The 273,596-nt window shown below is 47.3% G+C and overlaps 10 protein-coding genes, 2 long non-coding RNA genes, 2 other non-coding genes and 2 pseudogenes across 71 annotated transcripts; 10 read left to right on the top strand and 6 right to left on the bottom strand.

Moving 5' to 3' along the window:
* Nucleotides 1-1,407: 1,407 nt before the first annotated feature.
* On the bottom strand, nt 1,408-28,342 carry CAPG (capping actin protein, gelsolin like). 4 transcript variants are annotated; one of them, XM_054244758.2, is made up of 10 exons: nt 28,111-28,342; nt 8,741-8,776; nt 8,406-8,578; nt 8,150-8,304; nt 7,786-7,950; nt 6,071-6,220; nt 5,629-5,721; nt 4,957-5,089; nt 2,174-2,262; nt 1,408-1,598 (listed from the first exon to the last, which is right to left on the bottom strand). In XM_054244758.2, the coding sequence occupies exons 2-10, from the start codon at nt 8,761-8,763 to the stop codon at nt 1,533-1,535; spliced, it is 1,047 nt and encodes a 348-aa protein (XP_054100733.1). In that variant the 5' UTR covers nt 8,764-8,776; nt 28,111-28,342; the 3' UTR covers nt 1,408-1,532. The 4 variants fall into 4 exon arrangements, with proteins under 4 accessions (XP_054100733.1, XP_035127990.1, XP_035127991.1 ...); XM_035272099.3 differs by lacking the exon at nt 28,111-28,342 and adding an exon at nt 20,213-20,250; XM_035272100.3 differs by lacking the exon at nt 28,111-28,342 and adding an exon at nt 17,036-17,091.
* Nucleotides 28,343-41,717: 13,375 nt separating this feature from the next.
* Nucleotides 41,718-49,629, top strand: SH2D6 (SH2 domain containing 6). 38 transcript variants are annotated; one of them, XM_078348977.1, is made up of 17 exons: nt 41,990-42,015; nt 42,133-42,158; nt 42,507-42,541; nt 42,890-42,960; nt 43,064-43,178; nt 43,726-43,778; nt 44,399-44,459; nt 45,761-45,783; nt 46,237-46,297; nt 46,696-46,765; nt 47,010-47,037; nt 47,162-47,186; nt 47,727-47,782; nt 47,995-48,078; nt 48,248-48,406; nt 49,072-49,200; nt 49,405-49,629. In XM_078348977.1, exons 1-16 carry the CDS (start codon nt 42,013-42,015, stop codon nt 49,186-49,188), a joined length of 987 nt encoding a protein of 328 aa, XP_078205103.1. In that variant the 5' UTR covers nt 41,990-42,012; the 3' UTR covers nt 49,189-49,200; nt 49,405-49,629. The 38 variants fall into 38 exon arrangements, with proteins under 38 accessions (XP_035127976.1, XP_035127971.1, XP_035127968.1 ...); XM_035272085.3 differs by lacking the exon at nt 43,064-43,178 and having other exon boundaries at nt 41,718-42,015; nt 42,944-42,960; nt 45,737-45,783; XM_035272080.3 differs by lacking the exon at nt 43,064-43,178 and having other exon boundaries at nt 41,718-42,015.
* A 3,481-nt stretch (nt 49,630-53,110) lies between these two features.
* Nucleotides 53,111-53,172, bottom strand: LOC118147582 (U7 small nuclear RNA). The gene has a single exon (XR_004734026.1). It is a non-coding gene; the product is annotated as a U7 small nuclear RNA (small nuclear RNA).
* A 17,142-nt stretch (nt 53,173-70,314) lies between these two features.
* Nucleotides 70,315-71,152, top strand: LOC100413009 (cysteine and glycine-rich protein 2 pseudogene; annotated as a pseudogene).
* A 53,822-nt stretch (nt 71,153-124,974) lies between these two features.
* On the top strand, nt 124,975-125,093 carry LOC118147495 (5S ribosomal RNA; annotated as a pseudogene).
* Nucleotides 125,094-140,843: 15,750 nt separating this feature from the next.
* On the top strand, nt 140,844-151,178 carry LOC144579245 (uncharacterized). Its single transcript, XR_013526423.1, has 3 exons — nt 140,844-140,980; nt 150,784-150,880; nt 151,053-151,178. It is a non-coding gene; the product is annotated as an uncharacterized LOC144579245 (long non-coding RNA).
* On the bottom strand, nt 145,462-145,601 carry LOC118147483 (U4 spliceosomal RNA). The gene has a single exon (XR_004733943.1). It is a non-coding gene; the product is annotated as a U4 spliceosomal RNA (small nuclear RNA).
* Nucleotides 151,179-152,841: 1,663 nt separating the features above from the next.
* On the top strand, nt 152,842-158,955 carry MAT2A (methionine adenosyltransferase 2A). Its single transcript, XM_002757555.7, has 9 exons — nt 152,842-153,054; nt 154,779-154,856; nt 154,953-155,075; nt 155,329-155,441; nt 155,525-155,668; nt 155,839-156,057; nt 156,251-156,433; nt 156,591-156,724; nt 157,348-158,955. Exons 1-9 carry the CDS (start codon nt 152,964-152,966, stop codon nt 157,448-157,450), a joined length of 1,188 nt encoding a protein of 395 aa, XP_002757601.1. The 5' UTR covers nt 152,842-152,963; the 3' UTR covers nt 157,451-158,955.
* A 5,145-nt stretch (nt 158,956-164,100) lies between these two features.
* GGCX (gamma-glutamyl carboxylase) lies at nt 164,101-176,486 on the bottom strand. 6 transcript variants are annotated; one of them, XM_008980408.6, is made up of 15 exons: nt 176,371-176,486; nt 175,823-175,993; nt 174,243-174,401; nt 173,759-173,924; nt 170,761-170,839; nt 170,088-170,194; nt 168,764-168,927; nt 167,885-168,150; nt 167,601-167,732; nt 167,077-167,228; nt 166,473-166,642; nt 166,140-166,318; nt 165,584-165,731; nt 165,221-165,416; nt 164,101-164,482 (listed from the first exon to the last, which is right to left on the bottom strand). In XM_008980408.6, exons 1-15 carry the CDS (start codon nt 176,411-176,413, stop codon nt 164,290-164,292), a joined length of 2,325 nt encoding a protein of 774 aa, XP_008978656.1. In that variant the 5' UTR covers nt 176,414-176,486; the 3' UTR covers nt 164,101-164,289. The 6 variants fall into 6 exon arrangements, 3 of the variants coding, with proteins under 3 accessions (XP_008978656.1, XP_002757599.1, XP_008978660.1); XM_002757553.7 differs by having other exon boundaries at nt 166,140-166,270; XR_013526421.1 differs by lacking the exon at nt 167,077-167,228.
* Nucleotides 176,487-176,591: 105 nt separating this feature from the next.
* Nucleotides 176,592-177,558, top strand: LOC128929587 (uncharacterized). Its single transcript, XR_008476243.2, has 3 exons — nt 176,592-176,985; nt 177,236-177,292; nt 177,390-177,558. It is a non-coding gene; the product is annotated as an uncharacterized LOC128929587 (long non-coding RNA).
* An 18,118-nt stretch (nt 177,559-195,676) lies between these two features.
* VAMP8 (vesicle associated membrane protein 8) lies at nt 195,677-200,825 on the top strand. The gene is made up of 3 exons (XM_008980406.4): nt 195,677-195,740; nt 197,788-197,946; nt 200,368-200,825. The coding sequence occupies exons 1-3, from the start codon at nt 195,738-195,740 to the stop codon at nt 200,506-200,508; spliced, it is 303 nt and encodes a 100-aa protein (XP_008978654.1). The 5' UTR covers nt 195,677-195,737; the 3' UTR covers nt 200,509-200,825.
* A 2,390-nt stretch (nt 200,826-203,215) lies between these two features.
* Nucleotides 203,216-210,235, top strand: VAMP5 (vesicle associated membrane protein 5). 2 transcript variants are annotated; one of them, XM_003734705.6, is made up of 3 exons: nt 203,216-203,265; nt 208,897-209,034; nt 209,772-210,235. In XM_003734705.6, the coding sequence occupies exons 1-3, from the start codon at nt 203,263-203,265 to the stop codon at nt 209,916-209,918; spliced, it is 288 nt and encodes a 95-aa protein (XP_003734753.2). In that variant the 5' UTR covers nt 203,216-203,262; the 3' UTR covers nt 209,919-210,235. The 2 variants fall into 2 exon arrangements, with proteins under 2 accessions (XP_003734753.2, XP_078205096.1); XM_078348970.1 differs by lacking the exon at nt 203,216-203,265 and adding an exon at nt 208,086-208,208.
* A 2,758-nt stretch (nt 210,236-212,993) lies between these two features.
* On the top strand, nt 212,994-215,518 carry RNF181 (ring finger protein 181). The gene is made up of 5 exons (XM_002757551.6): nt 212,994-213,118; nt 213,765-213,895; nt 214,067-214,176; nt 214,348-214,422; nt 214,690-215,518. Exons 1-5 carry the CDS (start codon nt 213,033-213,035, stop codon nt 214,747-214,749), a joined length of 462 nt encoding a protein of 153 aa, XP_002757597.1. The 5' UTR covers nt 212,994-213,032; the 3' UTR covers nt 214,750-215,518.
* TMEM150A (transmembrane protein 150A) lies at nt 215,476-220,079 on the bottom strand. 5 transcript variants are annotated; one of them, XM_017964194.4, is made up of 8 exons: nt 219,919-220,079; nt 218,801-218,981; nt 218,357-218,404; nt 217,970-218,056; nt 217,278-217,345; nt 216,816-216,943; nt 216,437-216,614; nt 215,476-216,243 (listed from the first exon to the last, which is right to left on the bottom strand). In XM_017964194.4, the coding sequence occupies exons 2-8, from the start codon at nt 218,863-218,865 to the stop codon at nt 216,005-216,007; spliced, it is 813 nt and encodes a 270-aa protein (XP_017819683.1). In that variant the 5' UTR covers nt 218,866-218,981; nt 219,919-220,079; the 3' UTR covers nt 215,476-216,004. The 5 variants fall into 5 exon arrangements, with proteins under 5 accessions (XP_017819683.1, XP_002757596.1, XP_035127937.1 ...); XM_002757550.5 differs by lacking the exon at nt 219,919-220,079 and adding an exon at nt 219,523-219,614; XM_035272046.3 differs by lacking the exon at nt 219,919-220,079 and adding an exon at nt 219,217-219,335.
* Nucleotides 220,080-222,485: 2,406 nt separating this feature from the next.
* On the bottom strand, nt 222,486-228,620 carry C14H2orf68 (chromosome 14 C2orf68 homolog). 6 transcript variants are annotated; one of them, XM_035272049.3, is made up of 5 exons: nt 228,432-228,620; nt 228,226-228,344; nt 227,193-227,270; nt 226,564-226,715; nt 222,486-226,187 (listed from the first exon to the last, which is right to left on the bottom strand). In XM_035272049.3, exons 1-5 carry the CDS (start codon nt 228,536-228,538, stop codon nt 226,065-226,067), a joined length of 579 nt encoding a protein of 192 aa, XP_035127940.1. In that variant the 5' UTR covers nt 228,539-228,620; the 3' UTR covers nt 222,486-226,064. The 6 variants fall into 6 exon arrangements, with proteins under 6 accessions (XP_035127940.1, XP_035127938.1, XP_002757594.1 ...); XM_035272047.3 differs by having other exon boundaries at nt 228,226-228,620; XM_002757548.6 differs by lacking the exon at nt 227,193-227,270.
* Nucleotides 228,621-234,191: 5,571 nt separating this feature from the next.
* USP39 (ubiquitin specific peptidase 39) lies at nt 234,192-268,403 on the top strand. 3 transcript variants are annotated; one of them, XM_002757546.5, is made up of 13 exons: nt 234,192-234,478; nt 237,242-237,311; nt 241,155-241,249; nt 243,696-243,832; nt 246,078-246,230; nt 249,040-249,265; nt 253,179-253,256; nt 255,394-255,461; nt 257,203-257,391; nt 259,485-259,627; nt 263,805-263,940; nt 267,059-267,145; nt 267,880-268,403. In XM_002757546.5, the coding sequence occupies exons 1-13, from the start codon at nt 234,211-234,213 to the stop codon at nt 267,925-267,927; spliced, it is 1,698 nt and encodes a 565-aa protein (XP_002757592.3). In that variant the 5' UTR covers nt 234,192-234,210; the 3' UTR covers nt 267,928-268,403. The 3 variants fall into 3 exon arrangements, with proteins under 3 accessions (XP_002757592.3, XP_078205092.1, XP_078205093.1); XM_078348966.1 differs by lacking the exon at nt 241,155-241,249 and having other exon boundaries at nt 234,192-234,471; XM_078348967.1 differs by lacking the exon at nt 241,155-241,249.
* Nucleotides 268,404-273,596: the final 5,193 nt, after the last annotated feature.

The following is a 273,596-nucleotide window of genomic DNA, read 5'->3' as shown; positions in this document are numbered from 1 at the left end:
GGACAGGGAAGCAGATCCACAGAGGAGCTCATTTCTTTTTTGAGTTCGAAATCGCATTCCTTGTCACCCAGGCCGGAGTGCAGTGACACAATCTCAGCTCACTGCAACCTCCACCCCCCGGGTTCAAGCGATTCTCCTGCCTTGGCCTCCCAAGTAGCTGAGGTTACAGGCATGTGCAACCATGCCCAGCTAATCTTCTGTATTTTGAGATGGGGTTTCTATGTTGGCCAGACTGGTATCAAACTCTGATCTCCAATGATCCGCCTGTCTCAGCCTCCCAAAATGCTGGGGTTACAGGCATAAGCAGATGTACCTAGCTGGGATATCTGCTTCTTGGCACAAAATCAGCAAGTTCAACTTGCTGATTGTTTTGGGATGGAAGAATCTAATTTCTAGAGCTCAGAAGCAACATAGCCCAGAGAACCCAGGGGTGAGGGGGAGTCAGGGTGGCTACAGCCCTGCCAGGTCTCACGGCCTCTGCTCCAGGCTGACACAGGCTCACTCATACCCTGCTCTTGGCCCCTGGGCATGCCTTCTCAGATGGAACCTCTTTTTGACTACTGCATTCTCCCTGCTATTTAGCTCTCTAGCCTCTGACGTCCCACCACCACTTCATTACACAAGAGAATGAAACAGGTCATGCGTGGTGGCTCATGGCTGTAATCCCAGCACTTTGGGAGGTCAAAAGTTCAAGACCAGCCTGCCCAACATGGTGAAACCACATCTCTACTAAAATTACAAAAATTAGCCGGGCATGGTGGCAGGGACCTGTAATCCCAGCTACTCAGGAGGCTGAGGCAGGAGAATTGCTTGAACCCAGGAGGTGGATAAGAACCAGAACGGCTTGAACCCAGGAGGTGGATAAGAACCAGAACGAAGACTGTCCATGCTAGCCTGGTGCTTTTTGCACAGCCCTGCAGTGGCCCTGGGCTCACCAGCCAAACACGCAGTGCGATGTGCCTATGAAGTCACAAGCAGGCTCAGTACAGTTGTGAAAAGCAGTCCTCTCTTGCTGAGCAAGCATGTGTCACTTGAAGCTGCCAGGCAGTGCTTTATTAGAGATTCTGAGAAAATACTGGTTTAAATGGAGCTGCATCCCAAGCCCATTACCACAACCTTCTCCCCAAGCCCATTACCACAACCTTCTCCCCGTTGGGAATGTGAGACTGAACTCAACCCCCAGCTGAAAGTGATCCTGAGGCTTGGCACTGTGCCACCTCCCTATTGGGTTCACAGAAGTTCCTGCAAGCCTGGCTGGGACTCCTCAGTCATGCAAAGCAGCTCTGGCCTCCAAGGCTGTGCAACTGTCATCTGTGTGCTACTCCACCCCCAGCATGTGGATGAACCCAGATGAATAGGTGGGTGACAGTGAGAATCAGCCCAGGGCAGATGGTGCAGAAAAAGAGCTGGGAAAGCACTTGTCTCCTTTATTGAATATCTGCAGGAGGCACCTCTGCACTGACCATGCAGCCAGAGAAGAAAGCAGGCAGGCGGTGGCGGGCAGGGGCACATGGGACAGGAGACACCCACCCTCATTTCCAGTCCTTGAAAAATTGCTTGAAGATGGGAGTCTCACGGCCCTGGGGCAGAATCTCCACCTGCAGGGACAGTGGGGGAGAAGTCTGGTTCACAAAGTTGCCACCTCTGTCTCTGCCAGGGAGGACAGGAAGGGGCAAGAGCCAGGGAGGAGAGTCTGGGCGCCTGGCCTGAGTCCATGTGCAGTCCAGGCCGGGAAAGCTCCCCTGGATGAGCCACCAGATGAGAACCAAGATTTCAAGGATACAGACTGAGGCAACAGACTGCTTCAAGGATGTGGGTGCACAGTTCGATAAACGGCACCAACTGTAGCTGAGCGCTATCAGCTCCTTGTGGGATGACTTGTGGACACTGCTGTGGCTGCAGGAGTGGCACCAGCCAGGGACAATGGCCCAGAGGAGGAGCACCCAGTTCTCTGGGAGCCCAGGGAAGTGCTGCCCAACATCCTCTTTGAAAAGAACAAGTATTTTAACATTTTGAAGGATTGAGATGGGCTTTCCCACTGGATGAGTCTGAGAGGGAGAGCTCGTTGTTCTGACAGTGCCTGAGTCTCTCCTGCCCTTCCTGGCCAATCTGAGGGCTCAGAGGCCATAGGAGGAGCCTTAGGAGGAGGGCTGGGTCATGGGCATCTCCTCACCTGAGTGTTCGGGGCGTATCGCATGCGCGAGATGAAGCCCTCGGCCACTTGCAGGGCTGCCTGCCGCTCCTTCTCATTCGCTTTTCGTCCTGGATCATAGGAAGGAGATTTTTTAAACAGCAGGGACTCTCCTTAGTCCCCATCCCATTTTTCTCGAGGAAATTTAAGGGAGTCCAGAGAAGAGCCAGCAATTTTTACAATAAATGGACCAAGGGGTCCCAAGAATGCTGATGGGCTCTTTGGAGATGCAGAGTCAGTCGTTTAAGAATTTTCCCAAACTGGCAGCACCAAGGTAGATGAAAACCCCTCTTCTGTCAGGGTCTGATCATGCAAACCTCTGCTCTGACCTAGGCCCCAGGAATGTTTCAGGGAGGGAAAAGGTGTTCTCCCAGCATCAGACTGTGAGGCCACAGGTCTCCTTTTCCCCCAAGACCCCTCACCTCTTGAGTTCATCAAGCCTCTTCTGAAAAACTAAATAAGACAAAGGGTGCAATTTATTATAGATGTGAACTTAATCCCATAGTGCCCGCAGGGCTACAGTTATGGCCTAACAGTTATGCTAACTTAGAGCTTATAAAAATGAAGACCTTACATAACCCAGTCATTCCTGCAGGCAGTCCTGAGAACTCAAACTGTCCTCCATTCCAGGCTTTTTTTTTTTTCCTGAGATATAGTCTCCTTCTGTCACCCAGGCTGGAGTGCAGTGGCACCATCACAGCTCACTACAGCCTCAACCTCCCAGGCTCAAGCAATCTGCCCACCTCAGCCTTCTGTGTAGCTGGGACCATAGGTGCACACCACCACACTCAGCTAATTTTTTTTTTTTTTTTTGTAGAGGGGGGATTTTGCCATGTTGCCCAGGCATTTTTCCGAAAATTTTTCTGATGCTGAAATGATGCTGTGATGTGGCTGGCTCTCTATACAGCTATAAAACGCCATGAACTACAATGCACCTGAAATTAAGATGCTGGATTCCTTCCTCTGTCAACTGACCAGCTGCCCCCCTACCCATGAGAGCCTTCTCTTCCTGGCCTCCCAAGTTTCCTGTTTCTCCTCTGATTTCTCTTTACATAGTGGTTGGGTTCTTTGCTCTGGTTTATACACACTTCTGTGGGCCTCTGGGAACCCCTCTCTGCTTGGCATTGGTTCCATGGGATATGCCGTCTGGCAGGAGAGAAAAGGCAGCCTGCAGTGCACACCTCTCTCTTCTCACTCTTTTTTTCTTTTTTTTTTTTTTAGACAGAGTTTCACTGTTGTTACCCAGGCTGGAGTGCAATGGCGCGATCTTGGCTCACTGCATCCTCCGCCTCCTGGGTTCAAGCAATTCTCCTGCCTCAGCCTCCCGAGTCGCTGGGACTACAGGCGTGCACCATCATGCCCAGCTAATTTTTGTATTTTTAGTAGAGATGGGGTTTCACCTTGTTGACCAGGATAGTCTCAATCTCTTGACCTCGTGATCCACCCGCCTTGGCCTCCCAAAGTGCTGGGATTATAGGTGTGAGCCACCGCGCCCGGCCACTCTTCTCACTCTTTTGCTGCTCCCAGCTCCTCCCTTTCACCTCTATGCTGAGTTTCAGAAGCAATACTATGAAATGCCTAGTGGCGGCTATCTGCAGATACCCACCTACTTATCTACCTTCCTGACCAGGCTAGAGGCTGGCATTTTTTCCTGCCTTGGTTGACCCAGTAACTGGGTGTTGAACAAATGCTATTGGTGAAAATTCTCAGACCCTAGACAGAGACTCAGAACGAGTTTGTTTCATTTTTAGTCAAGCCAAGCAGAACAGGCTCTGCACAACAGTGTTTCTATTTCCAGAAGATAGAATCTCTTGGAAAAACAAGTTCTACAGGTTCACCACTCACTGCATAAAATGTTTCATTTGTTTAAAATTCATTTCTGTCAAACCTTGAGGCAGAATCCCAGGATCGGTCCCAGTAGCCCCAAAGGTCTAGGGCGAGGCTAGGGCAGTGGTTCTCAAAGTGTGGTCCCTGGAGCCAGCAGCACAGACATCACCCAGAAACTTGTTAGAGATGTACGTTCTACCCTACCCCAGACCTAGTGAATCAGAATCTCTGGGGGTGGGGCCCAGCCGTCTAAACAGGCCCTGGAGTGATTCTGAGGCTTGCTGCAGTTTCAGACCCATCGTCTAGGAGGCAGGAACAGCAAAGAGAAAATAGCCAGGCCTGGCCAGGTGCAGTGGCTCACTAACACCTATAATCCTAGCACTTTGGGAGGCTGAGGCAGGTGGATCACCTGAGGTCAGAAGTTCAAGACCAGCCTTGTGGCAAAACCTTGTCTCTACCAAAAATACAAAAATTAGCCAGGTGTGGTAGCACACGCCTGTAGTCCCAGCTACTCAGGAGGCTGAGACAGGAGGATTGTTTGAACCCAGAAGGCGCAGGTTGCAGTGAGCTAAGATCATGCCACTGCACTCCAGACTGGGGGATAGAGCAAGACTCTGTCTCAAAAAAAATTAAAAATAGAAAAATAAAATGGCGAGGCCTGTGCCATGGCTCACCCCTGCAATCTCTGCACTTCAGGAGGCCAAGGTGAAGATCACTGGAGGCCAAGAGTTTGATACCATCTTGGGCAACATAGAGAGACCCCATCTCTATCTTTTAAACAAAATTTTTAAAGGGAGAGAAAAAGGCCACCAGAAGCATGCAGGCTCCCTGAGAAGCTGTCTTTTACAAGCAGCTGGGCAGGCTGAGCCCTGTAAAGGGAAGCCTGCCCAGTCAGAACAGCTCCAGGCATCTCAAGCTGGTACAGAGGAGCCACGTACCCTTCCAGATATAGATCTTGCCACAGAGCCCATTGTCCAGCACGAAGCAGTCATCAGATATCAGCAGTTCGAGGGCAAAGGGGCTGGAGTCAGCCACCTTGGTCAGGTTCATCTGTCCAGTGGCATCAGAGACCTGGCGAGGAAGGGTAGTGCCTGATCTCATTCCCCACACACACCAACCCTCACCTCAGCCTGAGGAGGGAGAGGCTGGCCCTCGCTAGCTCCCTCCCACTCTGCCCCCCTGCCCATCACCCAAGCCCCAGAAGCAGATGGGAGAGTGAAGACCTGAAAAGCAAATCCCAGGCAGCCCCACTCCCTCCCATCACCCCAACCCCTGCAGCACAGGGGCCCTGAACCCATTTGGAAATTAGGTGGATTCCAAATTACAAAGAAATACACAGAATTCAAGAAAGAAAAGCTCAGCATTGGTTTTAAGCCTTCACCAAGCATGGGCTGGAAGTGAGGGGCACTCATATTCTCAGGAGGGCCTGCCATCTGCCCACTCCCCATCTTCCTCTCCCTCCAAGCCCTGTATAACTCCCCACCTCCCACCTGGGTTCCAGCCCCACCTTCCCCCTGCTTTCCTCCCTCCACCCTGCTTGCACGCAGCTGTGCTGTGCAGGCTTCCACCCTCCCTGCTGCCAGTTCCCAGGGCAGGCTTGGGGTACCCACCTTATACAGAGCTGCGGCTTGGGAATTTGTCTGGTCAGCTGTGAGGTCTTCCTCCGGGTTGCCCTCCTTCAGAGCAGGCTTGGGGCCCAGGACCTGCAGGGGCCAGGGCAGGCCAGGTTTATAGGAACCCTTACCCTGGAACTTCCCAGCCCATCATGCCCAGGGCCACCGCTTCTGGTGGGGCAAACCACTGGGCACTAGGGTACCCAGCAGAGAAGAGGTGAGTGAGGGCTGGGTCCAGCTCTCCCACCAGCCAGGCTGCTCAGCCTCAAGGATGAGCATCTACTCAAAGAGGCACCCTGTGAGCTGGCCACAGCCCTGGCTGGTACCCAGAGGCCCCCTGCCACCCTCCACTGGCCACCCTCAGCCCTCAGCTCATCACCACCTCTTTTGGCCACTTCCAAGCAGAGGCTCCCAGCCACCCACTCCAGTGTCCCCCAACCTGGATCATCTCAGCAGGCTCCTCCCCATCAGTGACAATCTCCACCTGGGCCTTGCCCTGTCGCTCACTGTCCCGGATGGCCAGGGCCAGGTCTCTCGCCTTGTTTCGTTCCAGGATGTTGGACTTGCCACCACACCAGGCGAAGATGTTCTGCAAGGAAGCAGGGAAGCCCGGGTCAGAGCCAGCTGCCTGTGTCCTGCCCCCTGGCTCAGAGGAAGGGCCCCTAGCTCTCCCTGTCTCCTCTCTCAACTGTCCCTGAGGCAGGACCATCAGGGAGGCAGAGCACGGCACAGAGGTCTCTTTTAGAACGGCCATGACCATCCTCTGCAAGTGTTTCTCTGCCCACCTGCCATCTGTCTTCCTTTCTTTTTTTTTCGAGACAGGGTCTCACTCTGTCACCCAGGCAGGAGTGACGAGATCATGGCTCACTACAGCCTCGACGTCATGGGCTCAAGCAATTCTCCCACCTTAGCTCCCTAAGCAGCTGGGACTATTGGCACGTGCCACCACGCCTGGCTAATTTCTTAACATTTTGTAGAGATGGTGTCCCACTATGTTGCCCAGGCTGGTCACAAACTGCTGGGCTCAAGCCTCTTTATTTCTCTTCCCATCACATATTTCCTATGCTTAAACGTCTCTTACCACCTATCTCTGCCTAATAGAAAGTGAGCTTCATTAGGACATGAAGGTTTTGTTTGACTCTGCTCCCTACTGTGGGTCCACTGCTAAAACAGAGCCCAGCACAGATTTAGGCAAGAAATAAACATTGACTGACTGAGTGAAGGACTGGATGGTTGAATGGCTGAACGGCGTCCTCAGGTGCAGCATCTCACACTCCTACCTGCAGCCCTCCGGGCAAAGTCCCTGCCACCTCTCCTCTTCTGGTAATGACGAGGTCTCTTCACCCATGCCCTTCCTTGTCTCACCACGTGTAGTCCTCCTCACCAAGAGCTCCTGGATTGATCTCCCTGCCCTAAATCTTCAGCGCCACGAGACTCAGCCCATACTTCTTAGCCAGCCAATCTCCTTGTGACCTGGGCTCACCTTCCACCTTCCTCAGCAGTTTCCCTCCCCCTGCTCCTGTCCCCCAGCCCCCGCCAGGTCCCAGCCTCACTAGACCCTGATGTGTACTTGTCTGCACCCCTCCCCCACTTGGTGGCTTGGCTCACCTCCTCCCTTTGCCCAGAGTGGCATCTCCCCTCCTGTAGGTCTAGTCCAATGTCACCTTCCTGGGACAACTGGCTTCAGCTCAGGCTAACGCGCTCCTCCCTGACCTGAGCCCACCTCCAGCACATGGCAGCTGTCCCCCTTAAACCCCTCATCACATCCTGCCTCAGGTTATGGCAAGTGATCGGCCCATCTTGGCTGCCACCCCAGAGTGAGCTTTTATGGTCCCTGTGCTGGCTCAGAGAGGGCATCATAGTTTCACTGAATGAAGAGACAAATGACTGAATTAATGAATAGTTCGGCAGGTAGCGAACACAGAGGCTTCCCAGAGGAGGAAGAAAGCTCCAGAGCATCAGAGGCAATGTCTAGATGGCAGAAGGAGGCTGGCATCAGTCCTTACAAATATCATTCTCCAATGGCCAGAGGGGGTCTGACTTGGAATAGGCTACGGCTTCTGAGCTTCTTTCCCTCTTTCCTGGCTTTCTACCCCTCTGTCCTTGTAAAGGATGGTGCCAATATGCAGTGCTCAGTCTGGCCAGCCTACCCACCTGGCCCAGGTCCAGGATGAAGCAGTCCCCCGTGTTGAAGCTGTCCCAGCTCAGTGCCCGCTCAGTGGCACGAATGTTCTTCTTCCCCTTCACCTGGTAGAGTTTCTTGATGGCAGCTGGGGCTCCTGAGGAGGTCTTATGAAATGCCGACTCCACACCACCTTCCTGCAGCCCAGATGGCTCACCTGAGTGGACTGACAGGAGACCTGGAGCCCTCTGCACCCAATCCCACTGGGAGATGGGCAGAAAAGTGGGGACCCAACCCCAAGGGCACCCGGGTCTTCTGCAGGGTAAGAACCATCTGGAAGCCGGGCTGGCTCTGAGAGAGGCTGCAGGGTAGGGATGCCTGGAGGTGGGCTCTGACCTGGTACTTGAGGCCCCGTGGGAAGTAGCTCATGAAGAGATCGGACTCATTGCCCTGCACCTCACGGTGCTGCACAGGCCGCTCTCCCAGCAGCGTGTTGAGGTGCACAGCCAGCACGGCACAGGCCCCCTGCTCATCCCGGGATGATTGCTGGCCTGGGACAAGTGAAAGAGGGCAGGGCAAGGCCCTTGAGACCCATGCCAGAACCCTCCCTACCCTGCCTGGGCCCAACTTTCCCCCATCTTGACCTCCTTACCTATCCACAGGTGCAGATGGGAAACCTCTTCTGGGCCATTGTGCAGCACTAGGTAGGAGTCCCCGGAGAAGAAGACGCCCTGGTTCTCCCGTGCCACAGGCACGGGCTTCAGCTTCTCCACCCGCCATACATGCAGGCCTGGATCCTGCACTGAGGCCGAAAATGGAGAGCCACTGCGGAAAGAGAGAGAGTTGACAGCAGCCAGCCCACTCGCCCAAGCACAGCCCTAGGCAGGCCTGGCGACTGCAGTCTGGGGATGAAGAGAGCAGTGGGGAGGAGCAGCCCTTGGACGTGAAAAAGGAGAAGTTGTGAAAGGAGATGGGCATGCAGCTTACCTCTGGGGAATGGCTGTGTACATGCTGTTTTCAGATCTGTAAAGAAAGAAGAATCCACTATTATTACAAATACCGTAAGAAGCACCTCTCACATGGGGCTGGAGAGGCCCTTCCCAGTAGCCAAGTACTTTCATATTCAACTACTTCATCTCTAGGAACCCTAGTTCCATTATGCAGACAAAGAAAATGAGGCTCAGAAATTCTAAGTCCAAGGCCACACAGCTAGTGAGTGGCTCATGGAAACCAGGTCTCTGACCCTGGGCCAGGGTCTCCCCTCTGCTGAGATCTCACAGAAATTAAAATAAGAGCAGAAAGTCAAGCATAGTGGCTCAAGCTTGTAATCCCAGCACTTTGGGAGGTCGAGGCAGGCAGATCACGAGGTCAAGAGATCAAGACCATCCTGACCAACATGGTGAAACCCTGTCTCTACTAAAAAAAATACAAAAATTAGCTGGGCATGGTGGTGCACACCTGTAGTCCCAGCTATGTGGAAGGCTGAGGCAGGAGAATCACTTAAACCCGGGAGGCCGAGGTTGCAGTAAGCTGAGATCCTGCCACTGCACTCCAGCCTGGCGACAGAGCAAGACTCTGTCTCAATATACATAAATAAATAAAATTAAATTAAATTAAAAAAAAGAGCAGAAATTAACAGAAAACAGAAACAAGAGAGAAAAACAATGAATTTTTTTTTTGAGATGAAGTCTCACTCTGTCACCCAAGCTGGAGTACAGTGGCATGGCCTTGGCTCACTTCAACCTCTGCCTCCCAAGGTCAAGTAATCCTCTGGTCTCAGCCTCCCAAGTAGCTGAGATTGCAGACACACACCAACAAGCCTGGCTAATTTTTGTATTTCTAGTAGAGATGGAGTTTTGGCATGTTGCGCAGGCTGGTGTTGAACTCCTGACCTCAAGTAATTTGCCCACTTTAGCCTCCCAAAGTACTGAGATTACAGGCAGGAGCCACCGCACCTGGCCTCAAGATGGTTGTTTCCTTTTTTTTCTTTTTGAGACAGAGTCTTGCTCTGTCACCCAGGCTGGACTGTAGTGGCGCGATCTTGGCTCACTGCAACCTCCGCCTCCTGAGTTCAAGTGATTCTCAAGCCTCAGCCTCCCAAGTAGCTGGGATTACAGGCGCATACCACCATGCCTGGCTAATTTTTGTATTTTTAGTAGAGACGGGGTTTCACCATGTTGGCCAGGCTGGTCTCAAACTCCTGACCTCAAGTGATTCACCTGCCTTGGCCTCCCAAAGTGCTGAGATTACTGGCATCAGCCACCACCCTGAACAAGTTGTTTTTTTAAACCAATACCACTGATAAATCTTTAGACAAACGGATTAGTAGAAAGAGAAAACACAAATATCAATACAGTAATGAGAGATGTGAGATCACCACAGATTTTACACATATTAAAAGAATAAAGGGAATATTATGAAAAGTTTATGTCAATATATTCAACCACTTATATAACATGGGCAAATTCCTTGAAAGATAAATATTATGAAAGCTCACTCAAGAAGACAGATTATCTGAACAGTGGCCATATCTATTAAAGAAAATAAATTTGTAGTAAAAAACTCATTCTCCCCCCAAAAAAAACCCCAAGCCCAAAGAAATGATAAATGTTTAAATGGTTTCATTGGCAATTTCTACCAAAAATTTTAAAAGGACATAATACCAACTGTACACAAACTCTTCCAAAAAAGAGATACAGAACACTTCTCAATTCATCCTATGCTGCCACCATTCTCCTGATAACAAAACCAGATAAACATATTACAGAAAAAGAAAATTAAAGATCAATAGCTCTCATGAACATACACATAAAAAAAAAAATAACAAAATTTGGCCAGGTGCGATGTCTCATGCCTGTAATCCCAGAACTTTGGGAGACTGAGATGGGAGGATCATGAGGTCAGGAGTTCGAGACCAGCCTGGCCAACATAGTGAAACCCCGCCTCTATTAAAAAAATACAAGAATTAACAGGGTGTGGTGGCATGCGCCTGTAGTCCCAGCTACTCCGGGGGCTGAGGCGGGAGAATCCCTTGAACCCGGGAGGCAGAGGTTGCAGTGAGCTGAGACCATGCCATTGCACTCCAGCCTGGGTGACAGAGTGACACTCCATCTCAAACAAACAAATAAATAAATAAATAAAAATAACAAAACTTTAGCAAACGAAATCAAATAATATATAAAAAACAAACCATGATGACCAAATCAGGTTTAGTCTGGGAATGCAAGATTGGTTTAATATCTGAAAATCAGGGTGACAACAGCTAATAACAATGCAGTGTATATTTCAAGATAGCCAGAAGAGAGGATTTGAATGTTATCATGACAAAGAAATGATAAATGTTTAAAGTAATGGATATGCTAATTACCTTGATTTGATCATTATACAATGTATACATACACATTGTACATGTACAATAAAACACCACACTGCACTCCTAAGTATGTACAATTATTACCTGTCAATTACAAATTTAAAATTAATTAAGTAAAGCAGTTCACAATGCCAAAAAAAAAAAAACCCCAAAATTTGAAAATAAATCAGGTTCATATCCAAGTCAAGGCACCAAAAAAAAAAAGAAGAAAGTAAATTAATGTGATCCACCCTATTAAAAAACATGTATGTGTTTTAATCACCTCAATAGATGCAAAAAAAAGCATTTAGCAAATTCTACATTCATTCCTAGTTTAAAATTTTTTTCAAGCCTGGGCAATATACGGAGACCCAAACCTACAAAAAATGTAAAAATCAGCCAAATGTGGTAGTACAAGCCTGTAGTCCCAGCTACTCAGGAGGCTGAGGAGGGAGGATCAGTTGAGCCCAGGAGGTAGAGGCTGCAGTAAGGCAAGATCATGCTGCGGAATTGCAACCTGGATGACAGAGTCAGACCCTCTCTCAAAAAAAAAAAAAAAAAAAGTCTCCCCACAAACTAGGAATAGAAGGAAACTTCCTTAACCTGACAAAAAGCATCTATTGGCCTGGCGCGGTGCCTCACGCCTGTAATCCCAGCACTTTGAGAGGCCGAGGCGGGCGGATCACGAGGTCAAGAGATCGAGACCATCCATCCTGGCCATGGTGAAACCCCGTCTAAAAATACAAAAATTAGCCGGGTGTGGTGGCACGCGCCTGTGGTCCCAGCTACTCGGGACGCTGAGGCGGAAGAATCACTTGAACCCAGGCGGAGGTTGCAGTGAGCCGAGATTGCACCACTGCACTCCAACCTGGCGACAGAGTAAGACTCTGTCTCAAAAAAAAAAAAAAAAAAAAAAGCATCTATTAAAATAAAACAAGCAAACAAAAAAACCCTTTACTTAACATTATACTAAATGGCTGCTCTAATTCTAAACTCCCTCCCTGGGAAATTTCACCCACTCCCAAGCATCAGCTATCACTTCCGTACGCCCACCTTCCCTCAAATGCCAGAATGATGAACACAATCTTTATTCTGTGGGCCAATGGGAGCAACTTTTTCTGGACGAAAGTCATTTTAAAAAAAATGCTGAAGGCAAGCATTTTTAAAGAATATATTATCTTTTTTAAAAATTCAGAAAATACAGTAACTACAGCTCTACTCACTATCATTTTCATAGGTTTCCATCACTAGAGGATTTCTTTTTTTGGCTCCAAGTGCAGAGACCACAGAGCCAGCATGTACATCATCATATGTAATACAATTCATGCTGTGCATCCATCCAGACAGAGTTTGTGTAAGGTTAGCCCCAGTGGCTTGGGGAAGTGGAGGGTAAAAATGCAAGTTGGCACCATTAGGAGATTCTCGGGGGCTGGGGCAGCAGGATCAGGAAGTGAAATCTGTGGCGGGGCCCCGGAAGTCAGGGTTTGGGGGGAAGGTAGATGGCAGAGCAGAGGGTATTGAGTCTGAGTAGGAAACAAAGAGGGACAGGTCAAGAGTGGTGACAATAGATGTGAAATGCTGTGTGAATTATGACTTTTTTTTCCTTTCCCAACCTACAAAACAGTGGAAGGCATTTTTTGGCACCGTGATTACGGAAGAGGAGAAGCAGAGAACAGAGGTTTGCAGAGGAACATTTTAACGTTTCTCCATCCCACAGAGGATCACATGCTGTGCCCACATCCCCTGCAATAGGCAGCCCAGCCTGTGACTCAGGCCTGAGATGGTGAAGTGGCTGCCCCAAGCTCAAGCCATCAAGGAGAGCTCAGGAATGAGACACAGAGTGCACCAATTGTCAGCTTTACTGTTTTCCATTCTGTATTTAACTCAAAATCAGACAGCCCAAATGCCAGAGAACCACATCAGAGTTTTGATAAAACGGATTTGGCAGGCAGGGTGCAGTGACTCACACCTGTAATCCTAGCACTTTGGGAGGCCAAGGTGGGCGTATCACTTGGGGTCAGGAGTTCAAGACCAGCCTGGCCAACATGGTGAAACACCATCTCTACTAAAAGTACAAAAATTAGCCAGGAATCGCTTGAACCCAGAGGAGGAGGTTGCAGTGAGCCGAGATGGTGCCACTGCACTCCAGCCTGGGCAACAGGGCGAGACTCCATCTCAAAAAAAAAAAAAAAAAAAAAAAAAGGCTGGGTATGGTGGCTCACACCTATAATCCCAGCACTTTGGGAGGCCAAGGCAGATAGATCACGAGGTCAAGAGATCGAGACCATCCTGGTCAATGAGGTGAAACCCCGTCTCTACGAAAAATACAAAAATTAGCTGGGCATGGTGGTGCATGCCTGTAGTCCCAGCTACTCGAGAGGCTGAGGCAGGAGACTTGCTTGAACCCAGGAGGCGGAGGTTGCGGTGAGCCGATATCGTGCCATTGTACTCCAGTCTGGGTAACAACAGCAAAACTCCTTAAGAAAGAGAAAGAGAGAGAGAGAAAAGAAAGAAAGAAAAAGAAAGAGAGAAAGAAAGAAAGAGAGAGAGAGAAAGAAAGAAAGAAAGAAAGAAAGAAAGAAAGAAAGAAAGAAAGAAAGAAAGAAAGAAAGAAAGAGAAAGAGAGTTTGGCTGCCTGTTAGAATGACCTTGAGACCTTATTTAAACGTTGGTACTGACAAAGATCCTTCGCTTGGCCAAACTTTAATCAGTGCTGCCCTTAGGCCCATCTGTACATGTGTTTGTAAAATCCAGTTTTAGCAAAAGAACCCTGCTAAAGCCATTTAGCCAGAACTCCCTACCCTTGATATCTGGTCAATCTGATCATAGATATCTGATTGGGTTCCTCATTCCCCTGCCCCTGCCACCCCCGCCACCCCCCCACCCACCGATGTCTGATCACTTTGGCCTGTATTCAGCAAGAATCCCGTTAGGTCAGTCTAGCCAGATTCTCCTTACCCCTGACGTTTTTTCTTAGTAATTTTCTTTCTCTTTCTTGAGACAGTCTTACTCTTGTTTCCTAGGCTGGAATGCAGTGGCACAGTCTCAGCTTACTGCAACCTCTGCCTCCTGAGTTCAAGCAATTCCCCTGCCTCAGCCTTCTGCATAGCTGGGATTAGAGGTGTGCGCCACCATACCTGGTTAATTTTTTGTACTTTTAATAGAGATGAGGTTTCACCATGTTGGCCAGGCTGGTCTTGTACTCCTGATCACCCACCTCAGCCTCCCAAAGTGCTGGGATTGCAGGCGTGAGCCACTGTACCTGGCTCATTTTTTTTCTTTAACAGTGCCCAAGCCCCTGGTCTGGAGATTCTGACTCCATAGGAGTGGTCTGGAGTGGAGCTTGATCACCCATATTTTCAACATATGTTCCAAGTGATGCTAACACTGCCAGTGAATTCTGTCCAGAACAGTGTCAAATGCTTGCCTGCACATTAGAATCATCTGGGGGCTTTTGAAAAACCCAATGCCAGCCGGGCATGGCAGCTCATGCCTGCAATCCCAGCACTTTGGAGGCCGAGGTGGGTGGATTGTTTGAGCTCAAGAGTTCAAGACCAGCCCTGGTAACATGATGAAACCCTGTCTCTAGAAAATATACAAAAATTAGCTGGGCATGGTGGTACATGCTGGTAATCCCAGTTACTTGGGTGGCACAAAAATTGCTTGAACCTAGGAGGCAGAGGTTGCAGTGAGCCGAGATCGCATCACTGCACTCCAGCCTGGGTGACAGAGCAAGACTTCACCTCAAAAAAAAAAGTAACTTTCACAAAAATAAGAAAGAAAATCCCCAGTGCCTAGCTTCCATACTAGACCCTTTAAAACCAGACTCTCTGGGTGGAGCCTGGATGTCAGTGTTTGAGAAGCTCCAGATGACTCTAATGCTTGGTCAGGACTGACACTCCTGCTGCCTCATCAGATCTCTGTCCCAAGACCTTTTGTTTCAGTCTCTCCTGGGGAAGGGTCCACCCTGACCTCTGGCCTTTCATTATTTCCTCTATCCCAGCCCTCTGCCCAAGCCCACAGCTCCTCGAGCTTCCTCAGTGCCCACGTTCACCTTACATCCATTAAAGTCCCTTCATTCTTCCAGGCACATATCAAGCCCAGCTGTCCAAGGAAACTTCCAGGACTTTCAGTGGCCTCCGCCTTCTCTGGGAGTTCTCCCAGCCCTCTGCCCCGGGAGCACACACTTCAGCCTGTTTTACAGCAGGACCTGACTGCTTGGTGTCTCGACTGGAGCAAAGACACACGTGATGCGTCTGCTCCTCAAGCAGCCTAGGAAAGAGTCTATTCAATTCTACTCAAGGTCTGTGCTGGGGGCTTGGCAGTGGGGGTGAGTTGCACAGAGACAAAGAATAGCCCATGTCTCATGGTTTAGCTGCAGGGTGCAGTGAACAGGGAGCCATCATACCCAGTGAAACCGCAGACAAACTTCCTCTAGGCGGGGAATGCCACGGAATCACAGATGTCAGCATTAGAAAGTGCTAAAGTTCTTATCTAGTCCTGCTCTGCCTGCAACGCCCTACACATACCCATATACACATTGTGCAGAAAGCGCTTCTATAGCATCCCTTATCATCCTCTTCTTGAAGGCTTCCAGTGATGGGAAACTTACCACCTTACCAAACAGCCTTTTCTACACCTCTTAAAGCCTTCACTTTTCCTCACTCTGTTATAGTGTGGTGAGTTACGGAGCTGCCCATCTCCACTACTACACAGTAGGGTCCTGTAGGACAGAAGTGTATTTTGCCTCTGGGTCTAGCCGGAGCCTCATGCAGGTGTTGGAAGAATGCATTTGATTAACTGGAACTGCTGGGCTCCGATTATTAGATCGAGGTGGTCCCTGAGGGATAGCCCAGGATTTCAAAAGGCTGGGACAGGCTGGCGCAGCACCGGGAGGCAGAGAGCAGGGGCTAGGGGTCTCATGAGACTGCTGTGGGACTGGAGGTGGGGAGGAGGCAAGCCCTGCTGGCTGTCCCATGGTCCTGACTTAGGCTGTCTTTGAGGACACCCTGGGGGACCTGGGAAAGGGGATCACCGTTACATACACCTTTAAGGAAAGGCTTGACAGCCCTCAGAGGGACAAAAATCCTGCCGGGGTCCAGTAGTACCTTTGCCTTCCTCAGACCCTGATCCACTAACCCCCAAAAGGTCTCTTCCCTTCACAGTCCCTGCTTGCCCCTAGGTGTGAAATGAAATGGCACCTCCCCTTCTCCTGGAAAAGGGGTGGAGAGGTAGTTGTCTACACTAGAAACCACTCCGAATCTCCCAGCCTGGGACATGGCACTCTCAGGATCTGGATCCAGAGGCTTCATTTGGGGATTCCGAATGGTCTTTTCCCTGATACCAAATAGGTCTCCTACCCTGCCCCAGGCTCCACTACCTCCTCCCTCCCCACACCCTACTTCAGATAGTCCACCTAGACCCTCGGCCAATATCTTCCAGAGTTTGCAAAATAATCCAATGTGCCACCTGGATTTGAATTCAAACGGCTAGGACTGCCCTGCCCCCTCCCCAAACCACTCCCACCCAAATAGCCAGTCACACCACAGTCCAGTCTCCGAGACATGCAGCTTCTAATCTGATTTCACCTCCAGTCTGGCTGAGGGGCTTCAGGAGCAGTGTGGGGGCCTCTGTAAGGAGGTCTGGCACAGCCGGAATGAGCCCTGACCCAAGAGTCCCTCCATCAGCAGGGTGGCACAGCCTATAATCCTCCCGGGCAGCTTCAAGGCTGCCATCAGATCATGTGCCTGGAGCCAGGCATAAGGCTGGCAGGACAGCAGGCTGGGGGAACACCACCCTGGCACAAAGTGGCATCCAGAAATGTGGGTCTCTGTTCCCAGACCGCAACAGCCAGCCCTCGCCTGCCCACCCAGGAGCGTCCCGGCCAGCCTCGCTGGCAGCCACCCTCCCACCTTCGCCTTTCAACGTACCTACTTTCCTTTCTTCCTCCTACTTCTGCTTCCTAGGTTCGTCTTCCTCCCAGACTGCCCCACCCAGCTTCTCACTTCCCTATTACTTCTCTGGCTGCCCCACCCATCAGCCCCACCCCCGGGCTCCTTCCCCAGCTGATGTGGAGGCAAGATCCCCTGAAAGGGAGGGGCAGCAGGCCTGAAGCAGAAGAGCAGGCACTGGGGTGGGCAGTGGGTATGCCAGGCCGTCTCCACAGAGGGGCACGTAGGGAGGCTGGAGGTCCACCCAGCCTCACCAGAGTGGCCTCAGGCGGCTGCAGGTCACAGCCAAGGCAGATCAGGGAGGGCATCTCTGAATCTGAGATCAGCAAGGAAAGCCATGCTCTCCACTCAGGGCCTGGGGCAGGCGCTGCACAGCCCCCACCACTGCTGGGTTAGTCACATTTCCCGGGTAGGGTCACTGGCTCTGAATCACTTTTTCCTCCTCCCTCAACTTGTCTTTCTCCTTGCCCCAAATGAAAGTATTTGATTTTATTTTAAACTGATCAGTTTTTTGGGTTTTTTGTTTTGTTTTGTTTTTGAGACTGGGCTCACTCTGTCACCCAAGCTGGAGTGCAGTGGCATGATCACGGCTAACTGCAGCCTTGAACTCCCGGGCTCAAGAGATCCTCCTGCTTCAGCCTCCTGAGCAGCTGAGACCACAGCCCTGCATCAACATGCCCCACTAATTTTTTTATTTTTTCTAGAGATGGGGTCTTGCTATATTGCCCAGGCTGGTCTAGAACTCCTGAGCTGAAGCAATCCTCCCACTTTGGCCTCCCAAAGTGCTGGGATCACAGGCGTGCGCTACTGTGCCTGGCTAAACTCGGTTCTCCGGGAGTGGCTGAGGCCATAAAACACTCTTTGCCATCTTCCACATGCCACGGGGATGCCTCTTGGGTCTCTCTCTCTTTTTTTTTTTTTTTTTTTTTTTTTTTTAAAGAGATAGGGTTTCTTCATGTTGGTCAGGCTGGTCTCAAACTGCCAACCTCAGGCGATCCACCCCCCTCGGCCTCCCAAAGTTTTGGGATTACAGGCATGAGCCACTACCCGCCTTTTCTTTTCTTTTTTTTTTTTTTTTTTCCTTTTTTGCCTCTGTAGTCTCTACTCTTTTGTCTGCTTCTCATTCACCAGATGCTTATCACACCTTCTGGGCCCTCGGCCCTCTGAGAGACAGCCCATCCTGGATTGACCCAGGGCAACTATCCTTCCTACATCACAGTCACAGGACCCTAGAGCATGTCTCCTCCCACTCGCTGGCTTTCGGGAGGACACTGAGGCTCTGAGAGCACAAGAGACTGCCCCCTGACACACAGGGAGCAGAAGTCACCATGCCCAGCTAAACAATAACTTTTTTAAAAAATTGAGGCTAGGCTGGGCTAAGTGGCTCACACCTGTCATCCCAGCACTTTGGGAGGCCGAGGGAGGTGGATCACCTGAGGTCAGGAGTTCGAGACCAGTCTGACCAATATGGTGAAAACCCATCTCTACTAAAAATAGAAAAATTAGCAGGGAACGCCTCCTGGCGGGGGCGCCCCTACAGGAGACTGGGGAGCACCTGTAATCCCAGCTACTCTGGAGGCTGAGAAAGAATTGCTTAAACCTGGGAGGCAAAGGTTGCAGTGAGCCAAGATCACGCCATTACTTGACTGCCTGGACAACACAGCAAGACTCCATCTTAAAAAAAAAAAAAAAAGGTAGATTGGAAGATTGGTGGAGGGTAGGAGGAGAAGGGAGAGAATCAGAAAAAATAACTAATGGGTACCAGGCTTAATACCAGGGAAACAAAATAATCTGTACAACACAGCCCCATGACACGAGTTTACTTATATAACAGACTGGCACAGGTACCCCGAATTTAAGATAATAGTTTTAAAAAAAAAGGATAGTCTGAGTTGGAATCCCAGCAGGGCCTTGTCCCCACAAAACCAGAGGCTGGGTGGTTAACCTGGTCATGTGATAAGAGCTAGAAAATTTGGCTCCTTACTAGCTGCGCAAGTGGCTTAACCTCCTCCAGCCTTCCTGTGCCCAACCCATAACATGGGCATACAGTTAAATGTGAGGATGAAATGAGATTCTACGATTAATGAGCAAATAATAGATGCTCAATAAATCCAGACTTCTTTCCTCTTCCCTTTAGTTTGGAATCCATCTCAACAACGGGAATGTAGTAAAGGACCATGTTCCGGCAGTACCAGAGGCATCAGTGTCCCTGGCCCCTCCCCCAGTTCCGGGTTTATTCACAGGAGGAAAGAAAGTTACACCACAGAGCACTCTCCTCTTCCCATCCCCAGCCCCAGCGCTGGAAAGGTTCTCTGATTTTGGTTGCACCAGCGCATACCTTGGGTGGCTCTTAAGTTCTGGATTCTGTGACCCACGTAGGGGACAAGGATGAGTGGGAATCACTTCCTCACACTCAAGCTTCTCTAGGCTAAAGGTGGTCCCATCACCACAGAAAAAAACGGGGAGAGGTTTACACATTAACAGAGAAACACTAGGCTGGGCATGGTGGCTTATGCCCCTAATCCCAACACTTTGAGAGGTCGGATCACCTGAGGTCAGGAGTTCGAGACCAGCCTGACCAACGTGGCGAAACCCCGTCTTTACTAATAATACAAAAATTAGCTGGTCGTGGTGGCGGGCGCCTGTAGTCCCAGCTACTCGGGAGGCTGAGGCAGGAGAATCACTTGAACCCGGGAAGCGGAGATTGCAGTGAGCAGAGATCCACCACTGCACTCCAGCCTGGCAACAAGAGCAAAAGCCCTTCTCAAAAAACAACAGCAAAACAAAAGGGCGGGTCACTCAGCCTAGGACTCTGGCGAGCTGCTAGGAACTCAATGCACATGCTAATGAGTTATCTGGTAACTAGACTCTAGAACTAGTTTTTTAGCAGACGCACAGTGTTCTACCCTTGTGGTCTCCCCTGAGCACTACTACTTAGTTTGTCTCAAATGAAGTAAAATAAAGCATTTCTTTGGCACGGACCCACCCTCTCTCGCCTCTTCTTACTGGAAGCCAGGAGATGGCCCCCCTTAAGAGCGGCCCCCGGCTGTGGGAGAAGAGGAGGGAGCGGGGCGCCCCCGAAGGGACTAAGCCCGTTCGACTCCTACAGGAGGAGCCCGGGTCCCCGGAGACCGTACCCCGACGCGCGATACTTGCCTGCCAACGCCTGGATCCGAGGCTCTGGGCGCCGTCTCAGCCGCCCCCCGCCCCCGCCCTCCGTCCCCTGGAGGTGCGTGGCCGGGAGCCGCCCCCAGTGAGTCAGAGGGAGGGGCCCGCCGGTCTGAGCTGGCGGGGGCGCCCCTACAGGAGACTGGGGAGCCCGAAAGGCTCCTAGAATTGGGGGTGGGAAGGAGGATACTGGGGAAACTAAGGACAAGCTTCCTATGCTCTAAGCTTTGCGAGAAGATTGCAGTGTTCACTTCCATTCCATCGTTAGGCCCCTGGCGTCAATCACCTGGTGAGCAGCTACTGTGAGCGCCTACTATGTGCTTGGTGCGTCTCACATCCACCGTCATTATTCCTGCTGGAAACATGAAGTCTTGGGGAGGCTCAGAGAAAGTAAGTAGTTTGTCCAAAGTCACACTGCTAGTTCTGTAGCAGAACTAGGATTCTGGAGTTTTTTTGTTTTTGTTTTTTTGACAGGGTGTCATTCTGTCGCCGGACCTGGAGTGCAGTGGTGCGATCACAGCTTACTACAGCCTCAACCTCTCAGGCTCAAGTGATCCTCCCACCTCAGTCTCCTGAGTAGCTGAGACTACCGGCATGCGCCACCACACCCAGCTAACTTTTTTTTTCTTTGTAAAGACAGGGTCTCACTCTGTTGCCCAGGCTGGTCTCAAACTCCTGGGCACAAGTGATCCTCCTGCTTTGGCCTCCCAAAGTGCTGGCATTACAGATGTGAGCCACCACACCTGACTGCTGAACCAGGATTCTAACCCAGGCTGATCTGACCTGTGACACCTGACCTGCGACACCTGACCCTCTCTTCTTCATTCAGGAGAAAACAGGCCAACCAGTGGCTGCACCAGGAAGCCTGGCCTTCTGGAAACATGTTGGACAGCAAAGGGTCCACGCTTCCACTTTGGCTCCTGAATGTGGCATGGTCAACCCATGAGAGTCAGTTGACAAAGAGCATGAGGATCAGTCCATGGCCTTGTGACACTGTGGTATGATCCTTTTCTGGGAGGCAGCTTCAAAAATCCCAACAGGAATAAGTTTCTCTGAAGCCAACCACAGGTGGGACCTGGAGTAAGGATACAATTTTTCAGTGTGGGCGACCTCAGACAAGCACATTCCACCAAGGACTGCTCGGAAACCACCTCAGTCTGCTTACTACCCTCCTGCCTTTGACCAGCTGTGCTCACTCTGGAGACTCAGCTTAAATATCCCTCCTCTGAAACTCCCTCCTCAGTGCTTCCCAGGTATTCTGGGCATCAAGCCACTGAGCCACCTGCGTCTACACCCCCATGGGAAAACTTCTCAGCCATACTCCATAGCAAAAGTGGATTTGGATCCATGGACAACCTGGCCTGCTGCCAGACAACTGGGCCTTTCCAAGGTCATGCTAGGCATAGTCCTCCCAGAGCATTCAATTGGGTTTGGTTTTGTTTAGGTCACATTTATAGTGAAATGCACAAATCCTGTGTACATTTAAATGAGTTTTGACAGATACAACACCCATGTAACCCAAATCCCTACCAAGATAGAAAACACTTCTATCACAGCAGAAAGTTCCGTCCCCGCCGTGTTTTATTGTCTACCACATGTGCGTCCTCCACCACAATGTTGACACCTCTAGCGCAAGGACCACATCAAGTCATCCTTGCAACCCCAGCACCCTGCATAGCACCCAGCAGGTAATAGGCACTCAAAAAATTTTTTCCTGAATGCATTAACAGATTAGACAGCAAAACCTCCACATTCTATACTGCCCAGACTCTGTTGCCTTGGAATAATCCCTTAAGCCTTAGTAGCCACAGATTCCTCGTCTGTGAAACAAGAACAGAAGCCCCAGCCCGACTACCACTACCTTAAAGGGTTGTGAGGATTCAATGAGAGCCTGCTTTTTTTCTTTACATTTCTTTTCTTTTCTTTTTTAAGAGACATGGTCTTGCTTTGTCACCCAGGCTCTGGAGTGCAGTGGCATGATCATAGCTCACTGCAGCCTTGAACTCCTGAGCTCAAGTGATCCTCCTGCCTTGGCCTCCCAAAGTGCTGGGATTATAGGTGTGAGCCACTGTGCCCAGCTGGGAGGGTCTGCCAAAAAGAGTGAAGGCCTGGACAATGCAAGGTCCCATTGCCATTATTAATAAACTTCTACTTCAACAATGAATGTCTGGCTGAAGAAAACCAGGGAGGAGCCAGGTGCAGTGGCTCAAGCCTGTAATCCCTGCACTTTAGGAGGCCGAGGTCGGTGGATCACAAGGTCAGGAGATTAAGACCATCCTGGCCAACATGGTGAAACCCCGTCTCTACTAAAAATACAAAAATTAGCTGGGTGTGGTGGTGCAGGCCTGTAGTCCCAGCTATTCTGGAGGCTGAGGCAGGAGAATTGCTTAACCTCGGGAAGCGGAGGTTGCAGTGAGCCAAGATCACGCCACTGCACTCCAGCCTGGCAACAGAGCAACATTGTATCTCAACAAAATAATTAAAAAAAAAAAAAAGAAAGAAAGAGAATCACTGGACACTGGTTTCCGGGTTTGGCTGCTTGGGCTCTAGCCAAGGTGTGGGGATGTCCAGGACAATAAGCTTTCTGCTTCTGTGTCCATAGACTCGAGGTATGAACTCATTTCCAGCGCTGAGAAGTTCTGAAATTGCAAAAGATTCTTCCTAGCAAGTTCCTGACTTGTTTTCTTTTTCTTTTTTTTTTTTTTTTTGAGACGGAGTTTTCGCTCTTGTTACCCAGGCTGGAGTGAAATGGCGCCATCTCCGCTCACCACAACCTCCACTCCTGGGTTCAGGCAATTCTCCTGCCTCAGCCTCCTGAGTAGCTGGGATTACAGGCACGTGCCACCATGCCCAGCTAATTTTTTGAATTTTTAGTAGAGATGGGGTTTCACCATGTTGACCAGGATGGTCTCGATCTCTTGACCTTGTGATCCACCCGCCTCGGCCTCCCAAAGTGCTGGGATTACAGGCTTGAGCCAACGTGCCCAGCTCCTGACTTGTTTTCTAACTGCCCTACCATGTGGCCCTCTTTGGCCTGTTTCTTATCTGTGAATGAAAGCACTAGACTCAAAGGGTCCCTTCTGGCTCCTCTGATTCCAACCCAGAGGCAGAGCTCAGGCTGAGCTATTGCATTTCCTCATCATGGGGACTGACAGGATCTTTTGCAATGCTTAATTCCAACATCAAAATTCCCCCAAATATTTCTTTTTTTTTTTTTCTTTTTCTGAGATGGAGTCTTGCTCTTAGTTTGTCCCAAATGAGGTAAAATAAAACAATGGCACAATCTCGGCTCACTGCAACCTTCCCTTCCTGGGTTGAAGTGATTCTCCTGCCTCAGCCTTCCAAGTAGCTGGGACCAAGAGGCATGCGTCACTATGCCAGGCTAATTTTTTGTTTGTTTGTTTTTTGAGATGAGTCTCACCTTGTTGCCCAGGCTGGAGTGCAGTGGTGCGATCTTGGCTCACTGCAACCTCAGCTTCCCATGTTCAAGCAATTCTTCTGCCTCAACCTCCCAAGTAGCTGGGACTACAAGCACCCATCACCATACCCAGCTAATTTTTGCATTTTTAGTAGACACGGGGTTCCACCGTGTTAGCCAAGCTAGTCTCGAACTCCTGACCTCAGATGATCCACCCACCTCAGCCTCCCAACGTGCTGGGATTACAGGCATGAGCCACCGTGCCCCACCATTTTTTTGTATTTTTAGTAGAGACAGGGTTTCACCATTTAGGCCAGGCTAGTCTCAAACTCCTGACCTCAGATGATTCAACCTCCTTGGCCTCCCAAATTGCTGGGATTACAGGTGTGAGCCACCTCGCTGGCCCCAAAATATTCCTTTGAAGACATTGATTCAGGATGCTTCTAGCCATTAAACTTGATTTGTAAATAAATTTTTCTGGATCATTTCATAGGCCCTGGGGAATGGCCAGGGGTGTGGATGGCCGTATTTTCTGAATAAAGCTCAAAACTCAGTTTTGCCTTTTCTTAAATCACTGCTGGATGCTCAGGGGCAACCAGAACAGTGACATGCTGGAGTTCCTTGTGAGTTCTTGTGAAAGTGGGACTCTCCAGTATAGCAAGAGTGGTCTGGGGAGGACACCAGGTGCGTGGGATGGAAGGGCTAGTCCCCCAGAAGACAGGTTTACCCCTGTACAGCCAGGTCACACTAGGTACTCAGCACCGTTATTGAGTGCTGCCACTGTGTGCCAGATGCTATCCTTGATATGATTTTCTCATTTAATCCTCGCATTTACTCTCTAACATAGATCCTCTTATTATCCTCCTTTGACAGATGAGGAAACAGAGATAAAGTAGGTCAAAATCACTTGTTCTAGATCCCACTTAGTGAGTGGCAGAGGATGGATGGGAAGCCATGTAGTGGGAACCCACGCCCTCCCCACTATCACCACATGCCAGTGCCAGCTGTGAGGCCTTTTACATACAAAGAGCTATCTCAGCTCTTTTTTTTTGAAACAGAGTCTGGCTCAGTCACCCAGGCTGGAGTGCAATGACACAATCTCAACTCACTGCAAACCCTGCCCCCTGAGTTCAAGCAATTCTCCTGTCTCAGCCTCCCGAGTAATTGGGATTACAGGCATATGACACCATGCCTGCCTAATTTTTTTGTATTTTCAGTAGAGACAGGGTTTCACAATGTTGTCCAGGCTGGTCTCAAACTCCTGACTACAGGTGATCCACCCACCTCGGCCTCCCAAAGCGCTGGGATTACAGATGTGAGGCACCTCGCCTGGCCTCAGCTCTTGCTCTAGATACCTTGCTTAAAATTTTTTATTTATTTCTTTTATTATTATTATTTTTTGAGACAGAGTTTTGCTCTTGTTACCCAGGGTGGAGTGCAATGGCGCCATCTCGGCTCACCACAACCTCCGCCTCCTGTGTTCAGGCAATTCTCCTGCCTCAGCTTCCTGAGTAGCTGGGATTACAGGCACGCGCCACCATGCCCAGCTAATTTTTTTTTTGTATTTTTTTTTAGTAGAAACGGGGTTTCACCATGTTGACCAGGATGGTCTCGATCTCTTGACCTCGTGATCCACCCGCCTCGGCCTCCCAAACTGCTGGGATTACAGGCATGAGCCACCGCGCCCAGCAAAAAATTTTATTTCAAAATAATTACAGACTCACAAAAAGTTGCAAAAACAGTACTGAGTACTGATACATGCTATAGCCTAAGATGAATTTTGAAAACATCGTGCTAAGTGAAAGAAGCCAGTTGCAAAAGACCATATATTGTATGGTTCCATTTATATGAAACGTTTAGAATAGGCAAATCTAAAGAAAGTAGATTAGTGGTTGCCTAGGGCTGAAGAGGATGGAGGGGGTTGGGGAAGGACTGCTAATGGGTACATGTTTATTTTGGGGGATAATGAAATATTCCAAAATTAGATTGTGATAATGGTTACACAACTCTGAACATAGTAAAATGCTGAATCGTACACTTTAAAGGAATGAATTATATGGTATATTATATCTCAATAAAGCAAAAGGGCTCTATAACCTTTGAGTTTCCTGACCCATCTGCACCCCATTTAAAAAAATAAAACAAGGACCGGGTGCGGTGGCTCATGTCTGTAATCCAGCCCTTTGGGAAGCTGAGGCAGGCACATCACTTGAGGCTGGGAGTTTGAGACCAGCCTGACCAACATGAAGAAACCCTGTCTACTAAAAATACAAAATTAGCCAGGCATGGTGGCACGTGCCTGTAATCCCAGCTCCTTGGGAGGCCGAGGCAGGAAAATCGCTTGAACCCGAGAGGCAGAGGTTGCGGTGAGCCGAGATCACGCCATTGCACACCAGACTGGGCAACAAGAGCAAAACTCTGTCTTGAAATAAATAAATAAAATAAAATAAAATAAAAAAGGTCTAGGAAAATCTTATTACCCAGTTTCTCCCAAAGGGGATTTCTTACATAAATATAGTAAATGTACCTTCCCTTTTCCCCTTTTTTTTTTTTTTTTGAGAGAGTCTCACTGTGTCACCCAGGTTGGAGGGCAGTGACACAATCACACAGTCTCTCCTGGGTTCAAGCATATCTCCTGCCTCAGCCTTCCAAGTAGCTGGGATTACAGGCATGTGCCATCATGCCTTGGATAATTTTTGTATTTGTAGTAGAGAAAGGGTTTCGCCATGTTGGCCAGGCTGGTCTCGAATCCCTGACCTCAGGTGATTAGCCCACCTCAGCCTCCCAAAATCCTAGGATCATAGGCATCAGCCACTGCACCGGGCCATACCCTCCCTTTTAAGGTAAGGCTCCTGAAGGCCCAGACCTTTTCTCCAGTTCTTTTGAGGTCTGAGCCTGATAATAATAACACCTCAATCATGTCCTGGGCTTTTGCAGTTTACCAAAACACCCCTCCTCCTCACCCCCTCCCAAACTCTGTTGATTTTTATCGTCAAAGCAGACTTGTAGGCTAGGGTAGGCTAGGGTGGACCATACGATTTCTTGGTCAGGAGAGACTTCCTCCCTCCCTGAGCTTCCCTCTGTAGTGGTGCCAAATAAAAATTTGATCAGTCAAGCCCGTAAGGTAACCAGCACTAATGTGCGGAGTCAGTCTCGGGCAGGCCTGTTTATTAATTTGAAACACTACTGATCGCACATTCTGGCCGACATCCTCGCCTGACCTAGCCTTGCCCGCCAGGCCTGGGCTGGGTCTCCTAGTCCAAGTTCTCACTAGAGGGCAGCCAGAGCGCGTCCCTCTTTGTGCCTCGGTTTGCCCACGTAGAGGTTAGTCCCGCAGGCGTGGCGGGTACATCTCAGGGTCGGCAGAAGTGCCATTGGGAGCCCAGCCGGAGTTGCGGGCCTCGCGCCAGGCCCACTGTCCAGATCCAGGCTCACGAGAAAAACGAGAACACGGGAGCGCTGCACGCCCCGCTGCTGGTGCGGCCGCAACCCAGCCCCAACCTGGGGCCTAGATCCCTACGAACTACAAATCCCAGCAGGCAGTGGGCTGCGGGGCGGGGTCTCGGAAGATGAGGCCTGTGGTGCCTTTGCTGAGCCCAGGTCCGGAGGGCCCTCCGGGACGAGGTCAGGAGGGGACGGGAGCACCAGAACAGACCCTCGGACACACTTACACACCGAGTCTCTCACACACGCGCGCACACACACACACACGCACGCTCGGGCGCGCCAGCGCGTTCTGGCCCCGCCCCCTACAAACTACAAATCCCGACAGGCAGCGGGCCGCGGGGCGGGGTCTCGATGCTGATCCGGAAGCGCAGATTGCGCCAGGCCGGGTGGGATCCGGGTGGCTGGCAGGGGGCTCCCGTGCTGGAGATGGCCTTCTCGCCTCGCAAACCCGGCTCTCCACCCCTGCACGCGCCGCTCTACCCTGGATTCGCTGGTCCGACCCCTCCGTCTCTGTCAACCTGAGCCCCACACTGCCCTCCCTACGAGGTTGGGGCCGTGGGAGAAGAGGATGGTGGGTGGGGATTTGGGCTCACAGCATGGTAGGTACACAGAGTGACCTCCTGAACCCATCCTCCATTGCCCAGAGCAAACTCGCATTCCTGGAGGGAGGAGCACCGCAGACCCTGAGGCTGAACTAGGTCTGTTAGGGTCCCTGTGTGGCCTGCAGGACTCCTGGAGAAGCCCAGGGAAGGCCTGGGTCCTCCAAGTCCGAGATGTGTAGGTCCCAGGGTTTTCAGGCCACGGTATCTGACCGTCGTCGGCGCCTAGCGCCCAGGCATTAATTTTACATGGCAGAGTCAAGGTTAAGGTTAGGAGGCTGCCAGGAGGTAATAACCAGGGCACTCGCATTCAGCATCCTCTCTCAAAGCACTCCTCACACGTCAGGGTCAAATATCAGAACTCTTTTCCTAACTTCCCAGGTTACCCAAGGAGCTTTTGAGACGCTAGAGAAGGGACTTACCCAGACCCTTCAGTGCAAGCCAGGAACTCAGGGTCCGGCCTGCTCGGTGGGATGAGCTGTGCTGAGGCCCTACTTCATCCACTCTCTGGGGCCAGGGCAGCCTCTTTCCAGAGGCCTCTTCTCAGCTGATTTCTGGCTCCCAAGCGGGGGACTCGGGTTACACCTGTATCGGGAGCACTGACACTACAGTGGCCAGCAACACACTGGACTTTCTGTCTCCAACTCCATTTTCAGCTTTTACACTTCCTGATCTAGGCATATATTGCACATCCTGGATCATCAAGGAAGGAGGAAAATACCTAGTCAATGAAGGTTTCGCATGACCCTGTATGTCAGTGAGATTTCATTCTTGCTTAGTTAGGTTGAGTCGAGCTACTTCATAGAAATATTTCATTTATGCCGGGCGCGGTGGCTCACTCCTGTAATCCTAGCACTTTGGGAGGCCGAGGTGGGTGGATCACCTGAGGTCAGGAGTTCAAGACCAGCCTGGCCATCATGGTGACACCCCATCTTAAAAAGAAAAAAAATTTCATTTAATCTCTAAACATCTAGAAACTGCTTCAGAAGGGATATTCAAAGTAGATTGCCCAAATTCTTTTGGTAGCAGATGTGGCGTTCATATTAACTGGTCGAGTGGTCTCTAAGCATGCCCATTTCTGCCTGGGAAGTTCTCAAAGTCTTGATTTTCTGAGTGTTTCTGTTAAGACAACCAGCCTTTTGTTGAGTAGACCTTTCTACCTCTAGAGACGAGAGATAGGTACCATAGAAACTTGGAGAAGCTATTGGCTCAGTCCCTGGAGTCTTTAATAAGAGCCCATATTCTCTCTCTCTCTCTCTCTCTCTCTCTCTCCTTTCTTTTTCTCTTTTTTTTTTTTTTTTTTTTTGAGGTGTAGTCTCAGTCTGTTGCCTAGGCTGGAGTGCAGTGGTGCAATCTCGGTCCACTGCAATCTCTGCCTCCCGAGCTAAAGCACTTCTGCCTCAGCCTGTCAAGTAGCTGGGATTACAGGCACACACCACCACGCCCGGTGAATTTTTGTATTTTTAGTAGAAGCGGGGTTTCACCATGTTGGCCAGGCTGGTCTCGAACTCTTGACCTCAGGCGATCAACCTGCCTCGGCCTCCCAAAGTGTTAGGATTACAGATGTGAGCCACCGTGCCCGGCCTGGAGTCCATTCTCTTATTATTAGAAATCTTATTATCAGAATGTGAGCTTCTGCATTCCAGGGCTTAGCACCAGATCCCCAAGTCAGTAATGGCCCATGGGACATGCAATGTGCCAAAAACCGTTTCATACCTGTTTCTGCTCCCTGAAGATCCAACCAGCAACCAGCAGGGTGCAGTTAAAGTTAGGTCATTACAGGGAATGTGACTAAGGAAAGGCAAAGCCCAGGAAAAATTGGGTTCTTTTGCTTTACGGGCCATTCCTTTATTTTACCTTCCTGATAACTAAAGCCTGGGTCGATGGTCCTCTAGGCAACGCCCCTTCCACTGTCAGCCTCCGGACTCAGGAAATGAGCGACAGGCTGCCACGCTCCTCCTCACCACCAGGGGTCGCCCTCTCCCTTGGAGCGACTGCTCAGGTCCCCTTAGTGGCCTGGGACGGGGTGAGGGACGGTGGCTTTGGGTCTTTGTACGTCAGATGGCCTTGGCCAGCATCCATTCCTCTTTGGCCTCAGCTTTTCTGTTGGCAAAAGAGAGGAAGGGTGATCTCAGGGCCCTCCAGGTCCATCAGGGAAGGAGATGGGGATGGAGACATCCGGGAGCCACCGAGTCCAGTCTCTCCTAACGGGGAGGGTAGAAGGCCCGCTGGTTTTCCAAACCCTCTCCCATTCCCAGTCCTGGGAGAAAGTAACAAGGAAGAAGCAGGCACAGGAGAAGGTTGGCTCCCAGGCTCTGGGCTGAAGAAGAAAGCCTCTCAAGCAGGGCCATGCTACATTTGGTGGGGGAGGGAAAAGGCAGGGGAGGAACAGACGCTCCACCCCCTCAGGAAAGCCAATAGCGGAAAGGACCCAGTGGGGTGGGGAAGGTCGGTTAGAGATATCCAGAGAAGACAGTCCTTGTTGATCCACCTGCACTGGGGAAAAAGGGGTTGTTTTCAGCAGGTAAACACAGCCGGGGCCTTAGGGCGTTGTGCCTCGGCCTAGGCCTGGTAGTCCATGACATATGGACAGGAAAAGAGCAAGACACGGGCCTTCCAGAGAAGAGAGACCAAAGATGTTTGCAGAGAGGCAGGCTTTGTGCAACCTGTAAAGAATGAGTAAGATTTGAATAGCAGCTACAACAAATATTGATTGAGAGCCTGCTGTGTGCCAGGCTTGGAATTTGGCCGTGAACCTGACAGACACAGTGGCTGCCCATTTACATAGCGTGCAGTGGACTGTGGGAGTTTACAGTCTAGTGAAATAAACTTGTAGATTTAATTTTGGTGAGACCTCAGAGAGTGGGGTAGGGGACTGCCCTGGTCTGAGACCCTCACTGCTGAGGGAGGGTCACCTAAAATGGGGCCTGCAGGAGGAGGGAGGAAAGGGGCCAGGCTGTTCCAGAGGAGGAATAACAAGTGTACACTCCAGATAAGAAGGGCCTGGTGAAGATTAGAAAGGGTGGAGAGAAGCCATGTCACACTGTTTGCAACAGCTCCCCCCAACACCCAACCTCACCCGAGTTTCATTGGTCACCTCCTGGGCTCTTTTGGGGGCAGAATCTGGGCAGCAGATGACTGGATCAATCTAAAAGACAGCTAGAGAGGCTGTGGTGGCTGGTGCGGTGGCTCACACCTGTAATCTCAGCACTTTGGGAGGCCGAGGCAGGCAGATCACCTGAGGTCAGGAGTTCAAGACTAGCCTGGCCAACATGGCGAAACCCTGTCTCTACTAAAAGTACAAAAATTAGCCGGGCGTGGTGGCAGTTGCCTGTAATCCCAGCTACTCAGGAGGCTGAGGCAGGAGAATTTATTGAACCTAGGAGGCGGAGGTTGCAGTGAGCCGAGCAAGATTGCGCCACTGCACTGCAGCCTGTGCAACAGAGCGAGACTCTGTCTCAAAAAAAAAAGAGGCTGTGGCTGACTGCAGGATAAAGAGCTGCGGTGGAGGTGAGAGGGCTGGGTTCTGGGAGACAGAACCTCCCAAGTAGCTGGGATTACAGGCACCTGTGAAGAGGGTATTGCCATTTTGGGGATAATGTTTTTTGAAGTATGATATACATTTCAAGAGTCCTTTTTTCTTTAGTTGTTTTTTCTTTGTACTGTTTTTCTGCTATTAAGAATGCCCTTGGCCAGGTGGGATGGGTCACGCCCGTAATCCCAGCACTTTGGGAGGCTGAGATGGGTGAATCATCTGAGGTCGGGAGTTTGAGACCAGCCTGACCAACATGGAGAAACCCCGTCTCTACTAAAAATACAAAATTAGCCAGGCGTGGTGGTGAATGCCTGTAATCCCAGTTACTTGGGAGGCTGAGGCAGGAGGATCACTTGAACCTGAGAGGTGGAAGTGTCAGTGAGCTGAGATGAGGCCATTGGACTCCAGCCTGGGCAAGAAGAGTGAAAGTTCGTCTCAGAAAAACAAAAAACAAAAAACGCCCTCTTGGCCAAGTGCAGTAGCTCACATCTATAATCCTAACACTTTGGGAGGCTGAGGCAGGTGGATTGCTTGAGCCCAGAAGTTCAAGATCAGCCTGGACAACATAGTGAAATCCTATATCTGTTTTAAAATTTAAAAAATAAAAAAGAATGCCTTCTCTCTTTGTCATATTCTGTAAGGATTGAGTAAATATTTAGAAATTCCACAAAATTTCCTTAAGTCAACAGGATGCAGAATGGTCCGCCAGGACCCGTCACGTTGGAAGAGCAGAGAGAAGGTGAGTGTGAGGGAGTCCCTGGGCATCAATGGAGGGACTGGGGCTGGGGAGATAGGATGGGCCTGATCTTTCCAGGCAGCAAGAAGCATTTGGTCTCTGTTCAAGGAGCCACGAGGAGTCACTTAAGGGTTTTAGGCAGAGCCGTGACACAACCAGAGCTACTGTGAACAAAGGTTCTGGAACAGGGCAGGGCAGAACAGATGAGTGGGACAGAGGCACACCACCTTGGTGGGACAGAGGGAATATAAGGAGGTGCAGCTGGCTGGACGCTGTACCCTAGAGGCTGGTCAGGTCAGCCGACCTCAACTCTCAGCCCCGGGCCTAACCCTTGGAGAACCTGAGCAGAGCAGGTGGAATGCCCTCCGGGAAAACAGAGGCAAACTACGCACCAGACTTTTTTGTTTTGTTTTGTTTTCTCAGACGAGATTTTCCTCTTGTCACCCAGGCTGGTGCAATGGATGGATCTTGGCTCACTGCAACCTCCGTCTCCCAGGTTCAAGCAATTCTCCTGCTTCAGCCTCTCTGGTAACTGGGATTACAGGCACCCACCACCACACCTGGCTAATTTTTGTATTTTTAGTAGAGACAGGGTTTTGCATGTTAGCCAGGCTGGTCTCGAACTCCTGACCTCAGGTGATCCACCCGCCTCGGCCTCCCAAAGTGTCGCAATTACAGGTGTGAGCCACTGCACCCGCCTGTTTTTGTTTTTTTGAGATGAAGTCTTACTGTGTTGCCCAGGCTGGAGTGCAATGGCACGACCTTGGCTCACTACAACCTCCATCTCCCACGTTCAAGTGATTCTCCTGTTTCAGTCTCCCATGTTACTGGGAAGATAGGTGTATGCTACCAGGACCAGTTAATTTTTTGTATTTTTAGTAGAGAGGGACTATTAAATGTTGGCTGGGCTGGTCCTCCTGAGTAGCTGGATTACAGGCGCCCACCACAATGCCTGGCTAATTTTTTGTATGTTTTAGTAGAGACAGGGTTTTACCCTGTTGGCCAGGCTGGTCCTGAACTCCTGACCTCAGGTGATCCACCCACCTCGGCCTGCCATAGTGCTGGGATCGCAGGGGTGAGCCACCGTGCCTGGCCAACAAACTACACACCATACTTTCTACCTACTCCCAGGGGAGACAGAGAGAGGATCTCTCACAAAGCTCTGAAGCTGCGGCAAGAAATGATTGTGCACCAGGGAGGGATGAGACAGGGGCCTCTTCTAGGGAGCCATCTGTGGCTCGCTCTGTCAGCCCTTCATCACCCATCACAGCTGTCCCCAGAGTCAGCTGAGTCAGCAGGCCTATGATAGCAGCAGGCGAGGGAGGAAGAAGGACCTCAGCCAGCTTGTGCTCAGCCAGCCCCATCATCCATAGTCCAGGACAGCACTGTTCCTCCCACTGCAAACCGCTTTCACCTGGGATTGCCCCAGCTTCAGCTTGAACCCAACCACAGATAGAATTCAGGTGGCCTCAGGCCCTTCCACCAGGAACATCTTGGGCCTCTAACCTGAGCACCTGCTCTGGCAAAAATGTCCTGAGGACTCAAGGCCCCTTACCCTCGTGGGTTTCCTTCTCCACTTGCAGCTCCCTGCCCCACCACGGCCACCTATGTCCTCAGCTCCAGGCCTCTCCCCACATGCTTAGCCCTAACCTTGTGTTCAGAAAGTTCTTCCTTCTCTACCCCACCTACACTTCACTTGTCTTTGTGGGTTCCCATTCCACTGGGAGAGGAATCCTTGTGTTATCAGCAACTCTTCTACTCCCCTCACAAAGGGAAACCTGGCTTTCCCGTGGTGGCCCCCATGTAATCTCTCATTGGCCTGGCCTCCTGCTCCCTGGCTCTCCCTTCCCCTAGTGCCTCTGTCTCCTAGTGCTTCCTCATATTTGAATTCCAGGTCACATTTCCCTCCCTCTTTCCCTTCCTCCCCTCTTTTTCTTTCTTTCTATAATGATTGATTTAAATTTTTTTTTTTTTTGAGACGGAGTTTTGCTCTTGTTACCCAGGCTGGAGTGCAATGGTGCGATCTTGGCTCACTGCAACCTCTACCTCCTGGGTTCAGGCAATTCTCCTGCCTCAGCCTCCTGAGTAGCTGGGATTACAGGCATGAGCCACCATGCCCAGCTAATTTTTTGTATTTTTAGTAGAGACGGGAGGGGTTCACCATGTTGACTAGGGTGGTCTCAATCTCTTGACCTCATGATCCACCTGCCTCGGCCTCCCAAAGTGCTGGGATTATAGGCTTGAGCCACTGCGCCTGGCCTGATTTTTTAAAATTATAAAAATAATTCATTGAGCACAGTAGGTCACATCTGTAGTCCCAACACTTTGGGAGGCTGAGGCAGGAGGATCATTTGAGACCAGGAATTTGAGACCAGCCTGGGCCACATAGCAAGACCCCATGTCTACCAAAAATGTTTTCAAATTAGCTGGGCCAGCTGAGTGAGGTGGCCCATGTCTGTGATCCCAGCACTTTGGGAGGCTGAGGCAGGCAGATCACAAGGTCAAGAGATTCAGACCATCCTAGCCAACATGGTGAAACTCCATCTCTACTAAAAATACAAAAAAAAAATATTAGCTGGGTATTGTGGCATGCGCCTGTAGTCCCAGCTACTCAGGAGGCTGAGGCAGGAGAATCATTTGAACCCAGGAGGCAGAGGTTGCAGTGAGCCAAGATCACTCCACTGCACTTCCAGCCTGGCAACAGAGTGAGACTCCATCTTAGAAAAAAAAAATTAGCTGGGCCTGGTGGTGTGAGCATGTAGTCCTGGTTACTTGGGAGGCTGAGGCTGGAGGATGACTTGAGTCCTAACCTAAACGTGAGGTAGGAGTTTGAGACTGCAGTGGTCTATGGTCATGCCACTGCACTCCAGCCTGGGTGACAAGGTGAAACCCTACCTCTAAAAATAAACAGGCCCAGCCGGTCATGGTGGCTCATACCATGTAATCCCAGCACTTTGGGAGGCCGAGGCAGGTAGATCACCTGAGGTTAGGAGTTTGAGACCAGCCTGGCCAACATAGTAACATTTTCTCTACTGAAAATACAAAAAGTAGCCAGGCATGGTGATGCGCGTCTATAATCCCAGCTACTTGGGAGGCTGAGACAGAAGAATTGCTTGAACTCAGGAGGCAGAGATTGCAGTGAGCCGAGATGTCACCACTGCACTCCAGCCTGGGTGATGGAGCGAGACTCCACCTCAAAATAAATAAATACATAGTCCCAAGAGTATACAAGTATAACGCCATGACACTTAGTTCTATCTGGTTCCACCTTCCTGGGAGACACACACACACCTGGGCTCACTGTTTCGGTTTCTTGGCATTCATTTGGTGATCCCACTGACTCTGAGGTTTCATCTCCAGATTAAAGTTCTTTTCTTTTTTTGAGGCGGAGTTTCACTCTTATTGCCTAGGCTTGAGTGCAATGGCGCAATCTCAGCCTTATTGCAACCTCCGCCTCCCAAGTTCAAGTGAATCTCCTGCCTCAGCCTCCTGAGTAGCTAGGATTATAGGTGCTAGGCGCCTGCCACAATGCCCAGCTAGTTGTTGGGAACCAGCCCAACTCCGTACGTGGGTGCCGAGTCCCGGTGGTGATGAGGGATTGAGAAGAGGAAATAGAGACACAAGAGTAGACTTTGCAGCCTGGGCCCAGGGGACCAACGCAAGTGTGGAAAATGTGTTGGCCCTGAGCTCTGGGCTCCAAACACTTTTATTACATGTATAATCTCACTGATTTTATGGGCGTGGAAAGGGAGGGTGAAGGAGTAGATAAGATAGCCGGTTGGAGAGCACTTGAGATCCTTCTAAGATGTGCTAAACTAGTACTCTGAGTTTACCACCAATTGTTTTTTTGTTTTGTTTTGTTTTGTTTTTGAGACCGAGTTTCGCTGTTGTTACCCAGACTGGACTGGAATGCAATGGCAGGATCTTGGCTCATCGAAACCTCCACCTTCTGGGTTCAAGCAATTCTCCTGCCTCAGCCTCCCGAGTAGCTGGGACTACAGGTACGCACCACCATGCCCAGCTAATTTTTGTATTTTTAGTAGAGACGGGGTTTCACCTCGTTGACCAGGATGGTATCCATCTCTCGACCTCGTGGATCCACCCGCCTTGGCCTCCCAAAGTGCTGGGATTATAGGCGTGCGCCACCATGCCCAGCCTACCACCAATTGTTATCAGAGTGCAGCTGCGTGGATGAGAAGCCCCAGGGTCTAACCATACCCAATGCATCAAGGGGCTTTTGTCTCCCGAGCATTGAGGACACTGAGCAATTCAAATCATTCCATATTCCAAGAACCTCAGGCAGAGCCTGAGGCGTTCTCTTCTGTGATCTCTGCCTTGCAAGGCTTTTCTCCTCCTTGCAAGCTCCCATCAGCAAAGATCCTCCCAGAACTTGTAAGCAGAGATCACCTCCCTTCTCAGAGATCTTTGCATAAACTCTCATTAAGAAGCCCTCATGAGCCAGGCGCGGTGGCTCAAGCCTGTAATCCCAGCACTTTGGGAGGCTGAGGTGGGTGGATCACGAGGTCAAGAGATCGAGACCATCCTGGTCAACATGGTGAAACCCCATCTCTACTAAAAATACGAAAAATGAGCTGGGCATGGTGGCGCGTGCCTGTAATCCCAGCTACTCGGGAGGCTGAGGCAGGAGAATTGCCTGAACCCAGGAGGCGGAGGTTGCAGTGAGCCGAGATCGCGCCATTGCACTCTAGCCTGGGTAACAAGAGCAAAGCTCCATCTCAAAAAAAAAAAAAAAAAAAGAAGCCCTTATGCAGCCTTCATGTTGGTGAGGCATTAGTGGGACCAGAGCAGTATTCCCTGCTCTGCAACCACCCCGAGGTGTTCCCAGTGTTACTGTGCTCTCGGATGGTCTTTACCTTAGGCCTCCTGTTGCTGCTTGATTTCTAATTAGCTACACCAGTAATATAGTTTATTTTGGTGTAAAACTTCAGTGCACTCTCAGCCAAGCAAGCTTATAATTATTTAGCTAGAATTAACATAGGTGTCCCTCTGGCCATCTTGACCCACACTAGTTTTTTGTATTTTTTAGAGATAGGGTTTTACCATGTTTGCCAGGCTGGTCTTGAACTCCTGACCTCAGGTGATCCACCCATCTCAGCCTTCCAAAGTGCTGGGATTACAAGCGTGAGCCACCCTGCCCGGCCAAATTAAAATTCTTAACTGAAAGTAAGAGAAATCGACTTAGCTAGAAAATAATTTATTAAAACTATTCTGTAGCACACAGCATCTCCAGCAGGGCCAGACAGCCAAGAAGCTCTCTGAACCAGTCCATTTGGGTTTTTAAATTTTTTAAAATATATATTTAAATATATTTAAAGATGGGGTTTCACCATGTTGGTCAGGCTGGTCTTGAACTCTCGACCTCAGGTGATCCTCCAGCCTTGGCCTCCAAAGTGCTTGGATTACAGGAGTGAGCCACCACACCCAGCCCCATTTGGGTTTTTATGGAAAATTCATGACCACAGCATTCTTTTCCCCAGCGTATGGCATAGGACTCTTTCTGGAATTAGGGTTCCCAAATCAGAAAGGTGGAGGAAGATTAGAGTCCTGCTTTGGGTAGGTGAAAGGAGGACAGGAGAAGGCCAGAGAGATTCTCTTTCCCAAGGCCTAACACAGCCAACATCCTAACAAAAGCCTCTAAACGCCTGGCACGGTGGCTCACGCCTGTAATCCCAGCACTTTGGGAGGGTGAGGCGGTCAGATCATGAGGTCATGAGTTTGAGACTTGCCTGGCCAAAATGGTGAAACCTTGTCTCTACTAAAAATACATGCCCCTCGAAAGGTAATCAGAGTTATCAGATTGTTATCAGAGTGTAGTTGCATGGATGAGGAGCCACAGGGTCCGACCACACCCAACCCATCAAGGGGCTCTTGCCTGTAATCCCAGCACTTTAGGAGGCTGAGGAGGGTGGATCACCTGAGGTTGGGAGTTTGAAACCAGCCTGACCAACAGGGAGAAACCCCGTCTCTATTAAAAAAGTTAAAAAAAAAAAAAAAAAAAAAGACCTTCCTTTCCTACGATGGAATTAATTAGCAGTGCTAATTGTGACCTTTCTTTTCTCTCTCTCTCTTTTTTTTAAGATGGGGTTTCACCGTGATGGCCAGGCTGGTCTTGAACTCCTGACCTCAGGTGATCCACCAGCCTTGGCCTCCAAAGTGCTTGGATTACAGGTGTGAGCCACCGCGCCCGGCCAATTGTGACCTTTCTTAAGGAGCTCATGACTTCCAGGGGCTCTGTTACCTGAGTGAATTTTGGAACCTTGACTTTCTGAGAAGGTTACGATAAAAAGGAGGGCTGGGGCCTGGTGTCTGACTCTAAGTCAGGGAATGAGGAAACACAGATCACAGTCATTGTGCTTATTATTTTGGCGGCATCCTGGCTCTTGGCACAAAGGAGAAACGAAGCCCAAGTGCTTGCAGCTTTGGAAGCCACCAGGCTGGGGGCACTGGGGAGACACCCAGGGATGGAGAGGAAGACCAGACAATTCCTGGGATCTGCAGGCAAAAGGGCACCCAAGAAACCAAGAAAAGTCATTGGGTGGTTTCACAGGGAGCCATTTGGTACAGAGGGAAAAACTGAAAAAACACAAAGAACAAATCCTCACCCAGAATTGGTCCTGCTGGGTCTGTTCTTTGTCCTCCACTCCCAGCTGACCTTTCTTCCACATTTGAACCATAGGCAGGGGGCAACTTCCCTCATCCAAGGGGACCTCCTTTGGAATCAGGGTCAGTGAGAGGTTCTGGACACCACCCCACTGTAAACCTCAGCCTGAGTGAGTTTCCCAGTCCATGCTGCCCTCACTCCAGCCACCTCCCTGCTCTGTTTGGGGCTTTGCATAGGCAAATGCCAAGGCCTGGGTGAGTGAAAGGGCCCCAGGCAGAGGGCAGAGTCCATCCTATCTGGGTGGGGACACTAGCCTGGGCTCCTGGAGGGTGGTGTGCCCAGGGAGGGCATGGAGCCTCCACATCCTTTCCCTCTATTCCTGCCCTCTGCATCTCTTCATCTGTATCCTTTGCAATATCCTTCATAATAAACCAGTAAACCTAAGCAAATGTTTTGCTGAGTTCTGTGAGCTGTTGCTCCGGCAAATCAACCCCCAAGAGGAGGTTGTGGGAACCCCAGCTTGAAGCCAGTTGTTCCGAAGTCCTGGAGGCCTAGATTTGTGACTGGTATCTGGGGTGGCAGGGCGTCTTGGGGACTGAGCCCTCCACCTGTGGGATCTGACTCTGACTCCAGGTAGGTAGTGTTGGAATTGAATTGGAGGACACCCCACTGGTGTCCGTGGCAGAACTGATTGCTCACTTGGTGCTGGGGAGAACCACCTACCCCGCCACCACCACATTTGGTCACAGAAGTCTCCTCTGGGTTGACTGTTGTGTGTGAGAACAGGGGAAAATCCACCTGAGTTTTCTCTAAACACCACTATGTGTTTTCTGAGGGTGGATTTAGGCTACTTGAGCCCATGGCCCGTTTTCAGTAGCTAAGACCTGAAAACTTTGGAGAGTCACTTTGCACTATGGAAGGATCATAAAACAGGCACTCAGGTCCTGCAGACAACGGGGCATGAAAGCTTCAAAATGTGAGTTTCTAGTAAGTCCGCTTCCAGGAATTCATACCCAGGGAATACCTATGGTGGGCACAGAACAATTCCGTGCCAAAGATGGATAAAGAGGATGTCCCAATCTGCCTGTGTGACCAGACAAGGCCACTGAGGCAGGCCTCTTTCCTTCCCCTTCTCCTAGATCTCCCAGGCCAGTGTCCCCACCCAGATAGGATGGACTCTGCCCTCTGCCTGGGGCCCTTTCACTCACCCAGGCCTTGGCATTTGCCTATGCAAAGCCCCAAACAGAGCAGGGAGGTGGCTGGAGTGAGGGCAGCATGGACTGGGAAACTCACTCAGGCTGAGGTTTACAGTGGGGTGGTGTCCAGAACCTCTCACTGACCCTGATTCCAAAGGAGGTCCCCTTGGATGAGGGAAGTTGCCCCCTGCCTATGGTTCAAATGTGGAAGAAAGGTCAGCTGGGAGTGGAGGACAAAGAACAGACCCAGCAGGACCAATTCTGGGTGAGGATTTGTTCTTTGTGTTTTTTCAGTTTTTCCCTCTGTACCAAATGGCTCCCTGTGAAACCACCCAATGACTTTTCTTGGTTTCTTGGGTGCCCTTTTGCCTGCAGATCCCAGGAATTGTCTGGTCTTCCTCTCCATCCCTGGGTGTCTCCCCAGTGCCCCCAGCCTGGTGGCTTCCAAAGCTGCAAGCACTTGGGCTTCGTTTCTCCTTTGTGCCAAGAGCCAGGATGCCGCCAAAATAATAAGCACAATGACTGTGATCTGTGTTTCCTCATTCCCTGACTTAGAGTCAGACACCAGGCCCCAGCCCTCCTTTTTATCGTAACCTTCTCAGAAAGTCAAGGTTCCAAAATTCACTCAGGTAACAGAGCCCCTGGAAGTCATGAGCTCCTTAAGAAAGGTCACAATTGGCCGGGCGCGGTGGCTCACACCTGTAATCCAAGCACTTTGGAGGCCAAGGCTGGTGGATCACCTGAGGTCAGGAGTTCAAGACCAGCCTGGCCATCACGGTGAAACCCCATCTTAAAAAAAAGAGAGAGAGAGAAAAGAAAGGTCACAATTAGCACTGCTAATTAATTCCATCGTAGGAAAGGAAGGTCTTTTTTTTTTTTTTTTTTTTTTTTAACTTTTTTAATAGAGACGGGGTTTCTCCCTGTTGGTCAGGCTGGTTTCAAACTCCCAACCTCAGGTGATCCACCCTCCTCAGCCTCCTAAAGTTCTGAGATTACAGGCGTGAGCCACCATGCCCAGCAAAAGGAGGGTTTTGACCCAATCCTGGAGAGATACAGGACGTTTAGCCTCTAGGGCACGGGCTCTGGGACAGGCAGAGCTGGGGTTGAATCCCACCTCTAACACTTGCTAATTGCATGACCTCAGGAAAGCTATTCCACTTCTCAGAGCCTCAGTGTTAGGACTGAATTGTGTTTCCTTCAAATTCATATGCTAAAATCCTAAACCCCCATGTGACTATTTAGAAGTAGGGTCTTTAGGGAGGTCATTAAGGATAAATGAGGTCATGGGGGTGGGACCCTAATCTGATAGTGTGGGTGTCTTCATAAGAAGAAGGGTTACCAGAACCACCTCTCTTTGTGCCTGCACAGACAAGAGGCCATGTGAGGACACAGAGAAAGCAGCTGTTTACAAGCCAGGAAGAGAAGCTGCATCACAAACCAACCCTTACAGCACCTTGATCTTGGACTTCTAGCTCCAGAACAGTGAGCATTTATGTTGCTGAAGCCACACAGTTTGTGGGTTTTGGTTATGGCAGCCCCAGCTGACTAATACATTCAGTTTCCTCATTTGAAAAGCAGGGATAAAACTAGTACTTGCAGCATGAGGTTATTGTGAGACTCTGATGGGGAAACATACATCATGCCTGCCCGTTTCGTTTTCTTACGGCATCTTTAAGGCCTGGAACAGTCTCTGGCAGACAGTGGATGTTCAATAAATACCCACTGAATGGATAAATACATCCATCGAAAAGTGAAGCTGCCCCACTAAATATGAGCGCCTCTGTCTAGACGCTTCCCTCGCCCTCATTTCCCTGACCATTGGTCACCACTCACCAGCAAATGCCAACAGTAGTAAAGGTTTAAGAAAACTGCAAGCCCAGCCTGCTGTTTTTAATTGGATCTGCCAAATAATGTAATGTCTATGAAATGAGAAAGGCGACGCTGATCAGAGAGCTGAAGGAAGCCTGAGAACCCTGGTCCAGCTTAGCTCTTCCTGCTGTCGGCAGAGGGGCTAGAGACCACAGTGTGGGGATGGCCCACCTAGGGGAGGCTCAGATTGCTGGGGCTGGGCCCTGGGAGTATCCTGGATGAAGCTGGTCTGGGGTTGGAGGCCACAGCAGATCCATCTTCCTGGTGCTTAGGAGATGCAAATGATGGGAACAATGGAGCCCTTGTCCCCAGGCCATTTGGGGCAGATCCCAGGCTCCAGGGAGGCAAAACTCCTCTGCCTCTGCCATGGTAAGATGTGGTCCTCGGGCAGCCCCAGGCACACCAACCTGCCCACCTGGCATGCCCAGGACTCAGCCAGGGAGAGGCTGCACTGACTCCTCTTCTCCCCACCCTCGCTCTTTCCAGGACAAGCTCAGTGGGAGCAGGCCCGGGTGAGTACTGGGGCTCCTCTCTCCCCCGCCTCCTGTCTTTCTCTACCCCTCCTCTCCTGGGCACAGCCATCCCAGGAGCTGTGCTGGCTCTGCCAGGACCCTCTCTGCCCAGGGAGACCATTCACATGCCTCCATCTCTTAGTCAGCCCTAGGGCTTCCCCAGGGCACCAGCTCATACAGCTGTGCGCCCACAAGCGCTAGCTCTGCCCGCAGCCTCCTTCTCTGCTGCCCTGGTCCCAAGGTCTCTGTCAGTCACACTGTCATAGATATGAATGTCCCAGAACACAGTGTCTGTCTCATACAAACTCAAGGGTCCCTTGGGCAGAGTTGACTAGAGTGTGCTTGCAGGCTGGGGCCACCGCTCCCACCCCCAAGATGTGTGGGTAAGTGATACAGTGGGCAAGAGGGGGCCAACAGACTGGAATCCCTTACAGGTCCCCCCAGTGACTGCACACCTCCTACCTCCCAGAGCCCAGCACTGCTGAGTCACAGGGGCCTAGCTCTCCCATCTGTCTTGGCCAGAATCAGGGTTGCAGAAGGCAGGGGATGGGCATAGGTGGAAGGGCCCTTTGTTTCCAAAATGCCTACCTCAGTGTCCCTGCGGCAGCATTGGAAATGCCTGTGATGAGTGGTACCTTTGAGCTGAAGCACTGGCACTGTCAAGGGCAGATGGTTTATTATACTGGGGGAAAGGTGGGCAGGGACGAGGTGAAGCTAGCCTGTCTGTGCAGACTCCCCAGGTTGGAGAGAAGATGCCCCCAGCCCATCCTTTCTGCCTGCCCCAGGGACCTGGAGACACAAGGTGAGTCTGGCTGCTGAGGCTGGGGTGGAGGAGGCAATGGCCAGAGCCTGTGCTGAACACCCTCTCCCCTCCGTTTCCGCTCACTGAGCATCCTTTCCTCCAGGCCCAGGAGGAGGACGAGGAGGAAAATAAGTATGAGCTTCCCCCCTGTGAGGCTCTGCCCCTCAGTCTAGCCCCTGCCCACCTTCCTGGCACGGAGGAGGACTCCTTGTACCTGGGTGAGGGCTGGGAGGTGGGAGGCAGGGTGCTTGGGCAGGGCAGGAGGGTCCCCACAAGATTAGAGCGCAGAGGCCTTGCCTCTCCTCCCCTGCCTGTGCTGAGGCAGGAAGGGAGGCTTCAGCTGGCAGCCATAGGGGCCTCTTGGCTAGGCAGAGAGAGAGAAAGAGAGAGAGATGAGGGAGGGAGGGCGGAAGGGAGGAAGAAGAGTGGGAAGGGAAAAGGAGGGGTGGTGTAACCAAGGCAACAGTGGGGGCCTGGCATTCCCCTTCTGAGATCCCAACACTTCTTCAGGCCAAGGGCGGGGGTGCTGGGAGAGCCCTGGCTGCCGCTGGCATCCCACCCCCACTGCTCAGCTCCTCGGCCAGGTGGGGGCAAGGAAACTGCCTGCCTCCAGTTGCCATGGAGACTGGGCTGTCAGGAAGCCAATGAGCAAGGGGAGCGAGGGAAGGAGGAGGAAATGGAGACTAGGTAGGTGGGTGGGGGAAGGAAAATGGGAACCCGCCTGGGAGGAACCCACCAACTCACAACACATGCGGTCTTTTCCAGATCACTCTGGCCCCCTGGGTCCATCCAAGCCACCCCTGCCTCAGCCCACCATGGTGAGAGGCCTGCCCAGAAGTCCCTCCTTCCCCACCCACCCCACCCCAAGCTGCCATTTCCCAGTGAGTGAATCTTAGAGGCATCTCATTTGCAAAATACCCCCACATTTGCATTCAAGAGGCCCCTGAAAAATCAGATGCCAGATGCAGGAGAAGCCAGAGCCCTGCCGCTGTCAGTCACTCCTCCAACTCCTGGCCTGGTCCTTCCACCCTCCCCTCAGCTTCACCCAGGGTATCCTTCTCACCTGCCTGAGGGGGAGGGAAGGGGCTCAGCTGCCCTTTCCCTGGGTTCTGAGACCTGAGGACCCCTCTCCACCTCCGGAGTGACGAAGTCCCTACCTCAGCTGCCAGTCACTGCCAGCTCTCATTCCCACCTTGATCCCAGTGGGACTTTTCGGATTTTGAAAACTACTACCTTTATCATACATTTCATTAGAATTTTTGTAAAAAGCAGGAGTGATTCACAACAAAGAAAGAGTCACAGAGTAAAAGCAAAGATAAGAGTCGTCTGTATTGTACATTTTTTAAAGCTACACGGATGCAAGTGGTCCCATCCTGTCCCATCTCGCCCTCAGTTTCCTCCCTCCATCTGCCCTCACCGGCCCCCATTGTGCCCACAGCTGAAGGGAGGAGTGAGCCTGCCGGCGACCGGGAAGCAGGCACCTGTCTTCGGAAGGCGAGGTAGTGTGATGTCCTCTCTTTTCGTGGCTCCATCCCTGGGACAGGGAGTCCTCCTGCCACAGGGTAGAGCTGTGCTTGTCTGACATGGGTCTCATACTCTGCCCCTTCATGGCACCAAGGGATGTGCCCATGAAGGGGCACAGTATGAGAACGAGAGTATGAGACCCACATGGCTATGCCCCTTTTTACCTACCGATTTTTTTTTTATATTTTAAGATGGGGTTTCACCATGTTGGTCCGGCTGGTCTTGAACTCCCGACCTCAGGTGATCCGCCTGCCTTGGCCTCCAAAGTGCTTGGATTACAGGCATAAGCCACCGTGCCTGGCCTTACCTACAGATTTCTAAGGTAGGCAGGCAGTTGGCGTTGCCTCTAATGAAATGAATGAGGAGACTGAGGCCCAGGGATATGAAATGCTATGCCTAAGATCACACAGAAGCAGAGTCTGGTCTACTTTTTAAAAATTGTTTTTGGCTCGACTGCTCTGATTTTTTTTTTTTTTAAATCAGAGTCTCACTCTGTTGCCCAGGCTGGAGTGCAATGGCATGATCTTGGCTCACTGCAACCTCCACCTCCCGGGTTCAAGCGATTTCTGGCTAATTTTTTTTTTTTTTTTTTGAGACGGAGTTTCGCTGTTGTTACCCAGACTGGACTGGAATGCAATGGCATGATCTTGGCTCACTGCAATCTCCACCTCCTGGGTTCAAGCAATTCTCCTGCCTCAGCCTCCCGAGTAGCTGGGACTACAGGCGTGCACCATCATGCCCAGCTAATTTTTGTATTTTTAGTAGAAACGGGGTTTCACCTTGTTGACCAGGATGGTCTCGATCTCTTGACCTCGTGATCCACCTGTCTCGGACTCCCAAAGTGCTGGGATTATAGACGTGAGCCACCGTGCCCCGCCTAATTTTTATATTTTTAGTAGAGAGGGGGTTTCACCATGCTGTCCAGGCTGGTCTCGAACTCCTGACCTCAAGTGATCCACCCACCTCGGCCTCCCAAAGTGCTGGAATTATAGGCATGAGCCACTGTGCCCAGCTGCTATAATTTTTTTGAACAGTCCAAAGTCATTTGGAGCGAGGCCTGACAAGTCAGTTGGGAGGTCAGGACAGGCAACACCATAGGCTGTGCAGAGAATCATCAGGGGATAAGGAAAGCTTTCTCCTGGGGCTTCAAAGCTGACACTTAGACGCCCTCCTCAGAGGCGCCCTAAGAAGACTCTGCTCTTCCAGCCTCAGTCCCACTGAATTCCTTTCTTCTCCCTGCTGCGCATGACAGGTGGTTCTCTTCTTTTCCTTCCAGAGCAGGGTGCATCATCCAGAATGGTGAGCAGCCCCTCCATCTCCGCCTCACATTCTGGGGTTCTGGTTAGGAAACTGGCAGCGGTGGGGTGGAGTGGGGGGCTAGGGAGGCCCAGGAAATATCCCTGAAACCAAGGGAAAAGGCTCAGAGCAGAGCCCCTGCCTCTCAGCCACAGGCCCCTGGCAGACGTGAGCCAGTTGTCCTGAGGGTACCGCTCAGGGCTCCTCCTCACACTCTCTGAGAGCTGGGGCCCATGGGCACTTCTGAAGGGGAAGGTGCCTGTGGGATGCCCCTCTCAGGCAGAGGAGAAATTGTAATCATTCAAGCTGGCTCCCAGAAAGAGGGTCACTGTGTGAGGCGGGAGTGGGGTGCGTGCCACTCCTCCAAATTAATGGCTCCTCCCCCAGGACCCCTAGTCCTAAATGGAACCCCAGGACTGGGCAAACCATGGTCCCACACACCCCTCCCTACATTAGGTACCAGGCCTTCCAAAGAAACCTGATGAGGACCTCTACTTGGAATGTGAGCCCGATCCAGGTGAGCCGCTCCCTCAGCTCCAGACCCCTCCTGCCCGAGGCCCTCAGCTGCCCACAGCATGACACACTCTCCTGGCTCCATCTGCTTCCCTTGCCACCTCTCACCACCCCCAACAACATGTATTTGCCTTCAGTCACTGCATGGACATCACACTTCCGTCTGTGGTCCGGGTTGACCCATGCTGTGCTGGCAGGGGAGGTGCCCCCCTTAAAGCATGGGCTGGGTGGGGCTCCCAGCTGCTGCAGCCAGAACAGCATCTGCCTCTGGTTGGAAGCACTCCCAGAAAGTCCAGGCTGCAGAGAAGCAGCAGGCCCTGCAGCTGTCCTCAGCCCAGCCCTGGCCACCGTGGGTTCCCTGCCTGGTGCCCAGCCGAGCCCAGCCTGCCCTCTCTGTTTCAGTCCTGGCTTTGACTCAGACTCTCAGCTCCCAAGTCCTGATGGCTTCAGGGCTTCTGCCCAGGGTACCCAGGTAAGTGCCCCAACCAGGTTCGTGTGTGTGTGAGACACACACACACACACACACACACACACACACACACAAACAGCACCCCAATTCAGCCTTCCCCAGCCCTGGCCCTGGGATGGGATCTCCTTGCACTGTCCCAGGGCCATTGGCAGTGGTGGCAGGGGCAGCTTTGATGCTGGATTCACTGGCTCTTTCTCTTGAAAAACATAAAGACCCTGAGTTCTGTCCCCCAATTTTCTTCCCACAGGCCCACAGCCCCCCAGGAAACTTGGAATGTAAGAGGCTAATGGTCAGGGGAGAAGAGAGGGAGGCAGGGAGGGAGACTCAGGGTGGGACCTGGAGCCTGGGCGGCAGGCCTGCAGGACCCAGCCTCTTCTGATCAGACCTCCTGTGTTCCAGGGCGCAGCAGATGCCACATCTAAAGGTGAGTACAGGCTTGTCCAAAGGTAGTGAGTTATCCCAACTGATTGTTCACAGTCAGTTATAGATCGAACTCCTTCCCTGATCCTCACGACTGCACTTGGCTAGTCTTAAAAAAAAAAAAGTAGGTGACTGCAGGCATCTTCAGCATGAATGTAGGTGGTCCTGCCAGGGCCTACCCCAGCCCCAGCCCTGCAGGCCAGACTATCTCAGGCCTCACTTTCCTGAGGATGTCCCTGAAGCTCTGACTCCAGCTGAGATCAGGCTTGAGGGGACCCTTGGGGATTTTTGAGGGTCTGTGCCAAATCAGGAAGCTCCTAGTCTGTGCCCCAAGATCACACCTCATTTGGAAGTCACACGAGGCCTGGCTGGTGGGTCCTGCCAGGGCACTAGACCTGGAGAGTGGGAGAAGCACCGGGTGCCTGGGTTTGCACTTGGGCCCATACACTCCTCCTCCTGCTCCCCACCCCTGCACCTGTCCTCTAGAAGCCTCCCTTGTCCACCCCAACGAAGCCCCAGCTCTATAATCTGATTCTTCTGGCAGGAAGGAAATTGTCTCCTCCCTCTGTAGCCCCCACTGGGAGCACCTCAGCTGTTGAGGTGAGGAGGGGCTGGGAGCCGGCTGTGGGGAGGGGTTCTGGGAGCAAAGCCTAAGGGTCTTCACCCAGGAATCCTCTTGGGCTGAAGGGTGCACCACCGCGAGAACACATGTTGAACACACATGTGGGACACCCCGCCTGCCGGGGACTCAGTTGAGCAAAGGCAATGGGAACACAAATAACTGCACCCTGGGTGGCTGTGTGTATGCACAGGATGGCGACCTGCTGGCTCAGCCTTGGTACTCAGGGAACTGTGACCGCCGTGCTGTTGAGAGTGCCCTGCTCCGCTTAGAAAAGGTGGGCAGCCACGGAGCCCAGGCCTTCTCCAAAACCCCTTCTGCTCACATGCTGTGGCCAGCCCAGCAGTGGGGCACAGGAGAGCCAGGAGGGTTCTGGCCCCATCATGTGTTGGGGCGGTGGGAGGACCATTGGAAGATGAGTTTGATGGCTGGGGTCTCCTCTACAGGACGGGGCCTATACCGTGCGCCCCAGCTCGGGGCCTCATGGCTCCCAGCCCTTCACCCTGGCAGTGCTTCTCCGAGGCCGGGTCTTCAACATTCCCATCCGGCGGCTGGATGGCGGGCGCCACTATGCCCTAGGCCGGGAGGGCAGGAACCATGAGGAGGTGGGAGCTGGAGGAGGCACGGGCCTAAGGAGGGGCAGCAGAGCAGTACCCGAGGCCCAGCCACGAGCATTTGCCTAGGGAAAAACCCAAATTTTGTGTTTCTGGGGTGGGTGGAAATGACAGAGCCCAGAGCCCTGAACTCCTTCCCAGACACCTGGCACTCTGGGAAGAGGCCCACCCTCTGGGGGTGGAGGTGCTCCTCCTGCCATGGCTCAGTCTGCACAGGGTCGAGGTGGGGGCCTTTGTGTCTCTAATGAACCCAGTTGGGAGGAGGGCAGGGTCCAGATTCTTCAGAATCTTGTCTACCTCCCCTGAGGACTCTACGTCACACCCAGCATTTGCTGGGGTGCAAACTAGAGACAGTCACCCACCACTCAGCTCCCCACCCTGGAGGACCTGGGCAGAGGCATGCCCTAGAGTCTGTTTGATCTAGCCTTGGACATAAGGGTCTGGCCAGTGTCGTGCCCATGGGTGCAGCAGCAGGAAAGCTGCCTGAGGCCTGGAATCAGGCAGCAAAATGGCAGTGGAGCTGCATGGGGCAAAAGGGATGGAAGATATCTAGAAAAGTGTCAAAAGCCACCTTGCCAGAGTCCCACAGTTGCCTCAGGAAGTTGCTCCCAGCATGAGGGTCACGGGACTCACAGATGCCCTCCCTCCCTGTCCAGCTCTTCCCCTCTGTGGCAGCCATGGTCCAGCACTTCACTCGGCACCCCCTACCCCTTGTGGACAGACACCGTGGCAGCCGGGAACTCACCTGCCTGAGCCTTCCCACCAAGCCCTGAGCCCACAGCAAGGTACACAGCGCCTGTGGAGTTTGCTTCTTGCCCCGCCCCACCTTGGGCTTTCTTCTCTCTCTTCCCCACTCCTCACCCTAGCCTTTCCCATGCCCACAATCGGCATTAATGGAGAAAAGCTGCTTGAAGACCCTGGGAAGGGTCCTGAAGACCCACCCCATGTTCACCTAGAGCGTGATGTCAGCCTCCCTGTTGCCTCTCCAGGGCTGACACCTCTTCCTGGCCTCCAGGAATGCAGGTGTCCACCCAACTCACTAAGTCCTGGATGAAGGAACCGTGGTGGCCTAGACCAGTCAGGGGACAGCACAGGCACTGCTGGAACAGCAAATAGCGGTCCTCTCACATCCACTTGGGGTCCTAGCGTACCCTGGGAGGGACTGGCCTACCTTGCACAAGTGTTTCACTTTCAATAAACATTTGTGGAATGAATTCTTGAAGCTGCTACATGAAGCAGAGGTGGCCTGCACGAGGAGGCCCATGGTTCTCAAGTGTCACAGGGCAGACTAGCCCGCAGTTAATGGAGATGCAGGAGCCAGGCCAGGGCAGAAAGGGCCAGTTGTTTCTACCCCAGATTGGGACTTTTACCTTTAGTTGCTCTGTGCCCAGAAGCCAGGCCATATGGCTGATTTTTGTTTTGCTTTGTAGGGGCTGAAGTGGGAAAGGGAGGGAGGCCCAGTGCTGTCTCTGACACACTATTGAACGAGGAGAATGGAGTCCATTACCGACTCCTCCAACACCTATCCACTGTACAGCGCTCCCTGGAGGAGTGATAAGCCTGATTTTGGGAGCTTGGTGTTGTTTAGAACAGGGGAGACAGTGGGCCCGGGAAACATTTGTATGTGATGCTTCAGTCTAGAATGAAAAGCTAGGGAACTCTCAACAGTGGTGCTCAGAGAAGACAGGATGGCTGGCGGGAGCTTGGGGGCGGCCAGGCGGAGCTGAAAGACAGGGTGCGGACCCCGAGGCCTGGGGAACACCGGGTGGCCGGCGGCCTGCAAGCGGGCGAGGGCGTCGGGCGGCAGGGGGCAGGCCACGGGCGGGGGCGCCTCGGCCCTGGCGCGGCGCCCGGAACACCCCGTGCCAGAAGCGCCATGTGACCGTGACTACGCAAAGCCGCCAGCGCCGCGAAACAAAGGGCGCTTCTGCGGCAGCCTCGAGCTCGGGCCGGCACCGAGGGCCCGGACCCCCTACCCCACTCCGAACCCCCGGACTCCCCGGCCCTGCTTGCCCTTCGACCCCGGGCTCTGGCCGGCCCGGAGGCGCGGAAACCCAGCGGAGATGGGGCGGGCACCGAGGACGCGGAGATGCCAGCGCGAGGCGGGAGGCGGGAGGCGGGAGGCGGGGTGCGGGGCGGCAGGGCGTGGACGGCCGCCTCCGTCACTGCCGGCTCCTGCGGATTACCGCCTCGGAGCCTTCATTTCTTGCCTGTAATAAAGGGAAAATAATCATCCCTACGTCAACGTCCTCGGGTTAGGAGGCTTAAGTGAGACATGCCACGTAAAGGGGTGTCTGAGGGGGCAAGGAAACACTCTCCAAATTCCGGCCAATTAGCTGCCACTGTCAAAATCGCTGCAAGGACACAGTCACCGGTCAAGGCACTAGGAGGGGCGTAAGCTGGGGCCGGCGGCGCCGTTGGAGGGTGGGGGGTGGACGCCAGTGTGTGTATGTGAGGAGGGGACCCACAGCGGGAGCTTCTAGCAGAAGCAGCAGGATAGGAGACCCCCAAGACACGCTCTCAGCGCCGCTGGCCCAGGCCTGGCTCCCTCCACCCGCCACACCTTCCCCAGCCTCATCCCGCAGGCACGCAGGGGCTGTGGAGGTTGCTGAGCTTGGCACCTTGGTCTGGGCCTCACACCTTGGGCTGGGCCTCAGGGTACAGTCAGGCCCCCAGTATACCCACTACGGCTTGGCAGGTTCCACTTCCCTAGAGCAGCTCTCCACTCCGGCCATAAAGGCCCCAGGCTCGGAAGCCTATTGTTACTGAGCCCGGCAGCCACGAGGTCTGTGGTGGGGGAGTAGAAGTTACAGCTCACAGCTCCTGAGTTAATGGCCCAACAGGGACCCTTGATTTTTCCCAGCTCAGGGACTAACTTCAAGGAACTAGCCTCCGTTCCTCCCCTCCCTGGGGAGAAAGAGAGGAGGAGCAGCCAGGCAGTGGGACAGCCTCTAACTGGGGCCTGAGGGCAAAAAGGAACGTCCTGCCTGCCCAGTGCCTCCTCAGCTTGCAGGCCTGCGCAGATGGCCCCGTGTCCAGGGAACCTTCACCGCTCCCCCAGCCTGGGCCCAGATACTTAAGCCATTGCCTCTTCACTCCCAGGACAGACCGGCTACTACCGTCCACTGTTGTGTATTCAGGGCCTGGAATACAGTGGGTGGCGAATATTTATTGAAAGAGTCATCAAATAGGTCAAGTCTATTCTGGATTCCTCTAAAGCTGATAACATTCCTTTAAAAGGGCCCCCTTTGTTAAGAGAATAGTCCAATCCAGTGCTGTCCAGTGGAACTTTCTGTGATGATAGAAACGTTCTCTATCTGCATTGTCCAGTACAGTAGCCACCAGCCACTGAGGGTCATTGAGCACTTGGAATGTGACCAGTGTGACTGAGGAACTGAATTGTTCATTAACAATTTAATTACTTTTAAATAGCCACCTATGGGGAGGTTTCCAAGTCTCATGCCTTCCCAAGTGCGAGGGGCAGTGGTGAAAGCTGGCAAGGTCGGCAGCGGCTAGGTCTGGAGGAGCCTGGGAGGCCTCCATAAGGCACTGGGGAGGCATGGAGGCAGGGGTGGGTGCAGGAGGGATGATGGTATCCCAGGAGCATCACTCCGGTTGTATACTGTTGAATGACCCAGAGGGGCTGCACAAAGGCTGGGGGAACATTTAGGAGCTGCAGGTATTCTGATCATTCAGGTGAGAGATGATTCCTTTTTATTTTTCACCATGCCAGCATCCCTCCAAGCACCCCATCCCCATTTCCTACCACCCAGCAGGCCAGACTCAAGAAAATTCTAGGTAGGGTCACCGACTAGGGGATTAAGTCTTTGAGAAGTGTGCCGTTTGGAGGCCAGGTGCAGTGGCTCACACCTATAATCCCAGCACTTTGGGAGTTTGAGGTGGGCAGATCACTTGAGGTCAGAAGTTTGAGACCAGCCTGGCCAATATGGTGAAACCCCATCTTTAAAAAAATAAAAATAAATTAAAAAGTTAAAAACCCTCATATACTGCCCGGGTGCTGTGGCTTGCGCCTATAATCCCAGCACTTTGGGAGGCTGAGGAGGGTGGCTCATGAGGTCAGTAGATTGAGACCATCCTGGCCAACATGGTGAAACCCTGTCTCTATTAAAAATACAAAAAAAAGTCCAGGTGTGGTGGCTCATGCCTGTAATCCTAGCACTTTGGGAGGCCGAGGTGGGTGGATCATCTGAGGTCAGGAGTTTGAGACCAACCTGACCAACATGGTGAAACCCCATCTCTATTAAAAAATAATAATAAAGAAAAAAAATTAAAAATTAGAAAATTTTTAAAAAGTTACCTGGGGGTAGTGACGTGCACCTGTATTCCCAGCTACTCAGGAGGCTGAGAAAGGAGAATCACTTGAACCGGGGAGGCAGAAGCTGCAGTGAGCTGAGATCACGCCACTGCACTCCAGCCTAGGAAACAGAGCAAGACTTCATCTCAAAAACAAACAAAAAACATTTACTTAGCCTAATGCAGAGTCTGACAGGTAATAGGAGCCATACGATTGGTTCCTAATAATAATAACTGTGAATTGGCGAAGCCTTGTTCTGGTCACTTTTGTGCTGCATTTTTAAGGACTCAGTCTTTCCCAATATACACACATACCTATGAAGCCTTTAGGCATTGTAGGTACTGTAGTAATTATTGTTGTTCTTTTGAAAAATTTCTTCAGGGGGCTTTCTGGTAAAAACCGGAAAGCCTGCTAGATGAATTCTAAAAGAGCTATAACATGAATAATTATTGTTTTATCTGCCCACTGGGCTTTTCTATTCCCTTCCTGGTAACACAATCCACTTCCCGCACTATAGGATCAGGCATGTGACCTAGGTCTTACTGGGACCAAACAGGGCCCATGAAAACCTCTTGATGTTGAGACAGAGAAGCCAGACCTCTTTCCAAATCTGGATTTGGGCTGCAAATGGCCACCTTCTCTGCCATGTGGATAGAGCCTATCTGCAGAAGTGAAGCGAAGACAAAGAGTCTTGGAGACTTTGTGTTCTGCCCCAAAGCGACAGTATTTGCCTTAGTGCCCCTCCCAGTTATATGAGTGAGAAATTTCCTTTTTGGTTTAAGCTCAGGAGTTAAGTGGGAATATGGCTTCTGGTCTTTGTAAAGAAGACTCCAGGCCGGGTGCAGTGGTTCACACCTGTAATCCTAGTGCTTTGGAGGCCAAGGAGGAAGGATTGCTTGAGCTCAGGAGTCTGATATCATCTTGGGCAACATAGTGAGACCCTTGTCTCTACAAAAAACTAAAAAGAAAAACATTAGCAGGGGGTGGTGATGTGTGCCTGTAGTGCTGACTACTTGGGAGGCTGAAACAAGAGGATTGCTTGAGGCTGGAAATTATGGGCCGTACTGTGCTATGCCATTCTGGTGTCTGAACTTAGTGGCATAAATATGGTGACCTCCCAAGAGTGGGTGACCACCAGATTGCCTAAGCAGGGGTGAACCTGCCCATGTAGGAAACAGAACAAGTTAAGACACTTGTGCGGACCAATAGTGGGATCACATAGCACTACAGCCTGGGCAACATAGTAAGACCCCATCTCTTAAAAAGAGATAAAGAGGAAGACTCCAGTCCAATACAGACACTCATGTTCTTGAAGTTCAGAGAGGTCAGGAGATGTGTCTGAAGCACAGAGCAGTTAGTGGTAGAACTATTAATAGAACTCAGACTTATCTGGTTGTCTCTGAATTTACCATAAACTATACTGTACATTCCACTTGTTCACTCATAGATAGTAATTGAGTGCTGTCTATGTGCCAGACATCAAACAGCATCTCATTTTCCCTCTATACCTGCTGAAGGATTCCCCTCCCCAGCTTCACTCCCAGTCTTTAGGAACCCTTGAGTCAGGGGACATGAGAAACAGGCTTTCTCTGCCAGGGTAGGGCCCAGCACATTCACTGTCATCCCAGAATCAATACTCCCAGAACTCTTAAGTGCTAAAGATGCAAGAGGAGCCAGCCAGCTACCCTCCCACCTACCTACATTAGCAGGGGGTGCTACATTCTGCAGTTCAGCCCAGCATGGAGTAAGTCCCTGGCCCAGCCTCCATGCACACCTCTCTAAGCCACTGTGCTCCTATTATTCCCATGTCTAGAATGATCATTTTGGGGGATACTGAAGTTGTTTTCAAAGTGCTTTTGAGCTGGGCACAGTGGCTCATGCCTGTAATTCCAGCACTTTGGGAGGCTTAGGTAGGCAGATCACTCAAGCTCAAGAGTTCGGGATCTGCCTGGGCAACATAGTGAGACCCTATCTCCGTAAATAAATAAAAGTGCTTTTGATCTAAATTATCTCAAGTGTTCCCTTTCTTTATTTTGCAAAGCTGGTTGACGAGAAAGAGAGGTGGCAGGAACAGAAGGATGTCAGGACAGTAGTTTCCAAATCTGGTCCTCAGAACACCCAGGGACCATGATGATGGTCACCATGTCATCATTGGTGACAAAAAAAAAGAAAAGAAAAAAAAACCTGTGGAATGAGTTTTGTTTTTTTTTTAAACAGAATCTTACTCTGTCATCCAAGCTGGAGTGCAGTGGCATGATCTTGGCTCACTGCAACCAGCATGAGCGTTTTCTATGCAAAGCTATTCCATTTAAGGGCCACCTTTTAAATGGAAATCAAGTTCTTCCGCCTTTCTTGGTGTTAAATTATATTTTCTTGGCCAGGCGCGGTGGTTCACACCTGTATTCCCAGCACTTTGGAAGGCTGAGATGGGTGGATCACCTGAGGTCAGGAGTTCGAGGCCAGCCTGGCCAACATGATGAAACCCAGTCTCTACTTAAAATACAAAAAATTGCCAGGCGCAGCAGCACATGCCTGTAGTCCCAGCTACTTGGGAGGCTGAGGTGGGAGAATCGCTTGAGCCCAGGAGTTCTGGGCTATAGTGTGCTATGCCGATCGGGTGCGCACTAAGTTCGGCATCAAAATGGTGACCTCCCAGGAGCAGGGGACCACCAGGTTGCCTAAGGAGGGGTGAGCCAGCCCAGGTCAGAAATGGAGTAGGTCAAAACTCCCGTGCTGATCAGTAGTGAGATCATGCCTGTGAATAGCCACTGCACTCCAACCTGGGTAACACAGTGAGACCCCATCTCTTTAAAAAAAAAAAAAAAAAAAAGGCCGGGCACAGTGGCTCATGGCTGTAATCCCAGCACTTTGGGAGGCAGAGGTGGGTGGATCACAAGGTCAGGATATCCATACCATGCTGGCCAATATAGTGAAACCCCATCCTCAAAACAAAAACAAAAAACAACAACAACAATACAAAAAATTAGGCCGGGCACGGTGGCTTATGCCTGTAAAATCCTAGCACTTTGGGAGACTGAGGCAGGGAGATCACAAAGTCAGAGAGACCATCCTGACTAACGGGGTGAAACTCCATCTCTTAAAAAAAAAAAAGCTGGGTATGTTGGCGGGCACCTATAATTCCAGCTACTTGGGAAACTGAGGCAGAAGATTTGCTTGAACCTGGGAAGCGGAGGTTGCTGTGAGCCAAGATCATGCTACTGCACTCCAGCCTGGGCAACAAGAGCGAAACTCCATCTCAAAAAAAAAAAAAAAAAAAATACACACACACACACACTATATATATATATATTCTTTCAAGTCACTTTTTTTTGCTGGGGCTCAGTTTCCTCATCTTTAAAATGGGGTCAGATGGGCAGGGTGGTTGGCCTCAAGGACCCCTAAAGGCCTTTCCAATTCCAATATTCCTACTGGGACCAAGTGCACGCTGCCTGGGACTATGCCTCTCTCACAGCCTTGGCCGGCTCCCCATACCCACCCCACTCACCCAGCACCCGCTGCCCTATGCCCCCCACCAGCCCTTCTACTTAGCCCCACAAGGTGTGCCCTCCTAACTGTCCTCTGGGGAGAAGTGCCCCCTCCATCATGCATTCTGGATTCCCAGGAGATACAGTGGATAAAAGGCAATTGTGGATTTCTTTTCTTTTCTTTTTCTTGAGACAGAGTTTTGCTCTTGTTGCCCAGGCTGGAGTGCAATGGCGCTATCTCTGTCTCCCAGGTTCAAGCAATTCTCCTGCCTCAGCCTCCCAAGTAGCTGGGATTTATAGGCATGTGCCTCCACTAATTTTGTATTTTTAGTAGAAATGGGGTCTCTCCATGTTGATCAGTCTGGTCTCAAACTCTCTGACCTCAGGTGATTCACCTGCCTCAGCCTCCCAAAGTGCTGGGATTATAGGCGTGAGCTACCACACCCAGCCAGGTTTCAGACATTCTAATGTTTGTCCTGAGATCACCAGTGGATTGGCCCAGTCTCCATGCAGCCGGGAAGTTGGAAGGACAGAGATCGGAGATGAGGAGCAAAAGCACAACTGACACCAAGGTAGGGCCTGGGTGGGGAAAAGAGCATCAAAAGAGAAGGAGGCTCTGGTCGAATCATAACAGCATAGATTCCTAGGACATCTCAGCTGCTCGGCTCCGAGGCTGCCCTGTCCTGCCTCCTCATATTATAGATGAGGAAATGAAGGCCCACGGAGAGGAGAGGAGCCCACAAATGAAAGGGAGAGGGTAACTACATTTTTCTCTAGCAGCTCCTCAGCTGAGGGAAAGCCCTACCTGTGGGAAGGAATTGAGGAAGAGATATTGGGAAATTGAGGCCACAGCATTAAGTTAGGACTGACCAGGACTAGGGCCCCGGGCTCCCATGAGCCTGTGTTCCTGCCCCCTGCCTGCTTTCTGCACTAGCCCCTTCTCCGGTCCCCCTTCTGTTGCCTGTAGAACTCAGCTCTGCTCTTAGGTCATCCCAGACAGCAGCCCCGATGCTTAGAACAGATTTTTCTCCCCAGCACACATCCACTTTTGCACCCCAAGAGGATCCAGGGATAAAGAAAGTACCAGGCAATCCCAAACACTGGGGCTGGGCCCTGGGGAGAACAGCTGAGCCAGGCGTCTTGCCTGTGAACCTCCCATCACCTTCAGCCCTGAGATGCAATGGCAATAATCCATGGCTGCTTTGGAAGCCTCCCTCATACACTGTTGGCCTGCGTCTGCGGCACTTGCAGCTGCTGGTGAGGGCTCATTTTTATATTTATATTTAAATTTTTAGAGACGTTTCTCTTGCCCAGACTGGAGTGCAGTGGTGAAATCATGACTCACTGCAGCCTTGAACTGCTGGGCTCAAGCAATCCTTCCGCCTCAGCTTCTTGAGTAGCTGACACTACAGGGAACACCAGCATGCCTGGTTAATTTTTTAATTTTTGGTAGAGACAGAATCTCACTATGTTGTTCAGGTGGGTCTTGAACTTCTTGACCTCAAGCAATCCTCCTGCCTTGGCCTCCCAAAGTGCTACAATTAAAGGCATGAGCCACCGCTCCCGGCCTGGAGGGTCATTTTTAAAGCAGTGATGTCATGGCCAGAAAGAAACCAACCTCATAGTTCCCAGATCTGCCTGGGAGATACCCACCAACTTAGGAAAGCTTCCAGCAAAGAGGCCTTGGGCAGGCTGGGTGATCTCCCAGGCCCTAGACTGTGCCTGCCCTTGATTGCACAGAATGTTCACTGCCTGGGAAGCTGGGAGCTGGGACAGCTGGGTGACCTGAAAATGGAGGGGCTGAGGAGCTCCAGGCTGGCCTGCTCCTCCTTGCCACCCTCTCCCTGATAACAACAGACAAGGGCAGGAGGCTCCTGGGAGCCGGCTGCCTAATTCCCAGGGCCTGGCAGCCAGCCCTGCAGCTGATGCAAGGCCAGGGGTGGGTGAGTTCAGCCTGTCCTCAGCACCCGGAGCCTCTTGCACCTGGCATACCCTTGAAAATGCATCTATTCAGCCCCCTCTGCCTCAGCCTCCTAGGGTCCAGCTCCATTCCTTCTGGAAGCATAGGAGGGCCTCCTAAGGATCTGGAAGCAGGCCTTGCTTAGGGATGGGATGGGAATTAGGCAGCAGGCTCCCAAAAGCCTCCTGGACTTGTCTGTTGCTAGCAGGGAGAGGGTGGCAAGGAGGACCATGCCAGCCTGGAGCTCCTCAGCCCCTCCATTTCCAGGTCATCTCTGAGCAACTCTGAGTCAAACCTGCTCCTCTACATGGGCAGCCTCAGAGCAGCGTGGGGACCAGAGCCCCACCTCCAGGGACCTCTGTAGTGGAACAGAGGAGCTGGGCTCACTGCGGGCTCTGCCTCGCAGGGTCTGTCCACACCAGCCCACTTCCTCTTCCGGGAGAGGTCAGACAGCTCCGAGTAAGTCTCCAGACCTTCTGGGGTTTTTTTTGTTGTTTTTTTTTTAGATAGAGTTTCACTTTTCTTGCCCAGGCTGGAGTACAATGGCACTATCCTGGCTCACCACAACCTCTGCCTCCCAGGTTCAAGTGATTCTCCTGCCTCACCCTCCTGAGTAGCCAGGATTACAGGCATGTGTCACCACACCCGCCTATTTTGTATTTTTAGTAGAGACAGGGTTTCTCCATGTTGATCAGGCTGGCCTTGAACTCCCAACCTCAGGTGATCCACCCACCTCGGCCTCCCAAAGTGCTGGGATTACAGGCATGAGCCACCTCACCCAGCAAGTCTCCAGACCTTCTTATCCCATAAGAAGATGGACTTTCCTCCTCTGGCTCTCCCCTCTTACTTTAGACATCCAGGCCCAACGTAGGAAGGCTGGAGCCTATCACCCTTCAGCAACCCTCAGGTATCATTGGCTCAGGACCAGGATTCATTCAGCATCTACTTACTAAGAGCTCTGTGATAAGAATGTGACAAATAATAACACATATCACGTGCATGCCTCATCTTACAAAGTGCTCTTGCGATTAGTGTTTTGAGGGATCCTAGTGACGATGCTGTGACATAGGGAGGCCCTAGGTGGAGAAGCTGAGGCCTGGGAGCTGAAGCGGCAGAACCAGGAGTCACACCACAGGGTCTTCCCACATCCTCTTGCTGCTTTAGTCCTGCCCCATACACCTGCACTGAGCAGGAGGCAGGCTTCTCACCTGTCAGGGGACACCAGCTGGGACAGGGGAGCAGAGAACCATGTTTCCCATGGGCAGGGGTGGATGGAGGAGGCTAGGAGAACAGGACTTGTGGATTTGGGGTAGTAGCATGCCAGGGCCACACATGTCTTGGAGGGACTGGAGACAGGCCAAGGAGCAACTGGAGCTATACCTCCTGCACCATAGCTGTTTGCTGAGACAATACTGAACTGTCCTGCTGAACTCCGGCTGGCACTAGTGGGATTGGGTCTGTTGCCTGGGGATTGAGGCTGACTACAGGACCGGCTCCTCCAGTTCCGGCGTAGGACCAGTGGCCATGGCCATCACTGGCCTCCTCGCCAATGCCAGGGTTGAATGAGGCCTTTCCAGTCTGCCCCTTGTACCTGGGGCCTGCCCTTTCTCCTCAACCATGTCTGACTGTCTTTGGAGGACTGTGCACCCACCTTTATGACTCCCGGCCAACACTCCCAGCAGCTCTTGCAGCTTATGCAACTTCTGCTGCTGGTGAGCTCAGGCAGCTGGACTCATGGGCAGTGAGCACATGGTGCCCTGTGATGGAGGGCAGGCACAGGCTGTACCCACCAACTGTACCCACCCCACAGGAGGCCTGTGGTATAGGCACGGGCTCACTGGAAAGAGCAATGAGGAGGCCCAGGCTGCTGAATACTACAAGACCTTCTACTCTCCTGTCCTTTCACTGAAAGGAGATCTAAAAAATAAAGTTCAACTCCTGACTTTGCCCTAACCTCTTGAACCAATTCCTAGAACCACTTGAATCATTTCTTTCTTTCTTTCTTTCTTTTTTTTTTTTTTAAGATGGAGTCTCACTCTATGGCATGGGCTGGAATGCAATGGAGTGATCTCAGCTCACTGCAACCTCCACCTCCTGGGTTCAAGTGAATCTCAGCCTACGGGGTAGCTGGGATTACAGCCATCTGCCACTATGCCTGGCTAATTTTTGTATTTTTAGTAGAGACAGGGTTTCACTATGTTGGCCAGGCTGGTCTTAAATTCCTGACCTCAGGTGATCGGCCCACCTTGGCCTCCCAAAGTGCTGGGATTACAGGCATGAGCCATCAAGCCTGGCTCTCTTGAATTCAAACTTTTAAGTTTGAATTCTCTTTGTTACCAGATAATACAGTCACGTGGTATTACATTTAAAAAGTGCAAGAGTATAATACAGAGAAAATCAATTTTCCCCACACGCACCTGTCACTCAGCTACCCCATTCTCCACCCTCTAGGGGCAAGCAGCACTACCAGTCCTTTGTATATCTTTCCATAGATAAGTCTCTATTAACCACTGAATTATTTCATTATCTGAGTTCATACAGCAAGGTCACAACTCCCTGAACTCATGCTTGATGAGGAAGGACAAACTCCTCTGCTTTGAACATTCCTTCAGAACCAAAAGGAAATGACCAGAAATGAACTCTCCCCATCACAGGCCCACGCTCCAGTTCTCTCTCTCCTTCACATCCGTCCACCTGTTACCCCACTGGACGCCCAAGGCCGAAGTGAAGAACAGATGGTATTGGCCTCCTTGTTTCTTAGGAAAGCTGAGGAGCCAAGACTTAAGGAGACCCAAGGTCACAGCTAACTGGAGCACCATCAGTTTTTCATATCATCACCCCACTTCCCTGTTATCTTCTCTTCAATTTGTAAATGACCTTGAGTTCTTAAATATCTCACCACAGCTTGTCTATGGAGATCTCAAAGACAGGGGCAAGGACTCTTCTTCTTGGGTCATCTCTTGTGAGCTGGACTCTGAGCTGGGCCCCAAAGCAGTCCCTTGGCTGTTGCTGAGGATGCCGGCTGAATGCAGTGAGAGAGGGAGAGGGTCTGCTGTTCTGCCAGGAGTACCCTGAAACCCTGAGCTTTCTGCCAGGACACACACACATCCCTGGCCACCAAACCCACTGGCCCACGGGCCCGGTGCCTCATGAGTTCTCTGTGCAGTTGGCTCAGCTAATGCTCCTGCTCGGAGACCAAGGCTGTGGGTTGGCTCCCTTGGGGTGGGGCCTCCTGTAGTGAGACATTCTGTTCCTCGACCTTGAACTGAACACAGTGTTGCACATTACAACAGGATGACAAAAAGAGACTGTCCCTCCGTGAAATGGAAAATGCACAGTTCTCTAGCGTAAAGGGTGACTCCTCCTGCAATCCCCTCCTCCTCCCGGTTCCTTCTCACCCCACGCTATGATCTGTGGGGTATTTCTGGGGTGAGCCCTTATCTGTTGTATCTTCATATTCTGTCTTTGACATGAATACTAACTTCAGTAAAGCAGGTCTTGGCTGGGCACAGTGGCTCATGCCTGCAATCCCAGCACTTTGAGCAGCTGAGGCAGGTGGATCACCTGAGGTCAGGAGTTTGAGACCAGCCTGGCCAACACGGTAAAACCCCATCTCTACTAAAAAAAAAAAAAAAAAAAAAAAATTAGTCGGGCCTGGCAGTGCATGCCTGTAATCCCAGCTACTTGGGAGGCTGAGGCAGGAAAATCACTTGAATCTGGGAGGCAGAGGTTGCAGTGAGCTGAGATCACACCACTGTGCTCCAGCCTGGGCAACAGAGCCAGACTCCATCACAAAAAAAAAAAAAAAAAAAAAAAAAGATAGACCCGGCACAGTGGCTCATGCCTTTAAATCCCAGCACTTTGGGAGGCTGAGGTGGGCAGATCACTTAAGGTCAGGAGTTCAAGATGAGCCTGGCCAACATGGGGAAACCCCGTCTCTTCTAAAAATACAAAAATTAGCCAGGTGTGGTGGCATATGCCTGTAATACCAGCTACTTGGGAGGCTAAGGCAAGAGAATCGCTTGAACCTGGGAGGCTGAGGTTGCAGTGAGCCGAAGTTATGCCACTGCACTCCAGCCTGGGTGACAATGAGACCCCATCTCAAATAAATAAGTAAATAAATAAACAAACAAATAAAAGCAGATCTCTCTTTCTAAACATCACAGAGTGCCTAGAAGAATCAGTTTCTCCGGAAACAGGATAATAAGAAGGCTTTGGGCCGGGTGCGGTGGCTCATGGGCCGGCGCGGTGGCTCATGCCTGTAATCCCAGCACTTTGGGAGGCTGAGGCAGGTGGATCACGAGGTCAGGAGTTCAAGATCAGTCTGGTCATCATAGTGAAACCCCGTTTCTACTAAAAAATGTAAAAATTAGCCGGGTGTGCTGGATGAGTTTTAAATTTTATTTTTATTTAAAAAAAAAAAAAAAAAAAAAAAGAGCCGGGCGCGGTGGCTCACGCCTGTAATCCCAGCACTTTGGGAGGGATTAGCACTGAGAAAGGCAGATCACCTGAGGTCAGAAGTTCGAGACCAGCCTGACCAATATGGTGAAACCCCGTCTTTAAAAAAAAACAAAAAAGGCTTCAGAGGGTATGAGCTGTGCCTGATTAGTAATGCAACAGGGACAACAGAAATTTTATTTCAGAGAACAGAAAGTAGCTGCCATGGCTGTTTTGTGAAACCAGGCTCAGTTCTAGGGTGGATTTGAGGACATTATTGGGGTGAGAGTCTGGGAAGGGACCCATGAACCAGAGAGGCTCTGACTTGAGAGGATCAGAAGGCCATGCTGCTGGAGGGAGAACAGGTCAAGTCAGGGGGCTGGAATCAGAGAGGGGATTCCTGAGGAAGAAGGGTGAGGGGATGGCGAATCTATTGTGTGACAGGTCAGGGGGCACAGAGAAAGGATCTGGAGGCTCTGGGTGTTTCTACCACCTGAAAATTCGTGTACTCACCAAAGAACTCATCTATTCCAACACTTGGGACCCCTTCCTGCTTCCTCATTCTGCCCAAGGTGTCACTGTAGTGAAGGGCCAGGGTCTCACCAGACACTTCCCAGGCTCCCCAGAGACCAAAGCTCTATTGTGCGCTGTCAGGCTCCACCTGCCCACCTGGAATTCCATCCATGGTCTCCTGCCAAGTGCTGCTCCCCACCACACCCTCATCACTTGTTCCCTCTTGATTTTCCCTGCAGTTGGCTGTGCGAGGGGAAGAGGACGACTGCTGCATTACATTGGATGGATTGGCTGTTCCACCATTGGCCACTAAAAATGGCAGCCTCTGTCAGGTGCAGTGGCTCACGTCTGTAATCCCAGCACTTTGGGAGACTGAAGCAGGAGGATCTCTTGAGCCCAAGAGTTTGAGACCAGCCTGAGCAACACAGAGATCCCCATCTCTACAAAAATTTTAAAAGAAAGAATGGTGGCTGGGAGCCGTGACTGACACCTATAATCCCAGCGCTTTGGGAGGCTGAGGAGAGCAGGTTGCTTGACCTCAGGAGTTCAAGACAAGCCTGGGAAACACAGTGAGACCCCACCTGATTAAAAAAAAAAAAAGATAAAAATAAATTTAAAAGAATTAACCAGGTGTGCGCCTATAATCCCAGTTACTCAGGAGGCTGAGGCAGAAGGATGACTTGGACCTGGGAAATGGAGACGGCAGTGAGTTGTGATCATGCCACTTACTGCACTCCAGCCTGGGCAACAGAAAAAGGCAGGCTTTCTTTAATGGAGCCATAATGACACTGTGCCTCCAGAGTAACTGTTGACAAAGTGCTAGCAGAATCGCCCGTCTGTAGCATGAATTCAGTCTATCAACAATACTAGTAACAGAAACACAAGGGTTCACATTTTATTTTTTTAGAGACAGGGTCTTGCTGTGTAGCCCAGGCTGGCCTCGAGCTCCTGAGCTCAAGTGATCCTCCAGCCTAAGCCTCCCGAGTAGCTGGGATTACAGGTGTGCTCCACCATGCCCAGCTGGGATCATGTTTATTCAACACATCCTTACTTGGCCTCTGAGACACCACCCTTTCTTGGTTCTTCTTTTACGTCACTGGCTCCTCCTTCCCCATATGTATTTCTGGTTTCTCTTCATTTTCCTGATGTCAAAATACTACAGGGCCCCAGGAGTCAGTCCTTCTCTGCCCTTGCTCACACTCCAGGTGACCTCATCCAGACTCATGGTTTTAAGATCAATCTCTCTATGCTGACTTACCCTAAATTTGTATCTCTAGTCCTGACCTGTCCCCTGAACTCCGGGTTTGAATATCCAACTGCCTACTTAACACCTTGACCTGGGCGTCAATATCCAAAATTAAACTTTTGTTTTTATCCCAGACCTGCTCCTTCTGCAGCCTTCCCTAGCTCAGTAAATGCTATCTTCACCTTCTCCATGCTCAGACCAAAACCAGAAAAGGACTCTTCCTTGAACGGTTTCGTTTACTCACAATTGACATTTAATATCCCAGCAAGGCTAGACATGGTGGCTCATGCCTGTAAGCCCAACACTTTGGGAGGCTGAGGCAGGAGGATCACTTGAGTACAAAAGTTTGAGGCCAGCCTGGGCAACATGGCAAAACCCCGTCTCTACAAAAAATACAAAAGTTAGCTGGGCTTGGTGGTGCTGGCATGTACACCCAACCACTTGGGGGGCTGAGGTGGGAGGATCCCCTGAGCCTGGGAGGTCGAGGCTGTAGTGAGCTGAGATCGCAACCACCGTACTCCAACCTGAGTGACAAGAGCAAGACCCTGTCTCAAAAAAAAAAAAATCAGCAAACCCTGTTGGCTCTACCTTCAAAATATACCTACCACTGCCCCTGCTGCCACTAATCCTAGCCACTGCAGTCTTGACCACGGCCTACCAGGCCTTGTGTGATCTGGCCCACTGCCACCTCAGTGGCTCCATCTCCTGCCACTGCCTTTTCCCTTGACCCCTGCCACAATGGCCTCAGACACTGCAAGCTCACTCTTGCCTTGAGTGCATTGCTGTCTTCTTGGCCTGGAATTCTCTCCCCCAAACACTCACAAAGCTGGCTCTTCTGTTTCCTTCTGATCTCTGCTCAGACGTCACCCCTCAGCGAGGCCTCCCCACACTACTCTAAGACAGGCAAGTCTTCCCACATTCCACATTCTAGATTCTTCCTCTTTGCATTTTTTTCATATTATGTGTGTATGTGTACATGTACACATTAGTGCACATATATAAAAATAAAATATCACATATTACTTGGTTTCTTTTTCTTTATTCCTTTTTTTTTTTTTTTTTTTTTGAGATAGAGTCTCACTCTGTCATCCAGGCTGGAGTGGAGTGGTGTGATCTCAGCAGCTCACTGCAACTTCCACCTCCCGGATTCAAGCGACTCTCCTGCCTCAGCCTCCCAAGTAGCTGGGATTATAGATGTCTGCTACAGTGCCTGGCTAATTTTTGTATTTTTAGCAGAGACAGGGTTTTGCCATATTGGTCAATCTGGTCTTGGACTCCTGACTTCAGGTGATCTGCCCACCTTGGCCTCCCAAAGTGCTGGGATTACAGGTGTGAGACACCTGGCCTGGCCTTTTTTTGTTTTGTTTCGTTTGAGACAGGGTCTTGTGCTCTGGTGTGATCATGGCTCACTGCAGCCTCCATCTCCCAGGCTCAAACCATCCTCCAGCCTCAGCCTCTTGAGTAAATGGAACTACAGGTGCGTGCCACAATGCCTGGCTAATTTTTAAATTTTTTTTAGATATGGAGGTCTCACTATATTGCCCAGACTGTTTTTGAATTCCTGGGCTCGAGCGATTCTTTTGTCTTAGCCTCCCAAAGTGCTGGGATTACAGGCATGAGTCACCACGCTTCCTGGTTATTTATTATGTCCCTCTTCTCTCTAGACTATAAAAACTCCAAGAGGATGAAGAATTTGCCTGAATTGTTTCCTGCTAGAACCTAGCAGGTAGAATAGTGTCTGGTACATAGTTCCTGTTAAAAGAAAAGCTTCAGCTGAATTAAATTTAAAAGCTGAGCAGGCCGGGCGCTCACAAGGTCAGCATATCTTGCTGCCAGGATGAAGGTGATTACTTGTCTCAGAGTTGCAGGTAATCTTGGCATTTGTGCCAAATATTGCTGACCAGGACAGGCTTAGCTGTGTACAGCTGGTCCAGCCTCCTCCAGCAACCACCTGGATGTTCATAGCTGTCTACACCTTCCTCCTACCTCATCTTACCTGTCACTGCCCCCAGGGTCCCAGTTCCCCCTCCTCCCCACCCTGCCTCCATTCCTGCCCTCGGATCTCCTTGTCCCTTCTTGCTTGTCTGTCCCCTTCTGGGAGAGACCACCTCTCTTTGTTTCCTCTGGTCAAAGCCTGACTGTCTTTCTTTGCCTTTACATGCCTTCACTTCCTTCCTGTTGGGATCAGAAGATTAGAACCCAGGATTTGTGACTATCGTTATAATTTTTTTTTTTGAAATTGGGTCTTTCTCTTGTCATCCAGGTTGGAGTGCAGTGGCATGAACATGGCTTACTGCAGCCTTGATTTCCTGGGGTTAAGTGATCCACCTGCTTCAGCCTCCCATGTAGCTGGGGCCACGGGCATGTACTACTATGCCTGGCTAATTTTTAAATTTTTCTTTTGTAGAGACAGGGTTTCATTTTGTTGCCCAGGCTGGTATCGAACTTTTGGGCTAAAGCAATCCTTCCACTTCAGCCTCCCAAAGTGCTGGGATTACAGATGTGAGCCACTGTGCCCAGTTGTGGCCTGGATTATAACGGTGATCTCTAGTACACACAAATGTCATAGAAAAGACTGAAATAAAATAATGTAATAAACATGGTGATCTCTGGGTTCTGAGTGATTGGTAATTTTTTTTCCTTTCTGCTTTCTAAACCAGGAAAGTGGCTGTGGAGTGCATCTTGGGGTGGAGCTATTGACTAGTGTTGGCCTTGGGGAGACAGGGATGGGGAGGTGGAATGCTCTGTGGCGTCATGCCATGTGTACATGTGTAATGTACAAATTGCCTTTGCCCCTTACTCTGTGACCTTGGGGAAATGAGTTAACACTGAGTTCTAAATTTACTAAATTATGTGGCCTCAGGAAACTAACCTAGCCTCTTTAAGCCTCATCTATTCAACAGCTTTAGTGTCTAGGAAATGTTAAATTAAGTTTATCTTGAAGCTGCCTCCTTGCGTATTTTAATTGGCCTAAAGGTCTCTCTGTACATCATGAACTGTAGCCTAAATGGTAGTGTAAACAGACTAATCCACTCTTGTGCCAATCACTGAGTTTTGGCCAATCAAATGTGGCCAACTCTTCAAACTGTGTTCAAATAAAGCAAATGTGAAGCTGTAACCAATCCGGCTGTTTCTGTACCTCACTTTCATTTTGTTTGTCACTTTCTTTTATCTGTCTATAAATCTTCTACCTCGTGGCTACACTGTAGTCTCTGGGCCTACTCTGGCTCGGGAGACTGCCTGATTCACGAATCATTCTTGGATCAGCTTTTTTTTTATAGAGACAAGATTTCACCATGTTGGTCAGGCTGGTCTCTAGCTCCAGACCTTGTGATCCACCTGCCTCAGCCTCCCAAAGTGCTGGGATTACAGGCATGAGCCACCATGCCCTGCCATACTTTTTTTTTTTTTTGAGACAGGGTCTCGTTCAGTTGTCCTGGCTGGAGTGTGGTAGTGTGATCATGGCTCGCTGCAGCCTCAAATTCCCACCTCTGCCTCCCGAACGTCTGGGACTACAGATGCAAAAGCCACCACACCCAGCTAATTATGTACGTAATAGAAATGGGATCTTGGCCAGCATGGTGTCTCACACCTGTAATGCAGCACTTTGGGAGGCTGAGGAGGGAGGATCACTTGAGGTCAGGAGTTCAAGACCACCCTGACCAACATGGTGAAACCCTGTCTCTACTAAATACAAAAAATTAGTAGGGTGTGGTGGTGCATGCCTGTAATCCCAACTACTCAGGAGGCTGAGGAAGGAGAATTGCTTGAACCTGGGAGGCAGAGGTTGCAGTGAGCTGAGATTACGTCACTGCACTCCAGCCTGAGCAACAGAGTAAGACTCTATCTCTTTTATTTTTTTTATTTTTGTTTTTATAAGACTCTATCTCAAAAAAAGAAAATTAAAAACAAATAAATAAAAGAAATTAGGTCTCATTCTGTTGCTCAGGCTGGTCTTGAGCTCCTTGGCTCAAGTGATTCTCCTGCCTCGGCTTCCCAAAATGCTGGGATTACAGGCATGCGCCACTGTACCCAGCCCACGTAGACTGCTTTTGATGTTTGTAACAGAGTTCCATGTTGATGCCAGCCTTTTCTGGGTGGGGTTTTATTCTGCCTGATTTGCGTGTCAGCTTGACAGCCACTGCCATCTCACTGCCAGATACAATAGGATAAAATGTCATAGTCATTACCGGCAGCAGATGATTAAGATGGTGACTAATTGGGTGTCTGTGCAAGGGAGAGGTAGAAGATGAAGATAATTCCCAGGTTTCAAGCCTGGGAGGTGCAAGAATGATGAGGTCAATTTGGAGCACTGAATCTTGGGGCCAGCATGGGTGAGACAACAGTTCCTCAGGCAGGTGGAAGTGTGGGGCTGAAGGTCAGGGAGAGGTCGGCAGGGGTTTACAGATACCCACAGAGATGTAATCACTGAATCTGTGTAGAGAAAAAAGAGCAGAAGGCTAAGGATTCCACATTTGGGAACATCTCTGTTTACTCATATAGCCAAAATAAATTCCAGGAGAGAGTCATTTAGACCAGATTCTCAAACAGACCATGTTTTCTCCTAGGTCCCACGTGGCTCCTCTAGCATGGAGGCTAGGGCGGCAGGCAGGATGGCAGTGGGGTTGAAGCAGGAAAGGTGGTGAAACAGACTTCTCAAACACCAAACGAGGAAGGAAGGGGTGATTTATTCGGCTGGGAGCAAGGCGGCATAGCTGCCTGACAGCCAAGCTCGAAATACAATGCCTCCTGGAAAGATTCCTCCACACCATGCCTGCGATCTATAGGAAGGCGATTAAGGTGGTGCCCGGTCTGCCAGCCTTTACTTCTCCTATTGAAACTCAGTGTGGAAGTCAAGGGGAGATGGTCTCAGATGCTTAGGTCTCCCTCTTCAGGGTCTGGATCTCACTTTCACAACAGGTCTCAAATTTAGTTTCTTGATGTTATTCCCAAATAGGATTATCTCATACCTACAGTCACACGCAGAGAGGTCCTGTCCGCTCCCTCATCCCATCCAGTGGCAGTGAGCATCAGGTTTCTTTTGGACATCGGCTTCTACCCAGGAGCTGGGTCGGGTCCCTTTTCTAGGGATTGTCCTTCTCCATCTCTGTCACCGTGGGAGCCACCGTGTGTGTCTCCACTGTCCTTGCCACACTGTTGGTCCTTCTTGGGACAGGGGCCTGTTCCCACACCAATCATAGTGCTGTACGCCTCTTGCCAAAATTAATTGGTAGACTGGGACACCTGACTCAAAACGGACCAATGTGTCACTTAACAGGGGCCAATGTGTCACTCTCCCAGGGTTTTTTGCCTCATGTTTGAGAGTCAAATATATTTCTTTATGTAAAACTTCAACAACAAAAAGGTGGCAGAAATCAATGGATATTTCCTCTCTGGAATCCACTAACATGCTGGTGAAGGAATTTGTAAATAGAAATGCATAAGAACAAAGAGAACTTGTGAAGAGACATAGCCACATGATTTTGGAAGCTAGAAATCAGTGATCACTGAGAAGACCTGAGAATGCTGGATACTGTCAGCTGCAGGAAAAACCAAATGGCAATCCATTCACACCACAGAACTCCCTAAAAGATACCACCGGGGCCGGGCGTGGTGGCTCAAGCCTGTAATCCCAGCACATTGGGAGGCCAAGGCGAGTGGATCACGAGGTCGAAAGATCGAGACCAACCTGGTCAACATGGTGAAACCCCGTCTCTACTAAAAATACAAAAAATTAGCTGGGCATGGTGGCGCGTGCCTGTAATCCCAGCTACTCGGGAGGCTGAGGCAGGAGAATTGCCTGAACCTAGGAGGCGGAGGTTGCGGTGAGCCGAGATCGCACCATTGCACTCCAGCCTGGGTAACAAAAGCGAAACTCTGTCTCAAAAAAAAATTGTTAAAACACTCACACTGGGGATCTCAGACTCTCTGTACTCTCCCTCCAGCCCATCCTCGCTAGCTCCGCCTGCGGTGCGTGCTCCCGCCTCTAACTCAAAATGCCTGTCTGGGGCGGTGGAAACAAGTGTGGGGCCTGCAGGAGGACCGTGTACCACGCAGAAGAGGTGCAGTGTGATGGCAGGAGCTTCCACCGCTGCTGCTTTCTCTGCATGGTTTGCAGGAAAAAATTAGATAGCACAACAGTGGCAATTCATGATGAAGAGAGCTACTGCAAATCCTGCTATGGAAAGAAGTATGGGCCAAACAGCTACGGTTACGGCCAGAGCGCTGGCACGCTTAACATGGACCGTGGCGAGAGGCTGGGCATCAAACTAGAGAGTGTTCAGCCTCACAGGCATACAACAAATCCAAACACTTCTAAATTTGCTCAGAAATATGGAGGTGCAGAGAAGTGTTCCAGATGTGGGGATTCTGTATATGCTGCCGAGAAGATCATTGGAGCTGGAAAGCCCTGGCACAAAAACTGTTTCCGATGCGCAAAGTGTGGGAAGAGTCTTGAATCAACAACTCTGACTGAAAAAGAAGATGAAATCTATTGTAAAGGATGCTATGCAAAGAACTTTGGGCCCAAGGGATTTGGCTACGGCCAAGGAGCAGGGGCTCTTGTTCATGCCCAGTAAGGTGTAAACCCAGAACTCATCATCACACACTGAGAATCTCTTCATAATCTAGGCACAGATAAATCTTTAACCCTAAACTACTGTGAAATTCTACCAGCATTAAGTACTGTGTATTACGCTGTACTCGGATAGGATGACTAACTCCTAGGAAGAGAGCACTGTGTCGTATCCTTTTGCTTTGTTCACCAGCATTTTGGGGGAACATTTCTTTTACGTTTTAAATAAAACTTCAGCTCCAAAAAAAAAAAAAAAAAACACGTGCACTGAATGACGAGACCTCCCAAACAGGCTTTGTGTGAGCAACATGGTTGTTTATTCACCTGGGTTCGGGTGGGCTGAGGCCAAAAAGGGAGTCAGCAAAGGGTGGTAAAATAGGAGTTGGTTTTATAGGTTTGGGGTGGGCAGTGGAAGGTTATAGTTTAGGGCCATTTTTGCAAGCTGGGAGGGGGTTGTACTGTGTGGAGTCACGAGGTTGACCAAGGTGGGTTAGAAAGTCCAATGGGCTTATTAATAGGGGCGGGAATAAGGAACAATAGAGAATGTCTTCAAGTTACGTAGGCACCTCAGGGGTTGATCATTTCTTTCTCTTTTCATGGTCTTACAGTTACTTTAGATTTTCCAGGAACTCATCTGGAGGGCCCGTTCAGGTCACTGAGGTTAAGATGGTGTCCATGGGGCGGTCAGTCAGCCTAAAAGTCCTTACATAAATTAATTAATGATTTAAAAAATTAGCCAAGTGGTGGCAGATATCTGTAGACCCACCTACTTGGGAGGCTGAGACAGGAGAATCACCTGGACCTGGGAGTAGAGGTTGCAGTGAGCTGAGAGTGTGCCACTGCACTCCAGCCTGGGCAACAGAGCAAGGCTCAATCTCAAAAAAAAGAAATAGGAAAGGAAAGGAAATACGATGTGGGGCCACATGCAGTGGCTCAAATCTATAAGCCAAGCTTTTGGGAGGCTGAGGCAGGAGGACTGCTTGAGTCCAGGAGTGTGAGACCAGCCTATGCAACATAGTGAGAAGACCCCAATTATACAATCAATGAATTAATCAATCAATAAATACCACATGGGGTCAGGAACAAGCAGGTGGTGAGGGAGGAGAGCCTTATCACCCTTAAGCATCTAAAATCACCTCCCCCTTGACTTCCACCCTACATTTTAATAGGAGGAATAAAGGCTGGCAGACCAGGAGACACCTTAAACGCCCTCCTATAGATCGCAGGCATGGTGTGGAGGAATCTTTTCAGAAGGCATTGTTTTTACTTAAACAAGATCAAACCCCCACCCCACGCCTACTCTTGGTCTACTTGGTCTACTCCATGGACCAAGACCCTTTCACATGTAATTTCTAAAGCTGTAAACCCAGTTGTAAGCCTATATAAGGGCAGGACTTCTCTCTGTTAGACGAGCTTGGCTGTTGAGCAGCTATGCCGCCTTGCTCCTGGCCAAATGAGTCACCCATTCCTTCACAGTTCAGTGTTCGAGAGGTTCGGTTCCTGCTGCCATTCCTGCTTCAGTGCTACAGGGAGGCAACTTTGAGAAGCAGAGTCTGGAGGGAAACTGGAGATGAGTGGCAGAGCAAAGCACAGGTATCCAGGCTCGACCTGTCCATTCGGTCATGTGCCTGGACTCTGGGATGAACCAAGATTTCTTTAGAAGGCCCCAAACCCTGCTTCACCAGCCACTCTCTTGGGGCACGCACAACACTCTAAGTCTTCATTAGTAAGGGCATTTCTCCAGGCACTGGGAAGAAGTTTCCGAGTTAATGTGGCCTGGAAGAACTTTGGAGAGGCAAAAACTCTTTTTTTCTTTTTTTTTTTCTTTTCAGTGGGGAGGAGGGGGGAAAAGGGAGGGGGAAAGAACTCTTCCCTGAACTGCCAGTGAGAATGTGTAACTAGATGGGCCTCTCTGGCAGGCAACTTGGTAATACACACAAAACACTTAGAGAATTTACATTCCCTTTGACACTGCAATTCTTCCAGAAATCTCTATTGAAGAAATAGTTAAGGATCCTAGCAAACTGTTTGTACTAGCAAAAAAATTAGAAATGGCCTTACTATCTAACAATAGAGAATTTGCCATTACATTCATATGATGGAATTACATTCAGCGGGCAACATCCACTGCGTTAGTTTTAAAGCAAATTTTGAGTGGGTGTGCCAATAAGTAAATTTATTTATTTTTATTTATTTATTTTTTTTTGAGACGGAGTTTCGCTCTTGTTACCCAAGCTGGAGTGCAATGGCACGATCTCGGCTAACCTCAACCTCCGCCTCCTAGGTTCAGGCAATTGTCCTGCCTCAGCCTCCTGAGTAGCTAGGATTACAGGTGCTCGCCACCATGCCCAGCTAATTTTTGTATTTTTAGTAGAGACGGGGTTTCACCATGTTGACCAGGATGGTCTAGATCTCTTGACCTCGTGATCCACCCGCCTCAGCCTCCCAAAGTGCTGGGATTACAGGCTTGAGCCACCGCCCGGCAAGTAAATTTATTTTCACTATGGAGTAACCATTTTGGTTTTCAAGAAAAAAAGTAAAAAACAAAATTAAATTTGATTTTTTTTGTTTTGATTCAGAACAAAATTAATTTGATCTGAATTCCTCCACTCAGAGATAATTCACGATTGACATTTAGTGACTATCATTCCAGATGTTTCTATGTAAATATACATACAAGAATGAGAATGAAAGATTGGCCGGGCGCGGTGGCGCTGAGGCAGGAGAATTGCCTGAACCCAGGAGGCGGAGGTTGCGGTGAGCCAAGATCGCGCCATTGCGCTCCAGCCTGGGTAACAAGAGCGAAACTCCGTCTCAAAAAAAAAAAAAAGAAAGAAAGATTGAGGGCCGGGCGTGGTGACTCACGCCTGTAACCCCAGCTACTTGGGAGGCTGAGGCCGGAGAATCGCTTGAACTGGGAGGCAGAGGTTTCGCCACTGCAGCCTGTGCAACAGAGCAAGACTCTGTCTCAGAAAAAAAAAAAAAAAAAGGAAAAGAAACAAAGAAAGATTGCGTGTGTTTGTGTGTGTGCGCACATCTCACACACACTCTGTAAAGTGTAAAGTGACACTTTACAGAGAAATACTTTACAGAGAATGGGAAAACCCATAACAGCATTACCAAAAAATGACATCATATTTTCTTTTCTTTTTACTTTTTTTTTTTTTTTTTTTTTTGAGATGGACTCTCTGTCCTCCAGGCTGGAGTGCAGCGGCATGATCACTGCAACCTCCGCCTCCTGGATTCAAGCGATTATCCTGCCTCAACCTCCCGAGTAGCTGGGATTACAGGCACCCGCCAGCACGCCCAGCTAATTTTTGTATTTTTTAGTAGAGACAGGATTTTGCCAAATTGGTCAAGCTGATATCAAACTACTGACGTCAGGTGATCCACCCTCCTCAGCCTCCCAAAGTGCTGGGATCGTAGGCATGAGTCACCAAGCCCGGCCCACATTTTCTTAAAAAACAAAAGCATGACATTTAACAGGAGGAAGACTAAACTTTAGAAAATATTTCTTGACAATAAGAAATACAGCTTCCTAAAAATAACCCTTTAAATTAAGGGAAAAGATAACATCAGGAGTTTTGAGTTATTTTTAAAAACAATATGTTTCAACTCTTGTCAATATCTATTGACTTTCAGCCAAGAAACATGAGAAAAATGAATACACTTTTCCGCATTTCCTCTCCCCTTGCTTCCTCCTTCTAATTATGTTGGTTTTATCATTTTCACCTAAAAAGGGTTAATAATATTTAAATCCCATTTTTACCACAATCCCCACAGTTGTCTGGTCAGTTCTGTATTTAAATTTACCTGGTGTGGTGGGGTGCAGTGGCTCACTCCTGTAATCCCAGCACTTTGGGAGACCAAGGCGGATGGATCACCTGAGGTCGGGAATTTGAGACTAGCCTTACCAACATGGAGAAACCCCTGTCTCTACTAAAAATACGTGGTGGCGTATGCCTATAATCCCATCTACTTGGGAGATTGAGGCAGGTGAATCACTTGAATTGGGGAGGCAGAGATTTCGGTGAGCCAAGATTGCAGTCCAGCCTGGGCAACAAGGGCAAATCTCCATCTCAAAAAAAATTACCTGGTGTGCATTATTCTTCTTCTATCTTGACCTCTCCACTCCTGTTTTTGGAGTCATCCCTTCGTTGGTGGGATTTCATTATCAAGTACACTTTCTTTAAACCCATGTAAGTCTCACGGGTTCTTGTATGCTTCAACAGCTGTGTCTTTATACTTCAAGGGCAAATGCATAAAAAAAAATTCTTGGGTCATTCTCTCCCTCAATGTAGACATAGCTTCTTTGTCTTCTGATGTTGATTGTGTTACTTTGGGGGCTGACTTTTACTTCTAACATGGAACTTGCTTAATTTACCTGATACAATTAAAATTCCTTCTTTATCTCTGAAATTCAGCATCTTCATCAACATATGTCCAAATCACTGTATTTTTTTTTTTTTTTTTTGAGATGGAGTCTTGCTCTGATGCTAGGCTAGAGTGCAATGGTTCGATCTTGGCTTACTGCAACCTCTACCTCCCTGGTTCAAGCTATTCTCCTGCCTCAACCACCCAAGTAACTGAGACTACAGGCACATACCACTATGCCCAGGTAATTTTTTGTATTTTTAGTAGAGAAGGGGTTTCACCATGTTAGCCAGGATGGTCTTGATCTCTTGACTGCATGATTCACCTGCGTCGGCCTCCCAAAGTGCTGGGATTACAGGCGTGAGCTACCATGCCTGGTCCAAATCATTGTATTATATAGGATATAAATTCAGGCAGAAACCCCAAATAACAGTGACTTTAAAAAATATAGATGTATTTGTTTCTCATTTAACAATATGAGCTAAAATAGTATAGCTACAATGCTCTAATGAAATAATCAGAGGTTCAGGATGTTTCTGTTTTCTTATCCCACCATCCCCAGGGTGTTACCTTTGTCCACATGGACTTCTGGTATATATTCCATTGAATAGAAAAAGGGAAAGGAAAGAGCACATTTCTTCCTTTTAAGTATATACCCAGAAGTTGCACATATTAATCTTTAATCCCACTGGCTACAGAACTTGATCACATGACCTCACTAAAATTCAAGGCATACTGGGTGATAGTCTTTATTCTGCTAAAAATAGTCCTATATTCAGCTAAAAATACTATTATGGAAGAAGGAAGAATGCATACTGGAGAAACTCTAGCAACCCTTGCCATGATCAATTGGTATCGGTTTTTTTCCTGGAATATGGTCTATTCTTTCAATCTGTTGATTCAAATCTTTATTTCAGGAAAACATCTGTGAATTTTTTTTTTTTCTGTTCCATTGATTGTGTTTTCTACTTTAGGAACACCAAACCCATTTTTTTTTTTTTTTTGAGAGGGCGTCTTGCTCTGTCATCCAGGCTGCAGTGCAAGCGGTACAATCTTGGCTCACTGATTCTCCTGCCTCAGCCTCCTGAGTAGCTGTGATTGCAGAGGCACGCCACCACACCTAGCTAATTTTTGTATTTTTCAGGAAAGACGGGGTTTCACCATGTTAGCCAGGCTGCTCTCAAATAATCTCAAATAATTAAATAATGCCTGACCTCAAGTAATCTGCCCACCTCAGACTCCCAAATTCCCGGCAGGCGTGAGCCACCATGCCCACCAGGCCGGGCCAAATATACATCTTTTGAACAGTGATGTATCAATACAGGGAAACATTTTGCAAAGCGCATTATTAGGGTAATTTTGCCATCGTGTGATCATCATAGAATGTATAATACTTATAGAAACTTAGGTGGTACAGCCTGCTATACATGTAGGCAGTATGGTATAGCCTATTGCTACTGGGCCACAGAGCTACATAGCATGCTACTGTACTGAATATTGTAGGCAATTCTAAAGTGATGGTAAATATTTTGTCTATACGTAGAAAAGTACAGTAAAACAACAGTATAAGAGATAAAACATGGTTCACTTGAATAGGACAATTACCAGGAGTGGAGCTTGAAGGACTGGAGGTTGCTCTGGGTGAGTGAATGTGAAGGCCTACAACATTACTGTGCACCACTGTACATTCTGTAAGCACTGTACACTAGGCTGTACTAAATTTATATTTAAAATGTTTCTTTTGCCAAGCATGGTGGCTCAAGCCTCTAATCCCAGTCCTTTGGGAGGCTGAGGTGTGTGGATCACCTGAGATCAGGAGTTTGAGAGAAGCCTGGCCAACATGGTGAAACCTTGTCTCTACTAAAAATATAAAAATTAGCTGGGTGTGATGGTGCATGCTTGTACTTCGAGCTACTCAGGAGGCTGAGGCAGGAGAATCACTTGAATCCAGGAAGTGGAGTTTGCAGTGAGCTGAGATCATGCCACTGCACTCCAGCCTGGGCAACAGCGTGAGACTCGTCTCAAAAATAAACAAATACAGGCTGGGTACGGTGGCTTACGCCTATAATCCCAGTATTTTGGGAGGCCAAGGGGGGTCGATCATGAGATCAAGAGATCGAGACCATCCTGGTCAACATGGTGAAACCCCCGTCTCTACTAAAAATACAAAAATTAGCTGGGCATGGTGGTGCGCGCCTGTAGTCCCAGCTACTCGGGAGGCTGAGGCAGGAGAATTGCCTAAACCCAGAAGGCAGAGGTTGCGGTGAGCCAAGATCGTGCCATTGCACTCCAGTCTGGGTAACAACCGTGAAACTCCGTCTCAAAAAAAATAAAAATAAAAATAAGTAAACAAATACATAAAACATTTCTTTCTTCAATAATAAATGAATTTTAGCTTACTATATCTTTTAACTCTATGAACTTTTTAATTTTAAAAAACTTTTTTACTCTTTTGTAATAATTCTTAGCGCAAAACACAAACACATTGGCCGGGCATGGTGGCTCACGCCTGTAATCCCAGCACTTTGGGAGGCCAAGGCAGGTGGATCACCTGAGGTCGGGAGTTCAAGACCAGCCTGGCCTCACCAGACATGATGAAACCCTGTCTCTACTAAAAAAAAATGCAAAATATTAGCCAGGTGTGGTGGTAGGCATCTATAATCCCAGCTACTTGGGAGGCTGAGGAAGGAGAATCACTTGAACCCAGGAAGCAGAGGTTGCAATGAACTGAGATCCCTCCACTACACTCCATCCTGGGCAACAAGAGTGAAACTCCATCTCAAAAAAAAAAAAAAAAAAAGCAAAAAAAACCCACGAACATATTTTATGTCTTTTTTACCCTTGTTTTATAACCTATTCCTATTTTCTTTTCTTTTTTTTTCTTTTTCTCTTTTGAGACAGGGTCTCAGTCTGTAACCCAGGTTGGAGTACAGTAACATGATCAGGGCTCACTGTCGCCTCAACCTCCTGGGCTCAAGTGATCCTCCCACCTCAGCCCCTAACCTTCTACCCAGTGGCTGGGAGTATAGGTGAATGCTACCATGTTGGGCTAATTTTTAAAGTTTTCTTTGTAGAGTCAAGGTCTTAGGATGTTGCCAAGGCTAATCTCGAACACCCAGGCTCAGGTGATCCTCTAGCCTCAGACTCCCAAAGTGCTGGGATTACAGGTATGAGACACCACACCTAGCTAAAAGTTTTTTGTTTTGTTTTGTTTTGTTTTTGAGACAGGCTCTCCCTCTGTTGTGCAGGCTGGAGTGCAGTGGCTCAATCTTGGCTCACTGCAACCTTGACCTCCTGGGCTCAAACGATCCTCTCACTTTAGTTGCCCAAGTAGTTTGGGACTACAGGCACACACCACTACACCTTGCTAAACTTGTTTATTTTTTTGTAGAAGTCTCACTATGCTGCCCAGGCTAGTCTCAAACTCCTGGGCTCAAGTGTAATCCCAAAATGTTGGGGGATTACAGGCTCACACCATTGTGCCTGGCCCAAAAGTTTTTAAAAATAAAATTTTTTTAAATAGAAAAAAGTGGGCTGGGCATGGTGGTTTACGCCTGTAATCTCAGCACTTTGGGAGGCTGAGGCGGATGGATCACCTGAGGTCAGGAGTTCAAGACCAGCCTGACCAACATGGAGAAACCCTGTCTCTACTAAAAATACAAAATTAGCTAGGCATGGTGGTGCATGCCTGAAATCCCAGCTACTCAGGAGACTAAGGCAGGAGATTTGCTTGAACCTGAAAGGTGGAGGCTGTGGTGAGCCAAGATAGTGCCACTGCACTCCAGCCTGGGCAATAAGAGTGAAACTCTGTCTCAAAAAAAAGAAAGAAAAGAAAATTAAAAATCTGAAAAAAAAGGAAAAAAAAAATAGAAAAAAGTGGCCAGGCATGGTGGCTCACACTTGTAATCCCAGCACTTTGGGAAGCTGAGGTGGGAGCGTTGCTTTAGCCCAGGAATTTGAGGTTGCAGTAAGCATTCTAGCCTGGGTGGAGACCTTGTATCAAAAAGCAAACAAACAAAAACAACTAAGACACAAACACATTAGCCTAGGCCTACACAGGGTCACATCACTGATATCCCTGTCTCCCACCTCCATATCTTGTCCCAGGCAATAGGAATTTTTCAGGTCTATTATAATCTTATGGGATCATCATCATACATGCAGTCCATTGTTGATCAAAACATTGTTATGCAGAACATGACTGTATGTATTAGCCTGTTCTCACACTGCTGCAAAGAAATACCTGAGACCAGGTAATTTATAAAGAAAAGAGGTTAAACTGGCTCATGGTTCGCAGGCTATACAAGAAATATGGCAGCTTCTTCTTGCCTTCTGGGGAGGCCTCAGGGAGCTTTCAGTTATGGTGGAAGGCAAAGGGGAAGCAGGCATTTTACATTTTACATGGTGGGAGCAAGAGGAGGAGAGAGAAGGAGAAAGTTGCTACAAACTTTTAAACAACCACTTCTCATAACTCACTCACTCACTCACTATCACAAGAAGAGCACTGAGGGGAAGGTTCCAAACCATTCACGAGAACTTTGCTCCTATGATCCAATCACCTCCCACCAGGCCCTACCTCCAACACTGGGAATTGCAATTTGACATGAGATTTGATGGAGACACAGATCCAAACTATATCACTGTATTTCTATCATTTTCATCAATCATCATCTATACATTTTTTGAAATCATAAAGTATTTACTGGACTCTGTTTTCCACAAAGTAATATTCTGATGTATGTTTTTAATTTGCTTTTTGCTTAAGACAAAATGTCTTATCCATTTTGTGCTGCTATCACAGAATACCTATGACCAGGTAATTTGTAAAGAGCAGGAAGTTATTGGCTCATGGTTCTAGGGACTGAGAAGTCCAAGAATGTGGTGCCAGCATTTGCTCAGAATTTGATACGGCCCTTCTTATGGCATCATCCCATGGCAGAAGGTGGAAGGGCAAGAGAGAGTGGTCGAGGAAGGGAGCCTAACTCATCCTTTTATAATTAGCATATTCTTGAAATGATAGCATTAATCTATTGATGAGGACAGAGCCCTCATGACCTACTCACTTCCTAAAAGTTTCACCTCTCTGGGGGAAAAAAAAAAAGTCTCACCTCTCAACACTGTTGCATTGGGAATCATGATCTCAATACATGAACTTTGGGGAACACATTCAAGCTGTAGCAGGTGGGGACCACTTATGATCTAGGAGCAAAGTGAAGGAAGGGGGTTGGAAGTTTCACCATTCAGGGGACAAATTTACTTTTTCCCCTGCCATGGTTAACATTTGGTATTTAGCCTTCTAGACAGATATATGCATAATTTTTCCTCACAAAATGAGATTATCATATACATGCTATGTTTTTTTGTTTGTGTGTTTGTTTGTTTTTTGAGGCAGAGTCTTACTCTGTTACCCAGGCTGGAGTACACTGGTACGATCTTGGTTCACTGCAACCTCTGCCTTCTGGGCTCAAGCCATTCTCCTGCCTAAGCCTCCCAAGCAGCTGGGACCACAGGCATGTGGCACCATGCCCGGCTAATTTTTGTATGTTTTTTTTTTTTTTCTTGAGACGGAGTTTTGCTCTTCTTACCCATGCTGGAGTGCAATGGTGCGATCTCAGCTCACCGCAACCTTCGCCTCCTGGGTTCAGGCAATTCTCCTGCCTCAGCCTCCTGGGTAGCTGGGACTACAGGCACGCACCACCATGCCCAGCTAATTTTTTTGTATTTTTAGTAGAGACGGGGTTTCACCACGTTGACCAGGATGGTCTCGATCTCTTGACCTCGTGATCCACCCGCCTCGACCTCCCAAAGTCCTGGGATTACAGGCTTGATCCACCGTGCCTGGCCTAATTTTTGTATTTTAGTAGAGACAGGGTTGTACCATGTTAGTCAGGCTGGTCTCAAACTACTGACCTCAAGTGATCCGCCCACCTCAGCCTCCCAAAGTGCTGGAATTACAGGCTTGAGCCACCGTGCCTGGCCAGACCTCTCCTTTTCCTGTGTTTCTAATTCCATATAACTTTACTGGCCCTCTTAAGGTCTGTGTCCCTAAGTAAAGAGTGTTTCAGATTTAGTTTCTTCAAAGCCAGAGTCCCCAGTTTCCTGCTTAGGCTGGTGGTCACCCTGACCTTAGGGGGTGGAGGAAGGGGCCTATCATCTAGCAATTGAATATTCAACTGTTTTCACCCCCACCTTACACACAGTCTCTGGTGCCTTCATTGGAGTCTGCAGATGTGTCACACTTTATCTTCCTGCACTTTACCATCTTATAGTTGCTTCTCTCAGCTACTGATTTCTCCTGACTCATGTGGGTGCCAGTGAAGACAGGCCCTTTTCTATTCCTTCACTGTCATTTCAGTACGGTTTTGGGTGGGGAGGATATAAATACCAGCTTGTTTAACTGGAAGCTTCATTAATTATGCAAAAGTCTTTCTGATCTCTGCTCATCTTTGAAAGAGACCAGCTATTGATTGAAAACTAATCTAGAGAGGCCCAGTGTGGTAGCTCACGCCTGTAGTCCCAGCACTTTGGGAGGCCAAGGTGGGCGGATCACAAGGTCAGGAGTTCAAGACGAGCCTGGCCAACATAGTGAAACCCCACCTCAAAAAACAAAACAAAACAAAACCAACAACTTAATCTTAAACCAACAAGTTAATCTAGAGAAAGATGAGGCAAGTGACCTGGAACAGACTACAGTTTTCAGTTACCTTTTTTTCTTTAAACAACCTATCACCAAATGTGTTTTCTCCTCCACCTGAGGCCATATCCCCGGTTTTCAGGATGTGAGAGGTCAGTATGGCAACAGACCCTAAGATAGACTTTCTAATGATTACCTTGCCCTTAGTCCCTCTCCTCTGGCTCCCTCTCCAGCAGCAGTTTTCTCAGCTGGGAGGCTGGGACATAGATGGTTAACATGGATCTACACATCACTTTTCTCTCAGTTCCACCTCTCCCACTCCCAGCATCCTGCAGGTGGAGCTGACTTCTCTGGAGTCATTCCAGCTGCTCACCTTATGGTCCTAAACAATGGACCATTAAATTGGGCCTTCCAGAACAGCGCCTTTATCTTTGCTTGGCAGTTTGGGATTGTGCCGCCCCTTGCCATTGAAGCTGAAGACAGGTACCAGAATGCTCAGCACTGCCTGTAATAGCAAAAAGCTAAAAACATACAAATGACTGTCACCAGGAGGATGGGTAAATACAATGTCACATACTCATATCATCGAACACAATGCTTCCATGAAAATGAGTTAAATTATCACTGTACATGGTAGCAGTTGTGTGTGTGTGTGTGTCAGGATCTCACTCTATCACCCAGGCTGGAGTACAGTGGCACAATATTGGCTCACTGCTACCTCCACCACTTCCTAGGTTCAATCGATTCTCCTGCCTCAGCCTCCCAAGTAGCTGAGAAAACAGGTACATGCCACCATGCCTGGCTAATTTTTGTATTTTTGGTAGAGATGGGATTTCACCATGTTGGCCAGGCTGGTGTTGAACTCCTGATCTCAAGTGATCCACCTGCCTTGGCCTCTCCAAGTGCTGGGATTACAGATGTAAGCCAGCATGTCTCGCCGAAGTTGAATCTCAAAAGCACACAGTTAAGTGAAAAAAGTTAATCACAGAAGAATATATACCTGACTCAAAGATTTCATTTATATAAAATGCAAAAGTTCCCCAGAACTGAAACATTGTTTGGGAAAATATGCACCAAGAATTAACACTCATAAAAAGAAGGGAATTATTAAGTCAAATTCAGGATGGGGTTATCACGGGAGGGAGAGGAAGAGGTTGTGACTGAGGAGGGGCACACAGGAGCCTTCAAAGACACCAATTAAATTCCATTTTCTTTTTTTTTTTTTTGAGACAGGGTGTTGCTATGTTGCTCAGGCTGGCCTTGAACTCCTGGACTCAAGGGATCCTCCTGCCTCAGCCTCCCAAGTAGCTGAGACTACAGAAGCACACCACCAGGCCTGGCTTCCATTTTCTTAAAGCTGGTTTATAGGTACATGTTTTCATTTTTTTATTTTTATTTTTTAAGACGGGGTTTCACCATGTTGGCCAGGGTAGTCTCAAACTCTTGACCTCAGGTGATCTGCCCACCTCCGCCTTCCAAAGTGCTAGGATTACAGACGTGAGACACTATGCCCAGCTCATTTTTATTATTAAACTGTACATACATGCTACATACATTCTTTTGTTGTAAAAATATTTCAAATTAATAAGTGGAGTGATTAATCTCTTTTATTCTTCATGTTTTTAAAAATGGAGTTGTTTCTCTTTTTCATTTTTGGAAGGTTTTAAGGTGGGGAAAGGAGTGAAAAATGAAATACTTTTTTTTTGAGACAGTATTTCATTCTGTTGCTCAAGCTGGAGTACAGTGGCGCCATCTCAGCTCATTGCAACCTCTGTCTCTCGGGTTCAAGGGATTCTCATGCCTCAGCCTCCCAAGTAGCTGGGATTATATGCTCTTGCCACCATGCCCAGCTAAATTTTGTATTTTTAGTAGAGATGGGGTTTCACCATGTTGACCAGGCTGGTCTTGAACTCCTGACCTCAAGTGATCTGCCTGCCTTGGCCTACCAAAGTGCTGAGGTTACAGGTGTGAGCCACCACACCTGGCCTGAAAAATACTTTTAACATTCCCCGATCCAGCTTTCTCTGACTATCTCCAGGGGTTAAATAATTCACATACATAGCCTGTGAAGGCACTGATATTATGGACCTTGGGTTTCCAAATAACAATGAAGAAAGCAAGTCCACAGAAAACTGATAATCAAGAAGCTTTGTGATTTCCAGGATTCCTTATTTTTTAAGCCCCTGAAAAGAAAATGGCTTTAATTTAGAAACTGGCTTGTGGAGTGTTGGGTGAGGCAATGGTGAGGCAGGGTTGATGCAATGGCGACCGGCGGAAGAAGCTACTCTGAGGAGGGAGGCCCACCGCATCCGGTGCCCTCAGCTGGCATGACACCCGCTGGAGCTTTGGGGATTTCTCCCACTCAGGAGCTCTGGATCTGTTGATGCCCGCATATGTGAATTGGACCCCAGGGCTCTATGCCAGGGCCTAGAAGAAAGTTCATGTCAGAGTTTGGTGGATGGAGTAGGGGTCAGAGCAGGCACCATGCCAAGAAAGGTTAACAGAGTCTTGTGCCTAGGAGGAAATTTGGACTTTATCCTGAGAGAAATGAGGAACTGTTAAATGGTTTCAGCCAGGAAAAGACATAATAGAAAAAAAATTTTTTTATAGGGTCTTGCTCTGTCACCCAGGCAGAAGTGCAGTGGTGCAGTCGTAACTCACTGCAGCCTCCACCTCCTGGGTTCAAGTGATCCTCCTGCTTCAGCTTCCTGAATAGCTAGGACCACAGCTGCATGCCCCCACATCTGATTTATTTTTCATTACTTATTTTTTTTGTAACAATAGGGTCTTAGTATGTGCCCAGGCTAGTCTTGAACTCCTGGTCTCAAGCAATCCTCCTGCCTCAACCTCCCACAGTGCTGGGATTGCAGCTGTGAGCCACTGCACCCGGCCCAGGATAAGATTTGATTGAGAAATACATAACTAAAAAAATGCTAGGCACAGCAAAACTTCAGTGACTCATTTAAAGGAAGCTATACTGTATTTATCACATCAGCAGCTACACAGATTGTAACAATGTCCATATGTAGGCAAAACATATTTTCATTCTACAGACAATACTTAGGGCACTAAGGATTTAGAGACATTTTGCAAAGACTCTGTGCCCTAACCTTCCACTCCTCTAGGGCTCGAGACTCATGGTTAGGCATTGCTGATCCAGTTAATGCAACGCTGAACAGTTCTTTTTTTTTTTTTTAAAGATGAGGTTTCACCATGATGGCCAGGCTGGGCTTGAACTCCTGACCTCAGGCGATCCACCCACCTTGGCCTCCCAAAGTACTGGGATTATAGGCGTATGCCACCGCACCCAGCCTTTTTTTTTTTTCTTTTTTAAGACAAAGTTTTGCTTTTGTCACCCAGGCTGGAGTGCAGTGGCGCAATCTCAGCTCACTGCAACCTCTGCCGGGTTCAAGCTTCCTTCTCCTGCCTCAGCCTCCCCAGTAGCTGGGATTACAGATACCCCCCTACCATGCCTGGCTAATTTTGTGTATTTTCTTTTTTCTTTTTTTTTATTTTGAGATGGAATCTTGCTCTATTGCTTAGGGTGGAGTGCAGTGGCGTGATCTTGGTTCACTGCAACTTCCACCTCCCGGGTTCAAGCAATTCTCCTGCCTCAGCCTCCCAAGTAACTGGGATTACAGGTGTGTACCACCAAGACCAGCTAATTTTTGTATTTTTAGTAGAGATGGGGTTTCACCATGTTGGTCATGCTAGTCTCAAACTCCTGACCTCATGATCCACCTGCCGCGGCCTCCCAAAGTGCTAGGATTACAGGCGTGAGCCACCGCGCCCGGCTGATTACTGCACCTGGCCAATTTTTTGTATTTTCACCATGTTGGTCAGTCTGGTCTCAAACTCGTGACCTCAGGTAATCAGCCCACCTCAGCCTCCCAGAGTGCTGGGATTACAGGTGTGAGCTACGGTGCCCAGCCTGAGCTGCTCTTTTTGATAGCATTGAACAAGTTCAGCTTCATCTTTCCTTAGGTTGGTAAGACCATGTCTCCAACATTAAGGGAAAGGATGCCTTCCTGTTTGTTATAAGGGACACATCACCAAGTTACCATTTAAATATATGCAAAAGATAAAAAAGGATCAAATACCCAACATGTATTGATACTATTTAGAACTGTTAGCAAGACTCTACTGCCCATGTGGTTTTATAAATAGTACTATGACAACCGTTTTGAATTTGCCTGACTGCACATTGACTCACTTAATCCTCACAATGTCTGCTGAGGTGGGTGATGTTATTGCAGTTGGAATCAACCACAATTAATTATGTAATTCCTTGTTGAGCATTCATGTTCTGTGATCAGTTCCATGAGAACAGGAAACTTGTCGTGTTTATCCTTGCATCCCTGGTGCCTACAACTGTGTCAGGTATGTGGTAAGCATTCAAAATGTATTTACTGAATGAATTTTGTATTCTCCCTTCACAAGGGAGGACACAAAGGCTTAGAGATGTTAAATAGCTTACCAACCGTTAGGTCACCAGTAATCCAAACTCACATCTGTTGAACTTCATCTTCTTACCAGCTCTCGAGTAGTCTAAGGTTTTATAAGAATCACATAGCTTGGTCAAGTTTCCAGCTATTAAGTAGAAAGCTACTGAGAGATTAATGAACATCTTTTGAAAGATTCTTCTTTTGTTTTTAACCAGTTTGCAAACATAAGACAGAATTCAGGGGTGAGCAGTAGTGGAGTGGTTGTGTTTAAACTTGCCATGTTTCATAAAAACATTACATTGAGAAATTCACACCTGGCATTTGAGAACAAAAGCTGGCATAGAAGTTGGAGGAAGCATTGTTTGGAATTCACCCAACTAAATCTTCCTAAGTTTATTATTTATAAAGCTCATGTTTTCATTACAATACAGCTGATAATAGCTTTGTAGCTCTTTCTCTTCAACTGAAATCTTTGGTGGGGAGAACTCCAGTTTTCAGAGGCCACCTGGCATTTATTATTCTTACCTTACTTGCTTGAAATAGTTGGCCAAGGAAGCCTGGGTCCTGCTCCCAGCCCCTTTACCACACCCAGCCCTGCCCCGGTACGTATTTCCTGACAAAATACCCAGTACTCCAAGGCCTCTGGAAGAAGCAGGGAAAACTAAGATTAGTTTCCCATAGGAAGGATATTGAAGTGACTTTCACAAGCTACCTATGGTGAGAGAGGAAATGTAAAGTCTTGGAGAAAGGGCTCTAGTGGGAGTAAGTGACAAGTCCTGGCCTATTCCCATTCCATCCCATTTCTAAGCAGGAGTCTAGCCAACCTGCCAACTGGGCCCCAAGAGCAACTGGTATGTGAGCATGCAGGGGTTACGTTGCCCAGCCCTTGTCTTCTCTCTAGGTGCCATCTCCCAGAGTGTGGAGAGAATGGGAACACCAAGAAACCAGCCTGAGACTTCATATCTTCTCCTTCACTGCAATGTGGGCAAAGGCCTATGTGCGAAGGTCTCAGGAACTTGAATTCCCTGTAGTTTTAATTGATGGTAAAACATTGTTTCACATGCATCTTTCCACTGAGGTTGATGTGCAAATATTACTGTCCCCAAATTAGAGATGAACAAAGAGATTGCATATCTTGTCTAAAGCTGTATCACTCCCTGCATATCCAGCCTCTTAGAGGGCTATTGTTCAATCATGAGTTTGGCTTTTCTCCCTCTTCAAATCAATCATCTGTGACTTTTACATCACTAGTGCTCAATCTTTGGTAGACGCTATGTAGAGAATCTAAGGAACACTTTGGGTTCTCTTTCCAGAAAGCACATCTACACACACACACACGTCTGTTAGCTCTCAGGACTCTTGGTGATCCCCTGACAACCATGGACACATGGCTGAGAATTCTTCTTTTAGAAGTAATGGAACCAACCCAAACGCCCACCAGTGACAGACTGGATAAAGAAAATGTATACACCATGGAATACTATGCAGCCATAAAAAAGAATGAGTTCATGTCCTTTGCAGGGACATGGATGAAGCTGGAAACCATCATTCTCAGCAAACTAACACAAGAACAGAAAACCAAACACTGTATGTTCTCACTCATAAGTGGGAGTTGAACAATGAGAACACCGACACAGGGAGGAGAACATCACACACCAGGGCCTGATGGGGGATGAGGGGGCTAGGGGAACCTTAGGAGAAATACCTAATGTAGATGACGGGTTGATGGGTGCAGCAAACCACCATGGCACGTTTATACCTATGTAACAAATCTGCACGTTCTGCACATGTATCCCATAATTTAAAGTATAATAAAAGAAAAAGAAAAAAAAAGAGGTAATGTATGTGAGACCAAAAAGACGTAGTAACCAAACACCATGTGTAAACCATGATTGAATCCTGGTTCAAAAGATCAGCTACAGAATACATTTCAGGGACCACCATAGAAATGTGAATGTGGTATATATATATTAGGTTTCGTTATGGAATTTTCTCAGATGACTCAAGATTAATCTTTTTAGATGTGATAATAGTGTTTATTATTATCAGAGTATCCTGATTTTTAGGAGATGCCTAAGTATTTAAGGGTGAAGTAATATGAAGTCCTCAACATATTTTCAAGTGGTTCAGAAAAAAATATAGAAAAATCAAGATTGAACCACATGAAATTTGCCAGTATTTTGTGGGGTTTTTTGGAGCTGGGGAGTGGGAATGAAGTTTTGCTTTTGTCGCCCAGGCTGGAGTGCAATGGCAGGATCTCGGCTCACTGCAACCTCCGCCTCCTGGATTCAAGCAATTCTCCTGCCTCAGCCTCCCCAGTAGCTGGGGTTACAGGTGCCCGCCACCATGCCTAGCTAATTTTTTTTTTTTTTTTAGTAGAAATGATGTTTCACCATGTTAGCCAGGCTAGTCTCAAACTCCTGACCTCATGTGATCCACTTGCCTCGGTCTCGGAAAGTGCTGGGATTACAGCTGTGAGCCACCACGCCCGGCCTAATTTGTCATTTTTAACCTATGAAAACAGGTATTACATTCTAGTTAACCTAATTTATTATTGTTATTATTATTTTGAGATGGAGTTTCTCTCTTATTGCCCAGGCTGGAGTGCAGTCTAGGCTCACTGCAAACGCCACCTCTCGGGTTCAAGCAATTCTCCTGCCTCAGCCTCCCGAGTAGCTGGGATTACAGGCATGCGCCATCATGCCCAGCTAGTTTTGTATTTTTAGTAGCGATGGGGTTTCACCATGTTGGTCAGGCTGGTCTCGAACTCCCAACCTCAGGTGATCCGCCCACCTCAGCCTCCCAAAGTGCTGGGATTACAGGTGTGAGCCACTGTACCCAGCGATTTAACCTAATTTATAAAGGAAATATTATGAACTATTAAAAGTAGTTTAAGCCGGGCGTGGTGGCTCACGCCTGTAATCCCAGCACTTTGGGAGGTCGAGGCGGGTGGATCATGAAGTCAAGAGATCGAGACCATCCTGGTCAACAAGGTGAAACCCCGTCTCTACTAAAATACAAAAATTAGCGGGGCATGGTGGCGTGTGCCTGTAGTCCCAGCTACCCAGGAGGCTGAGGCAGGAGAATTGCTTGAACCCAGAAGGTGGAGGTTGTGGTGAGCCTAGATCGTGCCATTGCACTCCAGTCTGGGTAACAACAGCGAAACTCCGTCTCAAAAAAAAAAAAAAAAAGTAGTTTAATCTAGGTGGTAGTATGTGAGTGTTAATTGAAGAGTTCTTTTAACTTTTCTGTACATTAAAAAATTTTGCATGATATATAAATTTTCATAATAAAATGTGGTGGGAAAAGGTTTCTGTTTCTTTGTGATAGCCCTCAAATCTGCCACTATATTAGTTACCTATTGCTATGGAACATAACAAATTACCTGAAAATTTAACGGTTTAAAACCACAAACATTTCTGGATATAATCAAAAGAATTGAGAGCAGGGACTCAAAGAGACATCATACACTCATATATTCATAACATGATCATTCACAATATGCAAAAGGGGGAAGAACCCAAGTGTCCCTCCACAGATGAGTGGGTAAAGAAAATGTGGTGGCCGGTGTGGTCACTCACACCTGTAATCCCAGCACTTTGAGAGGCTGAGGCAGGCAGATCACAAGGTCAGGAGTTTGAGACCAGCCTGACCAACATAGTGAGACCTTGTCTCCACTGAAAGTACAAAAATTAGCCAGGCGTGGTGGCGTGCACCTGTAATCCCAGCTACTCAAGAGGCTGAGGCAGAAGAATTGCTTGAACCCAGGAGGTGGAGGTTGCAGTGAGCTGGGATCATGCCACTGCACTCCAGCCTGGGTGACAGAGCAAGACTCAGTCTCAAAAAAAAAAAAGAGAAAAGAATATGTGGTATATACATACAATTGAATGTCATTCAGCCATAAAAAGGAACAAAATTCTCACATGTGCTACAATCTGAATGAACCTTGTAGATAAGCCAAGTTACAAAAAGACTAATGCTATATGATTCTATTTATATGAGATAGCTAGAGTAGTCACATTAATAGGGACAGAGAGTAAAATGGTGGTTGTCAACAGCTTAGGAAGTGGAAATGAGGAGCTTTTTTTTTTTTTTGGTGCTATGACTCTGATTTTTAAATTTTTATTATTATTTTTTTAACACAGGGAGCTATTTTTTAATGGATACAGTTTCAGTTAACAAAGATGAAAAAGTTCTGGAGGTGGATGATGGCGATGGTTGCACACCAATGTGAAAGTATTTAAACCACTGAACTGTACACTTAACAGTTGTTCGAATGGGCCAGACACAGCTAGGTATGGCAGCTCATGCCTGTAATTCCAGCACTTTTAGAGACCTACGAGAGAGGATCACTGAGACCAAGAGTTCAAGAACAGCTTGGGAAACAGAGTGAGACCCTGGGTTTACAAAACTAAAAATTAAAAAATTACCCGGGCTTGCTGGCATGCATCTGTAGTCCTGGCTTCTCAGGAGACTAAGATGGGAGGATCACTTGAGCCCAGGTATTTGAGGCAGAAGTGAGCTATGATCATGCTACTGTATTCCAGCCTGGGAGCCTGGGTGACAGCAAGTGCATTTCAGCCTGGATGACAGAGCAAGACTCCAGCTCAAAAACAAACAAACCAAAAAAAAAAAGAGAGAGAGACCTCAAAATTCCCAACTTGTTACTACATATAAGTCAAAGTTCAGTATCTTTGGGTGGCACAAAGGTCTTCTGAGTTGGTGATTTGTAAACTAAAAGACAATCCATCCAAAACAGTGACTGAGAAGAATAGGCTAACATGATTATAGCTCTCATTCAGCAAAAGGAAGGCATGCAGTTATTGCTGCACCAACTGGGAAGGAATGGAGGCTTCCAGCCCTCGATGTCACTGGCACCTTGGGTTCTTGTAATCTCTCAGGATAGAAATAAAGAGAGATCACCAGACACAGCAGCAAAGAAAAACTTTATTTTAGCTCGTGCACAAGAGAGCCAGCACCAAGAAAGGAGACGGCACAGGCTCCTTGCCACAGGTGGTCTGTGGATTAGTCTTTCTATAAGGAAGAGTCACATCAGGGCACGTAGAGGAGGGATTTTTCTAGTGCTTGTGCAATGCTAAACATGCCTCTTCATACATTGTATGTAGCATTAGCATTTTAAATCTCTACCTCTGGGCATGATTTTTAGCATTAAAAAAATAAAGGGGTAACTATAGGTTGACATACAGGGCTCCAGAGAAATCCCTAGCCCCCTGAAATAGGAGCTTGTGGTTAATGGTAATGGCTTCTTGAATCTTTTGTTACTGATTGCCTGAGAATTAGATCAGCATGGGAAGTATGCTTCTTGGAGCTGCATAGCGTTTACACTGTTTCCTGCTGGTGCTGATTTAGAGTCTGGGGTATGCCTTAAAGAGTGGAACTGCCACAGATTGTGGCGGGACAGTCTTGAGATTTATCAAGCCGTATTCTATGATTTGTAGGCTTTTATGTAAAGATGTTATAACTCAATAAATAATTTTAAAAGGTGTGTCTTGAAAGCAATGGAATACAGTGTGTCAAGGGGATAGCTGAGCATGGTGGCTCACACTTATAATCCCAGCACTTTGGGAGGCCAAGGCAGGTAGACTGAGGTCAGGAGTTTGAGATCAGCCTGGGCAACATGGTGAAACCCCATTTCTACTAAAAAAAAAAAAAAAATTAGCCAGGTGTGGTGGCGGGTGCCTATAGTCCCAGCTATTTGGGAGGCTGAGGTGGGAGAATCGCTTGAACCTGGGAGGCAGAGATTGCAGTGAGCCAAAATCATGCCATTGCACTCCAGCCTGGGCAACAGAAAGAGACCCTGTCTCAAAACAAACAGCATATGAAGAGGGGACAGATGGGAACAGCAGAGACAGTAACTGCCGGATGAGGGTCTCTAGGCTTGAAGGAAATAATCTTGGTTCCAAGTGGAAGCAAAAAGTTTGGGAGCCTAGTAAGTTTTCAAGGAAACCGCTGTTGTGTGTATAAATAACTACGTTATTTAAAAGCCATCAAAGCTAACCTATAGTGTTAGAAGTCAGGAAAGTGATTACCCGTGAAGGGAGTAGTGATTGGAAGGCTTATGTTATGGCTGATGTTAGGTTTCTTGATCACACAGGTGTGATCACTTCATGAAATTTTATCAAGCTGTACTCTATGATTTGTGTGTTTTCATGTAAATATATAATTCATATTGTTGTGTATGGCTGATTTGTTTATTCTTTTTTTTTTTGAGACGGAGTCTCACTCTGTCTCCCAGGCTGGAGTGCAATGGCACGATCTTGGTTCACTGCAAACTCCGCCTCCCAGGTTCAAGCAATTCTCTTGCCTCAGCCTCCCACGTAGCTGGGTCTACAGGCATGTGCCACCATGCCCAGCTAATTTTTGTATTTTTAGTAGAGACAGGGTTTCACCATGTTGGCCAGGATGGTCTCGATCTCTTGACCTCATGATCCACCCGTCTCAGCCTCCCAAAGTGCTGGGATTACAGGTATAACCCACCACGACCAGCTGATTTGTTTATTTTTTATTGCTGTCTAGTATTGCATCCTGTTAACATTACCACAAATTATATATGGATATTACCACACATTATGTATCTATTCCTCTAGATGTGGAGCATCCAACACTGGATGTTGATGGGTGTTTTGGGGTAGTTACCCGTTTCATAAATAGTGCTGCTATGGATATTTTCAGGTTTGTCTGTTGATGAGTATACACACATGTTTCTTTTGGGTATTGTTCCAGCTACCTATTGCTGCATGACAAAGTGTCCCAAAATGTAATGGTGTCAAACAACACTCATTTTATTATACCCATGGGCTCTGTGGGTGAAGAACTGGAACGGGGCATGGAAGGTATGGTTTGCTCTGCTCCACCTTGCTTGGAGTCTCAGTTAGGAAACTCAGATGGCTGGGGGTGACTTGAATGGCCAGGGCTGGAGTCATGTGGAAACTTCTTGCTCACAGATCTGGTATTTGGGCTGGGATAACTCGAAGACTGCACTTACCTGGGACTAAACCTCAGGGTCTCTCTCTATAGCCTGTCCCATGACTTAGGCTTCCTCACAGCAGGGTGGATTTGATGTGGTCACACTTCCTACCTGAAGGGTCAGGAATCTAAGAGCAAGTATTCTAGAAAGAAAATGGGCCGGGCACGGTAGCTCACGCCTGTAATCCTAGAACTTTGGGAGGCCAAGGCTGGTGGATCACCTGAGGTCAGTAGTTCAAGATCAGCCTGGCCAACATGATAAAACCCCATCTCTACCAAAAATTTAAAAAATTTAGCTGGTGTGGTGGTGGGTGCCTGTAACCCCAGCTACTGGGGAGGCTGAGGCAGGAGAATTGCTTGAACCCAGGAAGCAGAGGTTACAGTGAGCTGAGATAGCACCATTGCACTTCAGTCTGGGCAACAAGAGCAAAAAAAAAAAAAAAAAAAGACAAAACAAAAATTAGTTGGGCATGGTGGCACATGCCTGTAGTCCCAGGTACAAGGGAGGCTGGGGCAGGAGAATTGCATCAGCCTGGGAAGCAGAGGTTGTAGTGAGCCAAGATTTTGCCACTGCATTCTAGCCTGGGCAACAGAGCAAGACTCCAACTCAAAAAGAAAAAAAAAAAGGAAATGGAAGCCTAAATTAGCCGGAATTATGACCACTTCCAGAGTCTTATAGTGTCACAAACACCACATTCTATTGGTTGAACAGTCATAAGCCCTCCATGATTCAAAAGCATTTGATGTAGACTCCACTTCTTGATGAAAGGTTCGAAAAAGAATTTGTAGCCATGTTTTAAAACTGCAATATTCTTCCCATTCCAGCAGGTCTAGCAAAAAACACAAGAAAACAAAACTGCACATACCCAGCACTGGAATTTCTGGGCCACAGAATTTCATACGCTCAGCTTTAGTGCTGCCAATCAATTTTACAAAGCAATGATATTGATGTAACCTGCTGAGCAGTGTATGAGCGCTCTGGCTGGACCACATTCCTTCGTTTTTCATTTTAGCTATTCTGGTGGCTGTAAAGTAGCAACAAACTGTGACCTTAATTCACATTTCCTTTGGATTTTCCTGATGCCTAATAGAAGAAAAAAAAAAAAAGTTGAGGGCAAGATGGAGGCAGAGTTTGGAGTGATGCAGCCGCAAGCCAAAGGAAACCAGGAACTCCCCGCAGCCCCCAGAAGTTAGAAATGCCAAGGAATGGATCTTCCTCAGAGCCTCAAGCGGGAGCATGGCCTTGCCAACACCTTGATTTTCTTTTCTTTTCTTTCCTTTTTTTTTTTTTTTTTTGAGACGGAGTTTCGCTCTTGTTACTCAGGCTGGAGTGCAGCGGTGTGATCTCGGCTCACCGCAACCTCCGCCTCCTGGGGTCAGGCAATTCTCCTGCCTCAGCTCCTGAGTAGCTGGGATTACAGGCACGCACCACCGTGCCCAGCTAATTTACCAATACCTTGATTTTCGACTTGTCTCCAGAACTTTGAGACTAAATTTCTGTTGTTTTTAAGCCACCATGATTGTAGGAATTTGTTACAGCAGCCCCAGGAAACTAACGCAAGTCTATAATTTGTTTGTTTGTTTGTTTGTTTTGCCATTATTTTATCTTCCTTTATGAAGATAAAATATACTCATTCATGTATACTGCCTATTTTGTACTGGGTTGTCTGCCATTTGCTTACTGATTTTTAGGGTTTTAAAAATATATATTCTGGATATACATTGAACTGGTTCAAATTCTCTGGGAAGCAGAGATTGAGGTGGAGTTAGATGTGTCAAAAGAGCCGGGTGTGGTGGCATGGGTCTGTAGTCTCAGCTACTAGGGAGGCTGAGGCAGGAGGATTGCTTGAACTCAGGAGGTCGAGGCTGCAGTGACCTATGATTGTGCCACTGCACTCCATGCTGGGCAACAGAGCAAGACTGTCCCTTTAAAAAAATAATGTTTTTTAGGCTGGTGCAGTAGGTCACGCCTATATTTCCAGCCCTTTGGGAGGCTGAAACAGGTGGATCACCTGAGACTGGGAGATTGAGATCCACCTCACCAAGATGGTGAAACTCCATTTCTACTATAAATGTAAAAATTAGCTGGGTGTGGTGGCAAGCACGTGTAATCCAGCTACTTGGGAGGCTGAGGCAGGAGAATCACTTGAACCAGGAGGTGGAGGTTACAGTGAGCCGAGATCGTACCACTGCACTCCAGCCTGGGTGACAAGAGTGAAACTCCATCTCAAAAAATAATATTAAATTAAAATAAATTAAAAATTTAAAAATGCTTTTTAAACCATTAAGTCCTGGCTCTCTTTTTGTTTAAAATGCCTTCCCTCAATTTATCTGTCTCCTCTTGTGTTTTACTATAAGCAGCAGGAAGTAAATACATTGAAGCTGAATTTGCTGGATCACTTGAGGTCAGGAGTTCAAGACCAGCCTGGCCAACATGGTGAAATCCCATCTCTACTAAAAATACAAAAAATTAGCCAAGAGTGGTGGCAGGCGCCTGTAATCCCAGCCACTCATGAACTGAAGCAGGATAATCACTTGAACCCAGGGGGCGGAGGCTGCAGTGAGCCAAGATTATACCACTGCACTCTAGCCTCGGCAACAGAGCAAGACTCCATCTCAAAAAAAAAAAAAAAAAAAAAAATTAGAGGGATGATGCCATCAGACATCATGTAGCCTCTGGAAAATTCCACTACACAATCCTAACAGCATGGGGAGAGTAAAGAAGGCCAATAATACCTATCTTAGTGCTATTAAGAAAATGGCTTTGGGCAGTGGCTCACGCCTATAATCCCAGCACTTTGGGAGGTGAAGGCGGGTGGATCACGAGGTCAAGAGATCGAGACCATTGTGGCCGACATGGTGAAACCCTGTATCTACTAAAATTACAAAAGTTAGCCAGACATGGTGGTGCCCACCTGTAGTCTCAGCTACTCGGGAGGCTGAGGCAGGAGAATCACTTGAATCCAGGAGGCAGAGGTTGCAGTGAGCTGAGATCGCGCCACTGCACTCCAGCCTGGAAACAGAGCGAGACTCCATCTCCAAAAAAAAAAGAAAGAAAGAAAAGAAAATGGCTTTGAACTCATGGACCTGTCTTGGAGACTCCCTGGTGGTTCCCAAAGTACATTTTGGGCACTGCCATCTAGATCATTCTCCTCAAAGCACTGGCTTCTCATCCCTTCAGGATCAAGTCTCAGTCTCTTGGCCTTTCATACCCATGTCCTCTTCATCTGTCCTCTAGTCCCCTAGGACTCACGTGCCTGAGTCCTCCTGCCCAGCAGTTGTCTGCCATATCCTGCCTGCCATCCTTCCCCCAGCCCCACACACTCCTTTTGCCTCCTTTTCCACCTGCCCCATGGCTCATGACCATTCCCAGCACCAGACTCCTGAGACATTGTGATTAACACACATATATACATATGTCATATATAATTTTCTTTTTATTTTTATTTTACAGAAAAAACATAACATGCATATATTCTGGATTTTTTTTGCTAAAACTATCATGAATATTTTTTATATAGCTCTACTGCATCCTTTTTCAATTTTTTTTTTTTTTTTTTTTTGAGACGGAGTTTCACTCTTGTTGCCCAGGCTGGAGTGCTATGGCACCATCTTGGCTCACGGCAACCTCTGCCTCCTGGATTCAAGTGGTTCTCCTGCCTCAGCCTCCTGAGAAACTGGGATTACAGGTGCCCACCATCATGCCCAGCTTATTTTTTAGTATTTTTAGTAGAGATGGAATTTCGTCATGCTGGCTAGGCTGCTCTCGAACTGCTGGCCTCAGGTGATCCATCTGCCTTGGCCTCCCAGAATGCTGGGATTACAGGCATGAGTCACAACATCCAGCCCTTTTTAAATTTTATCCAACAAAAATAATCATAGTTATTTAAGCAGTTTCATTAAGTCCACAAAGGTAACAAACTTCAAGACAAAGCACACGTAGACAAAAAGTTCAGTGTCGAGTCAGCACAAAATATCTAATTAACAATTGGACAAAAACTTCTAGTATTTGAATTCATTTTACTGTTTACTGTAAATAGTAAAAATAATATAAGTAAAAACTATGATTCAGAAAAAAATGGCTAGATGCAGTTGCTCATACCTGTAATCCCAGCACTTTGAGAGGCCAAAGTGGTAGGACTGCTTGAACCCAGGAGTTCGAGACCAGCTTAGGCAACACATATCAAGAGTTCGTCTCTACTAAAAATTTTAAAAATTGTCTGGGCTTGGTGGCACATACCTGTAGTCCCAACTACTCAGAAAGATGAGGTGGAAGGATCTCTAGAGCCTGGAGGTTGAGGCTGCAGTAAGCTGTGATCATGCCACTGCAGTCTAGCCTGGACAACAGAGTAAGGCGCTGTCTCTCAAAACAAGAAAGTAAGTTTAGGCTAAAGTTGTCTCCTTACTTTTTTTTTTTTTTGAGACGGAGTTTCGCTCTTGTTACCAGGCTGGAGTGCAATGGCACGATCTTGGCTCACCGCAACCTCCACCTCCTGGGTTCAAGCAATTTTCCTGCCTCAGCCTCCCAAGTAGCTGGGATTACAGGCACACGCCACCATGCCCAGCTAGTTTTTGTATTTTTAGTAGAGATGGGGTTTCACCATGTTGACCAGGATAGTCTTGATCTCTTGACCTGGTGGTCCACCCGCCTCGGCCTCCCGAAGTGCTGGGATTATAGGCATGAGCCACAGCGCCTGGCCACCTCCTTACATATTTTAAGTTTAGCCTAAAAGTTCCTCTGTAGTGAACTGTAACCTAACTGGATGTGTAAACAGACAGGAACCTACTCATACCAATCATCAAGTTTCAGCAAATCACAGGCAGCCAACTATTTGAACTGTGTTCAAATAAGGCAAACACTGATATGTAACCAATGAGGCTGTTTCTATACCTCACTTCCATTTTCTGTACATCATTTTCCTTTTTCTGTTCATAAATCCTCTCCAATCACTCAGCAGTGCCAGAGTTACTTTGAACTTCTTATTCTAGTTCAGGGAGCTGCCCGATTAATGAATCACTCTCTGCTTAAACCTTAATTTATCTAAAGCTTTGGTTTGGCTGGGCACAGGGGCTCACACCTGTAATCCCAGCACTTTGGGAGGCTGAAGTGGGTGAATCACATGAGGATAGGAGTTTGAGACCAGCCTGGCCAACATGGAAAAACCCTGTCTATACTAAAAATAGAAAAATTAGCCAGGTGTGGTTGCAGGCACCTGTAGTTACAACTACTTGGGAGGGTGAGGCATAAGAATCTCTTGAACCTGGGAGGTGGAAGTTGCAGCGAGCCGAGATTGCCCCATTGTATATCAGCCTGGGCAGCAGAGCAAGACTCCATCTCAAAAAAAATTTTTTTTTGTTTTAACAGTTGGTGTAGGAAGTGGGATCCTAAGTAGAGCTTCCAGTGACCCTCATAAGGACTGAGTGACCAATCAACATACTCACTGGGCTCGTTGTGGCCATTTCTCCCTCACAGCACTGGGGCTCAAGGGTAACTTCTCTCTCAGATTCTAAAGCTCCACTGATTTTTGTGTATTTTTTTTCCCAGAGAGCAAGCATCAGCCAGACGATTTGTGTTTTGAGCTGCCTATGTTTTACCTTAATGGATTTAGAAGTTGCAACAGAAACTGGACTGGGTCTGGAATCAAATTGGATCTGACAATTAACTGGCTTGGATCCAGTTAGAGGCCTTAGATGTTTAACTGGATCAGATAGAAACCCGCAATAAGTGGCAATACTGCAAGAGTACGAGCTTTGGCTTTCAGAAATCCATAGGAATTTCTGTGTTCTATCCCATTTGTTTCTTTTCCTTGTGTGCTTAGGTAGAGAAAAATCACTGGCTAAGCTGATGGAAGGGATCTGAGAGCCAAAGCCAAGATTCAATGTAAAAATGAGAACCTTAATTTCTGAATAACTGAGTGCTCCGTTTTCCAGCTATGTCTACCTATGCATAAATATTATAAATGCATAGGCCCTAGAAGCAGCAAATGCTTATTGAAGTGGTAAAATCTTACTAAAGGTAATTGAAAGTTATAGAGGGAACTTCCAAATGAATAACATTGCACTTTAAGAAGTGCATTTAAAAATGAGGGCTCCCAGCTGGGCACGGTGGCTCATGCCTGTAATCCCAGCACTTTGTGAGGCTGAGGCAGGTGGATCACCTGAGGTCAGGAGTTCAAGACCAGACTGGCCAACATGGTGAACCCCTGTCTCTATTAAAAATACAAAAAATTAGCCAGGTGTGGTGGTGGGTACCTGTAATCCCAGCTACTCAGGAGGTTGAGGGAAGAGAATTGCTGGAACTCAGGAGGTGAATGTTGTAGTGAGCTGAGGTTGCACCATTGTATTCCAGTCTGGGCAACAAGAGTGAGACTCTGCCTCAAAAAAAAAGAGGCATCCCAATTTAATATCATTCAAGGATGTCTACTGATGTGCAGAAGTTTTGAAAAAGATTTCAGGCCTGGCACGGTGGCTCACACCTGTAATCCCAGCACTTTGGGAGGTCGAGGTGGGCAGATCACCTGAGGTCAGGAGTTTGAGACCAGCCTGGCCAATATGGTGAAACACCGTCTCTATTAAAAATACAAAAATTAGCTGAGCATGGTGGCAGGTGCCTGTAATCCCAGCTACTCAGGAGGCTGAGGCAGAAGAATCACTTGAACTCGGAGGCAGGGGTAGCAGTGAGCCGACATAAGGCCATTGCACTCCAGCCTGAGCAACAAGAGTAAACTCTGCTTCAATTAATTAATTAATTAATTAATTAATTAACATAAAAAGTCTTACCTTTGTTCATTGCCACTTTGTCTTAACTGAGTCTTCACATTCTTCCTTGGTTTGGACAAATGATGCTACAGTATTTAGATCTGAAGTCTCAGCTCTGATTTCTTTGTTTGTTTTTGAGACACAGTCTTGCTCTGTCACGCAGCTGTAGTGCAGTGATGCAATTTCAGCTCGCTGCAACCTCTGCCTCCTGGATTCATGTGATTCTTGTGCCTCAGCCTCCCAAGTAGCTGGGATTACAGGCATGCATCACCATGCCCAGCTAAATTTTTTGTACTTTAGTAAAGAAAGGATTTGCCATGTTGGTCAGGCTGGCCTCAAACTTCTGGCTTTAAGTGATCTTCCAGCCTCGGCCTCCCAAAGTGCTGGGATTACAGGCATGAGCCACCACACCCAACCAGCTCTGTGCTTTTGAGATATAAATTTTCTCTTTTTTCCTTTTTTTTTTTTTTGAGATGGAGTCTCGCTCTGTAGCCCAGGCTGGAGTGCAGTGGTGCAATTTCAGCTCAGTGCAACCTCCGCTTCCAGGGTCCCTCCAGGGTCAAGCAATTCTCCTGCCTCAGCCTCCCAAGTAGCTGGGATTATAGGCACAAGCCACCATGCCCAGCTAACTTTTGTATTTTTTAGTAGAGACAGGGTTTCACCATGTTGACCAGTCTGGTCTTGAACTCCTGACCTCGTGATCCGCCCGCCTTGGCCTCCCAAAGTGCTGGGATTACAGGTGCGAGCCACTGAGCCCAGCCAAGATATAAATTTTCTACATTGTTGTTCCACCTAAGAATCATCCCTTCAGAAATGCAAGTTTAGGTCAGGCATGGTGGCTCATGCCTATAAACTCAGCACTCTGGGAGGCCGAGGCAGGCAGATCACAAGGTCACAAGTCTGAGACTATCCTGGCCAACATGGTGAAACCCTGTCTCTACTAAAAATACAAAAATTAGCCAGGCGTGGTGGTGGGCACCTGTATTCCTGCTACTCGGGAGGCTGAGGCAGGAGAATTGCTTGAAACAGAAAGGCAGACATTGCAGTGAGCCGAGATCTCACCACTGCACTCCAGCCTGGGCAACAAGAGCGAAACTCCATCTTAAAAACAAAAACAAAAACCAAGTTTAGGATTGCTTAGCTAACAATTGTTCAGGGCATTGAAATAGGTAATTGAAAGACTGATAGTTTGAATGGGGAAAAGAAAAACTATTTCAAAGCTGGCAAATGAGAATTTGTTACGGGAGCTATAAGTTCTGCCTCTGTCTGTGTGTCTCTTTTTCTATATGTCTATATTAGTTATACATATGTGATAATATTTGGTAAATAAAGCTAGTTTTTAAATTATTTGTAGGCAGCCAGGCATGGTGGCTCACGCCTGTAATCCAGCACTTTGGGAGGCCAAGGCAGGAGGATCACCTTAGGCCAGGAGTTCGAAACCAGCTTTGACCGACATGGTGAGACCCTGTCTCTACTAAAACAAACAAACAAATTAGCTGGGCATCATGGCATCTGCATGTAATCCCAGCTACAGAGAGACTGAGGCAGGAGAATCGTTTGAACCTGGGAGGAAGAGGTTGCAATGAGCCGAGGTCACGACATTGCACCCCAGCCTGGGCAACAAGAAGGAAACTCCATCTCAAAAAAAAAAAAAAATTAGTAGGCTGGGTGTGGTGGCTCATTCGGGTAATCCCAGCACTTTGAGAAGCTGAGGCAGGTGGATCACCTGAGGTCAGGAGCTTGAGACCAGCCTGAGCAACATGGTGAAAACCCATCTCTACTAAAAATACAAAAAATTAGCCAGGCATGGTGGCAGGCACCTGTAATCCCAGCTGCTTGGGAGGCTGAGGCAGAAGAATCGCCTGAACCTGGGAGATGGAGGTTGCAGTGAGCAGAGATCGTGCCATTGCACTCCAGCCTGGGCAACAAGAGCAAAACTTAGTCTTAAAAACAAACAAACAAAAAACCAAAATAAAACTGTATGAGATTCCTAAAATTCTGATATGTCTTGCTATAAGTCACAGTTACGGCTATTATGTTAAATTATTATAGTCCACAGAAATACCAAATTTCCTTGTCAATTGGGTCTTTAAATATGACTCAATTGACAAGGAAATTTGGTTATTTCTTTGTCAATTTGTTCATGATTAATTACTTAATTCTGATGCATTTTCTGAAAGCTCTTTACAAGCAAGTAAAATCAAAGAGTGTTGTGTCTTCAAGGAGGTTCATGGAAAGAATATAAAGGACCCTGACAAGCACTCTTTTTTTTTTTTAAGACAGAGTCTCATTCTGTCACCTAGGCTGGAGTGCAATAGCATGATCTCTGCTTATTGGAACCTCTGCTTCCTAAGTAGCTGGGACTACAGGCATGTGCCACCATCCCCAGCTAATTTTTGTATTTTTTTGTAGAGACAGGGTTTCACCATGTTGCCCATGCTGGTCTTCAACTCCTGGACTCAAGTTATCTGCCTGCCTCAGACTCCCAAAATGATGGAATTACAGGCGTGAGCTACCATGCCCAGGCATTGCCAGATTTTTATGCTAAATCAGCCAGTACTGAAATTGTTAGGATATGCAGTTTGAATGAACTTTATGGTCCAAGTCAGATTACCTGTGATAACCCAGTTTTTATTTATTTATTCATTTTTGGAGATAAGATCTGGCTCTATCACCCAGGCTGAAGTGCAGTGGTGCAATCTCAGCTTACTGCAACCTCCTCTGTCGCCCCTTCTCCGCTCACCACTTCAGCCTCCCAAGTAGCTGGGACTACAGACATGCACCACTACACCTGGCTGGTTTTTGTATTTTTTGTAGAGATGGCATTTCATCATATTGCCCAGGCTGGTCTTGATCTTGTGAGCTCAAGCGATCCATCTGTCTTGGCCCCCAAGAGTGCTGGGATCACAGGCATGAGCCACCGCACCAGGTCAACCCAGTTATTAAAGAGTACTATTCACCTGAATTGGAAAAACAAAATTGGTATTGAAGAAGATATACATCCAATGTTAAACATGAACTCATGGAGAGCCAGGACAGCTGCCTCATCCTTCCTGAGTCTTTAAAGCTTCCACTATTAAAAGCTCTGCACTCCATGACACATTATGGTAGAGATTAAATGATCCAAATTGGAAATGTGTGTGTGTGGGGGGGTGACTGTTTTAAATTGCTAAAATGGTTTTTGACCAATGTTTGATTTGTCAAACCCATAATCCTGGGGAAACAATAAAAACTTCAGGTACACTTCTGCTACCTGATTGGCCATTTGAACATTTATGGAGGGATTTCATTCAACTGTCATTGTGAATGCATATTTTCTGGTTGTATAACAGTAGCTAAAAGTTTAATAGGAAATGTGTTTTTTTCAGGGGGCATTCCTGGATAAATCTCCAGTGATAAAGGTATTTGTTTCATTGAACAAATTATAAACAGTTAAACAAGAAACTACAGATAAAATAGGACTAGGCAAAGCTAATTACATTGACTGGATTGCCTTGGTCAAAGACATTGCAGATTGATGACAATTAGATCCACTTCCAGGAGAAAACATAAGTTTTACCCTTTATGAAACAGTCACTGAAAGGCCTATGCCCCTAGTAATAGAAACTCATATCTGGGTACTGTGGCTCACACTTCTAATCCCAACACTCTGGGAGGCCAAGGCAGGTAGATCACCTGAGGTCAGGAGTTTCAAACCAGCCTGGCCAACATGGTGAAACCCCATCTCTACAAAAATTAGCCAGGCGTGGTGGTACGTGCCTGTAATCCCAGCTGCTTGGAAAGCTGAGGCAGGGGAATCCCTTGAACCAGGAGGCGGAGGTTGCCATGAGCTGAGATTGAGCCACTGCACTCCATCCTGGGTGAGAGAGCGAAACTCTGTCTCAAAAAAACCCAATAAACAAACAAACAAAAAAACTTGCGTATCTTCTGCTCCTAAACTTTGATATGGCTAACTGGCTTTAATGCATTAGGACAAAGCGTATTTTCGCCGGGTAAAGGAAGCTTTTTATGATCCACTGACGGAGGACAATTAAATCCTTCATGATCTAGAACACAGAGATTGGGTCTTCTAGAAACAACCATAGAGAAAGACTTGCCACCCACACTGCAGCAAAACTGTAGGATCTTGAAACTTGGGTCTGCAATCTCACAACTCAGAAGGGCCCCTCCAGACTCTTGGAACTGTACGCCTGTTGGAGACCTTCAGGTAAAGCTAACCAGGGAAGTTTCTTCTCAGAAGCAGATGGAATCCTAGATGTGGGACGCTTTCTCAAGATCACAGATAAGACTTCTTTGCCATTGTGAGACTCTTACCTCTCTTAAATTTTTCTTGCTTATACCTCTATGAAGACTAGAACTAGAAAAGGTCTTGTGTGCACCCATGAGGTATACTTTTATTTGTGCAGGATTTTACAGCTAAGCTTATACATGAGCAAACTTATGCCTTGACGGATAGAAGATGAAGGGCCAATGTGGGTGAGGAATTTTTCTAGTACCTTTGTAGCTCCATAATCAGTCAGAAATAGAACATTGGTCTGCTCCTTTTAATCTACATTATAGGTTGAAGCAAACATTGCCAGGAAGCCTTCACCCTTCTGAATGGGCATAAGTTGTTAGGTTGCTTTTTCCGCGATTTGGGGTAAACGAGGTAATGATTAGAAATTTGCCCTTCATAATAGACTCTACAGCAGATTCTAGTATTAACGCTATGCTAAAGACTTCTTTAAATTGCTTGCTAGGCCAGGCGTGGTGGCTCACACCTGTAATCCAAGCACTTTGGAGGCCAAGGTGGGCGGATCACCTGAGGTCAGGAGTTCAAGACCAGCCTGACCAACATGGTGAAACCCCGTCTTTAAAAAATAAACAAATAAATTGCTGCTAAAGTTGTGCAACGTGACAGAACTGCTCTAGGTTACTTACTGGCTGAACAGAGAAGAATCTGTGCAGTTGCTGACATTTCGTAATATATATTTAGAGACAGATAGAGACAGGGCCTCACTAAGTTGCCCAAGCTGATTTTGAACTCCTGGGTTTAAGCAATCCTCTTGCCTGGGCCTCCCAAAATGCTGGGGTTACAGGTGTGAGCCACCATGCCCGGCCAATTGCTGACACTCCTTGTTGCACATGGATGAACACATTAGGTACAATGGAGATTCATTTGCAGAGGATTAACAAACTGGCTGCTTGGTTGAAACTCATAGACCATTTATCAAGCTCATTTTTTGTTTGTTTTTTTTAAGAGACGGGGTCTCACTATGTTGCCCAGGCTGGAGTGCAGTGGCTATTCACAGGCGTGATCCCACTACTGATCATCACGGGAATTTTGATCTGCTCCATTTCTGTCCTGGGCCGGTTCACCCCTCCTTAGGCAACCTGGTGGTTACCTGCTCCCAGGAGGTCACCATATTGATGCCGAACTCAATGCAGACACCGGATCAGCATAGAGCACTACAGCCCAAAACTCATGGACTCAAGAGATCCTCCAGGCTCAGCCTCCCGAGTAGCTGAAACTACAGGCACGCGCCACTGCACCCGGCTCATTCTTTAATCTATTTAATTTTAGTTGGTTCAGTTCATGAGGACTCTGGCTAAAGAGCATACTCCAAACTCTTGGTATTATCCTTCTCGTAGTCATAATAGTCGTCTTCCTGGTGAACTACATCATCTCAAAGTTGCCAGTGTTTACATGCAGCCATCCAGAGAATGTCAAATGGTCTCTCTTCAAGTGGGATGACAAAATCTCAAAGAAATACATAATCATGAGGACATGAGGACACTATAACCTATGAAAGACATGTTGAGACCAGAAACCCAAAATGATCATAACTGAGAGTAGCAATTAGCCCTAAGTTTTGATCACACTCTCAGTTAAGTGAGAATATGACCAGAAAGGGAGAATTGTTCAACAAAATTATGGGAGGCCATTGTTTTGGACTGAACTCATGCACTAGACCCCAACAGACTAGATTGGATCTAACTAAATGGAGTCACTCATGCTAAATGCAACACAATGAAACTCAAAGTTGGAAGCATATGGATTCCCAAAGACACCAGATTTTTTTTCCTCCAGAAAAGAAGGGATTCTAGTGTAACAAGGAAGTCCTCTCCGCTCTAACCTTTACAAAAAAGTAATATAAATTCCTCATTCCCACCTTATAAAACCTACTGTTCTGCTATTTCTCAGTGGGATTTGAGACCAAATAAGGCGCTCTGCTCTGGTGACAGAGTGACAGCAATATCTAAAGTTTGGTCAACCTCTTCATTTTAGGAGGTTGACTAAAAGGGAGAAAGTATTCAATTAAGTTTAACCTTAAGCTGCCTGCATACATATTTTCAGTTCACACTGTATACATAATAAGCTGCAACCTGCCAGGCGTGGTGGCTCACACCTATAATCCCAGCACTTTGGGAGGCCGAGGTGGGTGGATCACGAGGTCAAGAGATCGAGACCATCCTGGTAAACAAGGTGAAACCCCGTCTCTACTAAAAATACAAAAAATTAGCTGGGTGTGGTGGTGCACACCTATAGTCCCAGCTACTCGGGAGGCTGAGGTAGGGGACTTGCTTGAACCCAGGAGGCGGAGGTTGTGGTGAGCCGAGATCGTGCCATTGCACTCCAGTCTGGGTAACAACAGCGAAACTCTGTCTCAAAAAAAAAAAAAAAAAAAGCTGTAACCTAACTGGATGTGTAAACAGACAGTACTAATCACTGAGTTTTGGCAAATCACAGGTGGTCAACTGTTCAAACCATGTTCAAATAAGGCAAACACTGATCTGTAACCAAGACAGCTATTTCTGTATCACTTCTATTGCTTTTTTTTTTTTTGAGACGGATTCTCACTCTATGGTCCAGGCTGGAGTTCAATGGCACAATCTTGGCTCACTGCAACGTCTACCTCCCGGGTTCAAGCGATTATCCTGCCTCAGCCTCCTGAGTAGCTAGGATTACAATTGTGCGCCATCTCCGGCTAATTTTTTCTATTTTTAGTTGAGACGGGGTTTCACCATTTGGCCAGCCTGGTCTTGAACTCCTGACCTCAGGTGACCCACCCACCTTGGTCTCCCAAAATGCTGGGATTACAGGCATCAGCCACCATGCCCGGCCTGACTTCCATTTTCTGTATGTCATTTTCCCTTTTTTTGAGACAGTCTTGCTCTGTCATCCAGACTGGAGTGCAATGGCATGATCATGGCTTACTGCAACTTCCACCTCCTGGGCTTGAGCCATCCTCCCACCTCACCCTCCTGAGAAGCTAGAACTATAGGTGGACACTACCACACTCGGCTACTTTTTGTATTTTTTTGTAGAGACAGTTTCACCATATTGCCCAGGCTGGTCTTGAACTCCTGGGCTCAAATGATCCATTCTCCTCAACCTCCCAAAGTGCTGAGATTAGAGGCATGAGTCATTGCGCCCAGCCCATTTTCCTTTTCCTGTCCATAAATTCTTCTCCGACTACATGGCAGCACCAGAGTCCCTCTGGTTCAGGGAGTTACCGGATTCATGAATCACTCTTTGCTCAATCAAATTCTGTTAACTTTAATATGTCTAAAATTTTTCTGGCTGGGTGTGGTGGCTCATGCCTCTAATCCCAAGCAGGTGGATCACCTGAGGTCAGGAGTTCAAGACTAGCCTGGCCAACATGGTGAAACCCTGTCTTTACTAAAAATACAAAAATTAGCCAGGCATGCTGGCAGGTGCCTGTAATCCCAGCTACTTGGGAGGCTGAACCAGGAGAACTGCTTGAACCTGTGAGGTGGAGGTTGCAGTGAGCCAAGATTGTGCCACTGCACTCCAGCCTGGGTGACAGAGTGACACTCAGTCTCAAAAAAATAAATAAACAAAATAGGCTGGGCACAGTTGCTCACACCTGTAATCCCAGCACTTTGGGAGGCCGAGGCAGGCTGATTATGGGGTCAGGAGATCAAGACCATCCTGGCTAACACAGCGAAACTCTGTCTCTACTACAAACATAAAAATTTAGCTAGGCATGGTGGCACACACCTGTAGTCCCAGCTACTCGGGAGGCTGAGGCAGGAGAGAATCGCTTGAACCCAGGAGGTGGAGGTTGCAGTGAGCCCAGATTGCGCCACTGCACTCCAGCCTGGGTGACAAAGCAAGACTCCATCTCTAAAAATAAATAAATAAAATAAAAATTTTCCTAGGCTGGGTGCCGTGGCTCACACCTGTAATCCCAGCACTTTGGGAGGCTGAGGCAGGCTGATTACAAGGTCAGGAGTTCAAGACCAGCCTGGCCCACATGGTGAAACCCAGTCTCAAAAAAAAAAAAATGTGTAAGAGGAAAGGTCTCACACTTACTAATGTAAACGAATTGAGAACCAAATGCTCTGTTTGTCTGTACTGCTGCTCTGGAGATGCCATCTCTCCCCAACTGCTTTTGAGGCCCAGCTTCTCAGTTATTCCCAACCTTCTGTGTCCTATCGTCCCCGCCTTCCCTCAAGCACTCATGAGCAAAGAATAAGTAGGCCAAGTAGATAAAGAGTTTAAAAAGAGTACAGAGTTCCTGCCCTATTCATCTCCACTTTTCAAGTACCTTTTGGCTTCAGCTTATCTCATTTTTGCAGCTTTAGGACCTAACGAAAACCACCCAGGAAGGAGCAGATAGGTTCTCGCGTTGTGAAAAGGCTCCTCTCAAGCTGGGGGAAGGGCTAGAATTGCAGCTTCCCCATTCATGGACAAGAAGAGCACCCAAGAAATCGAATCTTAGTTTCCTTCCCCATTTTCAGAGGACTATGGAAATCTCAAACAAAGCCAGCTAGGCAAGGATTTCTTTAGAGCTTTGGGTTTCCTGTACCAAACATTGTAAAATGTTTTTTTTTAAGAGACAGGGTTTCACCATGTTGGTCAGGCTGCTCTTGAACTCCCGACCTCAGGTGATCTGCCTGCCTCAGACTCACAAAGTGCTGGGATTACAGGCTTAAACCCAGCTGTAAATTATGTAAATTGTAACTTTGTCGGCTTTCTCCTTTATGGCTTTTGGGTTTTCAGTCTTGCTTGGAAAGAAATTTCCTGCTGGGTGCAGTAGCTCACGCTTGTAATCCTAGCACTTCAGGAGGCTGAGGTGGGTGGATCACCTGAGGTCAGGAGTTCAAGACCAGCCTGGCCATCATGGAGAAACCCCATCTTTAAAAAGAAAAAAAGAAATTTCCTAATCCCAAGGTATTTTTTTTTAATTCTTCTTTATTTCTAGTATTTTCATGTTAACTTCTCAATCCATTTGAAATTTATTCTGGGGCTCTCCATCAAATTAATGGGTTAATTAATCCCATTTCTCCACTTCTTTTAAATGCCCCCTTTAAGAAGTAAAATATTATTTTATTCCCATGGTTGTTACTGAAGTGGATTCTGTTCCACTGATTTAATCCACTGATTCACGGTCAGCACCACATTGTTTTTATTCTTATAGTTTCAAGGTATCTTTTGATATCTAAGAGGACATTCTCTTGTTTTTCTTATTTTCCCAATTTTCCTTGGTTGTTTCATATTTTAGTTTTGCAACCTAGACCAAGTTATATAAGTCTGTGTGTGTTTTCTCACCCAAAAAGGTTAAGATTGTGGGCTCTGCAGCCATATTGTCTGGGTATCAGTAAGGATCCACCTTTACTGAAACAGAAGTTTTCTATAGAAACAGAGTCTTCTAGGTCTCTCTGGCAGAAGGAATTTAATACAGGGAATTGGTGGCACTGGAAATGGAAGGACTGAGGAGTCTACTGGAAGCATAGGAAGCTACTATACAGGGAGTTGCGTAGGAGGAGGCAGTGCTGCCAGAGTCCAGAGTGGTGGCCATCTGGTGGGGTCTGAAACCCCATAAAGGCTGCCTGACGGGAGCTGAGATCATGGAGGGAGGGCCTGCAGAGTAGATGTGGGAGCCACCTAGGGACATAACTGTTGTCAGAGACAGTACAGGAAGAAGAGAAAGAGAAAGAAACTTTGGCGTCTCTCCACCTCCTCCCTCTCTCCAAGCGGGAAGCCAGAGAGCAAGGGAGCCTGGGAAACGTAGTTCTCTGTGATATAGCCCAAAGACTCAGAAAGGCAGAGAATTAATTCAAGAGGAAAAGGCAGTTGACCACAGCTGTTTATTAGTTGTGTGACTTTGAGGAGGTTAGTTAACCTCAGTTGCCTTAGTTTCCTCCTCCAAAAAGTGGAGATGAATAATAATAGTACTTCCCTCACAAGGCCATTGTGAGGATTAAATGCATTAATACAGGTTACATACTTTGTATTAAATTTAATGTTATTTTTTAAAATTCTTATTCTTTTTCTTTTAGTTTCACTGTATAGGAAAGTCTTCTGCCAGATAATAAGTGTTATTTGCTATTATTCTATAAAATGAAGACAATACCTATCTTGCAGAGTTACGGTCGATAACGAAGTGAGATGATAACTATAAAATGTTTGTAGGCCAGGTGTGGTAGCTCATGCCTGTAGTCCCAACACTTTGTGAGGTCAAGGAAGGAGAATCACTTGAGGCCAGGAGTGCAAGACTAGCCTGGGCAACATACTAAGACCCAGTCCCTACAGCAAATGTTTAAATTGGGGTAAGAGGGAGGGTTTCAAATTAAAAATATAAATAAAAATTAGCCTTGGCTGCGTGCGGTGGCTCATGCCTGTAATCCCAGCACTTTGGGAGGCCAAGGTAGGCAGATCGCTTGATGTCAGGAGTCCGAGACCAGCCTGACCAACATGGAGAAACCCCATCTCTATGAAAAATACAAAATTCACCGGGCATGATGGTGCATGCCTGTAATCCCAGCTACTTGAGAGGCTGAGGCAGGAGAATTGCTTGTACGGGGAGGCGGAGGTTGCGGTGAGCGGAGATCACGCCATTGTACTCCAGCATGGGCAAAAAGAATGAAATTCCATCTCAAGAAAAAAAGAAACAGAAAATTAGCCATGCATGGTGATGGCTACTCAGGAGGCTGAGTTGGGAGGATCACTTGGGCCTAGCAGTTCAAGGCTGCTGTGAGCCCTGATTGCACCATTGCACTCCATCTTTGGTGCCAAAAAAAAAAGCTTGCACAGTGTTGTGCACATAGTACTGAGTACTTCATAAATGTTAGTCCGCCTTGCAGCCCAGTGCCTTAGTATGTGCTCAGTAATATTTGTAGCTGATAACAATGGCCTTGACCTGGGGAGGAGGCAGCCTCCTCAGAGTTGAGAGGGACACTGCCAGAGATCTAGTGGGACTCTGGAGGGCTGGGACTTCAGTAGTCCGGGCAGTGCACACCCTACATCAACCAATATGAATGCGTGTGCAAGGATACATTTGGAATGATATCCGCATTTTTTTCTCGAGCTTCTCTTTTTGATCCCATTGGTGTCTCTCTGATTTTAGCCTGATTTTTTTTTTGGCTCATGCTGATAATTGTCTGTTTCTACACTCACATACGTGCTGCCAAAGTTCATGAGCATACAATTTCCTGTGTGCATCAAGTACTTTACCACTGATAGACACTGCCCCAGCTGATCCTCCCAACAACCCCCTGATGCAGCCAGGGAAGCTTCACTATCCCCATTGAACAGTAGCAGAAGCCAATAGTTTGAGAGGACAGGTGTCTGACCCAAAGGCCCACAGGGAGTAGGCTGGCTAGTCAGGACTTGGGACAAGGCCTTCTCACTCTAGCTCAAAACTCTTCCTGCTAATATCGCAGGCTGCCCCCTACAAGCATGTGTGAGTTAATGCACACTCCCCCCACACACACACATGCACACTCTCACACTAATGCACCCACCCCTAAACACACACATAATAGATTTAATATCTCTGAAGGAAGGGTTCATGCCTTACCAATTTCCTGCTACAGATAAAGTACCTGGCAGCTGAAATATAATAATTGATTGTGGAATTGAGTTGACCTTGACTCCTGCACTGGACCCCCCTGGGGGACTAAGAGGGAGCACATAGATGAGGATCACAGACAGAGTCAGAGTCCAAGTCCATCTTGACAGAACTCAGACAAGACTTTGGCCCTCACTGCTGGCTCCATCCACACCCTTCGTAGCACTCACAGAGCAAAGGGGCCTGGTCACAAGGAGAGGCTGAGATGCCCAGGGAAATGGATCTGCCCACCTGCATCTGCTGCAGGGCGTGTAACGCATTCTTCTAGCGGGTGCGTGAGAACTCTGGCAGGCAGGAACTTGCTCTGAAACTACTGTGCTAGTCAACCAATTGCCTCAGCTGCCCACCCAGGGCCTGGCATCCACACTGGTCCCTGGCAAGCCATTCTGCACAGAGGCTTTCTCACTCGTGGGCATGGAGCACTGGCAGGAAGCACATGACATTAGAAATTAGAAGCACAAGGTAATACACGGATTACCGTCAGGGCTTTGCTGTTTGCCAGGCACTTCTACATAAATATATCTGGTTCTACCCTTCACTCAGCCAAGGCATGGGTGCTACTGGCCTCTGACTCAGCTCTCTTCACTGGCCTCAGCTGTGAACTTGCTCCCTTCCGATATTTTGCAGATGCTAAACACTCAGCTGGTTCGGTATGGCTTTGCATCCATGCTCTTTCTCATAATCCTGAGGTGGGAGGCCACTGTGTCCTCTGGGTCTGCAGGACTTCTGGGGCAGGGGCACAGGGCAGGCCCAGCACAGGTGTCCAGGCAGCTGCCCGCACTGCCACTGTACTGTTGAGAGCCCTGTTGGCTTCTCCATTCTCTCTGCCCACAGATGTCACAGTGCCCTTGCAAGTCAGCAGAAGGCAGGGTCACGAATTAGCAACTGGAAAGGATAAATGCCAAAGGCCTTGCTATGAAATCCAGGACCCCACATCAGCTGCCCCTGAGGTACCTCTGGCTCATTTCCTCCTGTCCTCTCCTCATGCCGCTCCTCATTTTTACCAGAACATGCCAGGCCCACTTCTGCACCAGGGCCTTTGCATCACATGCTATCCAGATAGCCCTGTGCTCCCTTCTGGATTTCTGCTTAGCTTTTTGTTCTAATGTCGTGTTCTTTTCCCTTTTTTTAAAAAAAATCATGGTCTTGCTTTGCCACCCAGGCTGGGTGCAGTGGTGTGATCATGGCTCACTGTAGCTTTGAACTCCTGACCTTAAGTGATCCTCCAGCCTTGGCCTACCAAGTGCTGGGATTACAGGCATATGCCACCGTGCCCGGCTCTAGTGTCATTTACTCATCCAGGACTTCCTTAGCTGCTGTCTCTACAATTGCAAGCCCTCCATCACTCCCCAACCCCCACCATCTGCTTTTTCCTTGGTGCCTCTCACCATCTAGCTTATTGCGTTGATGACTGGTCTCCCCACCTCAGTGCTTTCAATTGTTTGTTTGCTGCTGCATCACCAGCACTGCAATGCTGCCTGACACATAGCATGCGCTCAGTGACATCTGTTAGATGTATGAATGAGGGGGGCTGGTCTGTGAGCTGATAAGGTTCTCACCATGGCTGACTCTGGGCAGCCATGTGGTTTGAGCCAGTTCCACTCCCTTCTGGGCCTGACTTAATTCATCTGGGTAATGAGGAGGGCACATGAGCTGCTGCGTAAGCTGCCCTCCAGCAGTAATAATTGAAGAGTCCAGGCAGTATCCGCTTACCACGTCAAAGAGGTCCAAGCAGCAGGCAGCAGGGGAAGGGAGGCAGGAAGCAGCTGCCAGGATGACTAATTGGGATCTCATGTTATCGGACCCATGTGCCAATCCTTACAGGCCTCAGCAAAGCTCAGGACTATTAGCTCCTGAGACTCACGCAGTCTCCGGGCCTGACCTGTCCCTCAGTGACACTCAAAAAATAGCTCAGCCAGATCGGTCACGGTGGCTCATGCCTGTAATCCCAGCACTTTGGGAAGCAAGGCGGGCAGATCACAATGTCAGGAGTTGGATACCAGCCTGGCCGATATGGTGAAACATTGTCTCTACTAAAAATACAAAAATTAGCCAGGCGTGGTGGCAGGTGCCTGTAATCCCAGCTATTCAGGAGGCTGAGGCAGGAGAATTGCTTGAACCCGGGAGGTGGAGGTTGCAGTGAACCGAGATTGGGCCACTGTACTCCAGCCTGAGCAACAGAGCAGGACTCTGTCTCAGAAAGAAAGAAAGAAAGATAGAGAGAGAGAGAGAGAGAGAGAGAGAGAGAGAGAGAGAGAGAAAGAGAGAGAGAGAGAGAGAGAGAGAGAGAGAGAGAGAGAGAGAAAGAAAGAAAGAAAGAAAGAAAGAAAGAAAGAAAGAAAGAAAGAAAGAAAAGAAAAGAAAAGAAAAGAAAGAAAGATAACTCAGTGAGGCATGATGGCACACATCTGTAGTTTCAATTACTTAGGAGGCTGAGGCCTTAGTGACCACCAAGCCCATTGAGTGTTCCTATAATTCACCACGTTCACGCCTTCATCCAGTTTTGCTCATCTGAGTTGAATCAACTCTTCCATCTTCAAAGGGAGGTAGACTTCTCTCAGTCCTCAAACCCTTGATAAGAGAACGCTCCACCACCTTCCAGGCTTGCCTGACTTGAACGCATCACAGTTTTCCACCTAATTATTTGTTGTCCCAGATTGTTTCATGTATGTACATCTTATCTGTCCATAAGCCTGTAAACTTGCTGAGGACAAAGACAACGCTTACCTTTCCATATCCTGCAGAGCTTTAGCCTCGTGCCTACTCACTGGTCAATCGATCAGTGATGAGTTTACCTGGATTTACTGATTCATGATATTTACAAAGAATACATTTGGGAAAATGTGTATTTACAGATGCTAAAAAGGAAAATGTAAAAATACAAGGTTGTATGTGCAGCCTGATAACCACAGTATAAACTATGTCTTCATATGGTAAAACTGGAAGGCAACTGGTAAAACTAAAAACAGTTGTGCGAGGGCTGATTATGGCAATTTGTTTAAATAATCTGTGAATATTGTTAGTGCACTGTTTATGCATTTGAAAAAAATTTTCCTTATTCTAACCAGTAGACCACCAGTGACAAAACAATTTTTAAAAATACATAGAGGGCTCTAAGAGTCCTTGAAACATTCCACTCTTGGATGTGAGCTCATTAAGTCTTTCTTAGTCAGTGACTACTAGGGAATGGGAATGAGGTGGGTGGGGGGCTTGGCAGTCTTTTAGAGACTTTACTCACGGAATAGTTACACACAAATAGCTGAGCGAAGGAGGAAAAATACTCAAAGTTGATTTTTTTCTTTGCCTGCAAACGTTAATTCTGTGGGGGAAAGGACAGAAAGATAAACAGTTTAAAATAACCAAATGAAATCATGTGAGCTTGTAAAGATTTTTTTTCTCTCTCTCTCTCAACAAGGATTGGAAGTCCATGAAGTTTCTTGGAGATTCCTACGTTTTTTTGTGCTGTGAAGCCCCAGCAGTGGGGAGTGGGGCTGAGAGAGGGACAGAGTGGGTGGTACACTCATCCCTTCAGGAAAGGACTGCTCTGGCACAGCTTTCCTCTTCATTCCCTAACTGCTCTTTACATGTTTATTTTATCTATATCAGGCTGTGGGCTCTCACAGATGAAGATGATACTCTTCCTGCAAAACACTTGGTCCCACAGCACATGTAATATCTAAGAGGAACCTGAGAGGTCACTGGTCTAATCCCCGTATCAGACACAAGAGGACCAGGCTCAAAGAGAGAGGCCTGTGCCACAGCGGCACAGCCAGGTTTCTTTGGGGGACTGGTCTCAGAGAGCTCTGGATTGCTCAAGTCTGTCCTTGACAGTGGCACTGCTCAGCGTGGACATTTACAGTGTCCTTCCGATATAAGTATATTAAGTCTACCCCTGAGCTAGAAAGATGGTAAAGCAAAGATGAGAAAAGGCTGACAAACCAAGCTCCCTAATATTAAGGAAATTATAATTCAGAGGGAAAGGCGGTGCACATTCACAGACAACCAGAATACAAAGCAGAAAGCAGGAGGAGTTGCAAGAGGCACACACAAAGTCAGGAAAGAGCCCGCTAGGGAGACGGGCCAAAAAAGCCTCCACTGGCATTAAGCCAGCCCTTGAAGGGGATCAAAATGATGCAAATAAGGTCAGAGGCACTGAATCAGTTCATTCATTTAACAAATACTGACTACCATGTACCAATCGAGGGTCTAGGTACTCAGGAAACACATCTCTATTAGCCTCATGGAGCTTACTTTCAGACAAGGGTCGGGGACAGACACTAAGCAAAATATATAAGTAAAAGTAGGTTAGGCCAGGCGTGGTGGGTCACGCCTGTAACCCCAGCACTTTGGGAGGCCAAGGCAGGTGGATCACAAGGTCAAGAGATCGAAACCATCCTGGCCAACATGGTGAAACCCCATCTCTAATTTTAAAAAAAAAGGTAGGTTAGATGGGCTGGTGGGAACGTAAAATGATGCAGCCATGTGGAAAATAGTATGTTCCTCAAAAAATTAAACATAGAATTACCATCTGAACCAGCAATTCCACTTCTGAGTATATACATAAAAGGACTGAAAGCAGGGACTCAAAGAGATATTTGTACACTCAGGTTCATAGCAGCATTATTCACAATAGCCAAAAAGTGGAAGCAACTCAAGTGTCCTTTGACGGATGAACGAATAAACAAAATATGGTATATACAGACTGTGCAATGTTATTCAGTCTTTTTTCTTGTTTTCGAGACGAGTTTCGCTCTTGTTGCCCAGGTTGGAGTGCAATGGAATGATCTCGGCTCACTGCAACCTCCGCCTCCAGGGTTCAAACAATTCTCCTGCCTCAGCCTCCTGAGTAGCTGGATTTATAGATGTGCACCACCACTCCCAGCTAATTTTGTATTTTCAGTAGAGACGGGGTTTCACCCTGTTGGTCAGTCTGGTCTCGAACTCCTGACATCAGGTGATCCACCTCCTTTGGCCTCCCAAAGTGCTGGAATTATAGGCATGAGCCACTGCGCCTGGCTATTCAGTCTTTTTTTTTTTTTTAAAGACAGGGTTTCACCATGTTGATCAGGCTGGTCTTGAACTCCCAGTCTTAGGTGATCCACCCGCTTTGGCCTCCAAAGTGCTTGGATTACAGGCATGAGACACCATGCCCAGCCTATTCAGTCTTAAAAAAAAAAAAAAAAAATTCTGGCTGGGCTCGGTGGCTCATGCCTATAATCCCAGCACTTTGGGAGGCTGAGGCAGGTGGATCATTTGAGGTCAGGAGTTTGAGACCAGCCTGACCAACATGGTGAAACCTCATCTCTACTGAAAATACAAAATTAGCCAGGTGTGGTGGCATGCACCTGTAGTCCCAGCTACTCAGGAGGCTGAGACAGGACAATTGCTTGAACCTGGGAGGCTGCAGTGAGCCAAGATCATGCTACTGCATTCCAGAATGCAGGGTGACGAAGTGAGACTCTCTCAAAAAAAAAAAAAATAAAAGGAGGCCAGGTGCAGTGGTTCAACCTCCTGTAATCCCAGCACTTTGGGAGGCCAAGGTGGGTGGATCATGAGGTCAGGAGTTCAAGACCAGCCTGGCCAATATGGTGAAACCCCGTCTCTACTAAAAACGCAAAAATTATCCAGGCATAGTGGTGCATGCCTGTAGCCCCAGCTACTAGGGAGGTTGAGGCAGAAGAATCGCTTGAACCCAGGAGGCAAAGGTTACAATGAGCTGAGATCATACCACTGCACTCCAGCCTGGGAGACAGAGCAAGACTCCATCTAAAATTTAAAAAATAAAAAAATAAAATAAAAATCCGGGAAGAGGGATGGGGTACCAGAGTGAAGCATCAATTTTACACAGGGTGGTCAGGGTGGCCAGGGAAAGTCTGAGAAAGCAACATATGAGTTGCTTCAGTAAAGACCTGAAGGAAGTGAGGGAGTGAGCCATACAGCAATCTGGGGCAAGAGTGGTCCAAACAGAGGAACCAGCAAGTTTAAAGTTCCAGAGACAGGAACAGCAGTGGGGCCATTGTGCTGGAGCCATATTCATTAGAATCCATTGGTTTAACTCTGTGCCTCTTTGATCAATTCCAGTGGTACCAGGGAAACTGCCTATGAGTGGAGTTTAGAAAAACCTTCCCCAGTGGTGGGGGGAAATGCACAGTGCAAAGGGCCTTATTTGGGTGGGGAATTGGGGGAGTCAATTTATTAACCTTAGATTTTAGGAGTTATGCTTCTTTCAGGAATGTGACCACTCAGACCACAGGAGCTGCATGTGACCATGGTTTCATTTCTCTGGAAACAATTCTGCTAGAACAGGAACTGAGAATTCTTTCTCTATGACCTCTGGGTGAAGTTGTGTTCCGTGAGAACACTGGGCTTTGCATTTCTCATTACACTGCTCTCATAGCTCTTGGGTTTGGAACAGGTCACTGTCATTAAACTCTTTTATGACTTTTGCCCCCAGAGAACCAAGGATAAAGGTGAATAAAGAAGGTATCCAAGGTAGAAAGCTCCAACACCCTCGAGATGTTTACTTTCCATAAAACCTGGAGTCTCATGCCAGAGGCATTACATAAAAATAAAGCCAGGGTAACCAAGTGCAAGCTGTAGAGTTATCAACAGTGCTGTGAGATGAAGTCTTTTCTTCAAGATCCTTTAATTGCCAGATGCAAAAGATAGTAAAATGGATTCTTTTCTTCTTGAAACTTTGCCAGCCTTGCTGCTATTGCCCACTATAGCTCCATTAAAGGCTCTGGGCATCTCTGCCAAGATGTGATGACCAAGAACCAGCAATGATTTCAGGGGTCCTTTCTCAACCTGCCAGTCCTGCCATCTTGGCCTAGCCCCACAGGCTACTGCCAGACCCAGTCTGATTTGTAGCTCTCACGGGATTGTTGTTGAAAAAGGATCCCATGGGACCTTTCCATAGAGGCTAATACAGGAACGCTTTTAGAAAACAAGCTTAAAATTTCATGTTAAGGGATGTTATGGGCCTAAGGGTGGTCCTAGAGAGACCTTCTCTGAAATTCTCTGCTAAGACTCAGTGTGTCTCAGCCACAGTGTTGTGGAAAGAGCACAGGATTGAGAGACAAGAAGTTAGGGATCAGTTTTTTTTCAGCCTTGTTTCAGTATAACTGGCAAATAAAAACAATATATTTAAGGTGTACAACTTAATTTTTTTGGGGGGGGATTATTTGCTTTTTTAGAGACAGGGTCTTGCTCTGCTGCCCAGGCTGAGTGCAGTGGCACAATCTCAGCTCACTGCAAACTCCACATCCCAGGCTAAAGTGATCCTCCTGCCTCAGCCTCCCGAGTAGTTAGGACTACAGGCACATGCTCCACACCTGGCTAATTTTTTATTTTTTGTAAGGATGACATCTCACTATGTTGCCCAGGCTGGTCTCAAACTCCTAGACTTAAACAATCCTCCTCTCCCAAAGTGCTGGCATTACAGGCATGAGCCACCATGCCAGTCCAAATTAATGTTTTGATATAGGTATATATTGTGAAACAATCACCACATTCAAGAAGACCATTAACATATCCGTCACCTCATATAGTTACCTTTTATTATTATTATTATTTCGAGACTGAGTCTGGCTCTGTTACTCAGGCTGGAGTGCTATGGCTCCATCACGGCTCACTTCAGCCTCCGCCCCCAGGTTCAAGCAACTCTCATGGCTTAGCCTCCTCAGTAGCTGGAATTACAGGCATGTGCCACCATGCCCAGCTAATTTTTGTACTTTTAGTAAAGACGCTATGTTGGCCAGGCTGGTCTTGAGCTCCTGGCCTCAAGTGATCCGTATGCCTCAGCCTCTCAAAGTGCTGGGACTACAGGGATGAAACACGGCACCCAGCCTATTATTATGATGATTTTCTTTTAAAAAAAATTTTTGTTGGCCAGGCACGGTGGCTCACACCTGTAATCCCAGCACTTTGGGAGGCTGAGGTGGGTGGATCACTTGAGTTCAGGCGTTCAAGACCAGCCTGTCCAACCTGGAGAAACCCCATCTCTACTAAAAACACAAAATTAGCTGGTGTGGTGGCATGCGCCTGTAATCGCAGCTACTCGGGAAGCTGAAGCAGGAGAATCGCTTAAACCTGGGAGGCGGAGGTTGTGGTGAGCTGATATCGTGCCACTGCACTCCAACCTGGGCAACAAGAGTGAAACTCTGTCTCAAAAAAAACCTTTTTATTTGTTTTGTTTTTAAGAGATGGAGTCTCGCTCTGTCACCCAGGCTGGAGTAGCGTGGTGTGATCTCTGCTCACTGCAACCTCTGCCTTCTGAGTTCAAGTGATTCTCCACCCCCAGTTTCCCAAGTAGCTAGGACTGCAGGAGTGCGCTACCACATCCAGCTAATTTTTGTAGTTTTTAGAAGAGACGAGGTTTCATTATATGTTGGCCAGGCTGGTCTCAAACTCCTGACTTCAGGTGATCTGCCTGCCTTGGCCTCCCAAAGTGCTGGGATTACAGGCGTGAGCCTCCATGCCTGACCTGCTACTATTTTTTTTAAAGGAAGTCAGGTTTACTCATGGATTCACCTCTGTGCTGGATATCCTATTGCCGACTCCACCCAGGAGCCACTCTCTGTTCAATGCCCAGGAGGCTGACCTCTGTAGAAACCTCAATAGGCCCCCTTCTCCTCTGGGTTCCAATAAGGCCAAGGAGGGTCTCCTTTAGGGGATCAGAGGGAGGGAGGACAGAGGGGTTGGTGTTAATTATCCTGAGTTCTTAGACCTAGGAGGTCTCTGACTGCAGGCCTCTCCAGTTCTGGTGACCTGTCCCTCCTTCCTCCCTCCGTGGCAGGCTACATAGCTCCCCACAATGACACACCATCCCTATGGCTTCCCTGCACCCTGCCTCTACTTCTGTAAAGAGTCCTTTTATTAGATTCTGCTGAAATTACCCAACTGGAGTGTGCCCTCTGTTTCTTGCCAGGATCCTGATTGATGCAGCCACCAATGAGTCCAGTGACCTTGGTCACACCACTTAGGCCCCACGGCTTTGGTCTCCTTCCTTCCTTCCTTCCTTCCTTCCTTCCTTCCTTCCTTCCTTCCTTCCTTCCTTCCTTCCTTCCTTCCTTCCTTCCTTCCCTCCTTCCTTCCTTCTTTTCTTCTCCTCTCTCTTTTTCTTTCTGTTTGTTTTTGTTTTTTTGAGACAGAGTCTCACTCTGTCACCCAGGCTGGAGTGCAGTGACGCAACATCCACTCACTGCAACCTCCACCTCCTGGGTTCAAGAGATTCTTCTGTCTCAGCCTCCCAAGTAGCTGGGACTACAGGCGCCCACCACCATGCCCGGCTAATTTTTGTATTTTTACAGGGTTTTACCTTGTAGACAAGGCTGCTCTCGAACTCCTGTCCTCAAGTGATCTGCCCACCTTGGCTTCCCAAAGTGCTGGGATTACAGGCATAAGCCACCATGCCTGGCCAAATTTCTTCATCTTTAAAATGCCAGTTCTTACACACTTGCTTCATGCGGGCTTTCATAGGGATTATAGCCATATAAAGCACTAAACAAACATAATGTGTTTTTTTTAAAAAGGTAATGTGCTTTCTACGTTTCACAATTCCAGAATGCCTAAAAATAACAAGTTGTCTTTTATATCAAGATGCTGCTGCCAACATGCAATTGCTCAAATATGAACTTGGAGCAGTTTTTCTAAAATCCACGGAGATTTTTATTGAGTACCCAAAAGGCTAAACTGGATTTCACTCTGATAAACATAATCATATTATGTGACCTGATAATATTAAATCCTAAAATCTATCCCAAACTCAGGCAGATAAGACAGTTAAGATAAAAACATTTTTAATATTTTGTACCCAGCAGGGTAGTAATAATTTGTATTTTATTAGAGGACACTCTAAATAAAGACATTAGCATATTTTTCATTTTAGAAAAATCAAAACCGTTTTGTTATCACCATTGGCTACCAAGATATGGTGTTGGGAGAAAGATATTGCTAGATTTAAAAGATAGGTCCTCACTTTAAGTGCAAGTTTTGACACATTCTGTGTGACCTTATGCAAAGCATTTAATCCCTCTAATGTTTTTTATCAAGTCTGTATTTGGGTGAGAGTCTCTCACTTAAATATTAGAGCAAAGTGAAAGTCCTTTGTAACAGAAATTGGGCTATTTGTAATTGTTCCCCCAAGGCTTCTTTAAATACTGTCATCTCTGATTATTCTTATCTGATTAAGATATGGAGAGGAGGCCCTGAGGGCTGCCCTGATTTGAGATTCACAGGGGAACGGCCCTAAGTCTTTGAGGAAGACAGTGAGGGAACCAGGCAGAAGGAGAGGCCAGAAGACCCGACTGACCTAGCAATTTTTTTTTTTGAGATGGAGTCTCACTCTGTTGCCCAGACTGGAGTGCAGAATCGTGATCTCCGCTTACTGCAACCTCCGCCTCCCAGTTTAAAGCGATTCTCCTGCCTCAGCCTCCTGAGTAGCTAGGACTACAGGTGGGTACCACCACCTCTGGCTAATTTTTGTATTTTAGTAGAGATGAGGTTTTTGGTTTTTTTTTGTTTTTTTTTTGAGACGGAGTTTCACTCTTGTTACCCAGGCTGAAGTACAATGGCGCGATCTCAGCTCACCGCAACCTCCGCCTCCTGGGTTCAAGCAATTCTCCTGCCTCAGCCTCCCAAGTAGCTGGGACTATAGGCGTGCGCCACCATGTCCAGCTAATTTTTGTATTTTTAGTAGAGACGGTGTTTCACCTTGTTGACCAGGATGGTCTCGATCTCTTGACCTCGTGATTCACCCGCCTCGGCCTCCCAAAGTGCTGGGATTATAGGCGTGAGCCACTGTGCCCGGCCAAAGATGAGGTTTTACCCTGTTGGCCAGGCTGGTCTCAAACTCCTGACCTCAGGTGATCCACCTGCCTCGACCTCCCAAAGTGCTGGTATTATAGGCATGAGCCACCATGCCCAGCCTGACCTAGCATTTAAAAGCTTTTTGCCATGTTATGTTGGCTATGGTCCAGACACAGAAGTGAGCTCAGGGGTGAGTAAGACAAAGTCCTTGCCTTCAAGGGCTTTACTCTTTAGCTAGGAAGCTCAGTGTAACATAAGTAAAATTAGTGCAGTTCACACAAACAGCTTTTCAGGCTGCAAGGAGGAGCCTGGGTCTGAGATGGGACATGGTACCTGTGCAGGGAAATGGCTGGCTGTGGGGAAGGGCAAATGACTCTAGGAAGGTAGGACTGGGTTGGGCTGCCCAGGTCTTCAAAGTCAAGCTTGATAAAGTTTCCATACAATGCATTAAGAAATAGAAGACTACAGTGCATTTTTAGCAAAACAATCCCAAGGTGATGCCCAGTGCAGTGGCTCATGCCTATAATCTCAGCACCTTAGGGAAGCCGAGGCGGGTGGATCCTGAGGTCAGGAGTTCGAGACCAGCCTGGCCAACATGATGAAACCCCGTCTCCACTAAAAATACAAAAATTAGCCAGGAGTGGTGGTGCATGCCTGTAGTCCCAGCTACTTGGGAAGCTGAGGCAGGCGAATAGCTCAAACTTGGGAGGCGGAGGTTGCAGTGGCCCAAGATTGTGCCACTGCACTCCAGCCTGGGCGAAAGAGCCAGACTCCAATCCTCACCCACAAGAAAAGGAAAATAGGTTTTGCAGAGATAGGCAGGATGAAGTGGTAAGAATGCAGGGGAAAAAAATAATTAAAACACCAAGCAGACTTTTTTTACTCCTTTAAAGACAACTAGACACTTGCAGAGTAACCTGTGAATTAGGATGGGTGGTTTTATTCTTCTCACAGAAAAGTCCTTCCCAGAATGATATTTGTTTTCCCTTTATCATATTTTTTAAACAAAGGTGTAAAATCAAGTAATGATCTCCCTTTAAACAAAGTTTATCTACCCTTCAGAACAAGACGCTTGTGAGATTATGAGGTGACTGTCATGGCACTACGGGTTCCAAATCAGATGGGGACGCTGCTCACCATCCTGTGACTTCACAACCACATATTCCCACTCCTCACACTTCAGCTACAAAAAAATATGTATAGACATATATATGTGCGTATGTGCATTTTCTAAAAAAAAAAAAAATCCTGCTTATGTAATATTAACCCATTGGTATTTCAGAGGTGGTGACAGAGGCCTGATCTGGCACCCTTAGTTTCTTTAGGAATTAGTGTTTCTTTATCAACTCACCCTGCAGACTTGGTTTAGCAGCAGGACCCTATCTGGCTGTCCATGGCACAGGCTTTGTTCCTTCCTGCACAGCCTCGAAAGCACCCAGATCCTCTCAGTCAGCAGCCAACGACCTTTTGTCTCAGATCCAAGTTGTTTGTTTACATTTCCTGGGCTATCTGAGTCATTAAAAGAAATGTATTAGTTTGCTTTTTCAACTTCTCTATTCTCTAGAATTTAGCTTTGTTATTTTACAAAGGACAGGATAAAGGAGTTATAGTGGATGTTTTGTAGCAAATTGGGATCAGGGGAGCCAGAAGGAGGTCCTAATCTGAAGTAGAAAAAGACAGAATGATTCTTGTATTAATATTTGTTTTTCATTTATTTTTCCTGCATGATCATGTTCACCATCATGTCCTGAAAGGCAACACTTACAGGCAAAGAAGATGAGGAAGGGCCTGCTCCGCCTGATTGCCACGATCCCTGCCCTCTGGGGGTTTGCAATCCAGTTGGGCAGCTGTACAGAAAGACTTGTATTTTCTGAGCCAGGACAGAAATCTAGAGGAAGAGGAGATGCTCAAAGGCCAAGGTAGTCAGAGAAGGTTTAGATGAGATGTGGCCCTGAAGGGTGGATAGGACCTGGAAAAAGCGAAGTGGTGGGTTCTGGGCAAGGAGAAGCCCAAAGTGAAGCTATGGCTGGGCACGCTGGCTCACGTCTGTAATCCCAGCACTTTGGGAGGCTGAGGTGGGCAGATAACCTGAGGTCAGAAGTTCGAGACTGGCCTGGCCAACATGGAGAAACCTTGTCTTTACTAAAAATACAAAAATTAGTTTACAGCCATGCCACCCTGAATGCACCCAATCTTGTCTGATCTCAGAAGCTAAGCAGGGTCGGGCCTGATTAGTATTTGGATGGGAGACCGCTTGGGAATACTGAGTGCTGTAGGCTTTTAAAGATAAATAAATAATAAATACAAAAATTAGCAGGGCATGGTGAAACACACCTGTAATCCCAGCTACTCAGAAGGCTGAGGCAGAAGAATCTCTTCAACCCGGGAGGCACAGGTTACAGTGAGCTAAGATCATGCAGCTGCACTCCAACCTGGGCAACAGAGAGACTCCATCTGAGAAAAAAAAAAGAAACAAAAAGAAAGTAAATCTGCAGAGGCCAAGACAGGCTGGCTATGTCTAAAGAACGTGTTGTGTTGGGGGAGCTGAGGGTGCAGAAAGTGGGTGATAACCTGGGAAGACAGAGCCTTGTCACAGAGCAAGCACTTGGAACCCCAGGTCTTTGGCCAGCTTCAGGGGTCCTGAATCCTGAAATTGTGCTTTAAATGGGGTGTGTTTGTGCAGGCTTCTGCAGAGATGACCATCGGAGTCAAAGGAGTCTGGGGAGAGATTTATGTGCCTTGACTAAAGGTTCTGAATTTTACTCTACGGAAGCCAATGAGTTTGGGAGTGGAGAATAAGCAAGATATAACGGGAAAAATAGTTTTTGGATGTGGGTTTTTGTTGTTGTTATTGTTTTAGTTTTTATTTTTATTTTTCCAAGATGGAGTCCTGCTCTGTTGTCCAAGCTGGAGCGTAGTGGCTCAATCTCAACTCACTGCAACGTCCGCCCCAAGGGTTTCTAATTGATTCTCCTGCCTCAGCCTCTGGAGTAGCTGGGATAACAGGCATGCGCAACCACACACAGCTAATTTTTGTATTTTTAGTAGAGATAGGGTTTCGCCATGTTGGCCAGGCTGGTCTTGAACTCTGACTTCAGGTAATCCACCCACCTCAGCCTCCCAAAGTACTGGGATTACAGACATGAGCCACCTCACCCAGCCTAGTTTTTATTTTTTAAAGATTAATCCAGAGTGGTGAGTGGAATGGGGAGGAACTCAAACAGAGAAACTTTAAGTTTCAGCCCCTTGTGGTACAGGAATGACATGAACAAGGCCCCAAAACAATGAAGGAATGGGCAGGAGAAACATCAGAAAAGATGAATTGGCAAGATTTTATGACTGCAGATTACAAGAGAAAAAAATCTGCTAGTGGCCCAAAGGTGACTAAGATTTCAGCCTAGGCAAGGGGTAACTAGGTTTCTGCATAATACTGGCTTATTTCTATAAGTTACTGTTTTTTGGGGTTTTTTGTTTGTTTGTTTGTTTTTTGAGACAGAGTTTCACTGTTGTTAGCCAGACTGGAGTGCAATGGCACGATCTCGGCTCACCGCAACCTCCACCTCCTGGGTTCAAGCAATTCTCCTGCCTCAGCCTCCCGAGTAGCGGGGACTACAGGTGCACACCATCATGCCCAGATAATTTTTGTATTTTTAGTAGAGACGGGGTTTCACCTTGTTGACCAGGATGGTCTCGATTTCTTGACCTTGTGATCCACCCGCTTTGGCCTCCCAAAGTGCTGGGATTATAGGAGTGAGCCACCGTGCCCAGCGTTTGTTTGTGTTTAAGACAGAGTCTTGCTCTATCACCCAGGCTGGAGTACGGTGGTGTGATCTCGGCTCACTGCAACCTCCCTGTCCCAGGTTCAAGCAGTTCTTGTGCCTTAGCCTCCTGAGTAGCTGGAATTACAGACATGTGCCAACATCCCCAACTAACTTTTGTCTTAGTAGAGATGGGGTTTTGTCATGTTGCCAGGCTGATCTGGAACTCTTGGCCTCAAGTGATCCATCCACTTTGGCCTCCCAAAGTACTGGGATTACAGGCATGAGCCATCACATTTGGCCTAACTTACTGATTTTAACAAGAGGTTTTGCTTGCAAATTGTCCCAATTACAATTTCTGAAGGATCATTTTCTTGAGGGATAATGTGCCTTATCAAAAGGATATATGAGTGGCCAATAAACTTTGAGCTCCTTTCTGGACAGAAAAGTTCACCAGGACACCCTATTGAGCTGCCAGTGAAAAATAGATCCGTTTCCAGAAGAAAGTTAAGACAGGCCATAGGGATTCATTCATTGGTTGTCATTATTATATCCTTCTTTTAAATTATTATTATAAAGACAATGTAAAACCATTGCACAGAGTAGAAAAAAATAGAAGAAAGGATTTCTACTTTTGTCTTCAGCAAATAGATTACTCAGCAATCCTACTGATTGAAGTAACAAAATGCTCAAGAAAGTTTAATATTTATTGAAAGCCTACTACAATCAAGACAATTTTGAATTTTAAAACAATGACTTTTATTTTTTAAACAGAGTGTCGCTGGGTCTCCCAGCCTGGAGTGCAGTGACACAATCTTGGCTCAATGCAACCTCCACTTCCCAGGTTCCAGCAGTTTTCCTTCCTCAGCCTCCCAAGTAGCTGAGATTACAGGCAAGAGCCACCAAGCCCAGCTAAATAATGATTAAAAAAAAAAAAAAATTGAGACGGGGTCGGGCACAGTGGCCCATGCCTGTAGTTCCAGCACTTTGAAGGCTGAGGTAGGTGGATCACCTGAGGTCAGGAGTTCAAGACCAGCCTGCCCAACATGGTGGAACCCCCTCTTTCCTAAAAATACAAAAATTATCCAGGCATGTTGGAGGCACCTGTAATTCCAGCTACTTAGGAGGCTGAGGCAGGAGAATCACTTGAACCTGGGATGTGGAGGTTGCAGTGAGCCGAGGTTGTGCCATTGCACTCCAGCCTGGGCGACAAGAGGGAAACTCTATTTTAAAAAACAAAAACAAAAAATTGAGATGGGGGGGTCTCACTATGTTGTCCAGACCGGTCTCAAGATCCTGGGTTCAAGTGATCCTCCCACCTCGGCCTTCCAAAGTGCTGAGATTACGGGCATGAGCTACTGTGTCCAGCCAAGAGAATGATTTTTTTTTTTTTTAAGATGGGGTTTCACCATGATGGCCAGGCTGGTCTTGAACTCCTGACCTCAGGTGATCCACCTATCTTGGCCTCCCAAAGTGCTGGGATTACAGGCAAGAGCCACTGTGCCCCCCACTGGCCTAAAACAATGATTTTTAAAGGCAAACTATAATAAGGAAATCAATTCTTTAAAATTCTACTTTCACTTAGTTGAGGAAATATTAAAACTTTTATTAGCTTGAAAAGAAAATAAGGGGCCAGGTGCAGTGGCTCACGCCTGTAATCCCAGCACTCTGGGAGGCCGAGGTGGGCGGATCACCTGAGGTTGGGAGTTCAAGACCAGCCTGACCAACATGGTGAGACCCCGTCTTTTAAAAAAAAAAAAAGAGAGACGAAAAGAAAATAAGTGGATTAGTCAAAAACACCGCTTGTCTCCAGATACCTGTTTGGTTTTCACTGGGATTTTTGGCGTTGGGTCAACCGAGTTTGCTCTTGTCTGTATGGGTCTGAGTGAGTGGTACCTGTGAGATGGAGAGAATACCACAGAGGGGATCTCCTGAGTCACCTAGGCCAAGTTGTCACCTTTTGCTCCCAGAAATGGGGCCACTGTGATATGAGCTGACAGGCTTCTCCCTGGCCCTGCCTCAAAGCCCTTTTCCAACAGGTCTGATAGACCCAAAGATGAATGCAGCAGGGCCTGAGGCTTGGGACTATATGGGAAGATGGAGAACTCCTCCGGGAAATCAATCAAACATCATAAAGATAAGCCGACAATATACAAACCTTAGGTCCCACAAATATCCCCAGAGAAACTCTTGACCATGGACCCCAGTAGTCATACACAAAAATGTTTGTAGCAGCCCTTGCCAGTAATAGCAAAAAATTGCAAGGCCAGGTATGGTGGCTCACAGCTGTAATCTCAGCACTTCGGGAGGCCAAAGTAGATAACTTGAGTCCAGGAGTTTGAGACTAGCCCGGGCAACATGGAAAAACCCTATGTCTAGAAAAAAAAAATTAGCCGGGCATAGTGGCACACGCCTATGGTCCCAGCTACTTGGGAGGCTGAGGTGGGAGGATCACTTGAGCCTGGGAGGCAGAGGTTGCAGTGAGTTATGATCCCGCCACTGCACTCCAGCCTGAATGACAGAGCAAGACCCTGTCTCTCAAATGTCCATTGATAGGAGAATAGAGAAGAAAACAGCAGAATAGTCATACAGTAGAATATTAAGCAGCTACAGCTGCAGCAAAGGGATGTCACATACATCATGTGGAGAGGTGAGAAAAGCAAACTAAGAACATATGCAGCATGATTTATTTTATATAATGTTCAAGAGCAGGCAAAACCAGCATATTGTTTACAGATGCATATTTTGGAGGTAAAAATTATGAACAGAAGCAAGATAATTAACAAAATTTAGGAGGGGCTGGAATGGGGAAGGGGACGCAAAAGGGCTTTAATGGTGTTGGTGGCAATCTGTGTCTTAAACTGGGTGTGGGTAGTTGGGTGTCCATTTTTTATACTCTACTCATATGATCTATTCTTTTGTAAGCATTTAATATTTAATTAAGTTTTGAAAAACTAGATGTGGCAGAGATCTCCTGCAAAAGATATAATTACAAAACATTATTGTCCTAATCCCAGAACTCAAAACTCATTAACTCTCTGTTTAACAGTCAGACAAACAAAACAAAAAGACCAAGTTTACATATAGAGCAAATACAGATGAAGAAAAACGACCCAAGTGCCTGAGTTTCTCTGTCTTCTGGATCACATTTATGTTTTAGCAATTTTCTTTTTTTTTTGAGATGGAGTCTCACTCTGTTGCCCAGGCTGGAGTGCAGTGGTGCAATCTTGGCCCACTGCAACCTCCACCTCCCAGGTTCAAGTGATTCTCTTGTCTCAGCCTCCTGAGTAGCTCAGACTACTAATTTTTGTATTTTTAGAGATGGGGTTTCACCATGTTGGCCAGGCTCATCTCGAACTCCTGACTTCATGATCCGCCTGCCTCAGTCTCCCAAAGTGCTGGGATTATAGGTGTGAGCCACAGTGCCTGGCCTAGCAATTTTTAAAAATGTTTCATTTAGGTTGGGCACGGTGGCTCATGCCTGTAATCCCAGCACTTTGGAAGGCTGAGGTGGGTGGATTGCCCGAGGACAGGAGTTCGAGACCAGCCTGGCCAACATGGTGAAACCCCATCTCTATTAAAAATGCAAAAATTAGCTGGGTGCAGTGGTGTGCGCCTGTAATCCTAGCTACTCAGGAGGCTGAGGCGAAAGAATTGCTTGAACGAAGGAGACGGAGTTTGCAGTCAGCCGAGATCATGCCACTGGCACCCCAGTCTGCGCAACAGAGCGAGACTCCATCTCAAAAAAAAAAATTCGTTTATTATTGTAGTCCCAAATACTTCTTCAGCATCTCATAAACGAGGCACAGTTTGGGTTGTGAGGGTTGGACAGTGGAGGGCCACCTAGGAGGCAGATAATTCAGCAATAAACAAGGACAGATGCTGCACAGCAAAAGCACTGGAGGCTGGGGGAGCACAGGGCAGCCACAGGCAACCAGGCCTTGGGAAATGTACTTCATTTATTTATTTTATTTTTTTGTACAGATGGGGCCTTGCTGTATTGCCCAGGCTGGTCTCCAACTCCTGAACTCAAGCGATCACACGTCGGTCCCCCAAAGTGCTCAGATTACAGGTGTGAGCCACTACTCGCACCGGAATCCATACTTTAGAGCAGTGGTCCCTAAACTTTTTGGCACCAGGGTCCAGTTTTGTGGAAGACAATGTTTCCCTAGATGGGTTGGTAAGGGGGATGGTTTCGGGATGATTCAAGTACTTTATACTTATTGTGCACTCTATTTCTCTCATCATTACATTGCAATATATAACAAAATAATATGCAACTCACCATAATGTAGAATCAGTGGGACCCCTGAGCTTATTTTCTTGCAACTGGATGGTCCCATCTGGGGGTGATAGGAAACAGTGACAGATCATCAGGCATTAGATTCTCATAAGGAGCACAGAACCTGGATCCCTCACGTGCTCAGTTCACAATAGGGTTCCAGCTCCTATGAGAATCCAGTGCTGCTGCTGAGCTGACAGAAAGCAGAATTCATGTTGCAATGCAAGGCATGGGGAGCAGCTGTAAATACAGATGAAGCTTCCCTCACTGGCCCATGCTCACCTCCTGCCGTGCAGCCTAGTTCCTAATAGGCCACAGACCGGTACTGGAGTGGGGGATTGGGAATCCCCTGCTTTAAAAAGTAAAGAAAGCAGATATTTGTTGCATGGCAGGTCACGTTCTAAGCATTTTACATATTCCATACAACACGTAGGAATTCATTGGATCCTCACCTTGCAACAACCCTAATGGGGTAGGTGCTATCATGATCTCCATTTCACAGAAGAGGAAATTGACAGGCACCGAGGGGGTTGAGTGACCATCCATAAGATCACACAGCTTGTAAGTGCTGAGCCAGGATTCAAAGCCTGGCACACTGGTGTTCCTGACCACGACACTCTGCTGCCCCTCACGCTTCCCTGAGAAGCTGACACTCTGAGACCTAAGCTATGAACAGCAGTCAGACAGGAATAGAGGAGGGGGATGGATGAAAGATCAGGCAGAGGACCTGTCACCTGAAGGTCATACAAAGAGGTAAAATAAATATTACTTAGCCACACAGATTGTGAAAGATCCAGCCAGCTGAGAACAGTCCTCTCCTTCGTTTCTTTTCTTTTGGACCTTGGCTGAGAAGGGCAATGCAGGGATGAGGCAAGGTCTGGGGAGGTGGTTTGAGCTCCATGGTCATTTTCTTCGGGTGAGATGCAGACCTTGGTGCCAGCAATCTGAGGGTTTCTAAAGGCCCTAGCAACAGCTGCCAGGGCTCCTGGGAAAGTCCCCAGGCATTCAGGACCCTGCAGCCTTGGCAGCCCCCCAATTCCCTCTTGGCCTTGTTTCCCAAAAGGACTCAACATCAATCAGGTGCAGGAACCTAAAGCACGACCTAGCAAACAGCTGGCAAACTATTTTTAAAATCCAATTTAAAGTTGTATATGTATAAGCCCCAGTGGATTTCTCTGGGGAATTCTATCTCACAAGTGGAAAATTTTTTTAAGTCAAATAAGGTAATCTCTATTTTGATTCCCGTCAAACCCCAGTGCAGGCAGGGCCCTGCAGCCAATGGTAAGTGCTAATCCACTTTAAGCACAAGCAAGTCAGAGCTTGGGAGTCAGCGAGCCTCCAGGACCCAGAGAGAAAGGTCAGGACTGGTGATATTTATCATGTTAACACTGTTAGCGTGTGTTTGGCTCTGTCCAGCACAGGAAAAGAAATAAAAGACCTTAATTTTGGCTGCTGGAGTGGAGGAGAGCCAGGCTTCTGGGATCTGCCTGTAAGTTGTGCAGCTCCCTAACCCTTAGATTCCCTCTAGCCCTCTTCCAAAAAAAATAAATATATAAATAGAGGTACCAAAGAGACAAGAGGAGAGAGCAGGGTTCTGAGGCAGGAAATGGAGCAGAGAGAGCAGGGCAGGCAGAGAGTGGGGGAGGCAGCAGGCCCAGCACTCCACAGCCTGCTAGGTTAGCTCAGCCACGGCCTTTTTCTGTGATTTTGCAGTCACCAAGCTTAGGCCTCAGGCGCCGATGGAGAGATAATGCACCTTGTGCCAGGACCAGCAGCACAGTGTACCCTGCAAGGCTGGCAACTCTTTGCTTCTCCCAAAAAACACCTTTCCTTTGCATTCAGCAACCCAGATTTATTTGTCTGGGCTTTTCATCTTTCTGAGATCTAAAGTTACAAATTGGACAGACAGAGCTAGAGAAGGATTTCTCCTACATTTCCTCCCTTACAGGGCCCTCCACAAATGTCACTGCTCCTGCCTCACAGTTTTTGTCGAAACAAACAAAACACAAACTTTAGGATAATCCAAAAGGACCCTTGGCTACCCAAGTGGGGGCAGATCTGCTGTGGCTACCCTTCCTCCATCCCACCCCCACAAGTCATTTTCCAAGGCCAAAAAAAAAAAAAAAAGAGCTCTGAGGTGCCACCATGCTTGGTCTGGATGCTGGTTTTATGAGGTGTGCTAGTTTGTGAAAATTCTGTGATCTATACACTCTCAATCTGTACATTTTCCTGCATAGATACGGTATATATCAATAAGAAAAAAATAAGGATGAAAAAGCCATCATGCATGGTATCAAGCTTATTGGAGGAGACAGTGAGATAATTTTAGTTCAGCACGGCAAATGCTGTAATACAGAAATACATGATGTGTGCTATTAGCAATACAGAAAAGAAGGAACAAGTATCTCAGGCTCAGGGATGAGACAGGGTCATGGGGGCCTCCTGAAGGGACACTAGAGCCAAATAGGAGCTGAACCTCATCCTCAGAGGCTGAACAGACTGCTTGAAAAAGATGAGTGTGGCCTCAGGCTCATTGATAGAGAGAGGGATGAGATGTTAGAGGCAATCACCCCTGAGGGTCTTGTTTGGTCCTTGAAATAGGAAGAGGAGATTGGCCACAAAGATGAGAGTGGAAGTGAGAGAGGAGAAGTGAAGCATCTAAATGATATTCTAATCATTTAGAATAACTGGGAAATGAGAGCCAGAGCCCACCAAGGAGAAGTTCAAGGAAAACAAATTGACAGTTGGCATGGAGGTGTAAATCATGAATTTGGAGTGGAATCATTCTTACTGGCTGAGTGGTCTTTCTCAGGAACATAAACAGAAAATCCAGAGATGGGGTTTTAGTGGGCAGATGTGGCAAGAGCAGGAGAATTGGCACTGGAGAGGAGTGGCCTAAAAAACCCAGCCACGGTGTCCAGCCAGGAGCAGAGAACAATCATCAGACCCCACTGCCTCCTGGTTTTCCTCTCCCGGGTCTGATCACTCCTTAACCTTACTTCTGAGTTCCTCTTCTTCCACCCAACCCTTAAGGGTAGGTGATCTCTAGAGTCCCACTACTTTGGTCTACACAATTTCCTTATATTGACAACTGCCACTTTCTTTGATATTGCTGTATTTAAAAGCAAACTGTTCCACGCCTGATCTACCTCATCCATCTTCAACCCAGAATTCTTGGAGCACTAGATCCTTAGATCTACTCAATGGGTTTACATGCAACATGTTCCTCAACTCATTGTTTTTGTTGTTCTTTCTTTCTTTTCTTTTTTTTTTTTTAATTTTTTATTGGATTTTAGGGTTTGTTTTGTTTTTTTTTTTTTGAGACAGTGTTGCGCTCTTGTTGCCCAGGCTGGAGTACAATGGTGCTATCTCAGCTCACTGCAGCCTCCACCTCCCGGGTTCAAGTGATTCTCCTGCCTCAGCCTTCCGAGCAACTGGGATTAAAGGCCTGCACCATCACATCCATCTAATTTAGTATTTTTAATAGAGATGGGATTTCTCCATGTTGGTCAGGCTGGTCTCAAACTCCCAACCTCAGGTGATCTGCTGACCTCAGGTGATCTGTCCACCTTGGCCTCCCAAAGTGCTGGGATTACAGGCATGAGCCACTGCACCCGGCCTCAACTCATCATTCTCAAAGCTGAACTCATCATTTTCTTCCCCATCCTTTTCTGGTCTCAAACCCTTTCCCTCCTGCGTGTTCCTTTGGGCAGAATCACCATCCACTCAGCCACCCAAGGCAAATGCCTGAACTGCCTCATTCTTTCTCATTCTTGTCATCCAATCAGGCACCAAGGCTGTCAATTTGTCTTTTCAATAATTTTCCTATCTGGAGTTGCCCCTTCACCCCCACCATCGCCTCCTAAATTTGTGCCCTGCTCAGTTGCAAAAATCTTACTGGTCCCCTTGACTTTGGTCTCTTATCTCTTCTCCATCTTCCAGGCAGCTTCCTGGTGGTCTTCAGAAAAACCAAATGATTTAGTCACAATGCTTTTATTAATGCAGCTAAAAAACAAGGTTGTCCTATGTCAGGACAAACCATAATCTCCATCTAAGGGATTACTTTTCTCCCTCTTCTTTGTCTCTCCATGTTCCTTGTCTGCTTTCAAAATATTTATTTTCAAAATGCATTTTTTAAAATTAGACTTATATTCAGCTGGTACAGAAAATTCAAATAATATAGAAAAGTGTCAAATAGAAAGCAAAATGTTCCTTCTCCCTCCAGTCCCCAGTGCCACTCTCCAAATGCTACCACCACTAGTTTTGAATCCTTCCTGAAAAGTCTGAATATACTTGTATATCTCTTTTTTAATCCAACACAAATGAGATTATATTACCTTGCATATTGGTTTTTTCTGGCCAGACATATTTAGAAGAACTTTCCCTATCAGCATATATACTCCTACCTCATATTTCAGTGATTGCATATTTTTCCATTACATGGATGTGTTTATCCAGTCTCTTGCAGATGGATGTCTAACTGCTTTCCAGTTTTTTTGTTATTACAAGGTTGCAGTGAACATCCTTACACATGATTTTGGCATAATTTTTCCAGCACAGCCCTAGGGCAAATTCCTAGTGGTAGAATTGCTGAATCAATGAGTACCTGCACTCAAAATGTTGACAGACATTGCTAAATTGCTCTCTGGAAGACTGAATCTGTTTACATTCCCAGCAACAATGTATGAAGGTGTCTATTTCTCAATAATCTGGTAAATACCGGGCATTACAACTTTTATCTGTTTTCCATATGATGATAAATGGCAACTCACTCTGCTTTACATTTCTTTGACTATGAGCGAGGTCAAATATCTTTTTATATACTTACTGGCTATTTGTATTTTTTGTAATCTGTTCACATCCTCTGCCTGTATGGTGGTTACTTTATAAGTCCAGGTGTCTGAACCATTGTTTTTTCTAATTTTTTTTTTTTTTGAGACGGAGTCTCGCTCTGTAGCCCAGGCTGGAGTGCAGTGGCGCGATCTTGGCTCACTGCAACCTCTGCCTCTTGGGTTCAAGGGATTCTCCTGCCTCAGCCTCCTGGGTAGATGGGATTACAGGCCTGAACCATTGTCTATTGTCCCAGCAAAGTTAATAGGTGATCACAATCATGTTGCCTTAAAAAAAAAAGAAAGAAAAGTTAATAGGTGATAGAACCTCATGAATTTCACCTTTTCCCAAGTAGGAGCCTCAATCAATCAAAAAAGATTGAACAGCCTTAAAATGTTCAAGTAAGGGATCGCTCCTGGTGCTTTCTGTCCATTGGTGCTTGGCTGACTACCTGACTGCTCAAAACTATTGATTATCCAGAGCTTTCAAGTTGAAGTAGTCACTATCTTCTCCCTTCTCCCCTTTGGTGCATAACATCCATGAACAGGTGGCGTGCAAACTGGCCAGACCCAAAGCCACTTGTCTCTTTGGGAAACAACTGCAGCAGAACAAATCAATAAGCTTTGACCCAGTACTTCTACTCTGACCTATTATTCCACTTTGGGAAATCTTTTCTTAAAAAAGCATTCCAAGGCCCAGCACGTTGGGAGGCCGAGGCAGGTGGATCACTTGAGGTCAGGAATTCGAGATCTGCCTGGCCGACATGGTGAAACCCTGTCTCTATAAAAAAAAAATTGTTAAAAAAAAAAATAGGCTGGGCGCGGTGGCTCACGCCTGTAATCCCAGCACTTTGGGAGGCCGAGGTGGGTGATCACAAGGTCAAGAGATCGAGACCATCCTGGTCAATATGGTGAAACCCCGTCTCTACTAAAAATACAAAAAATTAGCTGGGTGCAGTGGCGCACGTCTGTAATCCCAGCTACTCAGGAGGCTGAGGCAGGAGAATTGCCTGGACCCAGGAGGCGGAGGTTGCTGTGAGCCGATCCGAGATCACGCTATTGCACTCCAGCCTGGGTAACAAGAGCGAAACTCCATCTCAAAAAATAAACAAACAAACAAACAAATAAATAAAGCATTCCAAATATAAAAAATAAACAAACTTATATGCACAAGAAGTTAATTTACAGTGTTAAGTAATGGAAAACTACACACAGCCTGTATGTCTAACACTCAGGAATTGCTCAGAAAATCCTTTGAATTTATTATCATGCAGTGCTTTATGATTATGAATATAAAGACAGAGTAAGGCCGGGTGTGGTGGCTCACGTCTATAATCCCAGCACTTTGGGAGGCCGAGGCTGGTGGATCACGAGGTCAAGAGATCGAGACCATCCTGGTCAACAAGGTGAAACCCCGTCTCTACTAAAAATACAAAAATTAGCTGGGCATGGTGGTGCGTGCCTGTAGTCCCAGCTACTCAGGAGGCTGAGGCAGGAGAATTGCTTGAACCCAGAAGGTGGAGGTTGCGGTGAGCCAAGATCATGCCATTGCACTCCAGTCTGGGTAACAACAGCGAAACTCTGTCTCAAAAAGAAAAAAAAAAAAGACAGAGTGATGACAGAAAAATTCTAATAAAACAATGACTTAACATTTGATAAAACTAATAAATTTACACTATTTGTATAGACATATATTTAAATTATACTTTTTAAAAACCCGAAAAGGATGTTAACAATAGTTTTGCTAAAGAGCTGGCAGTATAGATCTTTTTCTCTTATTTTTTCCAAACATAAAAAGACAATTTTTGTAATTGAGATAATTCTCACACCGTAAAACTCACCCTTTTGATGTGTATCAGTGATTTGTAGTATATTCATAGAGTTTTGTAACCATTATCACTATCTAATTCCAGAACATATTTATCTCCCCAAAAAGAAACTCCATACACATTAGCAGTTACTCTCCATTCCCTTCTTCCACCCGCCCTGGGCACCACAAATCTACCTTTTGATTCTATGGATTTGATTTTCCTATTCTGGACTTTTTTTTTTTTTGAGACAGTGTCTCACTCTGTCACTCAGGCTGGAGTGCCATGGGACAATCACAGCTCACTGCAGCCTTAACCTCCCAGGCTCAGGTGACCCTCCCACCTCAGCCTCCCAAGTAGCTGGGACTACAGGTGCATGCCACCACGTCTGGCTAATTTTTGTATTTTTTGTAGAGACAGGGTCTCACCATGTTTCCCAGGCTGGTCTCAAACTCCTGGGCTCAAGTGATCCTCCCATCTTGGCCTCCCAAATTTCTGAGATGACAAGATAAGCTATTGCACCCAGCCTGGACATTTCATATAAATTGAACTATACAATGTATTTTTTTTACAGTGTATGTTATTTGTCACTGATTTCTTTCACTTAGCATAATGCTTTCAAGATTCATCTATGTATTTTCTCAGGACACAAAAAAGAAAAGAAAAAAAAAATATTCATCTATGTTGGCCGGGCACAGTGGCTCATACCTGTAATCCCAGCACTTCGGGAGGCCGAGGTGGGTGGATCACTGGAGGTCAGGAGTTCAAGACCACCAGCCTGGCCAACATGGTGAAACCCCATCTCTATAAAAATACAAAAAATTAGCCAGGTGTGGTGGCAGGCACCTGTAATCCCAGCTACTTGGGAGGCTGAGGCAGGAGAATTGCTTGAACCCAGGAGGCAGAGTTTTACGGTGAGCCAAGATCATGTCACTGCATTCCAGCCTGGGCAAGAGAGCAAGACTCTGCCTCAAAAACAAACAAACAAAAAAAGATCCATCCATGTTATGGCAAGTGTCAGTACTTTATTCCTTTTTATGGCCAAATAATATTCCATTGTATGGAAATACCATATTATATTTATCCACTCATCAGTTGATAGACATTTGGTTGCTTCCACTTTTGACTACTACGAAAAAAGTTGCTATGAGCATTTATGTACAAGTTTTTGTGTAAACATGTGTGGCAGCTCTCTTGGGTATATATCTAGGAGTGGGCGTGTTGGGTCATATAGTAACTATGTTTAACTTTTTGAGAAACTACAGAACTGTTTTCCAAAGTGGCTGCACCAGATTATGTCCCCACCAGCAGGGCACATGTGTTCCAGTTCTCCACATCCTTGTTAGCACTTGTTGGATTCAGAATTTGTCAACATTTTCTCTCATTGTGTGGGTTGTCTTTTTGCTTTCTTGATAGTGTCCTTTAACACAGAAAAAGTTTTTAATTTTGATGATGTCCAATTTGTCTAATCTTCCTTTGGTTGATTGTGTTTTTGGTGTCATTTCTTTTTTATTATTATTGTTATTTTTTATTTTGAGACAGAGTCTCATTCTGTCACCCAGGCTGGAGTACAGTGGTGCAATCTCAACTCACTACAACCTCTGCCTCCCAGGTTCAAGTGACTCTCCAGCCTCAGCCTCCCAAGTAGCTGAGATTACAGGCACACACCACCACACCCAGCTAATTTTGTATTTTTAGTAGAGACAGAGTTTCTCCATATTGGTCAGGCTGGTCTCAAACTCCTGACTCAGGTGATCCACCTGCCTCAGCCTCCCAAAGTGCTGGGATTACAGGCATAAGCCACCGCTCCCAGCCATTTTTGGTGTCAAACTAAGATCATGGGCTGGGCATAGTGGCTCACGCCTGTATTTCTAGCACTTTGGGAGGGCAAGGCAGGCCAATCACCTGAGGTCAGGAGTTCAAGACCAGTCTGGCCAACATGGCAAAATTCCATCTCTACTAAAAATAATACAAAAATTAGCCTGGCATGGTGGCAGGTGTCTGTAATCCTAGTTACTCAGGAGGCTAAGGCAAGATAATTGCTTGAACCTGGGAGACAGAGGTTGCAGTGAGCCGAGATTGCACCACTGCACTCCAGCCTGGGTGACAGAGTGAGACTCCATCTGGGGGGGAAAAAAATCATGGCAGGAGGCCAAGGGGAGAGGATCAGAGCCTGGCAGTGCCAGTATTGGTGGCAGCATTAGGCCTGGCATGGGCTGGATTCCAGGGAGAGCACAGAATCTGTAAGCACAGGCCATGCTCCAAGGGCTACCCATCAGGTAACTTATAACAGGTAGTTCTCAAGGCCCAGCCAGACTGCAGACACCATGAGTATAGTCCAGTCTCCAAGTAAGATTGTCAAACTAAAGGAATGCCTAAGGAGGTATTGTCCTTGGATATAGAGTATCTCAAGACACTGAAGCTTAGGCTGGGACTGTGGCAGTATCCACAATATATGTGTTGGGGTGTGTGTGTCTCTTGTGTATATTTTACCTTTTTTTTTTTGAGAGGGAGTCTCACTCTGTCGCCCAGGCTGGAATGCAGTGGGATAATCTTGTCTCACTGCAACCTCTGCCAGGTTCATGCAATTCTCCTGCTTCAGCCTCCAGAATAGCTGGGATTATAGGTGCCCCCATTATGTCCAACTAATTTTTGTATTTTTAGTAGAGATGGGTTTTCACCATGTTGGTCAGGCTGGTCCTGAACTCCTGACTTCAGGCGATTCACCCGCCTTGGCCACCCAAAGTGCTGGGATTACAGCCGTGAACCACTGTGCCTGGCCCTAGCAAGGATTCTTAACTTGCAATATATGATTGAGTTTCAGAAATTATACATAAAATGTTTGTGCATGTGTATGATTTCTAGGGAGAGCCATAGCTTTTATCAGATATGTAAAAAGTTATGAGTCACTGGGGTACAGGGAGCTGGCACTTCACTATAGCAGTGGACCATGTGTAGTATATTTGCAGGTTTTGAGCAATTTTATCAAGCAGATGCTTGTCCAACAAGGGTCATTTTCTGTCCAGGTACAGGACCACCTGCAAGGGGAGCAGATGATAGCATTCGCAAGTATGTCCTGCCCCTAGAGTAAAGATGAAGGTCCATACAGACACACAGTCACGGCCACACACATGCTTCCCATGCTCCTGGATGGTGCATGAGCTCAACTCCATCAGACATGTGTGACATAATAGTTAGCTGGTGTTCTCAGTTTTCAGGTGGGGAGGCCATCTCCACACTGCTAACAGCTTTGCCTCCCAGGCAGTGGGAGTGATGCAGGCTCAAACCTGTTTCACCAATCCCTCCTTGCCTACTTTATTCCTCCATCCAGTGTCCAAAAACCAAGCCAAGTGGGATTACTTGCTGCCAGAGCCAGAGACTCAAGTCCGTAGTAGACCACAGACAGGGGCCTTACACTCTGTCTACAGGGCTGTAGGCTTCATCATGTAAGACTTTTAGGGGACTACAACTTCATTCCAATTCTCTAAGGTAATGAAAAGAAGGCTGCCTTCCAGACAGAGTACAGGCAATTTGGACTGTGCATTATGAACTCCAGCATTAGCAAAAACCCCTATCTTGCTGGTTCTCAATCAGGAGCACTTTCAGTTGTCACAAGTTGGAAAGGTGGGTGTGGGGTGGTACTAATATCTATTTTTATTTTTAGTACTGCCAGAAAAAGTAATGAAATACTGATAATATAGACATGGTACAAAATGGATGACTCTTAAAAAACACTGTACCAAGTTAAGCTGGGCATGGTGACTCACATCTGTAATCCTAGCACTTTGAGAGGCTGAGGCGGGTGGATTGCCTGAGCTCAGGCGTTCAAGATTAGCCTGGGCAACATGATGAAACCCCATTTCTACTAAAATACAACAACAACAAAAAAAGTAGCTGGGCATGGTGGCGTGCCCCTGTAATCCCAGCTACTTGGGAGGCTGAGGCAGGATAATCACTTGAACCCAGGAGGCGGAGGTTGCAGTGAGCTGAGATTGCACCTTTGTACTCCACCCTGGGTGACAGGGTGGGTGGACTCCATCTTGAAAAAACAAACAAACAAACAAACAAAAAACAAAACACTATGCAAAGTTAAAGTAGTCAAACCCAAAGGTCACATATTACATGATTCCATTTACATTAGATGTCCAGAATAGGTAAATCCATAGAGATGGTTCATTAGCATTTCCTGGGGCTGGGAGCAGAGGAGTTGGGACTAGGGAAATGACTGCTAATGGTACAGAGTTCTTTCTCAGGTGAGGAAAATGTTCTGGGATTAGATGGAGATTGTTGCACAACTTTGGGAATATGCTAAAAACCACTGAATTGTGCAGTTTAAATGGGTGAATACTATGGCATGTGAATTGTATCTCCATTTAAAAAAGGTCAAAAAAAATGGAGAAAGGCCAGGGATACTGCTACACATCCTATAACACACGGAATAGCCTCCCACAACAATTATCCAGCATAAAATGTCAAAAGTGCCAAGGTTGGAGAAACCCTGCAAAATATCTGATAAATAGCATCTACATGTTGTTTAAGACCAGAGAGTGATTACACTTTTGATAGTATTTCCACATGCTACCTGGACCTGGCCTCATATGAAGTTCCTGCCTGGGCTACACTGAGTTGTCTCTTTTATAATCATTTACACAAATCCAGACGGATCAGTTTCTAAACAATTTGAGGCTGAATTCTTGAAGCACTCTCTTCTCTCGATGGGTCTAAATAGATAGATGTGCTTAAAATTTTTATGGGTTTATTTTTTTTTTTTTTTTGAGGCAGAGTCATGCTCTGCACCCAGGTTGGAGTGCAGTGGCACAATCTTGGCTCACTGCAACCTCCACTTCCTGGTTTCAAGTGATTTTTGTACCTCAACCTCCTGAGTAGCTGGGATCACAGCCAAGTGCCATCATGCCTGGCTAATTTTTGTATTTTTGGTAGAGATGGGGTTTTGCCATCTTGGCTAGGCTGGTCTTAAACTCCTGGCCTCAAATGATCTGCCTGCCTTGACCTCCGCCAGTGTTGAGATTACAGGCCTGAGCCACTGTGCTGGGTCTGATTCTCCTTTCTTTAATACATTAAGAAAGAACAATGAAAGGGGAATTAGGAGAAGAGAACATCCTCTTCCATCTCAGGCCCATTCTCCAGCAGATCAGTTTTTCAAAATTGTTCACATGTAAGTTGGAGATCTGGAAATTGGAAATGGGAGATTGGAAATTGTAGATCTGGAAATTCCTTTAGAACTAGCCATGTTTGGACAGACTTTGGAAAGATTTCATGTAGCCCCAGGGATACTGTATCCCAGTCTGCAGACTACTGGTCTAGATCCTTGCTATGCAAAGTGTGGTTCATAGTCCAGCAGGATGAGGACCACCTGGGAGCATGTCCAAAATGGAGAATCTTGCTAAAATGCATAGTATAAGGAGATCCCCAGGTAATTCACATATACATTAAAGTTTGAGAACCCACCTGCTTCTATCCATGGTCCTGAAGGAAAAATACTTTCATCATATATGTTAAATGCATCTTTCTCTTTCTTTCTTTCTTTCTTTTTCTTTCTTTTTAATGGATTGGAGGTTTCAGTGGGACAGGAGAATCACAAGGAATCAGGTGTTCAGAGGAATGTATTGAGTAGAGGTGAAGAACTAGGATGTTGAAAGTAAGAAAAGGAGAGAAGGAGAGGAAGAAAGAGGAAGAAAAAGAGGGAGAGAGAACAGGAATATTGCTTCATTCTAAAAATGGGTATTAATAATGGCCGATCAATATTTTTGGTATTTAAAATGGAGAACTCTATAAATATTTATTGAGTTTACTTGTTCCGGATCTGAGTTGAAGTCCTGGATATCCTTATTAATTTTCTGTCTCGTTGAGTCTAAATCTCGTTATGGGTCTTATGTTTCTGGGTATTAAGATCTCTTATTGTTGCATTGATCCTTTTACCACTGTATCTTTGTTGCTTTGAAATCTATTTTATCAAATGTGAGAATTGCAACTCCTGCTTTTTGTTTATTTATTTATTTTTGCTCTCCATTTGGTTGGTACATTTTTCTCCAACCCTTTGTTTTGAGTCTTTGTGTATCTTTGGATATACTGTTAGGTTTTGGCTGTATCTTTTGATTGGGGAATTTAGTCAATTTAAATTTAGGGTTACTGCCATTTGATGTTAACTGGCTATTTTATCCATTCGTTGATGTAAATTCTTCTTTATGTTGATGCTCTTTACATTTTGGTATATTTTTAGAAAGGCTCATACTAGTTGTTCCTTTCTATGTATAATGCTTCTTTCAGAAGTTCTTGTAAAGCAGGCCTGGTGGTAATAAAATCTCTGAGTACTTGCTTGTTCATAAAAGATTTTATTTTTCCTTCAATTGTGAAACTTAGTTTGGCAGGATATGAGATTCTAGGCTGAAAGTTCTGTTCTTTAAGTATGTTGAATATTGGCCCCCACTGTCTTCTGGCTTGTAGGGTTTCCACTGAGAGATCTGCTGTAAGTCTAATAGGCTTCCCTTTATGGGTAACCTGGCCTTTCTCTCTGGCTGCCCTTAGTATTTTCTCCTTCATTTCGATCCTGGTGAATCTAACGATTATGTGCCTTGGGGTTGCTCTTCTTGAGGAATATCTTTGTGGTGTTCTCTGTATTACCTGGGATTGAATAGTGTCCTGCTTTGCTAGATTGGGAAAATTTTCCTGAATAACATCCTGAAAAGTATTTTCCAGCTTGGATTCATTCTCTCCATCACATCCAGGTACACCAATCAAACGTAGATTGGGTCTTTTCACATAGTCCCATATTTCTTGGAGAGTTTGCTCATTCCTTTTCATCCTTTTTTCTCTATTCTTGTCTTGTCGTTTTATTTCATTAAGTTGTTCTTCGGTTAAATGCATCTTTCTTTTTCTTTTTTGAGAGTCTTGCTCTGTCGCCCAGGCTGGAGTATAATGGTGTGGTCTCCATTCACTGCAACCTCCACCTTCCAGGTTCAAGCTCTTCTCCTGCCTCAGGCTCCCGAGTAGCTGGGATTACAGGTGCCCACCATCTCGCCCGGCTAATTTTGTATTTTTAGTAGAGATGGGGTTTTACAACGTTGGTCAACCTGGTCTTGAATTCCTGACCTTAAGCAATCCACCCACCTCAGCTTCCCAAAGTGCTGGGATTACAGGCATGAGTCACAGTGCCTGACCATTAAATGAATCTTATAGGCCTCTTGAAAGTATAAGGTTATGATTATTGATTCAGTGTCATAGCAGAAACAACTGCTAGCCCAGTAATTTTCAACCCCAGTTGCTCATTAGAATCATGTGGGTTTATTTTTCAAAATACCTATGCCCTGTCCCAAACCGAGAAATACTGATTTAATAGGTCCCGGATGGGATCCAGGCATTAGTTGATTTAAAGTGCTTTAGTTGATTCTACTGTCCAGACAGGACTGAAACCACAACCTGTTCCTCCGGATCACCTACCTGAGAAAGGTTGTCCGCTACTCTGAATCCTAGCTGTTGCAGTTGCCAAGGGACTCCAGAAACAGGTCTAATCTGTTAATCTAATGTTGCCAGGTTTTATCTGCAAATAATCGAATCCAAGATATGTGGGTTGATATCTCCAACCCAGCTGGAATCCTGGAAGGAGGGTACCAATGTAGAAACCTGCCCAGAGGAAAGGATCCTTCCAGAGGGACATATTGGGTAAACACTCTGCCAGGTCACCTTCTTTGTAATGAGTGCCATGAATCCGGCAGGACTGCACACAAAGGGTGATATCGCTCCAGGCCAACTTTGGGGACGAAGTCTAGAACTCTGTTCTCCAGCAGCTGAGAGGATCTCAACTTCACTAAACACTGACGATGGCCTGGTTTCTAATCTTTTCCTCTGTTAGGTCTTTCATTGCAGAGTACAGATAAACCAAAACCTCTTTACAAAATATTTTTATCCTTCATGGATTGCCTTTTTCAGTTAAGTGGGATTTTTTTTTCCAGTCTCTGCAGAGACTGTCAAAAATTGCCAATGCGGACTATATTGCAAGTTGTTATGGCAGGGTATTGGGAAAAGTTTTCAATTAGCAATAATCGTGCCTTGGATAAACCTCATTGGCTACTAACTGCCACTGCACAAAGCTTAAGTGGGATTTTAAGAACAAAAACTACTTAAACTTCCTGGAGAAGTGGGTGGCCACAAGACTGAAAAGTTATCAAAGTTTGGCAACCTTGGCAAGCAGGTAATATCTCTGTGAACTGTGATGGCATCACCGTTGAGCGCAGGGGCACACGTTCCAAACTGCCCCCACCAAATCAGAATTCTCTGTCCTTAAGCACTTTCTGCTCTGGGAGTGGTTGCATCCTCCCATAGAGCGGAGCCAGGAGAGATAAAGGATACAGGAGTTCTTCAGTACTTCTACCCCAACATCCTCAATTACCCAGGGCATGGGACAGGATCTTCCTTTAGCTGCCTATGGAGGTAGAGGCAATTTAAAATAGAAGCATCCTGAGGCCAAATCAGGTATCAGTTATTGGGAGATGAGTCCAAATGCAGTGATCCAAAGGAAAGAAAAATCAGAGATGAAAAGATATATCAGAAACGCTCAGGTGTCCATGGTACCAAGCAAGCAAAGCTGGAGATGGAAACAAAAGTACGTAAGTAATTGTACTAGTAAGACAAAGCTGGCAATCATCCAGGGGCAGCCTTGAGTTCAGGGCAGGTTAAACCAAGTCCAGTTTCAAGAGGTGGGTATGTGCCCACCAAAAGGGTTGGATGAAGATCCCTAAATGATACACTGATTGTTGGGAATGGCACCAGACTTCGGATGAAAGCTGAGGATGGCAAACGGGTAAGTCTACATGATAGCAGAAATGGCTTCACCCTGTCCCAACAAAGATATTGATGATTCAGATGAAAAGAGGCCTGGCTGTAAAGAACAGACAAGTGGCTGGACTAAATGGTAACAGAAATGGTGAGAGTTGTCTCACCATTACAAGTCGCTCTCGTAAGTGACTCTTATAAGAGTCACTGGTAAGCAGTTGTCTTCGGCCACAGGTAAACTTCACTAAATCCAGAGAGCTTCATCCATACTTGAGGAAAAAGGGAGATCTGAATCCTATTGCTTGGATCCTGTCTATCCCCATGAATTGCACCATTAGAGATTCAGGAAAGTACCATTCACATAATCAAAGCTGCCCCAGAAGCCACACTAAAGGGAAAGCTAGAGACACAGCATTTTATTATTTAGATTATTTCTTCTGCCTACCTCCATGCGCCTAGTTTTTCCGAAGCTCACTGTACAAAGGAATTCATTTCTTTTTTTATTTAATTGCGACAGGGTCTTGCTCTGTCCCTCAGGCTGGAGTGCAGCGGTAGATTCTAAGCTCACTGCAGCCTCCACCTCCCAGGCTCAAGCAATCCTCCCACTCAGCCTCCAGAGTAGCTGGGGCTATAGGCACATACTACCATGCCTGACTAATTTTTTGTATTTTTTGATGGCAGATGAGGTTTCGCCATGTTGCCCAGGCTGGTCTTGAACTCCCAAGCTCTAGCAATCTACCCTCCTTGGCCTCCCAACGAGCTGAGATTACAGCAATAAGCCACAGCGCCCAGCCTAATTCCTTCCTTCCTTCCCTTCCACTCTCCCTCCCTCCCTTTGTCCTTCCTTCCTTCTTTCTTTTCTTCTCTTTTTTTTGAGATAAGTTCTCACTGTGTCATCCATGCTGGAGCGAGTGGTATGACCTTGGCTCACTGCACCTCTGCCTCCCGGGTTCATGAGATTCTCCCACCTCAGCCTCCTGAGTATCTGAGACTGCTGTCCTGTGCCACCACACGCAGCTAATTTTTGTATTTTTTGGTAGAGATGGGGATTTCACTATGTTGGCCAGACTGGTCTCAAACTCCTGACCTTACAGGATCCACTTACCTCAGACTCCCAAAATACTTGGATTACAGGGTTGAGCCACTGTGCCCAACCCTAATGCATTTCTTCGTTTCAGAAAAATGCTCAAACTGTGTTTTTCCTCTGCTCTCACACCAACACAGCAACAATCAACATGGAAGACTTCTGTGACCCCCAAATATGTGAAAACTTCTCCCCATCAGCAAGCAAACAATCAATTCTGCAGCAGACACCAACTAGGTGTCCCTCAATTCCATTCCAACACTATCTACCAGGATAGCAACAGATCCCACAAATTAAAAGCTCAGTCCCACAAGACTGCCCTCTCCCATCAGCCACAAGTCTGGGCTTCTGGAACTTCTCACCAACAAGCTTCAAGGTGTTGTTCCCACCACCTCCTCTTTAGGTCTGATTAATTTGCTAAAGTGGGCCGGGCACTGTGGCTTACACCTGTAATTCCAGCATTTTGGGAGGCCAAGGCAGGTGGATCACCTAAGGTCAGGAGTTCAAGACCAGCCTGGCCAACATGGTGAAACCCAATCTCTACTAAAAATATAAAAATTAGCCAGGCATGGTGGCAGGTGCCTATAATCCCAGCTGCTCGCTGGCTGAGGCAGGAGAATCGCTTGAACTTGGGGGCAGAGGTTGCAGTGAGCTGAGACTGCATCACTTAACTCCAGCCTGGGAGGAAGAGTTAAACTCTGCCTCAAAAAAAAAAAAAAAAAAATTGGCTAGAGTGGCTCACAGAATTCAGGGAAGCACTTGCTCATGTTTACTGGTTATTTTAAAGCATACAGACAAACAGCCAGATGAAGAGATACATAGAGTAAGGTCTGGAAGGGTCCCAAGTGCAGGAGCTTCTGTTCCCACGGAGTTGGGGTACGCCACCCTCCTGGCACGTGGATGAGTTCTTATTCACTTTCCTGCCAGCCTCCACGTGTTCGAATCTCCAGAAGCTCTCTGAACACAGTCCTCTTGGGTTTTTATGGAAGCTTCATGACCTCAGCATTCCTTGTCCCAGGGTGTGGGGCAGGACCCTATCTGGAATGAGGGTCTTATGACCCACAATCAGAAAGCAGGGCAAGATTAGAGTCCTGCCTTGAGGCAGGTGAAAGCGAGGCAGGAGAAAGTCAGAGAGATTCTGTTTCCCGAGGCCTGCTCCTGAGTCCTAACTCAACGTTTATAACAAAAGACTGTATAACAAGGGCTACGGGAGTAATGAGCCAGGAACCAAGGACAGAAACATATATATTAACATCACATTTGTCATTGAGGTTGAGCATTTTTTCATGTTTATTATAATGTGCATTTTCTTCTTGGTGAGCTACCTATTTATTTTATGTTGTGTATATTTTCCCACAGTAAAAGAGAACAAAATAATTTACAGCGCTACATAGTATCCTGGAGAGACAGTCATAAAAATTTTTAAGAAAAAAAAATCCATGTTTCTCTGAATCGTAAGGTATATAGGTGTGTGTGTTCACAAAAAAAGGAATGGAAGGATATAAACCAAATTGTTAATATTAATGACCTCAGGGAGTATGCAGTAATTACTGTTTGGCTATAAGAAGGGGAATTAATTTAGAGGTCAGATCAGGCTCAAATCCCTAACTCCATTACTGTTTTGATGTGTGACATGGACGAATAACATGCCAGTTTCTTCATGTGTAAAACAGGAAGAGAAATAGAGCTGTTGTGAGGAGTGGATATTACAACAGGGCCTGTCACAATAAAGTATAGCTATTGTCATCGTATTATTATCTCCTTCAGCATCTACTTCGCTGTACCATATCTGTCCTTCCATTCAGAACTTTTTTATTGGGACCGTAAAAAGATTTTTAAGTATCAAAAGACAAAAACTTATAAATAAAAACAAAATTCAAAAAGCCTAATAATGAGGGGGTTTGCATAGTACTTGTTTCTGATCTCACTAGAGCTAGCTTGCCTCTGAGGCCATCTGAGATAGCTAAACTTTGGCCCTAAAGGATTGGCACAAATTTGGAGACATGTGGCCTACATTTCTTTCTTCTTGACCTGTCTTCACATAGAAGGTGCTCTTAAGCCTCACAGACTAGGAGCTCCTTCTCAATCTCTCCACACCTTCACTTGTTCTTTGCTATTCCTACTGTCACCTTCCTCTTTTCTCCTGCCAACATCAACAGTTTCTTACACTGCAAATATTCTCTTTTACTTACTGGAACTCTCTCCCTGACTGACAGAATGATAAGGAGTTGTTTTATTTGCTGTTTGAGTCACAAATATCATTTTTATCCAATCCCAACTTTGCCTTTTTTGTAGGACTACTGCTACATTTATGTTCTCTGACTTCAGACATCTGGAGCCTTTAGGCAGTGATTAGATTTCTTCTATGTGCTTTACAACACTTCACAAATTCATTAATGATAAACAGGAAATAAACCAATAATTCTCCTGGTTTATTTCACCCTTAGGACACTCATCTATGAAATCAGCAATCTTATTCCTGTCAGAACAGGATGCCATGTGCTTCCCCGTTAGCAAAGAAGTCTTAATTTTATTAATTACAATACTTACGACTAAAACAACGCAGGACCTCTTTCCATGGATTTCACATGATGATCGTCAGAGTCTCTCATTTCTCTGCTTCCTTCTGCCATCTTTATATTCACTTGCCTTTTGTTTCCTTCCCTTCCTTTCTTCTCTCTCCCTCTTGAACATTTTAAAGCACCTCATGTGTGCCCAGCATTTAGTAACAAAGCTTGAGCAAAACAGGCCACCTTTTCATTATTATGGAGCTTACAAGCCTAACTGGGAGTTGGAGACTTTCATCAAATAATCACCAAATCTATAATGTTAAACTGCACTTAGTACCATGAAAGAAAACACAGTCCCCTGTGACAAATCTGTGTAGATGAAGGCTTCATCTAGGAAGTGGTAGCTGAGCTGGAGTGAGAAGGATAAGAAGGAGTTAGCCAGGCATCTCCCTGCATTTAGAGAACCGAGTAGGCAGAGACCAGGATTGTCATAGCATTTGCTCCTGGGTCTGCCTCACAGATGTGCTCAAAAAATATTTGTGGAAGGGAGGAAGGGGCAATACGAATAATATAAAATAAATGTGTCCTGCTTTGTTTTGATACTGAGCAATGAATAAATTTAACTAACAAAAAAAAATCTAAAATAGAAAGGGGAGTGTGGCACAAGATAAGTCTGCAGAAGTACCAGCCAAATCACACTGGGGCCTTTAAGAGTATGTAGAGATTTTAGTCTGAATCCTACAGAAATTGAAAGCCACTGAAAAGTAATTCACAGAAAACATAGCTAATTTTTTTACAGCTTACAGTTTTAAAAATTATGTACTAGATACTGTGCTAAAGACTCTAATTGTACTATTTTAATCCTTGAGACAATCCTATGATATACTATTAATATTCCAATTTTACAGAATGAGGATACTGAAGCATAGAGAGGCTGTGACTCCAAACCCCTACTCTTAACCACCATATTACACCTACACAGTATTCACAAGGGAGAGACGTAAGGTAAGCAATTACGTACAGCTGATTCTCATCTCCTTGGCAGGCCTAGCCCCACTATGGAGTTGGGAGCATAGGGGTATCAGGATTTAATGAGCCAATCATTGACTTTACGCCCCTTGTTCTGACTCCCTATTAATAAAATAACCTCCTAATTATATTCTGGCTTCCCATACAGATTTTTCTTCTGGGAGTAATGGACTGACCAGCCTACACACGCATTTTGTTCCAGTTGACAATTTTATTACTCATTGTCATAAACTGGCATTCTGCTTTTTAAAAAAAAATGAGATAACATTCAAACAAACAAACAAAACCTGATAGTCTCATACAGTTACTTTCCCACCAAGGGTTAGCTTGAAAAGCAAAAGACAACAAATAAAAATACCATGATCTAACGTCTCTTCTGTGGTCCAACCTTTTCTTGCTGCCGGCTTTGAGCGACCCTGAACTTGGCCAGGGAGTCTGGGGATGAGCCCTTTCTTTACCTTCTTTGTCGATGCCCCCAGCACAGCCCAAGTGCTTCCTTTGTTTCCCGGTGAGCCTTTAGCATATCCCACCTTTCCTCCCGCACCCGCCGCAAGGACTGTTCTTGGGAATGCACTTCGTTCTTCCGGCAGTACGCAGCTGGAGGCTGTTACTAGGGGTCTCCTTCACCTCCCCAGCGTAAAGTGCATCCCATGCTAAGAGCAGGCCGTTCCCTGAGAACGTCATTAAACGCGGCGTTCCTGTCCTGCGCTCCGCTCAGGGCCACCAGGCCACCAGCCCCTGACCAGACCTGCACGGAGGCCCAGCCCCAGAACCAGCGGCAGAGACCCCCGCCCTCAACGCGGGCTCCCTTCAAACGGGACTCCTCGACATCAGTTCCTGACTCCCACTCCTTGCCGGCTCAAGTTTTGTTTTGCTCTTTTTCCCTCTGTCTATAATTCCTTTATTGGGAAAAACTGGGACAAACGCAGGTGGACACTTTAAAGTGAAAGCTTCATGAAGCAGCCTATTTCACGCCGTCGAGAGAGCTGCCCAAGCACATTCAAGGGAGTGAATGGCTCCCACCCACCAAAAAAGAAATGATCGTTCCATATTCTCCCGAGCAGAGGATTGAGACATCGATTTTTACCCCCCTTCGAAGGCACAGGAAGGCCACAGGGCAAGGACGGCCTTGGGAGCGGCCTCCTTTCTCTCTGGGGGAAAGGCTGGAGCGCAGCCTCCACTTTAAGTCCACGAAGCAAGAAGGGTAGGGGTTACTCAGAAACTTTAGCGCAGGGAAGCGGGGTGGAGGGCGATTGTTTAAATCGATGGCACACCCTCATTAATCTGCTTTCCGGCCATCTTCAGCAGAGCCATTCACCAGGAAACGACTAGAAGGTGGGCCGACGCCCCTCAGATTTCCCGGCGCCGGCAGCGAGCCGGGCGGGAACGCCGAGGGAAGGCCGTGAGGAGCCCTCGCTGGCCGGCCAAGATGGCCACCTTCACATGGCCGACCGCCACGGGCTCCCTGTCACCAGGCATCTAGAGGCGGGGCGGCCAGAAAGACCCCAGCAGGAGCACAAAACCTCTGCGATTCCCGCCGCCTCCGCCGGGGGACGCGACCTCCGGGACAGCTATCCCAGCCAACGGTCGGAAGGGAGGTGCCATGTCACAGCACAGGGGAGCGAGTCCAGCAAGCCCCAGTCGCTTTTCCTCCCACATCGAACATGGAAGGGCACAACTCTCAGCCTCCTCGCATCTGCACTTTCCCCAGGCTCTAGCTGCTGAAGATGGCTAAACGGTCTCTGAAGGGCCGGACCGTCTCGGCCCCTCCCGCAGCCGCGCAGAATGGTTCAGCCCGGCCTCTTTGGAGCGCGCTGCCCTTCCTTCCCAACCCCCGCGCGAGTGGTGCATTGGCGGGCGGCGCCGAGGGGCGGGACCCGAGCCGGGCGCGCGCGGGCACTGCTCTATAAATAGCGGGCCGCGCCGCCCGTCGTCTCGTTCGCTCCGCGCCGCCCGCTTGCTCTGAGTAGGTCGCTGTCCATTGCTTGCGCACTTCGCAGCCGCCGCCTCGCCGCTGTTCTTCTCAACGCCACTTCCACTCATCGACACCAACACCAACATGAACGGGCAGCTCAACGGCTTCCACGAGGCGTTCATCGAGGAGGGCACGTTCCTCTTCACCTCAGAGTCGGTGGGGGAAGGCCACCCAGGTGAGGGGACGGCCTGGAGCAAAGCGTGGGGCAGGGCAGAGGGCAGCGGGCAGCGCCGAGGTCCGGCTGGCTGGTGGTCGTCCTCGTCCGCCTGATGGTGGGAAGAAGGGTGACCGCGCGCTTTCCTCGTGGCGTCTCCAAGGCCGGGCGCGTGGCCGCCGCTCCTCTTCCCCCTCCCCTTCCTCTTCTCCCCTCACCACCCTACCCCTCCCATTCGGCCGCGCGCCTCGGCATGCGGAAGGTTCCAGAAAACGAGAAGGGCGGGGGCCGCGGCCGCTGGTGTGTTCTGGCCGGGGAGGGAGGGCACTGTTAACCCCTCCCGGCCCTGCCATCAGACAAACCTGGAGTGGGCGACCCGCCTCGCGTGCTCGCGTCCGGCCCTCGGGAGCGCGCGCCCCGCATTGCAGCGGTGACCACGTGTTTGCCGCATGTGGCATCTGGGCAAGGGGGAGCCGTGGGCCTCCCGGGCGCTCGGTTTGAGGGGGGTGTGGGTGGCCTATGCCTCGCGACATCGTCTGGCTGCACTGCCTCCGTGGTAGGTCTTGACCACTCGCTGGAGAATACGCACATGCCCTTCGGCGGATATGGCCTTGTCTTCAAGGTGACAGCCTCTGACTAAATATAGCTCATGTCCGAGAAGGCAGTCCTTATTTGGACCCCATGTGAAAAGGATGGGAAGCATGAATTAGGAACTGCCATTGCTTTGGGTTCCCTTTTAAAGTCTTTGGTGCTTACCGTTAGGCAGGGTTTTACTTCGCTTGAGGCTTTGTCCGCTCAACCGCCATCATGGGGATCAACTGGGCACGTGAAAGAGTAAAGCTATTTCCAGGAACTGAAAATCTCAGCCTGAACATATTTGCTAGTAAAGATGATTATTTGGCTCTTTAGGCTGTTTCTGCCCTTAGGATGACCGCAGTAGCTATCTAGTCTGGTGGCTTTACGGTCTGGTCAGTCTACTGTGCCTATGATGAAATCTCACGAGTAACTTAGTGGTATGAGGACAAAACCCAGGATATTGGTGGGTGCTGAAGGTCAGCTGTTAAACCAGTTAAAGTTTTACTAACTGGTTTAACAGCTGACAAAACTTTAACCATTACTAACTGGTTTAACAGCTGTTAAAACTTTGACCAGTTGTTAAAACTTGATCCTCTAGTCTGACTTGTACGTTATATTTGGATTCTATTTTGGGTGGTTATGAAAATTCAAATGAACTTTAATTAGAGGGATATTTGTTCCTTCTCCCTTCTAATGACAGATACAGCAGGGAGAAGTTGGACAAGGATTCGGAATATGTTTAAGCATTTTCTACACTGTTAAGCTTTTGTTTCCTGCGCAATTCCTAACAAAATCAAGTAATTGCCGTTTTAGTTACAGACTGCCTTTCCTTTAATTAATTGAATTCTGTTGTTGCTCATTATAATGCTCCTTAAGATAAGGGAGACTGGCCTACCTATGGCCTCAGTTCTACTAGACCCCCAGGTGCACAGGGGTTTGGTACAGTTGTGGAGCTGATTATGATGTAGGGCAAATGCTGTTTTAAGAGATTGGACTAACGGTTCACCTTTCTGATGGGTGGTTAGATTTATAATGCAAACTTCGAATTATAGGGGTAAAGTGCTTATACAATGAATTAAGATGTATTAAGCATTTCCAAGTAGTTGCAGGGAGGGAGCTTGACATACATTCTTCGTTTGGAGAAATTGACACAGGAATTTGTTTTCCAGATAAGATATGTGACCAGATAAGTGATGCTGTCCTTGATGCCCACCTTCAACAGGATCCTGATGCCAAAGTAGCTTGTGGTAGGTTGATAATGTGCTTGCTTATTAACTGGTGGAAAGGTAGCATAAAAATTATTTTTATAAAAGTGATACTTGAGTTGAATCTCTTTTTATTAGAAACTGTTGCTAAAACTGGAATGATCCTTCTTGCTGGGGAAATTACATCCAGAGCTGCTGTTGACTACCAGAAAGTGGTTCGTGAAGCTGTTAAACACATTGGATATGATGATTCTTCCAAAGGTTTGTGTTAATAGTTGTGCTCATTTTTTTCTAGATAGCAGCTAGTGAGATTTGAAGAAACTCCTAGAATGTTCCTGCTAATCCTAAACTCCACTGTGTTTTACTATACTCTTATGCTCTATTCTGTTCGTTCTCTAAAAGGTCTGATGGTTTGGGTATATTTGATTTCTTCAGTGTTTAGAATTCAAAATAATTGCTGTAAATAGGAGATACTTCTATGACCTAAACAAGACGTTGTGTTTTTTGCTGATAGGGTTTGACTACAAAACTTGTAATGTGCTGGTAGCCTTGGAGCAACAGTCACCAGATATTGCTCAAGGTGTTCATCTTGACAGAAATGAAGAAGACATTGGTGCTGGAGACCAGGTATCTTGGTGTAGCGGCTGTTTTAATCTCTTCTAACATGAAATTCTGGAGCTTGATCACATTGATGACTTTTCCTTCTTTAGGGCTTGATGTTTGGCTATGCCACTGATGAAACTGAGGAGTGTATGCCTTTGACCATTGTCTTGGCACACAAGCTTAATGCCAAACTGGCAGAACTACGCCGTAATGGCACTTTGCCTTGGTTACGCCCTGATTCTAAAACTCAAGTAAGTAATTATAAAACTTGGTTGTTTGATTTATTATATCAGTGTAGAAGATCCATACTTTTGATAATAGCCAACTGAAAAAGCATTTGTTTTACTGTATTGTAACTCAGAGAAATGAATACAAACCTATTGTTTGGTAGACTATTCTGATAATCTGTATTGTCTTCAAGGTTACTGTGCAGTATATGCAGGATCGAGGTGCTGTGCTTCCCATCAGAGTCCACACAATTGTTATATCTGTTCAGCATGATGAAGAGGTTTGTCTTGATGAGATGAGGGATGCCCTAAAGGAGAAAGTCATCAAAGCCGTTGTGCCTGCAAAATACCTTGATGAGGATACAATCTATCACCTACAGCCAAGTGGCAGATTTGTTATTGGCGGGCCTCAGGTAATGTCATTTTGTTGCATTTTACTGGATTTTTTATGGTTACTTAAAAATTTGGCTACCACATTTTTTCTAGGCTTTCTGAAACCTACATGTGAATCGTCGGAGGATATTTGTGGGTGAATTCAGAATAGGCAACCTAATCCACTTCTTGGAAGGCACTAGGCATAAAGTAACTTAAATCCTGTAATTTCAGGGTGATGCTGGTTTGACTGGACGGAAAATCATTGTGGACACTTACGGCGGTTGGGGTGCTCATGGAGGAGGTGCCTTTTCAGGAAAGGATTATACCAAGGTCGACCGTTCAGCTGCTTATGCTGCTCGTTGGGTGGCAAAATCCCTTGTTAAAGGAGGTCTGTGCCGGAGGGTTCTTGTTCAGGTATATACTCTTTTATATAACAGGAGCGATTTAAAGTCTTCTAAGTGGGAGGGTATTTAGTAGTAATCCACTTAACTACTTGTTTTATACCAATGTATTATACAAGTGTGCAGGTCTTTTCAATCACTGATTCTTAGGACATTTGAATCCTTTTTAGGTCTCTTATGCTATTGGAGTTTCTCATCCATTATCTATCTCCATTTTCCATTATGGTACCTCTCAGAAGAGTGAGAGAGAGCTATTAGAGATTGTGAAGAAGAATTTCGATCTCCGCCCTGGGGTCATTGTCAGGTAAAGATGGTAAAGCCTATTGCTAGTCAAGTATTGAGGGTGTGGGTATGTGTATATATACTTAAGTCTGAGAGGTAAAGGTGTGAAGGAAGGCTTCTCAAATGGGAATATATTTTAATTCCTAGAACAGTTATGAACTGCTGCCTTAGTTATTTGAGAAATTTTAAATTATGGTGCTCCATGGCTTAGGCTAACCACCCTAGAGAATCTTCCAGTTTTGATATTTGAGCTTTGTGCTCTTCTTACCTAAGGGTGTTTACATTAAGAAATCTAAAGTGGGTTGCTCAAGGCTTGTTATAATGTAAAAACCATGGTAGGGTGTGGGCAGCGGGGACCTTGGTAAGTATTCTGTGATCTCAGATGAGCTTTTTGACAATTGAAATTTCTCAGAATAATGAAGTTTTCACATTTGTTGAGCCAGGGATGGAAAAACAACTATAGTTACTAATAAGGACTGTGCAAGGAGTTTGGACACCAGGGAAGTAACACTTTTGCCACAAATTTTTTTCCTAGCATATCCCAGAGAACTCATTTGCCAGAGCTCTTGAAAATGAGTCTTGCTGATTGTTTTGCTTTATTTTAATTTAATGCTACATATTAAGTTACGGACTTGTATATTCCAGGGATCTGGATCTGAAGAAGCCAATTTATCAGAGGACTGCAGCCTATGGCCACTTTGGTAGGGACAGCTTCCCATGGGAAGTGCCCAAAAAGCTTAAATATTGAAAGTGTTAGCCTTTTTTCCCCAGACTTGTTGGCGTAGGCTACAGAGAAGCCTTCAAGCTCTGAGGGAAAGGGCCCTCCTTCCTAAATTTTTCTGTCCTCTTTCAGCTCCTGACAGTTGCAGTCACTCTAGTCAATGACATGAATTTTAGCTTTTGTGGGGGACTGTAAGTTGGGCTTGCTATTCTGTCCCTAGGTGTTTTGTTCACCATTATAATGAATTTAGTGAGCATAGGTGATCCATGTAACTGCCTAGAAACAACACTGTAGTAAATAATGCTTTGAAATTGAACCTTTGTGCCCTATCACCCAACGCTCCAAAGTCCTAATTGCATTGACTTTCCCACCAGATGCTGAAAATGTCCTTGTAATGTGCACGTAAAGTACTTGTAGTTCCACTTATAGCCTCTGTCTGGCAATGCCACAGCCCTGTCAGCATGAATTTGTAATGTCTTGAGCTCTATTATGAATGTGAAGCCTTCCCCTTATCCTCCCTGTAACTTGATCCATTTCTAATTATGTAGCTCTTTGTCAGGGAGTGTTCCCTATCCAATCAATCTTGCATGTAACGCAAGTTCCCAGTTGGAGCTCTAGCCTGACATCAAAAAAAGGCAGTTACCATTAAACCATCTCCCTGGTGCTTATGCTCTTAATTGCCACCTCTAACAGCACCAAATCAAAATCTCTCCACTTTTCAGCTGTCTTTTGGAGGACGTACGTAATAAGGTTTTAATTTAGTAAACCAATCCTATGCATGGTTTCAGCACTAGCCAAACCTCACCAACTCCTAGTTCTAGAAAAACAGGCACTTGGCAGCCTTGTGATGTCATACAGAGAAGTCACAGGGCAGTACCTGAGGGTCTGTAGGTTGCACACTTTGGTACCAGATAACTTTTTTTTTCTTTATAAGAAAGCCTGAGTACTCCACACTGCACAATAACTCCTCCCAAGGTTTTAACTTTGTTTTATTTTCAAAACCAGGTCCAATGAGCTTTCTGAACAGCTGGTGTAGCTACAGAGAAACCAGCTTCCTTCAGAGGGCAGTGCTTTTGGCGGGGAGGAGAAAAATCCCTTCATACTTGAACGTTTTCTAATTGCTTATTTATTGTATTCTGGGGTATGGCGTAAGTACAGAGAAGCCATCACCTCAGATGGCAGCTTTTAAAAGATTTTTTTTTTCTCTCTCAACACCATGATTCCTTTAACATGTTTCCAGCATTCCCAGGTAGGCCAAGGTGTCCTACAGAAAAACCTTGGGTTAGACCTACAGGGGGTCTGGCTGGTGTTAACAGAAGGGAGGGCAGAGCTGGTGCGGCTGGCCATGGAGAAAGCTGACTTGGCTGGTGTGGTACAGAGAAGCCAGCTTGTTTACATGCTTATTCCATGACTGCTTGCCCTAAGCAGAAAGTGCCTTTCAGGATCTATTTTTGGAGGTTTATTACGTATGTCTGGTTCTCAATTCCAACAGTTTAATGAAGATCTAAATAAAATGCTAGGTTCTACCTTAACTCTGTTTTTCATTATTGTTAAAGTGCTTTGGGCCCCATGTATGACAGTACACATGCCCCATAATTCCAACACTTCTGAAGGCTGAAGTAGGATCACTTAAACATAGGAGTTGGAGGCTGTAGTGAACCATTATCAAGCCACTGTACTTTAGCCTGGGTGACTGTGAGACTCCACATCTTAAAAGAATGGTATCATATGACCTGAGAATATTATATGTGTACCTTTAACCCTGAATTGTAATCTTAGCTGTATTAGGAAAATCACCTCAATCCCTAGACCCACTGTAGGCATTTAAAGGCTTACAATGCAGTAAAAGCAAGATTTGATACTCCTGGTTGACGCAGGCATTTCTGAGTTTTCAACTAATATTCAGGGCTTCAAACTATTGAAGACATAAAAACCAATAAAGGTATTAGCCTGGAAGAAGTACTGTCCATCCAGTCCTGGCAATTTAAGCCTAATCTACATACATTTTATTAAAATAATGAACTTGGTGTTAAGGGCTGTAGTTTCATATTCCCGTTTGGGAAGTTATAAAATGTGATTTCTAGTCTATCTTGCAGAGATAAATATACAAATGAAATTTATTACAGTGAAAATGCTGATTTTGCATTTCACAGGTTGTGTAGAAAATCCATAGACCATGCTGGTCTTGAACCTAGGAGTTATATTTCTTGTGGCATCTGAATGGTGGTCCAGCTTTTTACTCTTGTTTTACAAATGTAAATCAAGAAACGCTTGCACCTGTTAGCATGGAGGCTTAAAAACTTGGAAATCATTGGCCGGGCACGGTGGCTCACACCTGTAATCCCAGCACTTTGGGAGGCCGAGGCGGGTGGATCGCGAGGTCAAGAGATGGAGCCCGTCCTGGTCAACATGGTGAAACCCCATCTCTACTAAAAATATAAAAAATTAGCTGGGCATGCCTGAACCTAGGAGGCGGAGGTTGCGGTGAGCTGAGATCGCGCCATTCACTCCAGCCTGGGTAACAAGCAAAACTCCGTCTCAGAAGAAAAACTTGGAACTCTAGGCTGGGTGTGGTGGCAGGTGCCTGTAATCTCAACTACTAGGGAGGTTTAGGCAAGAGAGTTGCTTGAACCTGGGAGGCGGAAGTTGCAGTGAGCTGAGATAGCACCACTGCACTCCAACCTGGGCAACAAAGTGAGACTCCATTTCAAAATATGTTGGGAAATAGGGGGAGGGTAAGGTTAAATCCTATGCAGATTTATCAATTAGCCTTGTTCCAACTTGAGAACCTGAATTTTGCATATTGAAATGCTCCAGAACAAGTCTGGCAGTTTCATAAAGGAGTTTTTAGATGCCAATACATTGCAGATAAACATACTGGCTAAATTAGGGTAATGAGCATCAATAGATGCCTCTAAGTTGGTAGAATAGCATCAGAGAAGTTTTCAAAAAGTAACTGCTTTAAGGTTATGTTTAGTATTTGCTAAGTAAATGAAGATTCCCCAGTCTTCAAGGAGCTTGGGGAATACAGTATTGTTCTGCCTAGCCTAGGGGAAAAAAGTATCTTAAAGGAAACGAAGGTGGAGGATGAACATTAACCAGGCTAGGGAGAACAGAGCCAAAGGAGTGAAAGCATAACAAGGAATAAGGGTGATTATAAATAGTTAAGAATCAAAGCATCAAGTATGACTTAAGGGAATGTCTTATTTCGGTTGAAAAGTCTGTATTACCCACCTTCCTAAAAAGTTTCAAAGGGGATGGATACCCATCAGGGGCAAAGATTCAAATGCTCAGGATAGAGAATAAGGAGGATGAACACTAAAGCCTTTTAGATAAAAGGCCCTTGGCCCATTTTTAGATTGGCTACAGTTGGAACCCAACTCTTCCCCACTGAACAGCTTTTATTACCAGGATTTACATAATCACTTATTCTTTCCACCTCACCGTATCCCAGCATTTTCCTTGGAAAAATTGGTCAGAGATGGTAGTTATACTAACAGTTGGAGGAAGGCGTTATCCTTGTCCATATTAAGAAAAATACTTTTGCAAGTGTCTCCTCCCAAGGAACTCTTGGGACTTTTGTTACCAGTCAAGTAGGTACAGTGAGTTTGGCAAACACAGTGCCAAGGTATCTTCTATTGTGTTGTTATGAGAAAAGATCTGCAAAAGGATTGAAAATCAACGTGACTCCCACCCCCATTCTTATTTTACTCTTTTTTTTTTTGAGATGGAGTTTCACTCTGTTGCCAGGCTGGAGTGCAATGGCACAATCTTGGCTCACTGCAACCTCCACCTTTTGGGTTCAAGAGATTCTCCTGACTCAGCCCACCGACTAGTTGGCATTATACGCATGAAGATAAATTACTTTTTGTGCATTTACACCACCACGCCCAGCTAACTTTGTATTTTTAGTAGAGACAGAGTTTTTCCCATGTCAGTCAGGCTGGTCTTTAATTCTTACCTCAGGTGATCCACCCACCTCAGCCTCCCAAAGTGCTGGGGTTACAGGTGTGAGCCACCAGGCCTGGCCTTTTTTTTTTTTTAAGACATTTTCACTCTGTTGCCCAGGCTGGAGTGCAGTGGTGTGATCTCAGCTCACTGCAATCAAGCGATTCTCCTGCATCAGCCTCCCAAATAGCTGGAACTACCTTTGCATGCCACCACACCCAGCTAATTTTTGTATTTTTAGTAGAGACAGGGTTTTACCATGTTGGCCAGGATGGTCTCAATCTCCTGACCTTGTGATCTGCCCATCTCCGCCTGCCAAAGTGCTGAGATTATAGGCCTGAGACACCTCACCCGGCCCCCACCCCCATTCTTACAAAATAATCAGGGGACCCTATGTCATAGCCATTGCTTGCCCATAGAATACCTTGAATGAATAAGGGATTTTCCACCAAACCTCACTTGGCCTCCTCAGCACAAGGGGGCCCAATCTGCTTGACAACTCCTTGTCCTGCCTATCCCTAATTAGATGCTAATATAATATAAAAGTTGATAGATCTAGATAGTGATAAAAACAGATTTGGCTGGGCTCTATGGCTCACACCTAGTAATCCCAGCACTTTGGGAGGCCAAGGCGGGTGGATCACTTTAGGTCAGGACTTTGAGACCAGCCTGGCCAACATGGTGAAACCTCGTCTCTACTAAAAATACACCTGTAGTCCCAGCTACGTGGGAGGCTGAGGCTGCAGTAAGCCAAGATTGCACCATTGAACTCCAGCCTGGGTGATAAGAGTGAAACCCTGTCTTTACAAAGATTCAACGCTTCAACCTTGGCAGTGGAGGTTGCAGTGAGCTGAGATCTCGCCACTACACTCCAGCCTGGGTGACAGCAAGATTCAATCAAAAAAAAAAAAAATAGATTCAAGAGATATCCAGGAGGTAAAATTAATGGGACTTGGCAACTATAAGAAATGTAAGGAAAAGGGAAGAGTCAAGGCTGATGACCTACTGATAACAGCTTGGTTAAGGTATAGAGCAGAGCCATTCAATAAAGAATAAGCAAGACTGAGTTGGGGATGAATGTAAGTTTAGGATGAACTGAGCTTGACAGCCCTGTGTGAAATCAAGGTGAAACTTACACCTATAAGTCTAGGACACACAGGAAAGAAATCTAGCAAAACCGGAAATTTTGGAGTAGCCACAATCAGCAGCAGCATGTATAGTCAAAAGGCAGTTGCTCAGGAAAGCACCCTGGGGGGCCGGGCGCAGTGGCTCACGCCTATAATCCCAGCACTTTAGGAGGCCGAGGCGGGTGGATCACGAGGTCGAGGTCGAGATCAAGACGATCCTGGTCAACAAGGTGAAACCCCGTCTCTACTAAAAATACAAAAATTAGCTGGGCATGGTGGTGCGTGCCTGTAGTCTCAACTACTCAGGAGGCTGAGGCAGGAGAATTGCTTGAACCCAGGAGGCGGAGGTTGCGGTGAGCCAAGATCATGCCATTGCACTCCAGCCTGGGTAACAAGTGAAACTCCGTCTCAAAAAAGAACCCTGGGAACACTGTCCAAGGAGGAGAGAAGGAGAGAATGGGAAGAGAAGCCTGCAAAAAGAAGTTACTGAGGCTGCCAATTTACCACTGGTCTCTGCTACAAGACCATGATCTCCCAAAGCAGGGATACTTTTTTATAACCCTGCATTCTCAGCTCCTAGCTCAGTGCCAAACCTTTGAATTTTCACTGAACTGAGGAGCTTCCTGAATCACTCTTGTACACCCAAACCTATAAAGTGTCTGTAGGCACTTCCTAATCCCTCACTAAGTTTGGTTAATTCTTACTTGACCTCCCCGTCTGCTCACTAAAGGCTAGAATAATACCAAAGAGTAAGCTTTTTTTTTTTAGAGAAAATCTATCAATCATCTTATTTAATTTTGATGCTGCTGTTCTGACTACTGTCATAACTGCTAGTGAAAAACTTACTGTGTGTATATAAATAGGAACAAAGAAGAAACCAAAATTGCAATGAAGATAAATTACTTTGTGTGCATTTACAACCTGACCATCATCAAGTCACACTTCTGATTAAGAAGAAACATTTTAAACTACATTATTTCAGATTTATCAGTGATTTAAAATTACAAGTGGCAGGGTGCAGGACCTTAAGTCAATTCATCAGTCCATCCCTCACTAGCTGTATGTCTTTGGGCAAATTATTTTCAGCCTCTCTCAGCCTTATGTGGTAACGCAGGAAACATTGCTCACATGGTGTCTAGCACATAGCAAACACTCAGGAACAGTCAGCTATTATTTTCATCGTGGTACATTAAACTGCTTTCCCCAAAGAGCCACTTTATTATTATTATTGAGATGGAGTGTTGCTCTGTCATCCAGGCAAGAGTACAGTGTGGCTCCATCTTATCTCACTGCAACCTCCGCCTCCTGGGCCCAAGTGATTCTCATGCCTCAGTCTCCTGAGTAGCTGGATTACAGGCTCCCACTACCATGTCTGGCTAACTTTTGGGTTTTTAGTAGAGATCGGTTTTGCCATGTTGGCCAGGCTGGTTTCGAACTCCTGGCCTCAAGTGATCAGCCCCCCTCAGCCTTCCAAAGTGCTGGGACTACAGGTATAGGCCACCACACCCAGCCCCCAAAGAGCCACTTTAAACCTTACTCTTACCATCTTATCTTAGGAGGGCAGTTTCACATTGCTTCTAACCTCCTCCTGGCCTCTCAATCTTGAGTTGTTTAATCTTATTTGCTTTATTTTCTTGGTTCCTCTAAGTTATCATCTCTGAATTTAAAAGCGCTTTAGACCAAAAAAAAAGTAAAAAAATTTTGAGAATTATTTTCAAATAAATGTCCATCATATAGAATGGGTCTGTGGCCGCCGCCCGCTTCTCCACTACAGCCAACATCTGGCCCCCTTCAGAGCTCTGAATGGACAGGATCAGGATTTGACTCAGGAGGATTAGGATGTGAAGAATCCATGTTTGAGGGACTCAGTTCTCCAACTGGCTCAAAGGGTCTCCAGTTTGCATAAGTCACCTCCTGGGCCAGCTGCTCCAGGGAAGGGCGGCCTAATATCAGATTTCGAAGTGAGATACAAGTCATCAGGAAGCTAAAAAACAGGAAAAAGCCAACTCAGTTCAAACTGCTGTTTCAACATTAGAATTTCAGCTAAAGCACTTATAAGGCACCTGGTCCTCGTTCCTTCCACACAGGCATATGTGGTCATCTCCCCACAAGTGACCCTCTATGTCCCAGTGGGAAGGGTACCCCACTCTTTTTTTTTTTGAGATGGGAGTTTCACTCTTACTGCCTGGGCTGTAGTGAAATGGCGCCAGCTTGGCTCACCGCAACCCCTGCCTCCTGAGTTCAAGCAATTCTTCTGCCTCTGCCTTCCGAGTAGCTGAGATTACAGGCATGCACCACCATGCCCAGCTAATTTTGTATTTTTAGTAGAGATGCGGTTTATCCATGTTGGTCAAGGTGGTCTTGAACTCCTGACCTCAAGTGATCTGCCCGCCTCAGCATCCCAAAGTGCTCGGATTACAGGCATGAGACACCATGCCCAGCCGGGTACCCCACTCTTTATACAATCTGGTACAGGATTCTAGGATAGGGTAGGAGCAGCCCAGAGAGAGGCTGGAGATAAGCTGAGGCAGAACAAGAAAGCATGCCATCAGATATAGGCCACTTATTCTTCTAGTAAATTAGGGAGAAGAATGGCAGGAAAAGATATCTAGAGCTAAACTGTTCTTTCTTGTATAAGAGTCTTTAGTGTTACCCTCCCCAGAGGAAAGTTACCAAGCTTGCCAACATATGATGGCAATGACAAATGTTGTGGTGAACTGACCTGCGGCGAAAGACATAGAGCTTTCGCAACAAGAAGCGGAAGAATCGCTCATGGAAAGGAGTATTTCGCCGGCGTTCAATCTCCTGGAGCCTTTGTTGGCGTCTAAGAAAGGTCTGAACCAGAGGTGTTGGCTCTGGACCCCCTTTAACTTCCCCTTCCAACAGAGGCTGCAGCTCTGGGGGTAGAGGTCCTGTTTCTGCTCGGAAGACAGAAAAAAAAGGAATCACTGAGATGGATCACTCTCCCCACTTAGAACTACCCTTCTGCCAGCTAGAGACTTCATTCTTGAATGGCTAGAACCTCATTCATAACCCTGACTTCTTGAAACCAGGGGCTATCTCAGCCAAATGTTCATATACTTACCACTTCCATTCTCCACCTTTTCCTTTAATTCTTGTAGATATGCTAGGTCTTGCTCCAGTGCAAGCTCTGTAGTGTTGACATAGACATACATGTAGCAAGAAGGACTAGGTGATGTCGTATATACCTTATGGTACTCACCAGCAGGCAACTGATGAGGGAAAAGAAATGGATAAATTTCACCAGCTTTTCTCTAGCTATCCTGTGGCCTCCCTACTGTATGACTCTTGGCTTCTTTCTACTCAATTGTTTTGGAATTGGAAGTAACTAACCTCTAGAATCCTAGATGAGGTTATTCACAGTCCCAGGGACCCTTGTTTTTTTTTTTTGAGCTCCACTGCATTACTGCTATGGTAAAATATTTTCAGTCTATAATAAATGCACCTTGCTCATCTAAGCTTTCTGCCATTGTTTTTTAAATTGTTAAAGATGGGGTCTCACTATGTTGCTCAGGCTGCCTGTAAATTCCTGGCTTCCTGCCTCAGCCTCCTAAGTAGCTGGGATTATTGGTGTGAGCCACCATACTCAACTCTTTCTGCTGTTAATTCCAGAAAAATACCTGCATTTTTTCTCCCTCTTGAAGAGTCTGGTTCTTCTGTTCTGCCACCAGCTCCACAGTCACTTCCCCCTGCAGCAGCTGGATGCTAGTGTTGCCCAGGTCTTCACTCACAAAATTCTCCAAGTGCAGTCCTGCCAGACCAGCAGCGTTCATCATCCCACCCCACGGTAGAGTGAACTCTTTCCCAGCCAGAACAGAGACAGCACACCTTTACCACCATCATCCCCTTAGGTTTCAAAAACATTCCCTTCTCCCCTCCCACCATATGGAATGTCCCTGGCCAAGGCAGCCAGAAGGAAAGACAGCAAAGCCTCTCCTCACTTTCCTCCATACCAGGGAAATCTGCAATGAAGACCACCTCAGTGTGGTTGTCCAGGCTGCTCTTGATTTCCTGTAACTTGGCCCTCCAAGGAGACAGGTCCATCAAGAGTGGTTGCACCCAGGATGTGCGCTGAAAGGGGGACCAAGCGGCCTGCACAATGTCCACACGAGGGTCAAAAATCCTTAGGAAAGAAAACCATGTTCTAAGGACACCACAGTCACCCACCCACCAGAACTTCCGGTTCTGTCCCTTTCATCATTATTCCGAATAAGAGGGAATAGAGATAGAAGAAATGGCTTGTGTTGGCATGTTACTGCCAGTCCAGGGCAGAGAGAGAAGGCAGAAGAGATCTGGAGCACTGGGAATAACAGGGGTTAGTGGCTACCTGAGAAGGCACTGTGTTAACAGCGTCTAAAAAAAGTCAACTCACTTTTCTCCTTGATGATGGTGCCCCCTGCTGGAAGCAACCAACTATGCCCACAACCAGATCAATGGGGACATGCACTAGAGGAAGGACAGCCTTTTAAGCAAGACAACACCAGGGAGCAAGGGCTGTTTATCTTGGTAAAAAGAATTGTGCTTCATTTTTTCCCACTCTCTGCTCCCCTTGCCCACCTCTGCTGGAAGCGGTCATTGATGGAGACCCAAATATCAAAGTAGATCTGGGGCTCAGTGACATTATACTTGGGAAGCAGGCGGCTCAGGCAAGTGGCATATTGCTTCAGCATGTCTGCGTGATCCTTCCATCGCCGGCTCTGTGTGAATACCTGCCCCAAACCCCCACATTAGTCCCACCTCATTATTATCAACTTCCAAGACAGGTCATGTGCTGCCAGTGGCACAATGAGATCCTTGCCTGCTGTCCATTCTGGCTAGGAAAACATGGAACTTGCCTTTGGGAATGAATTTTTCCTTGCTGGGCTAGTGGTGCTTACTTTTCTTAAATCTAATCTCAGTTCCAGAAAATGAATGACACTGCCCTAACTCAACCCACACAAAAGATAGTTCATTCTGGCTCTTGAGAAAAGGCAGAGCAAACTCAAATTTGTTTTGCTTTATGGTGTGTTTAAGACAAAACCAGACCCCAAAGCACAAGGGGGCTCTGAAAAACACTAAATTTTCAGCATCAGGCGTCTCACCCCAGGGTTAAGGTAGCCCAGTTCACCGGTGCGGCCATCACGGTAGGTGATCTTCACATGCTGGTGGGAGCGGGAGTGCACCATCATGTCCCAGGAATAACCATACAGCCCATTTGTCCAGTTGTTGTAGCCCTACGAAAGCAAGGCAGAGAGGAATCATCAGCTTAATGCTTCTCACACTAACCCAGAAGGGGCTGCAAAACCAGCCCCATTCTTTCCCAATTGTTGTCATCTGTTCCCTTCTAAGTCCAGCCTTTGCCATATACTCCACAGCCCTTACAAACCTGGGTGAGGAAATGAGAATAGGGCAGGAATAGCTGCTCCAGGAGGTACAGCAGGGTGAAGGCAGCTCCCAGCTGATGGCGCAGCCCTGGCTTCTGGCCACCTTTGGCCCGGCTCCTCTTATACACACAGGAAACACTGGGCTGAGGGGCTGCCTTGAGGGGCAGCAGTTCTTGCAACCTTTGGGGGCAGTGGGACACCAGCTTCCGAGGCCACTCAGGGGAGCAGAAGAGAGGGCTGCTGGCTAGCATGATGTAGGAGAACATACCTAGAAACGCAGGGAGAAAATACATATTTCAGAAGTCTGGTTGGACCTCTTCAACCCTGTTCCCTTAGGTGACTTCTCCCAGGTGTTCCACTAAAAAGCAAAGTGTTTTTTTGTTTGTTTTTTGAGATGGAATCTCGCTCTGTTGCCTAGGCTGGAGTGCAGTGATGCGATCTCAGCTTGAGCCTCCACCTCCTGGATTCAAGTGATTCTCCTGCCTCAGTCTCTCAAGCAGCTGGGCCACCACGCTCAGCTAATTTTTTATTTTTAGTAGAGACAGGTTTCACAATGTTGGCCAGGCTGGTCTCGAACTCCTGACCTCAGGTGATCCACCTGCCTCAGCCTCCCAAAGTGCTGGGATTACAGGTGTAAGCCACCATGCCTGTCCGGAAAGTAATAAGATATTTGTTCTTCCTGGAGATTCCTTACTATATGACACACTGAGCCCAGAAGCCCCAATCCTCTTATCCCCATTTATTCCTACTTCATAATGACTGCCCTGGGATCAATTTAGCTCCTGCTCACACCACCCTCTCCCACTCCCAATCAATGCCTCTGGCTAGTCCCTTCCCGCAAAACTGTGGTTCCTGTTTCCTACCAGGCTACAGGTACTGACCAATGCTGAAAAGCTGGGAATTCATGCAGTGGAAGTAGGACACAAAGAAGAGGCCAATGGATCTTGAGGCATCAAAAAAGAGCAGGAAACCAGCTGAGAGGTCAAGCAGCAGCCCGCCCCAGTGCACAACCAGCAGGCTAGTCAGCTCCTCAGACAACAACAGTCTGCAAACACAAGGAAAAAGTTCAAGCACCAGCCCACTGGAGAACACAGCAGTCAAAGCACATTCATAGCACGAATGTGCCTTGGCTACTCCAGTGGCTGGGTAGATGCCCAAGGTACATAATCCACCCATGAAGACACCCCTCTAGGTGGCTTTTTTTTTTTTTGACACAAAGTTTCGCTCTATCACCCATGCTGGAAGGCAGTGGCATGATCATGGCTCACTGGAGCCTCAAACTCCTGGGCTCAAGCAATCCTCCTGCCTCAGCCTCCCAAGTAGCTGAGACCACAGGAACATGCCACCAGACCTAGCTGTTTTTTTTTTTTTTTGTAGAGAAAGAGTCTTATGTTGCTCAGACTGGTCTTGAACTCCTGGGCTCAGCCAATCCTCCCACCCCAGCATCCCAAAGTGCCAGGATTACAGGCATGAGCCACCATGCCCAGCCCCTCTACATTTTCACACACTTTAGGTGTTCAATGTTTTTCAACATATCCTATGTAATAAGCAAGGGCAGATCTCCTATTTTTGAAGGACAAAATTTCATTGAGATGTGTGTGTGTTGTAGAAGCAGGTTCCCCAAGGAGGTCATGAGTGAGGAAACTTTAAAAGGTGAATGCTTGGCTAACATAATAATGAAGTCAAACTTCAGGAACTGGAAAATAACAGGGAAGAAGAAAGAGAGAAAAACAAGAGTAAAGAAGAAATGGGAAGAAAACAGAAATCAGAGAGGCAACCCATTATTTAGTGGAAGCGATTATAATGTTTTTTGTCAGAGCCTAAAGAGTCAGTGCCCATCTTCTCAGTATACCAGCTGCAGCGGTCTGACAGGAGGCTAGAGTGGCAAGGCAAGGACACAGGCACCACCGAAGGGAGTTGCTGGGGGCACTGGCTCACTCACCAAGTCAGCCAGTTCTGACTCTTTCCTTACCTTTTTAAATTTGTTTTCCTTTCTTGCCCATCTATACCATGTATCTCCTAAGAGCAGCTAGGGCTCAATCTTTTGATACCACTGACTGCTTCTGCTGAATAGGGAGATGAGCGGACAAAGGAAGGCACGTGGCAAATTCAGGCAAAGTAGGAACAGCTGCCATTACTGAGAGAGATGAATCACCTGCTCTATACCCATGCCTCAAAGAGGCCTCCACCCTGACTGCCACTCACTTGAAGGGACTGAAGAGCCAGTGCCGGGACAAATAGTCCATGGAATAGCCTTCAACCCAGTCTGCATCCAGCTTTTTCACACCCGCGATGAAGTACACAATGAAGATCTGAAAACAAAATGTAACACAAAATTCAAACAAAAAAAGAATCTTTTCTCCAGATAGGCAAGAATAAAATAAGGAGCATATATAGTTAGGACCACTTGAATCCATGCTCCTAGCTTACAATCCTTGGCCCAAATAATCTACTTATCTATTTTTTTAATGAATAAAATAAATGTTGATCTGAGTCCAGGGCCCAGGGAAGAACAGACTCTGTCTTCTATTCATTCATCTCAGAAATTCACTCATCCAACCAGCATTTACTGAAATCCAACCAATGCCAAGCACAGTGTCAGGCACCAAGAAAGAAGTCATAAAGCACAGACTTAATCCTTTCTCTTTGTCATGAGGATTTCAATCTAGAAGGGACAAAGCTCTAGTCTTTCCATGACAAATGAGAGAATTCACAGATTAAGGGATTGGAAAAAATGAGAAAGCCAGCCTAGCTTTCCAGCAAAGGGTAAAAAGAGAAGATCCAGAGAGGCAGCGGAGAGTATAGTCTGGCAGTGGGATGACCATGCTGACCACAGTAGCTGTCAAGGAGCTCCTCCCTCTGTCCAAAAATGCTGTACCTGGCCACGCAGCACTGCATAGTTCCAAAGGGGCACATGGGCATTCCTCCTACGGGCATTCAGCAGGCCATCCACAGACCTATACCAAAGGAGGTAAACATTGAGGGGGGCTGCTTAGTCCAGCTACATCTCCATCTTTCCTTTTATATACAATAATCTTATCTATCCTGGGCACATCTTCCATACCCTCCCCCCTGGCTATTCTGAGACCTTTTAGAATTATATGAGCAAATTCTAATGGGGTTATACAAGTCATAGAAGAAATATTGCTACTAAGTTATAACAGCAAAAAGTTCAGTATTTCCTGTTAGCTCACAACTGAATTTGTTCTAATGGATCAAATCAGGAAAAAAGGACTACAATGCTAGAAAATTACTGAAAAAGGAAAGGAATTTGATGGAGTGTTTGAAAAGCTATGTGTGTGTAAATAAATATGCAGTATATTATCTTTAAAAAAAATCAAAACACTCAACAGCAGAGTAACATACAACATAAACTGACATTTTATAGATCTGGATGCCAGGATGGAGTGCAAGAGGGTCCCCTGCTAACAGCCTGTATTCTGGAAGAGAAATGATAAACTCAGTCTACTAACACCAGATGTTCTCTGGGGAAGCAGAAGCAAGTTTTCAAGAAGTAGAAACTGGGAAGGAGGCAGCTTATACTGTGGTCAAGAGCACTGGACTCTACAGTCAAGAACACCTGGACTCACTTGTTTTTTTGTTTTGTTTTGTGTGTGTGTGTGTGTGTGTGTGTGTGTGTGTTTAAGACAGAGTCTCACTTTGTCGCCCAGGCTGGAGTACAATGGCATGGTCTTGGCTCACTGCAACCTCCACCTCCTGGGTTCGAGTGATTCTCTTGCCACAGCCTCCCAAGTAGCTGTGATTACAGATGCCTGCCACCATGCCTGGCTAATTTTGTATTTTTAGTACAGATGGGGTTACACCATGTTGGCCAGGCTGGTCTTGAACTCCTGACCTCAGGTGATCCACCCACCTTGGCCTCCCAAAGTGCTGGGATTATAGGTGTGAGCCACTGAGGCCCACTTCTGTTTCTTAACTGCTAGCTGACCTTAGGCAAATCCTTTACTTCTCTAAGACTTAGTTTCTTTATCTTTAAAATGTGAACAGGCCAGTCTCAGTGGATCACGCCTATAATCCCAACATTTTAGGAAGCTAAAGCAAGAGCCCAGGAGTTTGAGTTTCCAATGAGCTATGACTGCACCACTGCACTATGGCCTCAGTGACAGAGCAAGACCCTGACTTTAAAAAACAAAACCCCAGAGACATAAAATGTGAACAGCACCATCAACCTTATAGGGTTTTAATGAGGAAAAATTCTAAATATTTAATATAGTGCCTGCCATATGGAAACCCCTGAATAAATGACATGCGATTTTTTTCAAAATGCATAAAGTCATAAAAATGGAACCTTTGACTAGCCTAAGCAACACAGTGAGATCTTGTCTCTACAAAAAATTTTTAAAAGTAGCTGAGTATGGTGGCACTGTTGTTCCAACTTCTCAGGAGGCTGAGATGGAAGGATCCCTTGAACCCAAAAGGTCAAGGCTGCAGTGAGCTATGATCATGCCACTGCACTCTAGCCTGGTGACAGAGTGAGACGCCATCTCAAAAATATACCCCCAAAACGGAATTTTTCAAGGATATTCTGTCAAAACTACCTCTTAATTCTCTGTGATCAAAGCTGGCCATTATGAATGAGTTTCAAGTTTTACCAAAGGGGCATTTTTATGTGAGTATTAACAGACCAGGCACAGTGGCTCATGCCTATAATCCCAGGACTTCGGGATGGGGGAGGACTGCTTGAGCCCAGAAGTTCAAGACCAGCCTGGGCAACAAAACAAGACCCCATCTCTATTTAAAAATAAATAAATAAAAGCTGGGTGAGGTGGCTCACGCCTGTAATCCTAGCACTTTGGGAGGCCAAGGTGGGTGGATCACCTGAGGTCAGGAGTTCAAGACCAGGTCATCATGGTGAAACCCCATCTTTAAAAAAAAAAAATTAGGCCAGGCGCAGTGGCTCACGCCCTAAGTGCTCTCCCAGCACTTTGGGAGGCCGAGGCGGGTGGATCACGAGGTCGAGAGATCGAGACTATCCTGGTCAACATGGTGAAACCCCGTCTCTATTAAAAATACAAAAAAAACTAGCTGGGCATGGTGGCACGTGCCTGTAATCCCAGCTACTGGGAGGCTGAGGCAGAATTGCCTGAACCAAGGAGGTGGAGGTTGCAGTGAGCCAAGATCACGCCATTGCACTCCAGCCTGGGTAACAAGAGCGAAACTCCGTCTCAAAAAAAAAAAATTAAAAAAGAAAAATGAAACGTAATGACTGTTAATAAATTCAATGTTTGAGATTTTTTTCCCTTCATACTCATTTTATTGACACCCATTTTATTGCTTTTCACTCAACATATAAAGAATCCTTAAGGTCACCTGCGCTCCACCTTCCCTGAGAGACGGTCACCTAAGCCAGAAATGGGGAGGGGTTACCTCCTCCTAGAACAGCAACGCTGAGCAGCCCTGGTGGGCTCTCTTCTCCTGACATGATCTCTTCCTCACAGGAACTTCTACTTTTGGCTCTAGCTCTGCCCTTCTGGGCTCACACAGAGAAAGTCTGCTCCCTCTTCCATATAACCATCCTTAAAGTATCTAAAAACAGCTATGTCTGGCTTTGGTATTCTCTTTTTCTCTCTAAGAGGGTTACAAGAGGTGCATAAATCAAGGCACCTGGGGAGATATGGAAAGAATGAAGGGGTGGGATGGGGCCATTTTGCTTTTTGTCATCTTAAGTGCTCCAACTAGTTGACCCTTTACCCTCCCAAATCCACCCAGATCAAAGTGACTTTGTTACCATACTTTGAAAAGCGTGACTGGAAATATCCCCAATGAGACAAATTCTAAAAACCTCACTGGGCCCCTATCTCTGGTAACCATCCTGACCCAGCCAACCTCTCCCCTTTAGTCCCCCAGACTCATACCAGTAGTGATTTGCATCCATGAATGTCAGCTGAAAGGCCAACAACCCATAAAGATAGGAGTGGTTGTTCCATGATGTCTTGTCCAGGAGAAACACATACCAGTATGGCAACAGGAATAACACACAGCTTATCCGGTAGCACAGGCCCAGCATCATGCCCAGTGCCCCTGGGATTTGTAGGGAGAGGATTAAGAGATCAAGAGGTCACCACAGAACCAGTTTCCCTGGGGTAGAATATGGTTGACATTAAGAAAAATGAGCACTGTATAATCAGGTAAAACTAAATGAAAATTAAATGTTATTTTAATATTTTAAAAAGAATCATGGGATCGCAGCTCAGGTGACACACAGGTCAACAGCATGAAACTGATCAGAGCAGAAGTGAAATAAGGTGCCAAAAACTTTGACTATTCACCAGCACGCTTCTATTTCTGTGTTTCTGGCAGGCCAGTCAATATTTTCATCTCTCCCAGAATTCCCCTCACCCAGAAACATGATGGTGTAGACAAGGTACATCCAGTCAAGTGGCAGTGGGCGTAGAGCATCCAGCAAGGGGAAGCGGCACACATCCAGCCCATCAAGGTATTTTCGGTCCAGGGAGCTGAGCCCCCGCTCCTGGGGAATGTCTAGCACCATCAAGAACCCTAAGAAGGCAACAGGGGAGGAGGTCATTGGGTCTCAGATAAGAAAGCAGTAGAATACAGTGGAACACAATTGAGAGTGGGCAGCTCCAGGGTTAGACTTCTCTTCTAATCTTGGCTCCATCATTTATTCAGTATTAATTTCTGAATGCCTATTCTGCACAGTACTATGTCAGTTGTGTCTTCTAGAATAGCCCCTGCAGCTCAGTTAACCAATTCGCCATTTGTGAGAAGGGGACTATGTCACAGGATTACTGAGAGGATTAAATTAGAGAAATGCACAAAATGCTATAAAAAGTGATAAGGTCTTGACAGCTAGAAAGATCCATCCTATTGAGCTTCAGATAGTGCTCTGGGAGTGCTTCGTAACCTTTTTTGCCTCCTGGCACACCCAGAGAACGGTTGCATTTCATCAACATGCTGGGAATAAACAGAAGGGGCTACTCAGATCAGGAAGCCAGCTTGAGATAAGGCAGGATTTCTCAACCTCAGGACTAGTCACATTTTGGGCTGGTTAATTATTTATTGAGAAGGATTATCCAGTGTACCACAGGACATTCAGGAGCATCCTTGACCTCTATACAGATGCCAGAAGCCACCTATTCTTCCTCCCCCACGTTGGGACAACTAAAAACGTCTCCAAACATTGCCTCACGTCCCCCAGGGAGCAAAACGGTCTCCAGTTGAGAACTACTGGGCTAAGGGGTCTAATATCGCCGCACATCTGTAAACCATTCCAAGCACACCATGCTGTGGCCTGAGTTAAGAAGCTCTTGATTAGGGAGTCACAGCCAAAATGTATGGCCCTTGTGACCCCTTGCTCTGTTTCTCTGAGTCCTCTGTGCAACTTCATGCCACAAGCGAAATGGGCCACTGCTGCCTTGCCTCTGCATATCACATAGTCTCAGATCAAAGCATTTCTAGCTGGGTGCGATGGCTCACAGCTGGAATCCTAGCACTTTGGGAGGTCGAGGCAGGTGGATCACATGAGGTCTGGAGTTTGAGACCAGCCTGGCCAAAGTGGTGAAACTAAAAAATACAAAAAAAAAAAAAAAAAAAAAAAGCCAGGTGTGGTGGCAGGGGCCTGGCCTGTAATCTCAGATACTTGGGAGGCTGAGGCAGGAGAATCGCTTGAACCCAGGAGGCAGAGGTTGCAGTGAGCCGGGATCACGTCACGGCACGGCACTCCAGCTTGGGCAACAAGAGCGAAACTCCGTCTCAAAAAAAAGGAGTTCTGGCCACCAAGTGAATCCTAACTGGAGGAGACAAAGCATGTTTAATCCTAAACGTTACAAAGACCTCTTCTTTTATACCAATATCTTCAGCTCTGAGGAAAAGGGAGCTAAGTCTATTTGCAACCGAAAAATTGACGATTGTCATTCTCACCCCCAATCAAACTGCTCCCACCCATAAACTGGACTCACCAAAAAGAAAACGAAACACAGCCAGGCTTGCAGGGTCCGTTGGTCGATTCAACAAGGTCACCAGCCTCCACCAGCTGGACAAATCAGTCCACTCAAAACCCAAGAGTTTCCCCATTCGACTGCCCTGCCTGGGCCCTGGGATCCGTTCAGCCTTGTCTTTCTGTACTTTATCTGCAACCAACAAATAGAGAAAATGTGTGTGCGGGGGTGGGCTCCGCCTCAAATCACAGAAATCACAGCACCAACAACCCAGAGCTTCCGCCCACCCAGGTTGGCTCAATGATCTGACTACAGAGAAACATTCCTGCAGTACAGCCCCTCCTCCAAGATCCCCCAAAGTCCCAGTACTCCTCAGACTACAGGCCCTAACCGTAAAGTGCCCCCGAATGTCATCATCATCCAGAAGCCGAAGGCTGCAACCTGTCACAGCACGCCGCTTTCCCCATGGAGCCTCACCCCCGCAACCAGGACTCACTGGGCGCCCTCCCCCCACCACCCCTTTAAGACCAGCACTCCTCGGTACTCTCTGCCAGAGGGCGAGGCCCTACCTGAGCTGGGCGGGGTCCGCGCGGACCTGGCAGACACTGCCATTGCTCCGCGGAAGAGGCAGGTGGGTCACAGCAGCAGCGTCTGCACAGCTGCCGCCAGGAAAATTCGCTTCCCTAGGCTCCGCCTCCCGACGCGTCAGCAGCTGTGCGGCTGGCCGGAAAGCGCCAGCACTGTCGTAAATACTACGCCCCGACCAGCGGCGCCGGATTCCTTGCTTGGCGGCAGGGGGCGGAACGGGGAGCCCTAGGGCAGGGCGAGGATACCCTCTAGTGCCGTTGGTCTCCAGGCGCACTGCTAGACTCCTCAACCTTCAGGCCTTCCGAGGCACCTCTGCTTTCTTTTTCCTTTTTCTTTTTTTTGAGACAGAGTCTTGCTGTGGGCTGGAGTGCAGTGGCGCGCTCTTGGCTCATTGCAACCTCCGCCTCAGGGGTTGGGTTCAAGCGCCTCGCTGCCTGAGCCTCCAGAGTAGCTGGGATTAGAGGCGCCCGCCACCGCGCCGGGCAGATTTTCATTTTTTTAGTAGAGACCGGGGTTTCACCATGTTGGCCACGCTGGTCTCGAACTCCTGACCTCGTGATCCACCGCCTAGGTCTCCGAAAGTGCTGGGATTCCAGGTGTGAGCCACCGCGCCCGGCCTCTGCTTTTTAAACACTGAGAAGAGTCAGAGTTCCCCAACTTCTTTTGGCCCTTCCCCGATCCCATTAGTCCTCTCCAGGCTGTACCGTCCCTGCGGTGCTCTCTGATGTGAGGGATCCGGGGCAAAGGGCAAACTTTTTGCCAGAGTTTGACGCCCAGTTGAGGACGCGCCTGGAAGGGCTGCCCAGGTTTTCAGCTATTGCACAACCCCTTCATTTTCTTTTCCAGGACCTGCAAAGAACCGAGGTTTCTAAGCAGTAGGGGCCAGCCGCAGCTCACGCCGAGGTGGGAGGATCGTTAGAGTGGGGGGTGGGGGAAGACAAAAAAAAAAAAACTTTTATAAAAGTTAGCTGTGTGTAATGGCGCCCTCCTGTGGTTTCAGCTACTCGGGAGGCTGAGGTGAGAGGATCGCTTGAGCCCAGGAGTTCGAGGCTGCAGTGAGCTGTGATTGCACCATTGCACTCAAGCCTGGACAACACAGTGAGATCTTGTCTCAAAAAAAAAAAAAAAAAGCCTGGTGCGCTGGCTCACGCCTGTAGTCCCAACACTTAGGGAGGCCGAGGCGGGCAGATCACTGGAGGTGAGGAGTTCAGATATTACCCTGGCCAACATGGTGAAACCCTGTCTCAACTAAAAATACAAAAATTATTCATGCATGGTGGGGCACCCGTAATCCCAGCTACCCTGGAGGCTGAGGCACAAGAATCGCTCAAACCTGGGAGGCAGAGGTTGCAGTGAGCCGAGATCGTGCCACTGCACTTCAGCCTGGGCTACAGAGCTAGCCAAAAAAAAAGAAAGAAAAGAAAAGAAAAAAGAAAGAGGAGGAAGGAAGGGGGGGAAGAGCAGGAAGGAAGAGCAGGAAGAAAAAAGGAGAGAAGGAAGGAGAGGAAGGGAGGGAGGGAAGGAGGAAGGAAGGAAGGGAGAAAGGGAGGGAGGGAGGGAAGGAAGGAAGGAGGGAGGGCAGGCGGGCAGCGGGAGAAACAGGAACAACATAACTGAAGAGGAGATACAGAGCAAGGGCACTGAGTAAAGTGTGGCCCATCAGGGAAGGTTCTCAGAGAGGCGAGTCTGGAACAGCATTGTAATATCTAAATCTCTTGACTGGGATTAGCCATCAGGAAAAGAAGAAGTCGTCCCAGAGAAACAGTTCTCAAACTGTTGGATCTTGGGACCCATTTACAGTATTAGAAATTATAGAAGAGGCCATTTTCCATATTAGACATTTTTGAGGCCAGGTGCAGTGGCTCATGCCTGTAATTCCAACATTTTGGGAGGCTGAGGCGAGTGGATCGCTTGAGTGAGGTCAGCAGTTCAAGACCAACCTGGCTAACATGGTGAAACCCCATTTCAAAATACAAAAAAATTAGCTGGGTATGGTGGCAGGCGCCTATAATCCCAGCTACTCAGGAGACTGAGACAGAATCGCTTGAACCCAAGAGGTGAAGTTTGCAGTGAGCCAGCATCATACCACTGCACTCCAGTCTGGGTGACAGAGCAAGACTATGTCTCAAAAAAAAAAAAAAAAAAAAAAAAAAAAAAGGCATGTGCCTGTAGTCTTAGCTATTTCCAGCTTTTCTGGAGACTGAGGCAAGACAATCTCTTAGTTAAGGAGTTCGAGACCAGCTGGGGCAACATATCGAGAGCCGTTTCAAAAAAATTTAAAAAGCTATCAAGCCATGAAAAAACATGGAAGAACCTTAAATTCATATTGCCAAGTGAAAGAAATCAATGTGGAAAGACTGCAAACTGTATGATTCCAACTATATGGCATATATATATATATATATATATATATATATTTTTTTTTTTTTTTTTTTTGAGTCAAAGTCTTGCTCTGTTGCCCAAGATGGTCTTGAACTCCTGGTCTCAAGCAATCCTCCCGCTTCAGCCTCCCAAAGTGCTGGGAATACAGGCATGAGGCACTGCGCTTGGCCTCAACTAAATGATATTCTAAAAAGGCTAAACTATGGAGACAATAATAAGATCAGTGACTGCCAGGGAGGTAGAGTTGCCGGGAGGAAGGGATGATAGGTGGAGTACAGGGGAGTTTTACAGAAGTGAAACTATTTTGTATGATGTTGTAATAGTGTCATGGTGGATATACATCATACCTGTGTGTAAACCCTTAGAATGTACAATGCAAAGAGTAAACCCTAATGTAATTTATGGACTTTGTTAATTATAATGTATCAATATGGACTATGTTAATAATATACTGATACTGGCTCATCAGTTGTAACAAATGCACCACACCAACTGAAAAAGGTTAATAATAGGATAAATGGGGAGCCTGAAGGGGGATATGGGAACTCTCTGCACTTTTTCTTTTTTTTGAGACACAGTCTTCCTCTGTCACCCAGGCTGGAGGGGCAGTGGCACAATCTTGACTCACTGCAGCCTTGACCTTCCAGGCTCAAGTGATCCTCCTACCTCAGCCTCCCAAGTACCTGGACTACAGGTGTGCATCACTGCGCCTGGCTAATATTTGTATGTTTTGTAGAGATGGGGTTTCACCATGTTGCCCAGGCTGGCCTCAAACTTTTGAGGTCAAGTGATCCTCCCTCCTTGGCCTCCTGAAGTGTTGGGATTATAGGTGTGAGCCACCGCTCTCAGGCCTGGAATTCTCTGTACTTTCTGCCCAATTTTTCTGTAAGCCTAAAACTATCCACCCAAAATAGTCTGTTAATTTAAAAACAACCATAGGCTGGGCATAGTGGCTCATGCCTGTAATCCCAGGAATTTGGGAGGCCAATAAGGGAGGATCACTTGAGCTGAGGAATTCAAGACCAGCCTGGGCAACATGGTGAAACCCCATCTCTACAAAACATACAGAAAATACAAAAATTAGCCAGGCACAGTGGTGCACGCCTGGAGTCCCAGCTGCTTGGGAGGCTAAAGTGGGAAGAACACTTGAGCCTGGGAGGTTGAGACCACAGTGAGATGTCATTGTGCCACTGCACTCCAGCCTGGGCAACAGTGAGACCCTGTAAGGAGGGAGAGGAGGAGGGAGAGGGAGAGGGGGTCCAGCTGCATCAAAGAATGCAACTGGACACTATCTGCTTTTTTGGTTGTGTGCATCAAAGGGATACTTGAGAGTGAAAAGAATGAAAGTTTTTTTGTTTTTTTGGGTTTTTTTTGAGACGGAGTTTCACTCTTGTTACCCAGGCTGGAGTGCAATGGCATGATCTCGGTTCACCACAACCTCCGCCTCCTGGGTTCAGGCAATTCTCCTGCATCAGCCTCCTGAATAGCTGGGATTACAGGCACGTGCCGCCATGCCCAGCTAATTTTTTGTATTTTTAGTAGAGATGAGGTTTCACCACGTTGACCAAGATGGTCTCGATCTCTTGACCTCGTGATCCACCCACCTTGGCCTCCCAAAGTGCTGGGATTACAGGCGTGAGCCACCGTGCCCGGCAGAATGAAAGTATTTTAAAATCGTATCTGATGAGAGTCTAGTATCTAGAATATGTAAAGAAATCTGCAACTCAGGCCAGGCGCGGTGGCTAAGCCTGTAATCCCAGCACTTTGGGAGGCCAAGGTGGGTGGATCACGAGGTCAAGAGATCGAGACCATCTTGGTCAACATGGTGAAACCCCATCTCTACTAAAAATACAAAAAATTAGCTGGGCATGGTGGTGCGTGCCTGTAATCCCAGCTACTCAGAAGGCTGAGGCAGGAGAATTGCCTGAACCCAGGAGGCGGAGTTGCGGTGAGCCGAGATCACGCCATTGCACTCCAGCCTGGGTAACAAGAGCGAAACTCCGTTTCAAAAAAAAAAGAAAGAAATCTGCAACTCAACAACAATAAAAGACAACCCAAATAAAAATAGGCAGAGGGGCTAGGCACAATGGCTTATGCCCATAATCCCAAAACTTTGGGAGGCCAAGGTGGAAGGATCACTTGAGGTCAGGAGTTCAAGACCAGCCTGGGCGACATGGTGAATTGAAAACCCGTCTCTACAAAAAAGTACAAAAATTAGCCAAGTGTGGTAACCATGCCTAGCTAATTTTTTGTACAAGTCTGGTTTCACCATGTTGCCCAGGCTGGTCTCAAACTCCTGATCTCAAGAGATCCTCCCGCCTTGGCCTCCCACAGTGTTTGAATTATGGGTTGAGTCACTGCACCGGACCAAAGGTTAGTTTAATGGGACACGAGTTTTATCTTGACAGACCATGAGACAACTATTGCAGGCAGAAATGCTATATGCATATTTCCATTTCATAACTCAAAATATTAAAAAGACATGTACTGTAAAGATTTAATACAATTAATAATTGGTACTGGCTGGGCTTGGTGGCTTATGCCTATAATCCCAGAACTTTGGGAGGCTGAGGCAGGTGGATTACTTGAGGTCAGGAGTTTGAGACCAACCTGGCCAACAAGCAAAAACCCATCTCTACGAAAAATACAAAAAAATTAGCTGGGTGTAGTGGCTGGCACCTGTAGTCTTAGCAATTTCAGAGGCTGAAGCAGAATTGCTTGAACCTGGGAGGTGGAGGTTGCAGTGAACTGAGATTGCACCATTGCACTCCAGCCTGGGCAACAAGAGCAAAACTCCATCTCAAAAAAAAAAAATTGCACTGATTCATCAAGGACATTTTTGTTGTTGTTGTTGTTGTTGAGACAGAGTTTCGCTCTTGTTACTGAGGCTGGAGTGCAATGGCGCGATCTTGGCTCACCACAACCTCCGCCTCCTGGGTTCAGGCAATTCTCCTGCCTCAGCCTCCCAGGTAGCTGGGATTACAGGCATGCGCCACCATGCCCAGCTAATTTTTTGTATTTTTAGTAGAGACGGGGTTTCACCACGTTGACCAGGATGGTCTCGATCTCTTGACATTGTGATCCACCCGCCTTGGCCTCCCAAAGTGCTGGGATTACAGGCGGGCGCCACCGCGCCCGGCCCAAGGACATTCTTAATAGAAAGTGGCTTTTTTTTTTTTTTTAAGATGGAGTCTCGCACAGTCACCCAGGCTGGAGTGCAATGGCATGATCTCGGCTCACTGCAACCTCTGCTTCCCAGGTTCACTCGATTCTCCTGCCTCAGCCTCTGGAGTAGCTGGGATTATAGGTGCACGCCACCACACCTGGCTAATTTTTTGTATTTTTAGTAAAGACGGGGTTTCACTATGTTGGCCAGACTGGTCTCAAACTCCTGACCTCGTGATCTGCACGCCTCAGCCTCCCAAAGTGCTGGGATTACAGGCATGAGCCACGGCGCCCTGCCGAAAGTGGCATTTTTGAAACTTGCAAGCGCATGGCATTGAGGAATACAATAGCTACTACTGCAATTTGATGTCCCGTCTTTATTCCTGCTTAGTTGCCAGCACTTTCACCCACCATTGGTTTTGCATCATCAGTACAAATGCCAATTGTTAAAAAGGCAAATATCTCAGTATCACTACAATAATGTTGTCTTTGAAGTCCCCAGGATTTCCTAGGCCGCACACTGAGAACTATTGTCCTAAAGGAAAAGAATGGCAGATGTAGGCATAAAAAGGGGATTATTGGTGGGCTAGGCATGTGGTGGCTCATGCCTGTGATCCCAGCACTTTGGGAGGCCAAGGTGGGTGGATCACCCGAGGTCAGGAGTTCCAGACCAGCCTGACCAACATGGTGAAACCTCGTCTCTACTAAACACAAAAAAATAGTGGCTATTCATAGATGCGATCCCACTACTGATCAGCATGGGAGTTTTAACCTGCTCTGTTTCCTACCTGGGCTGGTTCACCCCTCCTTAGGCAACATGGTGGTTCCTCACTCCCGGGAGGTCATTATAATAACGTTGAACTTAGTGCAGATACCCGATGGGCATAGCACACTATGTCCCAAAACTCCTGGGCTCTAGTAATCCTCCTGCCTCAGTCTCCCAAGTAGCTGAGACTACAGACAACTGCCACCATGCCTGGCTTTTTTAAGACAGGGTCTCACTCTGTCACCCAGGCTGAGTGGCATGATCACAGCTCATTGCAGACTTGACATCCTGGGTTCAAGTGATCTACTTGCTTCAGCTTTCTTAGGAGCTGGGACTAGGCATACACTCCCATACCCGGATAATTTATTATACTTTGGAGAGGCAAGTTCTCACTAAATTGCCCAAGCTGGTCTTGAACCCTTGAACACAAGTGATCCTCCCACCTTGGCCTCTCAAAGTGCTGGGATTATAGCATAAGCCATTGCTCCCAGCCTGAGATGGATTTCTTAATCCACTGTCAAACTCTGGCCCAAACGAATTCAGTTTGATTTAGAAAATTTGTATTAACTCTTCTAGGACTGCTCTCAAAATTAATGCTTCCATTAAGTTCAGCATTATGCTCTGTTATGTGCTAAGGACTGAACAAGTTACAGCGAGGGGAAAATGACTAAATTGTTGCCTCTGTCCTCTAGGAGCTAAAGTGTAAGGAAACAGATGATAATAATAAAAGAATTTAGAAATAATAGGATAGTAATAACAGTAATTGAATGTAGAAAGTAATAAATATTAAATGAGTGCTATGGGAGCATTGAGGAAGAAATTAATTACAATAGAGAAATCAGGAAAGTTTTTTTGAGACAGGGTCTCACTGTCTCACTTGGGCTTTGAAGGATGAGTGAAATTTTGAAAGGAGAGAGGGAAATCAAAAGTTCAAAAATTTTTTTAATTTAAAAAAATATTTGGCCGGGCGCAGTGGCTCACGCCTGTAATCCCAGCACTTTGGGAGGCTGAGGCGGGTGAATCACCTGAGGTCAGGAGTTCGAGACCAGCCTGACCAATACGGTGAAACCCTGTCTTTAAAAAAAAAAAAAAAGAAAGAAAAATATTTGGGCTAGGCATGGTGGCTCATGCCTATAATTCCAGCACTTTGGGAGGCCAAGGCAGGTGGATCATCTGAGGTCAGGAGTTTGAGACCAGCTTGGTCAACATGGCGAAACCCCATCTTTACTAAAAATACAAAAATTAGCCAGGCATGGTGGAGCATGCCTGTAATCCTAGCTACTTAGGAGGCTGAGGCAGGAGAATCGCTTGAACCCAGGAGGTGGAGGTTGCACTGAGCTGAGATCATGCCACTGCACTCCAGCCTGGGTCTGGAGTCACAGAGTGAGACTCTTATCTATAAAATAAAATTACATTAAATTAAAATACACTTTGTAGAGATGGGGCTCATTATATTGACCAGGCTCATCTGGAACTCCTGGCCTCATGCATCTTCTTGCCTTAGCCTCCCAAAGTGATGCAATTACAGGTATGAGCCACCTCACACAGCCGGAAATCAAAAGTTCTTAATAGGCTTGGGTAAACTGAGAGTATTCTGTATAAGAAAAACACAGCTAATAAATGAGCTTGCTAACTCAGTACCTCCAGTTTTTCCTTTCAGGACCAATATACAAAGATTTGTGGTATTTAGCATTCTTTATCCATAAAATAGGGCAAACTTTAGGAAAGAAATTTCTCCATGTGTCCAGGCGCTGTGGCTTATGCCCGTAATCCTAGCACTATGGGAGGCCGAGGTGCGTGGATCACCTGAGGTCAGGAGTTCAGGACTAGCTTGGCCATCATGGTGAAACCCCATCTTTAAAAAAGGAAATTTCTCCATGAATCTTTTCCAAAAAAAAAATCATCTTTCTCTGCGCCGTAGAGAAAGAAACCTTCTTTCAGACTTCTTAGTTCAATATCTGAAACATTTACTGAGTTGCCTACATGTATAGGACATATGTCATATACTACAAGGGGTACCAAAGTGAGGACTCGGTACCTGCCTGCCTATTATAGAACTTAGAGTGTTGGAGTGGGTCAAATGTGTATAATAAAGTATGTGAAAGATTCTTTTTTTTTGAGATGGAGTTTCGCTCTTGTTACCCAGGCTGGAGTGCAATGGCGCGATCTTGGCTCACCGAAACCTCCGCCTCCTGGGTTCAGGCAATTCTCCTGCCTCAGCCTCCCAGGTAGCTGGGATTACAGGCACACGCCACCATGCCCAGCCAATTTTTGTCTTTTTATTAGAGACAGGGGTTTCACCATGTTGACCAGGATGGTCTCTTGACCTCGTGATCCACCCACCTTGGCCTCCCAAAGTGCTGGGATTACAGGCTTGAGCCACCGCGCCCGGCTGAGGCTATGTCTTAAATGTGAATAGAATTGTCACAAGCAGTCATGAGTGAAGGCTTTAGGCGAAGACATAGAAGGGGGATAATGTAGGATGTTTGGGAAAGGGACATGTAATTTGGTTGACTGGAAGACTGGGAGGTGAATCTGATGGGAGAGAAGTTTAGCAAAGCAGGTTGAGAACAGTCTTGGAATGCCATGCTAAGAAGTTTGGGCTTTATCCTGGAGGCAGGGTGGAGCATACAATATGTTTCTGGAAGATAGCAATCAACAGAGGAGTTGATGGGAAAAGAAAGGTCAATTTAGGGCTGGACGCAGTGGCTCACGCCTGTAATCCCAGCACTTTGGGAGGCCAAGGAGGGCAGATCATGAGGTCAGGAGTTTGAGACCAGCCTGGCCAACATGGTGAAACCCTGTCTCTACTAAAAATACAAAAATTAACTGGACATGGTGGCATGGGCCTATAATCCCAGCTACTCAGGAGGCTGGCAGGAGAATAGTTTGAACCCAGGAGGCAGAGGTTGCAGTGAGCTGAGATTGTGCCACTATACTCCAGCCTAGTGACGGAGTGAGACTCTGTCTCAAAAAAAAAAAAAAGAGTATGAAACAAGACTTGGTGATAACCTGTTGCATGTGGAGGATGCTTTGTGGTTCCTAGCTTGAGAAATGGATAGAATGAGAGTCCCACCCAGGAAGAGGAACATGGAGATAAAGGGTTTGGTTTGGGGGTTGGAGGTGTCTGTGGACTGTCCAGGGCATTGGAGAGGCAGCATTGGTAGTTGAGGGACAGGCCCAGGCTAGAGATAATAGATTTTTGTCTACAAATGGCTGTTGAAGTGGGAGAGGCACTGCATTCCCCTATAGGGAGACCAGGATTTTCTCAGCCTCAGCACAATTGCCATTTTGGTCCAGATTCTTTCTTGTGGGAGGTTGTCCTTTGCATTGTAGGATATTTTAGCAGCATCCTTGGCCTTGACCCACCAGACACTAATGGCACCCCTACTCCCAGCTGTGACAACCAAAAAATGTCTCCAGACATTGCGAAAGGGCAAAATTACCCCATTGAGAACCACTGCTTCTGAACGGAGTGGTTCTCTTCAGAAGTTGGAAGAAAGATGGCCAAGGGCAGAATCTTTGGGTTCTAGGGGCACATTCAGAAAGGAAAAGGGGGCATTAGGAGACAGGTGGGGTGGCCAGCAGTGTAACAGGCTACAGAGAGGTTTGGAGACAAAAATGAACCTTGGCATTGGTAGAACTTCATGATCCTTCAGTAATCAGGATCAGTTGATCCTGACTGTACTTCCTGAATGTACACTTTCCTTGTTCTCCAGCTTCTTTCCTCTAAGATATAGGAGTAAACTGGCCCCCTGGGCCATAAATCAGAAGACTGGGATATATGCCAAGGGTTATGTACCTGAAAGTTTGCTTGGTTGCTCTTTCAGGTGATAATATTCCCTTTCTCTTATTTTCTCATTCAGTTTTCTCTATTAGTCTCCTTTTTCTTCTCTTTCTTTCTTTCTTTCTTTTTTTTGAGACAAGGTTTTGTTCTTGTTGCCCAGGCTGGAGTGCAATGGCGCAATCTTGACTCACTGCAACCTCTGCCTCCTTGGTTCAACCTCTGCCTCCTCGGTTCAAGCAACCTCTGCCTTCTCCTGCCTCAGCCTCCCAAATGCTGGGATTATAGGAATGTGCCACCACACCCAACTGATTTTTGGTATTTAGTAGAGACAGGGTTTCACCATGTTGACCAGGCTGGTCTTGAACTCTTGACCTCAGGTGATCCAGCAGCCTTGACCTCCCAAAGTGCTGGGATTACAGGCATAAGCCACTGTGCCAGTCTTTTTTTTTTTTTCTTGAGATGGGGCGTGGCTCTGGCTCAGTGACCCAGGTTCGAGTGCAGTGGGGCATGATCTCGGCTCACTGCAGCCTCTGCCTCTCAGGCTCAAGCAATCCTTCTGCCTCAGCCTCCTGAAGTAGCTGGGATTACAGGCATGCGCCACCACGCCTAGCTAATCTTTACATTTTTAGTAGAGATGAGGTTTTGTGGTGGTGGCCAGGCTGGTCTCTAACTCTCAGTCTCAAGTGATCTGCCCGAATCAGCCTCCCAAAGTACTGGGATTACAAACATGAACCACTGCACCTAGCCTATTCTTAATCCCATTTTGCAAAGGACTTGACTTGCCCTAAACTGCACAGCCAGGGGTAGTAGTGTAGAAGAGTAGGAGGTGAGATGTCACCCTAGTTTTTTTTGTTTATTTTTTTGTTTTGAGTCAGAGTCTCCCTCTGTCCCCCAGGCTATAGTGCAGTGGCTTGATCTCGGCTCACTGCAACCTCCACCTCCCAGGTTCAAGCAATTCTCCTGCCTCAGCCTCCTGAGTAGCTGGGACTACAGGTGCCTGTCACCATACCCAGCTAATTTTTTGTATTTTTAGTAGAGACAGGGTTTCACCATGTTAGCCAGGATGGCCTCAATCTCCTGACCTTGTGATCTGTCTGCCTGGGCCTCCCAAAATGCTGGGATTACAGGCGTGAGCCACCTGGCCTGGCCTACCCTAGTCTTTTGCTCACACAGGGAATTGCTAAGAAGTTGGTGCATTATCCTGGAGGCAGGATGGAGCATACTTAAATACCTGTTTTGGGAAGGTAGCAGTCAGCCACAGAGTAGTAGATGAGAAAAGAAAGGTGAGTTTAGAGGAGATCTGAATTGTCCAGGGAAGAGATATGCTGGCAGTATCTAGGAGAAAGGGGCTGGTATGGAATGGAGGAGGTGAATATGAGAGGCATGACCAAGAATAAACCAACATTTGGTGAGGATCCATTGCTTCTTGGCTACAATTCTTACCACCTAGCTGTTTGGCAGTTTTTCCTTACAAAGTCACTTCACTGAATGTATGTGTGTACACACACAGACACACACACACACACACACACATACAGTGAAGTGATTTTTTTTTTTCAATATTTGAGGCTGCAGGCAGTGGCTCATGCCTGTAATCCCAGCAGCACTTTGGGAGGCCAAGATGGGTAGATCACTTGAGGTCAGGATTTCGAGACCAACCTGGCCAACCTGGTGAAACCCCATCTCTACTAAAAATACAAAATTAACCAGGCGTGGTGGCAGGCACCTGTAATCCCAATTCAGGAGGCTGAGGCAGGATAATTGCTTGGAACTGGGAGATGGAGGTTGCAGTGAGCCAAGATTGTGCCACTGCACTCCAGCCTGGACAACAGGGTAAGACTCTGTCTCAAAAAAAAAAAAAAAAAAAAAAAAAAGATGGGCGCTGACCCCTTCGTGAGGGGGATGCGTGCATTTATCAGATCAAAACCAACCCGGTCAGCCCCTCCCCGGCCCCGGCCGGGGCGCGGGCGCTGGCGGCTTAAAGAGAGCCCGCATAGCCAAATCAATTCTAAGCAAAAAGAACACAGCGGGGAGCATCACACTACTGGATTTCAAACTATACTACAAGGCTACAGTAATCAAAACAGCATGGTACTGGTACCAAAACAGAGATATAGACCAATGGAACAAAACAGAGGCACCGGAGGAAACACAACATATCTACAACTATAAAATCTTTGATAAACCTGACAAAAACAAGCAATGGGGAAAGGATTCCCTATTTAACAAATGGTGTTGGGAAAACTGGCTAGCCATGTGCAGAAAGCAGAAACTGGACCCCTTCCTGACACCTTACACTAAAATTAACTCCAGATGGATTAAAGACTTAAACATAAGACCTGGCACGATAAAAACCCTAGAAGGAAATCAAGACAAAACTATCCAGGACATAGGAGTAGGCAAGGACTTCATGAGCAAAACGCCAAAAGCATTGGCAACAAAAGCCAAAATAGACAAATGGGACCTAATCAAACTCCACAGCTTCTGCACGCCAAAAGAAACAGTCACTAGAATGAATCAGCAACCAACAGAATGGGAAAAAATTTTTGCAGTTTGCCCATCTGACAAAGGGCTGATATCCAGAATTTACAAAGAACTCAAACAGATTTACAAGAAAAAAACAAACAAGCCCATTCAAAAGTGGGCAAAGGATATGAACAGACACTTTACGAAAGAAGACATATATGAGGCCAACAATCATATGAAAAAATGCTCATCGTCACTGGTCATCAGAGAGATGCAAATCAAAACCACATTGAGATACCATCTCACGCCAGTTAGAATGGCGATCATTAAAAAATCTGGAGACAACAGTTGCTGGAGAGGATGTGGAGAAAAAGGAACACTTTTACACTGTTGGTGGGAGTGTAAATTAGTCCAACCATTGTGGAAGACAGTGTGGCGATTTCTGAAGGCCTTAGAAATAGAAATTCCATTTGACCCAGCAATCCCATTACTGGGTATATATCCAAAGGACTATAAATCATTCTACTATAAGGACACATGCACACGAATGTTGATTGCAGCACTGTTTACAATAGCAAAGACCTGGAATCAACCCAAATGCCCATTGATGATAGACTGGATTAGGAAAATGTGGCATATATACACCATGGAATATTATGCAGCAATCAGAAATGATGAGTTCGTGTCGTTTGTAGGGACATGGATGAATCTGGAGAACATCATTCTCAGCAAACTGACACAAGAACAGAAAATGAAACACCGCATATTCTCACTCATAGGCGGGTGATGAAAAATTAGAACACATGGACACAGAGAGGGGAGTACTAAACACTGGGGTCTATTGGGGGGAAAAGGGGAGGGCCAGTGGGAGGGGTGGTGGGGAGGGATAGCCTGGGGAGAAATGCCAAATGTGGGTGAAGGGGTGAAAGCAAACAGAACACACTGCCATGTGTGTACCTATGCAACTGTATTGCATGCTCTGCACATGTACCCCAAAACCTAAAATGCAATAAAAAAATAAGAAAAAAATAAAAATAAAAAAAATAAAAAAATAATAAATAATATAAAAGGATCTCTAGATTAACCTGACCAACATGGTGAAACTCATCTCTACTAAAAATACAAAAAAATTAGCTGGCCGTGGTGGCACATGCCTGTAGTCCCAGCTACTATCTATCTATTTATCTATATATATACACACACATACGCATACTATATATATATATACACATACACACACAGTATATATATACACACACTGTACATATATATACACACTATATATATATAGTATGCAGCTGACTGCTACCTCCACCTCCCGGGTTCAAGCGATTCTCCTGCCTCAGCCTTCCTAGTAGCTGAGACTACAGGGGTTTCACCATGTTGACCAGGCTGGTCTTGAACTCCTGACCTCAGGTGACCAAAGTGCCTCCACCTTCCAAAGTGCTGGGATTACAGATATGAGCCACGTGCCCAGCCTATACATACATATATTTGAATACACATATATGGATAGAAGGAATCAATGACACTTATTTCTTTTCTTGTACCCTGCCGATAATACCGTAGAACATAGTTCAGTGCCTTACGGAATGTCTCACCTTGTGCGGTCAAAGTGGTTCTCTGACAAGGATAATATTGTAATGTTTGCACAAGCCAAGGAAAGCCTGCAGAGATTCTTCATGGTGAGGATGAGGATGAACAGGTCACAGGCCCAACTTCGGGCATTTTGAATGCTCCCTGTTGAAGGTTGCTGGGTCTAAGCCCAGAGTGAGCTCCCTCAAGGACACCCAAATATGTCCAAGGCTGGCAGTGTCATACTAGACCCCACTTATACCTCAACTACTGGACCCCTGATTCACATCCTGGGATCCTCCTCCATTTCTTACCTCCCCTCCACATCCTACTCTTGCCTTCTATTTCCTTAGCAGCTATAATTCTAAAAGTAATCATGAAACCAACATTTACTGGGTTTTGTTTTTCAATACAGAAAGAAAAGGCTTTAAAAAAAAATTTTTTTTTTCTTGAAAAAGACAGGGTCAGTCAGGCATGGTTACTCATGCCTGTAATCCCAGCACTTTGGGAGCCCGAAGTGGGCAGATCACCTGAGGTCAGGAGTTTAAGACCAGCCTGGCCAACATGGTGAAACCCTGTTTCTACTAAAAATATAAAAATTAGCTAGCTGGGTGTGGTGGCATGTGCCCATAATCCTAGTTATTTGGGAGGCTGAGGCAGGAGAATCACTTGAATTTGGGAGGCAGAGGTTGCTGTGAGCCAAGATTGTGCCACTGCATTCCGGTCTAGGCAACAAGAGCAAAACTACTTCTAAAAAAAAAAAAGGAAAAAGAAAAAGACTGAGCACCATGTTGCTCAGTCTGGTCTTGAAATCTCGGGCTTGGCTGGGCACAGTGGCTCATTCCTGTAATCCCAGCACTTTGGGAGGCCAAGGTGGGTGGAATACCTGAGGTCAGGAGTTTGAGACCAGCCCAGCCAATATGGTGAAACCTTGTCTCTACTAAAATTACAAAACTTGGCTGGGTATGGTGGCGGACGCCTGTCATCCCAGCTACTTAGGAGGCTAAGGCAGCAGAATTGCTTGGACCTGGAAGGCAGAGGTTGCAGTGAGCCTAGATCATGCCATTGCACTCCAGCCTGGGTGATAGAGCAAGACTCTGTCTCAAGAAGAAAAAAAAAAAAAAGAAATCCCAGGCTCAAGCAATCCTCTCACCTCAGCCTCCCAAAGTGCTGGGATTACAGGTGTGAGCCACCACACCCAACCTACTGGTTTTTTTGAGTGCTACACACAGATGATGAAATAACTGAGGCTTAGAGTTGTTATGCAAGTTTGTCCCAGGTCATGTAAATATTAAGGTATGGATCAGCCACCATGCCCAGCCATAAGCCACATATGTGGCTCTCTTACTTTTAAGAGAAACAGGGCTGGGCACAGTGACTCATGCCTGTGATCCTAACACTTTGGGAGGCAGAGGCAGGAGGATCGCTTGAAACCAGGAATATGAGGTTATAAGGAACTATGATCATGCCACTGCACTCCAGCCTGGGTGACAGTGAGACCCTGTCTCAAAAAAAAAAAAAAAAGGTGAAATTAATTTTACTATTTTTTTATTTAACAATATAGCCAAACATAATTTCACCATATCATCAATACATAAATTATTATTATTATTATTATTATTTGAGGCAGAGTTTCACACTTGTTGCCCAGGCTGAGTGTAATGGCGCCATCTCAGTTCACTGCAACCTCTGCCTCCCAGATTCAAGCGATTCTCTTGTCTCAGTCTACCGAGTAGCTGGGATTACAGGCATGCGCCACCATGCCCAACTAATTTTGTATCTTTTAGTAGAGACAGGGTTTTACCATGTTGGTCAGGCTGGTCTCAAACTCCCGACCTCAGGTGATCCATCTGCCTCAGCTTCCCAGAGTGCTAGGATTACATGTGTGAGCCACCAGGGCTGGCCAAAATTAGTATTATTATTCCTTTTTTTTTCTTTTTAAGATGGGGTTTCACCATAATGGCCAGGCTGGTCTTGAACTCCTGACCTCAGGTGATCCACCCACCTTGGCCTCCCAAAGTGCTAGGATTACAGGCGTGAGCCACCGCACCCGGTCTATTATTATTATTATTATTTTAAGAGATGGAGTCTCACTCTGTTGCCCATGCTAGAGTGTAGTGGGGCAATCCTGGTTCACTGCAACATCTGCCTCTTGGGTTTTAGCAATTCTCCCGCCTCAGCTTCCCGAGTAGCTGGGACTACAGGCATATGCCACTACGCCTGGCTAATTTTTTTTTTTTTTTTTTTAGACACAATTTCGCTCTTGTTACCCAGGCTGGAGTGCAATGGCGCGATCTTGACTCACCTCAACTTCCGCCTCCTGGGTTCAGGCAATTCTCCTGCCTCAGCCTCCTGAGTAGCTGGGATTACAGGCATGCGCCACCATGCCCAGCTAATTTTTTGTATTTTAGTAGAGATGGGGTTTCACCAAGTGGCCCAGGCTGGTCTCAAACTCCTGAGCTCAGGCATTCTACGCACCTTGGCCTCCCAAAGTGCTGGGATTACAGACATAAGCCACTGCGCCTGGCCTCAAAATTATTATTATTATTATTATTATTATCATTATCATTATCAGAGACAGGGTCACCTGTTCTGTCATCCAGGCTGGAGTGCAGTGGCACTATCATAGCTCACTGCAGTCTCATACCCCTGGGCTCAAGTGATCCTCCTGTGCTAGCTTTCCAAGCAGCTAGGACTATGGACATGCTCCACCACGCCTGGCTTTTATTTTATTATAGAGACAGGGTCTTGATATGTTGCCCGGGCTTATATATAATATTATTTGCTGAGTGTGGTGGGTCATGCCTATAACCCCAGCACTTTGGGAAGCTGAGGTAGGAGAATCGCTTGAACTTAGGAGTTTAAGACCAGTTTGGGCAACACAGCAAGACACTATCTCCAAAAAAAAAAAAATTAACTGGGCATGGTGGCCCGTGCCTGTAATCCAAGCTAACTGGGGAGGGTGAGGTGGGAAGATTGCTTGAGCCCAAGAGTTCAAGGCTGCAGTGAGCTTGAACACACTGCACTGCACTGTAGCCTGCATGACAGAGTGGGACCCTGTCTCTAAAAAAAAAAAAAAAAGCTATACGGGTCCAAAATCTATTTAAAACCTTTAACAAGGTATTTGTGTCTGGGTGGGCATGGTGGCTCACACCTGTAATCTCAGTACTCGGGAGTCTGAGGTGGGCAGATCACCTGAGGTCAGGAGTTCGAGACCACCTTGGCTAACATGGTGAGACCCTGTGTCTATTAAAAATACAAAAAATTAGCTGGGCATGGTGGTGTGCTCCTGCAGTCCCAGCTACTGGGGAGGCTGAAGCAGGAGAATCGCTTGAACCTGGGAGGTGGAGGCTGCAGTGAGCCTAGATAGCACCATTGCACTCCAGCCTGGACGACAAGGGAGAAATGTCTCAAAAAAAAAAAAAAAAAAAAAAAAGTATTTGTGTCTGGAGTCTGGATGTGGTGGCTCACACCTATATTCTCAATACTTTGGGAAGCTGAGGAGGGAGGATTACTTGAGAACAGGAGTTTGAGACCAGCCTTGGCAACATTCTAAGGGTGGTAAAGCCCCTATCTCTACAAAAAGTTAAAAAAAAAAAAAAGCCAGACATGGTGGTTTGCACCTGTAGTTCCAGTTACTCGAGAGTCTAAAACAGGAGGATCGCTGAAGCCTGGGAGTTCAAGGCTGCAGTGAGCTGAGTTCATGCCACTGGACTTTAGCCTGGGTGACAGAGGGAGACCATCTCAAGAAAACAAAACAAAATAAACAAACAAAAAAAGTATTTGTTGGGGAAGCTGACATTTCCTCCTTGGAACTGATTTCTTCTGGAATGGGTCAAGAATGTTCGTTCCCTTCTGAATGTCCCTGTTATTGTTCTTCCGTCTTGATAAACACTGTCAAGGAAGAACAGATTTTCTCTGGCCTAGAGCCAGGTTAGTGGAAAAATCCTTTGCCTTGGGCCCCCTGCTGTGGTCCACTGGGCCAGTCCTCTGATCACTGACTGGGATAAATGACCTCCACAGAGTCCCCTGAAGGGAAATGCAGATTTGCTGAACTCTGGAAGGGAAGAAGGGGATTGTTGGTGAGCCATCATTACGGACACTGTGCTAGAGGCATTGCACTGCACATGCTATCTTTTTGCTTCTTTTTTTTTGAGACGGAGTCTTGCTCTTGTTGCACAGGCTGGAGTGCAATGGCACTATCTCGACTCACTGCAACCTCCACCTCCTTGGTTCAAGCGATTCTCCTGCTTCAGCCTCCCGAGTAGCTGGGATTACAGGCTTGTGCCACCATGCCTGGCTAATTTTTGCATTTTTAGTAGATACGGGGTTTCACCATGTTGGCCAGGGTGGCTTCAATCTCCTGACCTCATGATCTGCCCGCCTCGGCCTCCCAAAGTGCTGGGATTACAGGCGTGAGCCACCGCACCCAGACCTCTTTTTGCTTCTTACCAGCACCATCTTAGCTAAGCATCAACACCTGCCAACTCCGCAGAGGTAAAAAGTTTCACTCAGGGGCCTGCAACTAATAACCCAGAGCTTTCTGACATCAGAGCCCAGGATCACAGTATTCCAGACTTCAGGGGTTTTAGTGCTTTCTGCCACCCAAGGACCTGAGAACGAAAGCTGTCCAGCAAGAAATTTTCATAACTGCATTCTATTTCCCTGTGAACTAGGCCTGGCATGGTTGATCTCGGTGTCTAGAAACTGGAGTCAGATATTCAAGATATAAAAAGGAAATCGCTAGTGGGGCGTCATGGCTCCTAGGACTTTGGAGGTTAAGGTGGGAGGATCGCCTGAGCCCAGAAGTTTGAGACCAGCCTGGGCAACACAATGAGACCTCGTCTCTATTAAAAAAAAAAAAAAAGATATGGCTGCTCTTTCTAGATCAGGAGGTCCAGCCTCAGAAAACCTAGGAGGGCTGCTTGATCTTTCTTTTCTAATTCCTGACAAGTTAGAAGACCTTTGGCATCTGAGAGCCCTTTTGCTTTAAGCTTAAGCTCTTGTTTGGGAAGCCACTGGGAGACTGCGAAGAGTGCCCGCCTACCTGGGGAAACCTGAGTTAGGTGTGGCTGGAGCGACTCGAGATGCGAGGTGGGCGGGGGCAGGCTGAAAGTTGGAGCAAGCAGGAAGTGAGCCGAGGGCCACCCTAGGAGGAAGCCGACGAGGCGAATTCACCTGCTGACCGGCCTGAGCTGCTCTGAGATATGGTGAGAGAACCGGGAACGAGGAAAGGGCTGTTTTAAAGAGGGGCCAGAGGGGGCTCGGGACCGGGGGTTAACTGTGATGGGGGAGGAGAGTTGGTGGCAAAGTTAGAGGGCTGGGCCAGTGCTGCCTGTGGCCTCTCCTCTTTGACAACTTGGCTGCAAATAGCTCTGAGCCGTCCTGGGAGGTGTTCCTACTCCTTTTCCCTCCCTCCCTCCCCTGACCTCTGTGCTCGTCACGAGCTGGGCTTCGGTGCTGGTGCCGACGGGGCTCCGAATTCCAGGCAAATAGTTGTTACGCCTTCCTCCTCCAGGGAGCCCCGAGGCGGGTGTTGTGACGCTACAAGGCAGCGCCCCAGCAGTTCCCAGTTCAGATTCCAACCCAGTGGCAGGAGCTGTCTCGGGCCTTTCACTTTATTCCCACACAGAAACACAAGGGATTTGTGTGTCCACGGAGTCCTTCGGGTGTCCTTTCTCCATTAACGTGAAGAAGAGAACTAAGCGTTTATAAAGAACCAGAAATTGGTTCTCTGTGATAATCCAGTTCTGACCCGTGCCACTGGCTTGTTTTTGGAGGTCAAGGAGGGAGGAGCTTAATAGTATTTTTCTCTCCTTGTTCAAACACTTGGTCATGAAGCTTCCCAGATGAGACATCAGCCAGGGAGGACTAGTCCTCCATTTCCCCCAATGCCAAGATGGGTGTTTTTATTTAGCATCTGCATAAGCAGGCAGTTCCTTGGTACCTGCACGTGGTGCCCAGTGGTGGGGAAAGCAGAAGTGTGTGGCTCAACGGTTCCTGGCGCCTTCTGGGGGACTTGGTTGCCTGTTGCTCTGGGTCACAGCAATGGCATTGTAGCCAGAGCAGGGCTCCAGCAGCTGTCTTGGAGGGACAGATAGGTTGGGCTAGGTGAGGATATTTTGCTGGCCAGCACAGACACTTTCTTTTTTTTTTTTGGCTCGAGTCTGGCTCTGTTGCCGAGGCTGGAGTATAATGGCATAATCTTGGCTCGCGGCAACCTCCACCTTTTTGGTTCAAGCGACTCTCCTGTCTCAGCCTCCGAGTAGCTGGGGTTACAGATACCTGCTACTATACCCAGCTATTATATATATGCGTGTGTGTATATATATATATATGTGTGTGTGTGTGTATGTGTATGTGTATATATATATATATATATATATATATATTTTTTTTTTTTTTTTTTTTTTTTTTTGAGACAGAGTTTCACTGTTGTTACCCAGACTGGAATGCAATGGCACGATCTCAGCTCACCGCAACCTCCGCCTTCTGGGTTCACGCAATTCTCCTGCCTCAGCCTTCCGAGTAGCTGGGACTACAGGCACGCACCACCATGCCCAGCTAATTTTTGTAGTTTTAGTAGAGACGGGGTTTCATCTTGTTGACCAGGATGGTCTCGATCTCTTGACCTTGTGAACCACACGCCTTGGCCTCCCAAAGTGCTGGGATTATAGGTGTGAGCCACCACGCCCGGCCTATTTCTTGTATTTTTAGTAGATATGGGGTTTCACCATGTTGGCCAGGCTGGTCTCAAACTCCTGACCTCATGATCCACACGCCCCATCCTCCCAAAGTGCTGGGATTACAGGCCAAGCCACCACACCTAGCACAGACACTTTCAATGAGGATCCAGAGAAATCAGGAAAGGGGGGGTGGCTCCAGGCATTGTAAATAGTGGTGGGCTCTGCCCTGGCGGGGAACACTGTGAGATGCAATGCGGCTCTGCTGTATTCTATGGCCCTCTTTAGGGAGCAAGGAAGCAGTGGGGAGGGATTTAGTGATGTGCTGCTTTTCCTTGTCAGGGGCCCAAAAAGGAGTTTGATCCAGTCTGTTTAGCATCACATCTCACCTTCTGAGGCTTACAAATGCATTTATTTTTTATTACACAATACATGAAAACATTCTCTTTGTAAACATTTCAAGCATTTTACAAAAAGCTAAAGTCTGCCTGAGGCCTTACACTCCCCAGACCTCTGAGGCCAATTCTCCAGTTCCCCCAGCACTTGTTCTAATTAACCCCATGTTGCTGTGCAGGAGGAAGGCAGTGAAGGTGGAGGAAATGATCGCGTAAGGAACCTGCAGAGTGAGGTGGAGGGAGTTAAGAATATCATGACCCAGAATGTGGAGCGGATCCTGGCCCGAGGGGAAAACTTGGAGCATCTCCGCAACAAGACAGAGGATCTGGAAGCCACAGTGAGGACGGGAAACCCACTGGGGGTTGGAGGAAAAGAGGGAGGAAGGGAATTTCTTTTTGGTGGGGCAAAATAAACACGAGGGCCAGAAGTTAGCCATTTCTGTTGCTTTTCACCAGGTTTGGGAGCTGATATGAGCAGTCTCTACTTCTGAATCTGCTCTGATCCACAGATTGTTAGGGATCCCAGGGAATGGATCCCATGACTGGGGCTTGAGGTGGCAGCTCGCCCATAGAGGCATGTTCTGAGACCAATAGCTCAGTCAGCCCCTGCATTCTTAGGATTCTCTCCTGGGAAACTGAATTTCCCTTTGAAGCCTGCCCAAGACAATCATTTGCATCTGACCTTCCCAGGGCAGAAATATTGGCTCTGAGGAAACTCCCCTATGGCCTCTAGCCTTCTCTAGGAGCTATTAGGCAAAGGGTGAGAAATTGCTGGCATCTTGGTAAGTTGGCTTTAAAAACAAGCTGGAAAGAGCAGTAAAATGCTTTGATCCCAGGGTCCCCTGCTAGATGAAGGCTAGAATAATATCTCCCACACATCTTGCTAGACCTCATTCCTCTCTCCAGCCAGGGGCTGAGGCCAGCTGTTTCAGGGAGGAAGTAACTCCAAAGTTGAGCAAAGCCTGGAGCCTCAGGTTCTGTGTTCGGGGAGAGGCCTGCTCTGGCTTTCTGAGTTCTGTGTGAACTCCTGGCCCTTGAGTACTGCTCCCTTGTCTCCCTGGGACTCAGTGCCTGTTTCTGCAGCTTAAACGTAGCTTAATTTGGAGAGCACAGCCTAGGGACTTTTTTTTTTTGAGACGGAGTCTTACTCTGTTGCTGAGGATAGAAGTGAGCTCAGAGGCACAATCTTGGGTGACTGCAACCTTCACCTCCTAGGTTCAAACGATTCTCATGCCTCAGCCTCCTGAGTAGCTGGGATTACAGGTGTGCATCACCACACCTGGCTAATTTTTTGTATTTTTGGTAGAGATGGGGTTTCGCCATGTTCGCAAGGCTGGTCTCAAACTCCTGACCTCAGATGATCTGCCCGCCTTGGCCTCCCAAAGTGCTGGGATTACAGACTTGAGCTACTATGCCCGGCCAAGCTCTAGGAAATTCAGTGTCTCTAACTCGAATTGCTGGGGATGGGAAAGAGTGGGTGGAAGAGGAGGAGTTCCCTTACTTCCAACCCTCTGTCCTGTCCTGGTCCCTCCTTCAGCCTCAGCAAGGAGTCTTGGAGCTGGGAGAGGTGCCCACCTGGAGCCTGCACTCCTCAGTCCCAGAGTCTGCCCTTCCAAGAGCAGACTGTGCTGCCAGTGTTGTACCTTTGGGTGTGAGCAGGTTTCAAGGACCCCTCAGTGTGCATGGCAGTGCAGGGGTAAGAAGAGAAAGGGAACCCCTAGTCGTATCTAGGTAGCGACCTCCCAGGATTTTAAGAATTCTAAATTTCAACCTGGCCTTCCAGATTTTTAGGAAGGTATATTTGTCAAGGTAGGTGGATAGAGCATCTTTTATTTAGTAGTTTGTTACCTCAGCTTACAGTGTCAGTATTATGATGTATGGCTTGAGCAGGGTATGGTGGCATGTGCCTGTAGTCCCAGCACTCAGGAGGCTGAGGAGGCAGGATTGCTTGAGCCCTAGAGATGGAGGCTGCAGTGAGCTGAGATTGTGCTACTGCACTCCAGCCTGGGTGATAGAGTGAGACCCTGTCTCAAAAAACAAACAAACAAACAAAGCTGGGCATGGTGGCTCATGCTTGTAATTCCAGCACTTTGGGAGGCCAAGGCAGGCGGATTGCCTGAGGTCAGGAGTTCAAGACCAGCCTGGCCAACTTGGTGAACCCCTATCTCTACTAAAAATATAAAACTTAGTTGGGCATGGTGGTGCACCCCTGTAATTCCAGCTACTTGGGAGGCTAAGGCAGGATAATTGCTTGAACCTGGAAGGCAGAGGTTGCAATGAGCTGAGATTGCACCACTGCAATCCAGCCTGGGAGGCAGAGTGAAACTGTCTCAAATAAACAAACAGACAGATGTCTAGCCTTGTAGGCCCAGTGTGGTGGCTCATGCCTGTAATTCTAGCACTTTGGGAGGCCCAGGTGGGCAGATTACTTGAGGTCAGGAGTTCGAGACCAGCCTAGCCAACATGGTGAAACCTCATCTGTATTAAAAATACAAAAGTTTGCTGGGTGTGGTGGTGGGTGCCTGTAATCCCAGCTACTCAGGAGGCTGAGTGAGGCAGGAGAATCACTTGAGCCTGGGTGGTGGAGGCTGCAGTGAGCCAAGATCTCGCCACTGTACTCCAGCCTGGGCAACAGAGTGAGACTCCATCTCAAAAAAAAAAAAAAAAGATGTATGGTCTGTGGGCTGCATTTGTATTCTTGCACTCTTGTTTCAGTGGGAGGAGCCACTGGGTCACTCACTCTGCCTTATCCTCAACAGTCTGAGCACTTCAAGACGACATCGCAGAAGGTGGCTCGGAAGTTCTGGTGGAAGAACGTGAAGATGATTGTCCTTATCTGCGTGATTGTTTTCATTATCATCCTCTTCATTGTGCTCTTTGCCACTGGTGCTTTCTCCTAAGTAACAGGGAACCTCTCCCACCTGCCCTTCTCTTCAGGGACAACCCTCCATAAATGAGTGCCAAGAGAGGTCTCCTTTCCTGTCCTCCTCTACAGAGAATGCTGCTCAGTCCTCCTGCCCCTCTTCCCACGGTCCTGCTGCCATGTTGTATGCCCCAGAGGGCACCTTGGTCCCCTGGAAGGAGAGGGAAAAAGAGAGCTGGACTGTGGCTGCATTTCACAGGTCCTTAGAGTGGGTTGGAGAGACCTAGAGGGCCTAGCATGTGGCTGGGAAACTATCAGTGGCCAGTGGGCAATAAAGACCTTTCAGTATCCCTATGTGTGTGAGGAGGCACTTTTTCCCTTCCCATTTTGCCTTTGGCTTTTCTATTTCTTTTCTTCCCGAGGATACCTTCTGGGTGAGGTTCTCCCATTTGAGGTCCAAGTTGTTGGAGGGGCAAAGAGTATATGTTTGGAGAAGAAAGATGGAGCCCCCATGTCTTTCTTTATTCCTCCCTGTTCCATTTATTGTCACAGGTCTCAAAAACAAGAATTTTCTGGGAGTCTTGGCATAAAGAAAATTCAAAACCTTCATAGCATTTTGGGGTGGTAGATGAGATTTTTAAGTGTTCCCGTTGGGTCCTGCCATGACCCTTTAGTACTGTTCTTCTGGAGTTGTTAGCTAAGGCATGAAGCCTACCTGGACAGAGCATTTACAAGCTGGTTGAGGGCCTCCTGCCTCTTCTATCACAGCCATCTCTCTTCAGCAACCCTGTAGTCTAGAGTCAAGGGCTGGAGGAACTGGACTGCTATTCCTTTCCTTGTGCTTCTGCGTGTTCTAGCTGTCTTTTCTCTGTCCCTGTCTTCTGGGACTTAGCAAAGCCTCTGGGTCTCAGCTGTTCTGAGGGGGTGAGCGTCTCTCCTCAGCATCCCATGGTTGGGCACAGTCAGTCAGTCAGTGTCACAGGACAGGGCCAATGGTCCTCTTTCCCATCCGTGCACAATGAGCCTTTCTGTCTCAGACGCCCCTCCTCCCTACCAGGTTCCATCATCACTGTCACTCTTTCCAGTGCCCAGTCTGCCTTGGTTTGCAGGGAGGGTTCTTGCCATATCTGTTCCTGTTTCCTCCACAGGCTTCCAGAATTGGAAACAACCTGTTGTTGGGAGGAAGGGAAAGGGTTGGGATTTAGGATTTGGGACTAGATTAGCAAGTCAGGCTCTGCAAGAATCATGCTCTGTAATTTGGGGAGGGAGGAGGAAAGGTCAGAAAAGACCCTTGTGGTATTTTTATTTTTATTTTTTTGGAGATAGGATCCCATTCTGTTGCCCAGGCTAGAGCACAGTGGTATGATCACGGGTCACTGGGCTTAAGAGATCTTCCTGCTTCAGTCTCCCTTGTAGCTGGGACCACAAGTGTGTGCTACCATGCTTGCTAATTTTTAAAATTTTTGTAGAGACATGGTCTCACTATGTTGCCCAGGCTGGTCTTAAACTCCTAGGCTCAAGTAATCCTACCACCTTGGCCTTCCAAAATGTGGGTATTATAAGTGTGGGCCACTGTGCCCCACCTTGGGGTAATCTCTGCTACAACTATATTAATCCTCTCTCTCCTGGATTCAAGATGCAAGGAACTGAAATGAAGCTTCTGCTTTGGGACCCAGACTGTCCAGGGTAGGAGTGAGGGTCTGTGAAACCCTCTTGGTCTGGGACTTCTGTATTCACAGAAGCTCAGCCCCAGAGAGGGAAATTTTCAACTCTGTTGGTCAAGAGAGCCCTTATTTGAGGGACCGGGCCCAGTGACTCACACCTGTAATCCCAACACTTTGGAAGGCTGAGGCAGAAGAATTGCTTGAGGCCAGGAGTTCGAGACCAGCCTGGTCAACATAGTGAGACCTTGTCTCTCTCTAAAAAAGAGGGGCCTTATTTTGAGATGTCAGTGGCAGCTTGGAGTAGTAGAGAACAGGTAGCTGGGGGTTTCTCGGCAGCAGTGAGAGGAGAGGATAGGTAGATTCCACTCAGGAAGGCTCTGGTAGCAGACACACCAGCCTCCCCCAGCCTCTGACTGAGGAGCAGGCGCATGGCAAGTACATGCTGGCACAAAGCTGCACTTGCTGTCATGGTGAGGAGAGACATACAGAAAGGCTAGAGCTAGTACTTCGCCCATGTCGAGCTGCTTTCTTTTTGAATAGAGGTGAAAGTCACATAACATACTTTATGTTTATTATTTTAAATTACAAATCAGTGACATGTAGTGTATTCAGAATGTTGTGCAACCACCACTTGTCTTTAGTTTCAAAAGTTTTAGCGGGGCCTGTTTTTGGGGTGAGAGGCACTCACCAAGGTAGCCAAGACCCTGCCTGGCTTGTTTATGGCATCTCCAGGACCTAGCTGGTGCCTGACCGTGGCACTGGTAGGGTGCTTGTTGAGTGAATGAATGATGCCTCTTCAGCAAAACCCGACTTAGAAGACTCCAGGGCTCACTCCACTGTGCCCATTTCACAGATCGGGCCCTGAGGTGTGCCCGTTCACCAGACTGAGGTGTCATCCGAGGTCAGGCGCCCGCGGCCAGGGAGGAGGCGCCTCTACGGACCCGGGTCACTGCGGCCCATCGCTTTCGGTTTGACTTGGTTTCGGGCTGCTAGCGGAAGGCGCGCCCCCCGCCCTCACCCGGCGGCCCGCCCCGCCCCGCCCCTGCGCTTCCTCCGGGGCCGCTGGCGCTGAGGTTGCTCAGCAAGCAGAGAAGCCAGGAGCGGGCGAGGTGGCGGCAGCAGCGGTGATGGTGAGGGCCAGGGTGGGGCCGGCCAGCCCGGCAACGGGCTGAGAGCGAGTGGCCGGGGTGGGACAGAGGAGTCTGAAGTTCGCGAGCGGGGGGCGGGGGGGGGGTCCCCTGGGGCCCGGGCGGGTCAGACCCGAGGCATTGACTGTGGCTGGAGCAGGACGGGGCGGACCCTCCACACCCCGCGCACCACCTGGGAGGGAGATGCGTGCGCCCTGTCCTGGCTGTGCTGTGCCGCGCCGCGCGGAACAAGCGGGGCTCGGCTACCCATTCTCCTGAAGCAAAGTGGTTAAGAGCACCGGCTTTGGAGTCAGACTCCAGGCTGGGATCCCAGCCCTGTGACCCGGGGCGAGTCACTTAACCTCCCTGAGCCTCCTTTTCCGCATCTGTGAAGTGGGGTCACTAAGACCTGCCTTGTTGGGTCCTTGCGAGGTTAAAGGAGACACAGTGGCAGAGAGCCTCCTGGCACTCAGAACCCACTGCTGCGAAGTGGTAGGGAATGCGATGACCTCGTCAGCCCTTTCCGCAGCTGTGAGGAGCCAAGCCTGGCCCGGGAGTTGGAAACCTGAGCAGATGGGGTGGCAGGGCCATTCCAACCCCATGGCAGGGTGTTGGAGGGTGAACTCCTCCCCTAGGGAAAGAGAAAGGGAGATGTTTACTCTGAAAGTTCCACTAAAGTTATCAGAGTGTGGCACAGGCCTGACTCCCTGCTAACCTCTACCTAGTGACACATTCCTGAGTTGAGTCACCCCCACTCCTGTCCTTACTCGCCATCTCCAAGGCAAAGATGCCAGGAACAGCTGGTGCCAGTTTTCCCCTTTCCCTGGGGCTCCTGGGAAGATGAACTGGGAAATAGGCTTGGTGCTTTAAGATTCTGCCTTGGAGAAACTGACAGAGGTGTGATGGATGTGGCCTGGCTAGGGTCAGTGCCTAGATGGCCTCATCTCCAGGGAACTTGGAGGCAGGAAGAGGAAGTGGGGCAGGAAGGTAGCACTGAGCTCTGAGGTCAGGCCAGGAAACTAGGAAGGCTCTGAGAATAGGGCAGAACCTAGAGCCCACTTCAGAGTGTGCAGGGCAAGGGATCAGGTAGGGGTAGACGTGAGCTTCAATGTGCCCTTAGCTATTGGGGAGAAGCTCCTGAGGTAGAAGCTGAAGGCAAGGTCATTTACTGGGGGAGGAGGGTACTGGCAAACCCGGGAATTCTCACAGGTACATTTGAGGCAATCGTGGAGGAGAGCCTGGGGAGGTCACTCCTCCACCCATCCATCTCCCAGCCTCGTCCTTCTGTTACTTCTTTCACTCTTGCCCCTTTCTCTGTCCCCAGCTCTTTCCCTTTCTTCCACCCATCCCGTTTCCCTCCCTGGTCCTTCTTCCTTTGACTTCTCTTTTCTTCTCCATGACTCCATGACTCAACAAGGACTTCTTGGGTATGTCCTTTGTGCCAGTCATGGTGACAAGTATAGGGGACAGAGCAGGAACAAAGCAGAGATGGGAAAAATGGAAATGGAATGAGTAATTACTTGAATTCATTCATCTTGTAGATGATCCTCTCTCCAAAGAATGTGTGTGTTGAGCCAAAGCCTCCTTCATATGCACACAAATTAAGTTGGTAGCATCAGAAGGTTTGGTGAGTCTTTAGCCAGCCAGCTAAAGTGTCTGACCTCCCTGTACCTGCATCTAATTTAGCACACGGATTAGAAATGTGATGCTTGGAGTCTGTGTTGGTTCAACTCCCAGATCTACTCACTGGCTCTGTGATCTTGGACAGGTGATTTAACACCTCTGAGCCAAAGTTTCCTATAAAACAGGGATAATATGGTCTTCAGTGGGTTGTTGGGTGAGAATTAAATGAGACAGAGCAAACAGCAAGCAGCATAGTGCTTAGCTCAGAGTATGTCCCCATTGAAGGCTAGCTGTTCTTCTTGCTCAGGATGTAAAACCTCAACAGCCTGCAGTGCCAGAGGAAAATAAACTAGATGCTAGTTACCAAAGGCCCATGTAAAGTTCTGAGCTACAGGTTAGAAACAATTATGTGTAAAAGTTTGCCATAAGGAAGAACTTGCTTGGCTGTGCATTTTGTAAAACTAGGAGGTTTTATTGACCATATGCACTGTGTAATTCTGGTTTTGTTTTTTTTTTTTTGAGATGGAGTCTCTGTTGATCAGGCTGGAGTACAGTGGCATGGTCTCAGCTCACTGCAGGCTCCCTCCTAGGTTCAAGTGATTCTCCTGCCTCAGCCTCCTGAGTAGCTGGGACTACAGGTGCACGATACCTCGCCCAGCTAATTTTTTGTATTTTTAGTAGAGACGGGGTTTCACCAGGTTGGCCAGGATGGTCTTGAACTCCTGACTTCAGCCTCTCAAAGTGCTGGGATTACAGGCTTGAGCCACTGCGCCCAGCCCTAATTTTTCTATTTTTAGTAGAGATGGGGTTTCACCATCTTGGCCAGGCTGTTCTTGAACTCCTGGCTTCATGATCCGCCCAGCTCAGCCTCCCAAAGTGCTGGGATTACAGGCATAAGCCACTGTACCCTGCCCTCTCTGCCATTTTCTTACTTTCATCCATGCCTTTCTCCCACCAATAGATAAATTATGCTGAAGCACTTCTTCACTGTCACTCTTGGCTCAAAAACCCACACTAGCTCTTAAGTTTTATCATTCATTTGGAGTCAGCCTTCTCTACCTGACCTTTTTTGCCTTCTGTAGCCCCATCCTGCCCTTCCCATCCTCTGCCTGGTCCTCACTGTCAGGGTGTGTCCCTATCTCTCAGTGCCGGAATGTTGGGGTCACACCCCATTCCAGTGGCACCTTCTCTGTGGGGAGCTCTGACACTTACTATCTGTATCGCACAGTGTAACTCTTTACTCTTCTCTAACTGTATTATATTACATATGTCTTTCCCCAGGGCGAAGTAGTCTCCTTAAGAGTAGGCACAATTAGGCGAGGCATGATGGCTCACGCCTATAATCCCAGCACTATGGGAGGCTGAGGTGGGAGGACTGCTTGAGCCCAGGAGTTCAAGACCATCGTGGGCAACATAGTAAGACCCCATCTTTTAAAAAATAGGCACAATTCATTCAGGAACTGTTTATCACATCTCTGTTGTCTGTAGGCATTATGCTGAGTTACAGTGTGGCATAAGGCAGTGTGGCCATTGTCCTCTTGCTTACCTCCTTCCAGGGTCTGGAGCTTTATTTCTCACAGTGCTAGCAGAGACCTGTATATATAGTCAGTGTTCTTTTTCTTCTGGTTGTGTGGGGGGCCAAGAAGGGCCTGAGACTTGAGTTAAGGCCTCTGTGTTCCCTGGAGCGAATGTGTTCTTTTAGGCCTGGGTCCATCTTGGCTCCTGGCAGGCCTGGCTTCACATCGGGGTCCAGATTACAGCTAGAAGCACAGCCAGCTCTGGAGAATGTGACCCAAATATCACCCCTTGTTGAAGAATAAGGTAACAACAGCTGTAGCACTCAGAATAGAAAAAAAAAAAGATAATATCCAGCATTCTCCCACTCTCTAGCAGTGACTCTAATTTTTGAGTCTTTGTCCATTCTCAAGTTTTTGCCTTGGGCTATTTAATTTTGTGTTTTGTTTTGTTTTGTTTGCTGAGATGGAGTCTTGCTCTGTTGCCCAGGCTGGAGTGGCAGTGGTGCTATCTTGGCTCACTGCAACACCACTTGGGTTCAAGTGATTCTCCCACATCAGCCTCCTAAGTAGCTGGGATTACTGCACCACCATGCCTGGCTAATTTTTGTATTTTCAGTAGAGACAGGGTTTCACCATGTTGGCCAGGCTGGTCTTGAACTCCTGGCCTCAAGTGATCTGCCCACCTCAGCCTCCCAAAGTGCTGGGATTACAGGTGTGAGCTACCATGCCCGGCCTGGCCTGCCTTGGACTATTTGAATCTGGAAAAGTTCAAAGGGTTAAATGATAGAGCCTTGTTGAATGCTATAGTAGTAATAATATTGGGATGGTTGACTCAGGAAAAGGTAAAGAGGGCAGCTTCCTTGCTGTCTTCAGTGTTCCCCTGTGTTCCCTGCTTACTGCCTCCCTCAGTCTGAGCACACCCTCCCCTACAGTGGTTTGCCTGACCCTTCTTGAAGCAGGTTGCTTTTCTAGTGCATGGGTAAATATTGACCTATTTGGGTTTCAAATGCCTGCTCCTCGAAACTCATGCTGGGCTAGAAAAACATGCTGAGAGAACATCTCTTGAGAATTAGAATTGCTTTTGGTTAGGCTGTAATGTAATTAGCCCACTCACTGAGTCCTTGCTTGCAATGCTCAGCACTGTGCTGGCCTCCCGGTGGGATGGTGGTGGACAGAGGCAGGGCACTGCTCCTTGTCCCCATTCTGGGAGTTTGTGGTCCTGCTGGGAAGATAAGACTCATACACTGGGAATTCTTGGAGGCTGTGTGCCAAGCAGCTGCAAGGATCCTGAAGGAGGATTCTTGCCTAAGTGCGAGGCGGTGGCCCTCTGTGACCACCAGATCTCTTCTAACACTTCTCAAGTTTTCTGGTTTTAAGTGGAATTTATTCAAGTGCCAAAATGTCTGTTGTAGACAATGGGTGACATGGGCTGGCAGGAAAAGAAGCTTGGCCTTCTTGTGAGGCGGGGAAAGGAACAGGGATGGGCTATGGGGAACTAGGCTGAGAGGAAGGAGTTTCTGTGGTTTGCTAATCCTCTGGTATTCATTTCCCTGAAATGTCCCTGGACCTGCTCCTAGGCTTCCAGCTTATACCAGGGCCTCATGCCTGGGATGTCTCTCTGTTACATGCACCCAAAGCCCAATGCCTTTCTTGCGCATGACCCAGACTTTCTCTCTCCTCTGTCCTTTCAACCTTCCCCAGCTTGGATCCAACACATCCCTTCCCAGTCCTCTGAAATGAGCTGGTGTTTTCTGTTAGGCAAGGCTGCTGCCCAGGCTGGGAAATCCAAGAGTTGGTCTCATCTCTGTGAGTTGGACCCCAGTGAGGATCTTGGCTGACCGGAAGGCTGGCCAGAGGCCGGTACCACTGAGGTTCCCAGGCAGAGAAGGAAGTTGGGGCAGTGATCTAGGGAGCAGGATCAGGGGAAGAGGCAGAACTGGCCTGACCAGTCAGAGGCCCAAGGAGGGAGATCTGAGCTTCTCAGTTTGGGATAGAGTGGTTAGGCAGAGACAATGATGTGTGCTACTTCAAATTTACCTTTCTAGCCCTGGAGGGTAGGTCTCCTCCCTGTGTGTTCTAGCCAAGTAGCTTGGTTACCCATTCTTTGCTGCCTTCTTAGGTCAGTGGGAAACCTTAGGGCAGGTGTGCATTGATTGGGTAGAGGCCATTCTGGAGCAGGTAAGAAAAGAATCTGCTTTGTGGGAGGATGGGGTCCTGGGAAGATCCCACTTTGGGAGAGGTTAGAGGAAGTTGAGGTGCTAGAAGCCAGGGCTGACCTAGGTCCTAGGCCCTGCCTTGATGTGCAAGGGGAGGAGCTTGTGAGACCAAAGGAGTGCTGCCCTTCACTCTGCACACATCATACCCTTACATGAAGGATGCTGTTACTCTCATGCCATGCCCACCTACAGAGGGAGAAAGAGGCTTCTAGATCTCAGGGCCAGATGAGGGCCAGGTGGGGGCCTCATGCAGCCCTGACCTCGGGCTTGGTGCCCAGGCAGGGAAAGAGTTGGAGCGATGCCAGCGGCAGGCGAACGAGGTGACGGAAATCATGCTTAACAACTTCGACAAGGTCCTGGAGCGTGATGGGAAGCTGGCCGAACTGGAGCAGCGCTCAGACCAACTCCTGGATATGGTGTGAGGCCTGGGGCAGCATGGAGGGGCGGGGAGAAGCTTGGCAAAAGCTCTCTTGGGCTGTATGCAGGACCTACAGGTCCTTGGTGGGGTTGAGGCCTTCATGGGGGCCAGTGTGGGGCCTCTGGGTTTCCTCAAGCACCCATAGTCTAGATATGCAACAGGTAGACCCCACAAAATAAGAAGGCCTTGGTTTGAAGCTATGGACCTTCCTAAAGGTAGAAGACTGGCATTGTTTTTTGTTTTCTTTGAGACAGGGTCTCACTCTGTTGCCCAGGCTAGTACAGTGGCATGATCACAATTTGCTGTAGCCTCTACCTCCAAGGTTCAAGTGATCCTCCTGCCTCAGCCTCCTGAGGAGCTGAGACTGCAAGCACGCACCACCATGCCTGGCTAATTTTTGATTTTTTGTAGAGATGAATTCTCACTATGTTGCCCAGGCTGGTCTTGAACTCCTAGACCACAAGCAGCCCTCCCACCTCAGCCTCCCAAAGTGCTGGGATTACAGGCATGAGCCACTGTGCCCAGCCTGAGGACTGGCATTGTTAACTGAGGGTGAGCCGCTACAGCTGAAAGTCAAGGGCCACACTTATGTTTGCAATGAGGACAGGCTGGGAGGGTTCTGCTGGTATAGAAAGGGAGGAGACTAAGCCTTACTGAGATGGGGTTGGGAGGAGCTGCCTTCCAGGCCGAGGGAGTGCCAGCTAATTCCCACTCTGTGTCTGGGGGTGTCTGCAGAGTTCAGCCTTCAGCAAGACTACAAAGACCCTGGCCCAGAAGAAGCGCTGGGAGAACATCCGTTTCCGGATCTTCTTGGGGCTAGTGGGCGGTGGCCTGCTCATCATCCTGATTGTGCTGTTGGCGGTCTTTCTCCCTCAGCAGTGACAGCAGTAGTGCCCCACGGACCCAGGATGCAGGCACTGCCTCAGGGCCTGGGGACTGACCCAGCTGGTCCTGAGGGAGAAGCCAAATGGCTGCACTGGCTGGTTCTGGTCTCCAGAGAACCTTGATGTTTGCTCTCCCCTGACCCACCCCAGTGAGTACCAAAGGGCAGCCCCAACATGTGCACCCCTGCATTTCCTATCACGCCACAGACTGGCCCTCGAGGGCAACCTGCTGTACTGGCCATGCCGGGCCAGCCCTACCTGGAGCTTAGTAAAAGCTGCTGTTTGATTAAAAGCTGGTATATGTGTGTGAAGGTCCCCAGGTTGGTTAGTCCCATGTTCCAGGTTGGTTAGTCCCATGTCCTAGGGTTGAGACCCCTAAGGCTGCTTAGAAAGCCCATCACCCAAAAGAACTCCACCCCTGGGAGATGGTTCCTTCCTCTCCTTTCCCTACTTGATCCAACACTACACAGACAGGGAGTGTCGGTGCAAGAACACAATGCCCCTCAAACCAGACCCTGGAACCAGTCCTCCCTATCTCAGAGCCTGTTTCTCTGAGAATGAAATCTATTATGTTTCTGTCATCTTGGGGATGCTTAGAAGACCAGTGAGACTGTAGTTGATGACAAAGAAGAAAGCACTTAAAAAAATTTTTTTTGTGGCTGGGTGTGGTGGCTCACATCTGTAATCCCAGCACTTTGGGAGGCCGAGATGGGTGGATCACCTGAGGTCAGGAGTTCCGAGACCAGCCTGGCCAACGTGGTGAAACCTCGTCTCTATAAAAAAATAAAAATAAAAATAAAAATTTTGTTTTTGAGACAGAGTTTTTGCTGTGTTCCCCAGGCTGGAGTGCAAGGGCATGATCTTGGCTCACTGCAACCTCCACCTCCTGGGTTCAAGCGATTCTCCTGCCTCGGCCTCCTGAGTAGCTGGCATTACAAGTATCCACTACCATGCCCAGCTAATTTTTGTATTTTTAGTAGAGACAAGGTTTCACAATGTTGGGCAAGCTGGTCTTGAACTCTTGACCTCAGGTAACCCACCTGCATCAGCCTCCCAAAGTGCTAGGATTACAGGTGTGAGCCACTGCACCTGGCCCAAAAATTTTTTCATAAGGCTTTCACCTTCAGATAAATGGTTTCCCCTTTGAACGCTTCCCACTCCTCAATTTCTCTTTCCACATTCTACCTCAAGCTTTACATTAGATTGCAGATGGGGACGTGACACCAAGAGATGGGGATCTTAAAGCGCTTCTTGATATTCCCATCTCCCTCCCTCCTTCCCTCCCTCTTTTCCTCCCTTCCTCTTTCTAGGGGGTCTCTTTAAGTCCTCTAAGCTGGTCTCAAATTCCTGAGCTCAAGCAGTTCTCCTGCCTTTAGCACTGGGATTACAGGCGTGAGCCATATGTCCAGCCTGAATTCAGGCTTTTCAACGCTACAGGGCCATTCAGGGCCAGGCAGGCAGTGCCTTTAGGGCCACAGCAAAGATCACTGGGCAAAGGTGTGGAAGAAGGAAAGAAAGCACACCAACACTGGAAACAGGGCAGTCTCTGCCTGGGCTACTTAACTGCAGCTCAAACTCAAGTGTGAGTGGCAAGGGGAATTCAGGGTAAAGTGTGTAAAATAAGCAGTTCCTTGCTGGGTAGAGGAGTGAGGGCTACTGACAGAAACCAGAATAAGTGTGAATTGTGTGGAGCTTACCCTTTACAGAGGGAGTTAGTTCCACTGAGCTCATTACCATCTTCCTCTTTTTTTTTTTCTTTTTCTTTTTTTGAGACGGAGTCTCGCTCTGTCTCCCAAGCTGGAGCGCAATGGTGCGATCTTGGCTCACTGCAACCTCTGCCTCCCAGGTTCTAGCGATTCTCCTGCCTCAGCCTCTCCAGGAACTGGGATTACAGGCGCCGCCACCACACCTGGCTTTTTTTTTTTTTTTTTTTTTTTTTTGTATTTTTAGTAGAGACGGGGTTTCACTGTGTTGGCTAGGCTGGTCTCGAAATCCTGACCTCACAAAGTGCCGGGATTACAGGCGTGAGTCACCTCTGTTGGGAAAGATGGAGGAAAGCACTTGGCCCTGCAGTTGGTCTGCAGCACCACTTAAAGACTGCAAATTTGGGCAAGCCACTTCTGAGGTAAAAAGGGCATAATGATGCTTAGCTCCTGCGACTACTGAGGGGATGATCGGTGTGTAAAACATTCGTCAGTCTAACAGTTCTAAATGCTAAATAGTACCTATCATCCAAATCGTTCAGTGCAGTGGTTCTTAAACCTGCTTCACCTGTAGAATTTATACAAATGTCGTTGCCCAGGCCCCACCACAGATCAGTTAAATAGGAATCTTCGTAGGTATCCTCCGCACCCATTCTTTCCTCAGGGGATTCATGTGTAGGCAGGAATGAAAAGGTGTTAGTACAAGCCACTAGTTTTACAGAAGCTAGGGACAGCAACGGACTGAAGTTAACAATCCCGTGAGCTGGTTGAGGCCCGAGCTCTCCGGCAGAGGGGCCTCTCGCTCTCGGTTGGGGAGGCTTGCCCCACCCTTTATTATTACGCCTAACACATAAAAAACGCGCAGGAATTTTTTTTTTCGGGGGTTGGGTTGGAATCAAACGCAAACTCCTGAACCAGCTAGAGCGCCGCGGGGCAGAATCATCCGGTGGGGACCGGGACAGCGCATCGAGAAGTGCCCTGGCCCAACGCCCGCAGGAACCTGAACCCCTGGGCCAGCGCTGCCTTCTCTCTGAGAGGTCTCTAGCATCTGCACTGTTAAAGCCATCTGAGCCTCAGGGCAGACTGACGACCCTTACAGACCAGACATTTGGATGCGACCACGCCGGAAATTCCCGGGAATTCAGTCTTGGCTCCGATTCCAAAACAAAAATTTCCTCACCAGCCCGGATCTCTGTCATTAGCCTTAGTCTCTGGTCACCTGATCTATTTAAGCCAATGAGAGGCGGCTGAATTAGTACTTCCGCTTTCCGTGCGCATTAACGAGCCACTATGCCCATCCCTCGGATACTCTGATTGGCCAGCCTCTCTCAGCTCGTCAGTTTATTGGCCAGCGCCGCTAGGCCGCGATCGAGCCGGGTCCGAGAGCTGTGTCAGACGGCTGGGCAGCCATGGCGTCCTATTTCGACGAACACGACTGTGAGCCGTTAGACCCCGAGCAGGAGACTCGAACCAACATGCTGCTGGAGCTCGCAAGGTGGGTGCGGGGGGCTTGGGGATGGAGTCCAGTTAGCAGGTTTCTGGGCTGGGGCTGGCTGAAGAAGGCGGATTACCAGGGGCAGCTGATTCTGGGGAGGACGGATGAGTAATCTGCAGTGTTAGTCCGGGCGGTGAGATTGAGGGGTGTGGGAATGAGCATCTCGATAATTTGCGCCGTCCGTTGGGCGGGCCTGGGCAAGGGAATTGAGGGAAAGACGAGCTGGAGTGTGGTGGACTTGGGGGTGGAAGGACAGCAGGCTCTGGGGGGTCCCGGAGAAGGTGAGGCATGGGGGCGGGGTTGGGGCCATGTGCTGTGAGTGGGTATATTCATCCGGAACAGCAGGCACTGCGGACTTGGAATCTGGCTCCACAAGGTTATTCTGCGTGGCCTGAGTAACTTCTCTGAGCCTGTTGCCTCATGTGTAAAATGGAAATAAAAACTTTACGTGCTGCGGCGGTCTGGTAGCAGCTGTATAAACTATTTCCCATCGTGCTTTTTATCTAGTGAGCATCTACTAACTACTAACGGTAGCTCTTATTCCTACTAGCTGGGCAGGGTGTTTATCGGTTACTGTCCAGTGGATTACTGTGGCAAAGAGAAAGCATAGTTTTCCTTTGTTCTGACTTTACCTCCTCTTCCCCAGGTCACTTTTCAATAGGATGGACTTTGAAGACTTGGGGTTGGTAGTAGATTGGGACCACCACCTGCCTCCACCAGCTGCCAAGACTGTGGTTGAGAACCTCCCCAGGACGGTCATCAGAGGCTCTCAGGCTGGTAAGGACACTAATATTTTCTGCTATTTGGGCCAGACCCACCCCTTCCCCAAGTCAGACTGTGGTCTGGTACTTAAGTTTTCCAGGCCAGGTGGGGCAAGTGTCCTTCAGGAGTGGGAGCTTGGGAGGCAGGGACTGTAGCATCTCTCCTGATCAGCACTCCTTCCCAAAGAGCTCAAGTGCCCCGTGTGTCTTTTGGAATTTGAGGAGGAGGAGACTGCCATTGAGATGCCTTGCCATCACCTTTTCCATTCCAGCTGCATTCTGCCCTGGCTAAGCAAGGTACTGCTTCTCTTCTTCCAGCTGTCACTCTGCTCTGGGCCCAGTACTCAAGCTTCTTTCTGTTCATGGACTGTTGGGGGATCAAAGAAGGGTGGCACTTGGGAGCAGGGGAGGGTGGTTATCAGCTTATGAAGATCAGACAAAGGCTAGACACTACTCTATTTTTCTCAGACAAATTCCTGTCCCTTGTGCCGCCATGAGCTGCCCACTGATGATGACACCTATGAAGAGCACAGACGAGATAAGGTAGGGGCTGATGGTTAAGTGGAGGGGTCTTACTAGGCTCCCTCAGTCCTGTCCTTGCTGCCATCATTTTCCACCTCAGCAGGACTGGACTAGGCCTCAGCAGGCCTGACTCTGGCTGGCTTCTTAGTGACTTTGGTTTGTGGTAAGAGCCTCAGCAATGCAGATGCCAGAGGCCTGAAAACAGAGCCAGCCCCATGATAGTTGCCCATCCCCTCACCCACAGGCCTTCAGTTTTGGCCCCTGCCCAGTGTGCCCTCTTTCCTTCAGGCTCGAAAACAGCAGCAGCAGCACCGACTGGAGAACCTCCATGGAGCCATGTACACGTGAGGAGGCTGGGGCTGAGCGCCGGCCCTCTGCATCTTCCTTAAAACCTTGAATCCTCATTAAAGGTTTCTGTACTCACCCTGAGGCTGTACTGATCACAGACCTGGTCAGGGGCTCTGCATCCTCCTTCAGGTCTCTACTGCTATTGGGGAAGGTGGTCCTAAACCGCAGAAGCAGGCTGTGGTTTCCCTCCCTGCTGGCCCATCTAGACTCATGGCAGTGGATTACTGCACCAGCCAGGGCTCCGGCCTATGTGTTCATGTTTGGAAGGCAGAATGTGTCAGGGTCTGGCACCCAGTTAATTACTTAAAGCTGATAAACTAGCCTGCAGCCTCCTCCCATTGCAATTTCTAGTTCACTTTGAAATCCCAGAGGTTTTCTTTTTCTCCATTGAGAAAGCTGCTTTTAATATTTTAAAGTTGCTCTCTGTACTACCCCCACCTTCCACCCCATGCCTCTTACTGAGGAATCAAAGTTCAAACCAGACTCTGAGTGGGGGATGGGTGAGATTATTAGATCAAGTCAGTTCTTTAGATTGTTTAGAGGCCCAGAATGGTTTCAAGCCCTTCAACGGGTATTTGAATGGTACCTGCCATCCTTTGTTTCTGGCAGCAAAGTGTGCTCAGCACTCTCCTGCGGGGCAAGGGCTTTCTCTCATCCTTGGCTTATGGAAAGTCATCCCAGATCAGGTCCCCCCCTTTCCCGACTCTCCAGAACAGACTACAAACATGCAAATTAGAATTCTTTTAATATAAAAAAAAGTACTAAAATACCCACGTGGTTCTGCTGTGTTATTTGCCCTAAAGGAAGTGAGGGGCAGAGTGAAGAATCCCAGTGCAGCTCAATGGGCCCAGAAATGGGCCTTTCCATAGGCTAAGGCGTACCCGCTCCACCTCCACCAGACTTCTATCCCCACTGCTGTTCCCAGCCCCCAATTCCTGCAGCAGGAAACCCCAGTGGTCTGGCTCTGGCACTGGGAGTAGAAGGCACCTGAAGGGCTGGCTGGGTGAGTGAGGACAGGTGACCTTTAAAAACAAAACGACACCATGGGGTGGGGAAGCAGGTCATGCAGCTGTGGCAGCTGGCAGGGCCCACTCCTCTATGGCACAGGTGGACGTGGGATGGCCATTTCTCCAGAAGTGAGGAAGCCCAGATCCCAACAGAATACTTTCTCAAAATTGTTTTTGGTACAAAATAAATGCAAAGAAGATAAAGGGTGGGGTGCTGTGGAGGCCGGGCCAGCCACCCTCCCCAGACCTTAGATCATAGCGATGCTCTCAGGGGCACAGTTGAGGTGGGTGGAGGTGCTGCTCCCGGAGGACTTGCAGGCCCGGCCGGGGGTAGGTTGCAGTGCAGCCACCAGTGTGTCTGAGGAGACTGCCCCAAACTCGTAACTGAAGGTGCCATAGAAAATGAGGATATCGATGACACACACCCACTCACACAGGGCTGCCCCATGTTGCAGCTGAGAATTCTCATGGACAAAGAAGACTCCACCTGAAATGGGGCTAAGGAAATGTTCAGTAGGACATATGGAAACCTGGCAATAACCCTTCTGCAGTCCCAGGCCTCACCTCCCCAAAGGGAGCAGACCGCATGGCAGATTTAGGCCTCCACCCCCTCATCCTCTTGGGAGGGAGAAAGGTTGAGCTAGAGGATGAGTTCTGGCTGCCCCATCATAGAAGGATACTGAGGACCAGGGTGATGAAGGCGATGACAGCCAGCACACTTCGAAGATAGGCCACAGCCAGGTCCAGGGGGGCAGTGGCCCCTTGGTAGGAGAGAACACAGTGCAGGCAGACAAAGAGCAACCCCGCAGGGAAGGCCACACCAGCTCCAATGTAGTGCAGAGACCTGGCATGATCCACCTGGGCTCAGAGAAGGGTCAGTCAGTGATGTGGCTGCAGCCAAACCCCTCCACCCCTCCTTCAATGGATCTTCTCCCTCTACATTTCTCCCCCTCCTTTCTCATTCCCTCCTTCCAGCCCCAACCTTGAGGTGCCACCCCCTGTCGGCAGCCAGGCCTTGTTAGGTAAAGTTCAAGGTTTTCGGGGGAGAAGGGGAAGCACCTGAAAATTGCCGACCACCAAGAGGCCTGCGGCATTGGTGCAGCCAGTGATGAGCGCCGTGGTGTTAACCCAAGAGTGCCGACTCTGCTCCAGGAGCTGCCCGTAGCGCAGGAGGCAGATTAGGGCCACTGGGGGAGGAGAGCAAGGTTGGGGCGTTCCTCCAGTCCTGGCCCCGCCCAACGAGCCTGTCAGCTTCCCTCTCCCCACCGCTCTCTGATGCTCCTGCCCCATCTGAGAGGCAGAAAAGGAATGGACAGGTGGGTGGTGAACTAGGTTTCCTCAGGCTCCAGCCAGCAGGGTGGCTGTGTGGAAGTCAGCCTTTGACCTTCAAGGAAGGGGAGAGAAGTTGCCTCTGTTGCCTTAGCCCTTGGTGGGGAGGGCTGCATGAAGGGCTTCCTGGGCCTTTCTGCATGGGAGGCACTGGGCTGGGCAGGCAGGGTCAGGGCTAAGGGTACAACTCACCCATGAAAGCACCCATGTTGCCAATGAGGCTGAAGAGGCAGCTTTCTGGGGGATAGGAGCCACACTTGCTGCGAGGAGGGGGAAGGATAGAGTAAGAAGGGGCGGGAGGCCCGGGGGGCCCCCATTCTGGCTCACTGGCTCTCCCCAGTTTTACCTGCATCTGCTCCTTAGCAGGTAGGCACTGATTTATGTGAAAAGCCAGGGTCCCTCATGAAGAACTGGTTCCAAGGCTGAGCCACCAAAGGAGAGCTCATGTGTGTGAGAGAGAAAGGAGTGCCCGGGAGTGTTCAGGCAACCCTGAGACTCTTCGCTGAGCCCTGCAGCTGGTCTGGCTATCCTTGAGCTAGAACACGGGCTGGGCAATCTGAGGGCTTGAGCTTAAATCCAGGTGCCTCCACTTATTATTTGTGTGATCTGCATGAGTAATACTGAGCCTGTTTCCTCACCTATAAAATGGTGAAGACAACAGCTGCCTCCTACCAGGAGGATGAAAAGAGACAATGCATACAAAGCGCTCAGCAGAGTGCCTGCCCCATAGTAACTGCCAAGTAGTAGTATTATTAAGTGGCCCTTAGGATATTTATTATTCCTGAGACCCAAGGACAGCTCTTTGCTTGAGGGGCTGTCTGGGAGGACCTTAGATCTTCCTGACCTGCCCAGTGTCCCTAACCTGCCCAATGTCCAGGCCTTACCTGATGAGGGGGACATCGTCCAGGGTGCAGCAGGTCTTGGGGCCCCCTTGCTCAGCAGGGTCAGGAGAGCAGGACTCGTTGTAGGACCTGGCAGGTGGGACAGGGAGTAGACTGGGGGAAGGGACTACCCCTAGGCCTATAGCCTCAGACCTCATAGGGGACTCTCTCCCAAACTTCCCCTGCAGGGACAAAAGATCCCACTCCCCAGGGCCTGCCTGAAGCAGTAGCCAAAGGGGCAAAAGGATGGTGGGAAGTGGGTAGGTGCCATGAAGCCATGCAAGGGACCAATTTCAGAGAAGAGCAATGAGGCTCAGCAGTCTGGCTGGGCCCAAGAGGGGACAGAGATGAAGGAAGCTTTAGAGTGAGGGTGTCTGCAGTGCTTCATACCAGTTCTCCACCGGGCATACATGGTGGTTCATCACAGCCATGGCATACCTGTGGAAACAGAACTGTCATCCTGCTCTCATGCCTCTCCTGGCTCAGCCTTCCCAAATCCCCCCTTAAACTACCCCACAACCCTTCCACCTTGATTTCTGGGCCCTATTCAGCCTCATTGTTGCTAGGGACTCAAGATGCATCTGCAGGATAGCCCCCAGCTAGAGGCCCTCTGGAAGTTGCCCTGGCCAGTAGTATATTTGTCAGGGCCACCCTGGTGGACAGCAGTGGTGCCAGCTTGTCCCAAGGGGCTGTGTGCCCAAGCACCAGGCCAGGCTTTGGAGAAAGCCAGAGTGACCCTGGGTATACCCCTAGAGCCTACAACAGGACAAGGGGCTTTGTGTGTGACAAGATCCTGTTGTTCCCCCCTCAACCCCCGAACCCCAATTTACTTACACAGTCCATATGCCAGTGATGGAGAACGCTGACAGGCTGACAGGCAGGAGGATCCAGGCGGTCATGAGGGAGGGGAGCCAGGGTGGTGGTGGTGTGGGGGGGAGGACAAGAGGTAGATGGGGAAGTGGGGGCGGACCAGCTACCTTGAGACGTTTCTGCCACAACCATCAGCTGCCCTGGCCTGGTGGAGAGAGGCAGATCAAAGTCCAGTTGTGGGTGACTGGCCAGGAAGGGGGAGGGTAAAGGAGGTCAACACCTTATCCAGCGCTCCTGTTGGGTCTCGGAGCGTCCAAAGTTTGGGCTGACCCCATGCCAGAACGTAGCACCCACTGGCATTGGGGCCCTCCGCGGTCAACCCAAATGCCACCGGCGTGCTAAGAGATGTGGGCGAATCATAACATCTGGAAGGGAGTTACCCTCCTTCTGAGGGACCAGGGCTGGGAGAAGGGCTGGACAACCGATGAGGCCACGCCAAGGAGAGGCTGGGTGCGGGCCCAGTGGAGCGGTGGCGAGGCGGCGAAGCGCAGGCAAAACCACCTGACCATCTGCGCCCTGAGCGAGGGGCGGGTTCACGCGGGAAGCCCGGCCCGGCACCCGCTTGTCTGGGTGCGGGGACCCCGGCTGGGCCGGAGCCTGCGGCCGGTGACCCCGGGGACCCGGGACGCGAGACTCCCCAGGTGATTCCTGGAAGCCCGGAGGAAAGGAAGGAGCCCAGTACGCACCTCCCAGGAGCGCCCAGCCACCGCCGCGCCCTGCTCGGCCCCCTCGTGGCGCCGACTCCAGCTGCGGCCCTCGGAGCAGCCCTGAAAGGTTTAAAGGGCCGAGCGGCCCCGCCCCTGGCGGCCCCAGGCCTCGCCGCGCCGCCCGCCGGGACGTGGAGTCCGCGTAGCCCGGGCCCCGGCGCCCGCGCCGTGCCGGAGACTACAACTCCCGAGCCCCCGCGCCCGCGTCACGGGGGAAACGTGGGCGGTGTCCCAACTTCGGAGGACCTGGGCGCGGAGGGCTGTGGCATGAAGACCGCTCTAAAACCGAGACGCCTTGGGGTTCCGTTTACCCTGTTCCTGCCGGGGAAGCGCCGGCAGGTGGGGACCTCGGGGCAGCCCTCATTCCAGCTCTACCTGCGATTGTCGTCGTGCACGTGGCTGGAGGAGCGTCCCTCCGCCACCGCGCACATTTTGCAGCCTGCACCGGCTAACGGTGAGTCCTCTAGGACACACTCTCAACGTGTCGCCCCATGCCTGCCTCTGGCCGGGGCTGCGGTGGATCCAGAGAAGTAGACACAAACCCTTGGCTGTTTGTTAAGAAATCCAAGCGCTTATGCTTCCTGTGGCTCAGCAAACTCCGGAGGAGGGCCGCTTTCATCAGATACTTTTTGCTTTCCTGCGTACAAGTACACAGTGTACTAGCCAGAAATCAATGTCCAAGACGTGTTTCCCGACTGGTCAACACTTGTTTGAAATAAGGCGGCAGAGAACAGAGGACATCCATTCTAAATAGACACATGTAGGTATCAGTGTAGAGTAGGTAAGGATTAACTTGACCAGTGTTGATAAGCCAAGAGGAAAAGGTGAGAAACCTGGAGGAATCTGGGAAAAGGCAACAGGATAGTGAGGGGAAAATTACTGACCAGCTTCACCAAAAACTTACAGGCTACGAGTGCACTCCTGGACGTTTCTTAAATGATTGCAAGGGTGGAAATACTTTCACATATCAGAAGTGTGCCCTGCACTCTGTCTCGAAGGTGGTCCCAGCATCTTTTGGAGCCCTTGTGTGATGACACTTGGGCAGATCACCTGAATGGTGTATGGGCGCAGGCTGCCAAGTGTGGAGAGCTGAAGTGGTAACATTGGTGAGGCAAAGGTGATGTGCAACAACAAGGCCCTGTGCTTTAGAGAAGTAGAGCATAGTGAGAATAGAGAGTAAACCGCACAATGATTTGAAGACAGAGCGGAATAGACTGCACAATGACTTGAAGAGGGAGAAACCTTGAACCCAGTGAAAAGTAGAAATGGAAGCAGAAAACCTGTTGGTGAACCCTTTTCTTTTCCTTCTGAGACAGAGTTTTGCTTTTGTTGGCCAGGCTGGAGTGCAATGGCGCCATCTTGGCTCACTGCTACATCTGCCTCCTGGGTTCAAGTGATTCTTGTGCCTCAGCCTCCCGAGCAGCTGGAATTACACGCCTGGCTAATATTTTGTATTTTTAGTAGAGTTGGGTTTTCACCATATTGGCCAGGCTAGTCTCGAACCCCTGATGTCAGGTGATCTGCCACCTTGGCCTCCCAAAGTGCTGGGATTACAGGTGTGAGCCACTGCGCCTGGCCGGGAGAGCCCTTTTCTTAATCACATCAGGACAAGTAATTAAAACAGGGCCAGGAAGTATGGCTGTGTAGTGATCACTGTACAAGCACACCTGGCTGAATCAACCAGTGGGGGATAAAATCCAGCCCACCTGCCGCTGGCTATGCTTTGTGCCTCAGGACAAATGTGTGCTTCTTGCTAATTGACAGGAACCATCTTCCTGCCTAACTGTATTCCCATGGGGAGGCACCTTCTTTTTTTTTTTGAGTCTTGCTGTTGGCCAGGCTGAATGAAGTGCAGTGGTGCAATCTTGGCTCACTGCAACCTCCGCCTCCCGGGTTTAAGGGATTCTCCTGCCTCAGCCTCCCAAGTAGCTAGGATTACAGGCACACAACACCATGCCCGGCTAATTTTTTGTATTTTCAGTAGAGATGGGGTTTCACCATGCTGATCTATTTTTTTTTTTTTGGAGACAGAGTTTCATTCTTGTTGCCCAGGTTGGAGTACAGTAGTGCCATCTTGGCTCATCACAACCTCTGCCTCTTGGGTTCAGGTGATTCTCCTGCCTCAGCTTCCCTAGCAGTTGTGATTACAGGCATGCGCCACCACACCCCGGCTAATTTTGTATTTTTAGTAGAGGCGGGGTTTCTCCATGTTGGTCAGGCTGGTCTTGAACTCCTGACTTCAGGTGATCCACCTGCCTCAGCCTCCCTAAGTGCTGGGATTACAGACCTGAGCTGCAGCACTTGGCCCAGAGGCTAGTCTTAACTCAGGACCTTAGGTGATATGCCTGCCTTGGCCTCCCAAAGTCTTGGAATTACAGGTGCGTGAGCCACCACTCCTGGCCTTGAGTAGGCACCTTCTTATCTGCCCAATGGGGCTGTGAACCCTAACTGGAAGCTTAGTAATACTTAACACTGTATTTTCTTGGGCCGGGTTTGAGTCCCCATCCAATCAAGATGAAGGCCCAAGAGGACTATTCAAGTTCTAACATGATATAGGGGCAAGGCATAGTACTCCAGATCTGGAACATGAGGCAGCTTTGGACTTAATATGACAATCTAATAGTTCCTGAAATAGAACTATCCCAGGATAGAGCTCCATATGACAGAAGGGCTCTTCATAGGTAGTTGGTAGGGGGGAATTGTGTATAAGTAGGACCAGATGTCTTTAAAAAGGCTTTCCAATTCTAATGCTACATGAGTCTGTCTAGTTGTTATGTTCCAACAGGGACAGCTCTTAAAATAGTCTGGCAAAGCAAGAGATGAGATTTCCAGTGCTGATTCGGAGGTGGAATGACTTCAGGGCAGATATTTAACCTCCACTTCCCCATGTACACAAGTGATTTCACAACTTTTGGCAAAAACAGTGCTATAAAAATAGTAAGTTTATAACAAAAAAAAGTAAGTTTATTTAAAAAAAGAGTACTGTATTTGAAAAGTACCTTCCTTCTGGGATTTTCAAATAATTTGCACACTACATTTTATTCATCTACACAGCAGAAACATTGGAAATGAGTAAACTGATGAACATATAGCTTTTTATACATTTAACACAACCAGTGCAACCAGTCTCTCATTCTCCTGGCTCTGAGAAGGCAGAGAAGCCCTTTACTCAGGTCTTCCATTCTAGCATTACTCCAACTCCTAGGGAGATTTTGCATGGGTGCCTATGGCTTTATGACCATCTGATTCTTCAGGGACAGGACAGGAATTCAGCAAGGGAGCTTAAAATATTTTAAGTAATTGCCAACATTCCATGGTGACTCTCCCCAAAAATCTAGTGGTAGGAAAGTCATCTGTACTTATTCCTCTTTTTGTACACAGAGGCCTCATTTAAATTTGTGATCCTGCTGGGGATCCATTACCTAGCCATTTAGAGATTCTGTCAAATGCACAGCAGGTTGGATACTCACCATCCCAAAGGGCTTCCTCCCACCTGCCTGGGGCCAATCTCCAGTTGACAGTGCCCCTCAGAGTGCACCATGGAGATGGAATGTCCCTTCCAGAGAGACTTTTACACAGGGAAAAGCATTTGTTATTGCCCACATTGGGCCTACTAGCTGGCTGGGCTCCAGAGGCTCCTACTCTCATTTGGTACAAAAAGCTTTACATTCTTTTCCCTTCTTATATTAAATTCTCCAAAGACTTCCATGCTTGCCAGCTGGATTCAACTCAAGCTTTAGTGTTTACTCTTGCACAGCCCAAAGCCCTTGCAAACCCAGCTTCCTTCTATCAGTAACATCACCCATTGTGGCCCAGGAACCACAAAACCTTAAAATAAAGGCTTATAAATATTTGGAGAACATTCCATATTGAATGGGCATGATATGCCTATCAGATTTTTTTTTTCTTAAAGACAGCCAATTACATCATATCTAGTCAAATGAGTGGATTCTAAAGCAGCCTCCTGGGAAGTTCCACTTAGTCTAACGCTGTTACCACTGTACAACACAGCCCTGGACAGTGTTCTCTGGGACATCTGTGGGAAATGCTCCAGAACTGCACCTTGATGGGAAACACTAATTTTTGAAAGAAGTAGATGTCTGGAGGCAAGTCTGGTGAATAAACTATATAGTACTGCCTTGGACCCCCAGCTGACGGGTTGGCAGTAAGCAATGAGGATAGGCTATAAGACTGTTAACTGACTAAGGGCCATCCTTTGGCAGGCATTTCAGACACACCTGGAGAAAGGGCAGTAGCATCTCCAATAGGCCAGCTCTAAGGAAGCTTAGTGCTTAATATAGTCACACTGCACAAATTAGCTTAGAATGCTCTCTTGGGTGGAAAATATTAAGTGTATATGCACTTGATAAGCAAAGTTCCTCAAGAAAAAAGTTTAATAGCAAGGAGTTTCCATCAGTCCCCTACCTGAGAGGGTCTCTGTGAAGATTATCACAACAAACACATAAAAGGATACAACAGGTACTTATTAAATGTTTCCTTCCTTTTACCTCTTCCTTTTTTTTTTTTTTTTCTTTTTTGAGATGGAGTCTCTCTCTGTTGACCAGGCTAAAGTGCAGTGGCAATGACTTCAGCTCACTGTAACCTCTGGCTCCTGGATTTAAGAGACTCTCCTGCCTCAGCCTCCTGAGTAGCTGGGACTATAGGTGCGCGCCACCATGCCCAGCTAATTTTTTGTATTTTTAGTAGAGACAGGGTTTCACCATGTCAGCCAGGATGCAGGATGGTCGTGATCACCTGACCTCATGATCTGCCCACCTCAGCCTCCCTACCTCTTCCTTTACTTAACATGAATGGGGTCTAAGATCAGTTTAGTCGTAAGATCAGTTCAAGAGCTGGAAGACTAGAATGACTGACTGGTTCTCTGACTAGGAAGAACAGGGGTGGAGTTTGGCAGAGCTTCCTTGATCTAGGAGGCTCTGGAGGGTAGTCAACATTAGAAGTCAAAAGGCACTTCTAGCCCAGCTGCCTAAGTAGAGGACAAAGACTTTCTCCTTTCAAAGGGGAGCTGAGCACAGGATTGGCAAATTTAAGGCACTTAACCTTGGACCAGCTCTGTGGGTCTGGTCTGTGGCCGCTTTCACAACCACTTATCCACCTCACCTACTACTCTCCCGGCATTCCTTTGGCATTCAAGCTGTGGCTTGCAACAGCTCAATGACGTAATTGAAGTAGCTGTCTTGCAGGATAGATTTTCTGGGGCACAGAGGACAAACCAACAGTGTCATCAGGTGTCTTGACATCCTGATGTGGAGAAACCCCTGGGGCAGGGGCTATGGTTTCAGGAAATCTCAGTTCTCAAAGGCTTAAAGCCCCATTTCAAGGCACTGAGGTTAGGCTGATATGCTGCAAAACAAGTGCCTTGGAACTTCTGTAGAGGAGGGGGAGGATGTCTTGTGGAATTCAGACCTAAGCCTAACCCTGCATAAAAAATGTTCACCGCGTGAGCAGTGGTATTCCTGGGGATCTTTATGCTAAGGATCTGAGTTATATACTCTTGCGAGGTAGGAAAGAAGGCCTCATTTCATTCTCTCTGGCATGTTGTCAACCAGGCAATTATTGCTAATACTGACTTTCCCTTTGTAGGTATATTCAAAACTGAAGTCGCAACTTGAGAGTAAGTTCCCACTTGTTTTGATAATTCCCTTTTAGTCTGAGCAGAGGACAGCCTGTTCACAGCTAGGAATGAAGTTGAAAGTTGGAATTCTGTAGCCCTGGCCAAGGCAGGTTTTGCTGTAAGATATCTTTGCAGTTTAGCACCAACATCTTCCTAGGTCTCCTGTCTAGACAGTGCAAAGCAGCAGAACATGCAAGAAATGAAAAAGCCATGGAAAGGGAGGGAGACATGCTTGCAAATAGGCCTCAAAAATGGAGGTCTCCCACTTTATTGGTATCAGAATTACTTGGCAAGTTTGTTAGAAGGGTAGATCCCCAGAACCCCCCCACCTCCAAAGTCCTGAGCAGCTGGAGGTACACAGTCACGTTGAAGGGGGAGGAGAATGGATGGATTCTACCTGAGGCAGAAAGATGAGAGGGAAAGGAACAAAGAAAAAGGGCTGAAAAAAAGGTCTACGAATACATGGGTAGAAATGAGCAAAAGCACAGAACCACCATAAAATAACAACATGGCTCATGCAACTGGAACAGCAGCAGCCAGGCATATGACCTTGCTGAGAAAGCACCATGTTGGCATGAGGCTTCATAAATCCTGGTTCTCCCTGGAGTCTCTGCTTCTAGACCACGCTAGCCACACAAAATTCTCAAAAAAAAAAAAAAAAAAAAAAATTACAGAATATCAGGCTGGGCAAATGGGTCAAGATATAAGAAAGAATGATTGCAAGGCAGGCCAGGTGTAGTCCAGCAACACCCTATGGATGCAGCACCTAAGGGGGTCTCAGGATCAGACAAACTGGTCCTGATACCCCCAAACTAAGTATGAGCTCCCTGGGCAGAATTCTTCCGAGTGCAGTGAATCCAGCCTGGAGAGAACGCCTTCAACATGGTCAGTGTCGGCTCTGGCGCTTTGCAATCTCCTCCTGGATACGCAACTTGAGGGCTTCTCGCATGGGTGGATCCAGAGGCGTGCGTGCTGACACCTCCTCACTCACCCTTCCCGGGTCATCGCCCTATGTGGAGGAAGTCAGGAGGCTCAGGGCCTGGCCTCTTCCAGAAAGGTGACCTGCCCTTCCCTAGACAACATTCTCACAGAACTCCATTTAGCTCAGGGCTTTTTGCCAGCACCTATAATTTCACCTATATTATAGGTGTCCCCTATAATAGTGATTCTTCACTGGGGTCCACGAATCCTCCCTGTTCCCCTACTCAGAATCACTGTGAGATGGGAGTGAGTTGTGTTCAAAAGCACTGCCTGCCAGTCCTAGGCTCACATGTGAAGCAGATGCTTCCCACTGGGGTTCCTGAGAAAAACAGGGTTCAGGGTCTGACAATGATTACTACCACGGCCTAGGACCTTCAGGCTGCAGCTGTTTCCACCAGGCGTACCTGATACACGATAACTGATGTGACATCTCCACTGTCTGCCTCGTACTCTAAGCAGAAGAGCTGATGGCCAGAAGGCTCTAGCTCGGAGCCTCCACTACTGCTGCTTTCACTGGATTCTTCATAGTCTGGGTTGCGTGGGTGGGCAGAGACATCTGGAAGGATGAACCACAGTAAGAAAGAAGGGGATGCTACTGAAGGCCCTGTCCATAGAGATGATGCAGGAAAATAAACGGTTAAGAAAGCCCCAATCTTCTTATGGGTTCAGTGCAAGTGTGTTTTTTTTTTTTTTTTTTTTTCTTTTTTTGAGACGGAGTCTTGCTCTGTCACCCAAGCTGGAGTTCAGTGGCACAATATAGGCTCACTGCAACCTCCAACTCCCAGGTTCAAGTGATTCTCCTGTGTCAGCCTCCAGAGTAGCTGGGATTACAGCCACCCGCCACTACGCCTGGCTAATTTTTGTATTTTTAGTAGAGATGGGGTTTCACCATGTTGTCCAGGCTAGTTTCAAACTCCTGGCCTCAAGAGATCTGCTCACCTTGGCTTCCCAAACTGCTAGGATTGCAGGTGTGAACTACCATGACTGTCCCAGCCTAAGTGTTTGGTGTGCTGCCAATCAAGAACTTATTTACCTTTGCATCCCTTTTCTGAGGCGAGCACAGTCCCGTCACACGGTAGGTACACAATGCACATTTGTCTAGCAAAAAGTCCTGGAAAGCAGTAGAAGGGTAGACAGAGCTGTGTCTGGTTTCAAATCCAGGCTCTGCCATTTACTAGCTGAGATCTTTGGCAAGTTTAACCTCTCTGTGCTTGTTTCCTGACTCTGAAACAGATAAGCATCTCATCTTATGAGGTTGTATAAAGACTTAATGAATGAATTGATATACATAAGATCTAAAAGCACTTTAACGCCTAACAAAGGCAGGGTGTGGTGGCAACACACTTATAATCCCAGCACTTTGGGAGGCTGATTCGGGCAGATCACCTGAGTTCAAAGAGTTCAAGATCAGAGTGGGCAACGTGGCGAAACCCCTTCTCTACAAACAATACCAAAATCAACACGCCTGTAGTACCAGCTACTTGGGAGGCTGAGGCAGAAGAATCCCTTGAGACCTGGAGGCAGAGGCTGCAGTGAGCCGAGATCGCACCACTGCACTCCAGCCTGGCGACAGAGCAAGACTCCGTTGCAAAATAAATAAATAAATAAAATAAAAACTAAAAAAAAAAAGTAATAATGCTTAACAAAAATTGAGTATCACGTTAACCACTGTGATATCTAGGTCGCAGGGAAGCTGGGGAAAGGCCATTTCCTGGGTTTATTCCACAATTATGTGCTGCTCGCTCATCGCTGTGCCAGACTTTCTCTTTGCTAGGTAGCGCAGCACCTTACTAAAATGCAGCACGGTAGGGCAAACCGGCAGATAAACTTCTTGCTGGCTCCCAGATACCCTCTGTGATAGTGATGCTTAACTGGGGGCTTATGAGTCGTCCCAGTTCTTGGGGAGAATCACTCAGCGGAGATTTGGGAGCGTTGAGGTGGAAGTTCCGGAAAGAGACGAGGTGAGCTGAACCTTAGGAGTAAGAAGTGGTTTTTCCCTACAGAGAAGGGGAGTGCGTTGCAGGAAGAGCGCGCGGGCTTGAGGTAGGCGGGGCGGGCGGCCTCACCTCGGTGTCGCGGCAGGTACACCTGCAGGTCTGGCTTGCGGGGCCGCGTCGGCGCGGGCGTGTGCCGCCTCCTCACCTTCTCCTTGGCCGCCTGCTTCACCTTTTTGTCGTAGTCGTCCCTGCGGGGAGCCGAGCGGGAGTCAGGGGCTGTCGGGCCGGGCCCGGCCAGGCCAAGAGTGGCGAAGCGGCGCAGGGCGGGGCGGTACCGGGCGATCTGGTTCCGTCGGATATGGTGCACGAAGCCGTGGTTCATGTCCAGCCGCCCGCCAGGCTTGCAGCAGTGCCCGGGCCGGGGATGCGGCCCAGTCTCCATCCGGAACCGGGGGCGCAGAGTCGCCGCCGCCCCGACGGCCCCAATAACCGCCAGCCGTCCACAGAGGTCCGCGTCGCCCCTCGCTCAGCTTCCGGCCCCGCGCCCTGCCTTCCGGTCTGGGAACCCCCGCCTGGCCGAGCGACGCGGCGCGCGGAGTTTCCGGGTCGGGTAGGGTGGGGTTGGTTAAGCTTAATTTCCACAGCCCCGACAGGGCTTTTGTTTTTTTGTTTTTTCCGTTACAAATCAATAGGAAACAAGGACTTCGGCTTACAGCTGATACAGAAAATTCAGAAAAATGCAAATCATCTATTAACACAACTCGATGTTTATGGTGGCGCCTTCCTGTCTTTTTTCTAGTGATAGGATGTTTGCAGCCATCACCAGCTGTGTGATGTTGTTTGATTCTGACCCCGCTGCGCCTCAGTTTCCTTCTTAGTAAACGGGAACACCTAAAACACTTATCTGAAATAGATTGTGAGGCCTCGAAATGCTCCCACGGGGCACACAGCGGCGCCCAGGCCGCAAGCTCCGCGAAGGCTCTCCTGGCCAGGTGCGTGTCGCACCCAAGGTGCTGATGCCTTAACTATCCCCGCCGGGAGGACCCAGGGTTTTCAAGAGACCTATGGGAGTATTATTTTCTTTCTTTTATTTTTTGAGACAGACTCTTTTGCCCAGGCTGGAGTGCAGTGGCACGATCTCAGCCCACTGCAACCTTCGCCTTCTAGTTTCAAGTGATTCTCCCATCTCAGCTTGCCCAGTAGCTGGGATTAGAGGCGTGCACCACCACGGCTGGTCTATTATTATTTTTTGTGTGTGTGAGACGGAGTTTCGCTCTTGTTACCCAGGCTGGAGTGCAATGGCGCCATCTCGGCTCACCACAACCTCCGCCTCTTGGGTTCAGGCAATTCTCCTGCCTCAGCCTCCTGAGTAGCTGGGATTACAGGCACGCGCCACCATGCCCAGCTAATTTTTTGTACTTTTAGTAGAGACGGGGTTTCACCATGTTGACCAGGATGGTCTCAATCTCTTGACCTCATGATCCACCCGCCTCGGCCTCCCAAAGTGCTGGAATTACAGGCTTGAGCCACTGCGCCCGGCCTACTATTATTTTCTTATTTATTTATTTTTTTCTTTTTCTTTCTTTCTTTTTTTTTTTGAGAAGGAGTCTTGCTCTGTCGCCCAGGCAGGAATGCAGTGTTGCGATCTTGGCTCACTGCAACCTCTGCCTCCTGGGTTCAAGGTTCAAGCCATTCTCCTGCCTCAGCCTCCTGAGTAGCTGGGATTACAGGCTCCCCCCACGACGCTCGGCTAATTTTTGTATTTTTAGTAGGGACCAGGTTTCACCATGTTGTCTTGTCTTGGACTCCTGACCTCAGGTGATTCGCCCACCTCAGCCTCCCGAAGAGCTGAGATTACAGGCCAAGCCACCCCTCCTGGCCCTTTTTTATTTTCCTATTTTTTTTTTTGACCACTGAGATCACATCACAGCGTGTATAATTCTCAAGTCGTTTTTTAAAAAGTCAAAATCAGGAATTCATGATTAGGACAGGGACAAACGGCTGGGTGCAGTGGCTCACTCCTGTAATTCCAAAACTTTGGGATGCCAAAGTGGGAGTATCACTGGAGCCAGGAATTTGATACTAACCTGGGCAACACAGTGAGACCTTATCTCTACAAGAAAAAAAGCATATTAAGGCTGGGCGTGGTGGCTCATGCCTGTAATCCCAGCATTTTGGGAGGCCGAGGCGGGCGGATCACGAGGTCAAGAGATCAAGACCATCCTGGCCATGGTGAAACCCCGTCTCTACTAAAAATACAAAAAAATTTACCCGGGCGTGGTGGCACATGCCTGTGGTCCCAGCTACTCAGGAGGCTGAGGTGGAAGAATTGCTTGAGCCCAGGCAGAGGCTGCAGTGAGCCGAGATTGCGCCACTGCACTCCAGCCTGGCGACAGAGTAAGACTCCATCTCAAAAAAAAAAAAAAAAAAGAAAGAAAAAGAAAAAAGTATATTAAAAAGAAAAAGAACAGGAACCAATGGTGGTCCAGCCACACAATGGAATATTACCGAGCGATCAAAAAACAAAAAAACAATCTGTAGCTGAACAACATGGGAGGATAATAAAGCAAATATGCCCAGTGAAACAAGCCAGGGACTCTGTATGATTCCATTTATACAAGACTCTAGGAAGTGCAAACTATGGTGACCAAGAGATCAGTTGATTTTTGTGGGGATTCTCTAGGAGGAAGAAGATATCTTTGGGGCTGGGTAGATTCTTTTTCTTTTTCTTTCTTTTTTTTTTTTTTTGAGACGGAGTTTCGCTCTTGTTACCCAAGCTGAGTGCAATGGCGAGATCTTGGCTCACCGCAACCTCCGCCTCCTAGGTTCAGGCAATTCTCCTGCCTCAGCCTCCTGAGTAGCGAGGATTACAGGCACGTGCCACCATGCCCAGCTAATTTTTTGTATTTTTAGTCGAGACGGAGTTTCACCATGTTGACCAGGATGGTCTCGATCTCTTGACCTCGTAATCTACCCGCCTCGGCCTCCCAAAGTGCTGGGATTATAGGCGTGAGCCACGGCGCCCGGCCTCTTTTTCTTTTTTGAGACAGTTTCGCCCTTGTTGCCCAGGTTGGAGTGCAATAGCGTGATCTCAGCTGACTGCAACCTCTGCCTGCTGGGTTCAGACTGATTCTCCTGCCTCAGCTTCCTGAGTAGCTGGGATTACAGGCATGCGCCAACACGCCTGGCCAATTTTGTATTTTTAGTAGAGATGGAGTTTCACCATGTTGGTCAGGCTGGTCTTGAACTCCTGACCTCAGGTGATCCACCTAGGCCTCTGAAAGTGCTGGGATTACAGGCATGAGCCACTATGCCTGGCCAAGGGGCTGGGTAGATTATTTAAAAAAAAAAATTTTTTTTTGAGGCAGGATCTCACTCTGTTGCATAGGTTGGATTGCAGTGGCGCAATCACTGCTCACTGTAGACTCCACCTCTCAGGCCCAAACGAACCTACTGCCTCAGCCTCCTGAATATCACACCACCATGGTGAACGTCACAATGCCCAGCTAATTTTTAAATTTTTTTTGTGGAGACAGGGTTTCCCTATGTTGTCAAGGCTAGCTTTGAACTCCTGACCTCAAGTTATCCTCCTGCCTCAGGCCTCCTATAATCCCTCTGGGATTATAGGTGTGAGCCACTGTGCTGTGCCCAGATCCTTTCTCTTGACTGTGGTAATGCCTTCGTGGGTGTGTCTGTTACAGGAAAGGGATCTGGATTCAGACCCCCATAGGAGGGTTATTGGATCTTGTGCAAGAAAGAATTCAGGGTGAGTCCATAGTACAAACTAAAAGGAAGTTTATTAAGAAAGTAAAGTAGGCCAGGCGTGGTGGCTCATGCCTGTAATCTCAGCATTTTGGGAGGCTGAGGCGGTTGGATCACCTGAGGTTAGGAGTTCAAGACCAGACTGGCCGACATGGTGAAACCCTCTTTTCTAAAAAAAAAAAAAAAAAGTAAAGTAGCTGGGTGTGGTGGCTCACGCCTGTAATCCCAGCACTTTAGAAGGCAGAGGTGGGTGGATCACTTGAGGTCAGCAATTCGAGACCAGCCTGGCCAATATGGTGAAACTCTGTCTCAACTAAAAATACAAAAATTGGCCAGGCGCGGTGGCTCAAGCCTGTAATCCCAGCACTTTGGGAGGCCGAGGCGGGTGGATCACGAGGTCAAGAGATCGAGACCATCCTGGTCAACATGGTGAAACCCCGTCTCTACTAAAAATTACAAAAAATTAGCTGGGCATGGTGGCGCGTGCCTGTAATCCCAGCTACTCAGGAGGCTGAGGCAAGAGAATTGCCTGAACCCAGGGGGCGGAGGTTGCGGTGAGCCAAGATTGCGCCATTGCACTCCAGCCTGGGTAACAAGAGCGAAACTCCGTCTCAAAAAAAAAAAAAAAAAAAATTGCCTGGGGGTTGGTGGCAGGTGCCTATAATCCCAGCTACTTAGGAGGTTGAGGCATGAGAATCATTTGAACCCATTGCACTGAGCTGAGATCTCGACATTGCACTCTAGCCTGGGTGACAGAGCGCGACCCTGTCTTAAAAAAAAAAAAAAGTAAAGTAGGGAAGTTACAGCTGCTCCATACACAGAGTAGGGAGTTCTTGAGAGTGAGAGGAGGAACAGGTCCACTCTGGCTACAATGCTTATTTATATATTGAATAAAAACATTATACGGAGATGTGCTCTGCTACAAGGGTTTGTGATAAATGATTAATTTTCTTAATTACTATATTTTGCAACAAGCAATATTATTTATTTATTTTTGAGATGGAGTTTCACTGTTGTTACCCAGACTGGAGTGCAATGGCATGATCTGGGCTAACCGCAGCCTCTGCTCTGGTTCGAATGCCTCTGACATACTTCAAGTCAGAATTCAGTAAATTGCACACTTATTTTATTTTCCTGAGACAGAGTTGTATGTCAATTATATATCAATGGAACGGTTCAAACAAGTAAACAAGTTCAAGGCAGGTCTTGACGTTAGTTTTATTAGCTTCATGGTAAATCTGCTTCTATCAGGCGTTTGCGTTTTCTTTTGTTTGTTTGTTTCTTTCTTTTTTTTGAGACGGAGTTTCGCTCTTGTTACCCAGGCTGGAGTTCAATGGCGCGATCTCGGCTCATTGCAACCTCCGCCTCCTGGGTTCAGGCAATTCTCCTGCCTCAGCCTCCTGAGTAGCTGGGATTACAGGCGTGCGCCACCATGCCCAGCTAATTTCTTGTATTTTTAGTAGAGACGGGGCTTCACCATGTTGACCAGGATGGTCTCGATCTCTTGATCTTGTGATCCACCCGCCTCGGCCTCCCAAAGAGCCAGGATTACAGGCGTGAGCCACCGCGACCGGTGGGTGTTTGCGTTTTCAAAATACCAACAACCCTCTAAAGGTAGAATTAAGGCTGGGTGTGGTGACTCGTGCCTGTAATCCCAGCACTTTGGGAGGGCGAGACGGGTGGATCGCGAGGTCAGGAGTTCACGACCAGCCTGCCAAGATGATAAAACCCCGTCTCTACTAAAAATATAAAAATTAACCGGGTGTGGTAGTGGGCACTTGTAATCCCAGATACGCCGGAGGCTGAGGCAGAGAATTGCTTGAACCCGGGAGGCCGAGATTGCAGTGAGCGGAGATCGAGCCACTGCACTCCAGCCTGGGCGACAGAGCGAGACTCCGTCAAATAAATGAATGAATGAATGAATGAATGAAGGACTAGAGCCTTCGAGGGGATGATCTGGGGATGTCGCCTAGTTTTCCCGTGCAGGATTGTCAGCCTCCAAGTCGCGGAGACTGTGGGAAATGACCTCGCGATGGTGGTTTCGAGCCACAAATCTGGGGCTGAATGACAGCTTCTTTTATTCAGAAAACTGTCACAGGTAAAGGTTCCTGTCTAAGTAAACTGTAAATGACGGATAAAGGGGCTGTAGGCCCACAGAAGATTCTCAGGGGCGCACCCAGCGGCGAGGAAGCCACTGCAGCACCGCCCACAAATTTCCTGCAGAGTGATTTGTCCATAGTGGCGACTCGTACAGGGCTCGGGGCTCGATACCAGCCCCGCTCCTGATTGGCTATGTGCCGCGCGCTCAAGCGTGCCTGGCGCCTGCGCTGGGTGACTCGGCCGGTAGTGGCGATGTCCGGTCGGTCTAAGCGGGAGTCTCGTGGTTCCACCCGCGGGAAGCGAGAGTCCGAGTCGCGGGGCAGCTCCGGTCGCGTCAAGCGGGAGCGAGATCGGGAGCGGGATCCCGAGGCGGCGAGCTCCCGGGGCAGTCCTGTGCGCGTGAAGCGGGAGGTCGAGCCAGCGAGCGCGCGCGAGGCCTCGTCTTCTGTTATACCATTTGTCCGGGTGAAGAGGGAGCGCGAGGTCGATGAGGACTCGGAGCCTGAGCGGGAGGTGCGAGGTGCGCGGGGCTGGGCTAGGCGCGAGAGCTCCTCCTTCGTGTCCTTTTTTTTTCCCCCCTTTCTCTCTCTGATCTTCCCCTAAGTCCCTGCGCCGGGGTTGGGGTGGGGGTGTGGGGATGGAGAAGAGGAGGGATCTGGACTCGACAGTTTCTGCTCTTCCACTTGTTCTGATAAAGACAGTACTCGTCTTCATAACCGCATAGTATTTCAAACAACAATCATAACAGCAGCTTCTCTTCATCGAATGCCTGATGTGGGCCAGGCTCTGTGCTGATTTTACAAGCGTTACTTCTTTCCATTTTAAAGAATTTTTTTCTTTTCGTATTAAGATAGAGGCAAGGCCAGGCGCAGTGGCTCACACCTGTAATCCCAGCACTTTGGGAGGCCTAGGAGGGTGGATCACCTGAGGTCAGGAGTTCAAGACCAGCCTGGCAAACATGGCGAAACCACATCTCTACTGCAAATACAAAAAAATTAGCCAGGCGTGGGGCAAGCACCTGTAATCCCAACTATTCAGGAGGCTGAGGTAGGAGAATCGCTAGAACCCTGGGGGCAGAGGTTGCAGTGAGCTGAGATCGCAAGACTGTACTCCAGCCTGGGTGACAAAGCACGACTCCGTCTCGAAAAAAGGAAAAAAGGCCAGGCTTGGTGGCTCATGCCTGTAATCCCAGCACTTTCGGAGGCTGAGGTGGGTGTATCACCAGATCAGGAGTTCGAGACCAGCCTGACCAACATGGAGAAACCCCGTCTCATCCAAAAATACAAAAAATTAGCTGTGTATGGTGGTGCATGCCTGTAGGAGGCTGAAGCAGTAGAATTACTTGAACCCGGGAGGCGGAAGTTGAGGTGAGCCGAGATCGTGCCATTGCACTCCAGCCTGGGCAACAAGAGTGAAACTCTGTCTCAAAAGAGAAAAAAAAGATGCAGGTCTTACTATGTTGCCTAGGCTGTTCTCGAACTTCTAGACTCAAGGGATCCAGTCGGTTCGGCCTCCCAAAGTGCTGGGATTACAGGCGAGAGCCACCCTGTGTGGCTTTCCTTCAGTTTTTACAAAACATTAGAGGTTTTATAATTTCTGGAATCAAGACTATTCATAATGCCTGAGCAATAGGCATTTACGCTAAAGTACTGATTATATAAAGCACTTTTTAAAGCTGAATAAAGTCAAGAGAAAATTCTCCATTGGTCTCTTGAGTTTGTGCACATACTGCTCCCACTGCCTGACTGCCTTTGCTCCTAGACTCTAGTTAAGGACGTTCGTGTAGTGAGCAGCCTTGAAAGACAGAAATTGTGTCTCTACAGAACGAGAAGAAGGCAAGGGCACAACCTGTTGTAAAAGATTTGGAGCAGGGTATAATGGTTCACACCTATAATCGCAGCTACTCTGGAGGAAGAGGTAGAGTTCAAGACTGGGATGGGCAACAGAGCAAGACCTTGTTGAAAAAAAAATGATTGGTGGTTCAGATTCTCTAGGCTCAAGGTTTCTCTCCTATAAGGCAGCTCACTGTGTGCATGGGTTCTCCTCACTTTGCCTTGTGGGAATTCACTTGGGAAACTGACACCAGTGCTGTATTCTTGTTACTGCCATTTTGTAATAAACTGTCCTTTATTTCAGGCCCGGTAGTCACATGCTTTCCATCAGTGTTCATAAAACTGTGACAGGCTAACTTGTTAGCTTGCAAGTAGGGTAAGATCTCAGACCCCTCAAGTTTTTGACAAGTAGTAGATGTGTAGATGTACATGCACACTCTTCTTTCAACTTCATAGTACGTTTGTATTACAATTAGTTTATTTTACGACTTGTGACATATTTTCATGCTTCATGGGATTTCTTTATGTAACATGCAAACAAATCTTCTGTTGATTTTATGTATACCAAATATGTTCTCTCAGTTTGTGGCTTGTTCTATTAGTGGACTTTTTTTTTGAGACAAGTCTTGATCTGTTGCCTGGGCTGGAGGGCAGTGGCGGAATCTCGGCTCACTGCAACCTCTGCCTTTCAGGTTCAAGCAATTCTTCTGCCTCAGCTCCCCAACCCCCTGCAGTAGCTGGGATTACAGGTGTGCACCACCATGCTTGGCTAATTTTTGTATTTTTAGTAGAGCCGGGGTTTCACCATGTTGGTCGAGCTGGTCTCAAACTCCTGATCTTGTGATCCGCCTGCCTTGGCCTTCCAAAGTGTTGAGATTACAGGCATGAGCCACCAAACCTGGCCCCTCTTTTTTTTTTTTTTTTTGAGACAGAATTTTGCTCTTGTCCAGGTTGGAGTGCAATGGCGCAGTCTTGGCTCACTGTACGTGGTTCAAGCTGATTCTCCTGTCTCAACCTCCTGAGTAGCTAGGATTACAGGTGCCCGCCACCACTCCCGGCTAATTTTTGTATATTTAGTACAGACGGGGTTTCACTACTTTGGTCAGGTTGGTCTCAAACTCCTGAACTCAGGTGATCCAGCCACCTCAGCCTCCCAGAGTGCTGGGATTACAGGCGTGAGCCACTGCGTCCAGCTAGTGGACTTTTTTTCCATGTTGTTGCCACCCAAACAATAGGAGCTCATCTTGATTAGCTTTTCCCATTTCTGTTTCTTTTTTTGTACTGTTAGTTGGCCCTGAGTATAGGTTTCCCTTTTTTTTTTCTATTTAGCCAAGAGACTGTGAGTCAATAGGTTTCCCATTTTCTTTTTTTTTTTCTTTTTCACTGATAACATCTGAGAATTATAAGCTTAGGTTTCCCATTTTCAAAGCCTGTGATGATTTTCCTTTCAGCAAAGAATGGCCGAGTGGATTCTGAGGACCGGAGGAGCCGCCACTGCCCATACCTGGACACCATTAATAGGTCGGTAGGACAGAGATGCTGAGGATAGCAAAAGAGCAATGGAATCTATGCAGAAGGTTTTTTGGACTGTACACTGAATAACACATTCACAAATTTTACTTCATTCATTTATTTATTTCGTTGTTTCTGAGATGGAGTCTTGCTCTGTCACCCAGGCTGGAGTGCAGTGGCTCAATCTTGGCTCGCTGCATCCTCTGCCTCCTGGGTTCAAGCAGTTCTCTGCCTCAGCTTCCCGAATATTTGGGATTATAGGTGCCCGCCACCATGCCTGGCTAATTTTTTTGTGTTTTTAATAGAGACAGGGTTTCAACATCTTGGCCAGGCTGGTGTTGAAGTCCTGACCTCATGATCCACTCACCTTTGCCTCCCAAAGTGTTGGGATGACAGGCGTGAGCCACCACACCTGGCCAATTTTACTTCTTTTAAACTTGTCCTAGAGAGTTATGCTTCTTCGGTGCTAATCTTTGTTCTTTGATTTACAGTGTGAGGACACATATTGTTAAAGAGCTTTTTAGCTTGTTTTGCATTTGTATGTTGGGATAACAGGATGCATAATATCCTTAAAGTAATAGTAGCACATTGAAATATTTATGGAACACCTCGTATGTACTGGATACTATTTTGGGAGCCTGGGGTTCAGCAGAAAAAAGCGCAAATTGCTTTTTTTTTTGAGACAGAGTTTCGCTCTTGTTACCCAGGCTGGAGTGCAATGGCGGGATCTCAGCTCCCCGCAACCTCCGCCTCCTGGGTTCAGGCAATTCTCCTGCCTCAGACTCCTGAGTGGCTGGGATTACAGGCACGCGCCACCATGCCCAGCTAATTTTTTTTTTTTGAGATGGAGTTTCGCTGTTGTTACCCAGACTGGAGTGCAATGGCATGATCTCAGCTCACCGCAACCTCCGCCTTCTGGGTTCAAGCAATTCTCCTGCTTCAGCCTCCAGAGTAGCTGGGACTACAGGCGCGCACCACCATGCCCAGCTAATTTTTGTGTATTTTTAGTAGAGACGGGGTTTCACCATGTTGACCAGGATGGTCTCCATTTCTTGACCTCATGATCCACCTGCCTCGGCCTCCCAAAGTGCTGGGATTACAGGCTTGAGCCACCGCGCCCAGCCCAAATTGTTTTAAAAAAGTTATAAGCGCTGTTCATTATGGTAGGCATGAACCACCTGTGGCTTCAGTGCTCCTGTAATTGAAAACTGAATTTTACATTTTGTTTAATTGAATTATAGTCAGCCTCAGTATTGGGATATGGAACCTGAAGATACAAAGGGCCAATTGTAAGGGGCTTGAACATTGTTTGAAAGCTGAGATAGTTTACTGCATCATTACATTCTTTTTTCTGATTCCCACGTGGCATGTAGAATGTTTTTCAACCTATATTGTAGGGAAATTTTCTATAATAATATAATTGTTCTTATAAGAGCTGGGTGTGGTGGCTCACACCTGTAATCTCAGACCTTTGGCAGGCAGGAGGATCACTTGAGGCCAAAAGTTTGAGACCAGCCTGGTCAACATAATGAGACCCATCTTTTTTTATTCTCTTTAGATGGAGTTTTGCTTGTATTGCCCAGACTGGAGTGCAATGGTGTGATCTTTGCTCACCGCAACCTCTGCCTCCCAGGTTCAAGTGATTCTCCTGCCTCAGGCTCCTGAGTAGCTGGAACTATATGCGTCCACCACTATGCCCAGCTAGTTTTTGTATTTTTTTAGTAGAAATGGGTTTTACTATGTTGGCCAGGCTGGTTTTGAACTCATGACCTGAGGTAATCTACCTGCCTTGGCCTCCCAAAGTGCTGGGATTACAGGTGTGAGCGATGGCGGCCGGCCAGTGAGACTCATCTTTTATTTATTTATTTTTAAGATGGGGTTTCACCATGATGGCCAGGCTGGTCTTGAACTCCTGACCTCAGGTGATCCACCCACCTTGGCCTCCCAAAGTGCTGAGATTACAGGTGTGAGCCACTGTGCCTGGCTCGTATTTATTTATTTTTAAATTTAATTTTTATTTTTATTTAAAAATTTTTTTAAATTTTTAATTATTTTTTTATAGAAGTGGGCTTTCACCATTTTGGCCAGGATGATCTTGATCTCTTGACCTCGTGATCCGCCCGCCTTGGCCTCCCAGAGTGCTGCGATTACAGATATGAGCCACCGCGCCTGGCTTGAGACTCATCTTTTATAAAGACTTAAAAAAAAAAAAGTTATGGCTGGGTGCTCTGGCTCATGCCTATAATCCTAGCATTTTCGGAGGCTGAGTTGGGCAGATTGCTTGAGCCCAGGAGTTCGAGACCATCCTGGGCAACATGGCAAAACCTCATCTCTACAAAAAATAAGCCAGGTGTAGTGGTGAACTCCTGTAGTCCCAGCTACTTGAGGGGGCTGAAGCAGGAGGATTGCTTGAACCTGGGAGGTTGAGGCTGCAGTGTTGAGATTGTGCCACTGCACTCCAGCCTGGATGACAAAGTGAGACCCCATCTCTGGGAAAAGAAGGTCACGAGGGCTGTTCATTATGGTAGGCATGAGCCACTTGTGGCTTCAGTGCTCCTGCAATTGAAGAACTGATTTTTACATTTTATTTAATTGAATTACAGTCAGCCTCAGTATCAGGATATGGAACCTGAAGATACAAAGGGCCAGCTGTAAGGGGTCCTAGAACCAGTTGAACATTGTAGATTTTGGTATCTGAAGGGGTCCTAGAACCAGTTTCCTGTGGCTACTGATGGACAGCTGTTTTTGTTTTTGGTTGTTTGCTTTTTTGAGATGGGGTCTTGCTCTGTTGCCCAGGCTGGAGTGCTGTGGTGAGATCTTGGCTCACTGCAGCCTCCGCCTCCCAGGTTCAAGCAGTTCTCCTATCTCAGCCTTCTGAGTAGCTGAGATTACAGGCAGACCACCACACCCAGCTAATTTTTGTATTTTCAGTAGAGATGAGGTTTTACCATGTTGGCCAGGCTGGTCCCGAACTCCTGACCTTGGGTGATCCACCCTCCTCAGCCTCCCAAAGTGTTGGAATTATAGGCATGAGCCACTGCACCCAACAGGACAGCTTATTTTAAATTTAATTGTTAATAGCCACTTTGTCTAGTGGCTTCTTTATTAGATAGCACAGCTCTTTGGGATCATTATCAGTTAATTAAGATTACTATTTGAGGATAAATCTCTTTGTGGGTTGAATGGAGGTAAGGTTTTTTGTTCCTTTCTGCCTAGTCCTCACTTGGCACTTGAATAAATAGATCTGTTTGTAGGTATTCTAAAATTTTTCAGCCTTTCCATTTGTTTTTATGGACAAAAATACGTTTTTATTTTAAAATTTACTATTATTATTATTTTTTTTTTTTTAAGAGAGGATCTCACTCTAGCCCAGGCTGGAGTGCAGTAGTGGATCAGAGCTCACTGTAGCCACAAACTCCTGGGTTAAAGTGATACATTTTTCTTTTGTGAAAAGATTTATTCATCCTTTTTATGTCCTCTCCACCTCCAGAATGCTGTTGGGGTCCTTTTACCTTAGTCTGACTTGTAACTTTCCCTTTAGAAAAAGTGAATGCAGTGGGAAGTCTTGAACTGGTTACAAACACTAATGAGAAAGATACTTTTGGTTATTAGGTGTCTGGTGGAGACACCTCAACACTGCTTTGGAGCATGGCAGGTGGAGGTGAGGAATAATCAGTGTCTCCGAATAATCAGTGTCCCCCAATAATCGGTATATATATTGTTGTGAACTGTTTTCTGAAGGCTGTTGTGTGGTATCATTGAACATCACAGAGCCAACACTGCTTCATTTGAGTGCCTTCCTACATGTCCATCCTATTGTTTATTTTTTTCTGTTTTGTTTTGTTTCCTTAGAAGTGTGCTGGACTTTGACTTTGAGAAACTGTGTTCTATCTCCCTCTCACATATCAATGCTTACGCCTGTCTGGTGTGTGGCAAGTACTTTCAAGGTAATGAGTGTTAAAAATTACAAACTTGTTAAGCTTTTAGAGCTAGCTGCAGATCTGTTCCAGAGGGACTTTTTTTTTTTTTTTTTTAAAGAAAGTAAGCTGTTCTCAGGAATTATATCTAATAATTTCAATTTGTTCCCAGGAAATTGAAATATTCTTAGAAAACGAACAAGAGGTTCTCTGACTGGTCAGAGCCTGGATATATCTGAAAGGGAGAAAGGGCAAATCATATGACATCAAAGACTGGATTCTTGATTCTAATATATGTATTTTCTTATTTTTAATTTTTTATTATTTTGAGACAGAGTCTCACCCTGTCACCCAGGTTGGAGTGCAGTGGTGCAGTCTTGCCAGCTAATTTTTGTTTAAATTTACATGGAGTCTTGCTTTGTCACCCAGTCTGCAGTGCAGTGACATGATCTTGGCTTACTGCAACCCCTGCCTTCTGGGATCAAGCAGTTCTCCTGCCTCAGCCTCCCAATTAGCTGGGATTACAGGCATACCACCATACCTGGCTAATTTTATATTTTTAGTAGAGACAGGGCTTCACCATGTTGGCCAGGCTGGTCTCAATCTCCCAACTTCAGGTGATCTACCTTGGCCTCCCAAAGTGCTGGGATTACAGGCATGAGCCACCGTGCCCAGCCAATTTTTTATTTTTATTTTTGACATAGAGTCTCCCTCTGTCACCCAGGCTGGTGTGCAGTGGCATGATCTAGGCTCACTGCAACCTCTGCCTTCTGGGTTCAGTCTGTTCTCCTGCCTTAGCTTCCTGAGTACTGGGATTACAGGTGTGTACCATCACACCCAGCTAATTTTTTTTTTTTGTACTTTTAGTAGAGATAGGGTTTTATCATGTTGGTCAGGCTGGTCTCGAACTCCTGACCTCGTGATCTGCCTTCCTCGGCCTCCCAAAGTGCTGGTGTTATAGGTGTGAGCCACTGTACCCGGCCAATTTTTTTTTTCAATTTTATTTATTTATATTTTGGGCTGGAGTTTCGCTCTGTTGCCCAGGCTCACTTGCATCACTGAGTTCAAGTGATTCTCCTGCCTCAACCTCCCGAGCAGCTGGGACTACAGGCATGCACCACCACGCCACTACACCTGGCTAATTTTTGTATTTTTTAGTAGAAATGGGGTTTTACCATATTGGCCAGGCTAGTCTTGATCTCCTGACCTCAAGTGATCCACACTCATCAGCCTCCCAAAGTGCTGAGATTACAGGCGTAAGCCACTGCACCGGGCCACATTTTTTTTTTTAAAAGATGGGATTTTTCTCTGTTGCCCAGGCTAGTCTCAAAACTCCTGAACTCAAGCAGTCTGCACTTTGGGGCCTCCCAAAGTGCTGGGATTTATAGGTGTGAGCCACTGCACCACGCCATCTGGCTATTTTATTTTATTTTATTTTGTAGTGACAAGGCTTTATTATATTACCCAGGCTGCCCTTTTATTTTTTAATCCTTTATCTCCATGGACTTTTTTTTCCCCATTCTTTTCTGAAAATGCATAATTTCAACTTATTCAGACCAAGCAGATGCCACGTACATAGTATAGTGGAGGGTTCAAATGAGGTAAAAACATCCTGACATGGTGGCTCGCACCTGTAATCCTAGTATTTTGGGAGGCCAAGGCAGGAGGTTTGCTTAAAGCCAAGAGTTCAAGACCCACCTGGCTAAAGTAACAAGACCCTGTCTCAAATAAAAAAGAGATAAAAACTATATTCTTTGCTGTTATAAGTAGCTTATAAGAAGTCAAGGTTGACAATGTAAAACAACCAGCAAGTTCTGTTAGAACTTAAAGATTCTGCTAGACTGTGGCAGTGAATAAAAATAAAGGCAATAGGAGTTGAAATATGTAAAAGTCAGTGTTAGCCGGAGTGTTTATATTGAGTTCATGGAGGAGTTGAGGTGGGACTTGAATTGGCAGGACATAGGATTTTGAATGGTTAAGGGAGAGATTCTAGAAAGGAGTAGCAACATGAAAAAAGTTACATAGATGCAGCATTGTCCTGAATATGGATAGTTGGAAATTCAGGACTGAGTGATGATGGACTGTCATAGGATATGTATGTATTTGTGTATATGTGTATTTATTCACACATATATGCATGGCTATTTCTGATTTCATATATATAGGAAACTATATATAATATATATATAGGTTATATATATTAGGTTATATACATATTATATGTGAAATAGTGAAATTTGTTTCCTCAGTCAATGTCTTACACCATCTAGGGAATGAAGTAACTAATGTGCCAGTTTTTCTTGCTCATTTTTTTATAAGAGAAGTTCATGTGGAGGATTCATTTTATGAATGGCATAATATTTGTTTTTTGCGGATGCTAACATGTTCTGGTAGAAAATAATGAAAGGAAAAGCAAACCTGATCGGTGCCTTCTAGGATCTGCCCTTCTGTTACAGCCTTTCCCCTTTCCCTACAGGCCGCGGTTTGAAGTCTCATGCCTACATTCACAGTGTCCAGTTTAGCCACCATGTTTTCCTCAACCTCCATACCCTCAAGTTTTACTGCCTTCCAGACAACTATGAGATCATCGATTCCTCATTGGAGGATATCACGGTGTGTGTCTAAGAGGGTTGGTTTGGGGTCCATTCTTTATGAGCCATCCCAGGGCTCCCAGGGGACTGCTCCACCTGAGGACAGGGAAGAATCTCAGTCCTTTTGGGCCTTGAGAGATTGCTTTCCCTTTTGGAAGGAACCAGGGAAACTGATTGTCATTTCTGCCTTTAACATTGAGGACTAGGACTGAAGAAATATGGCTGTATTCTGATAGGGTTGAAAGTGTTTTTGTGAAATGAATTATTCTTCCACACTTTGAAGTAGGGATATTAATTGGGTGTGGTGTAGGACAGTAGTTACCAAGCTGCACACCAGCTCCTGGCTGCTTTTATTTTATGATGTGGCCAGAGCATCCAGCCACAGATGTATCATCTGTGGGCTCTAGTTTGTGACCTGGACCAAGAGATACTCATTGTACTGAACATGGAAAGTCCTCTTGGGCTTTGATTAGTGTTGGGCTTTTGATTATTATTTTTCTTTTCAGCATGTGGGGAATATTCATGGTGCCAAATGCTCTGTTTTTGTTTTTGAGATGGGGTCTCACTCTGTTGCCCAGACAGGAGTGCAGCACCAGCACAGCTCACTATATCCTTGACCTCATGGGTTCAAGTGATCCTTCCACCTCGGCCTCCCATGTAACTGGGACTACTGGCATGTACCATCATGCCCAGATAAATTTATTACTTTTTTTATAGAGATGGGGTCTCGGCTGGGTGCGGTGGCTCACGCCTGTAATCCAGCACTTTGGGAGGCTGAGACGGGTGGATCACAAGGTCAAGAGATCGAGACCATCCTGGTCAACAAGGTGAAACCCCATCTCTACTAAAAATACAAAAATTAGCTGGGCATGGTGGCGTGCGCCTGTAATCCCAGCTACTTGGGAGGCTGAGGCAGGAGAATTGCTTGAACCCAGGAGGCGGAGGTTACGGTGAGCCGAGATCGTGCCATTGCACTCCAGCCTGGGTAACAACTGCGAAGCTCCTCAAAAAAAAGAGGTGGGGTCTCATTGTGTTGCACAGGTTGGTCATGTTCTGTTTATTTTTAAGGAAAGTTTGGTAGTTTTTGAAATACTGGTTTTTCTACTTGCGAAAGTTTTATAAGCCTATTTTTTTTTGAGTCACACTGTTGCCAGACTGGAGTGCAGTGGCACCATCTCAGCTTACAGCAAAATCTCCACGTCCCAGGTTCAAGCGATTCTACTGCCTTAGCAGTAGATTACAGGTGTGTGTCACCACACCTAACTAATTTTTGTATTTTTAGTAGGGGCAGGGTTTCACCACGCCTGGATGGTCTTGATCTTCTGACCTCATGATCCACCCACCTCGACCTCCCAAAGTACTGGGATTACTGGCATGAGCCACTGCCAGGTTTGTTAATAATTGAGGTTAAAATTGTTATACATAGGCTGGGTGCAGTGGCTAACACTTGTAATCCCAGCACTTTGGGAGGCCGACGCAGGTGGATCACTTGAGGTCAGGAGTTTGAGACCAGCCTGTCCAACATGATGAGACCTTGTTTCTACTAAAAATACAAAATTGCCCAGGCATGGTGGCGCACACTTATAATCCCAGCCACTTGGGAGGCTCAGGCAGGAGAATTGCTTGAACCTGGGAGGTGGCTGTTGCAGTGAACCGAGATTGTGCCATGGTACTCCAGCCTGGGCAACAGGAGCAAAACTCGGTCTCAAAAAATAAAAGTTATGGATAGTATTATAGAGGGAGAAACTGGAATAAATTCAGTGTTTCAAAGTGAGTTTGGGATGACCTCTGTCCAGTCTGTGACATAATGACTGTGGTGACTGAACCTGGGAAGCATCTGATCCTGCTCTTTCAGTCCCAGAAAGTCATGGAAATCCTCAGTCTCACCCAGCGTGGAGGAAACTCTCCTGCTCCAAAGCTAAGTACATGTGCTGCCCCTGGGAGGTTCTGAGGCTTAGACTGCTGTTAGAAACTTGAGTATTGTATCGTTTCTGGCAGTCAGTTATGAGTTGACCAGACCTGAGGTCTGCAAAAATCACTGGGATTTAGTGATTTTGGATTAAACACAGAGATCCCCTTGTAGATTAGTCATGGGAGAGGATCTACCCCATGTTACTTCAGTCTTTACATCTATTGGTTGGGACTCTTTGCGTGTGTCATGAGATGTTCATGGCCAAAGTCATTTTTGTTTCTGCAGAAATAGCTGCTCCAGACATTTCTTGTGAACTCAGCTCTTAAACAACTTAGAATTTTCTTTTGTTTTACAGTATGTATTGAAGCCCACTTTTACAAAGCAGCAAATTGCAAACTTGGACAAGCAAGCCAAATTGTCCCGGGCATATGATGGTACCACTTACCTGCCGGGTATCGTGGGACTGAATAACATAAAGGCCAATGACTATGCCAACGCTGTCCTTCAGGTAGGATCAAGACAGGAACGCTGAGGAAGGGAAGGACACCCAGAAGGCTGGGGATAGTGATTCACGCCTGTAATCCCAACACTTTGGGAGGCCGAGGTGGGCAGATCACAAGGTGAGGGGTTTGAGACCAGCCTGGCCAGCATGGTGAAACCCCATCTCTACTAAAAATACAAAAATTAGCTGGGTGTGGTGGTGTGCGCCTGTAATCCCAGCTACTGGGGAGGCTGAGGCAGGAGAATGGCTTGAACCCAGGAGGCGAAGGTTGCAGTAAGCCGAGATTCTGTCACTGTACTCTAGACTGGGTGACAGAGCAAGACTGTCTCAAAAAAAAGAAAAAGAAAAGAAAATTTCTACAGTGTGCACCTATTACTTACTCGTATAATTTTCTTAAAAATAACTTAATTGAAAATAAGACAGCTTTGACTTTCTGCCTCTCCCATTTCAGGCTTATCAGCACATGGGTAAAAAAGTCATTGGCTAGCCAGCACAGCAAACATCTAAAGAAAAACAACAGAATGCATCTGGCATGTTTCTTACTTGATACTGCAAGGACACACAGATTCAGTCCCTCATTCCCTGGAAGTTCCAGAGGCCATGAGCCCAGAGGCTAGAAAAAAACCTCACCATTTCACAGCAGCCTAGTGAGCAGACAAAGGAATGCTCTGCTTGTTGCAGAACAATTCGAGTATAGTCCTTAGCAAGACTCACTGTCTGAGGATCATCTGACTAGACAAGAAGGCAGTAATTTCTTGGCCAGTACACATACTATTTCCCGTCCCTCTCTTTTTCTTTGAAATGGAGTCTCACTCTGTCCCCAGGCTGGAGTACAGTGGTGCGATCTCAGGTCACTATAACCTCCACCTCCCAGATTCAAGTGATTCTCTAATTTCAGCCTCACAAGTAGCTGGGATTACAGTATTGCACCACCATACCTGGCTAATTGTTGTATTTTTAGTAGATTTTGTACTTTTAGTAAATTTTGTATTTTTAGTAGAGACATGGTTTTGCCATGTTGGCCAGGCTGACTCAAACTCCTGACCTCAGGCAATCTGCTCTCTTTGACCTCCCAAAATGTTGGGATTACAGGTGTGAGCCACCACGCCTGGCTGTCTCCAGATTTTTTTAATGATCGCCATTCTAACTGGCGTAAGATGGTATCTCAGTGTGGTTTTGATTTGCATTTCTCTAATGACCAGTGATGGTAAGCATTTTTTCATGTTTCTTGGCCTCATATATGTCTTCTTTTGAAAAGTGTCTGTTAATATCCTTTGCCCACTTTTGAATGGGGTTGTTTTTTTCTTGTATATTTGTTTTAGTTCCTTGTAGATTTTGGATATTAGCCCTTTGTCAGAAGGATAGATTGCAAAAATTTTTCCCCATTCTGTTTGTTGCTGATTCATTCTAATGATGGTTTCTTTTGCTGTACAGAAGCTCTGGAGTTTAATTAGATCCCATTTGTCTATCTTAGCTTTTATTGCCATTGTTTTTGGTGTTTTAGTCATGAAGTCCTTGCCTGTTCCTACGTCCTGGATGGTTTTGCCTACAGACCATTTTCTTTTCTTTTTTTTTTTTTTTGAGACTGAGTTTTGCTCTTGGCACCCAGTCTAGAGTGCAGTGGATCTTGGCTCTCTGCAGCCTCTGCCTCCCAGGTTCAAGCGATTCTCCTGCCTCGGCCTCCCAAGTAGCTGGGATTATAGGTGCGTGCCACCATGCCTGGCTAATTTGTATTTTTAGTAGAAACTGGGTTTTACCATGTTGGCCAGGCTGGTCTTGAACTCCTGACCTCAAGTGATTCTTCTGCCTCAGCCTCCCAAAGTGCTGGGATTACAGGCTTCAGCCACCTTGCCTGGCTGACTGTTTTCCATCATAACAGACTATATTTACTTTAAAGAAAAAATTTTGGTGGGGCAGGGTGGCTCAGTCATGACAATTGCTTCAGTCTGGGAGGCGGAGGTTGCAGGGAATCAAGATCTTGCCACTGCACTCCAGCCTGGGGGATAGAGTAAGAATTTGTCTCCAAAAAAAAAAACAAAAAAACTTTCAATAGGTTTTTGGGGAACAGGTGGTGTCTGGTTTCATGTACAAGTTCTTTAGTGGTGATTTCTGAGATTTTGGTCACCCATCACTCGAGCAATGTACACTGTATCCAATGTGTAGTCTTTTATCCCTCACCCCCCCCACCATTTCCCCCAAGTCCCCAAAGTCCATTGTATTATTCTTACACCTTTGCGTCCTCACAGTTCCCTATATTTATTTTATGTACAGTTACATGGTTTTATTATGGGAAAACATCAAATTTTAAGATAATTTTTATATTAGTTTGGAGTTGAGAGATGGGAGAACTGTTTCCTAGATAGTTATCTTTGCTTCAGCCAAAATGGATGATGAAGAAAAGAGTATTTGGATTTTACCCTTCTACCTTATGAATTTGAGTATTGTCACAGCATAATTAGAGTAACAAAAGGAAATTGTTAAATAAATTGATAGAGATTTGAATACATGTGGTTTTTGTTTTGTTTTACCCTTATTATTATCCACATCAGCGAAGTATCTGCAGAACTGTAGTTCTTATGAAACTCAATTTTTTTTTCTTGTTTCCATTATCAAATCAGTGGTATTTCAGACACTCAATGTTAAGGACAGTTCTGTAATGTGAGCCTGGGTAGGATTCTCCAAGGGTCCATTTAAGGCTCTTTAAGGCCATCACAGATAGATCACAGGATTCTATTAGGAGAGCTTTAGCTGGAAGAGCTTGGCTCAAGGGGTCCTACAAAGGGGCTTTGGGTTAATTGGAGTGTTTGATTTTCAGGCTCTATCTAATGTTCCTCCTCTCCGGAACTACTTTCTGGAAGAAGACAACTATAAGAACATCAAGCGTCCTCCAGGGGATATTATGTTCTTGTTGGTCCAGCGTTTTGGAGAGCTGATGAGAAAGCTCTGGAACCCTCGAAATTTCAAGGCACATGTATCTCCCCATGAGATGCTTCAGGCAGTTGTACTTTGCAGTAAGAAGACTTTTCAGATCACTAAACAAGGTAAGGAGCAAGTCATTCATGTTTCCCTTGACTTCAGGACAACAAAACCAGTTTAATGAGCAAATTTATTTCCACATGGCAGTGAATTTTTTTTTAACTCTATCACCCAGGCTGGAGTGCAATGGTGTGGTCTCAGCTCACTACAACCTCTGCCTCCCTGGTTCAAGCGATTCTCCTGCCTCAGTTTCCCAAGTAGCTGGGATTACAGGTGCCCACCACCATGCCCAGCTAATTTTTGTATTTTTAGTAGAGAGGGGAGTTTTACTTTGTTGGCCAGGCTGGTCTCAAACTCCTGACCTCGTGATCCGCCTGCTTTTGCCTCCCAAAGTTCTGGAATTACAGGTGTGAGCCACTGTGCCTGACCTCTAATGAACTATTTTGACTGTTTCTGTCTCTCCAAACCCAATTTGTTATTATCTTATGAGTAAAGTGGACACTGTAACTTTGTACCTGAATCTCATGTGGTATCCTCTAGTGTCCGTATTAGTTTATTCAACATTCAGTCATGGTGCTAGGTTTTAGAGCAGCGATAAGAAACATGATTTTTCCCTTTGAAGAACTTCCAGTCTAGTGGGGAAATTGTTATGTAGAAAGGTTGAGTGTGCTGGCATAAGCCTATGGTCTGAGCTACTTGAGAGGCTGAGGCAGCAGTATTGCCTGAGCCCAGGAGTTCAAGGCCACAGTGAATTATGATCATACCAGTGCACTCTAGCTGGGTAACGGAGCAAAACCCTGTCTTTAAAAATAAATAAGCAAATTTCAACTATCCTTTTTTTAACAAAAGGTAATTATAGGGTGTTATGTGCTGTGCTGTGGGAGGGAGCATGGAACAAGGACCCCCTCAACTGAACATGTAGGAGGTAGATGAGAGGTCAGAGTGGAGGAGGAGAACCCTGAGTTTTAGGTAGAGTTAGAGGCAGGTTGGGGTGGGGGCAGGGCATTCTAGGTAGAGAGGACATGGTGGGCAGAAGTGAAAAGTGCCTGGCATAGACGGACTGCAAGTAACTGGATCCGTGGACTCCAGGGATCAATGGAGAGTTGAGGTGTAGATCTTGAGGGAGGGACCTGATGGCCTGGTTTATAAGCCACCATAAGGAGCTTGGATTATATCCTGATAACAGCTGGGGTCATTTAAGGCTTATTATTATTATTATTTTTTGTGATGGGATGTCCCTCTCTTGCCCAGGCTGGAGTACAGTGGTGTGATCTTGGCTCACTGCAACCTCCGTCTCCTAGATTCAAGAAGTTCTCCTGCCTTAGCCTCCGAGTAGCTGGGACTATAGGCACCTGCCACCACACCAGGCTAGTTTTTTTGTATTTTTAGTAGAGACAGGGTTTAACCACGTTGGCAAGGTTAGTCTCGAACTCCTGACCTCAGGTGATCTGCCCACCTCGGCCTCCCAAAGTGCTGGGATTACAGGTGTGAACCACTGTGCCTGGCCTCACTGAAGGCTTTTAACAAAGGTATGATATCAGAGTTGTTTTTAAAACATTATTCTGGCTGGGCATGGTGTCTCAAACCTATAATCTCAGCACTGCGGGAGGTCGAGGTGGGTGGATTGCTTGAGCCCAGGAGTTAGAGACCATCCTGGGCAACATAGTGAGACTCTGTATCTACAAATAATTTTTTAAAATTAGCCAAGCATGATGTCAGGTACCTGTTGTTCCAGCTACTTGGGAGGCTGAGGTTGGAGGATCGCTTGAGCCTGGGAGGTAGAAGCTGCAGTGAACCATGTTCACACCACTGCACTCCAGCCTGGGCAACAGAGCGAGACCTCCGTCTGTAAAATAAAAACAAAAACATTATTCTGGCTGAGGATTGACTTAGAGGGGATGTTGAGTAGTGACTTTTAAGAGTCTCTGTTACTTAAGGAGAAATAGGGGGAATCAAGGTGGTAAGGAATGGGGCCCATGGAGCACTTATTTTAGGGTTAGTAGGAAATAAGATATACTTTGGGTTGGATAATATATATTGATCAGAAGCCCATGATTTAGTCTCAGCTGAGCAGAAGTTATAAGTCATTCGAGCTTGGTAATTGATGGTGTTTAGTAGTTTACAACGTGGCCAATAAAATCTTAATCAGGTGCCAGGCACGCTGGCTCATGCCTGTAATCCTAGCACTTTGGGAGGCCAAAGTGGGAGGATTGCTTGAGCCCAAGAGTTCAAGACCAGCTTGAGCAACATAGTGAGACAGACCTTCTCTCTACAAAAAATTTATAAGTTAGCTGGGCATGGTGATATCCACCTGTAGTCCCAGCTATTTGGGAAACTGAGATGGAAGGATTATTTGAGCCTGGGAGCCAGAGCTTGCAGTGAGCTGAGGTTGTGCCCAGCCTGGGTGACAGAGTGAGACCCTTTATCGGGAAAAAAAAATCTTCATCTGGGTACCCCACCTTTCTAAACAGGTGACACTCTGATTGTATACTTTGTAGGACCATCTGATTCCCAAGAACTAGGAATCAAGATTGTCTAGGTTATCTTCTGTTTATAGGGACATTTCTGTTTCCGGACCAACACCTGAGCTCCCAGGGTTTTATACAAAGGTTGTAACAAAGGAAGACATTTTTGTTGAGAATGAATTTTTTGTGGACCATGAGTGGATGGATCAGTGTCAGCATTCATGGTGTTCCACAGGTGACTTGTGGCCTGAAGGTGGATAGTGGGGCCTGTCAGCTTGTGACAGCTTGGAAAGTTATGGGATAACTGGCTTGTAGAGTTGCAGAAAAACCAAGGTACCCTGAGAATGAGTCTAGTTTCTCCTATCATAGCCACGCTTGGCTGTGATGGTTACGATAACACATAAAGGTAATTTCCTCCATCTCTAAGATTATTAGTTGTCTAGTGTTGAGATGTGTGAAGTGTTTCTTGCTGTTGTAGTTTGTTGCCACATAAAAGCATTCTATATACGGGGAATAAAAAGAAAATCATTCTGTGGGGTTGTTAGAGGCCTCTGGGTTTGGGGAAATGAAATTGAGGAAGATATACTATAGTCTTTGAGATTTTAATTGGGTGAGCAAAGAGGAACTATAAATAGAAGCAAATCTTAGTTGATGAGAAAGTAGCCATTATCTGGCCAGGCGCAGTAGCTCACGCCTGTAATCCCAGCACTTTGGGAGGCTGAGGTGGGAGGATCATTCGAGGTCAAGAGTTCGAGACCATCCTGGCTAACATGGTGAAACCCCGTTTCTAATAAAAATACAAAAATTAGGCCTGGGGCCTGAGTGGGCGGCTGAGTGGCATCGCCGCCTCACTCCCGCTTGGGCCCCGGCCAAAAAGGAAAAGAAAAAATACAAAAATTAGCTGAGCATGGTGGCAGGCACCTGTAATCCCAGCTACTTGGGAGGCTGACATAGGAGGATCGCTTGAATCCAGGAGGTGGAGGTCATAGTGAGCCGAGATAGTGCTACTGCACTCCAGCCTGGGCGACAGAGGGAGACTCTGTCTTAAAAAAAAAAAAGGTAGCCTTTATCCCAAAAATGTCTGAGTGACAGGCTCTGTGGACAGCATTTTCATGAATATTGTCAGTCTGCTTGTTCTGTATGCCTCTTCAGTCCTGGTGCTAGACACTTTCCTGCAAGACAAGAATCTTTGTGAGCTAGAAAAGGGAAGAAGGAAGTCTGAGCTTTCTCTGGAGAAAAGTGAACGTTAAAAGGTCATTATGAACTTGTTTTGGTCATCACTGGGGGATGAGAAATAGTCCTGGTATGATTCAGAGAGCCTAGGGAGTTAAGATTAGAAGAGTTAGAGCTTGACCTTGAGGAGTGCCAGCTTTTAATGGTCAGATAGAGGAGGATGCACAGGAGTTGGGAGGGGATGGGATGGTCAGAGACGAATGGGGAGAGCCAGCAATGCCAGCCAAGTTATTCTAATGCCACTTACCTTCAACGTTTTCCACCCTTTCTTTTTTTCCAGGGGATGGAGTCGACTTTCTGTCTTGGTTTTTGAATGCTCTGCACTCAGCTCTGGGGGGCACAAAGAAGAAAAAGAAGAGTAAGTAATTTACTTATAAAAAGGAGCTCTTTGGTTCCCTTTTAAAAAACTTTGCGGCTAAGCTGGGCACAGTGGCTCATGCCTATAGTCCCAGCACTTTGGGAGGCTGAGGTGGGTGGATCAGCTGAGGTCAGGAGTTTGATACCGGCTTGGCCAATGTGGCTAAACCCCATCTCTACTAAAACTGCAAAAGTTAGCCAGGTGTGGTGGCGCATACCTGTAGTCACAGCTACTTGGGAGGCTGAGGCATGAGAATCGCTTGAACCTGGGAGGCAGAGATTGCAGTAAGCAGAGATTGTGCCACTACATTCCAACCTGGGCAATGAGTGACACTCTATTTCAAAAAAAAAACCAAAAACCAAAAAAACTTTGCAACTTCTCATTCTTTTGTTAACTTTTTCTGGGGGAGGGTAGTATCTATTTTATACATTAGCTGAATAGGCCCCTCTTCATAGTTTTTGCTAGAATATGGTTATAGTCCCAATGGTATTTTATTATTTTTAAAAATTATTTATTTTTCTTATAAGATGAGGTTTCACCATGTTGGCCAGGCTGGTCTTGAACTCCTGACCTCAGGTGATCTGCCCACCTCATCTTCCCAAAATGCTACCACTGCGCCCAGCCTTATTTTACATATTTTTTGAGATGGAGTCTCTCTTTGTCACCCAGGCCGGAGTGCAGTGGCACAGTCTCAGCTCACTGCAGCCTCCATCTCCCAGGTTCAAGCAATTCCCCTCCCTCAGCCTTCCTAATAGCTGGGATTACAGCACCCACCACCATGCCCAGCTAATGTTTGTATTTTTAGTAGGGACAAGGTTTCACCATGTTGGCCAGGCTGGTCTCCCAACTTCTGACCTCAGGTGATCCCCCCATCTTGGCTTCCCAGAGTGCTGGAATTACAGGTGTGAGCCACCACACCTGGCCCCTGATGGTGTCTTGATGTGGGAATGTGGCCTGTTGCTCTTCTCACTTGGTGGCCCTGCCCTCTCTACCAGGTGTCTTCTGCCTGTGCTAACCCTGTGAGTTCTCTAACTTGCATCCTGGCAGAATTCTAGAACCTGGTTCTTTTTTTTTTTTTGAGACGGAGTTTCGCTCTTGCTACCCAGGCTGGAGTGCAATGGCGCGATCTCGGCTCACTGCAATCTCCGCCTCCTGGGTTCAGGCAATTCTCCTGCCTCAGCCTCCAGAGCAGCTGGGATTACAGGCACGCACCACCGTGCCCAGCTAATTTTTTGTAATTTTAGTAGAGATGGGGTTTCACCATGTTGACCAAGATGGTCTCGATCTGTTGACCTCGTGATCCACCCGCCTCGGCCTCCCAAAGTGCTGGGATTACAGGCTTGAGCCACCGCCTGGTTCTGCTTTCTATCTTGTTGCTTTGATCCTGTTCTGGCCCATCTCTTAGTCTATCATTGTCCTTTTGTGTTCATTACAGATTGGACATTGTCTCCCTTTGAAAGTAGCATATGGTTATGGGAAGTTCCTTGGCTGTACCTTGTTTGGCTTATGAATTTTTTTTTTTTGTTATTTGTGTATCACCAGGCTCTGTAAATCACTCATTCATTTTGAACACATTTACTTTTTCTTTTATGGACCAGGCCCTGTGATGGAGGATCAAAAGTTGTCCTAAAGGGCAGGCGTGGTAGCTCACACCTGTAATCCCAGCACTTTGGGAGGCCAAGGTGGGTGGATCACCTGAGGTCGGGAGTTTGAGACCAGACTGACCAACATGGAGAAATCCTGTCTCTACTAAAAATAAAAAATTAGCTGGGCATGGTGGCACATGCCTTGTAATCCCAGCTACTTGGGAGGCTGAGGCAGGAGAAGCGCTTGAACCTGAAAGGTGGAGGCTGTGGTGAGCCAAGATTGCACCATTGCACTCCAGTCTGGGCAAAAAGAGCAAAAATCTGTCTCAAAAAAAAAAAAAATTGAAGAGAAATAAAGTAATGATTTACACAAATAATAATAAAGGTACCATGGTGGTATATGGTACAAAGGGAAACTTCTGTGTTCAGTGAGAGCTCTGGGTCTTTTGCTGAAAGAGGCTAGTTTATTCCAGAAATTTAGAAGCTGGAAATATATTTTGGACATGTTTTCCAACCTCATGGAATTTGTCTTTCGCTTTCTGTTTGTGCAGCTATTGTGACTGATGTTTTCCAGGGGTCCATGAGGATCTTCACTAAAAAGCTTCCCCATCCTGATCTGGTGAGTTAGTTGAGCCTGGATCTTGGACTGATTTATATTGCTTGAGGGGCCTTAAGGAAGATGAAGAGATGTTTAGAGAACTGACAAACCTGCTTGCCCTATGAAGAGGCTCAACAAAGCACCTGCCTAGTGGCAGCTCTGACTGGTCCATGTCATGCTAGTGCACTTTTCAGTTTGGGAGTTAGTGGTGGGATGTACTCTGCTGGTTTAAGTGGTCTAGCCAGTAGGTAGTGCTGATTTGTTTTTTCAGAAAGCTCAAATAAGCTTTCTTTATTTTTCTGAGACAGAGGCTCCATCTGTCACCCAGGCTGGAGTACAATGGTGTGATCTCAGCTCACTGCAACCTTTACCTTGCAAGTTCGAGCAATTCTGCCTCGGCCTCCTGAGTAGCTGTGATTACAGGCACTTGCTACCACGTCCGGCTAATTTTGTATTTTTAGTAGTGACAGGGCTTCACCATGTTGGTCTGGGCTGGTCTCGAACTCCTGACCTCAGATGATCTATTCGCTTCGGCCTCCCAAAATGTTGGGATTATAGGCCTGAGCCATTGTGTCTGGCCCAGCTAAGCTTCCTAGATGGTCTTAGAGCTTTTCTTTTTTGAGATGAAGTTTCGCTCTTGTTGGCTAGTCTGGAGTGAAATGGCACGATCTTGGCTCACTGCAGCCTCCACCTCCCAGGTTCAAGCAATTCGCCTGCCTCAGCCTCCTGAGTGACTGGAATTACAGGCCTGCGCCACCATGCCTGGCTAATTTTTGTATTTTTAGTAGAGATGGGGTTTCACCTTGTTGGTCAGGCTGGTCTTGAACTCCTGACCTCAGGTGATCCATCTGCAATTGGCCTCCCAAAGTGCTGGGATTACAGGTGTGAGCCACTGTGCCCGGCCCACTTTTTTTTGTCTTTTTTTTTAATGGATTTTTTTTCTTTTTTGAGATAAGCTCTCATTCTGTCACTCAGGCTGAGTGTAGTGGCATGATCACGGTTCACTGCAGCCTCAACCTCTACAGCTCAAGTGATCCACTCACCTCAGCCTCCGCAGAAGCTGGGACTATAGATGCACACCACCATACGTGGCTAATTATTTTTATTTTAATTTAATTAATTTATTTTGAGATGGAGTTTCACTATTGTTGCCCAGGCTGGAGTGCAATGGCATAATATTGGCTCACTGCAACCTCTGCCTCCAGAGTTCAAGCAATTCTTCTGCCTCAGCCTCCCGCGTAACTGGGATTACAGGCATGTGCCACCATGCCTGGCTAATTTTGTATTTTTAGTAGAGATGGGGTTTCTCCATGTTGGGTCAGGGTGGTCTTGAACTCCCGACCTGTGGTATCTACCCACCTTGGTCTCCCAAAGTGCTGGGATTACGGGCGTCAGCACCCAGCCAATTTTTTATTTTTTGTAGAGATGGAATCTCACTATGTGCCCACGCTGCTCTTGAAGTCCTGGACTCAAGCAGTCTTCTCACCTTGGCCTCCCAAAGTGCTGAGATTATAGGCGTGAGCCACCACACTTGGCCTCAGAGCTTTTTAGATAGTCTGTTATATATGCACAATCTCTTCAAAGAAGGAAACCTGTTCTTAAGTTCATCTAACCACGTGTTGCATGCCAAACTGCCCAATCTCTCAGGCACCTCTCTTTGTTCCTTCGGATGAAGGAAATTTCAGCCTAGCAAAACATCAGTTTTGTATCGGTTGCTATACCACTCACACTCCTTTCCTCTCTTCTTCTTACTCATTTCTAGCCGGCAGAAGAAAAAGAGCAGTTGCTTCACAATGATGAGTACCAGGAGACAATGGTGGAGTCCACTTTTATGTACCTGACACTGGACCTTCCTACTGCCCCCCTCTACAAGGACGAGAAGGAGCAGCTCATCATTCCCCAAGTGCCACTCTTCAACATCCTGGCCAAGTTCAATGGCATCACTGAGAAGGTAGTCCATTAGCAGCCCTGCCCTGCCAATACTTAGACTTGCTCTCTTGACTTTTTCATTTTCTTCCTTTTCTTTTTTTTTGAGATGGAGTCTTGCTCTGTTGCCCAGGCTAGAGTGCAGTGGCACAACTTCAGCTCACTGTATCCTCTGCCTCCCAGGTTCAAGGGATTCTCCTGCCTCAGCCTCCTGAGAAGCTGGGGTTACAGGTGTCCACCACCATGCCCAGCTAATTTTTGTGTTTTTAGTAGAGACGGGGTATCACCATCTTGGCCAGGCTGGTCTCGAATTCCTGACCTTGTGATCCACCCACCTCGGCCTCCCAAAGTGCTGGAATTACAGGCATGAGCCACCATGCCCAGGCTCTTTTTTTGAAACAGAGTTTCACTCTCGTTGCCCAGACTGGAGTACAGTGGTGCGATCTTGGCTCACTGCAACCTCTGCCTTCTGGGTTCAAGCAGTTCTCCTGCCTCAGCCTCTCGAGTAGCTGGGATTACAGGCATCCACCACCACACCTGGCTCATTTTTAGTAGAGATGGTTTCACCATGTTGGCCAGGCTGGTCTCGAACTGACATCAGGTGATCCACCTACCTTGGCCTGCCAAAGTGCTGAGATTACAGGTGTGAGCCACCGCGTCTGGCCCATTTTCATTTTATAAATAAGAATCACTACATGTATGTGATGTGTTTATTATAATGTGTATTGACTTTACTGAGCCTTCCAGACTCTTTGGTACTTCTAGCTGGTCACCCCCGACTCTTAACTTACAGTGCCTCTTCTTTTTATTATTTTTTGAGACAGGGTCTTGCTCTACCACCCAGGCTGGTGTGCAGTGGCCTGATCATGGCTCACTGCAGCCTCACGTGGGCTCAAGTGATTCTCTCACCTCAGCCTCCTGAGTAGCTGGGGCTATAGACACACTCCACCATGCCCAGCTAAATTTTTTTGTAGAGCGAGATCTCATTAAGTTGCCCAGGCTGGTCTTTAACTCCTGTTCTCAAGGGATCCTCCCATCTCTATACCTCCCAAAGTGTTGGGATTACAGGTGTGAACCACTGTGCCCCCTCTTGTACTTCCCATATATCCTTTTTCAGCTTTCTGCCTGCCTCTGGGTAGTATAGAGAAAGGAAGGGCATTTAGGACAGTAGAAACTCCAAAAAATGAGGAGAAAACTTTTTTTTTTTTTTTTTGCGATGGAGTTTCACTTTTGTCACCCAGGTTGGAGTGCAATGGTGCGATTTTGGCTCACTGCAACCTCTGTCTCCTGGGCTCAAGTGATTCTCCTGCCATATATTCCTAAGTAGCTGGATTATAGGCGCCTGCCACCATGCCCAGCTAATTGTTGTATTTTTAGTAGAGACGGGGTTTCACCATGTTGGCCAGGCTGGTTTCAAACTCTGATCTCAGGTGATCCGCCCATCTCCGCCTCCCAAAGTTTTGGGATTACAGGTGTGAACCACCGTGCCTGGCCTTTTTATTTTTTGGAGATGGAGTCTTACTCTCTTGCCTAGGCTGGAGTATAGTGGTGCGATCTTGGCTCACTGCAATCTCCACCTCCCAGGTTCAAGTGATTCTCCTGCCTTAGCCTCCCAAGTTGCTGGGACTACAGGTGCCCGCCACCATGCCCAGCTCATTTTTGTATTTTTTTATTAGAGACGGGGTTTCACCATGTTGGCCAGGATGGTTTCGATCTCTGGCCTCAGGTGATCTGCCCACCTCAACCTCCTAAAGTGTCGGAGTTACAGACATGAGCCACCATGCCTGGTTTATATAAATATTTTTAAGTATAGATGGAGTTTCACCATGTTGTCAAGGCTGGTCTTGAACTCCTGTGCTGACGTGATCCCCTTGCCTTGGCCTCCTATAGTGATAGGATTACAGACCTGAGCCACCAGGCTTGGCCTCTTTTTTTTAATTACCCTTAGCTAAACTGCTCATCCTAAGCCTCATACATAATTTCTAGGACCAGGTGTCTTGTGAACTCTAGGTATGAGGCAAAATTATATTTTAAAAAACCAGAACTAAAAACTCGCACCCCTGCTCCAATACCTGCTGAACTTCAGCACTAATTTGAGAATTTTTTTTCCTTTTCTAGGAATATAAGACTTACAAGGAGAACTTTCTAAAGCGCTTCCAGCTTACTAAGCTGCCTCCATATCTAATCTTTTGTATCAAGAGATTCACTAAGAACAACTTCTTTGTTGAGAAGAATCCAACTATTGTCAATTTCCCTATTACGTAAGTAACATCCTGCCTCACTTGCGCTCATGGGGAGTGATCCTGAATTTCTTCTTCTATGTTTTTAGCAGTATTGATTTTGGACTGTCTTAGTTGGAGATTACAAGGAACAGAGCCTACCTATACTACGTAAGTTAAGAGTTTTTATTGGAAGGATACACTTCTTTCAGGGACCACAAAGATAGAAAATTACTAGGGGCAATCCCTATTTTATCTTCTCTCCTGTTGCTGGCTGGGAATTATAGTCCTCCTGCATAGAGGAGAAGAAATAATGCAAGTAGGATAGGACAGGTAGGATTCTGCCTGGGTTTGAAGATGTCCCAAATAGTGAGGGTCTGCCCATCTATTTGCTGGCCATCATACCTTCTTGCACATCAGAGTTGTACTAGATGCTTTTAGTTTCCTTCCTTCCAACTCATAAAACCTCTTCAAGATCCCTTTGGGGGTAGACTGTTGGTTTTCAGTTCTCAAAAGACAAAGTTTCTCACACTTAAGATGTTGGGCCAAGTGTGGTGGCTCACACCTGTAATCCCTGTACTTTGGGAGGCTGAGGCAGGCAGATCATTTGAGGTCAGGAGTTCAAGACCAGCCTGACTAACATGGTGATACAAAAATTAGCCAGGTGTAGTGACAGGCGCCTATAATCCCCAGCTACTCGGGAAGCTCAGGCAGGAGAATCACTAGAACCCAGGAGGTGGAGGCTGCAGTGAGCTGAGATGGTATCACTACACTCCAGCCTGGGTGACAAAGTGTGACTGTGCTCAGAAAAGAAAGTAAGAAAATAGTTTCAGTTTTAAATTCTTTTTTATTTTTTTTTGAGATGGAATGTCACTCTGTTACCCAGGCTGGAGTGCAGTGATGCAATCTCGGCTCGCTCTAACCTCCACCTCCTGGGTTCTAGCGATTCTCCCGAGCTTCCCGAGTAGCTGGGATTATAGGCGCCTGTCACTATACTTGGCCGAGTTTTGTATTTTTAGTAGAGACAGGGTTTCACCATGTTACTCAGGCTGGTCTCGAACTCCTGACCTCAAATAATCTGCCTGCCTTGGCCTCCCAAAGTGCTGGGATTACAGGAGTGAGCCACCATGCTCAGCTTTCAGTTTTAAATTGTATGTAGCATTTAAGAAGGTAGTATCTAAAAATAAGAGCCCTGAGTTTTAGGCTGTCTTAGTGGTGGGACCTCAGACCCATTGTTTACATGTTTTCTGGATGTGCTCTCTCATAGATAAAATGAGAGATTTGGACTAGATGGGCTTGAGCCCTAGGGGTTCATCCAGGTGTAATATCTTATAGTATTGCCAGAATTCTTAGAACTATGGCAGGTGAGGAGAGAACATTTGCAGTTGAGAATTACAGGAGAATTTCTTTTTCTCTTTTCCCACACTTTTCTCCACTAGCATCTTACTTGTGAGACAGTAGAATGAAATTGTGGGACATGGAGGTTTGTTCTCTGCCACCTTGAGCAGGACGACAGAGGTGCTTTCTTTGAAATTCCGTGCATCAGGGTTTTATTTCAGCACTAGTCTCTTGTGAATTGCCAGTCACCTGTCTGTTCCTGGTAGGTAGGGGCAGTCTTCATTCCCAGGGCAGCTACAGAGGGAGGAAGACTGTGTATTCTGCTCAGCTGCCACAGAAATTTCCTTGCCTGTTGGTTTCTTTTATATTGAGCCTAGAGTATATTTTCCTACGAGTTGCATTTGGGTTTTTGGCAAGTGTGACTTCAGTAGTTTGTCCTTCAAAACTTACTTCAAAAAAAGTAAGAAAGCGTACTTCAGAGACGTTAAGAAAAAGATTGCTTCTTAACTAGGCAGCCTTTAACTGAACGTCAAATTGTGACTAATTCTGGAAACCTGCACTTTAATTACTTTATGCACTGTAATTACTTTGAGTAACATGATTCTGGATCATTTCATTGTCCTTACTTCTCGAAAAGGATCCTTTTCATCCCTGTCTTCTCCTGTGTTTTATTCATAACACATCCTCTTGTCAGTTATCAGACTTACAGTGTTTAGGCGCCCCCTGCTTATTTGGAGGTATTTTTGAGGGCAGGTTTAAAATTTCACTTTCAGGTAATTAGCCATTCTTTTAACTGGTCTGTTGCTGTGGCTGGGAGAGGAGTAGAGTTTGCTCCTTTAGGCTGGGTGAAGTGGCTGACGTCTATAATGTCATCACTTTGGGAGGTGGAGGTGGGAGGATGGCTTGAGCTCAGGAGTTTGAGACTGTCCAGACAACATACAACATAGCAAAACCTTGTCTCTATTTAAAAAAAAAAAGAAGAGTTTCCTCCTTTTCCCGTTTACTAAAACAAAATGATTAAATGTAGTATTTGTCTTTTGCCACATGGACAGTTTTTGTTCAGTCGTGAAATCTTGAGTATAAATACTCCATAGGACTTTTCTGATACCCATTCAGATAAGTCTAGTCAGCTTTTGTTCAAGCAGAAGAGGAAATAAAATGAGAAGTCAGCTTTTAGCAGCAGGAAGGCAGGTTGGCGATCTAGAGCTCACATGGACTCAGACTCATATCTCCATTTTCCTTTTTGTTTTTTTTTTGAGACAGAGTCTCATTCTGTCACTCAGGTTGGAGTGCAGTGGCGCGATCGCGGCTTACTGCAACCTCCGCCTCCCGGGTTCAAGCAATTCTGCCTCAGCCTCCGGAGTAGCTGGGACTATACGTACACACTGCCATGCCTGGCTAATTTGATTTTTTGTATTTTAGTAGAGACCTGGTTTTACCGTGTTGCCCAGGCTGGTTTTGAATTCCTGAGCTCAGGCAATCCACCTGTCTTGGCCTCCCAAAGTGTTGGGATTACAAGCGTGAGCCATTGCACCTGGCCTCCATTTTCTTAACAGTGAATATTTATATTTATTGCAGTCTGACTGCATCATGTATACGACACTGTCAGTCTATAGAAACAAATAGCTGTAACCAATACATAGAAAGCTGCATATAATCATTACAACAAAGTTGTGTGTTGTTTATTACCACATGGTTTATATTTAAAACTGTATTGTTGAACAGTTAATATGTTCACAGTCTAAATTCACAGGGAGATAAATAACTGGACGTGACCACCATTAGCGGTTTCTTGTGAACCCTTCCAGTGATAACATGGTTTTGTTTCATATAGTAAGTTGGTAGCACATCAGACAGTTTTTATGATGTAATGTCTCTTTATTTTACCTTGTATTAAGTTTTTATAAATATGTATAGGCTCCAAAATGATATATTTGTCCTAAAATTATGTATGTATTCTCTTAATATTCTTGTTAATGGTCTATGTATTTTCCTTTTTAACTATTGGAAAGTTCTTCTTGGCCAGCATGGTGGCTCATGCCTGTAATCCCAGCACTTTGGGAGGCAGAGTTGGGTGGATCACCTGAAGTCGGGAGTTTGAAACCAGCCTGGGCAATATGGTGAAACCTGGTCTCTACTAAAAGAGAGATGATGAAATCCCATTTCTACTAAAAATAGAAAATTAGCCGGGCATGGTGGTATGTGCCTGTAATCCCAACTACTCAGGAGGCTGAGACAGGAGAATCACTTGAACCCAGGAGGCGGAGGTTACATTGAGCCGAGATCGCACCATTGGAATCCAGCCTGGGCAACAAGAGCAAAACTCTGTCTCAAAATAAAAGAAAAGGTTCTTATTTTGGGGTGTTTTTTGAGACAGGGTCTAACTGTTGCCTAGGCTGGAGAGCAACAGTATGGTCCTGGCTTACTGTAGCCTTAATCTCCTGGGCTCAAGTGATCCTTCCACCTCAGCCTCCTGAGTAGCTAGGACCACATTCATGTACCAGCATGCCTGGCTAATTTTTTGTGTGTGTGTAGGGGTCTCACTACATTGCCCAGGCTGGTCTTGAACTCTTGAACTCCTGGGCTCAAGCAGTCCTACCTTAGCCTCTCAAAGTGTTGCGATTATAAGCGTGAGCCACTACATATCATTCCTTTTTTTTTTTTTTTTTTTTAAATCATTTGGGATGCTGTGTGAGCTTGTCATTCATGTTGGCATATTTTGTGCATTCCAACACACCTGGACATCCTTGACTCTGCAGGCCTACCCAGAGCAAGGGTCCTAAAATAGGGCTCAACAACTTTGTGGTCCATTTGTGTAGAACAGTTTCCTTAACCTCACACCCTTTGTCCGATTATTCTGGCTTTATTTTCACCATATCAGAAATGTGGATCTGAGAGAATACTTGTCTGAAGAAGTACAAGCAGTACACAAGAATACCACCTATGATCTCATTGCCAACATCGTGCATGACGGGAAACCCTCCGAGGGCTCCTACCGGATCCACGTGCTTCATCATGTGAGTGGCTGCTGACTGTCTCACTGCACAGAGTGGCAAAAACAGGTGTTTCTTTGGCATTTGAGAGGCCAGCTTCCTTCAGTTTGTCCTTGCTTGGCCTTGGCTTTGGAACTCTGCAAGTGATAGTGTTGTCAGTAGTTAGTTTAAAGCAGTGGTTCTCAGTTTTGGCTACACATTGGACTTACCTGGGAGCTTTTTTTTGAGATGGAGTCTTGCTCTTTCCCCCAGGCTGGAGTGCAGCAGCGCTATTTCGGCTCAGTGCAACCTCTGCCTCCTGGGTTCAAGCAGTTCTCTGCTTCAACCTCAGCCTCCTGAGTAGCTGGGATTATAGGTATGTGCCACCACACCTGGCTAATTTTTGTATTTTTAGTAGAGATGGGGTTTCACCATCTTGGCCGGGCTAGTCTTGAACTCCTGACCTCGTGATTCACCCCCACCCCACCACCTCAGCCTCCCAAAGTGCTGGGATTACATGCATGAGTCACTGCACCCAGCTGGGAGCTTTTTAAAATCCCAATACCTAGGCATCACACGAGGCTGGTTACATTAGAATAGTGGTTTTCAACTGGGGCAGAGGCCAGGGATGTTGGTATATATTTTACAACACAAAGGACAGCCCCTGGTACAAAGAATTATCTGGCTCTAAACATTAATCAGCATAAAGGTTAAAGACTCTGTTAGATTATCTGGAGGTAGAACCAGGCATTTGATGTCTTCTCTGTTTTTGTAAGTTAATCGAGGTGGGGTCATGCTATGTTGCCTAGGCTGGTCTCAAACTCCTAGGCTCAAGCAATCCTTCTGCTTTAGCTTCTGAAACTGCTGGGATTATAGGTATGACCCACCGTGTCTGGCTGGCATTTAATATTTTTAAGTTCCCCAAGAGATCCTGATTTGCAGCCAAGGTTGAGAACCTCTGCCCTAGACTAGAGCCTTACCACCCAAAATGGTATGGTTCCTTGGACCAATAGCATCAGCATCAGTCTTGTTAGATATCAGCTTGTTAGAAATGCAGACTCTCAGGTCCCCCAAACCTACTAAATTAGAATCTGCATTTTAACATAACCCTTTGATTTGTAAGAAATTAAAGTCTGTGAAGCACTGGTTTAGAGGCTCCCTTTCAGCCCAAAAATTTTGTGAATTTGTCTCAAGCTGAAAACAGATAAAACATGTACTTGAGATATATTTGATATCACATAGATTATTGGCATAGATTGTCCTCACTTGATTAGTCTCTTCTGGAACTGTGGGTTTAATCTTAGCGTCTGTTTATCAACTGTGGTTAGACAGTATGCCAGTTACTTAATATACACTAATCTCATTTCTTCTCATTAAAACACACCTCCAAGACAGGTGTCAGTATCATCTTTTTTACAGTGGAGGAGATCTAGGCTCAAGAGTTTCAGTAATTGGCCTCAAGTCAGTAGAATTAGGATTTGAACCCACCCAGGTATTCTGCTTCATAGCCCATGTTCTTTTTTTTTTTGAGACAGAGTTTCGCCCTTGTTACCCAGGCTGGAGTGCAATGGCGCGATCTCGGCTCACTGCAACCTCTGCCTCCTGGGTTCAGGCAATTCTCCTGCCTCAGCCTCCTGAGTAGCTGGGATTACAGACATGCACCACCATGCCCAGCTAATTTTTTGTATTTTTAGTACAGACGGGGTTTCACCATGTTGACCAGGATGGTCTCGTTCTCTTGACGTTGTGATCCACCCGCCTTGGCCTCCCAAAGTGCTGGGATTGGGGGCCCATGTTCTTAACTCAACCTTGAAGCAGGAATGGGAGCTTGCTTATGTGATCCTGCACTTTCCTTACATTTCTTATATTCTCAACTATTTTAATATCCAGAGGATCTAGAATGTTTATATTCTACAATAATAGTCTTTGGCATTTCTTAGAACTTTGGTTGGATAAGGCAGGTGGGTGGCCAGAGGTGCCTATACCTTGATCTAGAAACCTTTTCCCCTTGTTCATGGAAGCATGTAGTGAGATACGTTTTGCTCTATTTGCAGCACTGGTTTCTTAGGCCAAAGGAATCAGGTTAGTGTGATAGACAGTGTCCATCAAGGATGCCTTTTCTTGATGACCTGTTGATTTTTTTTTTTTTTGAGATAGGGTCTCACTCTATCACCCAGGCCGGAGTACACTGGCATGATCTTGGCTTACTGCAACCTCCGCCTCCCGGATTCAAGTGATTCTCCTGCCTCAGCCTCCTGAGTAGCTAGGACTACAGGTGCCTACCACCACGACTGGCTAATTTTTGTATATTTGGTAGAGATGGGGTTTTACCGTGTTGGCCAGGCTGGTCTTAAACTCCTAACCTCAAGTGATCCGCCTGCCTCGACCTCCCAAAATGTTGGGATTACAGGCGTGAGCCACTGTACCCAGCCAGGAATGTCCATATGTAGGTTCTCTCAGTGGTTGACACTGTGTACCTCTTAAGTGAGAATGTCTAGTCTGTCATTTCTGAGCAGGAAGGAGAAATCATAGGTGATGATTAGAGGGCTTCCTCTTTTCTCCTCTTTAGTGTCCACTAAATTCTTTTTAAAAAGGTGTACAGAAGTGTTTCAGACTCCATTGTACTTTAAGGGGCTGGTGCAATGCCTCATACCCATAATCCTAGCACTTTAGGAGGCTGAGGTGGGAGGATCATTTGAGACCAGGAATTAGCCAGGGCCACACAGTGGGACCCCATCTCTATTAAAAAAAAAAAATGAGCCAGTTGTGGTTCCAGTCCCAGCTACCTGGGAGGCTAAAGCAGGAGGATTGCTTGAGCCCAGAGGATTGAGGCTGCAGTGAGCTTTGATTGCACCACTGCACTCCAGCCTGGGTGACAGTGTGACCATGTCTCAACAAACAAAACAAAACAAAACAAACAAACAATCAAAAACTGTACTTTAAAAAATCCCTAACAGGAATTGAGTTTGGCATGATTGATACCACCCAAAGTCCTGTTGATTGAATCATGCCCAGCAGAAGTCATGTCCCCTCTTCTTTATGACTCTTTGCTGGATCATCTAGTGGCTGTCCTTCTAATTTTTCTAGTCTTGACTCTAATCCTTTCCTACTATACCCTTTTGGTTTTAGGGAGCAGACTAACCCAGCCCTTCATATTTTTCAGGGGACAGGCAAATGGTATGAATTACAAGACCTCCAGGTGACTGACATCCTTCCTCAGATGATCACGCTGTCAGAGGCTTACATTCAGGTGGGTTGGCCATAGGCTTAGTGAGCCACAAATAGGTGGGGTGTGGGGCCAGTGAGAAGAGTGTGCCAAGGCAGGAAGAGGGTTAGAGTTAGGACCTTGGTTGGAGGCCAGGTGCCAGTTGGGACATCCTTAGGAGTGAGATGGGGCCAGAATATATGACCCTGAAAGTCAAGCGGAGATTTTCAGAAAAGAAGTGTAGGGAAGTATACCGAATGTATGAGTGAGCAAAGAAAGTTGTGTTTATGGCCAGGTTAGTTTTGCAGAAGTGTGCGATCTGGTTTTGAGAAAGAAGAACCTAGACTCATCAGGAAGGCTGGCTAGAAATTGACCCTGAAGTGCTCCCCAGAACCCCAGGCAGAAGGCTCTCTGTGACCCCACAACGCTTTCTACCTGCCTTTTGTTTTAGTGTCGACCATATTGCTTTGTCTGTCCTCTCCAATGGATTGATCTGTGGAGCACAGAGCATCTCCATCTTCTCTTTATGTAACTGCCCTAGTACCTGGCAACAGAGGGAAGATTGAGACAAACAAAAGCCATAGCTTTGTAAGAGGAAAGTGATACCTCTCCTTCTAGAGATAATTCTTTTTTCTCCTCAGTGGCTGTAGACACTGTAGCAGATTTGTAAATGTGGTGATGAGTTGTCCATGGCCTGGCATGGAGTATGTATTTGATAAGTGTTGACTGAATGCCTCGAATGCCTCCTGGACTTCAGTTTGTGTTTTCATTTCTTACAGATTTGGAAGAGGCGAGATAATGATGAAACCAACCAGCAGGGGGCTTGAAGGAGGCATCTAGGGCTTTGCTTCCTCCCAAGAGCTGTGACTGATGAGGATAAATAAGAACACAGAAGCTGTCACTGAACACAGGCTGGCTGGTGGGCTCCCTGAACCAGCCCAGCTTGTATGGGTTCTGGCTAAACCAGAGCATCAGGAGCCCACCTTTCTGAGATGACCCCACACTGTCACCCAGCTGTTCTTTGATCATTTTTTTCTAGATTGATTCTCTCCCATGCATATTGAGCTCCCTTCTAGCTTCAGCAGGGCAGAGTCCTCCTCAGGAAGTGTGTAATTTACATCTGAGTATCTGGGAGTAGCTGAAGGACAGATAATTTCTTCCAGTCATCAAGCCTCGGGATTATCGGAGCAAGCAGGAAGCCAGTAACCTCGCTCTGTCTGTTAGAGGTGGAGGATTTTCCTATGGTTCCCCTCATTTCCTGATGTGTATTTTCAGATGGATTAAATATTCTCCTGTTTCTAAATCAGCCTCTTGTTTTATATCTTTTCCTTTGGTGATTGGCTAAGGGAAATATTTTCCTTTTTAATCCTCATTAACTCTCTCCCCTGCAGTCTGACCCTGACGGACATCATGCTCGCCCTTTACTGTCAGCTTGTGTGTGATGTGTCAGTTAGGATGCATTTGTTTCTAAGTAAGAAAATACCTGAGTCAAGGGGATACATTATTATTGTGCGTAACTAGAAGGCTGGAGGTGGGCAGTTTCCAGCTGCAGGGCAGGTGTGAGTAAGGGAAGACGGAAGAAAGGAAATAGGAAGTGCTTCTCACTGCAGTGAAATTCTGAGAAGGTCTCAGTCAGGCCAATGTGGAGCCCCAGGGCAAAGATTACAGACAATTCAGCAGAAATGGCTCCCATCAAGCTGAGTTGTGGGCTTTGAGCAGCCTGGAAGAAGGGTGGCCTTGGCATGAGCACTGGGGCAGATCCAAAGATGTGGGAAGCAGCTGGAGGTAGCCAGCCAGTCACAGCAAGTTCTGTTGAAGCCATGCCCTCCTGTGGTGCTACCCTTTACCTGGACACAACCCTGTACTCACTTTCCTCTGCCTCTCTGGCAGCTCCAGTATTTCCTTTGCAGGCTTATCTCTTTTATCTAGCCACAAGATTCAGTACTAAGCCCACTCTTCTTGCTGTTTACTTTTGCCCTAGGGCATTTCAACTATTCCTGGGGCTTCACTTACCATTTTTATGGAAATGACTCATAAACACATCTTTTTTTTTGAGGTGGAGTTTCACTCCTGTTGCCCAGGCTGGGGTGCAGTGTTGTGATCTCTGCTCCACCTCCCAGGTTAAAGGGATTCTCCCGCCTCAGCCTCCTGAGTAGCTGGGATTACAGGCACCTGCCACCAGGCCTGGCTAATTTTTGTATTTTTAGTAGAGACAGGGTTTCACCATGTTGGTCAGGCTGATCTCGAACTCCTGACCTTAGGTGATCCACCCACCTTGGCCTCCCAAAGTGCTGGGATTACAGGCGTGAACCACCAGGCCCAGCCATAAACACATCTTAATACCAGATTTCTCTAAATGCTTGAACTTGCTCTGTTGCCCAGGCTGGAGTGCAGTGGCATGATCTCGGCTTACTGCACCCTCTGCTTCCCAGTGTCAGGGGATTTCCAGTTAATTTTTGTATTTTTGGTAGCGATGGGGTTTCACCATGTTGGCCAGGCTGGTCTCGAACTCCTGACCTCAAGTGATCCACTTGCCTTGGCCTCCCAAACTACTGGGATTACAGGTGTCAGTCACAGTGCCCGGCCCTATTTTGGGTGTTTTAAAGTCAACTCAAACTTAACATTGTTAAGAACTGAGCTTGCCAGGCGTGGTGGCTCCTGCCTGTAATCCTAGTACTTGGGGAGGCTAAGGTGGAAGGATTGTTTGAGGCCAGGAGTTCAAGACTAGCCTGGCCAACATAGCGAGCCCCCATCTCTACAATAACAATAGTTAGCTGGGCATGGTGGTATAGGCCTGAAGTCCCCCCTACTTGGGAGGCTGAGGCAGGAGGATCCTTTGAGGCAGGAGTTTGAGACTGCAGCAAACCATGATTGTACCACTGCACTCCAGCCTGGGCAACAGAGCAGGGTGATAGAGAAAGACCTTGTCTTTACAAAAAAAAAAAGTTGAGCTTGTGAGTTTCCCTGTCTTTTTTTCTTTTTTTCCCTTTTTTGAGACAGTCGCTCTGTCGCCCAGGCTGGAGTGCAGTGGCGTGATCTTGGCTCATTGTCAACCTTTGCCTCCCTGGTATAAGTGATTCTTCTGCTTCAGGCTCCTAAGTAGGTGGGACAACAGGCAGTGTGTCTGGCTAATTTTTGTATTTTTAGTAGAGATGGTTTTACCATGTTGGTAAGGCTAGTCTTGAACTCCCGACCTCAGGTGATCCACCAGCCTCAGCCTCCCAAAATGCTGGGATTACAGGCATGAGCCACCATGCCCGGTCATGAGTTTCCCTTTCAAACTTGGCTATTTTTGAGGTGAAGATTATACTACCTAGTTACAGAAATTCATGTATAATAATCTGTTCAGGGAACGTTTAATTTCACTTATTATTAACTATAATGGGTTTGTAGTAACGGGATTAGTTAGTAACAAGTAAAGAATGTAGGAATAACAGATACAAAGAGCTGCCACTGCCCCTGGGACTGACAGCATCCAAAGCTGAGATCCAGACCTTGCTAAAAATATGCCCCCTGAACCTTGTTAAAAATCCGCTTTATAGTGTGCCGGGGAAAGCCATTTACAGGAGGTGTCTTCCTGGAGGCCTCTGCTACAAAACTGTCCAAGGAGGAGAGAGTGCTAGGTGCCCTCTCTACTGGGTGCCTGTGCTGCTCAAATGTATATGTTGTCTCCAAAAGCCAAGAAGAACCTATCGAACATTGTGCCTGTGAGTGTGTGTTAGGTGGTACAGGGTACAGCCACCTGTCTTACCTTGGAGAGGATATTTTGAGATAACGCTACACGACTTCCCAGAAGTGTCTCTGAGGTGGCAGGCCCTGAGTTGTTTCTGGGTGTAACTCCCAACTTCTTATTTGTCTTACTAAGGCACCTAAAGCACTTGGTACTTTCTCCTCATCAGATCTAACAGCATAGTGTCATCACTGTAGTGGACTAGTGTGATACTGTGTGGATTGTCAAGATGATCAAGATCTCTGTGAACCGATTATGCTAGACTAGAGCAGAACTGACTTAGTCCTGAGGTAACACTGTGAAGGTATATTGTTGGCCCTGCCAGGTAAAAGCAAACTACTTCTGGTGATCCTTATAAATTGGTATGAGGGGGTTTGATTCTAACGTGGTAGCTGCATATCAGGTGCCAGGAGCTGTTCTGTATCAGGAAAGATGCTACATCTGGCCCCGGGCATGGTAGCTTACAGATGTAATCCCAGAAGTTTGGGAAGTCAAGGCAAGAGGATTGCTTGAGCCCAGGAGTTTGAGACCAGCCTGAGCAACAAAGTGAAACCACATCCCTACAAAAAAATTTAGCCAGGCATGGTGGCATGCACCTGTGGTCCCAGCTACGTGGGAGACTGAGGCAGGAGGATCACTTGAGTCAAGGCTGCAGTGGGCTGAGTTTGAGCTCTGGGTGACAGAGTGAGACACTGTCTCAAAAAAGAAAAAAGGAGATACTGCATTTGGGATAGCAGCTTCAGTTGGAGTCACTCTGATTAATTTTATGATAGTCCATGGACGTTCTCCAAGATTTATGAGACTTCTGCACAGGCCTTTGCCACTATCATTTTAGTCTAAGCTATTGCCAGTTTCTGTTTGCAGTGGTCTCAATAGGTCTCTCCACATTTCCTTTACGCTACCCCCAGTTTATCCACACTTTAGCTAGAGTAATCTTTTAAAACACAAACCTGAGTCATTTCTCCCCCATACTCTGATCTCACCCTTAGAGACACTTCATTGGCTCTTTGGATAATGACTGAAATTCTCAGCTGCTAGCCTCTAATTTCTCAGGATGTTTCTACTTTTTTTTCTGTTTGTCTGAGACAGGGTCTTGCACCGTTGCCCAGGCTGGAGGGTAGTGGCACAATCTTGGCTCACTGCAACCTCTGCCTCCTAGGCTCCAGCCATCCTCCCACCTCAGCCTCCTGAGTAGCTGGGCCCATGGTCTTGCACCACCACACTGGGCTCATTTTTAAAACCTTTTTTGTAGAGATAGAGTTTCACCATGTTGCCTAGGGTGTACTCAAACTTGTGAGCTCAAGTGATCTGCCTGCCTCAGCCTCCTAAACTATTGGCATCACAGGCATGAGCCACCATGCCTGGTCCCTGCTTGTTCTTGATCCCAGGCTCACTGAGCTTCATTCTATTGCTCAGATGTGCCACATGCCATGAGGCCTCTGTACCATCTGCTTCCTCTGTGAGGGATGCTCATTCTTTCCCTTTTAATTCCTTCTCCTCCCTGACCTTCATACCCATGATACCCTGTATATCTCTAATTGATAGCCCTTATTGCACCTGAAGGATTTTTTTTTTTTCTGTGATTATTTGGTTAAGGCCTGTTTTCCCAACTAAACTCTCAAATTACAAAGGATAGATAGAAACTTTTGTGCCTAGTCCTAGGGAAAAGCTTGGCACTTGGAAGTCAATCACCCATATTTTTTTGAGCAAATGCTTTAGTATTTAACCTCTTCTCTGTGTTGTCCTTTTGCACGAATGATTTTGTCTATACCCATCCAAGATGGTGAAGATAGGTATTGTCACTTAAAAGTTTGGGGACTTTTTCTTGGAGCTGACTGTCATATCCTGTGTGATCTCGAGGTCCTTTATGGGTAGACATGGCTTACTTCCTCCACTGCTATCTGGGCTGGGGCCTGGCCTGCATGTCTTCACAGCCAATCCCAGCATGCCCTTCGTGTTTTAGAGACCTCAAGCTCTGGCCAGAGTTTGAGCCACACATGTAGAAGAAGTGAAATTCAGTTCATTTTTCTTAGCATGACCCTACAGCCAGAGTCACAGAGGAAAAGATAGATAGGGAAAAAATACCTCAGATACATGATAGAGAAAAATTTGCAATGTATAGGAAAGTAAATAAATAAGTATACCTAGTTTTACATTTAAATTTTAATTTTTTTGAGATAGAGTCTCGCTCTGTCACCCAGACTGGTGTGCAGTGGTGTGATCATGGCTCACTGCAACCTTTACCTCCCAGGTTCAAGTGATTCTCCTGCCTCAGCCTCCCAAGTAGCTGGGACTACAGGCGTGTGCCACCACGCCCGGCTAATTTTTGTATTTTTTTTAGTAGAGATGGGGTTTCACTGTGTTAGCCAGGATGGTTTCAATCTCCTGACCTCGTGATCCACCCACCTCAGCCTCCCAAAGTGCTGGGGTTATAGGTGTGAGCCACTGCGCCTGGCCCTTAGTTTATTTTTACTGGCAAAACAATAAGAGAAAGAAATCTAAACAGAAAATTGGGCAAAAATCCCAAGCAGGCATCTCGCAAAGGATGAAATACAAATGGCCAATAAATATGTGAAAAGGTATTTATTTGGTAACTAAAGAAATGCATGGCTGGGTGAGGTGGCTCACACCTGTAATCCCAGCACTTTGGGAGGCCAAGGTAGATGGATCACGGGGTCAGGAGATTGAGACCATCCTAGCCAACACGGTGAAACCCTGTCTTTACTAAAAATACAAAAAATTAGCTGTGTGTGGTGGTGCATGCCT

Source organism: Callithrix jacchus, chromosome 14 (assembly GCF_049354715.1).
Source record: "Callithrix jacchus isolate 240 chromosome 14, calJac240_pri, whole genome shotgun sequence".
Taxonomy (NCBI): domain Eukaryota; kingdom Metazoa; phylum Chordata; class Mammalia; order Primates; family Cebidae; genus Callithrix; species Callithrix jacchus.
This window is presented reverse-complemented; position numbering and strand designations above follow the sequence as displayed.

Excerpts from the sequence above, each read along its gene's own strand:
- GGCX (XM_008980408.6), bottom strand. The coding sequence starts at position 176,413 with ATGGCAGTGTCTGCCAGGTCCGCGCGGACCCCGCCCAGCTCAG. Across the intron at positions 167,229-167,600 it reads TGGGCTACCTTAACCCTGGG|GTATTCACACAGAGCCGGCG; the intron begins GTGAGACGCCTG and ends GGTTTGGGGCAG. Across the intron at positions 166,319-166,472 it reads CTTCATTGCAGATTTCCCTG|AGTTCACTCTACCGTGGGGT; the intron begins GTATGGAGGAAA and ends TGGCTGGGAAAG.
- USP39 (XM_002757546.5), top strand. The coding sequence starts at position 234,211 with ATGTCCGGTCGGTCTAAGCGGGAGTCTCGTGGTTCCACCCGCGGGAAG. Across the intron at positions 234,479-237,241 it reads GCCTGAGCGGGAGGTGCGAG|CAAAGAATGGCCGAGTGGAT; the intron begins GTGCGCGGGGCT and ends TTTTCCTTTCAG. Across the intron at positions 263,941-267,058 it reads GGATCCACGTGCTTCATCAT|GGGACAGGCAAATGGTATGA; the intron begins GTGAGTGGCTGC and ends CATATTTTTCAG.
- MAT2A (XM_002757555.7), top strand. The coding sequence starts at position 152,964 with ATGAACGGGCAGCTCAACGGCTTCCACGAGGCGTTCATCGAGGAGGGC. Across the intron at positions 153,055-154,778 it reads GGTGGGGGAAGGCCACCCAG|ATAAGATATGTGACCAGATA; the intron begins GTGAGGGGACGG and ends TTTGTTTTCCAG. Across the intron at positions 155,669-155,838 it reads GCCCTGATTCTAAAACTCAA|GTTACTGTGCAGTATATGCA; the intron begins GTAAGTAATTAT and ends ATTGTCTTCAAG.
- VAMP8 (XM_008980406.4), top strand. Across the intron at positions 197,947-200,367 it reads CAGAGGATCTGGAAGCCACA|TCTGAGCACTTCAAGACGAC; the intron begins GTGAGGACGGGA and ends TATCCTCAACAG.
- C14H2orf68 (XM_035272047.3), bottom strand. The coding sequence starts at position 228,538 with ATGGAGACTGGGCCGCATCCCCGGCCCGGGCACTGCTGCAAGCCTGGC. Across the intron at positions 226,716-227,192 it reads CTCAGAAAAGGGATGCAAAG|ATGTCTCTGCCCACCCACGC; the intron begins GTAAATAAGTTC and ends TCATCCTTCCAG. Across the intron at positions 226,188-226,563 it reads CATCAGTTATCGTGTATCAG|GGCGATGACCCGGGAAGGGT; the intron begins GTACGCCTGGTG and ends TCCTCCACATAG.
- TMEM150A (XM_017964194.4), bottom strand. The coding sequence starts at position 218,865 with ATGACCGCCTGGATCCTCCTGCCTGTCAGCCTGTCAGCGTTCTCCATC. Across the intron at positions 218,057-218,356 it reads GTATGCCCGGTGGAGAACTG|GTCCTACAACGAGTCCTGCT; the intron begins GTATGAAGCACT and ends CCCACCTGCCAG. Across the intron at positions 216,615-216,815 it reads TGGTGGTCGGCAATTTTCAG|GTGGATCATGCCAGGTCTCT; the intron begins GTGCTTCCCCTT and ends CTCTGAGCCCAG.
- VAMP5 (XM_003734705.6), top strand. Across the intron at positions 209,035-209,771 it reads CAGACCAACTCCTGGATATG|AGTTCAGCCTTCAGCAAGAC; the intron begins GTGTGAGGCCTG and ends GGGTGTCTGCAG.
- SH2D6 (XM_035272058.2), top strand. The coding sequence starts at position 42,013 with ATGGTAAGATGTGGTCCTCGGGCAGCCCCAGGCACACCAACCTGCCCA. Across the intron at positions 47,187-47,726 it reads AGCAGATGCCACATCTAAAG|GAAGGAAATTGTCTCCTCCC; the intron begins GTGAGTACAGGC and ends TTCTTCTGGCAG. Across the intron at positions 48,407-49,071 it reads AGGGCAGGAACCATGAGGAG|CTCTTCCCCTCTGTGGCAGC; the intron begins GTGGGAGCTGGA and ends CTCCCTGTCCAG.
- CAPG (XM_054244758.2), bottom strand. The coding sequence starts at position 8,763 with ATGTACACAGCCATTCCCCAGAG. Across the intron at positions 5,090-5,628 it reads AAGCCGCAGCTCTGTATAAG|GTCTCTGATGCCACTGGACA; the intron begins GTGGGTACCCCA and ends CTTCCTCGCCAG. Across the intron at positions 2,263-4,956 it reads CAAGATCTATATCTGGAAGG|GACGAAAAGCGAATGAGAAG; the intron begins GTACGTGGCTCC and ends CCTATGATCCAG.
- RNF181 (XM_002757551.6), top strand. The coding sequence starts at position 213,033 with ATGGCGTCCTATTTCGACGAACACGACTGTGAGCCGTTAGACCCCGAG. Across the intron at positions 214,177-214,347 it reads TTCTGCCCTGGCTAAGCAAG|ACAAATTCCTGTCCCTTGTG; the intron begins GTACTGCTTCTC and ends TATTTTTCTCAG. Across the intron at positions 214,423-214,689 it reads AAGAGCACAGACGAGATAAG|GCTCGAAAACAGCAGCAGCA; the intron begins GTAGGGGCTGAT and ends TCTTTCCTTCAG.